Raw genomic sequence first — 288,358 nt, 5'->3', positions numbered from 1 at the left:
TGAATGAAGTGAGCCCTTAGTTATACTGTCAGACCATAACCACTTCATGTACAGAGTGTTATTAGCATGCTAACTTCAGTAGATATCTTTGCAATATAGCAGACATCTTTGACTAACATAACTAGGGCTGGGTATCGGTATCCAATACCTTTAAGGTATAACCCAGTACAAAGTAGTAAAGAAACTTCTCAAGTCAAATACAGCAGGTTTATTCACAGTACTGTCGGCTGTCACATAATGAAGAATACATGGAAATCACTGTAGTTTCTGGCGAAATCTAAGCCAAATGAATGTTACTGACTGAATATTATCCATGATAAATAGGACAGACTAATGACTTTTCTAATCAGAGTTCATAATAATTCAAAGTGTCTGTAACTGCTTTTATCATTCCTTTAGTGTGTGGATGATCTACTGTGTAAAATTTAAAATGTTAATATGACCCGAAGCAAATGGGGAAAGATAATTTTCTGAATCATCACCAGAGGTTCTCATGGCAACGCGATGCATACAGTTTGAGCTGCTGTAATTACATTACACAACTTTGTTTGAAGACATTACAGCTCAAAAACTTTGTATCTAACATCTTCTCTCAGCTGAGAATCTATATGGCTCAGAAAGTGCACTGTCAGGGAAAGAATTAGTTAAAGAGTGGCGCTTTTTTCAGCTGATTTATTCTGATCCTCTGAACATAAACCTGCTCCAGACCAAGTTTTGAATTCAGCAAGTTACCATGGTTATCTAGCCAGGTTAAAAAAACACCTCAGTGATATTCTCTCTTCCTAGTGCACCCATCCATCCATTTTCTGTAACCAGGTACAAGTGGACAACAAACAACAACAACAAACAACTACTCACACTCACATGCAATTTAGACTTACCAATTAACCTATTATTCTTCATGTCTTTGGACTGTGGGAGGAAGCTGGAGTACCCGGAGAGAACCCACACCGGCACAAGGAGAACATGCAAACTCTGCCCCAGCCACAAGCTCCTCAGCCGTCTGGGGGAATTCGAACTCAGAACCTTCTTGCTGTGAGACGACAGAACAAACCATTGCACCACCGTGCTAATGATCATCAGTCATAATAATCAGTGATTATCTTAATAATTATTAGGGTGAACACAACTACAATAGGCAGCCACCATTAACACATTATTAGCAATTCAACAATACATCATTTTGAATCAATATATTTTATCTAGATTTGTTTTAATAAAGACTAATACTAATAAGGATTCAAGTTGATTTTAGTAAAGGTCAGCATGACAGTATCAGCACTATCAGTATCTTGTTTGTTAATTTTCTCAACATGAATCAAACTCATTTAACTTAGTTTCACTTCACATATTTCCCCCAGTCATCCTCGCCCCACCTGCAGTGGTTCTCTGCCCACAAGTGGGGCCCCACAATTTGAAATCCACCGATTCAGAGGCACGCGGAGGGCAACTAATTTCCTAGCATGTAGAGCAACCTATATGACACTTTATTGCATTTCTTCTACTAGAAGGGCACCCTAGATGGCACTTTACCATGTTTTATCCATGTTTTGTTCAACTCTAAAAGCACCTAAGGGCATTTTTTCTCATCTCCTTCACTGGAGACCACCACCACCCCCTCCTCAAGTCACCAGTGCTTAGAAGTATGTCAAAGTACACAATTTCAGAGTGTGCTGAGATCCTTCCTTTATGAGGCAGAGTTAAGGTGTGAGTATAAGTACCTGTGTGTGTTTGTTTGCTTGCATGCAAGTCGTTACACGTGTGATTTATATGGCTGTAAATTGTCGCTGAAAAAAAATGTAGGTTTTCTTGCATGTTTTTTAAGCCAGTCAAGGTAAAGAAAACCACACACTTTTTTTCACACCTCGAGACCAACACTTTCCAATCTTTCTTTGTCACCCTCCCACACACACAGACACACGTCTTTGCAAAAAGTTGCTTTAGAGGATAAGAGAGAAATAGAAAAACAATAAATAAAGAAAATAAAGAATAAGGGAAGAAGGAACAGTTGGAAAAGAGATGATTAAAAAGAAAGAAAACAAAGACAAAAGGAAGGAAAGAAGAGCTGGGTTGGGGGCAGGTTGGCTCTTTGAAACAGCCACTGTGTGGAAGGGGATTAGTGTTTAAATATTAAAACCTCACAGTGTGCAAGAAACAACTCAGATTGAAAACAAACAAGGTTAAAAAAGAAACACAAAAATAAAAGTAAAAAGGGGTGCTGCTTTGTTGTGGCAGATTTCTTTGTCTTACAGGCTCTTGCCTTTTCTCACCTGCTGCTTTATGTGTCTACCACAAGAGATTTGATTATAAGAAACTGTATCTCACAGAATGATGGCAACTCAACTCAAACATTTCGCATAATGTTTTCCCCACGTTTTGATGGCGATAGTCAACTTCACAGATATAGTTTTTGTGTACGCATGTTTTCATGGTAATACTTTTTCCACACTTCTTTTGTTCTGGTGTATTTTGCTGTTGTTATTATTACCAAAAATTTTGGAAGATTGTGCTCACTTAGTGTCAATGTGCTGCCTACAAAAATGATATCATTACAAAAACATATTTCTGCTGTTTTTCTTTTGCAAATCAAGGGCACCCTCTCTCAGTTTTATTCAGTATATTTTTTCAGTCACACTTTGTATAAAATTAAACAAAGACTATACGTAATATGCTCTTTATTAGACAGTATTAGACCCATTATTAGACCATTATTAGACTAGAGGGTAATTAGGAACACATTACAACAGAACTATACTGTACACTAAAGTGAAATGATATATGCTACTTCCTCATTTAAAACTATATGTGAGCCAAATGTCTCAAGTAGCAAGTGTGTGATTTTGTTTTAGTTTATTGAACATGTCCCTAAATGCCCTCTGAGATAGTCTAACAAGGGTTTAATATAAGGTATAATAGTGCCTAATAAACACCAAATTATTTTTAGTTTTAGCCTTGAATTTGTACCTGAAAGGACCTAATATCTCCTCTGGCATCATAAAAGTAAGTTTTTAAGTTTAATCAGATACTTTGAATCAAGAATGATTTTTTATGTAGTAAATTCACTACATTTAATGTGGACTGAAAATCTTTGAAACACACAAATCATCATTTGTACCTTCATTATTAACTTTTCTTAATGCAGTGTGATGCATGAAGCTTGTTTGACGTTTTTGCATTATAGTGCTTGTACATTTTGACCTTTGTACTCTCGTGGCGATCCTGCTGTTTATTTAGCCCCCCTGAGTGTTTCTGCATAGTTCCCCTGGAGCACTTTGCTCTGGCTGTTGAACGGTGCCTAACACACCTTGTTGAGGAAGGTATGTGGGTGTAACATTGCCTGTTTCACAATGTACATAGAATATGCATGTGCCCCTGCCTCAGTGTGTACTTAATATATTGCAAAAGTGTGTGTGCTTTTTGGGGGCTATGTTCTTTGTTGTGTGTATATGTTAGTATGGTTTTGTAGAATATTGTGTGTGTTTGTGTGTGTGAAACCAGTTTTCCACTCGTCTTCTGTCTCTCAGGCTTGTAGAGGAAACCCTGAGCTCTCATTTTGAGTCAGCCCGCCGTTCTCTATGGAAACTTCACACACACAAACACACACATACAAACAAGCAGACATGGCACAGTGACGGAACATGGCGTTAACATGTGTGCATCTGTCAGGCTTGTTACAGATGAAACAAAAATATAAAACTAAAAATAACAAAGAAAGATGAGAACCACAGTAATAAATGTATCATGTTGAGTGCTCTGGCCCACAGTTTTACACTGTTACAAGAATACTCATCCTGCCTCCACGAAATGACTGCAAGCAAAAACGTTTTAACCACTTCTCACAGTTTGTACTTTGAAAGGATCACACCCTGAGTTTGTTTCCTTCGGTCTAACCCTGAAATGAAAACCTGAATTTGTTGTGTTCACGTCTTTGGTTCTTTTGTGCTCATCCACTGGTTTGCAAGCAAAATGATGCCAGTAGACGGACATCACGTACGTCAAGACAGTTTTGGTAACCTGTAATCCAAACCAATCTGTGTAACTGTCCATCAGCCAGAGAGACAGATGGTCTCTTTTTTGCAGTGAAGCAATGCTCATCAAGCAGACTTCATTTTGTTCCGGTCACCTTTTCAGGCGCTGCTCGAATTGCACTATGGCTGTCAATCAATATCCTGCTGTCTTTCCACTGCTATCTCAACTATCCACTATCTCAACTCAAAAAAAGAAAAAAAAATCTTTCTATTCTTACATCATCACATTCATTCTTCAAGCAACAGTGAATACAGCTGGTCCGAGACTGAACAGCCTCTGGGACCAACAGGTAATACAGTTCAAATGTCATTTTACGAGTTTCCTTAGCATCCTGATAGCTTTTCCTGTTGCTAAAGTAGCTAACTGATAACTGCCATTAGCTCGTTTAGACATGCAGCTGAGTTAGCTGACTCAGCCCAAGGGTGGGAGGAGCCAAAAATGTATGTAAATGTACACAACTAAACAAAATACATAACATATGTAGCATTTTTAGACATTTTAATATGGAAATGTTACATATTATAGTTTTAAGAACTTGTCAGAACCATGTGCAACTTGGAGTTGAAGGAGAGAAAGTCACCGTCTTATAACAAATATTATAAAGACAGAAACATAACTCGCCACTTAGTAAGACATTTGAGCCTGTTTATTCTCATCTGATCACTAAGGTTTTCATTTATTTACATACTGCACCAGCAGGAGGTGATGATGGGAAAGACTCGGGAGGAGGAGATGTCCATTCTTGTCTGATTATATATTTACAGAGCAGCATCAGTTTGGAGCCTCGTTTCTGAGAATTACTCACCTGTCTGACAGCAAATCCACACACAATACCACACAAAAGCAGCCCACAGTCATGCTTCACCTTTTATGTCCAGATCAAATGTGTTATATGCATTATTTTCAAAAGATAAAGTCATCCATACACACCTGCACAGAGCCACAAACATTTAAAGTACAGTTGATGAGATGACAACAAAGATTAGAGTTTAATTTGATTTAATTACCTCTTACAGGCTCATTCATTAATTCGTCAGAAATGCTATAAGATAACGGTTGATGATTCTGAGACGCCCAATACTCAAACTTGTTGTTTTTCTGGGGAGCCCTCCAGTCCCAGTCAGGGGGAAACACCGAGATCACTTTCTGCTGTCTCTGCTCAAATATCACATTTTGTTTGTTTCTTTTTTTTTTTTTTTTTAGTTAGTTTGTGGTGGGTTTTATTTCTCCCACATGTGTTAGATGAGTATACACATGTGTGGGGAGACAGTGCTGCACGAGACTAGAGGAATAGAGCCGAATAGTAAGAAATGGAGAGTTTCACATTTGGTTTTAATGTAACGCAGAAGAATTAAATGTTTCAGGTGAGAAAATGTCATGAGGTCGTTTGTTTGAAATTAGGTTGCTCCTTTGCTTTGATATGTTACGACATTGTGTGGAGTTGCTTGATATATATGTTTTTCAATTTAAAACCATGTTATGTTTTACTTAAAACCATGTCATGGTTTTAAGTTTGTTTGGAAACCTGTGAAGTGTTGTGTTTCCCTGTGCAAATTATATTGTAAGAAGTGGCATGTAACTGAGCTTTCACATGTAAATCGAGTGCTGCCAAATTTGCATTTGGGGTATACTGAATAGTGGGAAAGTCACTTATTGAGCAAGATTTGAATATGGAAAAAAAGGACATATTTAGCGCAGTTTAGACATTGAGTATGTTTGTTCTTTTGCCTTGTTTCCTGTCACTTTGCTGAAGAACACACTAAAGGTTTTAGTGTGCTTGAAACTAGCTAATTCCTATGATGAGTCCTCTGACCAGGTCTGCAATGTTTGGACCGTCTCAGAATGACCTCACGTGAGGCTGAAGTGAAAAGTCTGCCATCATAGTCTCCTCCTGACTGCATCACACATCAATACCCGATCTCTCTCTAAGAGCTCTGTGTCTTTTGCCTGTCCTCATTGTCTTGATGTGATACATCGTACAAAGAGGAGTAACAGTGCAGACTTTCAGACAGCATGTGCCTAATTTCATTAATGGTGTTGTCCATGGAAGTAGCTGGGAAAGGAGTGGATATAAAGACCTTGACAGAAAATTTCAAGTTCATTGAGTATGCACCCCATGTCCTAAGGCTGTTGGTCCTCTGCAGTGCCTGCTGGCTAAACTCCCACCTGCGGCCCTTTTGCTGCATGTCATCCCCCTGTCTCTCTATCCCCCTTTCCTGTTGTCCTGTCTTCAGGGGTCCCTATCAAATAAAGGCAAAAATGTCCAAAGAATAATCTTAATAAAAACAAAACAACATTGCCCGATATTCGAACTTCAGACACCAGGCCAATCACTAAAGTGGATGTAAATGACTCTTTTGGAAAATTACAAAAATTGCTGTCAGAAAAGGGCTTCAAGTGCTGCTGGACAAGCATACTGAAGCCTTCATGATGGTTTCAGTGGGGCCAGTGTGGAAATGCCTTAAACCTTCATTCTTTCTAATGGCCAGCAGGGGGCAGCTCCACTGGTTGCATAAAGAAGTCTGATTGTATTAAACCTTATATGAAAACCACCCTACTTCTCCCTTGATGTATTACCTCACTAAACCACTTCCTCTTCAGTTTAATTGCTATTTTCAGTAAAAAAAATAACTAATTGCTCAATCAAGTCAGCATGATGTTCATTTAGTAAATTATGGTCCCAGTTAGAGTAAAATAGACAATGAAGCAAGATATGGTTTAAGGTTGCGCTATCTCTTGATTGACAAGTCGCTGCCACAGCATGTCCTCAGGTTCTCAGTCAGATCCAGTCACAACACAAGTATTGCAATGTATATCCTTCCCAGCTTTATGGTCGCTACTGGCTCCAAAAAAAAAACAAGATGGTGATTGTAGACCTAGATATTTTAACCTTTGAATTACACATCAACACTGCCACCATACTGGTCCAGGCAAGACTGGCCTATGAACAAATGCATATAACAGGAGGTTTATGATCTTCGTGAAGTAAGTTAGAACAACTACTTATTTATCTCATATTAAAACACACTAAATATGTTATGTGGTCACTACGAATACGATTTGATGCAGTAAGGAATGAAGCTTTTATGCTTCAGTGAGGCCATTGTGAGTTTCATACCCAAAACTTGGATGGAAGCACCTGAAATAAAGGTAAAAGCTTTACCAACCAAATTTAGTGTTTAAGTCATACATATATATATATATATATATATATATATATATATATATATATATAGACAGATGAACTCATTGGTTGTTCTCCAGATGTGATAATGTCAACACAAAGGTGTGTGTGCACCTCACAATGTGTTTTTCCACTCTTTGCTTTGACCTCATGTGGCAGTTGAGACCACCACACATAAGCAAGATAGAGAGACCATCTATTAGAGAAACCATGTCTATTTTTCCATTTCCTCTGTTCACACTGAGCTGTTGAGGTAACTCACTAACCACGTGCTTTTCTTTTCCAATAACCAAATTGACTTTGTGCTCACAAAACACACCTCAATGTGTTTCTTTCCCACACCATTGTTAGTTTCAAGATTTGCATGTGAACTGTCCACTGACTGAACAATTTAATAACTGCTGTTCTGATGCTCTGTTTGGTTTGATGCAGTGTTTTAAGTACAGAGACAAAGGCAAAGTAAACCTAAGATCTGAAACCAGCAAAAGATGTAGATGCTACACACAAGCAGAAGGCAGTCAGGGTACAGTCAGAGAAAAAAACACAAAAAAACAATTATGAACATTATAGAATACTCTGTGAAAATTTAAAATTTTTCAGACTTCTCGTCCATATCATGTCAGTTCTTGACCCCAGAAACTGCAGCTGAGAAAAAGTTTGATTCCGTAGCTATTCTGGATCTTTTGCTCATATCACATGTTCTTCATTGGCATATAAAGTTAAATATTTGATATAAACATTTATGAAGATAAAGCGCTCAGGAAAATTGGAAATTAGAAACTGTTTACACAGAAATTATTTCAGTCGTATTTTCCAGTCTTCCACCTCACACACATCTGACGTAACACATATGCTTGTATTTCAATCAGTCCAGCTGTTGACAAAGGTCACATAAAGGCTCATGCTTCATTTGCACCATACAAGTGTAAATGTGTCACAAAGAGAATTTGGCTATTTGGTCTATTTTACATGTGTAAGTTTAGTCAGTGTGTATTGCCCTCTAAGCACTGTGAAAACCTACACTCTATGCAGTGTCTGAATGCATCCTGTGTAGACAAAGGCGGAGGACTGAAGCTGCTGCTACTGTTGCGCTAACAAGCATGCATGTGTTGATTTTCATGTTGTGTTGAAGTGAAACCATGGGCTGTCTATCTTAAAATCAGAGCACTTGCAGTATGTTTTGGAAAATGACTGACAGTAAAATGAAAAATGTGTGATGTAATGAATAATAAGCTGAAACTAAAACTAAAACTGTACTGGTCCTTTAACATCAATAAATTATTACAAAATTAATGCTAAAGTTTTGCACCACAGGGTATCATTGTTGTTACAGTTGCTGTTTAATGCCTGTAGGGGTCAGTAAATTAAAAAAAAAATACTCAGTGCCTCTTTTGCTGTATTTCCACAACATGGTACGACTCAACTCGATTCTATTTAACTTGCATTTTGTCCTTATCCTTTGTTTTTTCCACTGCAGATAGAATTTCATTGGCACAGATGGAACTACCATAACTGTACAGCCACTGCCAGATTGAAGTGATGGAGTTGATACGTCTGCGAATTGTCAGTTCACCATGGGGTAGTTTTGTGGGGTGCCATAAAAACTGTGGTCACTGTTAATGGTAGTTTTGCTGTTTAAAAATAGCCAGTTTGTGCAGGATGTCCAGTGTCATGCAAGCAATCAGTGGTCTGCGGTATTATCACACTACTGTACGGTATAGGTTCAGCTCAATTGAAACCTTGAACAAGGTAATAACAAATGAAGTATTGGGTACTATGCCTGATGGTAAATTTAAAAAACAAAACAAAACAAAAAAAAAACAAGTAGAATTGAATCGAGTCAAGCCAAACCATGTGGTACAAATGTTGCTTTTAACTAAATCAAAATGCTGCTTTGAATGCAGATTGTTTGATGCTGCCAAATCACTTTAATCAGATTGCTTTCAATATAAGTGCACAACAATATGTGTAGTCAATGAGTTGAAACATGGAGAATTCATTTGTTATTTTGTAGTTTTACTTATTAGACTGTTATTGATTGTTTACCTTGACGATTATAGTTGTTAGGATATTTTAAGCCCCATGGCCAGCAGTCTGTTAGGCTCATTCATAGTATAATTTTCAAGCATTTTCAGTTTTTATTGTGAGCTCACAAAGAGGTGATTCAATCAGATTCACAATGGCACTTTTAGTAGGCTTGTTTTGTTGGTCTGTGCTTTTAAAGATAGAAATACTTCAATTAGATTACAGACTAGTTTTTTCCTTTGCTGAAGGCTGAAAAGACACATGTGTGTCAGAGTTCAGCTGGCCATCATCTGTAGTCTCTGTGGTGTGTTCAAGTGCAAATCTTAACAGAAGATGTAAGGCAGCATTTCTGTTTGTCTCTCTCAGCGCTGGTTGCTGAGGTCTGTTCTGCCAGGATATGAAGGATAAACAGTTTGCTGACTGGACTCAAGCCCAAACGTGACAACACTGCAGTACAGTATTTAATTAGCACGCTGCGTGACATAAGAGCTGTGCGTGTGTGCACGCGCGTGTGTGCACAGCAGTGTGTCTGTCACTACTGTTTGATCACAGCAAAGTGAGAACAACTGTACTACCAGACTGCTGGAACTGATCAACAAGCAGAGTACACACACAAACAAAGACATGCATCCAGCAATGTTTTTCAGTCCGTGCAACTTATCCTGTTTCACAGTAGAGTACCAGATTGAAATGAATAAATGGAGTTCCAGACAGAGTTGTAAAGTAAGATAAAGATCAAGAGATGAGTGTGCTAGGACAAAAAGAACAAGACAGGCAAACACACAGAGATTAGTTGGGCTTCTACATTAAGATTTGTTACAACAGACACTGTGTCGCACATTCAAATAAGCCTTATCCATTTCTGTACAGTGGGCTCATTGCAAATCAGTAAACAAAGCAATGTAGTGTGTCAAGAATTTTTCAGGCTACTCAGACATCCTTGGTGGATTATGGAACAGCGTCATGCACCAACGGATTTCAACTGTCAATCTCTAATCAACACCAAAGATCTGCTTTGACACTGACATGCTGCAAGACCCAGCAGTAAACACACCATAACAACACAGACATTTTTCAGGTTACAAACTAAAACTGAAGGTCCCCTGACCTTTAGAATAGCACAAGAAACACTGTGGAACATTATTCTATTTTTGTGGTACATCACAGTCACGACAATGACAGCGTCCATGCCTGTGCGCACTAGTGCTGCCCCTGACTAAAGATTTTCCAAGATGACCAGTAGTTCAGTTAGTTAGTCAGTTAGTTTAGGTCATTAGCCGATTAGTTGTTGCACATTTATATTATTAAGTTATTTAAATATGTATGTTTTGGATCTCATATCAAGAGGCCTAGTAAAGTTACATGAAACGAAGGGTAAACACAGGTGTTACTAATGCCACTAATTATAGCTCTGTTGTGTTCAGGTCAAACAGTCGGCGTGTTGCTATTGTGCATGTTTGTTTACTGAGAAGCTGGACCTTAATTAGTATCATTGGTAACACCTGTGTTTAGACTTACTATTTCAGTCAAAATTGAAAAAGATCTATTCTGTGTTGTGTGTGTTTTCCTCTGCACCATCAATGTTCATTGTTGACTAAACCACATCGATCATTTGCATCGTCACAGAGGGTGACACACTCCATCATTACTATGAACATGCTGTAGTTTATTTCCTCATTCGGTGCTGTAACAGCTCATTAGGGCGACAAATATGTATTAATCCGCAGCTGAAAACAGTCCCCGCAAAATGCACAGTTTACTCCTGTTTGAGAAAGCTTTGCTAAAAACTGCAGTCCCCAGTTATTTTGGGAAATTATTTACCCTTTAAAAAACATGAACCTTTTGAAAATAGTATTTCCTTCATGACCTTTTTTTCATTCAAGCTTGCATGTGATGTCTGTGCTGCAATCAATTGTAGCCTGAAGTCTGCACAAACCAAATAATAGAGTATTTGTTCATAAACACCCATTTATCACTGAAACCATAAAAAATAGAAGCAATGGGCGTACATCTCTACGTCTGTAATGTCCATGCATGAGATTCACATCAGAACAACAAAAAATGACAGTCACGTGAAGAAACAAACAGTCAGCTGCAGTATATGGATAAAGATGGACAAGTGGTACATAAGTAGAGGCATCTGTGTGTGTGTGTGTGTGTGTGTGTGTGTGTGTGTGTGTGTGTGTGTGTGTGTATGTGTGTGTGTGTCGGGGGGTGGGGGGGCAGTGTGACACATAGCTGTGACCTCTCACAGCATGGTGTTAGGTCTTCAGAGTCACAGTGCTATTGTGTCCTGACCTCTCACATTACAACCAGTCAATATTATTATGGACACACACACACACATACACACACACACACACATTACTGGTCCAGGTGGTCAGTATTTTCTTATGGGGGAGGACAGGAGTCATGGTTCATTGCATGGGAACCAATTCCATTCCACTTCCATTAGCACTCAGTGACCAGTAGTCAATATCTATTAAACTCACAAACACACACACACATACATGCACACACACACACATTTGTAGACACAGACTCAGCAGGATATTAAATGTGAATAAATGTTTAAATCATTGTTCTCTTATTGTTCATTTGATACATAATCAGTTGAGTAGAAAATACACATTTGGCTTTGGATTAAGTTTTTTTTTATTAGGAGTGCAACTAAATATTCATTATAAATTAATTTGCTAATTATTTTCTCAATTGAGTGATTAATCAATCTAGAAAATGTCCTGTATAAATGCATAATTATCCAGAAACCATCTAGAAGTGAAATCTTCAAATTGCAACAACCAACAGTTCAAAATATAAAGATATTCAATTTACTTTCATAAAAGATCAACAAACGCAGCACATATTCATCTTTGAGTTTGTGGGCATTGTTGCTTAAAAAGTGACCAATTAATTAATTGACTGATATTTTTGTTTGACAAAATAATCTTAAGGTCCACTTCCAGCTACTTCTGGAGATATCAGACACATCTAACGGTCTTCATGGGTAAATATTCAGTTGTCATGGAGTATGATGTGCGGTCATGTTTTTGGCGACTGGTGCTGCATTTTTACTATGTTGCCATTAATAATTAAGAAGTAGGCGGTAGTAAAGAGGACATCAGACTGACTTGAAAGAGTGATGTTTTGGTAACACTTTATTTGAAGGGGTGTGCATTAAGACTGTCATTACACTTTCACAACCATGTCATGACACCCACAAACATGGAAGAATCTTTATGAATATTAATATCTGTTGTCATTCGGTCAGCTGTCATTTTTAATGCAAAGTTGACATTGTTTGAGATGTCTTTGTTAGGACAACCTGACATTAACTAAGACTACATAACCTGCCAATCATGACAACATGACAACTTAAAGAAACTGTTTAGATTTATGTTTTAGCGTGACATTATACTGTCATATGTGTGTGGGTTTTTTTTAAACTGGCTGTCATGAGACCACTGTAAGTGTGTCATGAATAATTTCCTTGATCTCAGATAAAACAGTAAATTTTTGACTTGTCATAAAGATGTCATTAGGTTTTATTACACTGCTAAATGCTTTTGTAACAGTGTCATAAATAATTGTCTTGACCTCAGTGAAAGTGGTACCATCTTACCTTGTCATAAGATGTCATTAAAAGGCAATTTGATGATAGTTAAAGTAGGCCAAAAGCTGTCTGCTGTGGTGTGTAGTTATTTAGCTTGATTACCTTTGATGCTAGCTGCCTGATTAGCTGACTGTGCTCCAGGATGCCAGGAGTGACACCGCCCCAAAACCTCACCTCGATACTCTATTTCCTGTCATCAAACTGGCCACTGTGTGACTGTTAACATCATGCTTTTGTGGTGTTTATTATCTTACTTATTAGCTGAAGGTACGTTGATGCTGGGCTGATGTGGGATCTTGCTGGTGTCTTATCAATTTGCAGTATGTATACTGCAAAATGTACATATCCGTTTCACATACGCATATTTAGTTTTGTCTCTTAAGTAAGTCTTTCCAAAAGCAAAAAGTTTGACTAATATAAGCTGTGTTACTCTCTCTTAATGTGGAGAATGTGTCCAACATTGTGAGCAAGTTGTTTCACACTCAGACAGTCACAGTAAACACTGTGTTCAGCAGCCTGACTCACACATTTTTAACGCTTCATTGACTTTCACAACTGGGTCAATATGCTGTGATGAAGCCTCTCCTGAGGGCGACAAGGGCCTGTTGACGTTACAGATTTATATCTATATTTTACACATAATCGCAACGGTGAAATAATCCTCAGTTTGTTTATTATCAACATTACCAGCAACTACTGTAGTTATAGCTCTTAATCATCTTGTGCTACTCAATAAGAAACTGTTGTTTAGGGGAGTGGACCTCCCATGCGTCTATAGAATCTTGAAGAACAAACTGGGAAGTTTTCACCACCTTTTGTCTAAATTGACCTTGTCATCATGACACAGTTAACTTGCTGTATGGCCTCCCATTGTTTGTTCACACGCCCAAAGATTGTAGGGTTTGGCACTAGAGTCTAATTTATAGCTCTTTATGCTCTATTGCATTTAATGGCATCTTCTCAACTCAGTAATCTGTAATTACCCTTAAGTTCCCTCAGTGCTGCTGAATGATGCCATAAAACTCTGCTAGGTTTCAATGTTCCAGCAGTGTAAGGCTTCAACAATGATTTTCCTGTTTAAGCAAATTCGCAGAGGAGAGCACTGGCAACCACAAATGTCATTATAGAGCGGGAAACATTTAAATGTACTTGTATAAAATCATCCATGCAGAAATCCCTTCTCTGTCTTATCTCGTTCTCTCTGTAAACTCAGCGCAAGTGGTAGTCGACGGGAGCGATAACGTGACAAAGGCCATGACCAAAAGTCACAAACCATGCGTCTCAGTAACCTGGACTAGGACTCTCCATCAATGGCAAAATGTTACACTTCCTCTAATAGCTAACTGTTAATTAACCTGTCACTAAGCACCTCCTCAAAACAGCAACTGTCCAATCATAGATCAGCAACCTGTGACTGAGCACCGCAGGCCTGTCAAGCTTTGCACTTCTCTCCATGTGCTTGTAGTGCGCTTGGGGCTCTAAGAATAGTGATATTCATTCAAGTTTGGATAGTGGCATCTTTTTTTGTAATCTTTCAGAAACCTAAAACACAAGATCACACATGTGAGGGCTGGATTAAATGTTGTCTTTATCTGCTCTTCCACTACTATCATCCTCATCATCGTCACACTGAACAGAGCTCCAAACTGCATGTTGTACAAAGAAAAAGATCAAAGCAGAAGCGACGAAAGACAACACAAGTTAATATTAACAGAGGCAGATATTTACAGTCATTCACAAACATTTTCCCACACTCTGAGGAATTAATCATTATTGATCACATGTAAATGATATTGATTGTCTCGCTCTTTTGTCTGTCTGTATCGATTTGTGTGTGTGTGTGTGTGTGACTTCTCTCCTGCTCCTCTGCCCTGCAGCTGTTAGAGTTGTGTAGATCAGATCTTCCCGCTGCTCCGAGGCGCAGCCTGTTTGGCCTCAGCAACACAGAGCCGGTGCTACTTACAGTGTTGTATATTATCCTGTGTGGAGGTGGCAGCAGCTTTTCTGTGCGTGTATGAGAACTTCTCTAACCACGTAGAAAGTCCTGACAGAGGCCTTCAGTGTGTCTCTTCAGCCACATGGCATGTGCTCCCTGAGCTGAGGCCAGTCAAGGCCAGTTGAACTGATAGAAATGATACAATGAATAATATTACGTCATGATCGTGCACAGAGCTGCTGACACATCCAAATACAATCTAATACAGGTTCGCTGTCATCTATGAGTGTGCATTACATTGTGTGATGTCATGTACCTGCTGTTTTAAAAAATATCCACGGGGTCAATGAGGTCAGACCTAAGGGAAGCAGACATAACTAGAAATGGCCTGTGTGACAAGAGCCTGAAAGTTCACACCAATAGATTTGAACATGAGTTGAAATGCCAAAAGTAGGAGGGAGACTCTCCAGAGTCTACCGACAGTATATAAAGAGGTGAGAGGAGTGTTTCTCTTCACTCTGATCCCGGGATCGCCTAAGGTTTGTTGGTGTTTTGCTGAAAGACACAATAAACAAACTCTGCTGCGCCGAACTTCACTCCTGTCATCATTTACTGATTCAACAGGAATTTGAAGATTGAGGTTTTCCTGAGTTTTTGATGAATGTTGTGGCATGTTGCTCTATCCTCGCCCAGTTTTGGAGTTATTTTGTCACAACAGGATGTGAGACTTGTGTAACTGCTGTAATGACATCCTGTAAGTGTAATATTCATTAACAATGCTTTAAAATTCATAAAAACGTATAAATTTACAGTCTGTCCTTATATTACATAGTCGAGGAATAGGTAGAACTGAAGAGATTGTGTGTTCTTACATACAATTATTGTCATTGGTTGATGAAGCCAAAGACATAATCTTATCTGAGATAAGTGGCCATGAAATTCCCCCCAAAAACGTGACATGCCCTTTGTAAAGCCACTACTTGGTTTGTCTGTTCTGGGCTACTGTAGAAACATACAACATGACAAAGTCCAGTTAAGAGGACCCACATCCTCTGATATAAAGGGCTCATTCTAAGGGAACAAAAACACAGCGACTTTTATCTTATGATTATACACTGATGAATGAACATAATTATTGGTACTATATTCCATTTCTGCTTTATTCTGCCAATAAATCCCAATAGATCTTACACACTGGACATTTAATTGAGGTGTAAGAGCTATCAAGAGCTATCAAACGTTTGACCAGAATTATATTTAAGGTGTTCAGTCATGACTTTTGATGTACACTTGCATAACTGCATATCCATAGTGGAAAAACACTGTTCACTCTGTTCCCTCCATTTTTCAGAAACATATGTATGGCTGTCTGCAGAAACATAAATATGGCATCAGAAGAGCTTTTAGGATGATTCATAATAGTGATAGCAGGTCATACTGTGTTCTACTTTCATGCCAGCAATCATAGTACAAGTGTAGGCGTCAGTTTCATCCAAATTGTTAATGTTTCAATACCAAGTGCACATTCTGCTTTCAGACTGTGCATGAGGGAAAACACTGGTTGGAATTTGTAGTTAGTGTGATTGTTCACTTTATGATGGCGTTTATGTCAGTTTTGTGAACTTCTGAGTTGTTTTGACTCATCAGACAACTTGTCATTTTGAAAAGTTATTACATGAAACTGTGGATTTGAATACTTGAATCTTAAACTAACCTGCAACTTAAGAAATTTAATTTTATTTGATAGATATGTGCACTTAATGTGCACATAATTGAATCTAGGATGTTTACTTCATGTAAACACCTGCAACTTTGGACAGAGACAAGTAGAAAGCAAATGGCTTTTACAAATGTTTATGGATACTTAGTTGTGACCATTTCTTAAAAATAGTGATATAGAGAGATGCAATAGGACAACAGACTTAAGAGGCAAAGAAACTAAAGATCAGCAATGAAAATAAATTAGTTTGGAACTCCAACAATAAAAGTAATCAAGCTGATAGAGACTAGTATATAGTCTGAGACTGAAACAGCCATAGACACACAGATAAAGTAGTGGATCAGTCATAATGAGAGACAGAATGAGTCTAACAGCTTTTATATTCTTAATCAAATATTTTCTGTAGTTGTTATCGCAACTTTTTTCTCTGTCACTGTTATTCTTGGGTCTGCAGACACTGCAGAATTAAATGGCCGTAGAGGCTCGTGTGAGAGGCAGGGGGAGACAGAGAGAAGGGAAAAGAACTGAGAGAGAAACCCCACCCATAAGAGGTGGATCGTGCAGGGTACAGGGGAGGAGCGCTGATATCAGGCTGGGCATAGACAGTACATTCTGTAGTGTAGAAACAGACAGAGGGAGAGGAAGGAAACCCTCTGTGCACACACACAAAAGCGCAGTTTCTGGCTGGACTTTGTTTACCTCCTCTGCTGCTTTCCACCCGGACGAGGCGGATTATTCAACCATTCCTCTCGGAAAACTTCATTAAAACTTTGGGATTTAATCCACTTTTGATCTTTTATTTCTCCTTTTAGAAGTTTGTCTTGCTCACTGTGGACCGGTGGATCCTAGTTGGATTTGAGTTTATTATTTAGACATTACAGCCGACTTGACATCGTGTTATTTTCGGAGCCAGCGGTGATGTCCCGCCACTGACATGCATCATCCGTCCAGGTGAGTTGGAATAGAGGGAGCAGAGGTGTGTGTTGTTATCTTATTTTATAATTATTAATATTATTTTTGCTTTATTTTACAAAAATCCGATTTTCCTCGGTGTCTACCGGCACGTCAGCTGTCACGTCGCAGTTATCCCTACTTATTTTTTTAAATACAGGAAATTAATAATAACTTTGCTTTTACATTGTTGAATATTTCTGTAATCTTGTGCCATGCGTAAAAAGTGACTTAAGCCGAATTTTACTGACTTAACCCCGCTTTTTTTTCAAATATTATTAATGTAATAATCCAGTCGCAGTTTAAAGCAACCCTTTACTACTTTATGGATGTTGCTTGTATTATATTGAGAAGGCTTTAGCAGTATTAGTGCGTTTTGCAGCCATCCTCTGACTTTGCCGGTATGTTTGGCGACGCAGCGCACCGGCTTCAGTTCCCTTTATTAGCCCCATAACTCATTAGTTGAGTGCAAACGGCATTTCATCCGGGATGAAGGCTGCATTTTGTCTAAATGTCAAACTATGGTGTCGCTTTGTCTTCAAGGATGCAGAGAATAAACAGCATTTTATTTTCTGAATAGAGTGTGTGCAGTTTTTAGGCAGATATTGATCACTACACATATTTCCAAGTACACTTAAAGGACAAAATGATGTTTTCCTTCTAATGGAAGAGCAGATTTTTTTTTTGTTTTTGTTGTTGTGATCAAGGTCACAGAGTTCAGCCGCCGTTTAATTTACCACTCCATGCCAGGTAGTGAGTTTAAGTGATATTTTTAAGACCCAGACAGTCAGGCTTGTTTAACTTTAGCTTTTTTTGTATTAGCACTTGTGATAATAGGCGATTAACAGACTGTATCCTTCGTCTTAGTCAGTGTGGGAAACGTAGATGTGCGGGCTTCCTCTGGGAGGCGCACATACACCACAGCACTTTGGAGGTACAAGCTTAAATATAGACACAATGATCCAAGAGACACATACTCCATGTGACAGCTTCTCACATATGTCAATATGTGTGTTTTAATAGTAAAGTGAAACCCTATCGTGTCATCTGAAATTTATCTTTTCTGGGGAGAATCAACCTTTGTATCTGTCGCCCACGGACACACTGAAACTACAGTCTGCCTCTTCATGCTCACACAGTGACGGTGCAGACGCACCGCTGAAGGGATCTCGTTAAACATTTAGCACCGTGGTACCTGATCAAATGCCTTGTTTGCTCAGTTTTCCGGTACCAGTAGCGTTGCGGGTTTCCTTTTCTTCCCTCTGTACGCTTTTCCCTCTCGGCGAGTTGGCCGCCGGTACTTTTTGGTGCCATTTGTCTACATGCCGACTGACACGCTTAATATCTCTCACAGTCGCGCTCGGATCTCCACAGAAACCCACAGGGAAAGTTTGAATTTTCATGTGGCTGGAGGACAGACGTCGCGTCCAGTTATAGCGCTGTTGTTGTCGCTGTTTCTCCGTGCGTAAAGAATGCGTAAAACGCAAAAAGTTTTCAAGTGTTTTCTTGCTGCATGAAGCCTCGGTGCGAAAAGCAGTTGGTTATAATTTTAGGTCAGTTTGGCGCAGAAGTAGGTCATTACCGCTGGGAATCTGTGCGTTTAGGAAGCTGTAGTTTAGTCTGGACAAACAGGAAGCGCTGCGACAAAATATCATTTTGACGAGTCCCCTTTTTTTTTTTTTTTTAAAGAATATCACGTTGAGAAGTTTTGTGATTAACATTCAAGATGACAAAAGCGTACGATTATTTGTTCTCAATGCAAGTCCTTTTGATTTAAATAAAGTGAATGTAAGTTCATAATTTACCCTGATCTGATACATTTTTTATGAGCTGTCAATAAGCAGGAAAGTCCGAGCAAACTGAAATATTGTTTTAAATGAGTTACTGGAAAATTAGATTTCCAGTCTGACTCAGGTTCGCTGAAACGGATTTCTTTCATGTTTCATATGTGACGCAGCTTAAGTTACTCCAGCCGCTTCCTTCATGCCTGGCCATTTCTCCCCACAAGTGAAACAAAGATCTGCCGCAATCAGCAACTTCTAACAATGGATACGCACCGGACGCCCTGTTTGGGCAGGAAACCTGAGCTGCCGCCTTAACACGAACGTATCCAGTGCATATAAACTAGTCAAACACTCGTTACACAACTCCAAAAGCTCCTTTGGGTATCTGGGTACAGTGGAACGTGAGCTAGAAAAGAATGAGGCAACATTTCATAAAAGACAGACCTATTGACCAGTTTATAGTTGGTACGTTCGCATTTATTAAAAAGTGCGCTTGCCTTTGAAATTAAACAGATTTAAATAACATAAATCTCGCGGTAATAAAGGAAAAATCTGGATCTACGAGGTCTAGTCCTGACGCAGCAGCGCGCTGCTCCGTGTCCAGCTGCAGCTCCAGATGCAGCAGAGAGGCTGTAGGCTGTCTGTCCACAGTGATGAAAACCCAGGCTGACGGCGCCGCTCTGTTCATCCAACAGACCACCAAACCGGTCCGATGGCTCGACCGCAGTAACGGCAGCGCAGGGGAGTGGAGGAGATCCACCACCCGACGGTGCCACTGGAGCCTCAGCGCAAAGCTCCCGTTCAGACAACAGCGGCGAGCGGAGTTCTGGCCACCGCAGCTCCATCGGAGGAGGAGGAGAGCCGGACTCGTCGTCCTGTTGCAGACCCAAACCCACCTCCCCTCACGACAGCCTCGGCGTGTTTCAGACTAGGTCGATATTCCCCCGCCGCGCCTCCAGTGGATATTTCTCCTCCGACGGCGACTCGCTGCCGAGCTCCCCGCTGTCCCCGAGGCCACTGATGGCTGACAGCGCCACGCAGACTCCGAGCCCCACCGGCCAGGTGATGCAGCACGCCCTGTACCGCATGGCTGGGGCGCACGGCGGAGGACCGGGGACGCACCAGCAGCACGGTGAGCAGGCATTTTGCATTAATAACCGATTATTAATCGCCAACAATGGGTGCACGCAGGTAGAATAGGTTGAGGTTTCTCATTATAAAGTCCTCTTACAAAGTGTTAAGGGACAAATAAATGTTTACAGCCCAGAATATTCAGTTAACTGTCACAGAGGACAAAAGAACCCAGAAAATAGTCCCACTTGAGAGGCTGAGAGGAGAATATAGACATTTTTTTTCTTTAAAAAATCACTGTAAAAATAGTTGGTGATTAATTTAATAGTTAATTAATCAACTAATCATTGCAGCTCTTCTGTCAGTCACCTCTGATATCCTCAAAAATCAGTGTATAAAAGGTGTAAGTGTAGTTACCCAAGTGTCTAAATAAATGAATGTAGACCCTGATACTATCTAAAAAATCAGTACCCTCTGTGTGTCAAAGTTTCTGACCTGAATCATCAGCCAATAAATGCAGCTCTGGCTGTTTTCACCGTGAAATTTCGCTGCTGCTGCTGCTGCTGTGTGGGTGTTAAGCAAAATATGAAACCAGATATGAGCCCAGCACAAGCTCCCCGAAGCTTCCTTTATCAAAGATTTGGGGCTTTGGGCGGGCGGTGGTGTTGAATGTTAACAATGATAGTAAAAAGTTGAACAAAAACATACTCAGGATGTTTTCGCACTCCCCTTTCACTAGATCTTACTCATGAGGGAAGAGAGCTTTTTTTCCACTCCTCTGTAGTATTTCACTGCTCTCTCAGATGAGTAAATCTCTAGTCTCGTCTTTGTTTTCACATTCTGGTTTATTGACTAATACGAAGCACGGCTCGCGCCATTCACCCTCAGAGGGAAATCTGACTACTTCACAGGCTGAAACATGAAGATCCAAAACACATTAACATGACTCCTTAGTGCAGCCAAACCCATTTCTGCTGATTCCTGTTTTCATTCCAACATAGTACTACTCTTCTTCCTGCTGAGTAACTTCCATGTGCAAAACACATCCAAAACCCTTATTTGAACAAAAGAAATGTTCAACATACTGTACATGTATGTAATAGGAATAAAGAAGAAGTGTCGGCTTCACTTCACCATAAAACAAGTGAGTAACACTTTATTTGATGGGGTGTGCACAAGATTGTCATACATGACACCTGCCATGGACATGAAGGAGTCTTTATGAACGTTATGACTGTTGTCATTAAGTATCATTCAGTTAGTTATGTAATTTTTGATGCAAAGTTGACATTGTGTGCAATGTCTTTGTCGTGACAATTTGACATTATCAAACTGAAACTGAAATGTGAAACTGAAATTGTTAAGCTTTATGGTTTAACATCACATTATCCTGTCTTATGTGGTTGGTTTTGACACTGGCTGTCATGAGACCTTTGTAAGTGTGTCATGAATACTTTCCTTGACCACAAGTAAAGTGGTACAGTTTACAGGGGGGTGGGCTTTTTATACCTTTAATTGATAGGACAGCTGAAGATATGGTTTTGAACTTGTTATGAGGATAACAATGACAAATGTGACCAAATTACACATTATTACAACAGTCATAAATACTCAGACTCCTTAATGTTGATGACATTTATCATGACATGGTTATGACAGTGTACTGACAGTCTTATGCACACCCCTTCAAGTAAAGTGTTGCTAACAAGGAAAGCCTTGACCAAAACCTGTATATCCCTAACATTAACAGCAACAAGAGATATTCATAATATCCAGCATCCAAATCCTAATCACAAACTAACCCCTTAAAATAAGTCATTATCATCTTTACTTCCCAGTTTGAAGGCATTTGTTCTTTTGGACACAAAGAAACACATAATGGCACTTTGTGATACTGTATAATGACAGCTGTATTTCTTTTGTTTTGTGTGTTTGGTATCACTCACTTTGTGAATGAGTTAGACTCAGACGTCTCAGCAGGCTTTGGTAGCGTTGCTGATGTTGGATTGCTGCCTTGGATTCACTGTTTTCATTGAGTCCTGCTTAGTCAGATTTACCAGAGGGAAGAACTGTCCTGACATCTGACTAAACCAACCACGCCCAGTGTTTGTATGTGCGCGTGTCCTATTAACGTAGAAGGATCGATGCAGCAACCCTTTAGTGAGAGTGAGGGCTTTGCTTTGACATTTTCTTTACTGCCACGCTAAACAGTTATCAGAAAGATCTTCTTGTTAATGTTTTAATGAGTTGACATTTGATGCTTTGCCAAAGTCATCAATCACTTCACAATCACTAGTATTTCAAAAACATGAATGAATCTGTCCTCACAAACTGAGCAATATTGCAGCTATACTTAATAACACTACATTAAAATGTCTAAAAACAACTTTGTTGTGTTCTTGGATTATCCCAAATGTTTCCAATGATATTCAAACCCAGAAAAATATGTAATTCTATTCATAGTATTGGTGCATTTAATTTGGTTGCCTGTTGCTGTGTATTCTGGGGAAACATGGAAAACACAAAATGATACATCAGCAGAGCAGAATCACACATTAAGTCTATGCATTCTTCATCCTTGTCAACATTTGTTGAACTGTAATCAGTGAAAGTCCTATCGTTCACTCATTGCCACCTTTTTGAGTTTACATTACTGCTGATACTATTAGCACCTGGATATCCATAGCAACCATACTATTTGCACCTGGGGTGGAATAACCAGTGTGGCTATTTATACCCGCATGACCTTTTCCTAAACCTGAAGTAGTTTTGTTGTCTAAACCTCGCCAAACTGTGACTGAAAACTGCAAATAATACAAAAAACTATTTGACATAGAATGGGTGACTATTCTCACCCGGGTGCAAATAGAAACTAGATTAGATTATCTGCGTGACAGATGAGTCCCAGTGCTCAAGTCCAACATTGTTTTATAAGCGTGCCATCATCTCAAACTGAAAATGCAGTTGTCATCATATGTTTGTTGGACATTGATCACTTTTCTCACTTCTGTGATCCTGTTCTTATCACTGCTGTTCATTTAGATACAAACACAGTCAAGCAAGACACACATGTTTTTAGCTGCGATGCTGTCGGCTAAAGTTCTCTACCCTGTTGCTTGGCAGCAAACAAAACTGTGACATGAGGCTGAGATTTGGCACAGAAAAGAAAAAAAACAAACAGCTAACAGAGTAAATCCCCTCATAGTGGATGACAACTCTAGCAAACAAACCCCAGATAGAACCCCATGCACATCATATCTTTGTATTTGTTTTTTTTTAATGAAGATAGTGGTGTTTTGTAAGTAAAATAGTAACCTCCGGAGGCTGAAATAAAACTTCAGTAAGCCTCAGCGTACTGTAACCTCTGTATGTATGACTACATTTTATAATAGCAGTGATTAGCTTCACTGATTGCCTTGTGTCTCTGTTATTCTCTTTAACTGCAGGCAGACAGACAAGATACCAGTCAAAACAGAGCAGCATGTGTGTGTGTGTGTCATTCATTAAGTACAGCAATCAAAATAGGCCTTAGTGTGTGTGTGTGCGTGTGCGTGCGTGTTTGTGCGTAGCAGTCAAAATAGGCATGCAGGTCTTTTGTAAGCTGCAGACAGAAACCCTTCACTTCTCATTCAGTTGGCTACGTCCATCAGATAGGACAGATAGGAGATAAACACACACTCATACAAAATATCTTACATTGTCCCTAATGCAAAAAAAAAAGTCTCACTTATCAAGACGTCTGACGGTGTGTTAGAGAGCGAGATAGAGTGCTGGAGCTTGAGGAGGATCAGTTTATCATCTTGTTGTTGTCGCTCCCTGACAGGGTGATTACAGCTGTCCTATCACAACACTTCCTCCTCCGGCATCAGGAGGATCGCACCAAACAGTCATGTTTCTTCACGCAAAGTCAAACAGCCAGCTTTTATGTACTTTTGTTTTTGCTTTATTTGTATTCACACAGTTTAATTATAGCAAAACCTTGGGGCTGGTTGCACAAAGACTTGATCCAAGAAATAAACGTAAGGCAGAAATCTAAGTTCATAGGCTGCATGGAGATGACTTATAATTGTTAGTAATTCTGGGTAAATCAAGACGTTCTGGTTAACTGTTGCAAAGAAAAATCAGTGATCTAAGATGTGGCTGTTAGTAAACTATACATTATGAGCCATATAAAGAACTTTCAGAGACTGCTAGTTCTATGAAAATTGCATGAATATGAACATGTCACATGTTACATAAATCTTCAGTTTTATTTCACAAATTCATTTCAACAATCAGAAATACCCAATTTGATTTAATTGGTAACAATTTATTTGAAGAGATGCGTATAAGACGATCATTACACTGTCATAACAATGTCATGACACCTGTTATGAACATGGAGTCTTTATGAGTGTTTATGACTGTAGTCATTAAATGTCATTCAGACAATTATGCCAGTTTTAATACAAAGTTGACATTGTTCGAGATGTCTTTGTTTTGACAACTTGACATTAACCAAGATAACACAACCTGTAAATGTCTTTTTGTTGACCGGTGTCAGAACCAATCACACATAATCGCATGATGTCATGTTAAAACTTTAAAATAAACAGTTTCTTTAAGTTTGAACATGTCGATTTGTCATAACAAAGAGGTCTTCAACAATGTCAACCTTGCATCAAATATGACATAACTGACAGGTGTCAGATGTCATGACATGGTTATGACAGTGTAATGACAGTCTTATACACACCTCTCAAATAAAGTGTTTCCATTTAATTTAAGCAAATCAATTCCTGAAAGTGTGATGGGTGATACAGAGCTAATTTATCATAAAAACTACAGCTATTCCAGTATAACGGCTGATATTAGCTTATTCTGGATCAGTGTAATTTATGTGTGATAATGTGTAATATATGTGTCACCAGTACAGAGTTCATCAGTTAGCACTGACTAGTCAATTTTTCATCTGTAAAATGTACATCAAGATTGTACATTTATATTATGTGTTACATTGATATCAGCCTAAAATATTCAGTGTTGGTCAGGAAACCTCATCTGACGTCTTTCTCTGTGTACATATCATTTTCAGCCACCTTTGTTCTATGATTTTGCGCCTCCAGTGTTCAAATGACACCAGCCTGTCTTTAGGCCTACATGCTAATTTGTGACCTCGGACGAACAATAATTGGACAGTTTACTTTTGATCGCTGGGAAATGCAGTAGAGAAAACACTTGCTGTCTGTTTCCAGTGCTCGAACATAGCTCATAGTGTTTTGTGTAGTCATGGGATACACGGCTGTCATGCTCATATTTCCCATCATAAACACTCTTGTGGATGTTATTGGTATAATCAGCTGTGTTGGTCTCTTCAATATTGGAGGATGTGAGAAATATTAAGTCTGGGTTTCGTAACAGCGTTCATGAGTCATAAGTGGAGATCGGTAAGAGGTCAGAGCCTTTCATAGTCATATTATAGCAGACTGAAAATGTAATAGATTAACCACAAAAACACACAAGCATATGCGTATGTCCGCTCACCCGGTCAGCTGGTAGAGGGGTATTTGTCTATATCTGTCATGTTGCCAGTGAGAGACACATACATTTGTTATTTTCTTTCACATGAAAATTCACTACATTTTCTGATGACTCCTCTATCTAAAAAATAATAATTTGTTGAAGTAAACATATAAAACTATAAGGCTTTCTGTGTCTTTTGTTGTTTTTTTTAATGTCACCTGCTTGAATACTCTGCAGTACATCTGTGTGTTTTTGGTGTAGCATTGTGAGCGTGTCTTTTATAACATCAAATGTCAAAACTAAAAAAAAATCTCTGTTCTGATACTGTGAGCCACCCACACTCTGTACGACACTCTGCTTGTCTGGGAGCTTTTTTGTTTTGTCTGTTTGTTATTTCATTTCCTCAAAGTGTTGCTGGGGATAGGATTTTACTGGTGATCAGAAAATGCCTTTGTGTAACCTTTACGCAGTATTCATGTGTTGGCAGCAAAGCTGGACCTACACATCACGTGTTCATTAAAGTGTTGTGAGATTCAAAATGATCAATCTGTCAAGCTCACAGGAACTTAATGAGGATGTTTGGTGATTTTGGTGTAGTAGCCACAGTCTGAACTGCAGGTCTGGTGATGCTCATTGTGAATAATTGTAATAGAGACATATTTTAAAATGAGTCTAATGTCCAATCTATTTGTCAGATGCTTGATCAGAAAAAATCCCGGATCTCAAATTCAAAAGGATTGTGGTGACACATATTAATTTAATCATTGTGTTAATCCTTTCATTAAACTGTGAAATCTATATTTTTACTTAAGTACTTGACTTAAAACTTAAAGTAGTTATGACATGGATTTGTGTCCTCACTGGAGTCATATGCTGTTAAGATTTGCAGACAACAGTCACATACTGTAACACCAGACTATACTGCTATTTTTAGCCATTTATTCTCTTATGCATGGCCGTTAAAGTAAACATAAATCATAAAACAGCCAAATGAAATTAATTAGGTGATGCATGGGGTAAACTTTAAATACGGGAGGGATGAAGACATATTTAGAAAATCAGTTTTAAGTCACTTCTACTGACAGAAGGACGTTCTGCCTGTTGATAATCAAAATATGTCATGCTCGGGTGCTGACTAAAAGTCAGAGTGCTTTGCTGCTGAACAAAGCACTCTGGTGCTGTCACTTCAAGTGCTTGTGCTGAGCAGTTGTACTGCTGTGATAAGACATTTCCAATTTGTGGAGCTTACAAAGAAGTACGCTGTTGTGTCTCTGTCTACAATATTCCCACATTTTTTAGACGATCGCAGGTGAGGTTTGTTTGCTGCAGCTTGTTCTCCAGGTGAATCCTGCTTTGACCAGGCACGCCAGTTCACTGTAAATCAACATGTCTCCATAATTGATGACGTCGATTACGTTGTCACCCCAGCACTGACATTCACAGAGTGTAGTACAGCTCTGGTTTCTGTTAATGTTACCAGTCATCTTTCAAGTATCTTGGTGCTGAAGTTTCACAATGTTTTCATGACTAAACCTCCGACCACAAATAAAGCTGCAGACTCCTGTTGCTTCTCACAAATTAAGCATTGTCAAAATATTATTACTTCAACATGCATTTTGAGTCAGTGGAGGGGCTTTAAAGTGATTGTAAAACTGTACTGTATTAGCAAATTCTGCATATTTTCTACTCTGTTTCAGGACCCTCTCCCAGCCCCTCTAGCATGCGGCCACAAAACGCAGCAGGGGACATGCAGGCAATCGGACGAGAGCTCCGACGCATTGGAGATGACTTCAATAGACTGCTTCTCTTAAGGGTCAGTGACCACAGATACTGTTTTTACATGTGTATTTGTGCGTGTGTGGAAGAAGGGGATCTGGGTATGGAGGGTAACCACCAGCGACCACATTTATGGAGCTCTTGAGCAAAGTGCTGAATGCTCAACAGCTGCAGTAGAGCTGCTGAATGGCTGACAGGGGAGGGTTGTGGTTAGCTAACAGATGTAAATTACTTTTATCAAATCTGTTTTGTTTTTTGTTTTATTCCTTTTTTGTTATTGTTGGGGAACATTATCTTTGTTAAGGTGTCTTGTCAGAAGTCCCTCCCTTGTCTTGATGTGACTGTGAATGCTATATGTAAAATCTCTTTTTGGTCAATGATTTATATCAACATGGTTCATTATCATTATCACTGTTTGCCACAGTTGGTTAGTCAGTGTTTATCAGATCACAGCAATCTGCACACAGAAATCAAATCAAGGAAAAACAGCAGCTGTTTAACCGCGTGAATGTGAAGCAGGACGCTGTTTAAAATGAGCAATATGCTCATTAGAACAAGAAATAAGAAGAGAGAGAGGAGTGGTGGGAGGTCGGGACAAACATGACCCGAAAATGCCGCCGTGGGTGATCTGAGCGAGCCTGTGACCAGCTGGTTATTTCCACTGCGCTCGGGGTGAGAACAATGAAATGACTCTTGATCAGAAAATAACCAAGCAGACAGCCTGAAGCTGCAGAAAATCCAAATGCCACAGTAACCACTGCTGTTAAAAAAAAAACCCGAACAAAAAACAAGAAAACAGCCATATGATACAAAAAATAAAAAAAACATCAACAAAAAATAAAAAAAAAAAACCATCAACAATGGAGGGGCAGAAGATGGACTTGTTGAGGGGAAACGCTGCCTCATTCTCCTCTGCAAAGACTTCAGCCAGTTTCCAGCAGTGGGAAAGAAACAAAAACAAAACTTAGCGGTACAACTTAGGGTGTTTAAATGTGGTGAGACCCAGAGAAGCTCAATGACTGCTCGCATTATAAAAGCGGTGCTTATTTGCTCAGCCTCAGTAGCAGCAGTTTAGCTGATTATTTCTTGGCAGGCTGACCGAGATACTGATGCACACAGGAGTGTTTGTGAATGCTGCTTTTTTTAGGAACAGGAAATTATTTACCTTATGAATATTAGATGTAATTGTGTGTATTATTATTATTATAACTGGATGTTATGGCCAAAAATAAATAGGGTTGTTCCCATATCGATACCAGTATCAGAAGATGCCTCAGATACTGCCTAAAATGCTGTTATAGGTGGGTAAGTGAGTCTATGGACCAATCCGATGCCATGTAATTTCTTAAACCAGAAACACTACTTCCCAGCATCCCAGCATCCTAGCTGTATTGGCTGATACGCAAAGTTCAAGTATTGGAATCAGTATTGGGAGGGATGAATTGGTGTCTGAACATCTCTAAAAATAAGTTGAAAATTGTGTTTAATAAATTAAACAGTATATGCAAATAATTTCCAGAGACTCTATTTGCAGCAATTAAAAGATGGAGACATAGTAAAACTGAATTTCTGCTACCCTTTCTTCCTATTACAGATAGTACTTGGTACTTTTTTTTGTATTAGCTCCATCGTAGTCGTAACACACAATGCCACTGCCCCAATATGAAGTGCCACCCGTAAGACTTTGGATTCGTTTGGAGTTTTTTTTTTCTTTTTTTTTTCTAACTCTCTGTTTGTTTTTCCACCAAGTTTTAGCTACAAAAAATGGAAGATGACTTGTGAGCCTATGTGCATCAAAAATAAGCTAGCTGAGACGATAAAACACTGCAGACCAGTGATTGATCACAGACGCAGAACGTCCTGTACAAACTTCAGTTTCACTTAAAAATGGCAGCCAGCAAAACCACACTGTGGTCTGTAAATGAAGTTAAGACATATCAAGAAAACAATGCATGGATGCAACAGTACAGATGAAAAGGTCAGCAGTGAAGTCGTCAGTCTGGCAGTAAATGTATAGCATAGGCTACAGTTGTCAGTGAATAAAGGCTGCAGCTTCTCAAGACCAAACCAGCAGTAAGTGTGCTGTTTCCCAGCTGCTGGAATAGTGTCACTTTGACGATAAGCTCTGCCTACAGTGAGGGAGTTGAGTCGTACCACATGGGAATGTACCTTAAAGTTTTATACTTAAAGGTTCCCTGTTGAGTTTTTGACCACTAGTGTGCTATGGAGCAACGTTTTGATGAGACTTTGTTTATGATTATGATACACATTCCTGCCACTGGTTTCACACTGTTCAACATATCAACAGTTGGTGGCGATAATGCACATAAATGTGTGGCAATATGCCAGCAAATGCAGGAAAGAAGACAAATATGGATGTAAACACTGTGCAATCTAAAAAAAGATAAATACATGGATTTGCAAATGTGAGAAGGGATATTCATTCATCATATTGTTAGACCTCAAGGAGAGATAAAATGCGTAAATGTGACTTTTATTTCTTTAGAGAAGCATTGCACAGGGCAGCCTCACATATTTTCTTCCTATCATACTGCACTAACAAGAGCAGAGAATACTTGATAGGACTATTATGAAAGATGGATGTGTAATCCACCTTGGTTAATCTGCTCTGATAATGATATGAAATTACAGTTGCAGTAGTCTGACTCTTGCCTTAGTGAAGAGATAATCATATTGTTGCAGGGAATATAAATCCTCTGAATGGTGCCATTTACCCATCAGTCAGTCAGACAGGGTGTGCTGTAAAGTTGCAATAAGAGTTCATTTCCTCTTGGCTTCTGTTTTCTTGGCAACATTTCTGCATGTTGCATCATCACAGTTTTATTTACTCCACTATCAAAGAGCTGACTGGAGCTTTGGGAAGTCAGAGAGGAAGAGGGGGAAAAAGAACAGAGCTGGTTTGAATTCACTTTAATCTCATTAGAGAAGCAGATTAAAAAGTAAAAGTCCTAACAAGCATGACAGGACTGTTACATCCCTGTGAAGAGCTGAAAATGCTTCCTCAGTGTCAAAAGCTTAACAGCTATAAAGCTATAACTCCACAGCCAAGCAGTCTGATTATTCTAAAATGTTCTTTTCCCACTGTGTTTAACCCTCTGGGTGTTAATGAGACTCAAACAACAAGATGGTTAACCCCTCTTGCCTTCTTGCTTCTACATTTCCCCCCCAAACACACACGCACACATAACCAAAAAGCCATGAAACCCCTTAAGGGATGTTATTTGAGTGCACTTGTGGTTCCAGCAGTCATCACTTTGCTCTCAAAACCCATCATTAACAGAGATGGGTTACTCAACCATCTTTCACGTTTTGGTTTCGATTAATCACTACATTCCTCTGCCTCCTGAACAATCAAATATAGTGTCAACATGCTCCTTGAGTATGTCACCAAGTTAGGCACAGGAGTCTGGGAAAATCAGGAGTGTAATGGCAGTGCACTGACACCGGGGACAATGAATTAATTCCCTAAATGAAAAATCCCATGCGCTGGGCTGAGGTAAACGTGCCAAGAATCATGCAAGGCGAGGCTGGTTTGGCCTTCACAGCTGTGGCTGAAGCTGCAGAGTAAAACGGGGTGGTTGGAGAAATATGTTCGAATGTGATGAATCAAGCCTGTGACTCAACACCAAGTCATACCAGAAAGACAGAAAGAGAAAGAGAAGAAGAGAACTGTGTATGTTTGCATGTGTCTAAGTGGCAAACCCTCTGTGAACTTGGGTGCAGAATTATCAAAAAAGAATATGAACGTGTGTTTGTGAACAGTGAGGAGGCCGAGAAAAGAGGAACGTGGAGGCTTGTTCCCTGTTCTCTTGCCAGGTGTTGGTGTTGCTGTGGACAAGTGCACATGCATGGTTACACATGATTTCATAACCACAGGAGCATAAGATGTTTTTCAGGTTTTTCAGATATGAATCAGATTCTTAATCATCAGTATAAGATTTATTTTGGTTGCTGAAACAAACATAATCCAGAACATTCAGTTTGTTGCAGTTTGTTCTGTTAAGATTGCAGATGTATTGACTTGAAGAGATAAAAATAACCAAAACAATATATAGAACAAACTAATTCATGTGGAGGAGTGCTGGGGATAAATTAAGGAGCCTCACAGCCTGAGTGAAGAAGCTGCTCTTCAGTCTTGTGGTACAGCAATGGATACTTCTGTATCTCTTGCCAGACGGCAGCAGGGTGAACAGGCTGTGGCTGAGGTGGGTATAGTCTTTTAGTCCTTTGGGGTTTTTGTCCTTTGGGCTCTGCAAAGGCAGTTTTCTGGTCCTGGGCCATGCACATCCTCTGCAACTGAACCATGATTGCACAAAATGAACAGACGGCTAAAGAAATACAGCCAAAACACTTGGACAATCCCACCAGTGCGTCCTTGTCACCCTACTGGAAACTCCTACTGGTTGGTTATGGTACCTGCATGCAGTTTCTGCAGTTTGATGATCCTGTGCTTTTTTTTCAAATAGTGCATGGCCAAACTTCAGGGGTCACACCACCACCAAGCATTCAGCCAACACCAACACTGAGGACTGACTCCAGGCGCGAGTCACTGTCTTTAGGGAAAATTCTGAGCTTTTCACACCAATCATTCTGAGTCTTTCTGAGTCATCATGTCTGGTCTTTGATCTGAAACCATTTTGCCTTGAAGAATGACCCTACCAGAAACCCAAATCCCCAAACACATCGGAGGATTACATTTCCCAACTTGAATTTGAGAGTTGAAAGATCTTGAGAGAACTTGGGGAAGTTTTTGAGCCAAAAGAAATTTCAAGGAGTTCTCAACAATGCCATGAACTTCACACTGTCATCAAGAGGCCCACAACAGGATAGGCGAATCATCATGAATCATATCTGGCTCAAGTCCAGCTGGGCAAGACAGGCATGTATTTGGGGTGAGTCAGGTACCTGGTGTGGCTACCCCCTCTGTTCTAAACCTGGAGTAGTGATTCCCAGCTGAAGCAACCTTTTCATTACGCATCTATCTGTGAAATCTCACAGCAGTTATTGGATGGATTGCTGTGAAATTTGGTGCTGATATTCATGCTCCCCTCAGGATGAATCCATTTACTTTCAGTATAGTGCCACCATCTGATTGAACATGTAATTATCAGATACTTTGGCTCATGAGCAAATACCTGCCAAACTAATGACATTCACACCTCTCACAACTGTTTGGGGGTCCCAGGTCCCAGGCTGGTAACTGCTGGTCTAAAGCTAGAAGAAGCTTGAGCTTCTCAACATCATCATGAGCATCATTTTATCATTATCTAAGCCCAGCTGGACGAAGGCAAATTTAAAACTGAATAACAGGCGTGGGGGCATATAGTAGTCTGGCAAGTTCTCACATTAACACCAACTTGTCATCACATTACTGTTGAATACTGAGTTGCCAGCATGTTGTCACTGTTGACAGAGGAGCTTTGTTCAGTTTCTTTGCCTGAAGGTGTCGTCCAAAAGGCCAAGCTGATTCCCCTCCGGCTGTAGGACTTCAAAATGACACATCATCTGAGAGTGACACACTAGCACACAGGTGTTTTCTTTTGGTTCAGTTCAGTTTATTGCCCGAGAAATTAGCAAAGCACTTTTCAAAAAACACTTTTACATACAAACCATATTGAGGTGATTTATTATTTGCCAGGAAAACATGTACAGTGATGCATAACACCGATATAATGAAGAGTAATTATTTGTTTTTCTGTAGTCTTTCTCTGTCTCTCACTGGCTCACTCTCCTTTGTCTTCATTTATTGCACACACACACACACACACACACACACACACACACACACACACACACACACTCATCCAGTAAAACATTTACACAATGTGTGCGTGATTATGTGCACCAGTTAAACATTTACACAATGTGTGCGTTTGTTTTAAAACATCTGCAAACGTGCTCAGTGTGGTGTCTGGTCTGTGTGTGTGTGTGTGTGTGTGTGTGTGTGTGTGTGTGTGTATGTGTGTGTGGTGTGTCAGTCTAGTGTCCGTGACAGTGTAGCTTCATTATGGCTCAGCCCTGTGGTTAAAAAACTCTCAGGGAGCAAAGCACAAGGTCTAATTATCCTGCCAAAACACACTCAAACACACACACAGGCACACAGACACACACTCAAACAAACTCCAACACACACTTGGTCATCTTTCAGTAAGAGGTAAAACCCTTTGTCCTGAAGACTGAAATAACTCAGAGGAACATTGTGGACCAGTCGGGTGTCACTGACTGGCAGCTTGTGTTTTTGTTTATGTGTGTGAAAGACAAAGAGCGGGAGAAAGACAAAATGAAGTATTTTTAATCCTCGTGTAGTTGAATATTTTTTATCATCTTGTTCATGTCTCATTCCCTAGTCACGTTGGTACTTTCCTTAAGACTTTAGAGTCTCCAAGTAGTATAAAACAAGGTGCATCAATAAACTTTGTATGGCAGAACTTGTTTCTCCTCCAGTGATACTTTCTTAGATGTTGGTTTGGACTTAAATATTTTGGTGGTTGGGTTTTTTCAACAAGGTTAATAAGGTGTTGTGGCATCAAACCCAGACCTCACTGGCCTGTCTTCTGTGACTGTTACAACACTTTTTTACCATAAACTAAGCTTGCATTGCTGTTTCCATCAGTGGAATGCAGGACTAAATACTGATTTATTGTAGCATTTGCTTGTTTATAGCCTGCCAGCTGAAAGATTGTTTTGTTGAATGTATGTCCTGGACTGTCAGGGAAGTTCAATGACACTAATTAGGACTAGTACTACTTAGGAAAAATTGAAGTTTTTTCTGAGCTCTATATAGGGCTGTGACGGTATGGATTTCCTTTTGACTGCGGTAAAAAAGCAACATATTTCTGTGAGGTGGCAGTTAACTGTTTGACTGCCTTAATAGTTACTTTTTATTGGACTTTACTGGAGGATACTGTCACAAATGTAGTGCAGCAGCTATAAGGAGTAGGGCAGGGTATAATGTATGTGGCATGCAAGTGAGGCGGAGTGAGCAGCAGAGTGGTGCTGCTAACGGAGCAGAAATTTAAACTTAGCAGTAAGTTGTCAGTCTGGCAGTAAATGTACAGTGACAGTGTGTCAGTTAATAAACACTGCAGCTTCTCAAAACAAAAAGAGAAGAAGAGCAACGGCGTTAGCTTCGAGGTAAGCTGAGCATGAAGGGCTAACATTAAGCTTATGCAAATGCTAACATTGTACCTTTACAGTGTGGGATCCTGTGCGATCCTGTCCCTTTCAGAAGCATGGTAACTGAGCCTTGAACTGCAGTGTCTGTTTGGAGACGTGGTGAAATAAATCCATAATGATAATTCAAACATTGAATATCTTCTGTGAGAATTTAACTTTTTTTTTTTTTAGTGCTACCATGTTGTTAGTCACTCACTGGAAATCCCATGATGCCTTTGGGTTGAGTGTCAACAAATCCATGCTTGTGACAGTGCTGATCCATCTGTGTGCTGATATCAAACGCATTGCACACTGGAATAATCTTCGAGATGGCGATTAATAAGTTCAACACCACAGTAGGCATCATATGACCACAGTATTGCAGTATTGCCAGAATGTGGTTATCGTCACAGCCCTAATTCTATATTGCTCAAATTCCAACAATAGCCTATGCAATATTTTCAATTTCAACAGTTAACACTCAATATGCACAGAGAAAAATAGTATTACATGCATCAGACTTGAAGGAGTGTTCACCAATGTTTTGTTTCTGTCCTGGTTCAATGGTGAAAATGTCGCTAATGCAACCTGTATGTGTGTGTGTGTGTGGGCATTGATGTGTTGTGTGGGTTTGTATGTAAAGGATCATGTGCAGATAGATATTTACATGTACAAAAGTGTAAGTGAGACTGCATATTTTCGTGTTTAAACTTGTTATGCACACTCTAACAACAAGAAATCCCCTGAAAAAAAACATTTTAAGAGGTAAAACCTTCAAATTATAGTGTTTGGGAAAGTTTGCATAGTGGCAATTAGAAGCAGACAGAGGTAAGAGTGTGAAGGATAGAGATAACAGTTTACATTGTGTGTGTATGTGTGTGTGTGTGTGTGTGTACTAGTTTGGCGTGTGTGCTTGTAAGTGTAGCCTTGTTTAGAAAGCTATTTTTAAGATGCAGCATAGTAAGTTGTGGTGACCAAACAAAATCACATGAGCATTCTGGAACGGGCTGACTCAATGTTTCCACTGTGAAAAGAGACACAAGAAGAAGAGCAAGATTAGATATTTGTACCATCTCTGCATCAGAGATGTGTCTTTTCCCAAGATCTAAAGTCATCAGTAGTTTTCAAACCAAAACAGGAAAACGTGTGGAAGGGCAGTCATGTAATTTACATCACCTTTTGCCAACCTTGCCACCTCTGATTCTCCTGGTTTTTTGTCCCAGTTGACTCTTCATAAGTACCGCCCCCTTTTGCTCTGTGCTCCATTAACAGTTGAGCAAGCCTGGTATCTGGTTGAACCCCGATCAACTTTTCTATCTCCTGTACTAAGATTAGCTATGTGCTAGTCTGGTTCTTTGTCGGAAAGAAAAACTAATTTTGAAAATGTTTTAAAGATGTTGCTCGGAGACCTATAAAAGCAGCATTTATATAGTCACATTTTAAGTTAGCTAATGTTGGCAAAATGCTACTTGTCTACTTGTCTAACTGTCATATAGATTCCCTAGATAGTTAGCCAGTGTTTTGTTAACATAGCTGATGAAAATCTATGACATGACTCAGAAATCATGTTCATGGACAACATAATATTACAGTTTTATTTGAGTTACATTTAGTCATGTTTGCCAACTTTCCCTCTCGAGCTTAGCACATAGGATATCTCTGTCAAAGTACAGGAAACAGAAAAGGAGAGAGCTGGCCATGGTTCCAGTAGAGCCAGAGCTTAGGAAGAGCCAATTGAATGCTAAGCAAAGAAAAGAATTCCATAAGTTTTAGGCTCTCTCTCTTCCAGGTAGCCATTAGTTTTCCATTCATGTCTTAAAAAAAAAAAAAAAAAAAACTTGCAGCCACTTTCATCACAGTGAACATGTAGTCTGCTTGTCTTTTTTCCTCATCCACAGATTAATTTGAAAAGTCTGGATTGGTGCTTTCAAGAGCAGATGGGAAATTCAGACATCCTTGACTTTGATCCTAGCTTAATGTGCAGTGCTGCCAAATTCACGTTTTTTCACTTTGTAGCCTGGATATTGCAGATCCCCATCAATGAAGACTTAACATTGAGCTAAAAAAGAATGAACAGTAATACAACTGGTGTAAAACAAAAGGGATGTCCATTGTGATTGATACCTGCTGTATCAATGCTGTTTCAACTGAAATTAATCAAAACCATTTGCTTCAATGGAAACACAGGAGAAAGTCTTAAAAAGATTAATGTCATGGCATGTTGGAAATGTATTTAAACAAAACATGCTCTGTACTAATTTGGATAAAACATGCAAGCTTAATGAGTGTTATTCTTAAAAGTCTGTAGATACTGTGGCCAACATGAGTTGTATCATCTTATTGGTTGGCTGAATGGCAGTTAAGTTAATTTACTGGTGCACTGACTGACTCTGACTGGTTGATTTTCTGGTTGACTGATTATCTTTTAAGTTGATTAGCTGACTAAATCCTTGTTTTTTTCTCTTGTGTTGTGGATGTTTTTCTTTTTTCATATCTATCAATCTGTTCTTGAATCACTCTAGCACTATTGTTTGCACGTGTATGTGCAGGTGCATGTACTTTACATGGTGGTGCCTGTATGTGTGTGTGTTCCAGTTGAAGTACTTGTTAGAAGTCTGCAGGGTTGCAGTGACAGCAAGAAAATGATTTGTGGCAGCAGGTTTTCTATTCTCAGATGATGTAAGGGGTTATTTGAGGTAAGAGTTTAAATGAGGTAACTATTACAGGATTACCCATTTCCCATTCCTCATTCTGTAGCCTGAACCCGACTTATAGGTTGAATATCAAGTGTTGGTTGGTGAAATTGGTTTTGGCATCATGTCAGACTCCCAGCCTGCAGTTTTCCAGCTGAAAAATTGGCACATCTGCTTTTGATTCTGTAGTGGAAAGACAGCCTCTCATCCTGACTGTGAAATACAATCAATCACCCAAATAACAGACCAGCCCTATTGTCTTCAGGGGATTTTTTAAGTTTAGCTAATTATTTATGTTCCCAGAACACTTGATTTTCTATAACTTCTTTGACATTACAGCTTGTGTTTGGATTAAACAAATGAAAATCAACGTGTTAGTTTGTGAGTTTTTGAGGTGCTGGTGGCTTTTTTAACTTTGGAGAGAGCCAGGGTACTTCTGCACCCAGTTGTTCTATTAAGCTAAATTAAAAGCCTTATGGCTCTGCATTAATCTTTTTTCAATCATCTTTTTTGAAGACAAAAGAAACATTACACAGCATACATTTCCCACCTTTATTAGAGATGCAGTTCATCCCAGCTATTTATCCACCTAGAGTCTTTTGGTGTGAGTTGCAGAGTTTTAGTGATGTCTGCCTCCTCTCAAATACTATGGAACTAGATGGAAACTTGGCTTGTGGTGCTCAGAGCACCAAAAATACATTTGTAAAACTCAACAGCAGTGTCTCTTTCCAGAAATCATTTCTCAAGATAATCCACAGACCCTGTTGTGAGCAGGTTCATGTGCACTAGGAGCTGTTTTCTTCCTATGGTTGAATGTACCGGGACTACTTTCTTTCTACTAGAAAGAAAATAGTTCCTACATGAAAAGGTTCACAGCAAGGACTGTGGATTACCTTCAGTAACCGGGTCTTAATTTCTGGAAAGAGATGCTGGTGTTGTGCTTTGAGCACCACAAGCTCTGTGCCATCTAATTCCATGACATCAAAGAGAAGGCAGACATCTCTACGGCTGATAACTCACACCCAAACTATGTAGATGGATAAATATCACCACCAGTGAGACGTAAAATATGTATTTTTGATTAGGGGGGGTTGAGACACATTGTATGGGGATTCAAATGCATCAGTTGTGTTTAACCACACGTATCAAGTCTCAGCTCCTCCCTGGTACACCACATCCACCTGTTATTGACAGGTTCTCTTTCACTTTTATTACCTGCAGATGTAAAATAGAACAATTGCCAACCATGACTACAGAGATGGATATACTGTAATGTGGAAGGACATTTAGGAGGTAGCATTTTTCATTTTGGGTCAGAAGATGTGATCAATCTAAAGTCTAAATCCTCTTTCCTTTTTACATACTGAGGTATCTAGACTTTCATAGATCAACAAATTGAACATGTTATAGTGAAACAAGCTTTCACTGAGTTTGCTTTTTGACTTGAGGCTCATAAATCTGCTAGCGTGGTCTTTTCCCTCACTCTGCAAACTGCAGACCATCTTGACAGTTAAATCATGACAGCGGTTCATGAGGTGAGGAAAGAGTACAGAAACTCTGCCAACCCAAAAACCACAAAGTTTGTGTGTCTTGCACAGCTGCTTTAAGGAGAAACAAGTCTCTAATGTGTAACATGATAAACGTTGCTGCAAGCAAATCAAAACATTAATAACAATAATTGTAAAGTTTTCACAACAGAAAAGTATAATTATACATCTAAAGGTCATAAATGGTGTAACCTGAGAAAAATAATCACTGAAGGGAAGATTTCAGCCCTTTACTGCTTTTGCAGAAGTTGCATTTCCGACGAAAATCCACTGCAACTTTCTGCCCAAAACAACAGTGAAGCTCCAATCTGCAAGATGAAATGACAAAGTTTTGAGCTCCCAACAACAAGGAGAGGTTAAACTATTGGGTGTTCACTTTAGCCTCTACACCCACACACAAGTCATAATTTATAGCAGAAGTTAAGATTGTGGAGATGAAACCAAATCCCCCAAAAATCATGGAGAGAGTTTGCTTTCCACTGCCAAACACAACAGTCCCTTGATGACATTCAGGGAAATCAGACTCGGTTTTAGCTGCAGTGAAATGAGCCTCTGCCTCTTTTTAAGCTACTTCCTATGTCGGTGTCTCATCAGATGTTGATTTAAAGTTAAAAAGTTCATAAGGTGATGATTACTGGGGAAGAGATCCCATGAAAGAAGAAAAAGTATCACATTATGCCAGAATTAAGTGTTTTTCCAGATGTGTTTCAGGAAAAATTAGGCAGTCGAGTTTTCTTCTTTCATGCTGGATTTCATTTAAACCTTTAACCAATAATAAAACAAGTCTGTGAGGCTGTGGAGCTGCACTCAGGCACAGTGGTGCTTTGAACTATCATCATGCTAACATGCTCACAATAACAATGCTAACATGCTGTTTATCATGTTAACCATTTTAGCTTAGCATATTTACATGCTAACATTTGCAAATTATTATTTAAAACAAAGTACAGCTCAGGCTGATGGGAGTGTCATTGGACAATATTATTGTAATAGTGGACAAATTAAAATGTTACCTATTGGTGACGCTAGACGAAAGGTTGAGGGATTACCAAAGTTGTCTCAGTTTGTCTTGAGGAGGACATGAATGTCTGACCCAGATTTCATGGCAATTCATCCAGTAGTTACTGAAACATTTCACTCTGGACCGAAGTGGTGATCCAAACAACGGTCTGACAGCTAGCTGGGCTAAAAAGATATGCTCATGATTGGTATACCTCCTTTATAAACATAAAGACTCAAGCAGGCAATTAACAAACTCAGACCTGCTTTAGTTAGGCTAGAGATACACTTGCTGTTTAAAGCCATGTTTGCATTCTTAGTCATTTCTGACAAACAACCATCACTTTAAACAGACGCAAGATATGTGAGACAGTCAAGATGCAAACACATAATTGAAAGCAAGTGTATCTCTGACCTTATTCTCTCCTGTTGCTGCGACATCGGCTCATGAGAAAGTGATTCATTTAAAGTGTGTTGTTTGACGTTGTTTCCACTGCCTTCTATCATGGAGAATGAGGAAGTCGTTGAGCAGGACAGTCTTTTTTTCCTCGATTTTGTATGGAGCAGGATTGGGTAACATATTAATATTTTCCAATCAGCCACTGTCAACCCAATAAATCTATGGTTTTTGTTGTGAGAGCAGAGTTTCAGCTGGGAGATGTGTGTGAGTTCAATATATTCACTATTTCCAATAAATAAAAACGTCATAAAATGTCAAGAAAGGAAATATTGTTACACATATTTTCCTTATTAAACAGAAGAATTCAACTTTACACTGGCTGAATCCCAGTTTCTCTTTTACCAAACTAAGACAAGCACAGTTGCCTTGTTAACTCAATATTAAACTCAACAGAAACAAAATAAAGCTCACCAATACCATCTTGTTAGTCTTCCCACTTTTCCAACCATCACCAACCATCCAACAATCAGTCACCAACTCTGGTTTGGTAAATATTCTGGATGTTCAGTGTGTTTTCCTTTCACTTGTTCTTTGGTTCAGTGGGTGTGTAGTGTGCCACTGAATGATGACAGTCTGAGCAGTGTCTCTCACTTGTTCTTAAGTGGCAGACCATTAAATTAGCGAAAGAAATTACAAAAATCACCCCCCAAAAACAAACGGTAATGGACTAAGCTAATCACCAATTGTCGAGATATATGTATTTGTCTAATTGCCCAACCCTAGGATGGAATTTCTTAACTTTGCTGAGTTTGAGTAGGAAGGAACTTTGCTTCAGTCTCCATGGAAATCCAAATATGTGCGATTGGTTGTCTCCAGGTTGCTGCTTTACCTTCCCTGGTTGCGCTACTGGGATTGAATCTTGAATGGGGATCAAAATCCAATACGTCTTCTAGATGCATTGCACATTGGTCTATTTTCAGCTGTTGCGGATGCCTCTTCCCTACAGGATTTCTTTCTCTATGAATCTATTAGGCTTGGGTGGTTGTGTACAGGAAATCTGGGTCAAGTTCTGTTCAAATCAGTATTCTGGCAGGTCTTTGGCCAACTCTGAGTCAGCGGCAGAAGCGGAACAATTCATCACAGGGTTAACTAGTCTTTCCCTCACCTGTTTCCTCCTCTGGCATTATGGGTTTCTGTGGTTTTTGGCTCACTTTTCGAATCAAACCGCACAGCTTTTATATTCCCCTCTTGCTCTCGTCCATAAAGATCCTGTTTTTCAGAGAACATTCTTGCCCCAGGGCAAAAGGCTTAGTCTGTGCCAGTCGATGTCTGGATGGTATTGTACAGTCCATCCGGCTGGGCTGTACTTAAAGGGCCTCGTGCCAAAACAGGACATCCATCTTCCAGCGGAAAAACTGATTCCTACTCTTGTAAATTCCTGCATTATTCTTGTAAATGCTGCAGTTAGGGATTTCCTCTTCAAACCTTTATTTATTAGAGCAATAGTGGCTGGGGATGTATTTTAAAAAAAAACTGCTGATATTGACACATCTCCAGGATTTCACACCTGAGAGCTGCATAGTGCAACAACAGTACCGTCTTCTACTGTCAGCGACTGGGGGCTGTTTTTCATAAGTTCATTATGAAGACTTCTTAATGAGTTCACCTAATATTTATTGTTTGAGTTGGAGCTAATAGGGAAAATAGTAATTAACTATAAAATATGAGCTAAATCTTTTGTCGAAGTTGAAGTAACTGAAGTTTTTCCAACTATTATATGATACCTTTGAAGGTATTCATTGTGTAGATCCCCACCCATGTTTTCACCCTTTCTCAGCAACAGCAACCGTGTTGTTTCTGAGAGGTGTTTTCTTCTGGGTCAACATCCCCGGTGCGTATCTACACAGGGGAAATGCCCTTTCTCTTCTGTCCATCTGGCAGATCTCTTAGTGGTGAGAGGCTGCTGCTGCTGCTGGAGCAGTGGGCCAAGGCCAAGGCGTTCAACTGCAGCTGGAGAGCAGAAAAGACAAGAAAACACCTGTTACAGGCAACAGAATGCCAAATGTGTCGGAACGACTGCAGAGAGGTGTTCAAAATAGCAATAGACAGGAAAGACAATTGAGGCATGCAATGTGAAGGGACACTACAGCAGGTGATTTCACCCTTTAAAACAGTTCAGTTCTACTCAGCTTGGCTCGCTTTGACTTTCTGCAAACTCAGCTCTCGTTGGGTTTTGGTTTTCAATGAGTCTTGATGTGTAAAGGGGAAGTCCACCATTTTTATACGTACTGGTCGATTTGATCGTCACGGAGACTCAACCTGTAAAAGTACTTGTACAAAGTCTATTATGGCTTTGTAGGGTGATTTCCAAAGTCTGCACATTACCCTGATGAGGTCATGAGGGTTATTTGACATATCATGGGAAATGCAGGATCCAAGGTTTTTGAAACTTGACTCATGAGTCAGTGGACCTTGGTCTTGATTTTGACCGCTTTTTTCTTGTGCAAGTGCCTTTACTTTATGAATGTGCATTACAAAAGGACAGAAGCAACTCTTTAATTGTACATTATTACAGCTATGTCTTTACATTAATCTTAATATTTCATTCAACACATTTCATTAAAGACTGTCTGTTTTCCTCTAGTATTTTTCTCTACATTAAAATGTAAAATGGTCACTCATTGGAGTCTATATACAACAGTACAGAATGAGAATTGCAAGAAAATGTATGCTTTCGTACATACTTTGCTAGTAAAGGATCTCACAGTGACCAGCACCGGAAGCCTTCAGACATCGAACATATAAATACACGTTGCACATATGCTTTCATATACACACTGACGTGAGGAAATGACACCTGGAGATAGTAAAGACAGTTTTGGCAGGACGTAGAGAACTGTACTTAACGGCTTCCTGTGGATGTAAACATACAGTATATGTCTGTGTCTTTGATTTTAAATCATCAAGGTACTGCAGAGTGTTTACATGAACATTTGATGTATATATCACAGCATACTCGGAAATGAAATGAGAACACAGTATGCAAAGGTCAATGCAAATGCACTGATTGGACATGGGTAACTTTATGAACAAACATTTTGCATTGACTGATGACCCGATGGATGAGTTTAGGCAAATAAAACAATAAAGTACTCACCATTAACACCCATTAAGCGCATAAATACGTGCCTCACATAAATGTTGGCATGCTGAACAGTACAACACATATTGTACCTCTTGCTTGGCTATGTGTAGCTGACTATGTAAGCTAAGCAGGCAAAGATAGTTATTGGTAGTTGTAACACTAGATCAAACAAGCTCTATACTGCAACTCAGGAACAATGCTGTTGGTTTATTTTCATGTCTTCTACTTGGATGATCAACAGGATGCTCATTGTTAGTCTGGGACATGCAGCTTTAATCTTTTAGCACAATATCATGTATGTAGGCATCAAGTGCAAATGTAGACTCTATTAATAAGGTTTTAAAATGGTTCAGTTGTCCAATGACGGCGTTTTCAACCAAGTCATGGAGCTAACATTAGCGTCTGTCGCTATGTCGTTACTGCTGATAAAACTGCTGGTTTGACAGGCTAGTGACAGTTGTGATTTCAGCCAGCAGCTGTCAACTCTGCTGCAAAATTTTGATGGTAACTCTGCAAACATTATCATTATTATTTGACAGAAGTAGAGGGGTGTGGCTTAGCAGTTGGTCCGCTGATTATTGCATTTCGGTTTCTAAATTTTTGCTTTCACAGTGGCTCTTCAGAAACCTATGGGTCACAGAGATAATGTCCATGTTTTAGACAGTCTACGGTTTCCACCTATTTTTGGGGGGAGAAACAAGAAACATATTTTTTACTCAGTTTGATGCCACCATGCTGTATATTTGTACCATATTTCTAATAAAGACTGAAACGTCTCTCTTTCCTATTCCAGGAGATGGCAGGCGGACATAGACGGGTTGTGATCCTTCCGAACCCGTTGCCACACATCCACCAGGAGCCCGCCATGCTGCTCTGCGTGGGCCTCTTGCTCCTTCTGATTGGACGGATAATGTACTTGCAAGGCAGTACGAACCAGGACCACTCTCAGGTTTAGCCTTTGGAAAACCCAGCAGACGTAGCATTTTTTCGGTTTTGGAACCGTCACATCTTGAATCTCCTTTTTATGGGGGGGGACAAATTTTTACCTTTCTTCCTCCCTTTTTCCAGTTGAGGAAGGAGATGTTGGACTGTGTTCATTTTGATGGGCACGATTTGTTAACACCTTTTAGGAACTCTAAAATGTCTGAATTTTTACTTTTTCACCTCTGTTTTTCCTTCACCAGCTCGGAGCCTTTGCAAAGCTACCAAAGAGCCGGGATTTTGCACTCCTTCCTAGCGCACAGGTGGCCATGTCATCTGAATATGCCTCTGTGCAAAATTTTGCCTGTGGAAATTCAAATGTGCCTTGTACAGTTTCCTGTTTACTTTTTTTTTTTTTTTTTAGCTTCGTTTAAGGTTTTTATTGTACAGAGATTACAAGTTCCTAGCGTGATCAACTCTCCAGACCCAGGGTTGTTAAAGTACATGGGTCCATTCCACAAAATTGTTCCCTATCTCTTCCCCCTGAGGATTACAGGCAGGGAAAAATGATCCAGGATCCGTCAGGATCCAGCATGCAATAGACTTGTGACCTTTGTGAGAACCAACTGGGCCAAAGTAATAATTTAAAAAAAAAATGTTTTCACACAATGCTGTTGAACTACTGTGCCATTTGACATTTAGTTAACATGAAATACATGTATCCTAATTTCTCCATTGTAAGTGAATTAGAGCGCACTGGACACCAGCATTTTCGCCCACAGAAATTAATTGTGTGCTGATCATTTGAGTGCTAAATAACATACTGTATTTTGCCCTAGCCCTAAGCCAAATTTGGACAGGATTGATATTCCAGGGAGAATTGAGGTGGGTAGTGAAATATTTGCTATCGGGTGATGGGACAAAGGAATAGGAAAATCAGATTTTTGCTAGCCAGAACAAGCATTTTGGACTGTAAATTCTATGCTAGTCAGAGAAAAATGTGCTCTGTACCGATCAGCACATAACAATAGTAAAATTGCCCAGCTTTCCCAACAGAAATGAATCCTGCCCGAATGCAGCTTAATACTGTATTTGTATGCATTGATAATGAAATGTCCATTTTCCATTTTGTTTTGTGTGTCATATACTAATGTCCTGCATGGGTCAAGTTTTAGCTGCAGTAGGTCTCCTGATACTGTTTGGCAAATATGACGCAGATAATCTGCAATCAGGATTTTTATCCCTTAAAAGGTACTTCAAGTAAATGCACCAACCTGCCGTTTAAATAACAATGATAACACATTTCTTTGAATTCCCACTAGTTTTCAAGACATGTACTGTAAATTATAGAAAATCATAGTCTTGGAAATGTCAGATTTAATGTTTTATCCATGTATTTTATGACTACTTTACAATCTATTAAAGAACAATTGGTACACAATAGACATTATGACCTGTTAATTTGTAAACAAAACCTCCCCAGACAGATTTTAGCCTTTGTATTGTTCAGTTTTACTGAAAATCCCCTCACCTATTGATGCCAGTAAGATGACACTGTACCTGTACCTACAAGTAATTGATACCAGTCTTCCTCTGTACAGAAAATCCTCTGTGTCTCTGTAACCACAAGACCCAGGCTGAATGATGAAGGCACATGACTTCCTAACTTCTAGCTTCAAAGGTTTCCAAGAATTTCAAAATCACTTTTATCACCAGATATCACTGGTGTACATGGAATACAAAAAAGATGACAGTCAAACAAAGCATTAAGTGGTTCCAGTTCCCTCTTTGCTCTGGTTGTATTCAGCATTAAGCAAAGATTTTCCACACTGATAATCAAAATCAGGAGCAGAATATAGCAATAAGATCTGAGTATTTGTCACTAAGCAACGTTGGTAGTAGTGGTAGAGTGAACTCAAAAGAGCAAGATGAACCATTTAACCATTAAACTGTCATTTCCAGTTGTTTGTTACTCATCCTCTATGTGTTGCATTTACAAACCTTACTTTGATATTGTTTTAATATTCTCTAATAATCAAACAGTTCTGTCTGCTCTTTGTTTCTGCCTCTGGATTCACCATTAGCAGCCAGATTGACTGTAGTTGGCAAGTATTGGTTTGTTGACAAGGTCATGTTATCCGTTTATTAACGCAGTGATTCAGACCCGGCCAAGTTCCCTCGTGCTTGCCAGGTCATTAAACACTTTCAGAGAGATTTATGGACTACAACCAAACACTGAATCATGCAGAGTCAAAGAGGGTTTTGTCAGCGAGTAGTATATCAATCATTGATTCAGATTAAGTACATTTATTCTTATCTTAAAACTTTTTAGGCTCACTAAGACAGTTACAGTTCTCATATCATCGGCTTTGTGCCGCTGGGGAAGTTAACCAGATCACTGAAGCCTTCTTTTTGTAAAACCAAAAATACTGTTACCAATAAAGCAGTAATTTTATCGTTATGTGGCTGGTCCAAATTTGTTGTCTAGTCTGGACTGGCCTCATCTTGCATTCAAAAACTGGTGAGATTAATACTTTATTGGAAATGTTTTTAAGCAGTATTTTTCAGGTTTTACAAGAGAAAGGAGTTCAAAGATAGAGACTAACTTGGTTGGTTTGGCAAATGTAGGTGTGGTTAACCGCCCCACCTCCGTTATAGAGTAGACAGTTTCCTGAGCTTTTCTACAGAACCATTCGGGTTTCTTGAGAAGTGGATGAGACATTCCCAAACAGGGTTACCCAAAACCAAGACTGGGTTTGGGTTTGCTGTCTTCCGCCCATTGAGCTACAAAGTAGTACACATAAGACATTGTGTTTTAAAAGTCCATGGATGCAGCTTGAATGTCGACCAAAGAGATTTGTGCAAAACGATTGTTTTCTGGACGGTACAAATGGATGTTACCAAATTCTCTGCCATACGGTGTGTTGTTTTGATCGGTACCAATCATTCACAAAACCACAACAGCTGCAGTGAGTGTCCCTTCATCTTGACTGAAATAAAAATGAAAATGAAATTTGTTGTTTATCCTTGGAAACATTAAATAGTGTCAAAAATGTACTTTGAAAAAGTTTGCCAGAGATCTGAAGAACTTCAGTTTCTGGAATCACCCCTCATGCATTTAAATATTTGTTCTTAAGTTGATTTGTTTAAAATGAAACTCTCTGTTAGCAGCAGTGAAGACACTGTGTTGTTATGAGTGTTACATGTGTTGAATTTAAACTTCTAAAACAAATAAGTTTCATCACTGTTGAACTTTGCTTCCCGTGAGGTTTTCCAAACGACAACAGCAAATCAGAGCAGCAGAAACAGAAGTTTGTTGTAATACAATCAATAACCAAATTCATCTGAATATGTGTTTGAGCCAAGCTCGGATGTTTGCACAGTTGTGTCAACACAAATGTATCACAGACTTAATGTGTTCCTGGATTTCATCATACCTAAACTCTCATTTCAGCTCCTCTGTCATCTGTGTAATCTCAAATTTTAATGGTGTTAAATTAGCTGTCCAGCGTCAAAGTTTCATTTTCAAACCTCCTCCAATAAGATGATGGATTACTGCCTATTTAGTAACTGAAGCCTGTTGACATTTGTTACATTTGTTTTTGCACGCTTAATATCAAAGGTAATGACATGGGGGATTCATTTCACTGGATAAAGTCAACAGAAAAACCAGCTTTTGTACCGATGTAGAAATCCTTAACAATTATCCCTGTCAGCAGTCTCACAAAAATCATGTTTTACCAGTTTTAAACACTGGATTAGACCCGAGTACACAAATAGTTAACAGCACGAATAGGTAAAGCCAGTGGCTGGAACAAAGGGGTGGCACAGGCCCCTTCTGGAATCTGATTGGCCCCCACTATCAGAGTCAGAAAGTGATAGATGGCTTATTGGCATCATGGATGGATTGCTGAACTGGCTTACTGGGCACAGGCCAAAGCCCCTGGTCCAGACCCTCTGTGTGAAGTGACAGCTAACATTTGTTGTTGGACAGTCAATAAAACAGCTACAAAAAGACCCAAAATGACCATAAAGACATGGCGAACAAGTGGAGAATGACTCAAAACAACCACAAAGAGATGCAAAATGACTACAAAGAAATTCAAAATGACCACAAATGACCACAAATGACACAAAATGACGCCAAAGAGATGCAAAACAACTACAAAGAGACTCAAAACAAGCACGAATTTTACAAAGCAACTACAGAGAGAAGAAATGACAACAAAGAGACTCAAAACCGTGAAGGCATGCAAAGTGACCATAGCAAAATGCAAAACAACTACAGACAGGCTCAAAACAACCACAAAAGCGATGCTGACCAACCACAAAGAGACACAAACTAGCTACAGAAAGATGCAAATGACCAAAAAGACAAATGCAAAACATATCAACAACAAAGAGTTGCTAAACAACTACCAAGATATCCAAAAAAAAGACCATATAGATACAAACCGACTGCATGGAGACACACAACAACCACAAAGAGATACAAACCGACTGCAAAGAGACAGAAAAGGATCACACAGAGAGTTGAAACAACCTCAAAGAGACAGAAATTGACAACCAAGACATACAAACCGACTGCAAAGAGACTTTAAACGACCTGAAAGAGACAGAAAACAACCACAAAAAGATATGAACCGCCCTACTTACTCTTACGAAGGAGGGGCTGGGAACCTTTTTATATGTCTTCGTCCAGGGGTTTGCTGTCTTTATCTGTCCATGGTTGTTGGTTAATTAGAGTTACAAATAACAGATATCAATGATTTCATATTACAGTATTTAAAGTTGTTTATTTAGCATTCATTTATTACACTGAAAAAACAATTTAACTAAAAATACTGCAGCTTGTTATTTACAGGAACGCAGGCTTAACACATTAAGTCTTAACACATTTTTGCTCACTTTACAAATCCCTTTTTACACCCCACCCATTTAATTTCTATCACTCAGCGTTCTGCTTCTTGCTGTGTTTCCTCCTTGAACTAATCTTTTCCTTCTGGCGAAATGTATAAAATAACATGAAATATCTCAGAATGGCTCACAGCATCTTTTTGGAAATACACAGGCCTCAGGCTCGTGTCCTGTGTGACAGCTTTACTTACTTTGTTCTTCCTCTGCTTTGACATCGAGTGCGCTGTGACTGCATGTTGATTTCTGATATTCTGCCATGTGAAACCTCATTTAGAAGTACTGTATTACAGCTGGAGTGTGAGAGTAGAGCATGGCAGGGAGGAAACCGAAAGATGAATTAGCGTCTTCTGAAACTGATATGGAAACCTGGTAATGTGTTGATTCATCATTTGTAGGTGTCGCAGTACAGAATCATCTGTGTGACATTCAGAGTTTTACTGACTCACATCAACACTGCTGGAGCTGCTGTACTTGTTCAAGCTTTTAGGATTTATAGGATGGGAGAACCGTTCGAGTCTGACATCGATTAACATGAAAATAAACATTTATACTCACAGGTTTTTCATTGGAATTGTGACATGAAGTAGAGGGAACCCTGAAACACTGTGGTGTGTTGTGCTTTGCTGCAAATGCTGTACAGAAATGCAAGTGTTGGAGTGTGTTTGTTCAGAAACGGAAACAAATCTGAACAACTCCAAGTGACCCAGTACAACTGTAGCAACATGATGTCTTTTTGTTTATACTGTTATTGTACACTGAAAATATTGTAATTATGCTGTTTTAATTGCTTCAAAATGTTTAAACTGCTGTAAATAAAGCATTTACATCGTTTTACATAAAACTGCTTGAGCAGAAACATTATTGTATCCACTACTTTTTTTCACTTCTTTTTTTTTGAAGATGACAAGTTTTCAATACAAAGCATATCCATAAAATGTGATGCTGTGCTACAGATTAGACCACCACATAATATTTAAAGTACATCAGATTTGCTGCTTACTTGTTAGTCAATTTAAGATAAAAAGATAAATAAGGTAAAAGAATACATAATATACCTGAAAGTTTTAAAGTGGCCTTTCTGTGTAATGTGTATTTCTGTTTTTGATTCTTCAGGTACTTTTAGCTGATAGTAAAAAACACAATAAACTTGTTCAATTTAAAAAAAAAATGCTGCCTTAAAGGTCCAGTAAGATTTCCAGGGTTTTATTGCAAAATATGGCAGCAATGGAGTGTCATATTCATAAATGTTTTCATTAGTGTTTAATTGACCTAAAATAAGAATTGTGTTTTTGTTACCTTTATAGTCAGGGCAACAGCCCTCTTCCATGGAGGCCGCGGTTTTGAACTGCCATGTTTCTACAGTAGCCCAGAGCAGACAAACGAAACACTGGATCTAGATACGGCCTTTTCTGAGTTTTGTGTCCACTGTAGGGTCACCAAACACCAGACACTGGTTCTTTAAAAATGTAAGTTAACTGGAATTAAGTTTTATTGTTAGTTCAAAGTTGTGTTTTTATATTTTAAAATACAAGTCAACTTAGTTGACCGACCTTGAGAAAACAAGTTAAACCAACTCAACAATCATAGTTGAAGAACTGCTCAATCATACTGACAAACATTACAGACAGATTTACTTTCAATTTCTATTTTCTCAGTCAGTTCTTCATTTAACATGAAGGCCTTACAGCTGCAGCTTTTACCAGAGTTAGTACAAAGACAACATGCATGGCCACTTCCAGTGTTAAATTATAAGTGTTTGGGGTAAGGACTGAATTTGATACTCACCATTATCGTGATTTGAATAGTCTTCGTTATTATGAAAAGTAACAACACTGACTTAATTTACAACAGTTAAAGACATGGTAAATTTCTATCATGTATATTTTCTGCAAAGTAGAAGAAGGAAAAAAAAGAAGCATGTGTGAGGAGTTTTCATTGTTTTAATGAGTTGAGTAAACTTTTAGAAGTACATTATTTCAACTATGACATAATAAAGGGTGTGAATAGTTCTACCAATTAATATTAGAAAAAACAATAATATTAAAAACAACAAAACACAACAAATCCACTTTACCACAAACTAAATGTCCTCAATTTTCCTAAATATTTAGTCTTAACCGAGTGTAGTCTTTTGAAAATACTCATAAAAAATGCAGGTCACAACATCCATTTAACACATTATGCAAAGAAGCACAAAAATTTGTTCCTTTACTAAATCTGTGGTCCATCACCAGCCTCACAGGTCACTTCGGGTCATTGTGCTCTGTCTCTCTTGGTAGAAAAGTTCATTTAGATGAAACAAGGACAGATTTCTTTTTATTTGAGTAACTGTGTTTGCCTGTCTCTCTCTGTCTTTCTTTTTTTTTTCTCCTGCCTGTCCTCTATGCATCTGTGTGTGTGTGTGTGTGTGTGTGTGTGTGTGTGTGTGTGTGTGTGTGTGTGTGAGCTCGCTCATCTGCAGGACACGGAAAGTACGGTGCCTTCCACAGTTTGGCACAAACACATGCTCAGATAATTATACGTCTTCCACACACAGACACACATACACACAACTCATTAACACACATGCAGGGTCACGCGCATAAATGGCTCCTGCGTGCGTGCATGCACACACACATTCACACACGTGTTTATGAGTCAGAGCAGCAGTCCGGCAGGGTGGATTCCTCCATCTGCAGAGAAAGAGAGAAGTAACTGTTTTAACCCTTTGTGGTTTCAAGGTGAGAGCACAAGGAGACACTAAATTTACTTTCATACAGCAGGTTAGCTTTTGTTCAGTCCAACTGAGATTAAATTGCATGATTATTTTATGTTTCAGAATACAGACCTGCTCTGCAGTCTTTAAAGAAAATAAACAGTACTACTCAAAGACATTTATTAATATTTATAGTATAGCAAAATGGTTCCCAAAAGGTGCAAAGGTGAGTTCAGGTGTGCTGTGGCATTTTGTGACAACCAAACATTATAGAGGCTGTTTTGAATTGATATAATGCAGTCTGTGGCTGAGGCAGGGCTTTTCTGTGTGGAGTTTGAATGTTCTCCGTGTGTCCACATCGGTTCTCTCCAGGTTTTCCTCCCACAGTCCAAAGATATACAGCATAACAAGTTAATTGATTGATTTATCAACTCTAAATTGCCCCATAGGTGTGAACATGAGTGTGAATGATTGTCTGTCTCTATATGTTAGTCCTGAAATGAACTGGCGACTTGACCCTGCCTCTCGCTCAGTGTCAGCTGGGACAAGGTCTGGCCCTCCTGCAACCCGTCAGGATAAGCAGCTACAGACGATGGATGGATGGATGGATGGATGGATGGATGGATGGATAATACAGCTGTGCCTTGAGATTTTGGCTTGCCCTTTGGTGTGCTTTGGGCAGAAGAAGTCGAATCAATTTTGATTTGGAACGTATTAAAACTTACTTGAAGGAGCAGTATGTAGGATTTGGTGGCATCTAGTGGTGAGCTTGCAGATTGCAAACATCTCATCTCATTCTCCTCCTCCAAGTGTGTAGGTAAAAGTACGGTGGCCACAAAACTCATGAAAAACATGAAAGGCTGTATCTAGAGCCAGTATTTGGTTGCCTTCTGGGCTACCAGTGAGTGGTGCGACATGGTCGCCTGCATAAAAGAGGACCTGCTCCGTCTGTGGACAAAAAATGCTCATTCTACAACGATTCTTATTATCCAGGTGATTGTGCACTAATGAGAACATACCTTTGAATATTGTATTTCATTTTAGCTTTTTTCCAAATATCCTCTGCAGTAAAACTTTACTTCCACCCTCTCCCATTTAGCATTTACAACCAATTAATGAATGGTTTATAACACACTATAGATGTAAGCAGATACTGATATGTAGCCTCCATTTGTCAATAATTTTAACTGCTGCTATGAAGACACATTTTATGTTTACAACCATGTTTTACTATATCGCATTCCACATTATGGGCCCTACAGGACGAGTTATAGATGTTGCCAAATACATTACATAACCCTTACATCAGTTTACATTATAGCATGATATAAACCATTTGTTACATGTTTAAATTCTCAGTATAAATGCTTAATAGGAGGTTATTAGAAGAAAGGTGAACTCCAACTGTCAGTTTAGAAGCTCATGGGCTTATGTGCTATGGGCTGTAGCAGATGGAAACAGGTTTGGCTTTTTTAATGCTAAATGGTTTGGCCTTTATTCCTTAATACCACTGCAAACATATAACAACAACATGTCTGTGTTTACTGTGTAGCAACTGGTTTGTGGTAATTAAATTAGTATAAGCCACTAAACAACAATATCAACTGACATGACAGAAGCCCTGTTTTTTTTCTCTTATCTTTACACCCCTGTCTAGTTGTAAGACATTAATTACATGACCTTTCTGCTTATATGTTGCATATTCCCTAAATTAATTTTATGATTTCTTAAGGTATCAAACTACAAACCTGGTGCCAGGTATTTCAACATACGAACATCATGCACATTGCTTAAAAGGATAGTTCAGACTTTTTTGAAGTGGGTTTATATGGGTCTTAGTCCCAGTCAGAGTATTATCTACAATAGACTGTGGCTGGCACACCCTCACTTTTGAGAAGCAGGAGTACAGGTGTAGAAAACTAAAGCTGGGCATACACTGTGTGACTTTAGAAATGCTGTTGAATTCCAACTCATACGTACAAGTTAACCATCTGTAACGCTCAAGCAAAAACTCACAATTCATGTGCTCAAACTGGTCAAGCTACGACCTGAGTGCTCACACTATACAATAAAAATAGAAAATGAAACAGCCTGCTTGCCCTGCAGACCATTATGACTTTTGGCAATTGTTAATAAATATTTGTCAGTGTACAATATATGGACTCACAGGTTGCCAAGCAGACAGCTGGTCCATTTTACAAAGAGAACTGAAGCCTGCTGCACTGCCCGCCATATCCATCCTCAAAGCCTTTGACATCTGGGATATGACTTGCAGCTCTGATACAACTGTGCTAGAGCCTGAAACATCTAACCATAATTTCTGCCATGTCTGAAATTCATCTGATCATCAGATGGACATTGGTGAGCTGTTGATCAGTTCTCGATCTCGGCTGTACACCGCACAGCAAACAACAACCAACAAACAATCAAAGTTTGGATCCGGATCAAAAATAAGTTTTGCTCGGCTCAGAAACTGGGTCAGTAATGGGCTCAAATAGTACAGTGTGCACCAGGTAAAGCAATGTATAGCTGAGGACAGGGTCAGCAACAAAATGTGTTTTAGCCACTTAAAAAAGGCCCACCTCAAAAAATCTCTATCACTTTAAACATATGTTATATAGCTGTTACATAAGGCAAAGAGTGCTTTCTCCAAAGCAACTAGACTTCATGGCAAAACCAGAAATTCTACCTTTCAGAACACAGGAGTTGCTGGTCTGTGGCAGCCTTAATCAGTTTCTTTCCTTGTGCTATTGTGTGAATTCAGTGTTTGAATGAATCAGTTTGGATTCACACAGCCCTACTCAAAAGAAACAACCTTGACCATCTTTTTAAAGAGGGGGTGGCGGTATACTGGGGCCCACCAGCTCATTTTTGCCTCCAGCACCCCCTTGCAAATTAATCCAGCCATGTGACAGATGAAGTAAGCAATGACATCAAATGCATTGTGTTTTGTTTTTTTTAAGTCCAGCACTGAAGCATTTCCCAGCATGAAGTCCTATCTGTGGTACCTCACATATTACACAGGAAGCACTTTTAATCATGGTAGCACTTTGTGGTTTTCAGTGGTTTGGTTTCAAGTAACACCTGCCTCTTCACAACTAACATGTCATACTGTGTAAAACACAGCAGGAACCAGGTGTGCACAGAATTTCCTTACACATGTGAACCAGCGCAGCAGCTCAGGCTGCTGTGTATCTGTGTGTCGGGGCCAAAAGGAGACATATTCAGGATGCTGTGGTCAGAGACCTCCAGTCTATTGTCTTCCTCTATTGACTTGCTATCTGTGTGTGAGTAGTGTGAGCCACCAATGGGGACGGAGGTATTCACATTCTTTACTTGAATAAAATTACAAATGCCATGCTGTAAAAGTGAACCATTACAAGTAAAAGTAATGCTTTCACAAGTGCAAGGAGCAAAGAGCATGAATAAAACTACTCATTGTACATGTCCGTGAATGTTCTCATGCATCCAGGTTATTGTAACCTCAAGAACAGATTAAATCGAAGACAACTGGACTTGTTTATGTCTTTGAAGACGTTTTGATTCTCATCCAAGCAGCTTCATCAGTTCATGTGCATCAGACTAGTCTGAGCTAGCCAGACTTCCTCAGACCAGATGGATAAACTGTACAGCAGGCCAGAGGAAAAAAAAAAAAATTGATGTTGGGGTGAAGTGTCCCTTTAAATGATCATAATCAAAAGATCAACAACAAAGTCTGCTTTAACAGTGTGGCAACTAAACTGATCAAGTACTTGATATATATTTCTAGCACACACACATGCACACACACACAACACACACACACATGCAAATTGACACACACACACAAATGTACAGTACTCATAAGGTAACTTTCCCAAACTTCCACATATACACTTGGTCACATGCGCACATGCAAAAACACTTATGTACACATCATATGACGATGGCTGGAATGCGACATAACAGACAAAAGAGCGTCCAGTAAGACCTGATGTGCCGCTCATCACGATAACACACGCCCACACACTCACTTCCTGGTGCCTCATAATATACAGTCTGACTTGTGAAAAACAGCTCAGCCATCCTGACGCTGCAGATAACATCTATCTTCTGCTAGATATTCTGTTTTTACATAAGAAGGTAGTGGGAACCAAACCCTGTCGGCTCAGCAGGGATTAGTGAGCTAACGCTGCTAACCCTCCACATGGCTGCCTCACAAAAATATCAGATCTCACCTGTTTACTCTCTGACAGCAGCAGAGACAAGCAAATATGGAAAAGCAGACGTTATGAAAGACTGGATATGCAAAATAGAGGACTGATTTTGGTTCACAGGAAAACTTACAATACATTGTTTAGATGGAAATCTGTCTGTTGGAGTGTGAATCTGACTAATGTATGTAGGCCAGTATTATCAGTTGATATCAGCTCATCAAAGATAGATCTGGATTAATGTATTTATTGGCAGTGGTGGTGGAATGGAAGCACATTTACCTATGTACTGCTACAACTTTGAGGTACTTGCGCTTGAGTGTTTTCATTTTATGTTAATTTTGCTCTACTCCATGGGAATGTACTGTCATTTTCATGCCTCTAAATTTATTTGATAGCTGTAGTTAATATGCATTTGAGGGCCTCGCCAGAGATGTTTTCAAGGCTAAGTACAATACTGAGCTGGCTGTGAAGAGATAATTTTCTGCTTCAACTCCAATGTAAGAGATTAATCCTCTTTATGTTACGCCTCACTGAGTTTCCTTCCTGAGTTGAAGTGGAGGAACAGTGCAGTAACACAGTAACAGTTTTACAAGAAATACTACATGGTAAATACCCACTCAATTTGTCTATAAGATGCCTATGAGTAAATACACGTGGAACCAGCTGTATCATATAAAGTAAGATACACAAATTACACAAATTATACAGAAGATCATACACATCTTACAAGCTGCAGTACATACATTTTTATTTTAGTAATATCAATATTCCATTTGCCCCACTTTTTTAAAACAAATTATAATAAAATGCTAATTTCAAGCTTGTTTATGGCTGAATACTTAATCATATTTCCATCTCACCTCAAACCAAAAAAATCAAAAAGATTCTGAAAACAAGCCTCAATGTAATTCAGATCCAAGCATGCATTTAACTGCAGAACAGAAAACAGCCAAAGAGATCAATTTAGCAAGATGATGGAAATTGACGTTGACTGACATCATCAGAAAAACTGTATTGAAACTGCTGCAGTGGTGCAAAAAAATATGAATAATATGAGAAGTAGTAATAAGTAGTAATGAGTTGAGGTATTCAATAGTGTTAACTCTTAAAAGAGATTTTTATAGTAGTTCTGCTTTTCAGATGTTTTTGTCATGCTGTTTGATAAGAGGGTTGACACAGCAAAAGTCACAAGACAGATTTCAACATTATTCATCTTCTCTACGAGAGTTTTAAAGACACAGTGAAATAAAGAGTTCAAGTTCTTATCCCGTACCTGTGTTATTCTGCTGTATCATGGTTTGAGTCAGACATTAAGATAACATTTAGATCTCAGATTTCCTTTTTCTTTCTCTTTCTCTTCAGCGCAGATCCCAACAGTTCTTTGGCAAGGTTTTGATCTGATTGGTTGTTAGTCTGTGTCAGACATGACACAGACTAACAGATGTTTCATTAGATGAAACAGATGTTTCACTAGATGTTTCATTCAATCACTTTCCAAGTGTTTTTTTTTTTTTTTTTTTTTTGGAAAATGTCTGCTCTTTTCCAAACACAAACTAACCAATCAAGACAACAGTAGACCAGCAGCTCCTGTGTTCTGCAAGATAAAATTATTATGTTTGCCACTGGTGTCCAGCTGGGAGACAGAGTGCTATATTTCTCTGATATAAAGGTGATTTCTCATTAGATTGCATTACATTGAAAATATTAAAAAATACAGTGTACACTTGAACTTATATTAAACTTTTTAGGTGGGCTAAAATATGTATTGCTGCTGACCCCTCTCTGCTTCTCCAGACTAGGAGAATTTATTTACTGCAGGTAACACACTGACTGGATGGATAAGTAACTCATGCAACCCCAGTTCAAAAAATCTGAACTAAGCTACTGGACAGGTGTACAATATTCACTTTCTGGGGGATAACAGGGTAATGTGAGGCAGGTGGGGGACACACTGAGAACAACTAGAGGGTAGAAGGAGAATGGTGGTGTTGCATTGACAGAAGAAACAAAGCAAGGCAAAGTAAATGTACAAAAAGCAAAGTACCTTGTAACCTAATTATGAGAAAACACATTACAGTACTGTGCTTAGCCATACTGTATATCTGACATCAAAAAGAAAGGCAGAGAGAGTGAAAGAGAGTAAAAGGATATTGTTGTGTTACCATGAACACTTTTAAGGAAGTTATCTTTTCCCTGTCTCATCAACAGGGCCTCAGTATGAGTGGAAATACCCCACACCATCACCTACCCACACACACACCACACAGTCAAAAGCAGAGCAGAGGCCCATGCTAAAATACTGGTTGAGTTGTTAGTAGGGCAGCTGTTTTTTTTTTTTTTTTTGCACTTCTCCTGCGATATTTTCTCTATACAGAAGCTTACATCATGTGACCCTGTGCCTTTTTAAAGAATTTTTTATTCACGTCTCCTCATTAAAATCTAGCGTTCTTCCTGTGATATACGGCGTTCCTTTGATGAGCACTGCATGAAAAAAAGGTTCCTCTTCTGTCTCGTCTGTGGCTTTCTCATAGAATCCGTGTGTGTCCATGCAGCATACGAGCCTGTTTTTGTCTCGTATCAAAGCATCTCTATATGTGAGCAGCACTGCAGTGTAAGAAGCAGTGTTGCAGCTCTTTGGCTCAGTGTTACATCAGCCTCAGTGGAGCGATGCAGCTCTGTAGCAGCTCACACCGATGTATACCCACCACAGTCATCGAGGCAAATCAAGCCAGCAGCTCCACAGTCAACCTAACAAATCCCAACTAAAGAGGGGGGCAACCACACGCCAACCAAAGTAAAGGAAATAAAACCAGCTTAAACAGCCCACAGCAAAGGAAAGCGGTGACATGTCAGAGAACAGACACAAGCAATTTAACTCAAACTAGTCCAAACTAACGTGATATTCACAGGAGACCATTCTGCTCCATGAGACTAATCACAACAGTCCCAAGCAAATGTGGCCATGGCCAAACATGTTAGAGTAAACCAAACCAAACCACAAAACACCAAAACACTTGCTGCCAGAAAGCCCAAACAGGAAACCATTAAAACAATCAAACCAAATACACCCAACCCAGCCTGATCATTGCTCTACAAAGCAAGTTCAACATAGCCAGGCTTTTTGTTTTTTTGATAAAGCATAGAACCCAGTCAGTATAAATTTCCTTGACTAAAATTTTCGCCATAGTTTTCATCAATTACATTTTTTAACTGACAACAACAAAACAATAACTAAATAAAAAGTCAATTATGATGACAAAAACTTCGATGAAATCTATTGACAATTTTGTCAACCAATTAAACGAGTGAGCGGAATCCAATATGACTCCAGAAGCTCCTCTCTGCCTGCGGCGCTCTCGCTCTCAGAGACCCCCGGAGCTCAGCAGCTGTCTGTGGGTGAACAGTCCCTTTACTCTGCCTTGTCCTCACACAATGTTTCCGCTGAATATTTACAACTCACGCTTCCAACAGAACAGTCAATAAAAAGACAGAACAGACAGTGAAAAGGCTCACCGACTCCCAATTTAAATTTAGGGAACATAATGGTGGACAATCCCTCATCTCCAGCTCATCCACCACCCCCTGTCACTTGGATTGGTAGAAGGAGCCTCCCAACCCTCACAGAGCAGATCCAGTGGTCCCTGTACATCCCAGCCATACAGCAGCTCAAAAGGAGAGAAACCTGTTGAGGCCTGGGAAAGTCCTTGTCAGTGTCATCCACCATTTTCTGCAGCATCTTCTTCAACATCTGGTTGAACCAGTCTGTGGGTGGTATGGTGTGGTCTTGATTGCTGAGATGCACAGTTGTTTGTGGGGGAGCTGCATTAACCTAGAGATGAAGTTGGCCCCCTGGTCCGTCAGGATTTTGTCGGGTATTCCCATTCGAGAAAACAGCTGCAACCGAAACCCGCAGAACAGCGGAACAGAGGTTTACCTCTGGGAAACGGGTGGCATAGTCACACGCAACCAACATGTAAGAGTGACCACAGCTACTTTTCACCAGTGGGCTCAAAATGTCCATGGCAATCCTACAAAATGGAGTGGAGAAGAGGTTACAAGTTTACAAAATGTCACAAACGTACTTCTTAGTCAAATACCTTTCAAAGGAAAAAAAAAAAATCCAATACACAGTCTGGTTACTTTCTCTACTAACTAAGACAAGATTGAGTCATCCAGGGCCAAAGCGGGCCCCTTTAAACCAGTTTCCCTTCCCACTAGGCTTAGTTTTCACATTAAAAAACATCATCAACACATTTTCTTCCAAGATACACAATTTACAGCTTAATTATATGTATTTTCATAAATGTTTCCCTTCAACCAACACAAGTTATTTGCAGCAAATTTAACTTAACAAACAGGAAACATAATTATGCAGGTCACATGAGCATGAAAATGTGCCGGAGGCAGCGGGGTGAATATGCCACACACTTCCACATGGTAAGTGATATAATGGCTGTGTGAATGTGTGATTAAATGGAAGTATAACTATAAGAGAGGAACCTCGAGGCCCTTCTTGAGGCCCTTCTTCTAACACATCAGTATTTCAAATGTTATATTTAAATATGTTATATTTGATTTATTTTATTTAATTATTAAGTTTCTTTCTAAATACTACTATAATGCATTATGGTCTAGATCTACTGTAGACCACTAAAATCTTATGTCATCAACTAAAATATGACTTAGGCTAAATACCATCTGAGTTTTAAAAAAAAAACTGATTAAAACTACATTAAAATTTGCTCTCAAAATGGTGCATGGTCGCATAAAAAAGGGTGTTGATGCATCATTTTATTCTGCTTCCACACAACATAGACAGATCACATGCAACCTACTTCAGTCAAGAGGAACAGATCATGGAGAGCTATGAAAAAAATGATTACACAACACTGTTGTTGCAAATAAAGTAAGAGAGGAATGCTGGTAGAAAATTGTTAGATGTGCAAATTTGTAACTTAATATTTATTTTACCACTACCTGCCCTCTCAGTGCCTAACATTTGTTCCCAATGTCACAGCTGCACATTTTAAACTCTAATTTAAACATGATACTCAAGAGGTGCATTTAGATCTGACACATAATACAGGATACATGAAAATCATTAATTTTTGGTCACATCAGAGTGAAATGAGTTTTATTGATTGAATATTCTCAGTGATAAATATCAATAGATTAATACATTTTCTAATCTGTGTTCTATTTGGTGTCATACTGGCAGCATAAAACAGACTTTGTAATCAGGATCAAGCATAAAAACATCATTGTACATTTTCTGCTTGACCAACTGAATGCATGTAGGTTTCTGTGGCAACGTGACATATACAGTTTGTGCTTCTGTAAGTGCATTGTTTCCTTTGGTTCAACAGGTTTGCATATATAACATAGGCCTATTCACTCAGCTTGAATCTGTATCATCAGGAAAAGAATTAGTGAAATGGTGGTGCTTTATACTGTCAGTGTTTTTTCAGCATAAGTTATCATGGTGATCTAGCCAGATTAAAAGAAAGCCAACATACCTCACTAACCCATGAATCTTGCTTTGTAGTACAGTCATCTAGACAAAAATATCAGGGTAAGAAAGGCTAAAGATCTCCAGGCCAATAAAAATGAATTCACACAAACAACTACACAAGCAGGCAAACACACCACATGATAAGCTGGCTTGCATACCAAACCAATTAGCCTAGTCAACCAGTCATCCCAACAACCTGAGCCAAATAAGGAAAAGATCTACTGGCCTTCCAGCTAGTAAGTCAGCTTAACGGAATAATTTGACACTTTGGGAAATGTTGCACATAAAACTACAGACAGCAGCAACACAAAAACTGAAAACAGGGAAGTAAATTTCAAGGTTGGTGAGTGGATTTTTTTTTCAAATTGCACCTTGGTAATGGTAGTTAACTTTTACCCCGAATTTTTTAATATTCACAGCAAGTGGCAAACTCCAGGGTTGTAAAATGACACCAATGCGGAAGCGCCAAAAACTGCAGTTCCTCAAATGGCCAGGTGAGACTGGAAACGTGTTTACAGCCTGGCGCAATAAAATGGTTTTGGTCTTTACATTTAATTTCCCCCTCCATGACAACTGTTCAGAGGGTGATTTTTATATAATTCACCAATTTAAATTATATTTGGACATACAGTTATACATAATTGGGCATGGTTTCTTTGAGTGACAGTACCGTCACAGATGGTGAGCTGCCAGCTAGCCCCTTCATTCAGCCACCTCAGCTCCTGTCACTCCACCTCTACCTCACTCCACCCATTTTTGAATTAGCCAGTTACCTGAGTCAGGATCTGACAAAATGGCGACAGGCAGAGCCACCATTGTGAGCTTCACAATGGCACTTAAGAAACCTACAAGTGACGTCACAGACGCTCTGCCCACTATTTATTACACAGTCTATGGTACCTATGGTAGCTGTATGAGTAAGTCATGTAACATTGTTTATGGGATAAATGAATAGGACTATCCACATCTCCCACATCACATCTATTCTTCTTACTATTCCCTAAAAAGACAAAAAAAAAAAAAGATCCTACTAACAAGTATTAGCTGTTTATCCGGAGTTGTCTAAAAACTCTCTATTCAACACTAGTCAACACTCACTATTGCACCAAATGTGCAAAAGTGTGACTAAATATAGTCCCCACAAAATGCCGTTTCCTCCTGTTTGACATATTTTGTTTAGTCACAGCTAGAAGCAAAATAATGTGGATAAAAGGTGAAAGTGATTATTAATTTTATTCAAATAAACAAGGAATAAAAGGTTAAATCTGCATTCGTTGATTTGTCTGTTCCATGTATAAGTGACTTAGTAAAATAAGTGAACAAGTGAGAAAATGGTCAGTTACCTATTCAAACTGTGTATCATTATCACCATTAGATCATATGGAAACAACCATTTCTATATTGTCAGCACATGGTCCCCATTGTGTCTGTATACCTGCAATTTACTGTAAAAGGCAACAAAGTGAACCGAGTTATTGGAAATGATAAATTGTGTTTGACTGATATACTTCCTGTACTGGCTCTCTCATGCTCAACTTAACTTCCTGTTTACAGCTCCAACATCCCACAAACCCTTGCTCCTTTAATAGGAAATGCTACACACATGCAGGCCAAAAGCCTGCAGCCAGCTGACTTTAAATAAGTCACGTAGAATGACTGTCATGGCATTTCTGCTTTCCTGTGAAACCTGTAAGAGTGAAGTGTGGGCATTTGCACAAGATCTGATTTTGGTTTGGGTTGAAAAGGTCAACAGTGAGTGGAGTTTCAAGCCCAAATGTGATTTTTATGTATGTTATTTAAATAAAAACTACAGTCAAAACAGCAGTATTGTCTTGTGACAGCATTAAAAGTCTAATTTCTGTCTTTTTAATGCTCTTTTTTAGGATGAGAAACATAAAATTCTAAGGATCATGAAATCTTCTTAGGGGCAAAAAAGGATAAAAGTGAACATGCATGTAGGTAAAACTGTCCTATAATGTTCTATGTACATGTGCAAGGCCTATATGTGACCATTTTTGACTCTTCGATCATACAAAGACTGTTCAAACCCATCCTGTAAAGATTCCCTGAATGCCTGCATTTTTCCATGACAGGAGGAACACCGTGCATGAATGCTGAAACAGTTATCTACTTTATCTTCAACAAAAAAACAGCACATTTAGCAAACAAATGATCAAAATCACAAAGAGAATGCAATTCCTTCAAATCATTTGATGTCCCAGGGTCATATTTGTCTGTACAAACAGTTGCAGAAGAGCTGACATTACAAAGTTGACAGAGACTACAGAGGTGCTTTCTGCTCATGTCTTAAAGGGATAGTCTGGATTATTTGTGGTGAGGTTGTATGAGGTACCTATTGATAGTCTTGTACCTACAGTAGATGTCAGCTATGCACTGAACTGCTGTTGTCACAGTCAGCATCAAAACGTATTTCAGCCACTTGAGATCTTATCTATTTAGAATACTTTCACTACTTAACTTTGCAATCAGACTGCATTTTTCCAACAGGACACGGATATTATACAAGCCAAATACTGCTCTCTCCAAATCAACCAAACTTCTGTAGGGAAATCAGTCATTTTACCTTGCAGAACAGGGGAGTTACTGGTCTGCCACTGTTTGTTCTGTGAGATAAAATTACTAATTTTGCCGATGGAGTTTGGTTGGTTTGGAGAGAACAATATATGGTTTCCCATCTGAAAAGGCTGTCTCATGATAAAATAAAGAGATGTACACCTAAACTGATACTAATTTGCTTCTCTTTCTTTTTTAGGTGTGCCTTTTTTAGGTGGCTGAACCCACCTCAAATAATCAGAACTATCCCTGTAATGGACTTGGACTAATTGTTAATGTTTGTTTTGTTCCCTTTAATTTACGTTTTGCATCACTGCAAAAAGGTACCATGTATATTTGACTGGTAGCTTTGTTTTGCAGGCTGGACTTTGATATTATTGTGATATTTGGCATTTTGGAACCTCTGTTTAATTGGCTGTCTTATGTTATTAGTTGGTTCACACAGTCTCAAGCATGTCTTCTTACGACATATCCTGCACTACTTTTTTTCTCAGTAAATGTGACATGTAAATGTGGCAAATGTCATGCAAGTCTGTGAGGGCAAAAGGGCAACCGTGCTTACATGCATTTCAGGAAGTAAGTTTATGTCTGACATCTGACACTTATTGTAAATGCTCTAGGTTTGCCATCTCATCCTCTTACCAAACATTAGGAAAACATGCGCACTCAAATGGATTTATTTTTACCTTTTGATGTCACTCAACCATGTAGAAAATATCAGAAATCTAAATTAACAGTTTGACTTTGCTCTGGGAAGTTTCAGCCTGTGCTGCTGCTGCTGCTGCTCTGTGCCCTCTGGGTTAATGACAGGTTTGTCTCACACAACGTATAATCGCTGACAGTTAGCAGAGCAAACACGTCATTCAGTGACTCACAGTTAGATTCAGTGTTATTTTGTCTCATGATATTCCCCCAAACAAAAGAAGCTGTTATTCCCCTCGCTTTGTGGAAGGTTACATGACTCTTATTAGAAACTTGTCAGAGTTTTCAAATTAATTCTGGTTTAGGATGAAGATGGGATGTTTTGCAATGAAATAAAGCCTGCTCAAACTTAAACTGATTTACTTAAATGGAAAGAATGTCGAGACTAACCAACATCAGATCTCTGACTGTCTGACAGCAGCAGCTCTCCTTGTTCAGTCTGAATGCAGCCCACATTTTACCTAATGTGGTGACAGGTTTTTTCAAAAATCAGAACATCATGGTGGTGTCAGGGCTGTCAGGCTGTTTTAGTAACCTGGAGAGCTTATATTTATAGTTAAAACCTAAATATGGTGTCAGATCCCAGACTCAATGACTCAAATTCATAAATAGATAAAGAACTGAACACTTCCCTATCAGAACTGCATTCCTGGCAGTATGCAGAAGGATTTGAAATATCATTGTTCTTATCATAGCAAATAAAATGTACATGATTTGGCAATTACACAAATAAATCAGACATCAAAAAAGTTGCATACAGACTTGGACTCATGACCTCAGAATTGATCAAATCTTGGCTGTGGTGATGATAATGTGCACTGAGTGATGTTGTTGCTATTATGACTGCAAATCAGTGCTGCTATTTAAGAGAATTTCAAGAGATTAGATTTTCTTTTTTTATCTGATTTATTAAAAACTACTACAAGGAGCTTATTTTAAGTATGAATTCTTCCTGCTTCTTTTAAAAGGGCTAATGTACTACTTGTAACTTCAGTTGGGAAAATGTACTGTAAATAAAGGCTTGTTTCATCTGATTTCACAGAGAATCTGACCCGGTTACAGGCATTAAGAATATATAAATACTTATTTTCTGATGTAGGTCATATAGAAGCATGAGTATTAAATTGAGATTGTTTCATAAGATGTACATCTTGTGAAACTACTCCAAATACTGCATTAGAAGCTGGGGGTTCTGTCAGTACTTCCAAAACTTCTGAAAAGGTTTTAAATATTGCCTACCAGAAACTATGTAGTTTTAGATAAAACCAAAACATAAGTGAAAGTGTGGGTGGTGCTTGCCTGCATCTGTCACGACACTCGGTGTGAACTTAGCTAGCTTCACTTTAGACAGTGAAGGTGATGAAAAACATTAAACTGGATAAGTGTATGTCATAAACAAAGACTTTCAAATTTCATCAGGAAACTCCTGAAATCTTCCCACTGATTCCTTAACAATGTCAAGGGTTCCAAGTAATGTGAAATCAATAAGGAATAATCTGCTCAGTAGACCATTGAGAACATAGAAGTGTCTAAATGGAACATAAAAGAGAGTTGGGTAGCTGCGTCTATAACTGATGGTGCAAATAGATGATTTCTGACTATCAGAGCGTGGACTGAGAAATCGTTGAATGAAAAGAATCGCCTGAACTGTGACCAGATTTTAAAAGATTAGTTTAACGATTGGATTTGAAGTGTACCAGGATATAGGTTCAGAAAGGGGGGAGTTCTGAGCAGAGCAGGGTGGGGACACAAGACAAGTTCTCCGATTGTAACCATTTGGGAGTGGTGCCAATAGCTGGAGACTTACAGCATAATCTTTATGTTGGCAGTCCAGTAATAAAATTGAAAATTAGGGAGACATAGTCCACCATGCTGATGGTACCAAACATGCCTCTCCATATCTGAGAGTTTTTCTTACTCCAAATAAATCCAGATATCAATTTGTCTAGAAATTCTTCTCTGATTCACTTTGATCTACAGACACAAGTTGTACATGTGTCATTCACTCAGTAACATCAATAACTAACCTCTGATGAAGTGTTTGACACAGACACACATGTAGACTGGCTGCTTGTTTTCAAGGGGGTGCTTGGTGTGTTTTCAAGACAGGGACATGACGTATGGCTGCTCTCATCAATGGCAGCACTGAAGCTTTGGCAGCACCGAATGTAATGGCGTCTTGTTAGTTCTCCATCATGCACTGGTTAATTTAAATGAATGGAGCCTTTCAAGTTGAAATGCTGCTTGCTCTGGACGTATTTCAGTAATGTTTACTGGAAAGGAAACAAACAAGCTGATCAAGTCCAGCTGTGATGCATTTACTAGTTTATCTGAAACTGATTTTGAAATGAAACAACTTTAATTTTACCATATGAAATACAAGTTTAACAATGTCTCTATGGTAACGTTAAGTCTAGTTGAGAAAAGTGTGAAAAGCCTGTAACAGCAGTTTTATTGGATGAATAAAAATTTAAGACAGCAGGACAGATTCACACCACATGAGAGGCTGTGGTTTGACTGTAACACACGTTCAGGTTCCCCATCACAAGACTTCCTCCCCTCCTGCCATGTGCCTCATCACGCCACTCAGTAATATTTCATCAGTCGTTTGACTCACTGTAAAACTGTAAAACAGGCGCACAGACAAATAGATGTAATCTATGTGAAGACGCTGAAAGACCTTTAAAACCCCACTTAAGTAAAAAATCAGGTGCTGTTGCAGAAACTTTACCACAGGTTTCAGAATCAAAAGGTTTCACATCTTCAAAAACAAAGATATCAAAGCTGCTCCATCACCTTGGGCAACTAAACAACTTCGCGCCCCTGAAATTGATTTTTCTCGCTGCTTTTGTTTATTTTGGATATACAGTGTTGCTTTGAGGGTCTGTGTTGCAGAGCGTTGCGTTTCGTCATGCTGTTGTCTTGTTTTTGTGTTTTTGCATCGCATCAGGTTGCCTTGTGTTGCTCATAGAAGTGATGCAGGTAACTGCCGAAATCACTGCAGGAAAAATACCTGAAGCGACATTCTCCAGATTTTACACATCAAGTTTAGTTTGTTGGTCTGTTGATCTGAAGAAGAGTTCCAAAGTCTGGAAAAAACTCTCAGCTTGGACTTTGATATGACAACTTTTTTTTCTTATCAGAAAGCCTGGGTCACAAACTGTGATTGTGAAGTTCACCAAGCAGAGATTCTTATGAAACATCCTACTGCGTTGCATTATGGGAAATGTAGGATACACTCTCTTTGGGCCTTGAGCTATCCATGTCATACACTATATCTTAGGCAACTGTTTAGATCTGGCTGATCCTTTTTAAGAAAAAAAAATCATCCTCTTGTCTCTTTTTGGAAGTATAATACAAACTCACTGGTGTGTCCTCTTAAGTATCTTCCTTAGAAAAACTTTGTAAGCATGTTTTCCTGCTGTACTCATTTGGATCAGTGACTCAGGCAGAGTGGGAATGACTTCATAGGGATATGAAAACAGGAAACACGCTGACTCAGATTAAACCGGCTACACTCTGCACAAGTATGAAACTATTACAAGAATCAAGTCACATTTTTCTTAGGAAATCAAAGCTCAGTGGTGTGTCCCCTTCACTGGCTCTTTATCAGCCTTTAATGTCACAGTTAGAAATGAGGCTCAAATGTTCCAGAAACATTTGAAGATTTGATCAGCTTCATTTCCAGCAGGTACCACTCACTTAGTCATTAGGAATCTTGTCTGGTGAGAGCAAAGGAGGAAATGAAGCTCAGCGTGAGTTCAGTCAGGAAGACTGTCTGTCTCTCCACCTCTCTCTTTACCCACTTATTCTCAATCAGTTATCCGTGAGCGTTCACTCTTTAAGTCAACCAACCAGATTTAGCCACAATCTCCATCAGCCAATCATGTCGTTGTGTCAAAACTTTAAATCTGTTCACCTCTCTGACACTTTCAGCTGTACGGAATTGTTGCAACCCTCCTCCACCCCATTCTCTTCCAGTTCTTCTAGTTCAGTGCCTAAATCTGAGTTCTTCAGAAGTCCAGTCTTCATCACATCCGGATCATCAGCCATCCCTTCACCACCACCACCAGTGTCTAGACTCCATCGGGGTGTTTCTCTTACTAATCATGGCTTCACGACCCCCTTTATACATGATGATGTCATGATGGAGTCTAACTGCCAAAGCCGTTTCACATTTCTCATCTCAATTGTGCACATGTCAAATAAATATATTCTGTACACTCAGAATGAGTCTCCTCTGAATGAAATGGTGTGTTGTCATTATAGAGCCTCACAATCCACAGAGGGAGGAGGTCGTGGTGGGCGGACGGATCAACAGAGAGTCATACTTTGACTATTCATTATTGTTCTCCAACCTTAACTTAATAGTTGTTTTTATAACCATGACAATGAAGATTTCCTAATTTTAACAAAGTTGTAAGTTAAAACCAAAACCAAGGCGTTTCATTAACCAAGTGTTTTTATGCCCTCACTTAACCCATCGGTACCCAAACTTTTTCTGGCATGCTCCCCTTCAGAAGGCAAAAAGAGTTTGTACGCCCCATCCCCACAATAATTATCAATAATAAAAATAACTGGGGAAGCAAGTGATACAAAAAGGATTCAAGTTGAATTTTTAGTGAAATGAATGTTGTATGTATTCATACTCTGATTTAAAGCTTTAATATTTTCTGCATTTAATGCATTTCTGCATTAAAATGTCTAAAAACACCACACATTATTTGTTAAGTTGTGCACACAAATTATCCCAAATGTTCAAATGGAGTGAAATCTGTAATTTATCCAAGGTAACAGCGTGTTTCCTGCAAGCTGTTGCAAGCTACTTGCTAGTTGCTATAACATACCATCAGAGAGTGAGGAAGGAAGTCAGCAAATGTGATTAAACACAATGTGATCTTTCAATATTACTTTGTCCATTAAAATGATTGAAGTCATGTCAGTCAGATAGATTTTCCATCTGCAGTTCTTGTAGTATAAAAGTAAAGAAAACAAGTCCCACACTACTTCACATCTTCAAACTATGTCTTTTTTTTATTGTTTTACTGTGAGAGAGACCCCTAGAGGCAGACTCTTACATATTGTACTTGTAAATAAAAATTTTATGTCTAATACAATTTTCCCACAAAACAATTCAATTACCTAGCTAATACTTAATAAATCCTTCTCCCTTATTGAACAATATAGAATATATATTGTGCAAATGCTGTTATAATTTCATTTAGAAAAACATTAACATTAAACATAAACATTAATTTCCACATCACAGTTGTATCTTTGATCATGCCTGGCTTCCAGAGTAGCTGCGGTGTCATAAAATAATGCTCACACATATGGTTGGAACACAGATTTAAAGAAATCGTTCACTTGAAGCAGGGCTGTTTGGGATACTTCTTGAAAACCAGCATGTTACCTACAGTAGATGCTGATCGACAGGCCCTCAGTTTTTTGACAGGAGTTTGGGGGAAAGTATCATCAAGCAACACATCAAGCCCACCTAAAAAAAAATCTATATCAGTTTCAGCTTTGACAGCTTTTCGTTGCCATCTGACACCTTTTCCAATGGGAACTGCCACACATATCTGTCATCCATTGGCGAAAATTATAATTTTTGCCTTGCAGAACAAGTTACTGGTCTACTGCCGCCTCAATTAAATTCGTAACTTTGTGTTATTGTGTGCCTCTGGTGAATCCAAACTAACCTTTTAAAACACCAAAATCATTACTGGTTTTGCCAATGGAGTCTGGTTGAGCAGGAGACAGCGATATTTAGCTCACAGTGGTTTACTGTCAGACAAGGCTGTCTGCCAGCAATAGTGTACACTTAAACCATTAAAGATTTTATTTTTTATTTTTTTTTTAGATGGGCTTTATGTGGCTAAAATTTATTTTGCTGATGACCCTGTCTAGAGCAGCACATTGCTGAGCTTTAGTGCTGGCAGTTTTGCTGCTTCTCTAAACTGGGTGTATGTTGACCGCAATCTAGTGGTACACTGACTATAGATAAGTACCTCATACAACCCCACTTCAAATAATCCAAACTACCCCTTTAAGGTGAGTGAAGAGAAACCTTTTCCCCTTCAGGAGATGTGAAATCTGCCTTCTAATGTCAACCTCTGCACTGCATCGTTCTGCACAGTGAAGCTCAAACATCAAAGTGAATCAACAATAAACATATTTTTTACTAGTTGTGCAAGATCAGAAAATGGTTTTATCTTTGCAGCAGTGGTTTGTGTGTGTTTTTGAAGACACTGACAATTAATGCCATCCTGCTGATTGGGCCCCCAGATCAGAAAGTGCTTATGTGTATGTCAGGAGGACCTTTTTGTCATATAATTTGGAGCACTTGCTGGGTTTTTTATGTCACACCTGTAGTTTGCTGGAAAGGTCCTGCTTCACAAACATACTGGAACTTCATTTTTTATAAAAGGAGCTTTTAAAGAGAAAGGGGAACTAAACAGGAAAAGTTCTACCAATGTGTGAAAATCATATTGCTAATAGGCTACACCGTACCCTCTTACATACCTTGATTTCCCAGAAATCGAAATGAGGAAGTGAGGTTTATCACGTTGTACGTTGTTTTAAGTTGTTGTAAGTTCATGCATTAGAATTCAAGTCATGAGTCAGGCTCAACCACAGGCTGAGGAAACTGGACAGCAAATTTAGGTAAATCTTTTCTGAGGAAACAGTTGCAAATATACAGTAAATTCTTTGAAATGTCTGTAAAAAACAATACAGCCAAGAACCAAGGTTTCTCAAGATCTCAAACATATTTGGGAGATGACATGCACGGTTATCTATTGTCAGCCTCTGACTACTGCAGAAGTTGAACTTGCAACACATTTTTTCTGAGAGAAAACTTTCACAATTCCTTTTTTTCAGAAGATAATTTTTGGGGCTTTTTAGCTTTTATGCATATGGATAGACATGGAATGGGATAGAAAGAGGGGGGGGGGACCTCCAGCAAAGGCCCCAGAGTCCCCTTTTTAAATGATGATTTGGATTCCAAGAATGTCTTTTCCCATCATATTCACCAGCTCTTTAATGACATCCATATGAATCACGTCCTGATAGACTGGACATCTGTCTAGGGCGTATCTTGCTGGATGTAGGCTCCAGCTTGAAAAATGAATGGATAACTCATAATCTAACAAGTATGTGTTTATATACATACAAAATCCCACTGCCTTTTCTGTTTGAAGTAATAGTGAAACTGCTGCATTTTTTTTTTGTGGATTGACTAATCATGATGAGTTCATGTTTGATTTTATGAAAGTAGATGAAAGTTTACAAGACCATCAATTAGGATTACTGGAAGACAGTTTTTAATTCGCGGGAGTTTCCATTATTTACAAGCTGGACACTGCTGATAGTAGCTGCTACTGTGACTAGCTCAAATGGAGACATAAAATAAAATACAGCTGGGATACACTAATGCTGTAAAAATGTCCTTTAAGATGATAATTTAAGGTGGTTCTAACTTTTTCATTTTCAAATCTAATTTTTTGGTTTGTGACCCATCTGTGACCAAACACGATTCATTTGCTATTAATCAAAATGTTATTTGTTATGACCCGCCCTGTAGATTAACTGCAGCTTCCTATGGTCTGAACATGAGGTAGACATTTGCTCCCACCACAGCTGGACAGCTAAAAACTAAAGCTTTCTGTGTGTTAAAAGTTTACTGGATCAGTGGTTCAACAAAGCTGCCAACAAGGAATGAGGGTAATATAGTAATTATTAGGGGTGTGTATCTCACTGACTGAGCAATGGGTGAATCTTTGCATGTGCAAGTGATGCTGCGTGTTACCTGCTCTCCCAGTGACATGATGTGTTTGTAGGTCAGACTCGTGGCTCTGTACTCTGCTGTCAGACACATTTTGCATAAATGATTCGCAGCAGCGTTTCTCATCTTTCTCATAAAAACCAAGCTTATTCTACACTTGCACATTATGAAAGTTTGGTGGTGCGACGCAGTGCAACATCAGTTCTTTCACTGTCTGTTTTCTGCACCGCCTGTTTTGAGGAAATGAAGAGCAGAGACAGGTGAGGGAGGAGGGAGCAGAGCCGGCTGGCCCATTTGGCAATATAGGCAAATGCTAAGGGCAGCGTGGCCTCCCGGGGGCGCCACCAAATCGGGAAAAAATTCACCTTCAATATAATTATATTAAAACTAGTTATTACTATTAACTCTTAAAATTGAAAAGCTAACATAGATTCAAATGTAAAGCAATGCCCAATTAATATTACTACAAGGGATAATACCAAATAAGCCCCTGGCTAATGGGTACCTGCTCACTCTCTGTGGGGGGAGGGGCGAATTTATTGATGTGACCCCAGAGAACTTTATAAACATGTTCAAAATAACCTAAACTAAAACTAAAAATCGTCGATGGAGGGGGACGCCATATAAAATCTCGCCTAGGGCGTCATATTGGGTAGGGCCGGCTCTGGGAGGGAGCGCTTGTTTCGTGTGAGCAAGGCAGCAGGCATCCTGCCAGAGCAGTGCAGACAAAGGCGGAGTGAGAAAGAAAACGGAGGAAAGTCACAGTGGCAGTTCATTGATGCCAAAAAATGAAACATGTGCATCCTAATGAGATGTATCAATACATTAGTGCTGCATTCATTTTTTTTCCCTATTCATGTTCAGCTTTTTACAGGCTGTCTGAACCGATGTACTCGGATCTTACACATTATTACTGTTATACCAAATAATAAGTAATATTACTTTTTAAAGGAATAATAAGTAAAAAGTAACTTATTACAATTTCCTGAGAAACTCATCAAATACAGTCAGTTATCAGCCCTATGCTTCAAACTATGGCGTTGAGTTTTGCATGTGTGGCTTCACAGTCAAGTAAGTAAACATAAATAAATATGCAACTGTTGGGTAGATTTTCAAAATCATGGCAACAAAACTACTTAGTTAGGGTTAGGAAAAGATCATGGTTTGGGTTAAAATAAGTTACTTTGTGACCTAAGTTTACTTATATGATGTAAAGAAGTCAGCTTTTGGTTTCACATGGGATATGAAGCCCAGTTTCCTAGGTGAAAGTCCTGAGTTTGTTTGATTCATCCATCAACCCCACCTCCTTCAAATACAGTGAGTCTTACTCTTACTTTGCTGTCACATAATGCTAAAGAGGAACCTCCAGAAATGACACTAAAGAAGTACCTACAGCTGATCAAGCTGCCATATTTGGCATGTTGGGTGTGAGAACAGGCTTCGATTTTTGCATTTTTTGACATCAGATCAGCTTAAATATTGCACAATAACAACATGAAGGAGCAGCCACAGTGAGCTGTTTGAGGCGTGCAGCCTGTTGCCTGCAGATCTTAATCTAACTCCTCAGTAAGGTAACTCACTCCTTATGCTGTGCCCTTCTGTTGTGTGGAAAACTACTTGCACTGTGTGCACCGTGAAATCAGACCATGGTGTCTCATGGCACGATGGAAAAAGACTGATTATTGAGTTCTTTATTAAAACAACATGAGTTTATTTGGCCACGCTGTAAACAGACTCTCAACACGTGTTTGGATTATAATTTTATACATTTTTGTTTTGTTTTCTAACTTTCCATTCAGCCATTACATTTTAATTTATTTCAGTAGTGTATGCTGTTCACCTTAAAACTTAAAACATAACCTCAGGGTGGTGAGGGCCACCCTGATGAAGGCAAGATAACCAAAAACACTTGGTGAAAAGAGCATGGTGTATCATCTTCCCCTTGCTTTGTGTGTGTGTGTATGTGTGTGTATGTGTGTGGGCTCACAAAATAATAAACTGTAGCACTGAACTTGTCCAATGTCAGTGTTCTTGGCAGGTTGATTTACTGAAGGGCTATGCTTTAGTAATTTTTTTTTTTTTAGCAAAATGTAAAAAAAAAAAAAAAAAGTGGCCTAGATAAAAAATAAAAATAGTTTGTCCTCATTAACTATGTTTGTTGAATATGCTCTTATTTAGAGTTACGTGTTATGGGAGGAAAGAACTGAACTTTATACAAATAGTTGCTGCATAGTAGAGTAGAACAAATTACATCACAAATTTAAAATATAAGAGCAGTAGCAAAGTAACACGTGGCCCTGTTTATATTAGGATAAAAATAGATAGCGACAGTTGAAGACATGACAGGAAAGGGGGTAGAGAGAGGGGGAATGACATGTGCAAATGGGTCACAGGCGGGAATCAAACCAGTGACCGCTGCAGAGGACCAACAGCCTCCGTACATGGGATGAATGCTCTACCAACTGAGCTATGAGAGCACCTCTCTGGTTTTATTTGAAAGAAATAACTGAAAAACTGACAACCTAGAAGAGTGCAGAACTCTGCCAGGTAACCTGAAAATAATATTTGGATGTAACCTTTTTGTAATCACCAACATTTTGATTTGTAACTGTAATTTAATCACAAATATTTTCTCAGTAGCTAGTTATCAGTGACAAGGACAGCGGTAGGGAAATCGTGTAATTTTTTTTTTTACAAAACCTTGTATCTCAGTTAGCATAAACTACAGTAAGACAATCATTCCTTTCCTTCCCTGCTATCTGCAGCCAAATCAATGCTAAAAAATCTTAACAATCAAAAGATAGTATTTGCCTGATGTTTTGCTGTTATAACAGACATGACTGTATCATTTGCAGTTGTTTTGATGTGGATGCAGAGTCGTCTCACAGTCAGGTCAACCACATCTGAAAGCCTCCTGGAGGGTCATGGAAAATATGTGTCACTGCGCCAAACTGAGGCAAACAATGTATGGTTGGGCTGTCTGTTTGTCTCCTCGTCTGTAAGTCTGTCTCTTTACCTCTGTCTTTTCAATAAATCTCAGAATTCATTACGTAATGAAAACTAATCTGTCTTTTTGTTTTTGTCTCTCCAACTTCCTTCTTTACTATAAAGAATCACTTGTGTCTCTCTGAATGAGCCTGTCCCGGCGTGGTGTATGTGTGACTGAGCAGGAGCATTTTTCTAATTCATTAAAAACACGGGTTGTGGTATGTCATGCAACAAGTTCCTCAATAGCAATAGATGAGAAGGTTATTCTTATTAGGTGCTTAAGAGTGCTTGCACTTGCTGGGAATTGTTGAGACTGTAAATAAACTACAGTCTAAAAGTGAACTGAGGTTAACTTCTGTTACAATTTGCTGCTACATTAATAAATAAAATGCACTTGGAGCCTAAGACACACCTCGGGTTCATTATGGTGCTTTTCAAAATGTGTACAAAACTTGTGATCTTGAGTTTAAATCACTCAGTTTCACTGATATAAAAGTCACTGCAGGGTAAGCCTGCAGACTTATGACACACACACACACACACACACACACACACATGCAGAGCTGAATACACTTGACCCTGTCCTGACTCTCAGTTCATCAACAATTTTCAGGTACTTTCCTTAGGGATTCCTCCCCATTTACTGATAATCACACCATACTGTAAGTCCCGCCTTGGTTTTGTCTGTGCACCAATCAGAGAGTTGTTTGTGACATAGGCTAAAGTTAATCTGTGATCTCTGCTCGGAGTGAAAGGTGGTGTAGTTGTTTGTTCTTGGTGAAGTTCCTCCTCTTAGTTTCAGATGATCTTTGAGGAAGATCTGCCTCAGAGTATGAATGTAATAAATATGTGACAAAGTACAAATCACATTTGTTATTAAGACAAAACTGAAAGGAACATTTAGGGCATTTTTCTGTAGCAAAAATGCCAAACTTTTACTTTTATTATTTATGTTGCACAATTGCTCCTTCTACTAAAGTAAAAAAAAAAAAAAAATCTGAAAACTTCCTCCATCTGTACTTTTAAACTTGTGGCTGTCTTAAGACTATTTGTGAGAAATTTCTACTCAGACTCTGTTTTGGTTTTCCAATGTAATATTTATTTTTAGCTGTGATCAGCAGCTCTATTGGTCCAGAAAAATTCCCCACCCTTTGGCGGCAGAAGTTTTTCGCCCTAGGAGGCTGTGATTTGACATGGAGGTCCAGTGTGTCTGAAAATGTGCATTTGTGTTCTTGTCAGTTGGCTAAGAGAGGCATGACAGTGGAAGTGGCCTGTCGTGAATAATATCTTCCAAATGGATTCACAGGGTCACACAAGATTTAGTGAAAAGGTTAGGAATGAGCCAAATAACAGATGATTAACTGTTCATGGCAATGGGAGTGGACTATAACTAAAATAAATGAATAAAAGGTTTCACATGAATCAAAGTCATGAACTGAGAGACATAGACACACTGGGATGGCTGCAACGCACTCTGCAGAGTTCCTTTATCATTACTGATGTATGTCCCACCCCCTAAAATTTGGCCACGTCCCCTGCAATAACTTATGAACTGTTAGTCACAGACAATTGCGGGAAGCATCGTTGCATTATCATTAACAATGTATGTCCTGCCCCTTAAATTTTCATAACTTATTGCAGCAGGCGTCATTGGACTTGGCAGGGAGATCCTTATACCATCGGAATAAAGAAATGACTTCTCGTACCTCTCCGTATTTATTTTGAGCCTGATCGTGTCAGCTAACTTTGCTTTTTCACATTTTGTGCACTAAGGTATTTTCCTGTCCCATCTGAAAGTACCTGGCAGCAAAGCGACTTCTCATTCCCATTCAAGCAGTAGGAGTAACCTGCCTGCTCTATGACATGCACAAACTTGAATTATCTTCCTTGTGTCTCATCTAAAAGTTATTTGATGCGTTGCTCAAGGACCAAGACCTTGGTTCCCACCACGACCACCAAATTCAAGTGGTTATCTGTGGATTTCTTGCATTTGACTAATTTTGTTTCCTTCTGCACCTCCCACATGTCTCATACTTACAGTGTGTGTGTAGCTGTGACACATTTTCCTTATAATTTATCCTTTTTCACAGAAATGTTCCTAATTTCACTTTCTGTAGGTGGGGTGGAGCAGGGGACTTAAGAAGAGCAGAAACCTTAAGAATTTAGCTTTTTAATTAGTCTTCAATTATCCATTATCAAATACCACTGAACTGACACTGACATGAGTCAGAGTGCAGAAATATCAGACCAGCAGGAAAATCTGCATGTCAGTTTCTCAAAATGGTGATCTCACAGTAACTATCAGACTTTCAGACTAAGACTCTCAGACTTTGTGTCTGATTCCTCAGTTTCAGTTTGTGACTTACAAACACAGTGACTATGCAACACCTCATTCAGTGGGGATGGGCCATGTCTTTCCTGATAAGACCTCTGAGTATGTAACCAATGTTGGTTCACTGTGTTTTAATGCTTCGTGCACCATGGGAAATACCTTTCCATCTAAAAGTACCTGGCAGCAAAGTTACTTCTGATTCTCAGCCAAATAATATTGTTTATAACTTCTCTCACTGAAGTTTTATTTTCTGTAAGCAATGATCTTCCCTTTGTCTGCTAGTGCCCATGCTAGTTGCTTCTATATGTGTCATTTCCTTTTTTGCTTCATTCCACATTAAACATAAATGTTGAATGCACAAAGTTAAAAACTTCTAGAAAGAAAAAGTGTGACATGGAATTACACACTTTCTAGTGAGACAATTGGATGAGAAGACTGACACCACTCTCATATCTGTGTGGTTAAAGCAAACAGCCTGTTAGCTTATCCCAAAGACCAGGGAGAAAAATTAGCCTGGCTAACCACTCACCCTTTGAGATGCTGCCAACTCGTGGTTAGCATTGTGAAACAGGTGGAGTTTGGGTAGGTTTAGGCACAAAAAACAACTTGGTTAGATCTAGGAAAAGATCATGGTCAGAGTTAAAATGAATAACTCACATTCATGAATGACTCACATGAGTCACATGGAATAAGTGAAGTAAGTCACAAGATGCAAGCAACGTTATGGAGCTTAAAATGTTCTATTGTGGTGTTACATGGGACATGAATGCCTGGGTGAGAATCTTGTGTTTGTCTGAGCCGTAGATCAGCCCCACCTCCTCCATACACTGACTTTCTCGCTCAATCAACTACCTTACCGGACACAGATGGGGTTACACTGAAGTTTCTTTAAAGCCCTCTGCGTCTCATACAGATGTTGAAGAATTCCTTGTGCATCTGTATGAGAGGGGTGTGACAAAAAGTCAGTATATGATGGCCTGCAAATGAGAAGAGTCTGGATTTATAGAGCAGATATAGGTGCCGTAGCAGATGAAAAATTGGTCTTTCCTGGTCTTTCAAGAGATGCATAAATATATTTTAAAAAAGATAATAATGCTTTAGTTGCAAGCAGATATTGTATCATAATAAATAAAATGAACTGCACATATTATATTTACTAATTCCATTACAATACTTTAACTTTAGACGGCCTACATGTAATACACTATTTGGCTAATACGTAACACTGTGCCCCCTGAGAGAATTACAGGTTGCAAGGCAGCTAGTGGCACCTTGCGAGTGTCACAGGAATTACATTCTGTCATCAATGCTAGTGCTGTATACCGCTAGACAACTCAGCACTTCAATATATAAGTGAGATGGAAAAGCCACCACAGAAAAACGTTTAATGATTTAGGAGAAAAGGAGTTTTTATTATCAGCTCTTACTAGGTTGGACCACAGGGGACAAATTAAGTCTTCTGCAAACAGGCGAATTCTGGAATTTTTAATGTTTATGTTTTAATGTTAATGCCATTTAATACCGTTTTAATGCCATTAGAAGATCAATCACAAATCATTTGACATTCACTGATTTTCCTGTGCGGCCCTGTGTTATATGCTGGTTCCCTAAATTGTCAAAAAGTCTTCAAGACTTCGCGAGCCCCTGTAGATCATTGTTGACTCTCTGATGTCAACCACCCACTGGCATCGGACACACCAAAAACAATTTTACCCTGTGATGAAAAATTAATGAAGTATTTACCATAGCTGCAATGTCACTTTAACTTATATTTCCTTGGACTAAAATGAGGAGAATTCAAATTTCAGTTTGAGTTTAAATGATCCAGGAGACACTCGCGTTTCTGTGTTTTGAAACCTTTACGACTGAAAAAGATAAGCTGGGTAACAGCTTCTCCAACTTTGCAACTTTTTAAGAAAATGTTACGACCATACACACATTAGCATGTCTCTTTAACAAACACAGATAAGACATACAGTAAGCAGGTATTGTGCATAGTAACAGGATTGAGGAAACTATGAAATATATGTCTGCACTCTACACTTTCTTGGATACTGGTTAGTCTGTGAACAGTAGGATGTCGAGCAAGTTTTGAGTATTTCTATGAAATGCTCAGATTAAGCTTCTCCCCAGTGCTGCCAGTATCAGCTTGTGGGATTTTCCACTGAAACTGGAGCAAGCACATTGATGTTATCACTTCTGTGCTTTGTTTGGGGAGAAACCACAGACACAGAATAGTTACAGCAAAATCTTGTGCTGCTAACACAGACAACTTCTCTGCACATTCAAAACTAAAGACTGAGGTAAAACAGCATTTAACTTATTTTGCAGAGGATTTAGGCTTGGTCTGAGTTTATTTGTGATGCCCTGAGGCCTTTTCCCACACAAACCTGCTCACTAGCACTTCATTGCAGAAGTCACTCTCTCAGGGGGAAGATATTTATACTTAAACTATTAATCATTGTGGATACTATTAGATGACCTGTTCATTTAAATGTTCAGTTATATTACACAATGTTACCCAAGTCATCTGTAATTGTGAAATTCACCTGAGGGATCAGTAAAGTATTATCTTATTTTAGGATGAGGGTTTGAACCTAAAAATATTTTCACTATAATAATCTGATCAAGGAAATGGATAGTAATAATCTTCATAGATGCAGAACACAATTTAATTTGCCTGCTGGTTTAGTCCATTAAGATTGTTGTGTAACTGTGGAGTCACTTTCTTCAGTTTGGCTGTTTTGTTTTTTTCAGGAAACTTGCAGTGCTATTTCTTTTATAACTTTCTCAGTCTAACAGTTTCCATTTGCACCTGAATGAGAATAGGCATATAAAAATCATTCAGCTATTCACACTTGGCTGTCTTAGTCTAGCGACAACTCCTGACAAATTTGCAGTGAACAGGAAGCTGCAGTGGGTGAATGGGTTAAGATCCTGAGCTTAATGTGTGGGGCTCTCTAATGTGGGACAGTGGGGTTTTAGACCAGTGTGAAATTAGAAGTTGACTAATTATTTACAGATTTTTAAATGACTGCTTTCAGTTTTCAGTCATAGTTTGCTTAGGTTCAGGCAACAAAACTACTTGGCAAGGTTTGGGAAAAAAAGATCATGGTTTGTTTCTGCCATGTGGGTGTAAATAACCACATAGGCTACTTACACCCAAGGTGTGAATAGCATTGTTGTCTACAGACACCTGGGTGCTTGTCTCTGCCATGTTAGACTATATACACTTGGGTATAAATAGCCACACTGGCTACTCCATCCCAGATACAAGTAGTATCTGCCATTATTTTATTTGTCTTGAGTCCTTCTGTCCCTCCATATTACTCTTTTACTAATACTATTTCTTTGTACTTCATACATACCACATCCACTATACTCCTTTTAGTTTTTCATTACCTGAATCCGGGATCTGATAGAGTTTTTTGTATGCAAACTGTAAAGCTCTGATAGCTTGTTTTGAGTCAAAATGAATGACTTGACAAATATAACTTGGTCAGAGAAAGTACTAAACAAATGCATTTACTCATTTATCTGCATTAACATGTATTGTCAACTTGTTTTCAGGGCTGACAAAAGCCTAATTTACTTGAGAATCAAACTTTTTTTCTTCCTTTTATTCTATTTATTGAGCTCCCCACCATACTTTCATTTTTACCACCAAAAACCAAACCAAACAGAGGGGAGAAAGCCTGGATATGGCTCTCATTAGCTCTTTGGATGAGAGCTTAGTGTTTATTCAAAACCACAAATTGTTTGATGGAAACTGAGAACCTCCTCTGAAACAAAGATGTAAAAATAATCCCATCTGGTGTGGGGGAGAGTGGGCGGCATTAAGAGGGAGCAAGATTATGTTCACCAGGTGCTTTCTGTGTCAAATGAATGAATCACCACTCAGGCCATCTCGGTCAGTGACCAAATGTTTGGTTTGGGGGCAGTAGTAGACTCTGCAGGTTGAGGGGGAGTGTGTGTGTGTGTGGGGGGGGGGGGGGGGGGGTCAAATCTGGGATAATCAAAGTACAAAACCGAGTGAAGGTGAGAGGCGGAGCAGTTGAAAGTTGAGATTGGGTGTGGCATTTCTGAGTTGCAAACATTTGGAGGAGCAATTGAAAGCATCCTGACTGGAAACATCACAAACTGGCATGGGATGTGCACAGCCTTAGACAGAAAACTCTACAGCAGCTGATTAAAACCACTAAGAACATTACTGGTACGCATCTACGAGCATCAGTGAGGTGAGGTGCCTGCTCAGACCCCAGAGGATAGTAAAAGTCAAAACCCATCTCCCGCCACAGCCTGTTCACCCTCCACCCTCAGACAGGAGATACAGAAGTATCCGCTGCTGTACCACCAGACTGCTTAATTCATCATCAGCACTCCTTCGTGTAAATTAAATTGTCTCATATTTTTTATTTTATCTTTTCAGCTAATTCAGTCGATCAGTCAAAGAGGAAACTATGTCTTACAACCTTACTGTAAATGACTGATAAATTTCCTTGCATCCTTGTATCCTGTTCCGACTCTATGTCCCCAACCACGGCTCCAAAATATCATTAGAATTGATAAATCCTGGGTGCTGTCCTTGGTGCTGAAGTAGCGGACGGGTTTGTAACTGCGAATTTTTCTCTCAGCCCCACCCTTCTGCCAGTTTTGCAGTGACACCTTTATGATCAAAGTGACAACAAGTGACGGGAAGAGCAAGAGGATCATAGAAACACACTGCTGTCTGTAATATTTCTCTAATATTTCTATGATCTGTCATCAGCGCCTGTGCTGCTGAAAATAGACCCCTAGACCCACGGAGGTTGACCCTAACCGTAACCCTGCATTGGGCCATCCCACCATCAAAACTAAAAACAAATAACTTATTGACTGGAGTTAATGAACTGTAATCTATAACTAAAATTAACCATTACACTCTGTCTCATTAAAGCCACAGAAAAACAGCAATTTCTACACATACCATGCAAGATGCACCTCATTACTGTAGTGTTTATCTGATCCCTGATCAGTTCAACCAATGAATGATTTGTGTTGGTGATGGAGCAGCATGAGTTAATACTTATTAACACAAACTTTTATCTCACTTGTAGTTCAAAAATATTTTTCATTCATGTTTGTTTTGAGTAGTTGTTCCTCTCACGGGTTTGTTTGTCAGTGACCAAACAGCTTCAGGTGCATATAGCCCAGAAAGCCACAAGGGATTGAAATCAGATTTGTGGTTCAGTAAATCATCATAAATCTCATCTGGATTTAATTTGGATAAGAGACACTTGAAATGGGACCAAAGAGCCTGACCAGGCTTCTTAAACCTAGATTAACAGAAATGTATATTGCCACAAAATCTGTTGAAATTAACAGTAGAAACTATTAGATTATACCTAGTCTATATTTTATCCTCAGCATCTCTAAACTCTTATTTGTTTGGAATATTTCTCATTTTGTGAAGTGAGTCTGTGCCATGCCTGTACATGTCCCAACCTGCTTAATAAACTGTCAGTCTACTGCTGGATATGAGCTAATATTAGCTAAGTGATAAATATTCTTCCCTTTCATTCATTTTTTCCCTCCAAAAACTGGTTCTCACTTTGAGCCTGAGAGATTCTGACTTGCCACTGGTTAGTGTTTTCACCAATGAGGAACTGTTGCCTGGTGACTCATGACTCTTCCCACCAATCAGAACCCTGCTTCTATTTAGCCACTGTGACTCATCTTCCTGACATTAATGCAGCAGATGATTGGGTGATGATTCAGCGTACCTGCCACTGTTGGCTCATGTGATTGGCTGAGCTATTCTTGTACAGATATATAAACACAGCAGGCAGCAGCTGAGATTTGTGATCTGCTTAGAGAGAGGGAGGCTACATAGGTTTACTGTATACACAAGTTAGCACATGTTAAAAAAAGATTTTCAAACACATCCTGAAGGTCAATCAGATAATTGGCCGTGAGAAAATCATGTTTAAATATACAACAACCACATAAGGATGTGTTATTTTTTTTATGATGATAAGTTACACTTCAGTTAAGTCTCCATAAAATATTTATTTATGTATAAAATGTGAATCTTGCAAGTTTTCTAATCAGAAATACTTCTGACATCCATGGTCACGCATTTAGTCTATAAAATAATCCACTTTGTGGGTGGAAATAAACAAGTCACTATTTTTGCAAAGGCATTTCACATGTAAACACAAGTTGCACTGTATTCACTTTAAAGGACTCTACTTTTAATGTCCTTTAATGGCTTTTTTAATCCATTTGCCAATGAATGTATCCAGGAGATTGAAGTGAAAAGGAAGTTAAAATAAAGGCTATAATCTGAAACTTTTCTTCTTTTTCATACTTTTTATTTATTGACATATTTCATCCATGCGCATACTTTGTCCATAACATAGCCATCCTATATAGGTTCAATATCAATATTCTTTTAGTGAGAAAAAAGGAAAAAACAAACAACAAAAAAACTTAAAAATAATAACAATAATAACAACAACATTAAAAATATCATTATTATTACTACCATCATCACCAATAATAATAATAATAACAGGAATAACAACCAAAATCATTAAAACAAAGATAATCATAACAAAGGAAAATAAATATTGTAGTAAATTAGTTGAAGATAAATACATGCAGATTGTGGGACGGTCATAGAAAGGAGGAACTCTATAGTAAGGTGTCATAATGCTTCCCCTTCTTAACATTATAAGCAGATCTCCTTTATAATCAGCACCGAAGACAGAAAATCAGAGACCTTTCAATGAAATTGAGTTTTAAGAGACAGCTGAATGTCTTTCCACCTGCAGATCATCAAAACCACACAGCTTGTTCTGAGACATGCAGCGATCAGCTGCTCTAACTATAACCCTCAACTTCAGAAAAAAGTAAATCCACACATTTCCTGTCCATTTTTGTCATCTTTAGTCATGTTTACTTTTACAATTTCTCATGTGTTTCATAGCTGCAAATTCAAAGAGGTGTTTTGAGACTAAATAACTTCCACATTCAGATAAACTACTTTCAGCTGTCACAGGAGGATGTTACAGAGTCTGATCAACCCAATTTTGAATGCGTTGCTGTGGTAACGGTGGTACAACATATATTAACCCCTGATAAACATGCTCAAAGGTCTTGGAAACCTGTGATGGAAAGAGTACTGAAAATCTGTACTCTAGTGCAAGCACTGTTACATTACTCATATACTAAATTACAAGTACTGGTGTTAGAAAAATACTTACATAAGTAAGTATAATATAGTATAATAAGTATTCTTCTCAAAAATATTAGTCATTTTTAACTAAGGGGTTTCTGTTTGTCCAGATCCTCAGTCTACATTATTTTACTGAGGTGTTAAAAAGACTTTCTGGCTGCGTCAGATATAGCCGCTACTGTGCCTCTGTATCAGACACTCTGGAGCAGTGACAAATTGATATGCAAGTTTGGATGAGAACGTGTTGCCAAATCTGTGATAGATAGATCACATGAGTTTAAAAATCAATGCCTTACACCAACACTGCCGATGTATTTGGCAGAATGTTATAGTAATAATAATAATCAGATGTCACAGTATATGATAAGGTAGTATCACAATGACAGGGGCCTTTCTTCTGCCTAATGCGTTCTTATACTTCAAATACTATAAATACTTTTTCCTATTACTTATAGACTTTTTCGTGTTACTATGTAAATTTTTAGTTGTAATTAAGTTTGTAATTAAACCCTCTAAACAATAAGTATGCAACAATATTATCCTAGTGTGTGTGCACTGAAATATAAACCCATGAATGCTCTCAACTACAAAATCCAGCTGATCTGCCTTCTCTAACGTGTGTAACCTTGAGGATATTTCTCACTTGACTGCTGTATTGCCAAAAACTGTTATGCCAGTTTATTAAGTTACATCTACAGCTGCTTTTATCTGCATCAAATGGTCATACACATAACTTTCTGTGGTAATAGCAAAGGTAGGCTTACATGTCTTTGTGTAACTATAACGTTTCTTCTAACTGAATGATCACAGTTGTGGCCAAAGGGGGAAGCGAGGCTGCCAAAATTTTGTGCCCAGGGGCCGCATTCTCAAACTATGTCTGGTCCTTGAGTCCCGTCTTTGATACATGTCAGGTTCTACAGGTTTGTTTCACTGAATAAGTCCGTCCTGCAGCTCAAAGACTGGTGTCTAGACTTAGTAAAATTGCCTTTCATGCCTTTCAGCTACTTTCAAACTGTTTTACATAGTCAGTTGTTCACACTGTTGCCTCACAGCTAGAAAGTCCAGGTTTCTATTCCCGTCGGTTGGAGTGCTTGGTTTCTCCCACCATCAGAGAACATGTGCTGTATGCCAGGTTAACACACCTGTCATTGCCCCTAACCAAGGCACTGATTGGTCCCTGGGTGCTGCACAGTGGCTGTTCACTGCCTCTGTAGCATGGTTTAAATGCAGTCAATGGATTTACGGTATTTGTTGTACTGTCTGACTGTGTGTATGTGACAGTAAACTTAGATTTTTAGCTTGCCAGCTAGTTGCTTATTAATCCAAGAGTCACCAGTTGAGAGAGCAAAGCTGGACATACTGCACAAATACAAAATGTGGAAACATTCTTTCAATTAGGACAAGAATCCTGGATATGTTACTGTTTCGGACCAAGAAATAAAGTTGCATGTTACTTTCACCAAGACAGGCACAAGTCAGAATAAATATGTATACCTGTAGAACATAATACAATACAGTTCTTGTGAAGGACTACCATCCATTTTAATACAAAATTACATATAGAATGTTGTATTGGACATCGTTATATTGTTTGACTATACTGGGACCACCCATGCAGCCTGTGCGACACACAAAATACTACGCTTTATGTGCAACATTTTTCATAGCTAGTAATTCATGTCTAGCTGGAAGTTAACTTGTCAGCAGCATCTGTTTTCACAACACACTAACTTTTCTGTCTCTTGTTACTGCTTTCAGTGTTTTCATGTTTCTGCTCTTTTATAGCTCATTCTTGTATTGTTCTTTGGTTGTCTGACTATGTTTTCATTTTAATATCCCTGCAGGGATCCTCAATGTTTTTTTTTCTTGTGTGCATATATACACAGTGCCCAAGCTCAGAGTCGACGTCGGTAGATTCTCCAAATGCTCAAAACTGAGTCCTAAATCCTAAATAATGAGGGCATACTGACACTTAGCGCTCAGCACTGTACCAAAGTTAACTTTATGTATAAACACAGAGCCAAACTGAAAGTACACTGTGTCAGTAGTCATCTGTTGCAGCATTTGTGGGTGAAATTGAGACGGAATTATCTTCCTGTTCTCATTTCAAAACATCAGATTTTCATGACTCCTCTCAGTGTCCCGCAGAATCATTTATCAAATCATGGTTGTTATAGCAGGTCTGATGTTAAACATAAAGAAATATAATCAGTAAAATAAGAAGTAGGGCTGCAAGTGGCTTTCAATTAATTTTCAAATCACACACAAATGTACCTGGCACTTGTGCAAGTGTGTAATGTTAAAAAAAAAAAGGCTCTCAACATCGAGGCGTGGTTTGGAACTTTTATTTCAAATAATAACCACTGAGCAAACAAATAAATGGACAGAGAGCAGTATCACATATTCAGGGATACTATGGTTGCAACACTTCCAGATGATATCATACGTCCACTACGTCAGTGAGAGTATGACTGTGCAGTTTCACATTTCAACATGTCCGCCTGATGTCCGGTTTGTCTGAACAAGAAAGACAGCGTGTTCCCAGACTCAACAGCAGCCTCACAACTGTGTGTGCGTGTGTGTCTGCGTGTGAGCACGCCTCCTCCTCTCCACAGCAACAAGCTTCTCCATTTTAACCACTGCTCACTTTTAACCCTTCACATGTGGCTTGGCACGAGTTGCAAAATCCTCGTTGCAAAAATGGGTTATTTTGTTGTTGTTTCCAGATCGACTTATTTTGTTTTTCTTTAAAGGAGAAATCTGCAATATAGTCACTGTACTAAATCATAAAATGAACATGTCATCAGAGATTAAAAAAACATGCCAAGTTAAAATACTGGCTTCTCTGACAACACCTCCACAGCTGTGATGTCCTCATTTGGAATTTCTATTCCAGCCTATAACTTGTGTTATTATTTGCCTGTTTCACATTAATTAGAGTGAAAATTAATGCTAAATATTTGCAGAAAAAGAGAGTCATAACAAATCATTCATAATCTTTGAGAGGGAGTAGACATTTATAACAGTTAAATTGATCAATATGATGATGGAGTGTGTATTTTCAGAGTAGTGGGCTTTTGTTTTCAGGATAAAGGGCTTAGCTTTACATTGACAGACAACTGACTCTCATAAACATGATCAGCTCACAGTGTAGGACTTGTTATTTGTTACTGTCAAATCAAATTGTTGCGCTCGTCTTGTGCTCCTGCAGGGTTCCTGCAGCCTGCCTGAGATTCCTCAAGTGTGGGGAGGATGGGGCACGGGGAAACAACTTGCATCAGCATAGACTGTATAATAAATAGGATTTCAACCTATTAACAATCCTAGTACTAATTTTTGGATGTGCAATTGTTTCATATTGCTACTTTAACACATTACAATGCAAGAAAGAAGCTCACACTCTTTTATAGAATAAACACTTTTGATAGAATAAAACTATTTATTTATAACAAGAGCAAACCGTTAATTTTCATTTAGCAGTGACAGATGATCTTTCAGACTCATTAACAAAGTGAGGAGACAATTCGGTGGACAGTATTTAAATTAGAAATTAGAAATTTGAGATTTGTATTTTAATTTCAATGATGTAAATGCTGATCAAGAGACATTCTTTTTGTTTGCTGTTTTCCAAGCCATTTTCCAGCTATAATGCATGTTATAAAAGACAAAAATGCATATATAAGCTATAACTCTGTATAAAACAACAACATTCAGTAACAAAAATAGATTTGACATTTGCAGTTGCCACACTGTATGTCCCACACCACTGATGCAAATCTTATCAAGTCAGCTACTTTCAAAATAGCACATTGTATCACATTTGTGTGTGTGTGTGTGTGTGTGTGTGTGTGTGTGTGTATGTGTGTGTATGTGTGTGTGTGTGTGTGTGTGTGTGTGTGTGTGTGTGTATGTGTGTGTGTGTGTGTGTGTGTGTGTGTGTGTGTGTGTGTGTGTGTGTGTGTGTGTGTGTGTGTATGTGTGTGTGGTTTCACACATGTCAGGGCAAGATTTGACTCACTTTCCATTGAATTAGTACAACAAATAGGCTCTCTGCACAATTCTTATTTACAGCACTTTAATGGTCACGCCAAACATTACAAGCGGTCACGACTGGAAAATGAATTCTCCAAAAGAAACAAATGCAGAACAATTTCTTTCACGCCGAATAAACTGCGCTCTGAAATTGAGTTTTCGGTGTGTCATTCAACTCCTTAAGAGCCACTTTGGCAGGTGACCAACCATCATGTGGAGGTGGGGTGTTATTCTAGAGAAAAATGAAACCAACCCTGAAATGTGGTTGTGAATTATGGAATTACAAACCCCTGTGGTCAAAAGCAGTTTTCCTTTCATGCAAAGTGGCCATGTGCAGTGCCGGTCATACTCCTATGTCTTAACTCAAACAAGCTGCCTGCATTCAAAAAGCAAACTCAAAACTTTCCTATTCTCTCAGGCTTATGGGTCATTGGTGTGTGTGTGTGTGTGTGTTAGCGTGTGTGTGTGTGTGTGTGTGATGTTATACTTGTAATGTAGCACTTGTTTCTTATACAGCTGGTGTGTGGCTATGCCATTGTGCAGGGGTTTCTATTTGATTGTGTTGATGTTTTTAGGTTTTCATTTCATTGCTCATATTATATTTGTGTTGGTACGTATGGTTTCTGTATCCTGGGCGATACAGTAATTTGACAGGCTGTGGGGAGAGGGGCACTAAATGAACTTTATATGATGAAAAACGCTGTAGGGGAATGGGTCAAGTACTCAGGTCATGTGACTTTATAAATTCATTCAGAAAATATACCGATGCATTCTCATCCAAACTCATCACACACTGATGAAGCGTCACCACCCCTCTGATACTGAAGGCAGAGGGCACCCTTTAGCTGCTGTACCTGATGCCATCAGAAAATTGTTTTTAACATTTAGATACTAAAAGTATTTGGTTAGGTTTAGGATAAGAGCTTGTTTGCGAAAGTCACACGATGAAAGCCATATGTCACTGAAGCAACTCACAACACAAAAATCACGTGATGTATGTAAATCATGTGTCACTCCATGCTCACAACACAAAAATCACATGACATCCATGGGGGATGTCTCTCCCTCTTATACAGCCATGGATGAGTTTACATTAAAGTCACTTGTAAGGCACATGGCATCTGTTTCAGGCACGTCTGGACGAGTCATCATACGGCAGTGACATTTCGTAAGTATTTGACGAGTTAGGAGTGAGTCCAGACTGACTATACTCATGATTTTTCCCAAATTCCAAGATGGCAGCGTACATGGATACTGACCATGAGGTAAATGAGGCACTATGCCAATTAATGTAGTGACACCTGCGAGCTAGCTCAGGCAGTCAACTCAAGCTACACCGCAATCACACACGACATGCCTCACACTCTACACTACATACCAAACGCACCCTTCCAATCTAGCGGTCTAATTAAACTGCTAAAACCTCCCATCTCTGCCTGTCAGTGCCATTGCTGCCTTGCAACAGCATCGCTGCCTGTTCACTCAGCCTCACCACCACCCCAGCATCCATCTGCAGGTTCTGACAGGGGGGCCAAGATATCTGTTCATCACTCCTCAATATCTCTATGTAAACATAATCTGTGAGGAGTGATGAACGGAGCCTAGACACCAAATTCTTACTATGTTCTGCCGCTGCAATAAATATTCTTAAACGTGAGCTGTCTGACTAAACTACTGTTCTTTTTTCACTTTTGTAAAACTCAAAATTTAATGCAAAACAAACAAGAAAGTAGTGTAATTATTTAATTGTTATATGATGTTTTAGAGGTTGACACATGATCAATTTAAAATAGTTGGAGATGTTGAATTTAGACCCTGAATTGGCAATGTATCTCCAGAGATGTAGAGTATAAACTGGAAAATAAAAGTCATATTTAGAAAGAAAAAAATATGAAATGGAGTCATTTCAGCCCATGCACATTAGAAAATAGCCATTAATTAATTTTCCAAAATATTTATAAGGATTCTGTATTTTTGTCAAGGCCTATATTTTATATTTTGTCTCTCAAAGTAATGCACACATGAGTTTACGTGTTTAATGAAACATGCTATATAGCTGTGAACTCTTCCTCTTTGTTACTAGTGACCACAGCGAAAAGAAAAGGGATGTTTCAGAAATGAGGTTTGATGAGTCTACAAGGACTAATCCCTGAGGACTTTCAAAACACACCAGAAAGCTTTATGTCGTAATTCTAACTTCTGTTTCTGATGATGACAGCACTGCAGATTCATCGTTTTATGATTAGGTGTCAAAATCCTTCCATCCCCACATCTCCCTAAGAGGGTTTGTCACAACACGCCGTTTCTGTTGGTCATAATTTGAGCGCACAATAAATGCTGTTGTTTTTCTCTGCAGAGGCAGTTGTGTTAGTTTAGATTTAATAAAATCTTATGTGAATGCATTCCTACAAAAACTGACCCACCGAGTCTTCACATATATTTTGTAAAAATGACTTATGTTGAAGTGTCCTTAAGCGAGGTGTTGGTCAGCGACCTGGTCAGTCTAGATAAGAGCATAAGCAAATGTATGAAAAAAAAATAGAAATGCAAATATGTTCCACTTTTACCTTATTTCTCTTTTTTTTTTGTCCTGGTACTTCCCTTTTACATGTTCACTCCAGAGTTACATGTGTTGTTGGCAACTCTTTGACCTTTGACCATATATACTGATGAGTCATGTACCAACACAAAACAGGATGTAGGGCGAAAAAGTCACTTAGTTAGTTTTGCTGAATTCCTGGATTTCAATAATGTAATCATGATCCCATAGACACTTAATAATTGAACTAAGATAGCCTAATTTTGCTGTTTGACAGTATAACTATACATAAAAAAGGTCTGTCCATAGGCACCAAGTTCTGACTCTGGGAAAGTGGAAAAACAGTAAAATTACCCAAAACTACTGTATATCTGAACTATATCTATAATCTGAGCATCATTTTTGTTTTATTGTAAACATTTGATCTAATTAGTTTTGGTTTCACATTGCAATAATGTAAGCACACTAAAGAACTGCTCATGACATTTGTCTGTAGGTGCCATCTTTCGTAGACGGGTCTGATGTTGATCTATTGTCAATATGGCAGGAAGCCGTCTATCACAGTTTGAATGAATGGAGAAAAAAACAATTAACAAATTCATTTCACTGCCGCTATTTTTATGAAATTATACCACCAGCAACTTCAAGCATAATACTAGAGACTAGCTCAAATTCACCAGAATTAAACTTCCAGCCTGGTCTCATTCCCAACTCATCATATGTGGACTGGTTGTCACTGCCCCTTGGCGACTCCTGCAGAAACTTACGGTGCCCATTAGTGTCTGAAAGCAAGGCCTCGAGCTTTTCAAGTGACTTGAATGTAAAAACATCAAGGACATTATGAGACAACCCAGGACACCGACATACTATAAAGAGGGAGAAAGTCCACACATGCAGGTGGTGGGGTGGATGGAGTAGTAAGTCTTCTGTATGTGATGAGGTGACATAAGAACAGGTTGGAACTTCCTGTAACTGGTCAGAAAGTCCAAACCATCATGTTTTCAATCTATAAAGAAACGGAGCCATGACTCAATTTGATATTGGGCCGAAGCCACTCTGGTAACTAATTCACCGGACAGTTTTGTGACCATCATCCTGCATCATCAGCGCTACATGGACCCACATGAGGAAATCAAATTTCTAAGACTCCCAGCAGGTCATATTGCACTTTACTGCCTCAATCGTTCAAAATCTGCACCTCATGTCAGAAATAAAGATGGACAAATACAGGCAGGATGAGAAACAGTCTTGTTCTGGTGTATTACATATAATTTAGTTACTGTGTGGCCACTAAGTTTCTGCTCAAATACACAGAGTACATAAACACAATACATCCTGCCTCAGTTTTAACTAATTTTTCACATATTAATGAGGGGAAATAGCTGCACTCACAGGCTGACCAGCATCTGATTTACCATTGTAATGGTCTTGCATAATTATATAGATCCTTCATACTGATGATGACTTCCTATGATCAGCAGATGGTTCAGTGTAGTTTTAGAATTCATGCAGAAATCACATATCTACAAACACTCAGCTTCAATGACTAAGCTTTACTCTTGCAACCACAAATGAACTGAATTAGAGTTTGATTGGAACCAGACAGAGACCCTCATTGTCAGGTCTCAGTTCGGTTGTTTAGTCCACACCAGAGTTCAAAAGACAGCTTTTCTGCCAACCAAAATGAATCGAACTGGCACAAACGGACAAATGCACCAAACCAAAACCAAAGAGATTACGTATAGTGTTAGTCTTGGATGTGAGCACACCTGGTCCTTCTTCTGAAGCTGTTTTTCCTTGTGGTGCACTTCTTAGTGTTACTTATCCATGCAGATGGTTTTGGTTTATTTCCCTAGATTATGAGATATCCATCTGTGAGATTTCTGCCTCCATCCATATACTATTAAGGTTTATTTCTTTTGTGCTGCTGAAAACACTGAAAAAAAGCACTTGCAAAACTTTAACAACAACGTCTGTACTGGAGTGGTGGCACAAACCTGTGGATACATGAGAGCCTGGACAAAAATCAAAATCAGCATGGGTATACAACCAAGAACGAGTGAGAATATATATATATATTTTGTTGTAGTTGAAGCCATTTTAATCATATTTTTGAAGTGTACAGCAAGTATATGTGCAATTTCACTGAAATTCCTTTGCAAGGTGTCAGTGAAGTTATTTGTTGTTGTTAATTTCACCAGAACAGTGAGTCAATGGTGTGGTGGTGGACTCAAGTCTTATCTGGGCTGTAAACCAGCTGAGCAGCTGGCTGTAACCACAGTACATGCTTATGTGTGTGTATAAGTGTGTGTATCTAAGCAGCATGCTCAAATGTGATTGTGCATGTGTGTGTGTAGTTGGAGGTGTGTGTGTGTGTGTGTGTGTGTGTGTGTGTGTGTGTGTGTGTGTGTGTGTGTGTGTGTGTGTGTGTGTGTGTGTGTGTGGCAAGGCAGCTCTGAGACATGTCTGGGCGTATTCTCTGTCAGTGTTGCACAGAGCCCTTCAGCACTGCACTGACTGAGCCACACACACACACACACACACACACACACACACACACACACACACACACACTCAGAGGACAGCCTTTGTGTAGTTTGCTTCAGCAGGTGAAACACAAATCATAAATACAAAACTAATCCTATCACTAAACAATGAAATAAAACAATAAAACTAACTTTATAAAAAAAACTAACTTAAGAGGCAACAAATTTATTTTTAAGTGAAAGGAAAATTAAATATTTGCTCCTTTTACTCTGCAGTGTTTCTTTTGTGATCCTGTGTTTATCACAACATCATCACAGCGTTAAAAATCATCTAACAGGATATTTGTTTTCTTTGTTTATGTAACAGTGTCTTTGTGATGGAGACTATGGTCTGGTTCAGTAATTATAATCTAAAAAGCACGATGAGACTTTGTACCACAACTTGGCACAGTTACTTTACAATTAGTCAGCCTGCCCGCCCATAAAAACAAAACTGATTTTAGATTTAAGTCACTGATAAAGATGAAAATATAAGAAATCTGAGGATGGAAGCAGAACTGTGCTGCTGAAAGTGTGATGAAGGCTTTGAAACTGTGTTTTCTGAAGTCTGTCATGTTCAGAAATACAATTTATGGACACAAACATTCAACAGTTAAAATGGTTTTTGGGGATGATGCGACGCATGACCTCAATATTTCTAAAATCCCAGCCATTGTCCTGTTTCCCATAATCACTGAAGGTAGAAGTGGCTTGAAGTGACATCTTCTATATTGAAAATGAAAAACACCACCACTACTGAACATCTTCAAGAGCTGAATCTGTATCTCCGGAAATAAATCAAAGCCCATGTTTTCTGTCTCAGCAGTTTGTGCCGGCTGTCTGTCTGGTGATGATGATGTTCACCCTCCAACTTGTCCGGGCAACAACACACAATATGGCGCCAATCTGATATGTACCAGCGCCAGAATCACTGATATTGATATAGACAGATAAAACAGAGATACAGACAGTGGCTGTGCATGGATGCAGCAGCCAGTAGATCCTTCAAACTTTATTACTACTACCTCTATTCTCTTTTAATCTGTTATTTTTTCAGGCTTTATTGCCTAAACATGCATCACCTAAGACAAAAATACACTTGTACTGGAAAATGAAGTGTGAGGTTTGGATTAAATAGCAGCAGACCTCGAGATGATCAATAATGCAGCCGGCATCTTTCGAAGATGCAGTCAGATCGTCTGGGTTCACCGCCGCTGACACCCCATGAGGAGTGGAGGTGAGCTGGGACAAAAACCAGCTCCAGCTGGGACTTAAGGCCGTTCCAGTCAGGAAAATGAAGCAGACAAAATGGGAAAAGGGCCAATGAAACAACAGGAAACCAGAATCTGTCATGTCCATGCAGAGAGACCCGCTCTACCACAGGATCGGGCTGTTGCACTTGATGGGCAGATCGTACTCTGAGCTGGAGGACGCAGTGTGCAGGACTCCAGTAGGACAAAGGCAGGAGGACCCTGTTTTTACATTGATGATGCTTTGTGCACAAACACAGTAAATGTTTATCTACCATTTTATAATCACCATCTTGTTGCTGCTCTTTACATTCAACCTGATGCAAATTTTAAAAATGCATTACAGAATTATTTCCTGGGTGTATATAACTCTACATATTATTTTATTTTATTTTGTTTTATATTTTATCCTATTACACTCTGTTGTATTTTGTCTGTTTTATGATGGGACTACAACTGTAATTTCGTTGCACAAGCTTGTGTTGTTTAATGATAATAAATAACCTTTATTCCTTGATACTCTTTACTATTAAAATCATGTTTTATCATGTTTTATGAATTTCATTAGCACTGAGTGCTTTCACTTTGTTTCACTATTCTCCATTATTGCTTAAGCACATACATGTTAAAGCAGAACGTAGTTTTTAACAAAAAAGTTTATTCCGTCAGTTATCTGTACTAAACAGGTGATAACTAGCTAGGGTACCTCAAACTAGAGATGAAATGGTATTAATTATTATCATTTCATATCACAATTATATAGACCAAAATTATCACGGTTCTCAGTATTATCATGGTATTGTTAAAATGTGCTTAAAATGTTCATAGAGTACCGATATACACACTGAAATCACTTCACCAACTTTTATATTATTTCATATTAAAAACATCTCTACACTTTGAAAGTGACAGTGTCTTTGTTTTCACTGATGCAAAACAAATCCATATTTCTGCTACACCAGCATCTGGAAATCTGTTGCTAATTTTGGTTAATGCTTGAATTCTATAAACTGTGGTTACAAAACACTGTTTTGATAATACTTAAAATATGAAAAGTTAACACTAATAGCTTGGAATTTTAATGTGGCTTATTATGACACTGGTTATTATTTCATCCTTACCTGAAATGATGAAAAACAATGTAGAAAACAAGATAAAAATGTGTAATTTATGTTTGTTTTACCTATTAAAGTGAAGACACCTTCACTTTTTTTGGTCTCTTCATTGCAGCAGAAGTGTCAGTGGACGGTTTAGTCACTTTCTTCATATCTGTTTCCATTGCACTTTGTCAAATTTTGCAATATTGAGATTTTTAAACATTTTCTGTTTCCACTCAGGTTTTTCAATTAGAAATACACACTAAAATTAGTGGATGGAAATAAACCTACTGTGGGCGTGCATACTACAGCAGCAGAGAAGAAAAGTGCAGCACTATGTAGACAGTCTGTGAGCTGATCCATTTCCTTCATATCAATTGAGTCAAATCAACACCTAGTATCAACAGTATAGTAAAAAAAAAAAAAAGGTCAGTCACCAACAGGAGGGCTACATGTGGGTGCAACAGTCTTACTAAAATTTAAATGAATTGTCTGTAACAAGAAAAGGTGAAGGGCCAAGAGGAGATTACAATATGAGTGAGTGAAGAAAAACAGTTCGAGTGCCAAAGTACATATGAAGCACATCTTGATGAATATGTTTACGCTCCTCTTATCATCTGATGTCTGCTGAAAAAACACTCCAGTGACTCACTGTTATCAGGGAATTGTGTTACAGTAGCCTCACCTGGGTCATCTACCTGCCTGTCTGTGCTGCACCTGGACTCAACTGAAAAACAAGTGAAAAAAGAACTAATCATTTTCACATAAGAATAAATTTGCAGATAAATAGAGGCTGCACTGAAAAAAACAACAACAATATAATATCTCCAAGCAGGTCATTGGTGCATTTGGTGTGTGTTAGCTGTGTATGAGGTTCACATCAGCTGCAAAGCTGAAAACAAGATTAATTACCTTCCCTTTTCAAATGAAAGAAATGGTGTGTCTCAAATCCAAAATACAATCTGAATCTAAGCTGTTTTTTGTAAAACAGTGTGAAGTACACTAAAAGTGGGTGGTAGCATAGGCTACTAAATACAATCATTTTTTGAGTGTGCTGTCAATGTATGTGGTTGTCCCACAATGCCATGCACAAAGAGAAGCTACTCACAGCTGGACAAAGATTTCAGTAAATTATTGGTGGTAGTGAAACAGCATCAGAAAGATACTGGAAAACAATAATAAATAATCAATCTTCAGTGTAGAATTATGATGGATGACAGAATTGGGGCACAGTTTAATGCTACCATGACTAAAGATCTGCATAATGTACATGTACAGTGTGTAACTTCATCAGCAGCTTAAGCAAGATATCTACAAAATGTGTCTGTGGTGTATGGGACCTGTACTTTATAACTGTTAAACTGACATTCTCTGCGGTCCTGGTGTGTGTTTGCCTGACCTGATCAAAATGTCAAATTCAACCTCCTCTTTTCTAGTTTCTACCTTTGTCTGTCACATCTATTCTCTGTTTTGGCCACCAGATTAAACCACAGTCACAGATACATTGTTCCAGTCTGCCCCACAAAACTGAAGAGCAGCCTCAACCTGCCCAAACTCATTTGTTGACTCATTTAATGGCATTTGAGTGTATGATTGTATCTGATATCTAACGCTACAAAATGCCAGAGTTTACTGGTGGGCACCAGAGACCTTTTTTTTCTTTAACACTCACTACATGTTTGGTTCTTTTGCGTTTTCATTCTTAATGTAATCTTTCGATTAGTAAATACAATTGTAGTCCTTTTCCAGATTAGGCTTGTTTGTGGGGAAGTACAGACAGAAGACAGAAGAATCTGAGACAAATGCAAAATATTCACACTTACTTTAACTGCTTTAGATGACGGGACGATAGTAATTACTGAAAGTGATGACTAATTAAGATCAAAAGAACAAGCACACAACTCATCACTTTGTGTTCCTCAGCACTTCAGCTGACCTCAGCTCACCTCTGCAGAGAAAACTGACTTTCACCAGCTCTTGCATGTGTTTGTTTTACATTTCTGTCCTTATCGAACCCTGTCATAAGGTCATGAACTTTCAGTCTGAGTGATTTCTATCTTTGCTGAGCACCATCCACAGCCCACCCCCAGGTCACTCTACATTCTGTAAATTTAACCCTGGCTGACATTTTCAAATGTTCAGTTAAAAGAGAGAGCTCAGCTCCTGGACTGACCCTGTAGCTAATCATGCTACACTTGTCATACAATGATCCAGTGGGAAAAATATTCTCAGAATATACTATAGTTTTAATTTGCAGGTTATACTGTATTTTACTGCATGCTCACAAAAAGCATGTTCTGAACTTCTTGGACAAATATTTACCAGGTCTCAAAATAATTAGCACGAACAGAGATTTAAAGTCACAGTATGTAAATTCTGCCACTCGGGTTCTCTCTCACATGAAAACAACAACAAAAGACGTCCTGAACTAGCATGGGATCATGGAAATTGTTGGCTTTATTATTAAAACAACCACCATGAAAATCTATCTGATGTGACTCAGGCAGAAATCATGTTCACAAACGATGTAATTTTCAGGTTCACGGTTTTACTCCCCCACTCATTCTGGGACATATCCTGTGTTATTCTAGAACATATTGCAACAGGATCAACCAAAGGAAACACACTGTTGCCTTGAATAAAATTACAAATTATGCTGATTTTAATATTGTTGGAAACATTAGGGATAATGTAAGTATACAACTCACCAACATATATAACATCATTCTAGTCATTTTTAGACATTTTCGTGTTTAAATGTCAACTCTTACTTTAAAAAATATATATCACAGAAGTGTGTATGCAAACATAAACCTATTCATGAGATCATGAATAAAAATTTAACATAGGCCAAAAGAACACACTTGACTTTTCATGAGCTAACAGCTTTATGTAAAGCAGGAGTTTTCAAAGTCTGACACTCTGGGCTGCTACTCAGACAAAATCAAGACAACTGTACCCAGAACTACTGTTCCCATAATTTGTGAGCTTGAGGGGATGTAAACAGGAAGTACAGTGTTGCCATGTCAGCTGTTAGCTACAACTTGAGCCCATATTTAGCCAAAATTTGTGTACACTCTGGCACCATTAAAAGCACTGCGAACTATTAGCAGTTCCTTTTTTGCAATGTTCTCATGGATAAACAGACAACTACCACTGAATTACTAATTAAAACTTTGGACAGAGTCAGCAGGCTAGCCCTGTTTCTGTCTTTATGTTAAACTAAACTAAACGGCTGCTGGTTGTAGCTTTATCATTTCTGTGGTGTCAAACCTCTCATCTAACCCTCCGTCAGAAGGCGACTAAGCTTATTTTCCAAAATGTCTAACTGTTCCTTTAATACTGGGCTAAAAAGCAGTGTTTCCCCACTCTCGTTCTTCCACGGTTTTAAGTAAAAAGTTTGTCGCACCTCCGCTGGGTGTGGTCAGAAGTCACACATCCTCAGTTACACTTCCACATGAATGCAGCAAGGGAAGAAGCTAAACCAGCGCAGGTCTGTAAAAACAAGATATCCAGCTGCTGCTACAGTAAGTTGCTTTTTAAATGGAAAAGTCATTTCCAAAACAATAAAAAACAAAGGAAAACTGTATGTTTGCTTAACAGTGAGAAACAGAACCAAGTGACATTTAATATTCGATGAAAGAGCGGTATTAGCCCAACATACTAACCTCATCCTAAGGACAATGTACCATGCTATTCCTTTGCGTAAAAATAAATAACTCAGGGATAAGACAGTGTTCAAATCTGAATCAAGATATGGATTGATTATTGTAGTATTCCCAAACTTACGAACACCAACTCCCAATTTGAAATCTGAAAATCTTCTGCAGCCCACCCAAACTTTAAAATATAATTCAGATCAACACATGAAGAAACACCGGTTAAACTGGAATACTGAAGAATAACAGTAATTTCCATGACATTGTTTTATTAGCCCCAATTACTTTTTTAAAATAATCAAATATTTTATGGTAATTTCAAACTAAAATCTTCTCTCCTCTCAAGGCCCACCTGCAGGGCCTCCACTTTGGAAATTAAAGTAATAGCATGTAGCTAAAAGTTTTGATCTTGGCATTAACACTGCCTTAACTCCCATTACATATGTCCATATTTAGTAGTAGTGGAACAAAGTGCCAGTAGTTAGTCCATTTACCTGAAAGGACAAAGTGTCTATTGAAAAGTATGAGCACAGCCAGAGCTGTATTTACTTTTGTGTGAATCAAATATTGACATGTTGTAGTTTTTGCCACAGAGTTTTGGTCACTTTCTGTCTGCTGACATTATCACTATACTGCATTGTTGACAACAAAAGTCTCTTCCTGTGGTTAACAGTTGAAATAGTTGAAAATGAGCAGGCAGCTGCACTTAATCGATCAGAGATACCAAAAGAGGAGCCATTAGAAAAGAAAGAGGCAGCACAACTTGACTAATGGAAGATATGATCATCACATGCAAAAGATGAATCAAGTCAAAGTGTGTCAACTACCCATTTGACACAAATATTTCACTATATGAGGACAGAGATACATAATGTTCAGTGTACACCTCATTTTGGGATTATTCTCACGTGTATGTGAACATGTCCTCAATTCACTTTACAGAAACGTGTACTTTTCTTGTTCTCCTTCAAAACACACCACCACCACCAACAACAACAGACAGCTTCCTCGGTTTGAAATATTTTATTGGTGTATTGTCATCATTTCTTACAACCAAGATTCACTTCTGCTAAACTTTACACGACAGAGGCAAAATCCAAAATGAGAAGCATGCAGAGCTTTATAGGCAGACAAATATATCTCCCCTCCTCTTTCTCTCCCGCCCTGGCTCGCTCTGTCTTGCTCTCTTTCACACACACGCTTTCCTGTTCTGTCTTTGTCCTTCTCTTCCTAGTTCACACGCTCTCTTTCAAACACACACACACACAAACACACACACACACACACACACACACAAACACACACACAGAGTCCGCCTTGTTTTTTTTTCAGATTTTTTTCTCTCACTCTTCATCTCTTCTCTCTGCATTTTTTAGGCTGCTGCTGATGAGATTTTATGAAAATGGTACAATGTCTTAAATGTCCAGTGTGTAAGATTTACAGGAATTTATTGGCAGTATTAGAGTATAATCACCTGAAAACAAGAACTATAGCGTTTTTGTCACCTTAGAATGAGAGGTGTTTATCTACAGAGGTCATGTTTCTACAGTAGCCCAGGACGGACAAATCAAACACTGGCTCTAGAGTCTCACGGCCATCTTGCCATTCTCCTACATGCTTGGAATAGGAGAGTGAGATGAAGTTTTTGCAAGCTGCGAGCTCCAAGAAAGCCCCCAGATGTCACTAATTCCTAAACGCTGGTCCTTTAAATAAAAAAAAAAAAGAAAACACAGACAGCTTTTAAAATACAACTAAATTTGAAAGATTAAACCGGCCGTTCCAACTTTTTTTGGGTTCTGACAAAAAAGCAGTGCCTGGATGTAAACTGCGATGAGGGAATATTTAATTTAATATTGTTACTATTAATTTTCCACATGCACAGTAACATTACTTTTTAGTTTAGGGAATGTGGCCATGCAGCTGAAACTCAGACTGACCGAAATGCTGTGATCTAATAAAATATCCAGCAGTAAGCAAGACAGTGTGTGGGAGTTTTTCTCTTTGTTTTCAAGTTACACGCACGTGTGACACATTCAGGTGAGCAGAGACCTTTCTGAAAGTTCTCAGCTTGTTAAGTAATAAATAGTAGTAGATGTTACAGTAAGTCTGCAGGGCTGCCCCTGACTAAGATTTTTTCAGTCCAATCAGATTTGGCCGTCTAATACGAATATTTAATGACTCATTCTTTGTTGGGTTTTTTTTTTCACTTGAGTGCATCACACAAAATTCCTATATCAGTCTACATGAGAGAGAGAGAGAGAGTGTTTTACCAGTAAAGCTTACACGTTTTAATATCTTTGTTCATTGTTTTGATGTAAAAAAAGATGTTCACACAATCACAGAAAGAAAAGTGTGTGTTCTCCTATAGTTTAGTTATAAAATCAGCTGACCTGAGGAGCTTCTCTCCCCAGACTGCAGCACACTTCACGCCCTGAATTAAGGACTTATTTTGACCAAACCAGAGTTGGTGATTGTTGGAACAGTGGAAGGATGAACCCAGACATTTTTGGTTTGATTTTGTTTCTGTGGAGTTGAAAGACGACGATGAGGATGTTTTGCAAAAGGAGTCTGGTGAGTTTGAGGAGAGCAATAAAACAGCTGTTGTGTAACTTTTTATGAAGATTACGATCCTTTCCATAATGTTCTCACACACCCACGTAACAATTAATAACTTAATAACAACCTGAGCCCGCACCACCGGCCCTGTGTGCTTTGTCAGTGCGGCTCTGGTTGAAGTGGCTGACAAAGCATCACCTGTGCTCTGTTTCTATCACTCTTCTCTGCTTCCATCAGTTAGTTTTGTGGTTTGTGGTGATGTAGAGACTCGGTTTGGAAAGTTTACAGCCTGTCATGCTGTTGCATTACTCTGTGTACGATGACACAGCTAAAAAATGAGCTGAAACCTGTTTACCAGCCATTCGTTTCACCTTCTCTCACTGATTAACCACCAGTGCATGTTGTCAGAGGATTTTTTTAGTAAGTGTGCCAGCTAATACAAATATATTCCTCTTAAATTCTCATTGAATTGTTCTTACTGTTACATATCTGTTATTCCTATAACTTTAATGCACACTGACTGCCAAAGGAAAAAATGTTCGACTGGAAGAATCTCAGTGAAACAAGGAGTCTCCAACTAATGATTTGAATCTTCAACTATGAGAGGTCTGCTAAGTGATGTACATGTCATGTTTGTTTCTTGCTGTTGTAACAGCATCCACAAAGTTCACATTATTTCAACTAGGAGCTTTGTTTCCTTTTCTCACAAAACCTTGGTGTCTTTTCTCCGTAAGTATCGTGTCCTGCCCTCACCTTCCTTTCTTATACACATTAATAATGTGTAAGAGCCGAGTGTGTCTTACCCACGCTCAGGTTTCCAAAATTGTCTCAGAAAAACCGTTTGCTCTCAAATGGATCACCTGAACATAAAATGTATCACCATAGGTCAGGATTTTTCCAGCGCTTTAAAATGAAACTTAATGTGAACTGAAGAAAAAGGAGAGAAAATATGAAAGTTGTTTACAAATCTGCATTAGTGTGGCCATGTTCTCAGTGACCAACTGAGGCCAAACTGTGATATTTCATGCCCGTCCTGTCACTCAGATGAAAGCATTAGCTGTGCGTGCAGACAGAGCATTGATAAACAAATTTCAAACAACTCTATCCTTCTCATGGGGCCTCACTTTGAGGCTGAAAACTTGTTTTTTGAGAGGCAGAAAATTCAGTTCATCTCAGGACAAACAGAAAAATCACTATTCCTGGGAGGGTAAATGTGTTTGGGAAAAGTAAATCTTTCAGGAATGATGCATGTTCTCACTGATAACCACATTCTGAAATTTAACAATGCGGCTTTACGGCCTGAGGCTCATGAAACTCACTCAGCCCATAAATGATGACCTGTTAATAGTGTTAAAACAGTGCAGCGTTACTCAGCAGCAGTCAAACTCAGCAGAAGTTTAACAATCAACAGTTTATTGATCAACTATGAAACCTCCACACTTGATCAAATGTTAAATCATGTTGTTTTGTATTATGTACTTTTAAAAGAGCCTTATATGAAGCTATTTTGTATCATAATGTATTTGAACATACTTAAATAACATATGTTTTAATGTCACTTTCTTGGAATTATATTATGCGAATAAAAATGTATGTAGATATTTGAAAACTAATCATTAGGACTGCATATTCTGTAAGAGCTATGGTAACATTTCGTGTCTCTTAAACAAACATTTTTGCAGCTGGACTTGGTATTTTTAGCTCCACATGTTGCAGAATCATTGAAATCAGTCCAATCATGCCAGTTTACAGCTCTGAGTGTGGAAACCTTTCACTGCCAAAACTCACAAGCAGCCATATTGTAGCACCGACATGCAGGCAGAGCAGGCCTTGGAGAATAAATCCATCTTTAAAGGAGACATGTTTAATAAATTTACTGTACTAAATCATAAAATGAGCATCATATCGCATCATATTGCATCAGAGATTAAACATGTTAGACTGAAATATTTGCTTTCCTGACACAATGCGCTGCAGCAGGTGTGTCTTCCTTTAAAATTTCTATTCTGGGCCAGAATAACAGTTTCTGTTTGTCTGTTTCATGTTAGTTAGAGTGCAGACCCAAATAAGTAACTGTTTATGAGTCAAAAGCATCATAACATAACGGTTAAATTGAGTAATATATTAATGGAGTCTGGCAGGCAGAAGGCAGTCAGTCATTGAAAAATGGTGTCAAAGTTCATGGCGTGTATTTTCAGATCAGTGGGCTTTTGTTTTGGGGGGCTTCATTTCACATTGACAGACGACAGACAGTTATAAACAGCTGATCGATCAATCAACTTACATTGGCGGACACCTTGTTGCTTGTTATTGTTATTTTACAGTGTCTCCAGTGAAGAGTCTGAGGAGGAGGGATATAACTCGCTTTAACCACAGATCATACATTAAACAGGATTACTACCAATTTAATATAGTGTCTGTGGCTCTAACTCGCTATTTGGACTGCTGCACTCATTTTTGCACACACAGTTGCTACATATTGCTCTTTTAAAATAACTTGCCACACATTGATTTATCCTTTATTTACTAAACACAAAAGTTAGACTGGTATATTGAGGTATAAATACTTTTTTTTTTATAAAGCAGCAATAAGTATTAAATGGCTGTAAAAGGACTTTTTAATGCGATAGGCTTTGCTTTCAAAAGTGCATTAACAGTCTGTGGAGAAAGTCAACTGTTGAAATTCATGAGAAATTTCAAATGATGTTTGAACTGAATTGAGCTGATCAACAGAAATTTTTAAAATCAAGTCATTGTGATATTAACATTTCCAAAAAAAGTGCTGAACATTTCTTTGAATTTGCTGCTTTTCTCTCTCATGTAATAGCGCACTGAATACCTTTGAATTTTGGACTGTTGGTCAAACAAATCAAGGATGTCACGATGGCCTCTGTGACGGGAAACTTCACTATATTCTGACATTTAATTGAACCCAAACGTTCAATCAAGAGAATAATAAGCAGATTAATCCGTATAATGTAAATCATTGTTAACTGCAGCCTTAAATTATATGTTGAATAGTGTCTGTCACAGACACAGAAGTCCTGTTAAACTGTACACAAATATGCACTTGTTCTCATTACAGTGAGTTCATTGATGTGCTGGGTGCATTTCATGACCTACATTATAATACCAAAACAAGAGCTGTACTGAACTGCAGGTTAAAGTTTATTTTATTTATTTTTTATTATTTTATTACAAACAAGGTGCATTATCTACAACACATAGAGAGGAAGAACAAATTCATTCAGTCATGCAAGCCAGAGGATGATTTACTGGTGTTTCTGTTTCTGTGTTATCTAACATTTAATGTTCAGTAAGGAGGTCAGAGAAGGTTATCTGCCTGAATTTCAAAATGTTAACTAATGATGAGGTTTAAACCTCACAGCTTTACAGGGAAATTAGGTTCTGACGGCCTCTGTGACAATAATGACAGCCTTTAAACTTAATGTCTTAAGCTGCAGGTTGTCTATGTGTGTTCAATGTTTGTTTCTCAAATAGAATACAATGTAAATGCAATTTGTAACTGTCTCTGTGCTTTCATTTTTTTTCTTTGTGTGGTGTTTTCATAAAAAAAACTAAGTCTGTCTAATCTTTTTGTCAATTTAACACAACATAAATCTGCAAGAAGTCAAAATATTGTTGTAGAACAGTTCAAGGTTGTAAAAAATAATAATATTGTATTTATGAACACAAATACAGCAGAGGGAGTGTAATAAATAAAACTATAATACACTCTATGTACATGTAAACTCACTATGTGTGCCTCTAAAGCATTGAAAATATATATAAAAAATCTGTTAAAAAACATATTTAAAAAAATATGAGCATTTTCAACTGGTTTTCTCAGCTCGTCTCTGCATTACATATAAATGTCAAAAGTTGTGTGACTGTAAATAAAACATGCTTAAGACTCTAAAGGCTAAGTAATCTTTTACTTGTGATTTCACCACCAGCTGGGATTTCAACAGCATCAGCATGACTTCACTGGGTGTGGAGATTTAGCTCCAAAACAGCCCACAAACCGGAAAGACGGTTTGAAAAGCCAGAAAACCTCAACACCTGGACAATTAACAGCACGATCCCCCTCCTGCAGGTGTTTTATGGTCACTTGGTGCAATGCGACAATAAAAAAACTTACCTACTGCCTTTTTAAACCACTTGAATTTGTTCTTCCTTTCAACATTTGAGCAAATTATTCCCTGAGGCAACTCCACAGCACCATTTTTATGTTGCCAAGAAGCGGCAGCTGCAAACCACGACACACAGGCACCACCTCTTCTGTCGCTGCCTGTGGTCACCGCTCGCCAGACTCCCCATCTCATGATGATGATGTCATGACCCCAGACTGACTCAGCAACATCTCAACTGGAACAGAACAAGAGAAAAACATTGTTAGGATGCAGGAAAGGGACACAGGAAAGACGGGAAATGAACAGAAATGTTGGGAAATGATGTTAAAGATATGAAAATGTAAGGTTGCATTAAGGGGTGCTCACAGGTAGTGGAGGGCATCATTAAGTGCATTATAGGCCTACTGTGAACAAATAAAATATAACAGGCTGGATCAGCACTCAGCGCAACACAATTAACTATCAGCATTTATTGGCCACAAATAAAAATGTGCATGTTGCAGAGAAGGAGACACACTTTAGTTAGTAAATAAAACTAATGTAAGGACTTAAAATGTATCTAGGTTCCTCAGATTGTCCACTGCAAATAAAAACAGATGTTATAATCAGTCTATAAAATAATATAAATAGTGTATACTGGTAATGACAGGATATTAAGCAATGAACTGTTTGAGATGATGCACTTGTGAACTTACTGGCACCACTGACGTGTTACAGTCGTAACAAGCAGATGTATTGAAATCTGGAGTGTGTTCCTGGTTTTGCACCTTTTCCTGGCTAATTCTGCTAACTCTTAAGATTTTATTTACCTTTTAAATGATTATAAAGTTCTTAGTTGGTGTTCAGGGATAGATGAGCTGTGCCAAAAAAACAAAACGAAGAGACAAGCTGAGACATTCACTTCCTTAAATCCTTCCTTCATTAATTTTTTGATTAGAGTGACAGAATAAGCATCAAATTATGATTTAAAGGATAATATAAAAATATCTATTATATAAATCTGAATATGCTTTTGACATCTAAGCTCCTTAATGTTTAGTTGATTCCACTTAATTCCTGTGTGATTTTTTACAGTGTACCAAAATGATAAATGCATTTGTTTTTCTCTGAAATCTAAATTGTTCTAAACAAGCATCAATATATCAGTTTTCACAGCCCCTTCTGCACACCAGGCATCCTGGCTTAAGTCCTCAAGGTTTAGGAAACTTTAACTTTACCCAGTTATAGTAAAAAATCACTTTCATGCACTTAATTACTGCCTTTACAAATATAAATATAAGTGTAGTCAAAAAGCAGCTTGGCAGATGTCGATATGTGATTTCTCTACAACAACACAAACATCTGTGTACAATGTTCAGTGTCACTGCAGCTTCCTGCTTTAATTCCAGATGTTCTGTCCGGTTTCAGACAGTCCGCACGACAAACGATGCACACGTACACACACACACACACACACACACACACACTACAACACAGCATTGACAAAAACAAAGGAAATGTCGGGCTAGGATTTGACTAAAAATACATAGTAAGTCACAATCCACAGATGATCATATTAAACCAGAATTTTATTTTTTTTTCCTTCAACATTTTGGTCACAGATGGAGGCTCAACACCACCAGAAATTACATTTACATTTAAGCACAAAAATTGAATTTTTAAAAAAGCAAAAAAATCCAAACAACAGATAAAGCCTTCTTTTTCTTTGCTCATTTGTCTAAACTAGCATACTGGTACATATTGTTTTACTATTATGCTACACACTGTTTTATTCTAATTTCTTTTTATCATCTGGCCTGAGACAACTACGTAAAGATAAGCCTTCTGGAGGAACTCATTTACTGTTTATGTTTCCCTGCAAAATAAACAGTAAAAAATAAATGCAGTTCCATATATTTTATATATTGTTTATATACAGTGTCAATGACTGGGAGCCATGGGTGCATCAGCTGATAAACTTTACATGAGAGCAATGAAACAGTTGACCTGATTGTTGTAAATGAGAACAAACAGATAAACTGTAAAAATGTATGTACTCATACTGTCTTCTAATTTATCAAAATATCTGATATCTTTATATCATTTATACCACAAAAAAAGAAGAAAAAAGAGAAAAACTGTCTTTACTTTTCTGTTATGAGTAGAAATAAGTGTTTAAAAACCTGTCTCACTATTAGCTTAGGGTCAAGTATTTGATGCTACTCACACACACACACAGAAAACCTACTTTGTAGCACATTAGACATAATGTAAAAAAAAAAAAAAAAAAAAAGTATATGAAAGTAGAAGCAACACAATTCCTGGCCTCACACGACCTCAAGGGCTCAGACATGAAGAAGTGTGAGTGATAGCGTGTGGACACTTTGCCTGAGTCACCTGCACAGATCCCGCACAAGTTCTCTGCAGAGGAAATGGACGACATAACATCAGCACACACCCTGCACCACAGACCCGTGTTGTGACAGATCAACTATGCAATGCAGCGGTGCAGTTATGTTCAAGTTTTTAATTTTTAGTTTGGTTTAGAACACCCAAACATCCACTCAGCTCACAGACACACGGAAGGAGGCGGTGCTCCTTCAACAGCAGATTATTGTTGTGCATATACATCATCACGGAGATTATATATCATTGTTTAGTGCCCGATTTTTTATCTATTAATTTTTAAGTTGCTAAACCAAACTGTTATGATACATGGAGCAAAGTTACTTAATAATAATAATAATTACATTTCAATTTCAGTTAAAATTATTGAAGCCATTGTTTAAATAAACACAATTTAAGGCATCAGATTTACTCCAAAGACTATGAGTGTTTCTTTGATCTGACCATGTTTTGTTTAGTCATGATGAACCCCGTCTGCAGTCCAAACTGATTAAAGCAAAGTATTTTATGGATTGAGAATGTTCAATGGAGGAAAATACATATAAGTGAGAGAAAAACAAAGCAAACAAAAATGTCATTGAACAAGAAATACTGTGAAAAAAGTTGGAGGCTGAAGCTACAGCTAAAGCAACATCAGACAAAAAAGAACAAATAAAAAAACAACTCTCATTTCATGAAGCCCATCCTTCCTTCCTGCACCAATTTTCATATTTGTTAATGATGCTGTCCTTAAAAATTTGTTTAAACTGAGTGTCGTTCATGTTTTTAGTTCCTCCCTGCAGCTCTTCTGCTCTCTCGACTGAAATACTTTGCCGTTTCACACGAGTCCTGACTAATTTCCTTTTGAACATACAAATTCCTCTCAGGTCATACGCGCTCTCTCTCTGAGCTGATTTAAAGCGGGACAAATCTTTAAGTTTTAGAGCCTTTAATTTGACAAAGAGCAAGTTTTTTACTTTGAAGCTTTGCCTCACTGGTAGAATAAAAGAAAAGTGCGGCACACTTTTGGCTACACAACAGACAACGGGACCTCCTCCCCACAGCTTTGTGTGCATCACTGGAAAAGATGAGGCAGACAGCTGCTTCAGGCATTTACACATTTAGACTTTTAGCAGATGATGTTCTGGAAAGCTCACACTGACTGTACTGTAAAACAACACAAGTGGGATGTTTGCCTGTGGATGAGACAACTTATGTTTTTATTTTTTCACAAATCTGATCACTGAATATCCCCATCATCATGTGTCTAATTTATTATAAACAATATTTAAAAATCATCAAGATGCAGGTAAACCCTGGTTTAATATATATATGCTCTCCTGCAAAGGCTGCAGCATTTTAAATGCATATTTTATGTCTAGTTGTGGTTGGAACATGTTCATCATTATGACTCATAATGTGTGCTCTGTTAAAATGTGTTGCTTTTGATTATTTTCTTTTTTTTTTTAGGTAAAATAAACTTAATCAAAATTAGTTAAAGACATATATAAATATATGTACACACACTTTTATTCTGTTGTCTGTGGTAGACAATTAAAATCTCCAGAAACAGACCTGTCTTATATTAATACACATTACACACGCACATGCACAACCACTATTATTAAGACAAATCTCTCTAGTTATCTACTAAGCGTTGGGCTCTTCCTCTGAGGATGAATGTCTTTAGCCATCTTAAAGTCCCAGAGGTGGACGCTGTGATTAAAGACCTTGCAAGAAGTACAGAAAAGATAAATTACAGTCTTCCATTTATAATGTGGCCTCTTTCCTCACACCGTAGCCATTATGCCGACCACAGGACAGACAAATTTCTCAGCTTTGGTGTCGCTGTTAATCATTCTGTTAAGAGCTGAGGAGATGAATTAGTCGGCTGCCCTTTTTAAGTGGAGCACCACTTAGTTTCAGACTCAACGTGTAGCTGTGAAAACACGCTTCAGTCCCACTCTGAGTGGTTTTCTGTCTTATTTTTCTCTCAATTTCAGTGTAAGTATTAGATATCACTGTAAACAACAGAGTGCCTGCAGAAAATCAAATTCAACCTCTTGTTTTTAACAAATCCTAAAGCCCCAAAGCTCAAAGTGTTCAGCAGAGAAACACCCGCAGCAACATTCAGCCCACAACCACAATCAACTTCTCCTCAAACATATAAACAACAGTATATAACTGTCTGTATCCAGGAAGGGAATCAAACATGGCTGCCTATTCACTCCTGTGATCTTTTTCACTCAGGACAAAGACGTATAACTACGATGAATAATTTACTGAAGGGACAGGATTAACCAGACTGATAGATGACTTGGTGCTTTGTCTTCTCTTCCTGATAAAGTGGATCTGCATTTAGCTCTCTCAGGTCAGCTTTAAACACTGTGGAGGACATTTATTTTTTAAAAAGTGACAGGATCCTTTAAAAGCTTATAACCGGATGTGTTTAGATATTTAACAACAACAACAGCTCATCTCTAACTCACATCTCTGTCTTGAAGTAGAAGTGGATTTAAGAAACTAATATAACAATATAATAAATAATATAATATAATAATATAAAAAATATATATATGTTGATTTAATGAAAAATATAGATATCCTAATGGCAATCTTCTTCTACACTGTAAGTTTTAAACAAGTCAGAAATGAGGTCATGATTCAAGTGTGAGGTTTGAATGTCAAACTGAGGTTTGACATTTATCAAAATAAAGGTTTGATGAGGCTTGAATCAAAGATACTAATCAAAGATACTGCCTTTGCACTGTAAACCTGATATATATATTTTCTTCAGAGCCTTGTTAAACATTTGTAATCATCAACATTTTGATTACTAACTGTAGTTTAATTACATATTGTCTGTCAGTAACTGTAACAGGTTACAATTACATTTATTTTGGGATTTAATTTTGTGTAACTCCCCAACATTACGAGTAGGTCAGCCTTGTTTTAGCCTAACAATTGTTGATGACTTGTGGCCCCTACTGGCTGGTTAAGAGGAGCGAGGAGTCAGCAGTTGGTATAGGTTATGTATAGGTTTATTGTGAATCACCACAACCACAAGAGGTCCTTGAGCAAACAGTCATGAATGTGCACAAAAAATGTTATGCTGATGGGTCCGGTAGTGTGCGAGATTAGATGCAGACAAGCTCTAGGTTACTCACTCAGTGCTATATTTCTCACTATCCTGTCTACATCCCATTCCCTGCTCAGGTTGGTGCTTTCATGTGTGTCCTAGATGAAGGCCAAACACAGAGATAAGAGAGCACCTGGGATGTGGTCCAGTAGCTCACGTGTGGTCAGGCAGCACACAAGAAGCCAACTGTCAGAAGGTGTATTGTTGTAACAAAAAGTCTCAGAAAATAGACCAGTGAGGTCTGGGTTTGACGTCACAACACCTTATTAACCTTGTTGAAAAAACACAATCAACAAATTATTTCAAAGTCCAAACCAAAAAAATAACATCAATCAAATGTCTGACTGGATTTTTCTAGCAAGATTCCTCTGGCAAGATGGTGAAAAATATTCCACTGCAGCATCCACTGTATGAAGATGAGAAACACCCACTGGAATGCCCTGACTGATATTATTAAAAAACAAACAAACAGTTGATTAAGCCAAACGAACCTAAGGGAAGTAGACCTTCTCTGTACTGTACACTATGAGAAGTGCTAAGGGATAAGGGAAAGTAATACATGGGTATGTCTGAGTGTGGATCAAAATGTTCAAGAAAGGAGGAGACTCTTTAGAGTAGTAGTATAAAGAGAGGTGCATAAGGCTTTGTTCGTCAGTCTAGTCCTGGGATTGGCTCGAGTTTGTTGATTTTGCTGCACCAGAGAGATCAATAAACTCTATACGGCAGAACTTGCTCTTCCTCCAGTGATCTTTTTTGGTTGTTGGTTATATATTATAGTTTTACATTTCTGTCTTCAGACATGTCTCCATTAAATATTGGTCCAACTGAAACTCCTACCTGACACTCACTCACTATGCAGCCAGTAAGTGTGAATACAAATTGCAATTCGGCTGAAGATCAGGGGTTACACCATGGGTTTATGGGACGTCTATTCATTACTGGTGAAAGGAGATTAACCAGTTTGATGTATGAGTAGGTGTTTTGTTCTTGTCGTCCCTTTTGATTAAGTGGAAACATGCATCAGCATTACGCAGGTTTAAGAATACTTAACAGCAGTTGTATGTATTGGCTGCAGATCAAAGGTGAAGATGAGGACTTACGCAGCTGATAAGTCATCCTGACAATCCTCTTTTTCACAGTTCAGTATCTGAGCCATCCACCTGTACTGAATATTAGTCTTAGAGGTTGTAGTTTGTAGTGCTGTTAAATTGAGCTGAACAGATTACGCACTGTATATATATTAATATAAGAAACACGGTGCATTTCAACAACACCACAAAGTACAGCCAAAATAACCAGAACGCTGAATCAACACTCTAAAGCAGTTTCAACAAAAACTTATGTTTTATAGCAGGATTGATGTTTTAGCTAGGTACACCTAATAAAGGGGCAAATGAATGTTTGCTTTTTATTCATTCATACTACAGATATTTGTCATGTGATTTAAAAAGATGCAGGCTACTATTAAAATAAGCTTTTATTAACTCCTTAATAAAGACACTCATTGATGTAAAGTGAAATATTACAATGACACGTGACTTCATGATTATGAATTAACTTATTGCTATTGTAATGCCAACCATACTGCTCATATATATATATATATATATAAACAGTTAAAACAACAATAATTATGTAATTAGTTAAATGACGAAACTGGCAAAATGAAGGTAAAGTTACATTTGATGGATATTTACTCACACACTAACTCAACAGTAACTCTATAGAATATAAAAATACATAAAAATGTGACTTTTTGACTTCTTTAATGAGTAAGTAAAAACTGGGGAGCATACTAAAAAACTACCACTGTACATTCTGATTAATCTACGATCACGCTAACACCCTGTTTGTTTTCAGAGCTCACAGTAACATATTTGCACGCAGCCTGCAACATGAGGGACAGTGATGACACCCAGAAAACAAATCAACATAAAAAACTGACTCACTGATCTTTATGATCAAATGAAGAAAAAGGCACCTACAGCAGCAGCACAGAAAAACCACACACAACATATAACGTGGTTGGGTTGTCAAAGATTTGTAAAAAAAAAAACCCCACAACAAAATTACAAAGCCTTTTTGCATTGTGCGTGTGCTGTTACTGTTATATATTTTCTTTGCTGTTGCCTTGTAATTCTACTGGATATCTGTTTTTTGAGCGTAGTGAAAATAATGTATGGTCTCACACCTGCCAAACACATCAAAATAGATCTACAAGTACATGGAGATGTAAGTATGAGCTTCATGTACACCCTGTTAAGACGAAACCATTGTTGCGACATACACATTGCCATCAGGACACTTGAAAAGACGTTCCTTCTCTAACAAATGAAAATGTTTTCTGTGAAAGAGACCTATGGTATAAACACGTAACGTGAGTATTGAAAAAATGTGAAGCTATCATTAGTGCTGGACAAAGTCAGCAGGACAAAACAAATTACTTAAGAGTCGTAGTGAGTGATTCACTCCCCACTGGACTCTGCTTTCTCTTTTGCGGTTCAGAGGAGAAGGAGCTCATTTCCTGACTGGATGGACTGATGTGGAAATAAAAATGGCTGAGCCTGGAACCAAAACGATAAAGGTGGGAAATTTACCAGAAATTGTGATCTACTTGTACACACACACACAGCTGTCAAAATATATTAATGAAGACTGCCTTTGTAGCTAAATGGTTACAGTGCCTGCTGTAGCGTTGCTGGTTTGATTCTTGTCGGCACCTTTGTTGCCTTTCTTACCAACTCTCTCTCCCTCCATTTCCTGTCCTGTCCAATAAAGCTGCCCAACAAAGCAAGGAGCCAATGTCTTTTACACAAGAAAATTATTTACATCTGCCTTTCTTCTTAGTAGTATTTGTGTTTTGCCAAGTGGTCGTGTCCTGACTGAGCACAGGGAAGATGACTGGAAACATGCTGAAGTTTCAGTTTCCGATCAGTTAACACACAGATGTGTGCAGGCTGTCACACACACAAAGTGAACAGAACAATAGGTGATGTCACTGTCAATAAAAAGCTTTGCAGGTCTGCATCCAAGTTTTATTCTTCAGTTAAAAGAATAAAAATCACAGTGTTGACCACTCACAAGTATGCTCTTATCTTGTTGAAGCTGCTCCCTTCTGTATCGCCTGACTGTGGAAGCCCATCCTGTGGAAACTCATTTGGTATAACATGAAACTACCTTCCATGAACCCCAGTGATCATTTAGATTTCATACATAAAACATACTTCACTACAGCATAACAGAAAGTTATACCCTTACCAAACTCACAATAAAGGTCCCTCAATATTTTGTTGTCTTAAAAGCTTTTAGTATGAAGCAGAAAAATCAGGAACTGTTGGATTTTCACCAGCAGTAACTTGACACAGATCATATCAGCTGAAAGCAAACATGAGAGTAAAATAAAAGGGATATTTCGGAGTAAAAACAGTGACTAAGGAGAGACTAAACTTCAAATGTGTGCAAGCTACAAAAGTACTGAGAGTTGGACGCACGGACGCTTTTAAAAACGTCTAGCCTGGGAAAAAAAGCACCAGCGACAACACCAGTCTGAACATCTGAAAAAAGACGCTGACATTCAGACAAAAAACACTGTGTGGGCATGGGCCCTTAGTTGACTATCAAGGGGCACCGCTACCACCGTTAGCTTAGCTTAGCATAAAACTGGAAACAAGGAGAAACAGTTCAGTTCTGTTTCAACAAAACAAAGTCTGCCTGCCAGCACTTCTAAAATTTGTTAATTAATTACATGTTATATGACAAAATATATTGTTTGAAACTGCCCTTTAGAATGACACAAAGAAGACATCTGTCTGAAACCTTTAAAAATCATTGTCGGAAAATAAATCCATTCTGTGATATGACGATGCTGTGGTTACGGTTTGGTAAGGCTGGGTTACAAGCACGAATTGGCAAGGTTTGGGGAATCAGCATGGTTTGGTTTGAAATAACTACTTGGTTAAGGTTAGAAAACCATCATGTTTCATGTTGAAATTGCATAACTTTGTTAAGGCTTTGTTGCTGCAGATAGAACAATAGTCACTTGGATTATGTTATGTAACATTTCTGGTCATGCTTAAAAGAAAACGTAGGCTGCAACAGGCAACATGAAAATTAACAATGGGCACACTCCCTGTTTTGGTCCCATCCATTGACCATTTGAAATATCACTCACTTGTTTTCTCAGTGACCCAAACCGGTAAGCACATGGAGCCACCCTTTCCTGGCTGTGAGCGACTGGACTGAGGGAAAGACTTTAAATGACGAAGCACACCGTATCAACGTGAGAATACATAAAGGTCAGAGGATTTGTTTACATGCCTGCAGTGACGCCATCATTTCTGAGAATCTGGGGAAGACAAATGCGAAACGTACCAATAATCTTTTCACATTTGACATGTTTTTCTTGCAAACGTTCCACAAAAATAACAGAAAAACATGAAGCGTGTTGAGACTTTAATAACAGGGATGGAGGTGTAAACATGTTGCAACTGGTCTTCATTAAATCCGGTCAAATCAGAGTTCTCTCAGATAATGAGGTTATTGTGATGAGACTTGACTCCAGATGAGGCATTCATCAGTTACACAGTCAGTGTGAGGTTTATGTGAGTCCTGCAACCACATCTTTTGTCTTTATTCTACAAATATGGTAGGCCTACATCTGGAAACTGTGATTTTCGACAAGGGTAGTTATCCAAAGTCAACCCTATCACCCGTCAAATATTAACACAATGAGATTTTTGATAAATAATCATTAGCACTGTGGATATAATGACTAAGTGGGTAAAGTCAAATAATAGAACAGCTAGAACAGTCTGGTAAGTTCAGAAAATTACATCAACCTAATGTAATAGAGCCTTTAGAGCCAGGAAGACTTATGTCCAAAATCTAAGACTACATCTAGTATCATATCACAATATTAATATATTGATATAATATCAATATATTGCCCAGCACTAGCTGTGGCCAGGACAGAAACCATCATACTAAAGACAATGGATTTGTAACCTTGATAGAAATAGCAGTTTTACTTGCTTAATGCACTATCACTTCACCCTCATCTGTAGTTTCTCTAAATGCTTGGTCAGCTGCTGTAAATGGCTACTTTACAGTTCTTGGCTCTTGGTATCACCTCTGTTGCCAGGCAGTCTCTCTCTTTGATGAATAAAGCAGCAAACACACACACACACATCTACACAAGGCCTGAGTTTCTGGTGTTGACACGTGCATTTTTGCCCAGTCCCACACCATGACACTTATACTATTGATCATTACGACTTTTTGATGAATTGATGGAATCCACTTTAGTTAATTAATGTGAGCCTCTGCAGATGCACTCACTGTCAGTCAAGCAGCATTAGAGAGACGATGAAATGACTAACATGGTAAGGAAGAGGGAAAAGGGAGGACATGGAAAACTTGGATTATGTGTTAATGAGAAGCTTGCAAATTTAGATGGTTTGTTTGCTTGATTGTTTGCCTATCTACCTCCTTTATGAGTAAATCTTTAGCAGACTGTGTATAACAGGCTTCTAAAATGTTGCTACATGTAGATTCTTGGATATATATATCACTACACATGTCACTTGAAAATGACAGTATAGTTTTCATCTGGGTGTTTTATCTCTGCAATAAAAGTCAAAATAAACCATTAAAGGTTTTTGCATTCTGGCTTCAAGTACCTGAAGATATTTCTTGGTCCTGTTAGAAATACCTCACTCCATAAGATGTATTATTGCTGCAGTAGAGGGGGGGAAACAATTACAGACACAATAACGTCCAAAGCAGGGCATTCTCTGTACAGAATAATCTTGATTTAAAATGTGGCTTGGTTGCCTCAGAGTAATTTCAGATTTGGGCCAGATCAGCTGTGGTTTAATGTGCAGTTTGAGGAGGGGGGCTCAATGCTGGATTAATTGCCTGAATGATGAACGATATGGCTGTGGGGGATCAGAAATTCTGGTCAATTATCTTGCAGTTTGAGCAGCTCCATGGCCCAATTCCCTACACATCTGCTGTAAAAGGCCCTTAATAAACAACAGTGAGCTTGTTGTAAATTTAAACAATATATAAAATGTGGATGCTGCATCACATCCATTTGTTATTTCTGACCATTATGCATCATGTGATTCTTTTTTTTTACTCAAAATTGTAGCTGTAGCTCTTGCATCCAATGTATTATTTTTCAATTTATTTTATAAGTCAATATATCGATGTCATATCTATATTGTGGTACAAGACTAGACATCGTCTTAGATTTAAGATATTGTTATATCGTGATCTTGAGTGTTGTCTTTTCCCGATTTTGAAGGCTACATTACAGAAAAGTGATCTAAGTTTCTGAACTTAACAGACTGTTGTAGCTGTTCTATTATTTGTCTCCATTCATCTCAACATTACAGATAATTATTTATTAAAACCTCATTGTCTTAATATTTTCTAAAAGCGTCAGTAGTCATCCCTACAATGTTGTTGTCCAGCCCTACTATAATCATCATATGTTTGTACAATGTGAGAAATTATTTAGGAGAAAACATGCATATTGTGATATATCATGTATATTATAAAATAGCCTAAAAATATTGAGATATTATTAATAAGCCATATCATCCAGTCCTATTAAGTGCTCATGGTCCTTGCTCTCCATTTCAGTGTGTTCATTTTACACGCAGTGCTGTAAAGATTTAGCATCTTTGCTCGATGGGAAGAGGGCAGATTTCTGACTGAAAGATAACTGACTCAAATCTCAGATTATTTGATAAACTGGCACATGCTGTGATTTGATTAGGTGGTCTGGAGCATGGCCTCTGTTACCCCAGTGTAGCACTGTGATCCAAGATTTTGCTCAGAAATAAGATTCTAGAGAAATTACATTTTATTTAAGGTTTGGTATCTTGCTCAAAGGCACGCAGACAAGAAAAGAAAAAAAAAAACACTGCATTTCCTTCAGTCACAACACTACCCTGCTGTAACCTGCACACAGAAACTGAGAGACTGTGTGGGAGGATTTTTGCACCCTATAAAACCTATATTTTTACAATACAGGTTTTACAGATTTAGGCTGTGATCAAGTGTCACACGCTTGGCAGCACAACTGAAGTTATCCTGACCTTCAATAGTTACAAAGACAAAACAAAAAGGGCAACTTGGGTCAAGCTTTTGCTGGAGAAATGACATTAATGTGGGTTGAATACCAGAGATAGAAACAAGCAGGCAGCAGCAGAAACAGGGTAATGTCAGGTAGGCTTGTCGACCACATTTACTGCAGGTCACTGGCCGTCTATGTTTTGAATGTTTAACATTACAATCACTATAACTGCATCTAACATTAACTACACACAGCTCTCACAACTGATACACACAACAGGAACAATTCAGGATTTTGTCAGATAAACATGCTTGATGTTATCAACAAGCCACTGATCAGACTGCCAGTACAGTAGTTTACAGATTTGTAAACTCCTACCGGATGAGCTTTGCTGAGGTGGTTTCCCCACCAGCTGTCAGGATGGGTGAATGTGGTGGAAAGCAGCCTGATAGTCCTGTGGTGAACAGTTTCTCAATCCTGTGCCTCAGCCCTGCAAGAGAAAGAAAAATCCCCATTTTAACAAGTCACTTCACCTGTAGTTGAACACTAATATGCATTCATTCATTTCTACAGAGTTCTCCAACATTTTATCTTATTATTTTATTTTTATGAAGTTTTTTTTTTATGTACGGCTGTTTTCTTGATTCGTTCTTGCATTCGCTTGGTGTCACAGGTTTAAATGACCAGTGTGTAGGATTTAGTGCCATCTAACAAGCCTGCAGATTTCAAACAACTTATCTCTTCCTCCATTCCAAGCATGTAGGAAAACCTACGGCGGCTGCAACACTCATGACAAACGCAAGTGGCCGTATTAACTGTCGGTGTTTGGTTTGTCCATTCTGGGCTACTGTACAAACATGGTACAACACAGTAGCCTCCATGGAAGAGGACCCATGTCCTATCTAGATAGAAACAACTCAGTCTAAGGCAACAGAAACACAGGGATTCTGATGTTCAGGTGATTATACACTAATGAAAACATACTTATGAATATTATATTCCATTTCTTGTTATTCCAAGAATGTAACTGATTTAAGATTGTCTGTGATAAATGATGATGAATTTTCTAATCAGTGATCAGAGCTGAAAAATCACCGAGACAAAACAGATAACAGTAAAAAGTATTCAAGGTGTCTGTAGTTGCTTCATCATTATTTTAGTGTGTTTATTATACGCAATGTAAATTTAAAACGTTAATGTAATCTGAAGCAAACGGGAAAAATGACTCTGCATCACCAAACGGAGGTTACCATGACAGATACAGTTTGTGCTGCTATTACATTACATTGTGTTTCATTTTTACATTATATGGATTTGTTCGGTGATATTACGAACATACAGCTCAACAACTTTTCATTTTTAATGTCTTCCCTCAGCTTAAAAGCTATATCGCTCATAAACAACCTTGTTAGGACAATAATTAGTTAAAGAACGGCGCTTTTTACAGACGATTTAATCTGAAACTCTGAACATAACCTGTTCCCAACCAGGTTATGAGTTTAGTATAAGTTACCATGGTGATCTAGCCAGGTTAAAAGAAAGCCACCTTCGTGACACTGAAAATCCTGGGTTAAGACTCAACGTACCTCGCTAACCCATTAATCTCGCTTCGTAGTACAGCCCTCTAGTCTACTTTAGTCTGTTGTTTGTTATTCTTGATCCACATCTACTGCATCATTTGAGTTGCAACATTTAAAACTTTTAAAATATTAGTATATGGATCAGTGTGGAAGCTCTGTGGACTCCTGGAGTATCTGAAAGTTTTGAACCGTCAAAGAAAATATTGCTCAGATTCTCTCCTTGATGTCATTATCTTCGGCGCAATATGATCTCACACTTCATTCAACTGATTCATGCTCATTTCTGTATGATTGGTGCGGAGTTACACACAATCAGCACGCTCTTATTGGGAAATACCCGTTTCCATTTCTTCATCAGAGAACTGCTGCTATGTCGGCTGCGTCTACAGCCGACTTTTTTTTTTTTCCTCAAAGAAAACTGAATTGTTTCCACTGCTGCAAAGAATTTTCTTTTTCTATCTAGGATACCAAGATGCCCTCATCACTGGAAGCGTCTCTCATGTGTTAACCACTGAAAGATGCTGGATGACTACATCTTGTTTCATTATCAAATGAAACATACATGCCAACTATGCCTACGCTGTAGAAAATAAACTATTTGTTTTCATTTTAAAAAAGTTAGTATTCAGGCTGCCTATAAAATCTTATGTTGAAAAGGTAAGTTGAGGAGACTTAAACATGATTCAAAACATAAATAATAAACTTAATAAGACTGAAAAACATGCCTGGGAAGCAAACAAACCCTAGATGTAGGTAAAAGTTTATGTAGTAAAATGTGTCAAATTCCCACTTGTAGTCAAGGAAAACAAAATTTAACTCACAAGCCTTTCAACATGTTTCAAGGCCATGGGAACCCTGGTATTAGATTGTGTGTCATCAGGTTTTTTCGGTGATGTTTCACACAGCAGAAGCTCACTCACCATTCTGTGTGTGTTCATGTTTTGTTTGACACATGATGCAATGTCTGAAAAGCCATCCCACACACAGGAGACAGATGCAAAGAGGGCTTTGTGTGGGCAGCATTTTGACTAAACCTGAAGCCTGTTTGTGCATACATGTGTCTTTGTGTGAGACAGAGAGAAGGTTAAAGACAATCTGATGTGGGTGGTCAAGTTTTAATCTGTCTCACCTCTTGTCTTCCATTTGTAAAGGATATTTATTTAAATTCTTCTTGCCATTATTTATATCCAATATTTATATATTTTATTTCCTCTTGTTCATCTTCAACATGCAACTTGAGGTTTGTGTGTTTCCTCGAGGACTCATCATAAAAAATATCACTAAAGTGTCTTTAAGTAGTGGCTAAACTTAGTCACCTTGCATCTTTATCAATATCATATATTTGCACTGGAGCATCACATGTTGTTTGTTATCACAAATTCTTACAGTCGATCATCTGTGCATAAATAAAACATGCCTGCAAGTTGTTTTTTATCTCCCACTGTGCTCTTTCTGTTAGCCTGAATTTCAAGTTTTCTTCTTCTTTCCTGTCTCCTCCTTCCTCTCTCTCTCTCTCTCGCTCTCTCTCTGTCTCTGTATTTCTTCTTCCCACGCTATTGTGAACAGACAGTCAGGTGACGATTCTGCCTGGGGGTCCCTATCTGCACCGGCACACACCGGCACGTCACATTTCAATAATCTAAACCTGTTACTGTTATCAAACATAACTTTATCCTCAGTTAACCCTTAGCACAAACCAGAGCTCCTGTCCTAAATTTACCCCATGATGACTGATTGACTACAAAATCACATAATATATAAAGCTGAGAGCCGTCAGTGTGTTTTCACAGCGCTGCAGGGTTAGTCAGGGTGATTCATAATGATGGTAGAAGAGAAAAATAAGCAGACTATTGTTCACTTTTCACTTGAAAACTGACAGACACTTCCCAAACAGCTTAGACAGGTTTAGACTAATGAACTGTAAATGCTGTCATAGAAATTCTTGAACTATAAAAGTGGAATTGCAATCATTCAAACTATGTATTTTTCTCATTCGCCACCAAGCTGAATTTGTGTTTTCTTGCTACAGTTTTCAACATGTAGCCTATTTCACACTTACGGCTGGGCATTAAACTTTGATACTTTTATGACACAGACCGAATTGCTTGAAATACTATCAAGTATCAAAAAGTGTCTTGTCATTCAACACCAAATTTTGATACTTTGGGGAGTAAACCTCATTAATGTCAGTGAGCAAAAAAGCATGCAGCATGCTTATATCAAGATCTAATGATATTGTTTGGTTTTCTCATGTTAAATGTCGTAGTGACAGGGAAAACACTAAATTTCAGCCAGAGACAGGGATCATTGTTTCGTGCATTTACGAACCGGTCTTTGAGCAGCTTCTTCCTTTAAATTGAGTTATTGAATTGTAATGTGTAGTGTAATTTTCTTTTTCTAAAAATGGATTTTGATATATAAAAAAAAAGTCTTGTTTAGGGACCAGATTCTATTCACATTTGATGCTGTTGCAATGCTTGTTATATTCAGCATCTGCTGTTATTACTAAAAACTTTTATTAAAAAAATCACGTGTGTCACAAGTGTGTGGGTATACTGTGTTTATATGTGCTTTCTCATTACAGTTGTTTTCTTAAGCAGTATTTGAGCTGTATTTCAATTCACACATCAGTATGAAAGTAGACAAGTTGTCTACAAGACAATAAATTTCCTGTCATCATTACTCATGTTGCTACCACTGCTGCTCCTGTTGTTATTACAACTGTTAATGACATATAACACACTCGTTGTGACTACTGTGACTACCACCCCAACCACCATTACTAATTCCACTACTATTTCTCTGTGTAGGACAGTACACACTCGGTCACACTGCAACTGAAAAAGTGCAAAACCATTTATGTGAGGTAAACGCACAATATAAATAAAACAGTAACGCAAGACATAGTCTGATGACATCTGAAGTAGCACTGGATCACGGGAGTTTACATTTAGTCAAGTTCATCAACTTCCTTCCTCAATACTTCCTACTCAACAAAAATATATAACACATGCCACGTGTTTTCTGAAATGTTACATACTCTAGCTTTAACAAGGATAGACACAATAACACAAAAAACATATACAAGCTAGTGAAGGATAATTGAGAAATGTAACCACTCTTTCCGTAAACCAATTAATAGCTTAATATTAGCAACTGCAGGGTTTACACACCTCGTACTCACAAACAAAACCAACAGACCTTTTTCCCAACAGCCATACTGTAGTGTAAACACAGGTGTTACCAATGATACTAATTAAGGTCCTTTCAGGTCAGTGTGCTGCTGTTGTGCAAGTTAGCTCAGTGGAAACACTCTGCTACATTACATGTAACAAGGCCTTAATTACTATTATTAGTAACACCTGTGTTTACTCTACAATATGCTGCCGTGAAAAATGTCTGTTGATTCATAAATGTTGGCTAACCAGTGGCTGAAGTTTGCAAACCAGCTCAGAACGCACATCTACCAGCTACCAGCTACCAGGACTCTCTTTTCTGCAGCTTTTCTCTGTTTTATATAATTCACGCTAAGGTCCAGCCGATACTGGAGCAAACTAGATTTTTATATTGAACCTGAATAAGGAAAAATGATCAAACATACAAAAAAAGTGTTGCCTTTAAAATTAACAAACAAAAACAATCTGCATTATGATCTGGCAAAGACAAAGTCTAATCTGTCATGACATAATATAAAATTTGAAACTTCACTAGGTGGGCTTCTCCTGATCGGACCACCCAGGAAAGTCTGGCATCCCAAGCCCATTGTCCTGAAGCTTGACTCTCAGTGTTGCAGAATGACTCTGAGCCAACCAGTGTTCAACAGCATAATTCCTGTCTAAAAATAATATCTGATTTTGTGAACCTGGTTTTGTGGCGTTGATTAGAAAATGGTCTGTCTGTGAGATTCTCGTGTGATCTCAATGTGTGGAGCCACAAGTTCATCAGGAGTCTTTTCACGGACCTTTCACACACATAAATTTTTGAACATGACAGTAATTTCCATCTTGTAAAACCTGTTTTGGCACATAAACATTCACTTTGTCTAGATCAGATTCAACATGACTCACATTATGGCATCTTGTTATTTTATCACCCCCCAGGCTCACAAATGACCATACAGCTGAGTCAACCTCTCTGCCACAGTTCAAGCTGAGCATAAAAACTTCACAAGGGAAGAAAATATCACAGACATATACTGAATTACAAAATGCAGGCAGTCTTGTAGTTACGTCTATCCTATTTTGTGTCAACATGAGATCCTTTTAGCAATATAAATTATCAAGAGATATGCATTACCCCAAACTAGACACCCACGGGTTATAAATGTCACAACTATGTACTGTCTGCTGTTGTCATTCTCAGACAGCAGCATGATTCAGATATAAGCTACAGCCAGGAGCTAATTGGCTTAGTTCACCATAAAGACTGGAAGCAGCAGCTTTACAAAGGCAAATAATAACACAATTTGACTTTTTACACTTTGGTTTTCACAGATATCTAATTTAATACAAAAACAGATGGGGTAAAGTCAAGACATTTATGAAAATTTAGGTAAAACTAACAGTCATACAGTTCAGAGGCAACTGACCAAAAGTTTGTATATTATCTTCCTACTGTATCCTGCACAAAACAGTGTCAAAAGTGTGTGCTGTTCCACATGAGACACGTGTTAAGGAGGACACTAAATTTTCGACAGTTAACTGAGGCTGTGAGCGTGCACAGAGGACTCCAGTAAAAATAGCATGTTGGCTGGTAAACAAAGCGGCTTCAAAAAGGAAGTGAGAGGTTTAATATCAGTGAGTTGCTGAGGCGGCGGAGCACAGGGAAAATCCAGTCAATATGTTTCAATTCTCAGTACATGCCCTGCTGTGGCGTGTTTACATTAAAATGAGGTTCCTATACAGGTCAATGCCTGTGAATGTGTAAGGTAGCAGAGTGATTTTTACAGCGAAAAAGCAAAGCAAGCAGAGATGAGCCACTGTGACTAAGCTAAAGATATGACTAATATTCCTGGGAGCCTCTGGCATTCAAGATCATTGCAAACAGAATCTACCACATAGAGCAATGATTCTTATCTATATTCTGTTAATGTCTTTGTTTGTATCTTAGTGAGTTTTCCACATTATTATAATCACACTCAACTTTATTCTCTTGTGTGCTCTTGCATACAAGAGCATCAACAGAACATACACTGAATTATCACACAGACAAAATATTACAGAATCACTCCTGATCTGTGTTGCAACGCATGAAAAACACCACATGAACATATTAACAAGGATAAAACCGTGATTTTCACTGGAGGGGGTCTTTAACTTAGCCATACATTAGGCATACACTGGTCAAGCCAGAAGACATTGGATCCTACATTTCCCATAATGCAACTGAAGCTTGTTCTCACTCTTGAGTGATGAAATACCGACATTTCAAGTGACTTCAACTCATCTGCGTCAGGTGTGGTAGTATAAAGACCGAGAAAATCTGCATATGGAGGAAGTCGATTGGATGGATGGTTCAAACAAACACAGGCCTTTCACTCAGGATGCTGGGGTTTGTGTCCCATGTCAAACCACAACATAATCTGAAGTTTTAAGATACATAACATTTTGTGTAGCATGGGACTTGCACCATGTGACTTTTGTTTTATGACTTGCTTCAATATAGTTATGTGATGCAACGCAATGCAACACAACACGACGAAACGTGAAGTATTTTTTTAAACTAAAACATGATCTTTTCCTAAACCAAATCAAGTAGTTTTGGTACCTAAACCTAAGCAAACTGCAACCGTTTCACAGAGTACACTGTACATCAGTATTAGACACTGAGTATTGTGATTAGTAAACATTAGTATTTGACAAGCTGGAATGAGAATGGGTTGCTGTTTTGGTTAGACCCTTCTGTTAAAAATGTTCAAACACTGTGAAATGCATATTGTGATGACACTTTTTTTTATTTATTTTGTTATCCTTTATTTATCCAGGAAAGTCCCACTGAGATATAATATCTCTTCTTCCAGATGGTTCTGATCAAATCGGTAGCATAAACACAGTATCACATGCTGGAGCACCCATGATACAGGAATAGTAAAAGAAGAGTGGCGTACTGAACAAGTCATAACACATTCCTCCTCAAATTAAGGATTAAGTAAAACGGCAACATGTTTTCTTCAGGGCAGTCTGTAAAAGACCTTTAAAAAGTATTCAAATAAGAGAGAGTTTTTAAGGTAATGGTATCAGCAGCTCGTCCATGTCCAGAGCAGTTTTATCAAGCTAGTAGCTATAGTAATTATAGCTCTAGTGCTTCAGCTGCCAGTATGATAGGATAAAAAGTACAGAGAGGACCATCCTAAAGATTCATATTAAATATAATGGTGAGTGCACGAGCCTGCATTTGTTACAAAAGTAATGCAGTGTGATATGCATGCATGCATGTAAATCTATTGGCTAATACAGGTAGAAATAAGCTTGCACAATTGTCTTTCTGGCCTCAAATGGAAACAACATTTTTAAACAAAAAAAATAGCCCTGATTTGTCCTAATCTTTTACAGTAGATCATAAATATGCACATAAAAACACACATTTTTCATCAAACCACATTACATATCAAGCCTAGGTATTAGTAAAAATCCTAAAAAGTGATTTCAGGATTAGGACCTTGTCCATAAGATATGTGTAAAGTTAACATCAGCATTTTTGTCACTAGATCATTTCAGTATCAGCACTGTCATGTAATGCTGGTCTCAGACTATATGATAATTTGCCTGTCACAATGGTCACTGTATCAGATTAGGCATTTATAGAGTGATCACTTCCTGTCGTGACTTGACTGAGAGACATAACAGACCACCCGCTGGTCCCCAACTAATCACAGCTTGCCCTCCTTCACCGCGTGTGTGATGTCATCAGGAAGCTAGTGCTCGGGAGGGAATGTAAACAAACAATGACATCTGCGGCGGTGTGTACGATACTGGCCGTCTTAAGGTCGGAAAAGCCAAAAAGGAGAGAAAAAACTAGCGTGACCTCGGTGCCACTGTAGTGGTATATTTCTCACTACTCTGTCAACATTTCATCCTCTGTTCAAGTGACATACTGTGTGTGAGCATCTTCCTTTCTTAAGTGAAGGTCAAACAAAGATAAGAGGACACCTGGTGTGGTCAGAAGCACACTGAGAGCTAACAGCTACAGGTCAAGTAACCTTGAGTTGTTACTGAAAGTATTGGATGAAATCATGAGTTGTTATTGAAGCTGTTACACAGAAGACCATGTTTCTGTCAGCACTGTTTTTAAAAAACAGTTGAGTGAGCCACATGAACCTAAGGGTAGTAGACACTTTTTGTATCATGGATATGGTGTAGAGGCAGAGGGCAGGGAAAAGAAATACACAGTTATGTTTGAGGGTGGATCAAAATGTTAAATAAAGGAGGAGACTCTTCAGAGTCTTCAAAACAGTATAAAGAAAGGTGTACTGTGCTTCTTTCTTCAGTCTAATCCTGGGATTGACTCGAGTTTGTTGGTTTTGCTGCACCAGAGAGATCAATAAACTTTATGTAGCAGAAGTTGCTCTTCCTCCAGTGATCCTGTCTTTGTTGTTGGTTTGGACTTAAAATATTTTTGATGATTGATTTTTCCAGCAAGTTTAACAAGGTGTTGTGGCTTTAAGCTCAGACCACACTGGCCTATTTTCTGAGACTTTTTGTCACAACACCACCTCGCAACAGCAATAACATCATTCTTCTTCACCTCTTGGTGGTTATAGCCGTGCACGAGGTGCGACTGTCGCTCCACACGCTCATTTTCATTCCCATACCCCCAACATCAGTTGGTTCGGGCTATTATAATGTCGATATTATGTAGTCTGAACCTTGCATGCAGTGTTTAATTCCTGAAACAAGAGCAAGAATAAGAAACAGATCAAAAAACATATTTAAACTTTTCACTAACAGGATCACAGGATTGCATACATCTAGTCATCAATCTAGAATCAATGTATTAATCTGTATGTGTACCTATGACACCAATCAACAAGGCTATATTATAGTATCCTCATAGTTGCTATAGTATTTTGGAAGATGCTGGTTCTGTCATTAGACACCCTTTACACCCCCGTGTACGTCAACAGTTTTAAAATTGACTGATGCAATGTACCATATTAAGCATGATCACACACACATCCTCTGCGTATGTGGGTTTGAATTGCTCTGTAAATACTGATAAAAATGGACGTGTTAATAATTAATAATGGGCACAAGTTAGTGTTGTTAGTAGTAGCGCTTGTCTAACATATTTCACATTTGACAAGACTTGACCTTCAGCTTACAGTAGCTTAACTATTATGTAATGTCTGTCTTTTCTGTCATTTGAAAATGAATTAATGTAATTAGACAACCTGAACACTAATTCAGTATAATGTTCAACAAATGCTGTATAACTGTCCACTTTAGTTTTGCAATTTCCGAGGATTTTATAAAAAAAAAAAAGTTTCTGTTCTCTGTAATGAACTTACATATAATTTACATATAACAAAACAGGAAAAATAAAAATAAAATGAACAATTGTGCCAAGAAACCTCTTCACTATAACTGGATGAAAGTTATTTCCACATTTGTAAGTTAAACTCCACAAAAGTAAAAATCAAAGTATAAAGATTTGGCAGAAAATGTTTGTAGTCGGCATACTAGAGGATAAGGTTCTCCCAGTAATTTATTCTCAAGGGCCTGAAAAATTACACAACTCGAAAAAAAAAATACTCGCAGTGACTGAAAGTGAGATCAAGACTTTTTCCTCTGAAAAACAATTACTACTGAGGAGAAAAAGAAAATGCTTCATGATATGATAAAAGCTGACGAGCCATCTGGAGAGCCAAGAGTTCTTTAACTAGAGATGCAATGATTCCAATTTTCTTGGCCGATTCCGATTCCCAGTTTTTTAAGGGTCTGACCTGCTGATCCTGATTTTGGCCAATTGTGATTTTCAGTCTTTCTAGGAACTATAATTTACAGTATTCACAAACATTTTTGCAATTTTTAATTTTTAAAATTAAATTGGATGTTCATAATAAAACACTGATTATTAAAATATTTATTAAATACTGTTTTACATTTTCTCCAAAAGTCCTCCAGGTTACATTATATTATTATATTAGAATTATTTACCAGAGGGAACACGATCTCGCAAGATTTCGTGAGATCTCGTGCTTTGAGATTTCACATGGTCTCATGTGGAAGCGGATGTAAACAAACTGGAGACAGACACGGTGCGACAGTTTGCTGTAGTAAAGCTCTGCAGTGACAAAACAGAAGCAGAAGTTAAACAAGTAAGGATGAGAAAATGTTCATTCTTCAGTCAGAACAGGAGGTGAGATTTTAAGTGTCCCTCTGTGAACAGCAGTCTGCCACTGGCTAACATTAGCCTGAAGGCCTAGAAAGTTTATGGCTGTTCTGCGACGTCGTCAGCTGCTCAGCTGCTGCGTCTCCTTGTAGACAGTCTGTCTTCTCTTTATCCTGTTCTAGGAATCTGATGCTAACACCAACTTCATGCAAGCATGTGTCTGTGTGTGTGTGTGGCGTTACGGTCAGTGTGTCTGCTACGCACATGACGTGACCATCATGCAGAGCATATGTGTGAATTTGACCGGCTCAGAATCGGTCATGTGACACTGACAAGCCGGTCACTAGTCAGGGCCGCAGAAAACTGTCCGGTTCTGGTCTCTGACATCCCTACATACGTAACTGTTGTGTTTTGTTGACACTGACTTTACTTCCTTGTTACTTGGACCCCCACTGCTTTTTGTGTAAAAATAATAATTAGTTGATTGCAATTATTAATTTTTTCTTCTGACCTCATTAAAATCTAACGTGCAGATGTACTGATGTGGTAATCCCTCTCTTTGCCACAAACTGCATATTTTATGTACATGACAAAATAAAGTGTTGTTATTTCACCAGATAAGGATATATTTATTGTTATATCCTGCATGTAATGTGGGCTATGTGTAAATAAATATAAATAAATTTATTAATTCATACCACAGGAAATTAAATGTTCAGTGTGTTTCAAAATGTGTGTTGCATATATTGAAAAAATCTATTTAGTATCCAAAGTGTCTGAGACCCCAAACACAAATAATATGCAATTTTCTGTAGCAGACTTAAAAACAAATTCTACAAGATTTTCATAAATTAAGGAAAAGAAATTAGTATTACTGTGGTTTTGAGGTGTCCAGGGTCTCCAGGATCCCAAACAGAATGAAAACAAAGAGCGTTAATTAATTTTTAAGTCAACAACACTGTGGTAAAGCTAGAAACAAGACGGACTCTTAGTTCCTGAAAAGCGAACTTGTTGGAGATGTGAGGATTTTACTTGACGTCAACAGTCTTCCAGTATGAAACAGCATCTCCACAGCCTGCAGTGAGTGACTCTATTAAACAACGCATGAAATCTTGTCATGTGCCTCAGACGATGATAAACAGTCTCTGATTTGAATGTGTAAATGTCAGCTGGGCCAGACAGATGATGAACAGTGAGAAGAAGGAACAAGCACTTTCACACATGCATGCAAACAAATACACACATGCACACACAGGCTACACACTATATAAGCACATAACATATAGTGGCAAATACTGTACACATATAAATACACACACATGAAGATGGGTGAAATTAAAGAAAAAGAAATAAACATATCTATACTTGGTATAGATTCTACAAATCAATGAAACTCTACTGGAGGGATGAACACTATCTTTGTAAAAAAAAAAAAAAAAAAATCCCTAATTTATTTTTTGATCTTTGGTGGGCTGATCCAAAATCTCATAGTGAAAGCCTTAACATATGATTAATATTTTTTTTTTGTCAAAACATTCAGTGACCCTGTGTACCCTGTATAAAAAAAAGAGTGCATCTGCTATGGTTGCAACCTGCAATAATTTCCTGTCTTACACGTCACTATTTGTTAGATATTGTTAAGAATATGTCATGTGCACATCGTTTTGATCAACTAACAATACATCTGTGACAGATCTGAGGTCAAACCTGAGCCTGTTGTGTCTAAATCTGAGTCAAAATGGGTAAATAAGTCGACATGAGTAGGAAGAAAATCATATGAGTGGATCAAAAACAACCAACCGGTACTGGGTACATTTTTAATCCCAGTGATTTTAGTGTATCTGCAGATAAACAAGAACACACACTTACAGAACCACATACACCACCAGAAATTAACACACACATATAGGCATACCTGCATGCACATGATAAGATTAATAATAAATAAAAACCGCATACATACATGCACACGTACTACATAGCCCGCATAGCTATGGACAATTACACGTGTAAACACACACACACTGACGAAGATACATACACGTGCACGCAGAATCATACACATATTGCACAACTAAATGCACACAAATACTGTATGTACACACTCTCTCTCTCTCTCACACAAACTGCAAGTAAACACATTTAAAGAATTACACACTGTCAGAAATAAATGTACATTCATGCATACACATGTACATACTGTATGTTGAAGCATAGTTGTACTATTAGTAGTAATAATCATTTTATATGTACACATACATACACATGCAGTCTGCAGCACATATGGACAAAGCCATAAAGCAAGCTGATAAAAATATGAATACACACAGACCCATACACATAAGGTGCTGTATAGATCAATGCAAAAAAACAAACAACTGCAGACACAAACACTAATAGAACCACATACACAATTAGAAATAAATGCACATACTCACAAATTTAGTACTATGACTAATAGTTCTGTAATGTATAATAATTACATATACATATGCATACACACTCTACACACAAAGCTTAAAGAGAAAAGGCACAGAAAATATGCAAAAAGACACACTAACAAAAATAGGTGCATGTACACACTGAGTTGTCAAGTCAAGTAAATGCACACAAGTACTTTTTGTACACACACACAACTGCAAGTACACGCCACGTAGTCTGCAATAAATGTACACAACCACAAATATGCATACACAGGTAGACAAACTGCATGTTTGCATAGAGTAGTATTAATAATAATTGCATATGTACACATACCATACACACACATAGTCTACATACAACTACATAAAGACATAACATGTAAAAAAAAAAAAAAAAAAAAAACACACACACACACACACAGAGAGAGACTGACAAAAATACAGAAATATACTTCCAAACATACTGAACAAAGAAATACATACAAATCAGTCAAAATAAACACACACAAACAGATATTTGTTCATGTATTAAGATATATTAAGATATGATGATAAAGACAGACACAACACAGTAAAAACTGTATACACACACACACTCACACACATACACACAACTGTACACACACTCATAGAGCCACATACGTATTAAACATTAAAGACACATACAAACACTGACAAATATATGTACATGTACACACACACAAAGTGTATAAATATATGCACAAATACTGTATGCATACACACACACACATACAACTGTAGAAGTACTCTCATAGAGCCACATACACCTTCAAAAATAATACACACACACACACACACATCACACACACACACACACACACACACACACACACACACACAGTAAACATACAACATGTTCATTCATATAGCACTAATCATATCACAATCAAATCATGTAATAAACATAGAATTATATAAACACATACACACATATAGCCTAACAAAGACATAAACACAACAGAAATACACACACTCAGAAAACAACAAACAAAGTCAGAAATAAAGACACACATTCACAGACACAGACATGACTGCACATCCTTCCATCCAAAATATAGCAGTTGTAATATTAAATGTGTAACAGGCACAGACACATTTGCACACACACAGAAAAAGACAAAAATACATGCATATACATAATGTATGTGCACATAAATATTGGTCAAACACACACAGAACTGCAGAGGCACGCCCTCAAAAAGCAGGAAAAAACAACTGCTGAACATATACGAAAACACATAATACACAGTCTGATGAGTACACACATTTATATACATGCACACACTCACATATGCACAGATTTCATGCACACACACAGATTAATATATAAAAGTAGCTGTGTAAACACACACACACAACAAGTTAGTGAGTTGATTAGTCAAACTCTCATTGACGGCAACAAAGTGATGCCACCCACGGGCTGTGACGCTGACTGACTGAAACCATAAACATGTTTATATTTACTCATCGTCTCATTTTTAAAGAGGAGATGCAACAAACATTGACAATTTAATATCTTCAACTAACCACTGTGACGTTTTCAGAAAATAATTGAGATTAAGCATTAAGGTCAAATATAAAATATAGTACATTCTGAATAGCTTTTGTCATTTCTCCAAACAAAAAAATATCACAATATTGAAGGAAACATTTAATAACCAATCAATTGGGTCAGGAGAAAAAAGGCAAAAAGTAAGTCAAAATAATAATTACAAGGCTTGTTGAAAATGACCTAAATTTAATTTTAACTTAATGGTTGCGATGTTAAACTGCAGTTAACAGTCATCTTAAGAAACAAACGTAGTCAACACACCTACAGTCGATAGATATTGTCAACGTGCGGACATGACATGCTGTCAAATATTGTCTCTACTGTCTCATTTTGAAACTGCTCCTCTCAGTCATAAACAAGAAATTATCAAACAGCCACGTATGACAGGGGATGTGAAATACAGAATGTAAAAATATGCAAACACCCAAGACAAAAATAAGAAAACAAGTGATTCAAATTGTGCATTTAGATGACTGCATGGTCCTGCAGAATTGTCATTCTTTGCACCCAACAGCAGGATTTTTTACTTTGAAGTGCTCATTTCACCCATTTTTTCTTTTCTGCTTTTGTGTTAAACCTGCATTTGTTGTTGCTGAAAAGGTTAAAAGATTTTTTTTTTTCCAGTCGAAACTGAGTGGGTTGCCAGATACCGAACATTTCAAGGCAAATTTCCCCTTGTGCTCTGGTAATATTATCACTCCAAAGCATCATAGTTTCAGTATGACTTGGATGGATTTATTTATAAGAAGAAAACAAGCCTGACACCAATTAACACTAAATACACTCACCGGTTATAGAGCTTATTATATGTCAGTTCAAACAGCACATTTTGAAAGTGACATACGTCTTGAAAAACAAATTTGACACGAATAAATGTCATGTTAGAGTTTCAGTATCTGCTTCACTTTCAATATGACCAATCATTTTATCGATTCAATTCAACAGTGAGCTCATTATGTAGATTTTATATTGTCTAATTTAATTTAATTTAATTTAAGTTAATTACATCTGTTTAATTTCAAAATATGCTTTAAATAAGTTACATTTACAAACTATAATTTAAATGTCAGTCTGGAATTACATATAGTGGCTTTAATATTGTGAAATAATTCAGAAGAATGTCCCAGCACATTATGCTTTTGTTAGCAATTAATTTATGAAATATCATTGCAAAGCATCACACTTTCAGAAGTGCAGATTGAACCTAAAAAAGAAAATAACCGTTTGCCAACATTTAACACCACTCCACCCACACTACAACAGTTTATATGTCACCTTTAAAGGATCATCGATCAAAGTAATTCTCATTCTGATTCACAGTTTCACTATTACTGATAGTTTTATTTATTAAAAAACACAAACTTGAAGCAAACAAACCACACTTTGTGCACAAGTCCACGTTCAAATAATTACTTAGCATTGTTTTCAACAGTAACATCAACAGTTTAGCTTTGCTGTTCACACTTAAACACCCCAAGGAACATTCAGGGGCCTGTGACTGAATACCAGCCAGCCCCCGACTACAATTTTCTAGCGTCCGTCAAAAACAGAAAACGCAAACTCAAATCAGAACTGAGGTGGACAATTTTTCCCCAGACAGCAGAGCTTGGGTTTGTCTCTGTGGGACGTAAACAGCCGTCGCTGGAGACGATCATCCCCACCGACCTATTTCATTAAAGTGCACCTGAGAAACATGACATAATCCGGCATGACTGTGTCACCTAAAAATATAAAAGGGAGACAGATCAGCTTTACTCAGCGTCTGGTACTATCAAAATTAGTCAGAGAGCACAGGAGAAGACGTCGAGGCTGGGCTTTGATGCGATCAGGCACGGCGTGTGTGTTTCAAAAAGTGAAAAGGAAGCTGAGAGGATGAGAGAGCGGTGGGTAGAGGAGCTGAAACACTTTTCCTCTTTCTCTGCCGCTGATATTTTTAAGTTGAAAGAGAGCAGAAAATGAAAGACAACAAGGTCAAATCAAAATAAACAATTTTGCATAAAAAAAAGAACATTTGGAAACCTATTAATTTCTGCATTCAGATAAATAAAAAGTCTCATTTTATTTGGATTCAATTTGAGAACATGAGCTCAAATCTACTGTTCCACTTTTGTATGAGCATTCTTAAGCTATCACAAAATTAGTATAAAGGAAAATAAAAAAATAAGGGAGTAATTAAATTATTAAAAAAAACTTCAAAACAAAAATGTTGGAGGCTGTAAAAAATGTTTTTTTAAAAATTCTGTCTTATATTCACGAGTCATAGTTTAAATTTAGTTTCTAAAACCCGGGTTCAGTCTGAATCATGTCACCTTTAATGCCTCGTCGATCAAAGTAGTTCTCTTTTTGATTCAGTTTCACAGCAAGCAGACGAATAGAAAAGTCTACTTTTCTCTTTTCGGTGTGCCTCTGAATGTTTTGAAGCCGAAACAACAAAAGTGAAAGAAAGAAAAGAGAGAGAATAAAGTAAGACAGAGAGATTGTGGTGCATGTAGACCTGAGAGAAATGTGGGAGGCTGAACAGAGAGAGAGGAGAGAACAAAAGTCCGTAGGAGAACTGTGGTCTCCATTTTGAAGAGACATGTGAAAACGACAGCACCATCTGTTGAAAGTGTTGAAGTGGTGAGAAGGCAACCAATTATATCTAGGCCTCACACACCTCCACACTAACTGAATTAGTCTCAAGATAACTAAGCCTTTATGAATATAGACATTATTTCTTCTGCATGTTAGAATCTGAGACTTTCTAGAGGCAAATGAGCCTAAAAATAAGTTCATCCAGTGAAGGAGTCTGTGCTGAGTGAGTTCTGAATCGTGTGGTATCAAGGATCAAATCAAGCGGTTTGAACTTTACTCATTGTGACTAATAACACATCCCTCCTGAGTGCTGCTGGTGTAAAATAAGACGACTTAAGAGTCGAGCTCAGAAAAACTATGCAGAGAAAGTGAATGAGTAATGCCCAACTTCACCAATACTACCATCATAGTGCCCTTAAGTAACCCCAAATTGTGTGCTTCGTATCCTTTGACACTGGTGGTCTGTGGCTCGTCTGCAAACTGACACGGGGCAATGTATGTAAATGCTTAATACACATGCACAATACACATCTGTCATGTGACCAAATTTACTCTCCACTTGTTACCAAGTGCACTTTTCAATCATTTCAGTTCCTGAATAGAGTTGGTTTAAAATGTTCCTGAATCAAACTGAATCCTTGCTGGCATGATTCCTAAGGTGCAATGTGATTCTTAAATGCCAATCAGAAATGGCATTCACTCTAACTGGAGCTGGCCCTTACCTCCATGGGGCCCTAAGCAAAATTCTGCTAAAGGGCCCTCCTAACTGACCAGAGAGCTACATAAAGCATTTGCCACACAGACACAACTGACAGCCCAGTGCTCCCACTACAATCCTCCCTCCTTTACACCAGTTTGCTCCATCTGTCAGTCAAAGAATAAGCAGCTCTATATAGAACAGAATGAGGTACAAAAAAACAAATATTTATAATATATATGATATAATAGAGGGAGGAGCATCACCTTAACGTTACTGGGAATTAATGATATCAAACTTGGAGAGGAGGAAACACAAGTTTATCTGATTACTGTTCACCACCTTCACTCTCCATGTTATTTTCTCTTTAGTTCTGCTTCATCCTCTCATCAAAGCTGTAAACACTGACGCCCACTTTGACACGAGTGAGAGGCAGACCCTTGTACCTCGTAGGGCCCTACACAACTTGCATGGTGTGCTTATAGGGTTGACCGGCTCTGACCTTAACAGACTAGGATAAAAGGCCAGATTTCCTTTGAATCTCTTAAAGACTGCCCTGCTATAGTGCTCTAAAAATTTCAAGGCGTCTACCCAACTCAGAGTTTTATCACTTGAGTTGGATTTCAGTGTTCAATAAAAAGATCTGACTCTTCGTTCCTGTTTTTCACTTCAGCACCATGCTAAAATCAGCCAACATGTGTCTCATGTTTTAATCTACCTCATGTTTTAATGCCTTAGATTTCCACGCAGTCACATAAAATTCCTGCACAACACGGCGTGTCTCTCCTGGCAGGATGCTGCTGTGCTGTTACCTGAAGAGTCGATCACAGTGGACAGCAGTAAACAATAGAACGGTGGTATTTTTAACAGAATGCCTGAGAGTGGACAGACCTCCTTGTACCAGCGTCTCGTTCCAAAGGGGTTCAGCCGACATCAACAGGCTGGTCTCAGGCTGCCCTGCCTCGCTGGCCACTGGCGTCATGCTGCCCTGCCCAATAAGTAAATCCATTGTCATCAAAAGGGCTTTATTTTCTTATTGATCACTAAATTTCCATTTATCACAACAAATTCTGGGTAAGATGTGTCCCTTAACATCACTTTCTACTTGCTATCATAAGAGTATTACATAAGATGGCACCAGGGATCTTCCAAGGGGAAGTCAACAAGAGTTTGTTAAACCACCACTGACTGAGTCAAGATACTCAAAAGCCTTTTACAGCATTATTTTCAGGAACGCTACACTTCCGCTACACTGCAGTAGTGTTTATATTGGGACTTAGTGAAAATGGCCGACAACCTGAGCAGTTCACGGCCTGCTGAACTCACAGGCAGTTGCACACAGCACTGGTTATTTCATTGGCCGACACTGCCCAGCAACAGACAACAATGGGAGACAACAAGCAGAACAAAACTCCATTCAAATGTGTGCTGACCGCATTAAAAACACAAGAAGTAATATCCCTCAACATTCAAATATCGGCTTTACTGTTGGTGCCAAATTCTAAAAGAGATGTGATATAAATTAATAATGTACTACACATGCATAAAACAGATATAAAATAGATATTCATGGATGTGATATCAATATCAGAGACCAGACATCATTTTAACATCTCAGCTGTAGATGATGTTTTTGTGTCTGAACTGGGTGGTTTTACACCAAGTAATACATCCATAATTACATACTTAGACTATGAATTTGCAACAGTAAACACAGAGGCCTTGCGTACAGCATAATTCTGAAAGGCAAAGTTGCAGGGTTAGGTTATGCTCATACAGTTCATACAACATGTTATCTGACCATGTTGAAATCAAATCGAGTGAAAAGCCAGCCATCATAGATGAAGGGAAGGTTGTGATCTTGTTAATTACGAGAATAACGGCGCACATTTTCAGACCCTCTCTCTTGGAGGGTATTCACAGTGCTGCACTTGGTTGTTCACATGAAAAGAGACAGAAATAGTTGCGCAAAGAATGAAAAAAAAAAAGAGCCAGTGAGAGAAGTTGAGGTGGTTCCTCTCTCACCTCTTTACAGCTGGCAAGTCACTGAATCAAGTACGGATGGAGGGGGTTTCCGAAGCTATTTGACCACCAGACGGGCACCTCTGATGAAGCATACTGGCCTTTTAAGAGCGTTCTTAAGTTACTTTCAAACTCAATTTACCCCATATGTTGTTTAAATGTTTAATCAGCACCAGAATGCTCAGAGATCAGAGGATAGCATGATGAAAAGTTTCTTAGTGGGGCAGTTAAACATCATCAGGTGTTCGGTGTGTGATGGGTGGCCTTAATGATGCAGAGCAATCCGCTGTTTAGCCGTTATTAAGAGTAAAGAAACCTCCAGTAAGTCTGGAGTCAGGCCAATGACAAAAGCAAAAAATTCAGTTGTTAGCAATGCTGGTAAATGCATTGTTCATTTCTCTCAGCTAGAACAGACAACACAAAAAAGATATTGAAAAAAAAACTATAGTTACTGAAAATGGTCCACTGCTAAAAGGGCCCACTACATCGGCCTGCATTCAATTACCAGTCTTAATTCCTAAATTCTTAAATTAGAGGGCAGGAAATTCATTTGACAGGCAGGAACGCTGCTGTAGAAGCAGTAATTAACTGCTTGGTCTTACCAATACTCAAGTTTCAGTCACTGAAAGCACACAAGCTGACAAAGTCAACACTTTGGCTCAGCTGGACTGAGAAAGAATCAGAGAAGGTGACAAGCCTACAGTCAGTGTGATTATTAAAGGTCAGGACGCTGTTTTCTTTGTTGACTTAGATTGTAGATCTAATTTCATAGTTCGTTAGGCTGAGGTCTAGAAAAGAGACCATAACTCTGCAACCTGCTAAAAAATATGGTTATTACATTAACATGCTATGAAATAAAAGGATCCAAGAGAAAACAGAACTACCTGCTGTTTCCAAGTTCAATGAAGCTTATAGAACCGTGCAGCACCGACTCCCACTCTCTTCCTATATGCAAAGTGTGAAGGGTCTAGAAACAATGAGGCCTGTCTGCTCAGATGTCCTTACATTACACTGAGTTACAAAGCATTTCACTCTGTGATAGTTGAGACGATGCTGATATAAATGTTTCTATGGTTATGTTTACAGACTGGCTGCTCTTGGTTAAGGTTACGGAAAGAGCTTGTTTAATACAGGGAATGTGTGCTGTGACTTGAGACACAATGTGAATATCAGCATTTAACCAAAACCACAATCTTTCCCAAACCTTAACCTAACCACAGACAGGAGTCTGGACCCTGCGACTCCAATGTGGTACATAAATGTAGTGCTTCATTCACATTCTCCTATTAACATAGTCAAATCAGCGATTATGTTTGCCACCACAACGTATTTAGGAAAACAATTTAGCACAAACTTAATTTCTAGGAGACAGGGTTGGTCTGTACAGCGGTGGGATAAAAATTAGTTGTTTGAAATGACCATTTTGGCTGCGAAAGGAGAACTGACAGTCTTTCTGACTCTGTGTGCATAATGTCAACAGCTTGTAAACAAATCCCAAGAGACCAACTATGTCCATCAGTACTTTCCAACTTCCCTAACATGTCTGTGGCCCCAAGTCCATTCATTCCTGAGGACTTACATTTTTAAAAAGTGATCACCAAGATACCAGTTTCCGTCTTATCTCGCAAGGTGGGTTAGTCCGTCCGCCACTTTGGTCCTGACTGAAATGTCTCGACTGTTGGATGGATTGCCATAAAATGCTGTTCAAACTTTTATGATCTCCAGAGGATGAAACCCTCCAACCAGCAGCTCAAAGTTAACATTTATCCAAAGAAATGTCTCAACAAGATGGATTGGCACAAAATTTTGTACAGATAGTCATGATCCCTGGATGACCTACTAATTCTACTGATTTTGGTAATCTTCCAACTTTCTCTCTAGCACAAGCTTGACTTTTTGTGGTTTTGAGTGAAATGTCTCAACATCTTTTCGGTGAATTGCCATGGAATTTGGTAAAGGCCACACTAATGTCACAATCAGAACGAATTGTAATAACTTACACTCACATCACCCTCAGCTGTACTACGATTTTAGTGCAAATTAGCTAATATTAGCGTAATACATAAACTGGTGAATATTAAAAAGAACAAAGTTAAACACCAGCATCACGATGCCACTGTAAGCATGTCTGCATATTGTGTTTGCATTTAAGTCAAAGCACTGATCAGAGTATATCCTCACACACTCAATGGACAGATGAGGCATCAGGTAAACTTGATTAGATAGCAGTACCAGTGAAAAACAGCATGCCATCAGGGAATGCATGAGCCAGTCATTTTGGATGGTAGGGCCACTTGCGTTCTGACTGCAAACAAACCGCTCCAGAGTTTGAGTGGAAACGAGGCGAGAGCAGGCGATCTCGCCCTGCCTGTTGTGGAGTGAATACACTCTACATGTTATTTGAAAAGGCAAGATAATTTCTTCTGTAATCTTCAGCAAATGTTGCTTCAACAGGAATAGGTGGTACATTTGTTGGGGAATTTGTTGTCAGTAAGAAAAATATAGAATATTGACAGCTGTTGTCTTAAGATCTCGCTTAAATTCTTCAGCATCCGGTTTATGTTTTAAATAATTAAGCCTAGTGGGTGTTTTGTCCTGTGCAGAGTGGAGAGACTTGAAGCTCCAACCAGATATGACAGATAGGCTGTTGATTTACATTGGCTGTTGCAAGAATCAAACCTGTGACCTTTAATGAGGTTTTTCAGCTTTTTATCAAACAATAAACCACTTGACCGTATCTTCTTAATTGCTCTTTACTCGCCCCTCTAACCATCAGATGTTATCCATAAAAAGTACAAAGAAAAACTGAGAAGGAACTTTACTGCAAAAACATTAAATCTCTCACACGACATTTAAAAAGAAAAAAAGCCAAGATCCCCAAACAGCCCTACAGTATTAACCATGTCGGTGCATCTTCTAACATTAAAAAGTTGATTTTATCTAATCAGGTGGGAGGTGAAGTGACTGTTTGGCTCATAATGTGTTTTCTCCCCCCACCAACAAACACACGTGTCTGTTTATCAGCCTCTACATCACAGAGCAGTGTGTGTGTATGTCGGTGGCATGCAGACGTGTAGCTGTCCTGATGTGAGAGACTGCAGACCTCCTACGGTCTGGGAGAAAAGACAACCACAAGTGGGAGAGGTCTCACGCACACACGTACTCACACACAAACACAATGGCACAGACTCACTGTTGATAAGATGGTGAATACTCATTTTTAAAAAGCTCACACAGAAATGTCTGTCTCTATTTGTGTCATAAAAACTTTTTCTTTTCTAAAAACAAGTGATAAAATCTCCCAGTGCTGTGAGGACACTTCAATCAGTTTTTAACAGAAATCAACTGTAAAACTTTATAAGCATTAACCATTGCCTATCATTACTTAAAAAAAATAATTATTTCACTGTTTAAAAATTTGTTAATGATTACCAAATGATTTGTAAACCTTTAAGAAGTAATTACACAGGGAGATGGATCAGATATTTGTAATTTTTTTAATGGTTAATAATTTATTTGGAAAATATCTATAAACATTATTTGGGTGGCTATTATTGTGATTATAACATATGTCACCAAATCATATTTCAAGGAAAAAGGACAGAGGGTCATTGTACTAACTGTACTAGAGTCAAAAAATAGAAATAAAAAATTAGACAATAATGTAAAATTTAATTTGCACTTCATTCACTTCTGATGTACAAATTTGGAGCACGAGCTGCTATGTTACACACAGCTCAGTAAGATTACTCAAATTTTAAGTCGCTTTATTTCATGTGATCTGCTGTTATCCCACAGATTGCAAATAATTACAGTAATTACACATACAGCAATGACAAATAATGCTCTTTGCTGTGGTTACAGTACGACGGTGATGAGGTAAGAGATGTAGCTGCATTGTCAGCACCCAAAATAATCTTGCATTTATTGTATTTTCCTATGTGGTAAACCTCAATGGCAACTCCATCTGTGAACAAACAAAAAACTGACAACAAACTGATTTAGCAGTGAGGCATTTCCAAAGAAGAGCTTGAATACTTATAAACTTTCCCAAGGCATAAAAATTGTAAAAACTCAGCTGTTGACCTTCATTGTGTCTCGTGCCCCATTGCAGCAGCGGTGAAGCACATGGCAACAATGTTGGGTAACGCTCCCCAGCGACACACCTTAAAATGAAACAACACAGAAAGACACGCTAAAACTGGACTAATTAGCAAACATCTGATAATTTTGTCGCGTATCAGGGCTGAAACCCTGCCCTCAGACTGAAAGAAACATGATTTGGGGCAAAGCGGATGGAAAAACACTTGACAACAGGCAGAAAATAAACTATGCAGTGCTTCCTGATTATCTTAACAGTGCAGGCCAAAAGCAACAAAGCACAAGCGACAAAGAGATTTAAAGTGCAAAAAAAAAAAAAAGACGCAGATGTGCCTTTATGATGAAAGGACCGAATTTAAGCCAACCTTTCATTATTTTCACATATTTTTCCCCACCACAGAAACATTCACAGTCACATCAGTTGCATCACTTTGTGATATTTTAAAAGAAGTACTATGTGTTTTCCCACGTGATGAACCAGGGTACACCCAAGAGGTTTGGTAACTCCAAGCTTAACTAAATGTTATGAAATGTTTGCAAGTCACTATTTAACCCACTTCAGCCTCTCAGCTGTCACAGTAAGCACATGGAATGACGGACTTTGCTGGCATTCTTTTATTGTCGTAAATTTCCAATTAACATTCACAGCTATTGGGGAACAATCACTATCATCATAACAAATGTTGAGGGCAATTTAGACAAAGCATAATAATAAGCTAAAGATTGAAATATAAATATGAAGCATTAAGCATTTTAACAGTTATGATTCACACCTCTGAGGTCTGGCAGACGTTTGTTGGCTCTCGGTGAGTCATAGCATGTTGAAAACAAACGGACGTGTTGATAAAGTGCAGGACTGTTAAACCATGAGGAGTCATTTTTCTTGGCAGCAGTAAGTTCTCCTCTCCTACTGTTCAAGGCTTTTCTGAGGATAATTTTCTGACCAGCAATTCTAGATAATAACCTAATTTGTTGTTGTTGAAATTACTGCAGAACAGAATTAAAGCAGCCTCGAAGAATTTTATGTATAATGCTGCATTGTGCAAATCAGATCAATATGTGCCAGTGCTGATATAGACTGATAAAGCTGTGACAGACCAATAGCAAGCAGATAATATTGGCCAACTGATATATTGGTGGGGTCATTTTCATAATAAAACCCTTCATTTTTACTTTCTTCATCACTTCACTGTGTCTCAGACAAGTGTTCTTCATTTCACTTCTGTTTTCTAAAAGTTAGACACCTTAAATTTAAAGAATAATAATCCTGAACCATTTTTTCCAACATAATGATCGATTCTGCCCAAACTGTTGACCACCAGGCAGGTCTGTGCTGAAGCAGTGGGTTCCTGAAGGAGTTTTATTGAGCCTCGAAGGCCGCAGACTTTTCTCAATCCGTCCTTCACTTGAAATGAAAACATAAAAACCAAAACAGCAGTGGCTTAGTGGTAGGTTTTCAGGCATCGACACTTTTGGTCAATAATGAGCACACACTTTTAAACAAGTGAGCTTACAGAGATAAAACACTGCTTTACTGTGGAGCGCGTATCTCCTCTGCCAGGCTGCAGCCCTCTCGCATGTCTTTTCCAACTAACTGGTGACTCATGACAGTAAAAATAATAAAAAATGATATAAAGTCAAACTTTTCTCGAATTGTAGAGGCTTCTTAGTCACTGCTTCAGCTCTTTTTTTGTTTTTTTTATTTGTCAGCTGGCAGCTTTCTCTGTAATTTGAAGCAGGGCAACAATAAATCAAGATGGCAGCTCCAACTCAATTGAACCAGATGCTTTTTATTCTGCAACAGCTTAGATCTGTCTTTCTTTCTTTTTTTTAATGTATTTGCATAAAGTAGTCTAGCAGACTGTTGACCGACAGCCAGACAGCAGCATGAGACACAACACAAAATGAGACAGATGTTGAACAAAAATCCACATTAGCTTTCTAGCTAATGCCTCCATCTACAAACATGCACCTTGACTTGCTGAACCAGTGACAACAAACACTGGCAGTTTGCAGGCCTGATTAATCAGCTATTTAACACCTAGCTAAAACAAATGCAGTCTAATACAACAGTGCAGCAATAAATTTCACCCATTTGATGTTTATAATTCAGATTTTGCTGAAACAGAGTCAGAGAGCTGTAGATTCGACTATATGGTCATTTTGGACTATATGGTCAGGTTGTGGTGCTGTTGATCTGAACGAGGGTTGGGCGACTGGAGGAATATGTTGTCTATCGACGATGGGCTGAATCCATCACAGGTTGCTTTTTTGTCATTGTTTAGTCCACGAAATCTGCCTGGATGGCGCCCAATTTCACAAATATATCAGGCTGAGATTGGCCAGTAGGAACGTCAGACAGGTCAGACCATCCTGTTTAACTATAGGATCTATCTTTAAGGGTTAGAGTTCAGCTTAAACAACAGAATTAAAAACGTTCACCCATTTGCTACATCACAGTGATTTGGTCTATAGTGTCAGGTGTTTCTATTACTTTGCCCACCCCATTTATATTAGATTAAATTACAGAAACACCTCTCTGTATTCATGAAAGTAGGAGTTATCGCTGGACTGTTGCATCAGGCTACTTTAGTTTTAGCCAGGTGTACCTAATAAACTGGTAACTGAGTGTTGTCGGATCAGTTTAAATGTTATAAGTAGTGTGGTCCCTATTCTATTCATTGTGTCTCAGCGGTCTTGATGGATCAGCTGTCCCGCAAAACTGTTCACAAGCCACTATGGCTGCACAATAAAGACAAAAAGATCATAATGTGATTATTTTGACAGACATTTAGACTGCAATATGATACATGGTTAGTGGGAAAGATCATTTTTTGCATAACTATTTTAATTTTCGCAGAAAAAAAACTATTAAAGTGATGATGGTATGTGACATTTCATGGTCTGTAACAAACAAACAAGCTTTCTTTCATCTGGGGAACATGATTTGCATGCCACGGCCTCCCTGTTGCATTAGGGTTGTTCATTATAATGCTGTTTTTCTTTATCAAAATAAATTGTAGCTTCTGGTTGATTGGTTATTGCACTTGGTCATACTTGGATTTAGAGAATATTTCGATCAATTGTGCAGCCCTACTGGCCCGCCTGCTAAGGAAGCTAAAGCTGCAGTAACCCCATTAGTTTTTTCATGAGGAATGGGATGAGATGTGTATGCTTCCAGTTGTGAATTCAGTGACAGTTTGAGAGAAGAGATGGAAGTCACCTTATTATGGCAATATCAGTTGTTTATACCCTGATAGACTATGACTACACATCAAAATAATACAAGCAGCATAGAAGGTGGGACACTGCTTGACTGCAGTAAGTACAAAGAAATTAATAAACGGTAAAGACAACAACATATTTGATTTAAAAAAAATGTCAAATTTACAACTTTCTCGTAGTTGTTGCTGTTGCTTCTAACATTACTGACCTTTTTTTTCCTTTTAAGTAATTAAAAGAAATGAACAAAAAGTTTCTGTACAATAACAACAACAAAAAAAAGAATAACTTCTGTGATTTCACTTTGATTTTAAATACTGAAAACACACTACAGATGCGATTTTAGGCCATATTGTTTAGCTGCTTTCAGCTAAGCGAATCAAGATTTTGCTCAGAATTGATGAATGTGAGAAAAAAAAACTAGTGGGAAAGTCCAGTTCATGTCAGAGTTCTGCTTTAATAATGACACAGATCAGCGAGAGGAAGATCAGATAAGAGGCAGGCGGTAAGCAGGTCGCCTGTGATCGCTCGGCACATGATCTCTCTACCTGAAATTAGCTGATTGTTTCCTCGCACAGCGCGGTGTGACAGGAACAGACAGGCCCATGACAGGGGACTCCATCAGAAACCAAAAAATGTTTCTGATAAATAAACAGGTGATGAGAGGTGAGGATATTGTGTGTTCCAGGAATATGAATTTATATCTCTGCTCAAAACAGACCATATTTAGTCAGCTACAAGGTGAAACAACAGTTTTTTTTTTCCTGTCAACTTCTGAAAAACAAAACTGAGAAAAGGTTTGTGGGTTCATGCTTTACTATTCAGGGAGATGTGTTTGACAGGAGGCAACCGTATTGCTGCATGTTGACATTTAACATGTAGTGTGTGTGTGTGTGTGTGTGTGTGTGTGTGTGTGTATGTGTGTGTGTGTGCCATCTGTGGAGCCAAATAAAGCCCACACACACTCCTCTCACCTGAACTCACAACACTTAATGTGACTTTTTTCTCCTTTCATTTTCAGTGGCGTGGTAGCCATGTGGAGGTTTCTCATCTCGTGACAACAATTGTTTACGGGCAAATTACTTGTAGAGCTGAACAATTAGTCAATTAATCAATTAGTAGGTGGCCAGAAACAATTTGATAATCTACTAATTGTAAATGCAATTTTTAGAGGAGACTTCAGTGGTTTAAGCTTCAATTTTGGTTCCAAATGTGAAATTTTTTGTGGTTTCCTTAGTCTCCTTCGATGTTAAATTGAATATATTTGGGTTTTGGACTGCTGATCCCAGAAAAGAAGTGATTTAAAGGACCACTTCTAGGATTTAGTGACATCTAGTGGTGAGGTTGTAGATAGCAACCAACTGAATATTGCTCACTTCACCCTCCCCTTCCAAGCATGCGGAAGAAGCCACAGTGGCAATGAAGCTCATGAATTATCCTATTACAAAGACTTTATTTGGGAAAGCACAAATAATGCAATGGCTACAGATAATTCTTCTGTCTGAATATGCTTGTTATTATTCATTAAAAAAAATATTTCCAACATCCAATGCAGCAATGTTAAAAATACTACTTTTTACTTTTATCTTAGTACATTTTTACACAAGTGCTTAATTTTAATATTATAATATTACCATCATATATTATAATACTAATATAGAGGTATAATATTCTGGTACTCTGAGTCACAGAAGTATTAGCACATCAAGAAACATGGACACAGCATCATTGCAATTTCACATTATTCTCTTCAACTTGAGAGACATGAAAAGTACAGAAAGAGGATGTGGAAATAATTAAACTTGAAGGTACAAGAGTTTGATTGGCAATGAATATTAGGTTACAACATTTGCTCAGTTTTTCTGATCTTCTGTCTAAATAATTATGAATATTATATCACATTGTTGCCATATTTTGCCAATAGATCTTCCTAAATCTTACACACTAGACCTTTATAAGGGGATGCTTTTGACATTGTACACTATTTTCTGACATTTTACAGAACTAACAATAGCTTAATTAAGACGATACTTAGATTAATCTAAGAAAAACTGTTGTATCTCAAATGAGCAATCTCCACTGTAAACAGAGATGGCTTATTCGTGAGCAGTTTTGACTGGAACTCATTTCTTTGCTGATAGTGTTCTGTTCAGATAATGACTATTGCAAACTTATCTGAGTAGCTCACAGGCTAGCATACACAATGTAGTAGATAAGAGCATACAGCAGCTGGCTTGGTTATTTTCCAACAAAGCAAAAATGTCTACACTGAAAAAAAAATCTAAAAGCTGGAAATAATGTACACATCACCTCACATATATTGAGAAATCAATAGATAGCACACAACAAAGTCAACAAAGCACACATCTTCTGTGCAGAGTTCAACCTATTATACACACACTGTCTCTCTATTTTTCTGTACAGTGGGAGTCACACACTCCTGTCAATTTCTTTTTGGTTTTGCAGAACTGCATATTTTTAGCCCCTAGCAGTAACAGGGTGATGTACCTGCTATTTACAGCTGTGTGCAAGATTCAAATTAGTTTTTCTCTTAATGTGAAAGGTCATGCTCATCTGCTCTAAATGCCATGCTAACAACATGTGGAACATCAGGAAATGCATCAAACTGCAGAGAGGAAAGTGACATTTCTGACACAAGAGAAGAGCCACATGGTTAATATTTTACTCTGTTTACTGTAATGATTAACTCAGCTGCGCCTACTACTGAAAATAAATGACTGAAATCCTCCTTCATGCATAGATTTCTCTGTTGAACAAACACAGCCTAAAGTTAGTTGCTGGTGTGCAGATGGTCTAAGCTGATTTCTGATGGGCATGTCAGAGTCTCTAAATTATATTTGTAATTATTCTGGGTTTTTTTTTTCATATTTTATTTACTGAGTTAGCTCATCTGGGATGTTTTATACATGTTTTGTTTAAACAAGCTAGTTCTGTCAAAGAAATTCCTATGAAAAATGGACAACTACAACCTCAACTTACTGGCAGACCTTTGTCTACATTTTCCCCATAATTGACACCAAATTACATCCTGTATGCCAGTTGATTTTAACCATAGCACAATGCACTGAAAAAAAAAACACTGCAGAAAAATTAACCCAGTTTGTGGTCGATATAGCACAGATGCTCATTATAGCCAGTACTAATGCATGGAAAGGGCTGCTTTGGTCCAATAATCCAAACATAATATATAAAAATAACACCAGTTAACCTAGTATCTAGTAGTATGCATCAGTGCTAAATTGACCCCACACTGGATAATTTTTTAACATAGTATTTTTGGTCTGGAACAGTTATGTCACATCCATGCAGGATTGGTAGTAAGAGGACATGACCTCAGCTGGGCGTCTGCTGGTCAGGAACTGCTGGTTGACCACCCACGACGAACACATGCCCAGAATACTGTATTATCCGGAACTAGTGACCACCTAAACCAGTAATTGTGGTCGGGGCATGACCATCATCCACTGGTCAAGCTGGTGCAGCTCCTGTGAGCCAGCAGCTGAGCTCACCAAGTCAGTCTTTGTTCATGACCAGTTTTACTATCAGCAAGATACCAAATCTGACTGCCAATCACAAGTATAAGCTTAAATTATACACGTGTGTGAGCAAGAGTCCACATGACGGAAGTTCGTCATCATTGTGCAGCCCAAAATGTGTGTTCATACACACCAACAAACATGCATGAACACATCTGTGTACGCAGACACCCAATGAAGCATAAACAGAACTCAACTTTTCTATTGGACTATATTCAGCCCTTGGATTAGTTCTTATAATGTAGCACTACAGTACAGAAAGATATTGCAACAGCACCTGAAGGACTCCAGCACACAAAACATTTCTCACTGTACAGAACACACAAGAAAAACAAAAAAGAGAGCAAAATACATACTACTACGTACTCTGTCCAAATCTATCAAGACAAAATGTTGTACATCACATACAAATTTGGCAAATTAAACTGTACTGTAACCTGCATTCATCTGCCATGTCAATGTTAAGGACAAGCATTAATATTAATGGCAATAAAAACTGTAGTAGTAGCTGCTGTAATTGTTGTAATTGTAATAATGTTAATAGTAATAATAGCACTTGTAATGGTGGTAACAGTACAAAGGTTGTAGGAGCAGATGTTGTAATATTAGTAGTAGAACTTGTAATATAAAAGAAGTAGAAACAATGTCAGTAATGTGAAAGCACTAGTAGTAGTTCTTGTAATAGCTGTGGTGATACTTTGACTTGTGATAATATTGAGAGTAGTAATAACAGTAGTAGAATCGGTCATGTGTTAGTTACTGTAGTACTAGTAATGATAGAAAGTGTAATATTAATCATTATAATAGTAGCAATATTCATAATGGAAGTAGCAACAGTAGCAGTAATGATAGACCAGTAGTACATGTAGTAGCTACAGTAGTATTTTCAATTAAATATTATTAGTGATAATACTAATACATTATAGTATTAATACGTAGTGTATTTAATTTATATTTTTGTCAACAAAATATTTTTATGCTGTTTTCTTTTTTTTATTGTTTTATTATTATTGTTTATATTATCACAACTGCAATAAGTGTACCATCCTTTTTTTTTTTCTTGGCAAAAATTAACATTCCCACTGAAATTTCGACTCATATCACAGTCGCAACATGATTTTTTTTTCTTCATATCGCCCTAATTTGAACTGCCTCTGTTAATGAAATGTGCTCTACAAAAAAACTCGCCTTTCCTTACATGCATCTTCAGACTGTGTGGCACAGGAGGGAAACAGTGATATTGTCTGTACAGTGCTAAAAAAAAAAACAAAAAAACAAAATCCCTGCTGGGTGCAGAAAAACAATCATGTAGCACACACAGCAGATTTATAATCTGCCGTCAAGGTGACCCAAGAAGATCCTATTGTGCCAAAGGCCTTTAGAAAACACAAGTGACACACTCTTGGCAAGTGTGATAACAAGACGTAGCCAACATGTAAAAGTGCGTGCTGAGACAGAGTGAGCATGTGGGTGTCAGAGTGTTTACCTGCGTGACACAGTATGAGGGTGTTAGCAGGTAAGGGTGTGTGTGGGTGTGTGCTGCTGCGAGTGGGACAGGATGACTTAATGATAATAATCTCTCATTTCCATAGGCGGCATGCTTCACGGCAGGATCCTTGCCTGATTTCCTTATGAAGCTTCACAACAGTAGCGAGTGGACACAAACATCGGGTTTCATTCCACACTGAAACCTCCTACGATATGATCCATGCTTAAATTTGATTACACTGGAGTTTTGCTGGCAAACACTTCCTCTGAAATTCAGCTATCCTATGTGACCCAGGTTTAGGACATCTCTGTCAGATCGTGTAAATACTGGGACGGTGATGTGTGTCTTTAATGCTGTTATTGATTCAACATCATCTTGCATGGAGGCCTTACATAACCTGCTGTATGCCAGTGTGTCAGCATGCACACCAGACAGAGAGATGAATATCCCCTCACACAGGTTTCAAACTGAATTAACTCTCCACACTGAATGACAGTGAATATTCTGTATCTGCTCAGTCCCACACATCTTTCAACCCCTATGATGTTTATATTAAAAGAGTAAAATCCAAAGATGCCAATTTTTCTATGCTTACTCAAGAATGTAAATGTTATTAATGTTTTATGCATGACTTCATACACATTCAGTCATGTAATGTGGGCCTAGCAGGGTTCTCAATATCGAGTTCGCTGTTTCAGAACTTCACACAGTTCTCTTTACTGACATGTGGCTCAGCACAACAGTTAATTTCACATCCAAAATGAACTAATTCAACATTTCATACACATCACGGGTTTAACTCTTGTGCAACAACGCTGACAACATGTGTCTCCCAACAGTAAGAGTTTGTCACTTGTTACACAATGACCTTTAAAAAAAACAAGCACTAACAACAGGTACCATTAGAGTATGTGTCATTATTTTCTTTGCAGCATCATTTATTAATTTATCATAAACTACATTCTATTGTGGGGGTAACTATTTTTAATAACCTTCATTGATAGTTACTTAACTTTAGTTACTCATTATTAGTCATGATATACAATCACAATTAAATTCTGTTTAAATTAATAAACAGTTTATTGTTACACACATTGTAACATTTTGTGTAAATATTTGTTAATGATTACTTTTGTAAACCTTGAAGGGATCATTAAATAAGGAGATGGACCAGATATTTATAACACTTTGTTAAGGGTTAATAATTATTATAATAAACATTATTTGGAAGGCTGTTATAAAGTTGCACCTGATGATTACAATGCCTTACTTACTCTCATATGTTACATTATATGACGTGGCGTGGCATAACACGAAGTTCACATACGTACATCACGTAACATAACGTAACATAATATAACATAAAACAATGTTACATAACATAAGTACCATACACATGATCTTTTCCTAAATCTACCCAAGTAGCTTTGTGACAGTATTTCAAAAGTCTACCGGGACATTTCATATTTATTATTGCTAAGTTGACCACAGAAAACTGCATGTACAAAAATGATGCTAGCTTCCATATTGGATGAGATGAGAGTTGAGAATAATCATCCATTATCTCCACGGCAAAAGTACATCACAGTAATAATAAAATTTACTGAGAGTTGTAAGTCTCTCACCATCTCATCACAACTTGTGCCGTCCACTGAAATGCTGGAGGGCTTTTAATTTGAAACAAATATAGGAAGTGTATTAACTGTAGGTTGTATTACCAGCGTAAGAGCACAGTCAAACGTGCAAATGCAGTTGGGTGATCACCTGCCATGGAGAAAGCCACACACACCTATTTGCTACCGGTCAAGGCTGCATTCAAGTGCAAAGTTGAATTCCATGTGAAGAGAAGATGCAAATTCATGCATGTGCGATTCTGCCCTAATCCAGTAACTTTAACTAGGTAAGCGGCAGAGGATCAAAATGAAGCTTTATACTAAACTGTTGTGGTGACAATGCACTTTTATATTCCAAAATACAAATGTTTCTTTTAGGGTTTATGTTGGGAGCCTAATTGTCATTTTTTGTTGTCCTGGTTTACAGTTGCTGTAATTTAGTGCATTGTTTTAAAGTTCTTGTCCCTGTGATGAATTGCATTAAAGGAATGACACTAGCAGTTTCTGTCTCTTATTGCACACCACCTGTCCCTATTTGAAGAAATGTGGGGAAACGCTGCATTGCAAAAAAATGTTCCTTCTTTATATTGCTACCTTAAAGTGTACGTCACAAAAATTAATGGAGCACTATGTTTCAGTCAATAGACTTTTTCCCATTTTTTCCATGTGCACAAAATTAAATGAATGTAATTTCAGTTATGTAATACAATACTATATATATATTATGAGTACTTGTATAGGGGAGCTACAGATACAGAAATGCAACAGTGCTTGTCAACCCCATCTTCTGCATTTGACCACAGGTTCTAATCTACATCACAATTTATGTCCTCCATTATAATGCTCAAGCAAGGGGAATAATCTCTTTACATGTCTGATCCAGTCTCCTGTAGATATGTTGAGACAACCAGCATTCATTGTGCCATAAACTTTCTACCCTGCCATTACATTATCTAAAATTGCTTATCCTTTGAAGGTTCACAGGGGGTTGGAGCAGCATCTCTGGACAGGTCGTTGGTCCGTCACAGTGACACAACTCAGACACTCACATTCACACCTACAGGCAACCTACAGCCACCAGTTAACCAGCATGTCTTTGACGGTGGGAAGATGCCAGAACACCTGGAGGAAACACACACAGACATGGGGAGAACATGCAAAACCGTCTTGCTGTGAGGGGACAGTGCTAACCACTGGACCACCGTGCCGTGGATCTTTCCACCTCTGTGAGGTGAAAACAGCTAGGCTGTAAATCACTCTGTGACCAGAAGAGACGGTGAAATGCCACATTGTCCCGTACTTTTTACAAAATCTTCTGGATTCTGTCTGTCCTCTTTCCTCATCTGGCATTTTCATAGAACACAGCATGTAGCAGAATGTAGAAAGTTTAAGACTAATTTCCAGTCATTTTGTGTTAGGTTTTGAATGTAAATAAAACTGTTTTTACAACATTATGTCAACGTGTGCAAAATCGAGCACAGACACACAGAGATTTTGTAGGGGCTGAGGTTGAGTGAGAAAACTGTTCATGAATTTGGAAAGATGTGATTTGTGTCAAAGCAATGAAAAGTGATTTCACAGTCGAGTGCACATTACCTTATTTTGTGTTGACTGTGTGATGGAAAAAAAGAATTGTAAAAAACCTGTAAGTTGCTCCTGTGATTCAGCTTTAAAGACTGTAGTGTAAGAAAAACATCAACGTCATCATCAAGTTTCAATCAGGTATTAAGTTTTGATCTGTATTCTCTGCATTTCGTTGTGGATCAGCGGAGTGAAACAATACTGCACCTGCATATCATATGCAGATGCAGTTTGCTTAAATTTGTTTTGAGAGTCTGAACATGTTGTTCTGTCACTGTTGAGAGGAAATACTCAGATACTGATCAGCAGGACTTTAAATAAAGCTATTCTCTTACTTGTTTTCTCATTTTTGAGAATTTTTTTTTTTTTTTAAAAGTCACCAATTTTCCTTGATGGGAACAGAAACAGTTTAAGTTTAAATCAGGTGATAATTCTGATCCTTAAGGGGAAAAGGTACCTTTAATTCCTTATCAATACCAGAAAACCTTAATAAAACAGTAGCTTACATTTCAACTTCTAAATCCAAAGACTACAACAACAACTGTGACAACTGTCACAATAAAACTACAACATCATGCAGATGATTCCTCTGTCCTTGCATGTGTAGGTATGTCTGTAGTTATTTGGACATGCTGACATTCAGCGCATTTGAGGATATTTATATTCACATGCAATGAAGCGCATATAAACTGCAGCCTCTTTTAAAGAGGCAAAAAAAGGCTGCAAGTCCAACACTGTTCATTTAATATGAATAAAAACACCTCTGAGCACTTTTAAAGCTGAAATTCAACCTTTAAGTCTCTGGATTACAGACAACATAACTGAACTAAACTGAGGTTTAATGACAGATCGCTGTACATTTATAATTATGTCCCATATATGTCTGAAACTGAACACTCACTTCTACAAAAACACAAAGCCGTATCACCATTAACATAACTCATAACCACAACAATATAACAGGCGTCGCTTTGATGCCCACGGTGCTTTTTGTAGAAGCAGGTGTCAAATTATCCCTCGATAGGATGGTTACGGTTTGAATGAAAGTACCATATTTATTATGCAGTTTCACTTGATGTTTATCTAAAATCAGATAAGCGTTCATTTTAATCTGGGAAGCAAATTAAGAAGTTACAAACGTTTTTCATGAAATGTATGAAGCATACGACACGAGCCCCGTGTCTGGAGATCAGAAGAAGAAAGTGTGAGCTGAGATGAACTGAAACGTGAAATTATTCTTCAATTGCTTAGGGATGATAAAAATAGTTATTATTGTTATGCAACAATTTACCAGAAAGGCACATGAATTAACATTACTTAGTGTAGAAATTAAAGCATTAAATAACAGTTTAAAAATGTCTTAACATTTATTAAGGGTTTATAAAGTGGACACACTCCATGGTCCTCATGGTTCCTTAACTTATAGCCTAATCCAATTTATTACATGTTACAAGCATTAATTAACCATAACTGACTATTAATCAATTATATTTGTGACCCTTATTGTAAAGCTGGAAACATGTATTTATGCATAAGGATCATAGGTGGATTAAGAGACAATACAGATGTGGCACAGATGTGTAAATGCTAAAATTCATGTTAACTAAAATCTTTATCAACCATGTATTAACATTAGTACCTTAATTAACATGCAACTTCATACATTTTAACAAGAAACATTTGTTAGCATTACCTAATGCTTATTGTATTAATTTACTGTAAATTCATTATTATTAGTTACAGTGTTAACTAATGTTAATAAGATTTACAAATTATTAAATAATGTGGCAATTAATACACCACATAACATGAACACATTAGTACTTATTGTTACATGTTATCGTTGTTATGTGCAGCGTTTGACATGAGAAAACTGCTTTAAACTTCATCTGCAAAAAGGTGAATGTTTCTCTGCCCTCAAGTCAAATCTGAGTTTAGGATGTGTACGTGTCAGCATTATTTTGCGACATCACAATTCTTTTGGTCCAATATGAAATTTACCTGGAACCTCCAACACAAATTAAAACATGTCCAGGAAGGGATCTTTCAGACAAGACACCTTAATCCAAAACAACTTAGACTATGCTTTGTTTTCTCTGACAAAAATATTACATACAGCTAATAATAAAAAAAAAAAAATCCACAACAACCAGATCAATTTGAATACAGACTTAATCTTTCCACAGTAACCAGTAACCACCTCAAATGCTTTAGTTTCACAAAATGGAGTCGCCAACACTCTGAATACATGATCTAATGCCTGTGTGCCCTGTGGCTACGGCAGCTTTACACTCAGTTGACAATGACTAATGCACTCTTATACAACAGTCCTGTAATAAATCATCCCTTCGCGAAGGTTAGAAGGTTCAGTTTTTGTTGGTAATGTTGTAGAAACATGTTGATTCAACTGATGGTCAATTTGGAGGCTGCAGTTTGTGTTGCTGCTGAACTGTACAGCATTATATTCACAAGGGTTCATCTGCTTTTGTCCACTCCAATTAATGTCAATGAGGGCAATAAAAAAAAAAAAACAATTCAACAGTGAATGATTATTTTTTCATCATTGGTTAATCTGCTGATAATTTTCAAGATGAGTCAATAAATATTCAGTCTAAAGGTTAAAACAACTGAAAAATGCTCATCACAATTTCTCAAAGCCCAAAGTGATGTCTTCAAATGGCTTTATTGTCCATCAAACTGTCCAAAAGGAAAAAAAAAAAGATTTTTCATTTTTTATAATAAATGACAAAGAAGAGCAGGAAATCCTCACATTTAAGAAGCAGGAACTAGAAAATGTTTGACACTTTTGCTTGAAAAATGACTGGAACAGTTAATCAGTTATCAAAATAATCTGCAATACATTTTCTTTTAATTGACCAATCAATAATTAATGAACCAATTGTTGCTGTTTTAATTCATTTTCTAGAACTGTTGTAGTATCAGCCTGCATTGGTGTACTAGGAGTTTAGCTTTTTACAGTGTTCATGCATTATTATCAGGTCATGATTTACTGAACTGAAAATTCCACATGTGCAGTCACAAGACACCAACAAAGACATTCACAAGTCCTGATAATGTTTTATGTTTTTGTGAATGCTGTAATGTTGTAAAGATTTTTTTATATATATATATAAAATACTGATTTTATAGAGGATTTTGTGGAAATTAAACTTTACAAACTTATTAGCATCACATTAATTTTTACACTCTAAATTCATAATATAGATCATCTTATTTTAAGATCTTTAAGATCCTTTACAAGGGAAATTATGTTTTCAAAATGATTCTAGATTTTCAGTTTGTTCTTTCATGTTTGGAGTTCACCGTTATTTATCCGCCAACACACACTTTATGGTGTTTGCATTGTTTGGTTAAATGTAGTCCAACCTCCTACGTGGACGTTAACTGAAGTGTGCAGCCTGCAGTAAGCTGCCGTTCAACGTTTATTTAATGCTGACTTAAAGCGAGAGACAGCAGTGGGGTGAATATTATCTTCCTCACAACCGCAGGTGACTCAGAAATACACAAACACACTCACATGAGAATAAAGATGTGAAACTTTATATATTCAAAGTTCAAAGAAAATGAAATTCAAATGCTGAAGTGGATTTCACAGCTAGGTGCTTGTTTAGGCTTGTCTCAGTCTGTTTTGGGATTTTACTGCTATATTTTTCCATCATCGTCGAGAGGCACGACTCAGACATTGAGTGAATTTAGTTATTCTTTTAAATTCCCTCTTAAAAATAATTTTATCCATTTAGTACAATGTAAAGTCAAAAGATTAACAAGGTGTAGGGTACTCACACCCCCCCAAAAAACTTAATGTGCTTCATCAAAAAGCACATGAAAAGAAGAATGAGACAGAAGATCCTCTCTAATAGCTCCCAGCTGTAGGGAGTTATTACACTGTTTATACATGGTGGATCTTTTCTTTGATTCTTTCCCTAAGTTTATAGAAATTAATAAAAGTATTTAGATGCCACTGTAAATTTATAAGACAATGCCATAATCAAACAGAAATAAATAACTAGATCATTCATAATTAATTGAGTCAAATAATTGAGCAATTTTTTAAAGAGATTTTTATTTTCTATAAATGACATTAGATAATTCGCCCTAATGCTCTACCTTCGTTTATTTACACGTTTAAAAAACACTTTGATCATTAATTCCTGCTGGTGTGACTCGACTTCTCTCTGTGTGAGAAAGTGTGAGAAGGAAAAACAAACCTACTAAAATGTCAAATGTCTGCCTTCTCATCACACAGGAAGCTTATCAGGCTGCTGTGACATTTACATTATCTGTTCTTGTTGTTTTTTCTGTTTACAGAGTAATAAACACACCTGTCAACAATGTCGCGGGAGGCAGATCGATATTGCAGGGGAAGTCGTGACAGCTTGTTATTTAATATTTCTTTCTCACCACGTTTTTATAATTTTTCCACCGTTTTAAATTATAAAAAAAACCGTCTTATTTGCTGTTTAAATAAGATCTTATTTTATTTAATATATGCGCAGCGATAAAATCCTCATATATCTTAATAGATTAATAAGACGAATTTCTGTCGATATTTGCTCATCATACTCCTTGATTAATAATATGTTATTATTTAGATAAGTTAAATCATAAAGAAAAACGGGTCAAGAGTTATGACGAGATTAATAAACACACCAATACCGCAAAAAATGCGGTAAAAAGCTGCAGACTCGCCGCAAAAATCCCCCGTTCAGCGTCGAGGAGGAGACCCCGCAGCGAAGGAATCAAACTGGATTTCATGCGTTAAAAAGACAAAAGTTAAAAACAGTGGTTATTTAACATGTTCTTTGCTTTTCATTCTTTTGTTTTTTCTTTTTCTTTTTTTTTTCTTTTTAGCTCCAGCGACGTTTGTGTTTGTGAAAACATCCCGAGCCTCGGCGGACGTGTTTGCAGGCCATCGTGTCTCCGCATTAACCGGCTCCAAACGACCTGTGGCTGATGTAGAAAAGTCAGCATTAAAGCATGATGCGAAAATACATAAATCACACACTTGTAGCCTAAATATTACTCATCACACTAACCTTTAACAAGTACTATTTCTTATATAATCTCGAGTTATTTCCTGCAGCTGCAACTGAATTTATACTAAATTCCCGACAGCGTCAGAAAATTACATATAAATTTTATTCTGCCATTAAAAATGAAGACTTTTTTTTTTGCTTCCGATTTTCTGAAAAATACTGGCGAAGTGCTTAGACACTTACAGCAAACTCATACTGTAGTGTATTGTCTTATAAAATGTTAGTTCCAAACTAGCAATAATGTAACATAATGACTCATTTCTGTCTCCATCGCATCAACACCACACTTCATATTTGACAGCGTAAAATCCTGCACAAAACACACATAAAGGCGTTTCATTTTAATTTAGTTATGAATGGTGATATGTGTCTTTGAAACAGAGGTGTGTGTATTTGGGTCAAATATGTTAACAAGGTCTGGTAGGAAAACTCCCACGCATTTTTTCGTTTTGGTAAAAGTCTCATTTGACCTGTGGTTGTCTCGAAATCCTGCACAGAAAAGTGATAATGTGATATAAAAAAAATAATAATAATAACCGCATTTTCCCATAGATCTCACGGGCTACACGATGTAGGAGACATGAGGAGGTCATTTCACAGCATAACAAGTGTTTTAAAATAGCGCATAATGTGTAGAATGTGACCATTAATAAGTAAAATTAAGGAATGAAATAAAAGAAGAGCATATTTATATATCAAAACCAAAATAACAGCGTAATTGAGTTTGTAGGAATATTAGTAATGCATAAGAGTTCATCAAGGACAACACGCATACCATAAAGCAGTATGAAATTAATTTAAACGCTACAATGAGCGCCACAGCTACGATCTCACAGCCTACAGTAATATTATTAATATATTTTACTGATTAATAGAGTTTTAAGTGTCACTTATGGCCGACAATTGCGGTGTAAAACCATTAGAGTTAAAAGATAATATACCTATTGTTAAAAAGACACGGAGTTTAATGATTGAAAAGTGGCTGGTTGTGGTTTATGTTGGTGATAGATCGAAATTTAGCAGAAAAACGTCGAAAATAAAGTTTAAAGTGGACTGAAAAGTATTTTAGAGGAAGGTAAGCAGTGGTATTGTACCAGAGAAAAATATTGTTGGTGTGTACAGGCTGTTTTCTGTGGGAAGGAGCCGCCCTCTAGTGGAGAAAGTATTGAACTACATCAGTCTGTCTCATTTTTGTCTTTGTCTACACGCACAGTGACATTTACTGAGTATCATGGCTTCATATTAGTTAGGCTTAGTCAGACACCTGGCCTGGTTTCAGCTTCTTAAACACCCATACGAGGAGAACTGCTCCCACCCACCCAGGTAAACACTCACAGGACACATGATGACTTATAGATACTCTGATGAAGTGGAAAGTCAAACTAACAATGTTTCCTGGAAAGCACACGTTCTCCCTGTGTGATCAAAGCAGTCAAAACCCAGAAAACCTTTGGGACAACTCAGTATTAACCCAGTGATAATTTAGACTTTTACCCCACACATTCAGGTTCTACTCATATCTATCTCCACTGCTTAGGAAGGCTCCCAGCATGCACTGGTTCTAACACTTTTCCACTTTATATCAGGGCTAAAACATCTGACAAAACATCTGCTCATAAAATATGAGCACTGGTAGGGTTTAAGCAGTATTTGGAGTTATTAGTTTTAAAACACCCTCATTGTTCACAATGGGCATTACTTTGAATTTTGGTATTTTATTGCTAATTATATTAAACTCGCATATGTACAAGGATTTTCACTCATAATGGAGTTTTCTTGTATTATCATCATTTCAAGGACTACACTGCTGCTATGAGTGGGATATAAACAAGTGAGGACAAAGGACATTTGGGACTTTTGGAGCACTGTAACAAAACAAGGAGGGTATCTTTATTTACAAAAAAAAAAAAAAAAAGAAAAAACAGGTTGTTTTTCTAGTAATGTTAAAAGGTGTCAACAATCTAACTTAAATAAAAAGGTTAAGGTCTGACCTCCAGCGTGAGATTACCCCTGCGTCTGTGCATTGGATTAAACACGGCAGCCAAGCCCACAGAGGAATATTGTGATTATTATTAATTATGTCATGTGATGTGTTTGCTCCTGACTGTTTTTATCATGCTGTACCCAGTACAAACCAATACTGGCCATTAAAGTGCCATCAACAGTAACTCAGCAATAAAAGTCTAAAAAATTATAATAATTTATTCTTTTAGCAACCCTATCTTCACCTGACTTACATCAGTTAACCCAATCAGAATGATGCAAAGTATGAATCTATCTATATTAAAAGATTAACATCAAACTTGCCTTTGTAGATGAAAGAAAAGAAAGAGTATTTGTTGAATCATCTGCCTGTAAACTGGTGGTCCAACCTGCTCAGGTATGTTATACTCTGGCTTCCTTCAGCTCACGGAGGCACTACTGTGTGACCGCACCTCTTAAAGGACAATTGACATCTGTTTCCACACTATTTATCCACTGTCAGTGGTGGAAAATAACTAAATACATTGACTCAAGTACTGTTCTTGAGCACCAGTTTGTGGTACTTGTACTATACTTGAAAGTATTTTTATGCCTCTTTATACCTCTACTCCACAATGGGAAACAAAGGGAAAAATATAAATATAGTGCAGTAATCTAACAGCTGTAGTTATTTAGTTTATTTATTTTTTAGATTAAGATTTCTAAGAAAAGACAAAAAACACAATTAGTTTATTAAAAAAAAAGACAAATGGTTGAATGCTAAACCAGTAGTTCTCAACATTAGTGTGCAGAGATGTTTATCATGTTTCATATGACTAAGTTGTTAGCAGTTCCACCAAAAAGACATTTCCCCTTTAGACCTTCCTTCATTTCATTTCATTTAAATAACTGTTGGAGGAAAGAGAGGTCATATATATACACACACATATATATATATATATACATACATGTACATATATATATATATCCAACGATTCCAAGGTGAAGATGACTGACATCAGCTAATGATTCCCAGAATAAGACTGCACTTTCCCATAAGTCTTCAAACGCCCTCCCCTCTCATTACTCTGTTTGTTTTGAAGATTAATAAGAAGAATGGAAAGAGCCAATAAGAGTCACCGATGAGAGTCACTGCACGTTTAGACCCGGTAACATGATGTGAAGTTGAAACTGTGTGGTTAGAATTGAGAGGCAGAGGGTGGCAAGGCTTTTTGGAGGCTGTAATCTTAATATTTCTGCAGTTTGGTACCCAGAATCTCAGTGGAAAATGAGATTTTCTGAAGGGATTTACAAGAAACATCAAAATGAAAGTCCAACGTGTTAACTAGCCCACTATGTTTTGTTCCACCAGGTAAAACACCTTGCATGACATCACCACTGTGGATTTCTGCCATCATCTGATAAAATGTTGCGAGTTACATGCAAATATTTAGTGACAGTAATACAAAACCATTGAGTGTTCGTTTTTGTTCTGAATTACAGTTTATATTTTGTAATTTGTACTGTTCTCAAGAGAACAAAGACGACTGGTGTTCAGTTATGTTATGTTGTACGAAAACATTGTGATCTTGCGCAGGATTGTCTTTCATTATGAGACACACTCTTTTATCACTTTGGTTTTGCTGCTACAAGTCTAAATATAAGCTCCTAACACCACTGTCTGCTGACACAAGAAATTTCCAGTCGCCGCATTTAAACCTTTTACTACAGCTCTCTTCTGACTATTGGTGATTAGCTTTTAGGGCTGTCATGTCAAATCAATTTAGTCATTGATTAATCTGACGATTAACCCATTCTTGAGAAGTGGACAAATCATGTCCTAAAAAAAAAAAAAAAAGAAAAGAAAAAAATCCAACACTCTAATTCCAATAGTTTGGTGAAAAATATAGAAAAATATAGAATTTATGAAATGTTGTGGGATGCTTTGATATATATTTTGTCTTGTCTTAAACACAAACTCATTACCTTAAACAATTAAAAAATTGCTGACACAAAAGCTGTGTCCCAGATTCCCGTCAACTCTGTCAGATTTTTACAAAAACATGATTTACTCATACATTAAGAGGTTTAGCTCTACTTTAAGGACCCCTGTCTCACTCCCTGGTTTAAAAAAAAAAAAAAGGCAGGAATACTGCTCAAGAACTGATGAGCTTTCTCTTTTATGTCATATTCATTAAATCATTTTGCTATCAGATGTGTCTCAACCATAACATGTCAACTTCATAATTCTAAATCAAAGCTAAGTAAGTAATTGTTTAAAAATGTGTATTTTGATTAGTATGAAGAGAACTCTAAGCAATTCTGAAAAATAAAAATGGCTGCTCATTACCACTCTGCTGTGAAATGAAAAAACATTTTGTCAACTCTGTAAGATGTAAGATTTAATTTAAAAAATGAATCACTAGGAGGTTGGCCCCTTTAACAGACAATAATTTGATCTTTTAACATATTTTTTCCAGCATAATTGGAGAGTAAAAATCAACCCCCCCCTCCCCCTCCTCAAACTTTGAGCAGTTTAAACCAGAGAATATTTGATGGACTACTATGATTAATCAGTTATCAAAATAATTCTTAATTAATTTTCAGTTGATCAACTAATCAATAAATCAGCGAATCCTTGTATTTCTCATATTTAGTACTCATATATAATAATAATAATAATACATACTATATATGATATATATAGTCAAAGTTTTCTTAAAGTTATGCATCCACACATCTGATCTTATACTTTTTCTGTGAGGGGTCAACAAGTTTATCAAATAAAAGTCTGTTTGATTCTGTTGTAGTGACACAACAGAAGTCTTTAGCTTGTAACAACATCAAAACAGTGAATGAAACAAACACGACCTGACTGCATTACTACAAAAACGCTGAATACATCATAGAGGCCACTAGAGGTTGATGGTATCTTATTTAAAGTAAATGAATGGAGTAACTGCGCATATTTAAAATGCTGCACAGCACAGCCATTTTAGAAAACTGTTTGAACTTAGTAACCTCTGTATTTCACAAAGCAGAATCAGAAGAAGAATTATGTCACCAGCAGGACGACAGTCATTTTTCTACAGGAGTTAAAAGAGTTTGAGAGAATCAGAGAGAGGTTTTAGCCGACAAATGAGAAAGCTAACCGTAGAATATGATCTTCTGAAAACATCTTTGTCATTTGTGCCTCCTCTTACAACCCCTGAGTAATTAGCAGAGTGATGTTTGTGGCGTTCTGAGTCATTTACTGTATCGCGGACCGTAATTCGTGATGAGTAAAGGTGCAACAGAACACACACGCCCACACACGCCCACACATGAGTGACCTACTACTGTTTTCACCTTGACTGGATATTCAGCTTTGACATTTATTGATCTCGAAGCTGACATCTGACTCATGAGAACACACACACACACACACACAAACACATCACACCACACCTGTGCGTTTAGGGACACAAATCGCCAGCTGTCAACCGGGTCGACAATACACATGAGACATACACACACACATAACAAAATGGATTCATACTGGCCTGACCTTTTCAGGCATGTGACAGCTTTTAGTTCCCTTCAATTAAATATTCATGGAAATTTATTCTTTTGTAATCAATGATTGTTAGAATAACCCTATATTCTAGCTTGTGTCTGATAAAATAAATAAATAATAATTTCTTTAAATTTAAGTAAAATCTAGAAAATCATTGCTCCAACAGTTCTACAGATTTCCAGGGACTCAATTTAGCCCACATGTGGAGCCTCGACCCCAAGGTTGAGAAACTCTACATTACTGACTCATGAATTTCTGCAGTGAGAAGGTATTTTAAGGACGATGTCATGGTTTCACGTTCAGACAAACCAAAACCAGTTTGATTCAAACCAGTACCAAACTTACACACAAACACACACACATGCACAAGCATGCACACAAAAGCAATTCTAGCCCTGTTTTGCTCGCCCCAGCTTCTGTTGTTTTCTTCTTCGTCTTATTGTGGCTTGTTTTTTTTGTTTTTTTTATTCGGCGTTTACTGTAAAGTGCTCGTAGGAGAAAAATACGCTCGGCTTGCCTTGTTTCAAGCGAAGTTGAGTCAAAATTGCCCTGATTTTACATTGTTTGTACTTTAGCTTCTGACCTTTTCAGATGCAATCAAACCCTAACACTCATAGTTTGGGCAGCAAACACACTGAAACAGAGGATACAGCATGGCTAAAATATTTGGACTCACTAGCCAGATGTTACAACAAGGGGTATAGGTCAATGTAGGAAAGTGGACCGAAATGACTGCACATTTGGTTTTACTCCAGAACCTAGAGACTGAAAGTTCACTCTTGACCTTGGCAAAAGTTAACAAAACTGTCTCAACAGAATGTCTATTTAGTAGCTGTTAGAGAATTATAAATGTATTCTCACACTCCAGACCCGCTACTAAACTGACTTTGTGCTGAGATTGTTTTGTTTTCAAGGCTGAGAGTGAATTTTCATTCTCAACTTGTAAGGGGGAAAAAATGGATGATTAGTCCTTGAAGTGCACTCAAAAATTGAATTTTGAACACCTAACATCTGGACAAACTCCATCTGCTGAAGACTGTTTAATACAATCAAAAGCTCCAGAACAGCAACTAATGGAATTTGTGGTGAGACTGTTTGTCAGGCTTCAAATCTATTTTTGATTAAAGAGGAGAAACTGAATTTTAAGTCATTAGTCAGTAAAGCACCTCTATAATTTAAGATCACTGTTAAAAGACTGTTGTTGTTGTTTTTTTTATCTCCATCCTTATGGATTATCTTGTTGGAATGCCCTTTAATAATCAGTCATTCTAATTTTATTTAATTACTTTCTGCACTTGTATATATGAATGTCTGCTAGTGTGTCCAATATTATCCTTTAACTTTTTTTCTTTTGTCTTCTCACTACCTTTCTCCTTTTTTCCTATTCATTTCTAATTTATCCAGGTATGCACTGGATAGTTTCCTGATCAAGTCCCTCTGAGGGTTTCCATCACATTTTATCTGTTTATGTGTATATAAAGTTGTATTTTTAATATATATATGAACAAATCAAATCAAATGTCAGGTTCATATACAGTCTACCTCACTGTACATTAAAATATTCCCTTGAGACTAATACATGAAGTGTGCTGCATTAATTTGTTTGTAACATTCCAGGTGGAATATTATCATAAAAATGTAAAACAGTCTATTCTCAGACTGAAAGAACAGGGCCGATCTTTGCTTGTATACCTCGGGGAGCTGTGGTGCAAAGTCATTTTCTAATCTCTCATTTCTGCTTTAATCCCCTGGATGACACATAGCAGGTTCTCACTTCTTCTGTAGCCACTCTTATCTGCCGTACCCAAACCTTCAGTTATATAAATATATTCCCGTCAGCATTTGAAAAAACAAAATGTTACTAAATGTTCTAAGTGTTGTTATATCCATCTAAACGTGCTAAATTAGTCTTAACTAACTGACACACACTCTTTACTTTTGACACATATGATCATGATCAACATCAATCAACGAGAAGTTTTAATATTTACCATTAGTGTAATTTAACCCACAGAAAAAATAATTTTCTGCTTGTAGAATAGCAGCCAACTCAGCACAAGTTAAGCTTGATAAGGCCATTATGTCAAATAATTTCCGATTTTAACATTTACATTTAACAGACAGCTTAATATGAGCCCAAAGACAGTCACAGGTGTCCTGTAATTCTGTGTTACAACCCCACGCCCACACCTTTTTTTAGAGTGGTATTCAAAGTCTTGTCAGGGGACTCCCAGGAGTCCTCATGCAGTTTACCAGCCATGTGGCCCACAGCCAAAAATAGTTATTACAATGTGACTAGATGTAAAGTCTCCACGCACCAGTTCCATCATAATTATTTTAATTACTAAAATAGCAATTTTGAGGAGATGACAAACAATAAGCTTTGCATTCAAGCAGTTCAGAACAGTGAAATAGGCAACTGGCAACAGAAATGCTGAATTACTTTCCTTTTCTGTTGCCCAACCTTAAAAAAAACACTCAAAGGCCAACTTCGAGCTATCATGTATATTTACGCTTGTGTCAGAGTTATGAAAGGGTGAGTAATAGTTGAAAAGGACAAATGAACAAATGGACTTCAACAGCATTAGACGTAAACCACTTCTGGCACTGAAAGGCAATGTCATTTTGACAATGTCATCCCAAAATTTTTGTCTGAAGTACGCACATTCATGCCTCAAGCATAGAGGTGGCATGAATAACCACCACTGATCACCACAGACTTTTTTGGTATTTAACTAAACCATGATATTTCCACTGCCGTAGCCAAGCGCTGCCAAACATAACCATAAAAAAAGGTGTATAATGCCGTTGTTATTATGAGCTGATTATAATGCCAGATAGGTAAACAAATGAAGTGGGTTATCAGAGAAAATTTTACTGATTCAGTAAGTGTGAACAATAGTTCACCAGATACGGTATTTCACACTTCCTCATTATGTTAATACAAAACGCAATCCAGTCTTGGTTACATTTTCATCATGTGTAACACATCTGTCACAAATTAGTTTATACAAAAGTAATGATTATGCGTTTAAATTAGTGTTGTCAATCGATTTAAGTATTTAATCAGTTAATCGCAATTAATCACAAATTAATCACACATTTTTTTATTCGTTCAAAATGTACCTTAAAGGGATATTTTTCAAGTGTTTAAAGTGTAATTCAAATGTAAAAAAAAATATATGAACCAAAAACAATGACAAATATTTCTACTCAAATAGTAACGTGAAAAACCCATCAGTCCATCAGGCACAGATGAGCGTATTGACCCGCTCAGTTTAACATTGAGGCCAAAATGCTCGAAAAGCTTCAATAGAAAAGTCAGTTGAAGCTTCTATGGAGCTGAAGGCTTCAGATTTAAAATTCAAACACTACAGAACCAGCTGTAGTTTAGAAAAAAAATGCTATTTATATGCATTTATTTGTTTCCTTAGTATTATTATTGTTAATAATAGTTTATTTCTTTAATAAAATATCGTTCTCTGATGAGAAAAATCCTCACCTTTATTCAGCTCACTTTATATAATGATGTTTTTGTATAAAGACAACAGGATAATTTCCATCAGTGTCACTCTGACAGTTTATATCAGTGAGGATGTTTTAGACAACAGCAGACAGCAAACTGCACACACCGAGGAGATGACTCTTCATCGTGACTTACAATAATGCAGCACAGTGACAAACTTTTGTGGCGGAGACAAGCGTCTGTCAGTTCGATCTTTACAGAGACCGATATTTTTATTTGCAGTGTTTAAACCACAGACCAGTACAGTAACATCAGGATTTATGATCAATAACGTTTTTATATCGGTCGGTACTTCACACACTCACTCCCCCTCCCTCCTCTCTGCAGCTCGTCTCTCCTCCCTCACTGTTATGATCAAGCAGCATGAAGTAATTATGTATTTAAAAGCACATAAATCAGACTTGGAGCAAAAACTCCACCACAGAAGTGTAAGGTCACATTACAATTCATGATCATAAAAAGTTTTTATATCAAGCCGACACATCTGTCCATATTCACACGCTCTTTCCCTCTCTGCTGTGGTTCAGTCTTATTTTTAGTTTTACCTGGTTTCCGGTGGAGCTGTAGCTCAATCAGCACTCCCTCTTCCTATACTTCTATTTCTTTGCGTTGAGCCAGTTGCCTAACAGACGAGCCTGTTCACATTGTCGAGAGACAGGGAAGCTTGCTTCTGATTCAAACTATTGGTCAGGCCAATATAACAGAATGTACATTAAAAAAATAGTGGCATTAAAAGAAATTTGTGTTAACACATTATTAACGTGTTAAATTTGACAGCCCAAACCAATCTGGGCCCCATTTCCCAGAGCCTTCGTAGCGCTACGTGTGTCATAAGTTGTATTTTAAGGTCTCGCTTAAGGTTACGGGCTGTTTCCCAGAGTTGGGACAACCTTAAGGGAGACCTTAAAATACAACTTATGACACACGTAGCGCTACGAAGGGTCTGGGAAACATTGCCCTGGTCGGTTCTCATTTGACTGTCAGTGGATGCCTATATGTAGCATAAGCTAGCTTCAGGGGTGGTTGTAAGGGAGGCTAACAGGGGCCAGTGCCCCTATAATATTGTATTTGGACCCCCCTCCATGATAATAATAAAATGATCACTTTCTTGTAATGACATGGCGCTGACACCATGTTACTGAGACAAATACTGTTTATGAAAAATGACTGAAACTGTAAGTTACTGAAATAAGTACCAGTCTTGGCCCTTTTTAGTTGTTCTGTCTGCTATTACTTTGTGTACTACTACTACTACCCAGGTCAAATGTGCCCCTCAGACAAAACAGCTGGCCCCGGCCAGTCTAAGAACTGCCACTAGTTAGCTTTAGAAGCGGCTAGTTTCATGTTCAAGTTGCCACTGGCTGCTTTGCTTGCTTGTTAGCTAACAGCATGTATTAGTGGTCTCCTTTAACATTAGTCAACCATAGTAGTATTTGCCAAGTATTTAATTGTTTCCTACCTGGCTTTGCTATTTATCATCTATTATTTACACACAGTTAACACTTCAAAAGCAAAATGGCCGCTTGCTGGGAAAATGCGTAACGCAAATATTATTCATGTCCAATTTAGATAAGTATTTACCCAAGGCTGGGGCATGAATGGCAGCTGTGTCAGATACTGTATTTTTTTAAATGTATGGAGGTAGGAGAGTATATCTGGTGCTTCTCTACCCGGCAACAGTGTGCTGAGTCATCTCTGTCACAGCCCTCCCACGCCTACCCACGCTGCACTGCTCTCGGTCTCTCTCAGTGGTGGAGATGTATGGCTACGGACATGATACCAAAACTAACTGCATCACTTGATCCAGGCCCACAGATGACAAAAACACACATTTACGGTAAACGGGGGGAGCCTAGACGGAACAGGGCTGGCATAGGTGGGTGTGAGTGTGTACATGTGTGTGTCTGTGTCTGTGTGTGTATGTGTTTGTGAAGCTTCTTCTGACAATAGATGGAAACTGATACCACTTATAGATCATTATAAAGAGTGTCAAAAGAAATGAGCAGAGAGTGAAAAAGAGAGTGAAAGAGATATTACACATACAAAAAAAAACACTATTGTGCTGACCGACTCTAGAGACCCACTCTTTAACCCACTGTTGATGACACACTGACATTTATGAAGGTCGAGGTCAAATTGTATCATGACAATCCAGTGGAGAAATGGCTCTGCCAAAAATACACATGGCATCTGATAGAAAACAAGTCAATGAGATGTACAGGTGTAATTAAATTCGAATAAGTTCAGTGTTTGTGGATGAACACCTGTCGACAGTTCAGTTCTTAACTGGCAGGCCAAAACCACCACTAAGAACCAAGAATCATGTTATGCAATTAACATGTCAGTGTTTTTCAGTTTTTAAACAGTGAAAGTTATCTTTAAAATGACTTAGATTAAGAGGGGGAATGGTCTGTATTTTCTGCCTCAAAGGCAGGAGGCATGGGTAAGGCATCAGCAGGCTGACCACAACCACTGCCCCTTCTGACTCTCTTGACCATCCTTTTTTCTTTAAACTGAATGAACAATGCTGTTGTATCTGAGCTGAGCTGAGAGATGGTGCAGACAAGAATGACACGTTTGTTACTTTTTCAGCTGTGCAGCTGGGAGCCCAAATTATACTTTCCACATCAGCATAGCCACGAGGATCTGAGTAAGCTTGAAATTCATAATCTGACTGCGTGTCCCTTAAATTCTGGACATGAGCAGAACATGAGCTGGATCTCAACTTCCGTAGACATACCTGAAACGCATCTATTTACTAAGATAACACAGTCTAGTACATACAGACCAGCATGTGCAGCCACTGTCTGCACTGCTGGTCATGTCTGTTTTGGGGTACATTCAAGGCCTTTGCTGCTTACTTTCTGTTCTGAGACTTTCGGTCAAATTAACCAATACAACATAACAATGGTTCATTCTTGATATTGGGAACCACTGACTGACAGTGATTCACAATATAATTGTTGATTTAAAATCAGTTTGGCTGACTGTGATTTTTTATATAGTTATAATGGTAACATTACTTGCCATACAGTGTAAATCGCTCACTGGTGTGAAGAGAGAAGGTTCAGTGTCTCAAATCCACCATTAACATGTGTTTCAATTTACATATGATATTATGAGCAACCTTTGAACATCTGGAAAACTTGTCCAGTGGTGGTGTATCCTGTTATATTTGGCTTAGTTTTTGTCCAGTGAGAGGATGCGGACATACGTCGTCCATCTTTACTAATGTCAGTGGTTGCAACTGTTAGCCAGCACTATGACCAGCCTCTGTTAGCCATGTTAGCTCGTGTGCAGTGATTAAGACCACAGGAACTGCACTGGCTGTGAGGCCATTTTGTGTAATTAACAGTTAGAATTACAAGTCACACGGATACAATGATTGTGTTTTAGTCCTCATACACAATCATTAAAATATAAACACTAAAGTAATGAATACATTTCCCCGGGTGTCAGAAACACTCTGATCACTATTCTGTTGGCATGATTTGAGTCATTATGCCCAAAGAACTTTTTAAGTTTATGCACCCAGTTTGCAACTTTCATTGAAATGAATGGGAGACCATGTTGCAACGTGGTAACCAGTTCTCTTAATATATTAATGGACATGATGGTTTCATGACTAGCTAACTAAGAACCTGACAAACAGAAAGTCAAGCAGATGCATAAGTGAAATTACCACTACCCTGTCACATAGATCTTAATCATACCCATTGCTTGCAGAGATAGCAACTAAGTCCGGATACACAAGCAGATCTGTGCAGCTACTGCACAAGAGTTGACCTCCGATGTGAAAGCCAGAGGGTGCAAAACGTTGACTTAATGTCAAGTAGAGCTGCATAGTCAGATATTCTGAGACTGGCTCGATTAGCAGAAAATTATGTGACATCTACTGTATATACGCTGAAGGTTTCTGCTGCTACAAGTATTACTAGAGCTACAAAGTTATTTGCCATTGAGATAAAAAAAAAACAACAACAACAACACATATCCTCATCTTCCAAGTACTAATTTAAAAAAATCTACAAAAGGATTAAATATTTCTATGCACCGCTGCATGTCCAACCTACACCAGAACTACACCAGTGAGCGTAATCCGTTCAGACATACTGTTGTCAGTTATAGCCAGCCCACTCAACAAGGCCAACATGAGGATCAAGAGTACAGTAGGCTGTATGTGTTTTTGAAAGTATCCTCATATGTACACTTAAATAACATACGGCTCACATATCTTGTATAATGTGCGTCAGAATAGATTGTGAAACTCTCACTAACGTCACTAAAAGACTCATTCCTGTACATAGGGTGATCAAAGTGATTAAAGTGCTCCTGAGTTGGACCTCTTTGATCACCTTTTTCCACCTGAAGACAGCTGCTGCATGAAATATAGGCAGGATATACAGTATAACATTGCTACTTTCACTTCAGCCCTTCAGCAGGTGCGGTCAGTGCGTCACACCATGATTACATGACTAAGATCAGAGAAGCAGGCACAAAGCCAAGTGCCAAATATAGCCAATATTTGCTGCAACCTGACCGGCTGCCAACAAACGGAACACATTTGTCCTCAAGGTGGTACTTTACATGATTTCTTTTTTTTAAACCAATCGCTGTAGGAAGAGAGACCGCTTTTGCATGCTGTGTTATTTATTGATCAAGGATAATCACTCAGCACGATCTGTTAACAAAAAAGGGGACCCATCGACTGCAACCATGCAGACTTAACAGAAATAAAGTAAACTCAAAGTCATTCAACACTTCTCAAAGTCCAATCTACCCAAGTTCTGAAAACGGGTAATATTTTCCATCTTGCTCTTAAATCCTTTCTGCCCTTTATTCTTCTGTTTTCTCCAGTCTTATAACACAAGAACCTAAAATCTGTATTTAAGCTTTTTTTTTGGGGGGGGGGGGGGGTTCTGCTTTACAAAACTTTTTAAATCAGAAATTCTGATCTAAAATGGCTGAGTAAACTATCCTCGACCAGCCCATACATTAAAATCTAAAAGAAGAGGAGTTTCCTAGAACTGCATTCCTTCTAAGATTGATAAATACCAGCCAACGCTGAAAAAAAAATTGATGTCCAGCTTGCTTTCACTCACCAGTTTGTCAGTCTTCATCCTCCTCTTCATCAGAAAGTCTTCACTGACAACTAAGAAGGGCAGAGAAAGAGAAAGGAGAGAGGAAAAAGAAGAGAGAAGGAATGTTTTAATCACTCTGAAGGGAGCCAGTTATCTTCCCACACACATTGCTGAGTGTCCTACTCACAAAGACACACACAACATAACACACACACTCACACCGAGATACCTCCAAAGGTCAAGATGAATCAGGAGAGGAGCGAAAAGAAGAGGGGGGGATAGAGAGACAGAAATTGAGAGAATGAGAGGTCACGGAATAAAGAGGCAGAAAAGAGAAGAGGAATGAATAGAATGTAGACAGAAAAGCAGATGACAGAGGGAGGAGAGTGCGGAGAGAAAGAATGAAATGCATGGCTGAGTCATCGGTAACCACCACTTCCTCCGAAGAGCTCTCTACTAATGACATGGCCAACTTTCTGAGGCAAGCACAAACACACACACACACACACACACACACAACACAAGAATCTCCTACTTAAGCTGCAATCTTTTTCTTTCAGCTTCAAAATGCTCGCACTATTTTCACTTCAGTAGATTTGGGATGACTGTGTGTGTGTGTGTGTGTGTGTGTGTGTGTGTGTGTGTGTGTGTGTGTGTGTAAGCCTGAGAAGCAGACCCATGAACTGACCTCACCATGTGTGTCATGAGAAACAGCACAATCTGCTGCTAAATTCAGAAATAAACAGCTTTTCCCAGAATTCCCAGAGGCGTGGTTTCTCAACTTTGGTCCGTCCAGGGAAGGGTTACTGAACGCTCTGCTTCACATCTTCAGTATACATTACAAGTGCCTTCCTTACATGAATTGTTCATCATTTGGAGAAAAATTCTTGTATGCTTTCTTTCAGAAAGTGAAATTAAAGTCACGCATGTGGGTTTAAGTGAGACAATGTAACTTTTGAGAGAATAAATAAAACATTTTTACAAATGAAACTGTGCTTCATAAGCAACAAAACCCACCCTTGCTAAATTCAACAGAAGGTACGAGGTAGCTTTATTTATCATTATCAACACAGAGTTGTATAATGAGATTAGAGGCTCATTCATGCTTAACATTAGGTATGGATACAGAGCCTTCTGTCCGAACTTTGTGGTCATTTCGTTTGTATGTGTACGCACAGCTTATAGATAGGGACAAAACTGAGCAGTACCACCGGTAGCCATGGGGGGCAGTGTAGCCAATACTTCAAGCAAGACACGACTAAAGGATATGATGAAAAAGTTCATGTCACAATGTATTTGAACACCGCCGTCTACACCACTGCCTCAGTTTTCCCCGCATTCTCGACAGGTACAGTACAACATCCTCCAGCATCACCATGTTTGTTGTTGTGAGGAACTTTTGACTCTTCTTCTTTTTTTTGAGGTAACTTTTGACTCTGCTCAGCACCCTCAAGTGGATGTACTGTTTAAATATCATGTCAATGTAAAGGAAGTATTTTTCTACATAAAGGGGACATAAATTTGCCATTAGTTGTAACTCCTATTACGCTACTCATAAAAGCAAACACTGTATACAAAAAATTTATAGAGTAGATTGGTGAAATAAATAATAAGTCATAGAAATAAAACAATTAAAAACTGTTTTGCACAGTGGAGTACTGAGGATGAATTGAGCAGTCTCACAGCCTGGGGGAAGAAGCTGCTCTGTATTCTGATATTACGGTAGAGGTTACCTCTGTATCTCTTGCCAGTCAGCAGCAGGGTTAACAGGATGGGGTCGGGGTTGTCTCTCGTCTCTATTCAGGCACCTCACAGATATCACTGATGCTCAGAAGTTGGGTGCCAACGATGCTCTGGGCAGATTTAATCACCCACTGCAGAGCCCTCCTACTGTGGGTTGTGCACATCTAGTCGGCTAGTCGGTGACGCTTATGGCCAGGATGTTTTCTATTGCTCTGCGGTAAAAGATAATAAGAGCTTAGCACAGGAATTTTGCCTTTTTAAGTTTCCTTGAGAACTCAGCAGCTACAGCAGTACTTTTTGTGGTATGACCGGTTAGCTAACGTTTCATAGATACTGCTGCATAACTGACTTTACAACTCTTTACTATTGTTAGAACATTTTAACATTTAACATTATGCTGTAATTGTCATTTATAGCTACACTGGCTGCTGTTGCACAAGAGTCAGGGCAAGTTTAGCATAGCTTAGCATAAAGACAAGCAACAGGACGAAACAGCTAGTCTGATGTGATTAAAACATTGTATTTTGTTTGATCTGTTGATTTATCCGAGTTTGTGTACGCGCTGAAACTATTTCCTGCCAAATACCAGATAATCGCTGGTTAATGCAAATTGCCTGATACAGCAGAAGTTTCAGTTTTGATTTTGGCTTCTGTGACAACAAGACTTCAGGATGCTGTGCACAGTAACTTCACCCGGCTTTTATTCACAAAGAAATGGTTCCACTTCACATGCAACTCCCTCTACAACCAGAATTTATGTACTAAATTCGCAACAAAACCAGGCTAGCTGTTTCCCCCAGCCATGAGTCTTAATGCTAAGCTAATGCCGGCCTCACATCTATTGACTTTTGAAGCAATCTCACTGTCACAACATATTTAACTGTTTAATAACTATTCCTTTAAGAGCACTGAAGCATAAGTTTAAGACACACGTACTTTAGTTCTAAATTGCCAGCAGTGTCAAAGCCACATGGGATGGGAAAAGTGACGCACTGTCAATAGAGCCCTGAAATCAAAATTGGAAATTAGGCTGACGGTGAAAGTGTACAGGTTTTCACAACCATGGGGCCCACAGTTCAAGTTTGGTGACCTATGAATCATTACAGATGGATACGTCTATGATTCTTAGTCTGAACGTGACTAGGTTACACCCAGCTAAACAGGGTCACCAACTGGGGTTGTAATTTCTCTTAATTAACTTGGGTGCAACTGAAAATGGTTTCATTTTATGTCATTTTTTTGTCTAGTTCTTGTTTTTCAGAGCACTTGAAACATGTGCACACTCAGCCTGACAAGAACTTTCTGTAACATTTAGGAATTTGTCATTTTATGTTATACATGATGACATAGCTGACCGATACAACATTGTTGTGTCATCTTGAGAATCTGTTGTGTGTCTTCTCCTGTGATATTCAAGGCCCTTGTACAGTCAATTGTAACCTTAGAGCCACTCACTCTGATACAGTTTGCAATGTTGCAGGACAACTTTTAGCACTACAGAGAGGGCAACCAACCTGAAATCACCCATAATACCAAAAAGTGTGAATCCTGAATTTCTCCTGTTTATTCTGTTGTCTGTTCACAGTGAATATCAGCCTGCCTCTGGAGTTATTGTGATAAAAATTAATTCCCGCCCCGTCCAGTGCAGTCTTGTATCCGGGGGAAATCACAGGAACTCATGGGAACAGCTTCATAAATACACACATCCTCCTCTGCAGTTCCCACACTTTTCACTACACACACACATATACACAAATCTTATTATACTCATCGACACACAGTCAAGCACAAACTTGGGCATGATGTTTCATGCATATTATGTCCAGTCATACTGGCAGTGACAGAAATGGGGAACATGTACATCACCATACTAGATGCTACTGTACCACAGCCTGGTTAATTACATAAGTACAGTAAATTGCTGATGAACAGGATATAACAGTTCTGCAGTCAGTGTTAATGCAGCACTGCAGCCTGTAGTTCCAGTTTCTGGTAAAAGACCATCAAGCTAGAAGGTACATTGCGTTATCACTGTAAATAATATAGTGTGGTCTATAGTGTGATAAATAGAGGAACATAAAAGCAGCTCCTTCTGCAGTTCTGTGAAAGCAGAAACATGACTAAGAGTCTACAACCACACTATTTTAATGTTAATGCTGCTATAACTTATTTTTTGAGGCTGTACTCAAACACAGTGACCATGGATATATTAAGGAGCACTGGATACAATCTTGGATGAGGGCCTCCGTTCATTCCTGTGAAAGCTGCTCAGTGGTGCATGAAGCCAAGTTCTGCATGTGGTCTTCCACATATGCTTCCATGTTGTATAATCCATAGAGCAAATGCAGTACAGACTTGCTTCAGCCAAGACGCTAGACTTTAGCCCTCTGCTAACTTGAGTGGGAATAAAATAATTTAATCATGCAGCTCTTATTAACTTTCCAAATGTTATTGGGCAGAATGGATCCAATCCTGATATTAAAACAAAGCCATTTCACATTTGTGACACTCAAAAAACATATCCACTGTTTTACAGCCACTTCTTTCCCAATGTAAGTTTATGGGAACAAGTCCTTTTGGGCTGCAGTCCATCACGTGACATTGTCATTACATGGTTTGGCCCCTACATCAAACTGGCTTCAAAGCCTGGTGCACTCCATGGGGGCTTGACACTGGTACTATGAGCTAAATGCTGTAAGTCGCTACCAGGCTCACAATATCAGTGTTAAAAACTTGATGAATAATGTTTGCCATGTTCATTGTCTTTGTTTAGAATGTTAGCATTCTCATAAGCTAAGAAACTAAGTACTATGTCATTAGTTTTGAAGGTGTTTCATGTCATCTTTAACCACAATATTGGAGAAATTAAATGTGGAGCTAGATGTTAAGTCAGGAGGTGCCCAAGTGGGAATAATCCAAGTATCATGAAAGTTTCCACAAAATTTCATGACTATCCATTCAATCCATGAGTTCAGATATTTCAGCCTGAAACAACTGATGGACTTGCCATTATTGCCATCCACGCTAAAGTAAATGTAAGACTAAATATATTAAAATGAAATGTATGCTCTGTATAGAAGTTACTGACTGTGTGACTTAATATGAAAAAGAAAGAACAACAACACAGAGGCCACTGGGAAAGCCATGAACCCAGTAAATAGCTACTTAGTGACAGTATCTACTGCGTAGTTGTGATCTTTTATGTACATTGAGTAAATTAACATCAAGTTGGTCATTATAAAATTATCTATACAGGAGTAATGAAAATATAATTTCTTATATTGTTACATTACTTATGTACTTCACTGATCTCCACATGAAGAGAAACTGAGAAAGTAAGACTTTGAGAAATGCTGGCTCAGCAATGTGCTCATTGTGGGAGGATTGTGGGAGATTAAGTCTACGAATGAGTCAAGGAGAACCCATTACACATAAAATGAGAAAAAATGGCACCGGGGTCTATCTTTAGTATCCGTGTGGGATACTAACCTTCAACCTTCACACAGTCGTTGATGTGGGTTATGTGCCCAGGACTAAATGTTATACTCTACTTTGAAGACATACTGGTCGGTGTCCTATAAAATAAGATTGTGTTCTACATTTATTTATGTTTTATATTTTTAATATATATACAGTATATAAACACACCTGCTGCTGGATTTATTAATAGATTTTAAAAAAAAATGATGTGATGTGGGGAGCTCCCTAAATGACCACAAAGACACAACAATAATCGGAAAAGCACACAATAATAGTAGCAGTATTTTGCACATTTAGTCACATTGGTTAAGTAATTTGTTAACTAAAAGCAATAATATTCAGATTTGCCACAGAATAGACCCGGTTTCATACAAATAAAACAGCTGCTGAACACATAAAACCATGTCTGGCTTACGTGAACATTTTAAATGTCCTATGATGGTATTTAAAAAGAACAAGAATACAACTGTTCTTTATAGAAACACTGCGTCTTTCAAGACACTGAGCAGAATTTTCCCCCTTAAAATTCAATATAATTACTTTTCCAACAAAGTCAGTGCTTATGTCTGGTTAGTAGTCTGTCAGCATCTGCGTCTGGAGAGATCCTGCCTTCTGTCCGTATTACTGTTGTATTATTTCTGGATGTTTAGGACATTTTGTTGCTGAGTTACATTAGCAAAACATTGCTTACTCATACTGTACACCCATGAAATACAGGGCTACATAGCATCTCTGGTCATCTAACAAATGTAAGCCAGTATTCACTTGTATTGAACATCTACTTTAGATCCACCACCTCCACACTAAAAATACTTTGTTACCTTATTTGACCTTCATGTTAAGCAGGCAGGATATAGTTGCCTCATGCAAGCTTATATGTTGGTAAGTGTTCTCACAGTTTTATTCAAACTGCCATTTGGTTTGTTCATCTTGTGAAAAATGAACCAAATTGAGTGAAAGCTAAGCTACAGAGCTGGGTGTTGATTCTCAGTGGGACTGTCAGTACAAGCAGCTCTTTCACATTGTGTGTCATTTGACCATTTTTGTAATGTGATTAAATGTTCCATATACACTTACAGTGAGTTTGACATCTTGCCCTTTATTTATTACTTGTACTTCAATAATACTTTATTTATTTATTTGAGAAATCTGTAATGTATTTACTGTAATAAATCATAAAATCACCATGATATGTCATCAGAGATCAAGGGAACATGTTAAGTTGAAAAACTCTGCTATTTGACTTCAACACTGCAGCTGCGGTGTCCCCCTTTGAAATTTCTCTTGCGGGATGGAATAACGTTTAGAGTTAAAATTAATGTTGAATGTACGCCGAATGAGTTAGTGTCTGATTATGAGCAGTTAGAAACCATTAATAAGACATTAATAGTATGACAGAAGATTATAACATCACTGATCATACTCGGAGCCAGATAAAAGATCAATATCATTTTCCTGTCTGTGTACAGGCATATGTCCACGATTAGCTCAAACAACTGGCTTGCATTCATCAAAAAGTGATACAACACATCTACCAGCAATGCTAAAGCAACTTCAGTCACACATCTTGATTTTTGATCACCACTGTAGTTAACATCAGACTGTCATTTGAAAACTTCCCATATTTTAATAAGAGTTGACACTGATAAAAAAAACCTTACATGTTTATAACACCAACTAACTACGGAAGGTGAAGTCCTAAAGAACATATCACCTGAAAAAACAAGACATCACGAAGAAGTCAGTAACAAAAACACGACTTACTCTGAGCAGGTGATGTCAACCAGTCGATCCTTCACTAATCTCTGCCTCCATTTTAGTTACTGTTGCTACACCTGTAAAGCCCCCCAATCTAAAACAGTAGATTACAACATAATGAACGTGAACCTACAACTTGAAAAATTTTGGTAATTTTAAAAACAATGGCTGCTTAATTTCAGACTGAAGGAGACAACAGAAGGCCTCTCATTTTTATCTGGCACATATTAATTTTTCTGACCAAATGACTGTCTTTAAACTTTTACTCATGTTTTCAGTTTTGGAAAGGTGATTTTAAAAAGACTTCTGAACACTTTAGATGCAGATTATCGTCTTCACTGCATGACTGGCTTGCCATGCCTACTTACGGTTGCGTTATGACTGGACTAGCATACAGTAAATGCAACACGTGTAAAATCCAAGATGGCATATAATATTAACTCACAGATCGGAGTGCTGCTCAAGAAGCGCAACAGGCTCCTGCATTACCGTTGACTCATTTCGGCACTACCATGAGTGTGTCTGAGTAACCAGCAATTTCTTACACGTCTTCACTCTGCAGGGCATCCCAGTGACTCAGCACGTGAGGGGTCCGACTGCTGACCTCAGTCCAGTGTACATTCTAATAGAAAGAGTCAGAGTGGGCTATGTCACCTCCTTTAGCCGCCTTTTCCCCCTGTAATTTTACTGGATTCTGGGAGGTAACAGCCAGGGTCCAATCCAAATACATAACTAAATATTGTTTTTTGAAATAGGTTTGGTGTAAAAGATGTACTCCACTGGATTAGCTTGATAAATATATAACTAAAGTGGGACTATGTCAGTCCAGAGCTATAGTAAATCCCGCTGTGTCCTGATTATATGTCTACCCTCTAGGATAAAACTGAAAACATAAACCTGTCTTGTGCTGTCAGTGTGATTTTATTGAACTTTCTTCATGTGTGCTACAGAATGCCTACAAAACTGATTATACACAAAAGGCAAAAATAAAGAAACTGTTCACTTTGCTGTTTTTAACTTCCCTCTCAGAATGAGAAGGTAACTATACTGTAACTTTATTGACAAACACAGTATCCCTTACACAAGAGCTAATCTTAACCAGACTCGGCTTCTAAAAGTCACAATATATTAATTTCAGGTGAAAAAGTTTATTTCAGCATTTCCATCGGTCCTTTTCCCTTTCAGTCCTTTCCATCTCCTCAAAAAGCACACCCACCTCTGTCCTGTAAACTATGAATTTACCATTAGTGTTTGCTGCTGTTGCCGTATTGACATAAAGTGGAACAATTTATCTGGTGATGTTTTACCGTGGAAACACTTTTGGGCAGGCGCCTGATTTCACAACTAGTGGGAATGAAGCAGCACCCACACACCCATTTACTGTATATCTCTTTTTCTATTAATGTCAATATGTTATAGTCATGTACAGGGGTAAACAAAATACTGAAACATCCATCAATACTGCAGTCCTGCAGTAAATGGCAATTTGATTTAGCATGGCAAATAAACTATAGTTGAGGTATGGTTAGGGTAAGACCTGCTTAAAACTGCAGTAGGCAATACTAATTCATGATCTTTTCTACACTTTTCCTCCGGCCTGTAGTGCTATTTATCCATCTATATTGTTTTCATGTGAGTTGCAAAGTTTTTTCGCTATCAGCCACGGTGCTCAAAAAAAACATTTGAAAAATTCAAAACCAGTATCTCTTTCCAAAAATCATGACCCAGTCACTTAAGATAATCCACAGAAATTGTTGTGAGCCGTTTCATGTTGGAACTACTTTCTTTCTGCAGTAGAATCTACTGGAACTACTTTCTTTTCTACTAGAAATACGACAGCAGGGAAGGCCTAAACGTTAGAAAAACACTGCTCAGTGGCGGGCAGATAAGATTGTGCTTGAACTGGGCAGCTTCCAGGTGTGAATGTCAACAACAACAATTGTGTGATTGTGATTGTTGGATTGTTGGTTTAAGACAGCTACAACAATTGTCGGACACAGCCCCTCAATCCTGATGTCAAAAAGGTGTGGGCAAGGGACTTTGTGGTGCTGTTCACCAATCTGTCCTGACACGCACTTTGGATGAAGCACCCCTTTACTTTCCAACATATGAGGAACGCTACTTCTTGCGTTGGCAGTCAACATTATGGTGGAGTCATGCCATACGAGTGTAATTCTGAGAACACTGGGCCATACCAGAAAAATAATGCTGCAGTACTTGTTACTGATACGCCCACAGTTCAGACAGCCGCTACTGTAAATCACTGTAGCAAGGGCACCTACACAAGTGAGTCATATGAAGTTGAATGGGCAATATGTGTCAGCTTTATAGAAACATAAAGTCATCATTTTCGTAAGTGATCAGTGAACTAACTTTACAAAGCAAAATAAACAGTTTCAGACTACCGGCTGTATCAACTGCAAGTTATGCAAAATTATGAATGTTAAAAGTGGAACTCTCTAACAAAATGGAGACACCAAACAGAGTGTAAAAAATAAATTGCGTAAGCAAAGGGGAACTTCGTACTCGCCCAGCAACACTGATCGAATGATATTCAACAGGATGTTTACCTAACAACACAAACCAACAACAGCCTCCAAAATGACCATGAACACAGTCTCAACAAAACTTTATCAGTGCTTTGGATATATTTTACACTTTATTGTTTATTCTATTTTCTCTGCCCCTGCAAAACTAATTCCCTGTCTCACCTCCCTTGTCTTTTCTCCCACAGGGCCCTCAAACACCCACCCCCCCTACCCCTACCCCCACCCCCAACCACTGCTTTCTCCTCCTTCTCTATCCAGTCTGGGACCGTCCGGTCTGAGTCTCGGTCATGAGTCAGAGAGACTGGGGATCTGACTCACCTCCTCTTCAGTCTAAACACTATTAGTTTCCAGGTGCCACACTGAGACGCTATTGTGTTCCTGATTAGCCCACCGAGACACACGGACAGACAGCAGGGGGGGAGATGAGTGAAGAACTTTTCCCCTCAGAAAAAGGAGGTTATCCTGTGGTGGTGTGGGAGCCGATGTCTTCATCGTTTGAGTTTGTAGATCAGTGTGGGAGGTATTTCTGTGAATTCCCAGGTTTGTGTGTGTGGTCCGGTTGGAGTGTATGGGACAGAAAGAGAGAAAATGTGTATTTCCACCATGATTAATGCCATCAGCGGACCACCAGGGCTGCTGCTGCAGGTGGGATGTCTTCATCTCTGTCAAGGGACCAGCAGTGACTCTCTCATTGGATATCTTAATTTAATAAAAGTAACGCCCTAATCTTGTATACTGGAGCGGTGTCCCTCTTAAGCCAGTTTTTCAACTGGAAAGACTTCATGCTCTTCCAGATAGTTGTAATACAGTGTTCAGCTTGAAGTGAGCTTAAGATTAGTTCTTTTTATATACGATTAAATAAGTAATTAGCAAAAAATTAATCAGAAACTATTTTGATAGTGATTAACCCTCTGGTGCCCTGTCCAAGCTGTCTACAGTGCCCTTCCAAGCCCAGCAAATCTGCATTTCTAGGGTATGACTGGAGAAATACTCATGAACGCATAGTGTCAGTTTCTAAGGACATACAACCATGGCTGTGAAAGGAGAAAGGATACGCGAGGCAGCCATGATGTGTATGCAAACACGTAATTAAAAGGAAGTATATTTCCGGGTTTGGAGAGACACACCTTTCTGCCATCTTTGCTCTGGAAAAGGATCTTTAGAGCATCTCCCCAGTAGCTGCCCGAAGGCCCTTGCAGAGGGCTGCTATCGCTGGCACCATGACCAGGTGCTAAAGTTGGTTGCTGAGTGCGTAACCACAGCTATCAGCACCTGCAAACACCAACGCATCTCAAAGAAGCCAGTCAACTTTGTCAAAGGTGGTTAGAAATTCTGCCCAAGACCAAAGACAAGGACGGGCCTCTGGCCAATGACTGGCAGCTGAATGTCAATCTGGGAAAACAGCTGAAGTTTCCACAACACTTCACAGCATCATCACTTCGCCCAGACATGATCATCACCCCTGAGGCAACAAAACAACTTATCATGCTGGAACTCTCAGTGCCCTGAGAAGAGTATTTTGAGGAAGGCAAAGAGAGGAAATGTGCAAACCTGGAGAGGTGCCAGGACAGATGGAAGATATGCTTGTTTTGAGCCCATAAAGGCAGGAACCAAAACCTCTGCAGGAAGGTCACCCTGCAAAGTCCTCAACCGATTGTGCCTTCTGGGAGCGGAAAAGAAGAGGGACGTTCAATCTGCGAACAAAGGCGCAGAGAAGTCCACCAGGTTTCTTTGGATCAAGAGGACTGATCTGTGGTTGGTTGCTGATGGGACTCACGCCAATTCTGTGATGTCACCTTTTTTTTTAACGGTTTCCTGATGTTGATTAGTCAAGAAAATCAAGGAATCAAGAAATAATAATCTGCATACAGATTAATAATGAAAATGTATCCATGGTACTAATACACAATTTAGAATCCTTCAAGAACAAAATCATGGAAATTAACACAACCCTGTTTTTTTTAAGTTTTTGAGCAGTATCCAGTTATTCTGATGAATAATGATCTAAAAGTCATTATAAAATGATAACTCCGATGTGATTCATTTCCTTTTCTGGTCAATGCTTTTGCATTTTCCACCCCCAAACTGCATTTTTCAAAGTTTCATCAGAGCTGAAACCAGACTGTAAGCCTGTCTGCTTTCTGCTGTTCGTGTTAATATTAATGAGCACAACAAGGCAGACGAGACTGAAGGAGGCGTCTGATTTCCACTCTCTGATTGGAAACAACGAGAGCCAAAGTTTCCAGGTCAAGCTGTGTCTGACTTTTTACATTTTACTCTTCAAAATAAGAACCTTCAGTCAGGCATTGTCTGCCAGCCGCAGCCCAGCTGACTCAAAAGATGAACCAAACACAGACTCCTGTCTGCTGTTTATGTGGAAAATTAGATGGAAATTGAAGCTGTGTTTTAAATTAACTGTTGTCTTTCTTACTGGGAGTAACTACATTGACTTAAAAATATTAACTTTAAATACCTAAGATCAGGAAATAATAGCTACTATCTACCACATGATAAAAGCAAAGAAAACATCTACAGTGATGTGAAATAGTACAGATAAGTAAATATAATTCATCGTGTCTGCTCAACACTGGGAATAAAATCATTAGCACCCTAAACCAGATTTCAAAACAAAATCTGAACAATGTGAAATGTTTTGAAGCAGTATTTAAAGATACACTGGCTGATTTAGCCTCAAAATAGTTTCCTCTCAAGTCTCCCAGGTTTAAGTATCAAATGCTCAAACTTTGTAGACTTGAAAGGTGGTTGAAAAGGGTTAGCATTTTTGTATGGTGATCAGCAGCTGTGGTCGTTTTGAATTCATGTTGGTTACAATTCATCGGTGGCCCAGTTTTACAGCAAGGAAGAACTATGAAAACGTCCACAGAAATGTCTCAAACAACTTCTGCAGGATAATCTTTGAGTTTAGTATGATCCAAACAATGGTATTTTCACCAAAATATGGCTAAACACAGACTTTTTGCAGTTAGACAACTATGCTTATGTTGATCACAAGCAGCAAACGTATACAGTTCTTGTGTACGCAACAGTGGAAGCTGTATGGATCATAGGCAGGGGTGGTTTTAATAAATTTTGACAATTTCTGGCCATACTAGTAGCATGGCCCTTGGGATTGCAGTGTCACATGTCAGTTTTTGTTCAGTCCACCACTGAAATATCTCAACAATCATTGGATGGACTGTCATGACATTTAGTACAGTGATCCACTGTCTTTTGCTCTATCACCACCTCAGTTTCACTAGGCTGACATTTGAGGCTTTCAGTGATAAATCTCAACAGTTGTTGGATGTAATGTCATGACTCACTTGGTCCAGACATTCATATTCCCTTCAGGGTGATCCCCATCTAGTAACACCATCGCGCCCCTGGTGCCCCAATGTTCAAAAACATGATGCAAAAGTAGCCTCTTAGATGGCCCCATGGTAGATAAAATGTGACAAAAGTTTCCCCTAAAGTGGGCTTCTAGTGGATAAACCGTGGTTATGTGCCCTCCAGGGTGGATTAAACGTGGTAAAGCATCCTCTAAAGTGCCCTTTCAGTAGACAAACAGCATAATGATCTGCACCTCCTGCTGGTGCCCCACCTTGTATAGGTGGTGTCTTTTTAATTTGTGTTCTGCCCCTGCTCTTCAAGCAACCTGAATCTGCCACTGCCATCAAGGTTTGCTTCATGACCAAGTAAAAAACAAATTAGATTCTTATCGGCCTCTGTTGTACATTTTAGAGCTACAATAAGTAACTTATAAAAGTATTTTTGTTGTCATATTTGCTATCACTATATCCTGATGAGAATGAATGAGACTGATAATATGTGGGGGGAAAAAATCAGGATCGTCCAGCTCCTCCTAGTGCTCGTAATGGCATTTGCAAGAATCAGTCACGCCTTAAAAAAAAACAACCAGTCAGAGCCAGGAGGAGTCTCTATCATGTGATGGTGGCTTGGAGCAAGCTTCCAACCCAAAATGTCAGTATTTGACAGCTTGGGAATGAGATTCAGTGTTTCTCCAGAATCACAGAATTGCTTTTATGTCCATTTTCAAATTCTTCTTAAAAAGATAGCCTACATGCTATGAAGTGTAATACAGTGGCTGGTGAGCTAAACTGTGTCGTCTTTGCAATTTTTTTCTTTCTTCACACATGTACCAGATGTGGCAAGTAAATGGGTGTGGGGAGAAAATAAACACCGGGAGAATTGCAATTCCGCCTTCGACTTTCTATTTCTCTCGTTTCGATCTATTGTTGATTTAGTATTGAAATTGTGGTACTCATGTTAGCTGCTCTGTGAGCATGTGAGCATGGCCGTCTGTGGAAATGGGATTACTTTTGGAATCCATTTCTGATTAACTGAAGGTGACAACAGTGACTGCCCTCGAAGAAGGAGCAAGGAACAAACAAGGTGCCATAGTTTGATACTGTAGATTTTCAGCGGAATAGTCCTTTAAGGAATATTTATCTCTAATTAACATCTGGAGTAGGACCCTGAGCAGGTGCAGCTGCCTCTGTGTCCCACCAACACTGGAAAACTTCAACTGCAGCTCAATCAATATGCACACACACACACACACACACACACACACACACACTAAACTAGCCTAATGCAGTGCATCAGCTGTGTCTGCCTTCACTGAGCTGATCTACTGTGTGAAACAAAACCTGACTGCTTCTCACTGCTCTCCTCCATTGTTGCCTTTAAGTATGTCAATCAATACCGCCAGCTGGCACCTACCAACCAATCAATAACAACCATTCCTCAGGGGGCGGGGTTTCAAACGTTCACCCTCTGAAAACGACAGAGGTTGAAAGAATCCACTGATTGTGTGCTGGAGGGCACAAACACACTGACACTCAGCTGATGGGGATGAAGTGGAAAACACTGCCCTCTTCTGGTAATAACCAGGGACCACAGCACATGTCATTCACCTGTCACTTCTGGAGTATTTTACTACTTTAAACTTTTTAGTAGTCAGTAAGTTGTTCCAAGTAAAAGAGAGCTCAGAATCTCTCCTAAAACTGACTAAAACAATATAATTTTGTGGCTAAATGAATTAAATGTGAATATTTTCCTTTTAAATTCAATAAGGCATAAATATAACTGCATCTTCAGTGCTTTTAAAAGCATCATCTATGCAGTTTAGGGACGTTATATACTTTACAAGATCTTTGTGTATTAAAAACACAGTTTTAGTCACCTCTTGCTGCAATTTAGAGTTTTATTTTCAGTTCTGTTACAGCTGCATTCTACCTCAGAGCTGCTTTATATTTTCATTAAAGGCGAGACAGTAATGGATACATGAAAGAGTCTATTCTTCCTTGTGAAAATGAACACAGAAATGATGGATCAGCAATTAAACCACAATCCTGGACCCTGAGTGACTCAGTGCATAATCTCACATGTTTGTTGATGTATACAGTCATGTACAACACATACACATACAGACACATCAGTATTAACATGTAACTACATAGTCTGTTTTGTCCTCTTATTTGTCCAGCTGTTAAACTGAATTTAAAAACATAAGCAGTGAACAGGGCTGCATATTAGCTGCAGCTAAATGTCCTATATACATTACGACTGGTAATGAACTGCTTCTCCTATTAAACAGTGTCCAGGTGGCTGTTAAATAAATTAATTTACTAATTCTGACAGTTGCAAAAAAAATATTGCATTAAATTTAAGGCCTTTTAAAAATATGCTTTAAGGAATGTTTTAAGGGTTGAAAGGTTTTAGAATCAGCAGCTGTCAAACTTAACCAGCAGATGGAGACAGAGTGGTCCTGTAGGTGTGAGGCTCAAAGGTTGGCTGACCCAACATACTCCGAATACCCAGGAAACAAATCATTATTTACATCATTGATTAATCTGTTGGTTAAATTAATCAGTTAATTGTTGCAGATTAATTTTGACGGACTAATCTTTTTGTGTGTGAGTGATAAATGAGTTACAGACAGTGAACCCTCAACTTTCACTCACCAACCGTATGTTTGTTCATTCAATATAATCCTATTGGTACTATACCAATAAATAAGCACACACACTTGAAACTCAGTGTCCCCTAGTGGTAATATAGTTTTGTTTTTCAGTTGTTTGTGTCAGGGTGGCTGTTTCTGTTTCTTAGTTTTTCATGGAGTGTTTTTTGTCTGTTTTGCAAAGTGTAAGGTTTGGATTTATTACACCTGAACTTTTATTTCTGTTGTATTTCTGTATCTGATAAAATATATTGTGCATTGTCCCTGCCAAATAAGCAATAAAATAGATAAATAAAGTACATTAACCTGCTATTTTTCTAATGTGATAAAGTGAAATATTTTCAGCAGCAGCTCACAGTCTGCAGATGGTTATGAAGTTAATATGGATCCCTAAACTAAATGTAATGGCTGTGTTTTTCCTCTAAGTGGCGATATAAGCCTGTGTATGGGACATTGGGTGGTGGCATTGGCTCCACCTCATTTACAAAGTAAAATGTATTGTATACTGTACAGATTTAAAAAAGGAGATCATATTGGGTTGTTTTTTCCATGTTTGTAAGTCTTTTCAAACTTTCAGCTTGACTGATTTACTGTCAGACACTCTGAACATTCAGATCAGGTTTCTTGTTGGTCACTTTGGTGACATAAACATAAATGTCAGCTGTGCAACCAGAACCTGAAAATTCTCAAGATGCATATTTGTTTTCTTCATTGTTGTGGGCATGTGGCCTTTCTGTCACTGTGTGTGCTCATAGGAAGCTGCTGTAGCATCAGCTCAATGAAATAAAAAGCAAGATATGTAAATGCATGTGAGGCACAAACCATTTTGCATGAAAAGATAAGCAATTGACGCGTGAAACTTTTTCTTTTTCTGAATAGAGTTTCAGACTCCACCACCACCACTTCCTCTACTGTGAAGCCACTGGGTGCAGGTCTTTACTGGAAACCAGTAGCTCTGACTAAAAACCCCACAGTAGTAGTGTAAGATGCACTTGTGGAAGCCGTTTGTTACCGATCAGTTGCACAGTGTGAGACAGTTAACCCTTCAGTGGTGTCTGCACAAGAACTGTCACACATCCTCCATCCACCCAGCTGCACCTTATGGCAGCATCTTACTGGAAACCAGTGGTCGCCAAATAAAAGCTGTGTGTATTATGGGTGTGAATGATCTGTAATTGCTACAATGCACTGTCAGTTCAGGAGGAGGATTTGTTCAAGTACCGATAACAGACAGGGAAATGTTGCCTATTAAGGTATGAAAATGAATGGTGCTGTTGCAGCTCCTGAAGTCACTTCAGTTTCTCTGACTGAAGTGAAAATGGAAAGAGACCAGTTCCTGATGGTCTCACTGAAGCTGGCTGCGGAGTCCAAACCTCCACAGATGCAGGACGACTCTTCAATAAGCAAAACTGCAGCCTTTGCACTATTTTACTTTTTATAGTAGTCTTGTATGGGCCTAAAGATTCAACATTTTGCAATATGAGGCCATGACAAAACTGTAGTTGCAACTCAAATTAGATGCAGACTCAACAAAAGATATTCAAATAGCAATTTAAAACTTATCTAAATTTAAAAATGGAATTAAAATAAGCAAATAATGTTGCTGTCTGTCTCTACTGCAGAGTTTGAAGCTATAATATGTCTGCATTAAAATATATACAGTGCTTAAATTTATTAAACCACCACCCAATGTACAAGGCTGAAAGGGAAGACTAGCTGCTAAGAAGCCATTGTTGAGGCCTGCAAACATCCAGAAATGCCTCAGATTTGCCAGGGAGCACAAACACTGGACTGTTGATGACTGGAAGAAGGTGCTCTGGACAGACGAGTCCAAGTTTGAACTCTTCGGTCAGCATTGTCATGTTTATATCCGCAGAAAAGCGTTTTGATGCCAGATGCGTTGCACCCACAGTGAAACACGGTGGAGATTCCATTATGGTATGGGGTTCAATTTGTGACAAATTAGTGAATCATGTCATGTCAGATAGATTTTCATCTGCAATAGTGCTTGTTGAACAATAAAGAAAACAACTCCCATGATCCCACTTGACTTCATATATCATCAAACCATGGCAGAACTTACATATTGGGCATTTAAAATTCTATTTCCATCAAAAATGTTAACTGTCCTTATCTAAAAGTCATATTCTTACATGTGTGCTGACTGTTTTTCCTTTTCACCTCTTCTGGCACCATATAGCATAAACACTTGGCTAAACTCTGGCCCAATTTTGACATCTCTAATGCTAACAACACCACATGAATAGAGGTTCTGCCAAAGGCTTCTTCTGTGCCACCAGGACAAAAAAAAAGAATAATAATCGACTAATGCTTAAAATGACAACAAAACAAAACATATGAACTGATCTCTCACACTGAAGGCACCCTGTGCAGCCAAATCTGAAACTTTCTGAGATATCTTTCAAAGAAAAAGACAGGAAAGAAAACATAATCCTCTCCCCACCCTCTTTGCTGCTGGTACAGTAACACCCACCAGTGATAAGAAAGCCACCCAAGTAACTTGCTCTGCAAATTATCAACTGATTTTGGACCATTTACGGTGAAAAACACAGTGTGATAAGACAGCAATGCTGCTGACAGGTTAGGCTGATCAGCTTGCTTGAACTCAATGTACTTTCATTTTACCGACAGAGCTTCCAGCTGGTTACAGGAGCAGCAGGTATGCACACACACACACTGCACCCACTCAGTGCGCACAAACACCCTCATAAAATTCCCACTCACTGGCCCTAAAAACTCATACACAACTCGATGAATATCAGCACACATCCCTCTAGACTCCTCCTCTAGACAGTTTTTTTTCACATGACAGGAGCACCGGTTCACTAAGAATTCTGCATAAACAAATTTTGTGGTTTTCATGTTTTAACCTCAGTAGAGGGATTTTATTTCTGAGCAACCCTCAGGTTTTCAGAAAACACTAAAAACCCCTCTGGTAAATTTAAAATATGCAACAAAACAGCTGTAAAGCAACAAAAAAGGTTGCTGTTGTTAGTTCCTGAAAAGTTGAGATGTTGGGGATAAGGTTTTTGTTGGCCTGACAGGGGTATTATGTCAAAATGAAGGCTTAACAATGACAGAAAAGGAAGTACTACTGTCCCTGTGCTGCGAGTGACACATGTGTTTGCATTGACAAGCACTGATGCACGTACTGTACACTTACTATGACACTGCAAACCACTGCACACTCCAAAGAGGATCTGAGAGCTCTTACTGCTTATAATTTGCAAGTAAAGCTGCCAATTTTATGTTGCAGTATTCATGTGCACATCCACAAAACTTCAGTGGAATAGATGATAGCTCCCTTTAGTTTCATTTGCAACATTTCAGTCATCTACAGGTCTTTTGTCTTTCTTTTTTTCCCCTGCAGTTCATTTGTGCAGGCACTCCTTGTACTATATTGCAATTTCAAGTCAAATGTTCCCTGAATTTAGTACTTCCCCTTGAAATATTCTTGTTAGGATGGAAAAGCATCCCAGAATTATAAGTAGCTAAGCATTTTCATGTCTGAACACTAAATATGAAGCTGTAGCCGAAAGGAGATTAGCTTAGCTTAGCATAGCATAAAGACTGGAAGCAGAGTGAAAGAGCTAGTAGGGTTGGGTGATTAAATAAATATATCAGCCACTGTTCATTAGTTGTTACTTTTTGAGGGGCGATATTTGATTATATATTTTATTTAATGATCTGAGCAAGAGCCACGGCTAAGTGACACAGTTTCATACAGTGTGCAGTACATACAAACTGAGCAGGACAACTAAGCAGAAAAAAACGCTGGCTTATCCAAAATATTTTCATGTCTAGCATGGTGAAGGATTTATTTTGTCCAAACCAGAGTTGGTGATTGTTTGAACAGTGGAAAGAATCATCGAAAAAAGTTTTGGTGAGTTATATTCAGTTTTTCTGTCGCGCTCTGATGAAGTATGTTTTATGACAAGTAAGTTGTGAGTTTGTTTTGTTTATTTATTGAACGTAGTGAAGGTACATAGTGTATGTAATGTAGTGAGCTCACCAAACACACCTGCACAAATGTACTGTAAACTGACAGTTGGTAGGCTGAGTTGGGTGGTATTACCAGCCTGCAACAGCTAGCCTGGTTCTCACCAAACTTCAAAATTACACCCACCACAACCTCTGACATATATTAGCAAATTGCCTCTAATTTTCAACTCAAAAAGAAATGTTAAAATGTAATTCGTGGTTTTGGTGTTGAGGTATGTGCTGTAAGTATTTCCTGACGAACAGCGGTTGAGCACAGTAACTTCCTGGAGTCACGGTGACAGAGCCAGGCTAGCTGTTTCCCCCTGCTTCAAGACTTCATGCTAAGCTAAGCTAACTGCCTCCTGTCTTTCACTCTATAATGTACAGACGTGAGAGTGGTATCTATCTTTTAAATGCAACTTTCAGCAAGAAAGCAAACAAGACAATTACTCCTTAACCACCATAATGAAAACCTGAAACTCTCCACTGAAACTACTACTGCTGGAAATGAAACATAGGCTAGTGGCTGCCCAGAGTTAAAAGGTGTCAAGAAAAAAATACTCTGCACCTCTGAGTTTATCCACTGTGGTTCGGACAAGGTTTCATAAGACCAAAGATGGTAGAAGTGCAGGAACACACAGAGGAACAAGCTACTCTACCTGATGTGAGAACATGACAATTGAGGTACAGCTGCAAGAGTGTGCTATTTAAATGCTGATTGGCTGAAAAATCTAATAATTTCAGCTTTACGGCCTCCCATAAACAACAAAACCAAACACACTGAATCATATCTTTGCTGTATTAATAGTATGAATAGACATAAATGTCAGCATCGTCCCTGTGAAGTAGCAGCTTGAATTTATTTCCAATCTGACCAATGAGATGCCATGATTCAGGCAGAATTGGGGCCGATAAGAACTACAAATGTGACAGTGAGATGACTTGAGCTAATTTCGGTATGCGTGTGTGATGTAAAAGCTGCCCACTCATTTGCTTTTGTCACTGCACAAATAGACACAAGGTTTACTTTCATTTGAATGAGCCATCTGTGGTTTGCATCTCTCTCTGCAACACAAAGAGTAAGACTAGCCTCTAAAGACATCTGCTGACTGCATGCTCCGGAGAGCAAAGCAACCCCATTAATGTGGTGCAGTCTGAGGATGCAACAGTTGAACCTCTTCTGTAATTGACTGAGCGGTGGCCGTGAGCTCAGTCCTCTGATTGGGAGTAACTTGAGGAGGATGGCACTAGGTCACTTAAAGTTGGTACAATTAAATTAATTAAAGGACTATATGAACATGAAAAGGGTTGATCACAGTGGCCAAACTGACTCTGCAGTTTCCTTCAGCCATACAGAGCATTGTAGCATCTTTCAGCTCGTTGTTTTGATTTTCCAGCTACAACTTTGCTGTTTTGGTTCATGATAATTGCCCTCATCAGTGTTGTTTCCAGCCACAACAGGCACCTTATAAATCCATTGTACACCTGACCAGTACCAAAAAGCAGACTGACAAAGTTAGTGTTTAGCTGGTGAACATACTGGAGAATTTAGCAGCTAAGTAACAAATTTCAACCTGTTCTCATCCCAACTCGTCACATACTGATGTTCTGTCATGACACCTTGGTACAAGGAACCCTTTAGCATCTGAAAGAGATGCTGCCATGTGGTTAATGTTGGGAAATAGTTTTGGTGGGTTTAGGCCAGAGATTTTCAAAGTGTTAGTTTAAGGCGAGGCCCAGTAAACGGATGTGAAATATTATGTTGTCAAAAAGAGGTCACATAGAATAGCCTAAATGTGCGAGTTGGTAACAGAGATGGTCCATAAGTAGTTTGGAAAAATTATAATGTGTTTGTGACTTTGCCAGAGACAGAAACTAGTAAATGCCTTGGGGCAGACCTGTTTTATGCATTTGGTGTAGTATGGGGTTTTTAGAAACAGCAGAATTGGGTTATTTTGGCTCAAATGTTGAGTGTCTATGGGATAAAATAACACAATCATGGTTTCATAGACATCCAAGAATTAAGTGAAACTAAACAAGTAAAATAAAAGGTGCGTCTTTTTCCAAACTTTGTCTAAGGAGAGGCCCACAGTCACAGAAATTGAAAAGCCCTAGTTTAGGCAACAACCAAGCAACCTACCTGTGGGGGTTAGGATAAGACAGTTTGGGGTCACAATAAGTATGTTATGTTACAAACGTCACGTGACATCACTGAAGCTACTTGCACATGACGCATGTAACATTATATACCTTAAAACTTTTCATAATGGTTGGGTTTTCATATGGGACACAAGCCCTGGTGTCCTTTTTATACTACATCGAGAGCCCAGAATGTCTCATACAGTGGCAAAGTAGTGCCATGCTCTTGGAGTGTTGATCAGTCAGATGCAAACACAACTGCAAGTGAATGATAATGTTGCCTTGTTTCTGCTGCGTAAACAGGTGACTGTTTACTGACAAGTTTGATGCATAATCTTAAAAGTTGATATGTCACTGTTACAGCTCGTTGTACAGCTTACTTCTGCTGCCACCAGGTGGTCAAAAAAAAAGAAAAAACACAATTAATGTAGGTTAAAGTTGAACGTCTCGCAACAAGAATTTGTTATGTAACCAAAAGAGCATGATAAGGTTTTTAGGTTTCCTATAGCAGCCAAATGATTGGCTGTAAGTCACGGTAAGAGAACACTCAGCTCCAGAAAGAGCACCTCTGGTTTGTTTCCACTTCTGTTTTCTGTAGTGCGATACTGGATTGAATAGACTTTTTTCACAGCAGCCATTTTGACACAAAATATAAGAGTTAACAAAGGTGTTTCAAATGATATTAACTAAGGTCCTTATTTAGTATCATTGGTAACGCCTGTTGTTACCCTACTAATGTAGGACTATTGTAACAACACCATTGCTACCCTTTTCTTATTTGCTTTCTAGTCTCCTTTCTAAGTTTTTGCCAACACTGTGCTGGATTCTTTGGCTTGAATTTCCCCAGTCCTCTCTGAGCACGAGAGTTCTGACTGTGCAACACAAACTTAGGTTATAATAACTCGATTTGGTCACAATTTCAACACACTTTCACTTTCCACTGTGGCTGATACTTCAACCCATGACTTGACAATAAATTCAACTGAATCTCACTTGACTCTAATCTCACCTTTGTCTCTCACCTTTCTCCGCTTGTGCTTGCATCTCCATAGCAACACCTCTTGTGTACATTTCCCCTAATTTGTCTATACGGAGGCCAAGCACACAGAGCAACCTATAATCAGCCAGTTCCTGCTTTGAATTCATTTCCATGCTCACCGACTCACAACACAACACAGATATACTGCAGAGGGCATTCTTTACTGTGATCATGGTTCTAACGGAGATGTTTTAAACTCTAAGTTTAACAAATAATATTAATAGTTTCATTTTACTGTAAGCCCTCTGCAGCGGCTGTGGGTTTGACTCCTACGGCCCTTGGGTGCACGTCATTCCCCCACACTCTCTGTCCCCCTTTCCTGTCATATCTTCAGCTGTTCTATAAATAAAAACACATAAAGGCATAGAAAATTATTATTTTTAAAAGCATGGGAATAAGTCATGACAGTAGAGCTTTAAATAATGATTATTTTCATTGCCAATAAACTGACTATTAAATGATTAATAATTTTGTCTATAAAATGCCAAGTTTAATTTCCCAGAGTTCTAGGAGTTCAAACATCTTGTCCCACTTAAGGACCAGTGTGAAGGATTTAGCAGAATCTAGCTGTGAGCTTGCACATTGCAAACACCTTGTGTCACTCTCCCCTTCTGAGCGTATTGGAGAACCTGCGGTGGCCACGAAACTCATGCAAAATGCTACAGGCCCTAGAGCCGGTGTTTGGTTTGTCCATTCTGGGCTCCTGTAGAAATATAGTGATGCACCATGGAAGACTCTGTGTAAAAGGACCAGCACCTTCTGTAGGTATAAACAGCTCATTCTAAGATAATGAAAACACAACAATTCATATTTTCAGGTGATCAGACATGAATGAAAACTCACTTATGAGTATTATATTCCATTTCTGCCATATTCTGCCCATAAATCCTCATAAATCTTACACATTGGACCTTTAACAGTCCAAAACCCAAAGAAATTAAGTTTACAGTGATATGAAATTGACCAAAGAAGTAAATCCTGATGGTGCGTTCACATGAACAGCAAAAAAAGCATCAGGCAGGCTATAAGTCATTTTCAATGGAAACCAGTGACATGAAAATGACATCCAACACTTGTCATTGCATGTTGGTTGAGGCCTCAACTTTTTCAGCACTGCAAAAATGCAACGACACGTCAATTAATCATATGATTATCTTTCGGAAGTGGCAATTATGGTTCGCCACTCTCAGTTCCCGTCTCCGCAATGGAAGAAATAGTTATTTTTGCCGTTAGCCAGTTCACAATTTTATTTAATCTTACCCTTTTTTCTTACCATGACGATAAAAAAAATGCGCTAAGCAACATTTCACTGGTGACTCAGCAACAATGTAGCGGCCATGTTTAGCCACTTTGTAGCTGTGTTGCTGGTACTGTGTACATATAGTAAGATCTGAGAGGAATTAATCAATTATCGGGGTACATGCAACATGCACAACAGCAGAGCCATGGAGCTAGCACATCTAAAGGGAATGCAGCCATCGTTAATGTTATCAGTTATATGTTTTTTTATGTAACCACCTTTCTAGAGTGCTGCACAAACTAATATAAAAACTTTCTATAACACCAACAAGTAACATAACCAAAAACATCGAGTCAAAATGAGACAGACATGAATCTCCTCATGACTCCTCCTGACTGCCTGCAACAGTGAAAGTAATTCCTAAATGTCAGACTTTTGCTTCAAGGTCCTGCACACCCATGCATTTTTTGAAACCAATTCTAGATGATTAGCACACTTCTGTTGGGTGGATCGAACATGTTTTACCAATAGTTTATCCTACCTTAATAGGTATTTTTCAACAGAAATGTCAGATGTGAATACTAAAATTAATGACGGCTGAATTCCAAGCTACTTTAGTTTTAGAGTCTTGACATTGTGCATGCTGGCTCTGTGTCACAGCTCACTTGAACACTTGAAACTAACAGAGACATTGTTATGTTATTAGTAACACTTGTGCTTTTCCTGCTATGACAAGTCAAAATCTCTTCTGTAAGAAAGACCCATGGAGGAAGATGTCAGTCAAGCACTCCGTCTCTGACACAACTTTGACACACATAGTATGATTAGGTAAAATTAGCGAGAACACACTGTGGGTGTAGCAGGGGTTTCTTAAAGGGTTTCAAGTTCCAGTAGCATATGAATAGATCAACCCATCCTCACCAGAAAACTGAGTGTCTAGGTCAAATAGGCAAGCAGCTTATTACAACACATATTTACACTTACTGTTAGGTGGTGACCTCTAGTGGGCTTAGCAATTAATATATATGTGTGTGTGTGTGTGTGTGTGTACTATATTATATATATATATATATATATATATGTTGGGTTTTGGAATGCAGCAAGCTAATTTTCAGGTAAGCAAGACTAAACTGAACTGAGGTCTTGAATGACTACTTAGATCTTTTCTTTTCTCTTTTCTTACAGTTTTTCTTTTCTTTTTTAAAAACTTTCAGAACTATCAAATGTTAGTATTGCATTGTTTTAAACAATGTAGAACTGAAAAGTACTGTATCAATAAAATACAGCAAAACTACATGTGGAATTATTTTAAGTTTAAATTACTTAAGTTACGTCATGCACGTGACTTCCGTTGCATCACCTCCATCATATCAGTGATGTCACTTCCGTCATGTGACACAGATAACATATTTATTTTAACCCAAGCCAGAATATTTTAATTACCTAAACCTACCCAAGTAGTTTTTATGGCTAAACATGACCAAATTGCGACCATGTGTGTAATGTCATGTAACTCATGTAATGTAGTTAAGGTCCCATAAGCCTGTCACATTTCCACCAGTAATATCGTTTGGGGGTAATTGGAAATCAACCTATTCTGTCCTGATGTGTCAGAATACATCTTTTTCATGGCAGCCATATTGACATGAGAAAGGCTGAACTCAAGTGTTACTAATGATACTAATTAAGGTCCCGTTACAGTTAGTCAAGCAGAGTCTTTCCTGTGAGCCAACACACTCAATAGCAGCACCCTCACTCTGTTTGACCTGAATGGAATGTAACCTTAATAACACCTGTGTTTATTTCACTATGGTATGTCAGACTGGCTGCTGTGGAAGAGGTCTATTACTATAACATGCTTGTGGGGTTTGATGGGATCACCGATCAGTGCTTCTCTCTGTGATTTCTTTTTCAGCTGCTCAGATTTTTGGATTTCAAAACTTATTTTAGGACACACACTGTTTTGGAGTAACACTGCCCCCTAGTGGCACTTAACAAGCACAAATGAAGAGGACAATGCTAAGATTAACTTGATTTTTTGTTTCAAAACACAGGATTATGATTTAAGTGTTGCAGTATGCTTATTTTTGTGTGACGCACGTACCAAAATAACATATATGTAAGTCACTAATTAATTAAAGGCCCTTTTACTTCCATTGTGTTTGTACTACAGCTGGATATCTACAAAAGAAATCCCAGGTGGCTGTGAGCTATCAGTCAGGATGATGCATTATTTTACATGTAATCTTTCATCTTGTGCCTGTGCCAAAAATACACAGAATATGATATAAGAGTGATAAACATCAGCCAAACATCCTGCTGAGCATCGTATTTAGTTGCTGGGGATGCAAAATGGTGCAAGTGACAAGAGGAAGCTCGTTCTGACAAGGTCACTAGGAAACGCAATGAGGAAATGACTGAGCTGCAGTCTTTATATTTCTCTCTCACACACACACACTCCCGCTCACTCTAAACCATGTACAGTCTCCTCCTCTCTCTTCGTCAAACACACTCACTCAATATTCAGCTCATATCCGGGTTGACAGCTCTGTACTTCTCAGTCTCCAGCCACATGAATGGAGGAAACAGGGGGCAGGGAAACCCCATGTCACTCATTATGAAACTCATACACACACTAGACCAACATGCATCCACGTCTAGAGTTCATCTACATTTTTACACTTAAAATTGTGGTGACATAAAGCGATGACACGCTTTTTGGCTAAAGGAAATATGAAAAGTAGTCAGAAAGTTGAGAGATATTATCTCAGTTTGTTCTTCTTTGAATCTTTAAGTTCTGCATCAGAGAAAACAGAAGATTTCATAGAAAGTGAAAATAAGAGAAAACGTGCATTTACAGCAGGTTGTATCAGAAGAAATATTCTCTCAGGTGTGGTGAGGAGTTCAAATACTGTTGGAAATATTGACACAATGCCACAGCCAACAGGAACAGAAAACAAGAGAGCTGAAATTTCAGCTAACAAATAACTGATATTACAACTAAATTTGAGCTGTAATTGTCACCAAAGAGATTAATTATGTAATGAGAAATCAATCATGTGCGATGGACAACCCCAGAGTAAATTAGGCTAGTTTGACAAAAACTCAACTTAAGGTTTACTTAACTATTACATCCACTGATGAAGACCTTGAGGTATGGTTGAAAGCTCAGAGAAAACCTAGTAAGTGGACCTTATCGGCTTTTTCCTGAGCTGACAACCACACTGTGTCTCACTGTGTCCAGCAGACAGAGTTTTATTTGGTTGTCATTGTTTGCTAATAAAGACTGAGATGTCTAACTTGGCTTCAGCTTTTGGTCAAACTACTATTCCCATGGTCATAACTGAACCTTATTCTTGAAATTAGACTAGCTGCTGAAATTCCATCCTATTAAGGAATTTAGATCCAAGATGGCAGCAAAGTGGCACAAAGCCACTAACTCCTTCTTTTGAGCACTATTAGTAGCTGCATTATTCATCATATGTGTTATATCTTAATTAATTTGCACCAGTACAGGTAGCCTCAACAACGGACTGTGGCTCTACTTAAAATAAATAATAAATCTGATGTGTACAGCAATTTTGTTTGTATAAAAGTTGTTTTTTTTCCTCTTAAGCTAAGTGACCTAAGAAAGTGCTTCTCTTTCTTTAATAAAACTGATTTGCAAACTAATTGTTACCTTTACAGTGCAGCTGTAAAATCTTAATTGAGAGGCAGAGTAAATATGTCTTGGTATCAACATCAAAATGTATGTGTAAAGTTTCTATGTAGCGTTTAGTTGTCACAAATTGTAGACTATTTCTTATTAAACACTCAATTATGTGTCTGAGTTTATTTTAATTCTTACAGAGTGTATCAATCTATTCTGAAAAGCTGCAAAATCATAGTGTGTCAGTCTGTTTGGTCATGACTGGTTGCAGCTTTGAAGATTTGATTCTGAAGCATGAGCACATTTGGCAGCCTTGCTTTCCAACAGCGCCTGAACGCAGCATCCAGTGACTTCCATGACGGCAGCACAAGGTATTTAAGAGACGCCCACTGACTGCATTTCTGCTCAGACTCTTTCCAGGAGGTGACGCTCACCAACCAAAGTTGACTTAGTGATAAGGATCGGACTATTAAAAGATCAGTGAGGTTCTCACAAGTCACAAGAAGTTTCTCTAATAATAATAACCGGCTGCTGCTCGCGTGACGCTGGTTGAGCGGTCACGGCTACAGCACGCAGAGCGAAAAGGCGCAACCAAGTCAAATAAAAGTGTTTCAGAATATGTCATTCAAAAGCTTAAAAAAAATACAAAAGAAAGAGGAAGACGGGTTACTATCCGGGTTTCTGACGCCGCATACTTCCTTTTATCTTTGCGCACACCGCCCATTACGCATGACTGAGCTATGCAAGGCATTTATGTCTCTCTCTCTCAAACTTCGTGGAATAGTTGACACTTCTGTAATGTCCAATTTTATACTGAAAAGTGTTGAAACACCGGTGCTAAACTGCACAAATTCAACCTCTGAGTTTTATCAAAGTTTTAAACTGCTTCCTCGTTTGAGATGACAGCTGCGAGGTGGAAAAGTTGACTGTTACGTGTGTAATTCTTAAAGAAAATTAATTGACAGACTTACCCCACATCACTGGCGGCCAGGCGCAAACTTTGCACGTCTTTTCTTTTTCTTTTTAAACTCGGCCAACATTTGTGAGGCGCGCATCTGCGCCAATATTTGACCTGACACACTTTCTTTCACTTTCATACTTGTGCACTGCGGACAAAAAAATCATCCTAAACACCATGTGCGCCTTCTCTCTCCTTTTCTCTGTGCGTCTCTCCTCTCTAACTTTTAATTGCTGCAGCAGACCTGTCCTCTGCAGCTCCACCATTCATACTGAGGTGGCTGCGAGACTTTGCAGTGTAATACATTTTTGTATTTTTGGTCACACCCACCTCCTGTCAGTCCTTCCCTCTCTGGTGCAGAGGAAGCCTCAGAATGAATGGAGCTCTGTTTCTCATCTATGTTGAAGTTGATCACACGCACATGGACACAGTGACACGCTGAAAGGTACACAGATGCATTCATTAATTTAACAACGGTTGAATGCACAGACATCACTGACCTTTATGAACAATGGCATCAACCCACAGCCTGAGAATCAGTGTTAAAGTTCACTCATCCTGAGCTGCTTGTTTGCAAAGCACACAGATTAAGGGTTAAGTGTGCAAGTTTTATGGGAATATATTAGCAGAATATAGTTTCCATAGTTTTCATTACTGTATAATCACCTGAAAATAAGAACCGTGTTTTCATTACCTTAGATTGAGCCCTTTAAATCAACAGAAGGTGTAGTTCTTCTTTGACGGAGGCTGCCATGTTGCACTGCCATGTTTCCACAGCAGTCCAGAGCAGACAAACCAAACACCAGTTCAAGTTTCATGGCTACTGTGAGTTTGCCCACATTCTTGGAGGGAGGTGATGAGGCAAGGTGTTTGCAATCTGCAAGCTCACAGCTTGATGCCACAAAATCCTACAGATTAATACAGTAAAGGGAGCATTCAGCACTTTTTATGTGGCTGTCCAGTCAGTATTAATGATAAATGTAGTCAGTGGAAGTAATAAATTCCTCAGTGTGTGCTAAACTGAGAGAAAACTGAGTTTTCTTGCTGCAAAACCTGTCATTCCTAAATAAGTAAGCGCACACATGCTGCTTTGTGTAGGCCAGCATGTCTCCATGAGAAGGTCAATACAGCACACTCTGAGGAGATCACTGCTTCACTTGACTACATTTACTATCAACACTGCCATTACTTTCACAGGTATTTAGTCATAAACCTAATTACCTGATGATGGCAGAAGAGGAAACATTGGCGGATCAAAGTTTGGTCAGTTCATCCTGAGGGGAACATGGCTGTGTGAACCAAATGTCATAGCTGTCAAGACATTTCACTGTTAACCACAAACGTGAATCTCATGGTGGAGCTAGAAGAAAATTCATATCAGCAATAAAAAAAAAACATTCAAACAACACAATAGAATAAAAATTCAAGTGGCATTTAGTAAGACAATCTATGTTGTCCACATGCAGAGGATGTCCTCGTCCTTCCTCTTTTCTTCTCCCATGTTTAATAATACAGGACATTATGTAGATATATTTAAAGCTGGCAGGCATAAAAAGAGGGGAATTCGGTACATTTTCATGAACACACACACACAGAGGAATTAAAAGCAGAAGTTGTTGAAAAAAAACTTGGGTGACTTCCCTGCAGCTTGTTTCGTTTTACCTCTTGATGCCTTGCTCAAAAGTACACATGGGCTATTAGTGGAGGCGAATGGGTCTTTGTCTGAGCATCTGAAAATGTCAACCAAATTGTTCTCGCTCAAGTCTCAGTGGGATGGATACAATGACTTCCTCATGTGGGCACACTTCTGTAATTAACGAACTAAGATGGACCCAGCTCAGTTAATGCAGAAATGCTATTTGAGAAATTTCCTGTTTAGATTTACATAATTTCTCTTTAAGTGCAAACTATGAGCAAACACTGCCTCTCGTAGTGTTGACCCGGTGAAGAAAAGTGGACGTTAGAGGAGAGGGAAGTAAAAGATGTGTTGTCATATCTGGATTATGACCTCCTCCCAGTACTGATGTTTCAATATCTTTGTCACATATGTCAACTGCTAAATTTCTGCTGACACTTCTGAGGAACAGACAGCAGAATTACTGTATGTTGGACTGAAATATAGTGAATAAAGTGAGTAAAGCTGTGATAGCAGCCGATATTACCTACATAAGTGGGTTGGTTCCCACAAGTGGAGTTCCAAGATAAATATGACAGGTGATTTACAAGTAAAAAAGAAGAAAAATGTATCTTTTTACACATAATTATGTGTATTTGCCTTTGATTTACTTTACTTCTTCAGGATGAATGAATAACGGTAACATATGCAAACAGTGTCAAGGGTTTTAAAGGAATAATTTGACGGTTTGGAAAATACACTTACAGGCTTTCCTGCAGAGTTAAATGAAAAGATTGATGCCACTTTCAGGAAGCAACAGCTAGCCTGACAATTTTCACACTTCAGCTCAGAAATATTTAGAGCACCTAACACCCCATAAAACAATAAATTGCCATTTTTATACTTGCACTGGTTAAACAAACAAGATATGACATGTTGATAAGTGAGCTTTAAAGGTGCTGTAGGTGGACAGAGCCAGGCTAGCTGTTTTGTGGCCACCATAGTTTCTCCTACATGCTTGGCAAGCAAGTTGGTTGCAGTCAGCTGTTTCACTGCTAGATGATTCTTACAGTGATCCTTTCATGAAGCAGTGTTAATATTAAACTGTAGGTAAGAATAGCATCAGTGAGGGGTAGCTGAAGAGTTTTAAGTTGGGGTTATTTATGTAACCAATTAAAGAGAAAAACAGAAAGATGTTGCAATGAAATTAAATTTTGAATGAGTGTGATGAGTTACTAATGTTTTATATTTGTGTAAATCTGGACATTGAGCGAATTTTTAAAATAACACTAGCTGCGATGAGCCTTCAGAGAAAAGAGGAGAGGCAAAAGTAAAAATACTGAGTAATATGATAATATTTAGGTCAGCCCTAGCAGCCGGAACCCTTATATTGTCATTTTTTTGCAGTTAGCTAGTATTGCAGTGGATTCTGGCTTACAAGCGCAACAAAAAAAAACAAAAAAAACAAAACACAAAGGCAGGGATGTATGATTTCCTGCCCTTTGGCTGAAAAACGTCAGTCTGGAAAGAGCAGAGACAGAGTGGGCTGTCGTTATACTTGAAACCAAATACAATCATGCGATAATGTACTTGTTGTGGTTCACATTCACTGTAGTTTCCATTGTCATTGATATCTGTCAGGTCATTATTTGTGCACAGCTTTGAACTACTGAACTGTTTCCATTTCCTCTTTGAATTTCTTTCCCTTGTTTCAAAATCAAACTCTAGAGTCAATCACTCATACAAAACTATAACTGACTCATTGATGGGCGGAAACTTATAAGAAGGAGAAGATATCTGTCAGTGTTGAGACTCTTGTCTCAGCTCCTACGACATACTGAAAAGACATCAAAGGATGAAAAGAGGGATAATGAACAACAAAAAAAGCCCCTTTTTAAATCCTGTTATTTACTACTTTGCAATATTACACTAAGCATTGTCTCCTTGGTGGTCCAGAGTTGGGTTGTAGATTTATAAGGAAGATTTGTCAGATCAGAGTCCCTCAAAGTGTCCTTTGTTAAATTGTTTAAGTAGAGGATCAGACAAAATGCACTTCAATACTTTATGCTCCTGTGTAAAGTCGCAATGTGAGAAAAGCCACAGAGCTGGAGGGCGTGTTCACTGTAACACACTTAGATTGGCTTATTGTGGAAACAAACACGACAGGATTTTTTCCTGGAGGCAGCGCTCGTTTTTTTCCCACAGGCTCGACACACACAAACACTGGTCTCAGTCAAGGTTTCCCAACACATGCCTCTGTGCAGTCTGGAAGAAAACACAACTCCCACATTATTACACAATCTTACATTGTGTCAGCCATTTAAATCTGATCCAGAATGACAACGATCCCGACAATAGAAACATTTCGACATCTCCAGTATTATTGATTCTGTGACAGACCACCACTGGAGCTGCATAAGCTGCCTGACTTTGACAGCTGGTATTAGTGGATATCTTGAGTGGCGCTTCCACTTGAGCATCACTGTGGTCTACAGCAACAAGACCTGATAAATGTTTGCTGCTACAACAGAGCAGGCAAAGATAAAATGTGGTATGCATGAAATTACTCACTAAGCTAGGAGACAGGAAGTCTGCCATGCTTCCAGGAGAAAATGTGTCTAACACTACAGAAAATTGGACATGCCAACATGTTATCATTAGCATGAGAGCATTAAGCTCAAGGCACAGCTGACGTTCACAGGAACATGGTAAATAGTCTTTAAAGTATGGTGCACTGAGACAGCACCCCAGAAAACAAAAAATCAAGTAGGAATGATGTGCTTATCCAAATGAATAATAAAACATTCTAAACTATTGATCTAAGCCATTTATCCAAGTATGGACTTAATGCCCAAACGTGATTTTGCATCAGCCATTTTATTGGTGATGCATTAGCTCATGTTCAGAATTTGAGGTACACAAGTATCCCTGCATAAATTATACATACAGTTCATGAACATACCAGCAGGCAGCAGCAGCAATGACAAAGACATAAGCCAAGCTGACAACTATAATTTTATGTGTTTTTCTTTTGTTTGTTTTATTATAGTGTTAGAATTAGACTTCTGCTCATCCCTTAACTGTTTCCGGGCTTTAGGACAATTGATTGCTGAGTCTCACTCCCAAAATGTTAATATTTGACAACCTGGGAACCTGGAGACTCAACAATGAACTCTTTCTCCAGAATCAGTTACTGCACCTTTAATGCCCTGTAAAAAGGGCTCACTAGCAGGTCAGTCAATGTCCAAGATCGTCCCGTCAGTCTAATCTGAGAGAGGCAGATAAGTGTATAGCTGTTAGCAAGAATGCTGTTTGCCCAAGTGCAAATTGAGTGTGCTGCATCCTTATTTGTATTCTTGTCCTTGTGTCCATTATTTTGAGATTGTACTGAAGTTCAAACTAAAAAAAAAAAAGTAACTTTGAACTTGGCCTACTCCATATTGAGAAAGATGAACAGGGAGATGGGTTAAAGGATGAAACAGGCGGTAAAAAATAGCAGAAACCTGGGACTGGCTGGTGGAAATTTTTACCTGCTAGCATGCTGAGATGAAAAGCAAGAATATCACTAGCATAATTGGGATTTATCCTTTTTAAGAACTGATATCACTTGAGGATTGGGAACTTTCATGGAAATCCCAACAATACTGGTTGAGAATGACGACCGCCAACTTTGGGCTGTTGTCATCGTCTCTGAAGCGCCGCAGTCAGTGTGAACGCTAGAACGCAACATTTCTTGCTACCAGTGTCACCAGAGGTTGCTTCTTCTGTGTTGAACATTATACAGTATAATCCTGGGACTCAGGCTTATGTTTGTCCAGCTCAGTCAGGACTTGTTGAAGTCAGGATCTCACTTTTGACACATTTGACAAGGTCTAATCTCCTCCCACCTTGTGGGAAAGTCAACCTCACCATTCCTGATCTTTGCAGTCTTATGACAGTCACATCGTTATCAAGCATGTTTTCTATTTGAGTGTTATCTGCTGGTATTTTTAATTTAGAAAGCAACCACAATGAAATGAACACCAGATAAAGTCAGCTTCAGTTTGGTTTCACTTTCACTGTCTTATCTTTTGTCTATCTTTGACTCCTCCTTTTAATCTCCATTCCTAGTTTCGACAAAACAGTCAAATTCCACTGGAGAGATAAGACCCAAACACATATTCCATGAACAAATGTGTACAAACACAAACATGCCTCTTGTAATGAGCCGCACTTACTAAATTGCTGCAGACTGAGTGCCTCCTTGTCAGCATGAGGCATGACTTAAATGGTAAAATATGTGATTGCTCTTTTTCTGACATTCCCTGTATTTAACCATTTACGTAGACGACACTGTGGCCCTGCGGCACCACAGAAGCAGGGAAACAAGTAGCTCACACAGCTCAGGAAAGAAGAAGAACCGTTTAAATGGCCCTCAGTGGAGACTCCAGGACTATTAAAACCACCAGACTTTGATCATCCTAAAGACACACCAAGACACCCACGGGCTGTCCCAGTTCCTGTCGGCCCAGACTCTCAGTTTACTGATTAATGTCATGTGACATTTCCCTGGAATGTTTCTGAGGACATGTCGACTGAAACGCCACGTGTTTCCAGGAAACCACACACACATTATGAGCACACTAAACACGCACCAAGATACTGAGGGCATGGTTATATTACAAATTACACAGTGTGATACTGGACAACAGTCAAACATGATGCTAACTGGGTGGCATGTTGGCATGGTGAGGTGGGAGGTCAATGAAGCTGACAGGACTCGAAATGAGATGATTTAAACTGCTCCCTAGGTATTCTTGCAAGTTTAATGCAAACAGTAATTAATGTTTCAGATATCTCTATTATTACTTACTGGTCCTACATTTTAAGCCTTATTTCATCACTAAAGGTGACTGCTGCTTGGGTGAACCTTGTGAAGAATCTACCCAAAACAACAGTGCTGATAAAAACCCAGGAAGTATGCTAGAAATACATGACAGAAATAACCACAAAATGTTCCTCTTGTGGCAAAATAAAACTCCACACAGTCTTGGTTTTAAAAGTATCTCTTAAACCATACAAAGTATCTGAGTCACATCTGGTGGCTATTTTTCAGCCTTTTCATGGTTAAAATGCTGAGAAAAACCTTCAGAGGTTTGTTTAATACTTTGTTCAGCAGGAAGCACAATTATGTTTAGATGTGGGTGGACCAGCAAATTCAGAATGGAACAGATGTGTTGAATCCTGGTGTTTTGTCCACCCAGATCAGGGGAATTAGCCTCGGTATGAGGAAGAGTCGACTCCCAGCAGATAGAAATACATGGCTGATCCATCATTATAACCTCCTCTTTGTGCATGACCGACAAGTATTAACAATAGGTTACTGCCATTTGTAGGCAGCAGGATTCTGAAGCAGGTGAAATGTTTCCTTCAGCCCAGATGTAAGGGAATCAAACCTTCGACAGCAGCCATCTAACCTCATCATACAAAATAAATAAAAGTAATACAAACACATTTTAGCACTAAGAGTTCGATCAGAGTGTGAGGAGCTGCTATGTGTGTTGCAGCTCTGTGAGGAGGGTGTGGACCGCCTGTTTGTTCGGATGTTTTCCATTTGCTTTGGAATGTCCTCAGAGCTGTTGGTTAGAAATGATCTGAGACTCTGAGCTTAACACACACTGCACATCCGCCCACACACATCACATGAGGGTGAGCACACTCTATCCAAGACTTTTGAGCAACTTTTAGAGCTCAGGCAGAGGTTTTTAAAGTCTGACACTGTGGGCCTAACTCAATCAAACTGTATCAAGTGGGGTCACAGAGCTGCGTCACAGTCAGAGCTGTGACTGCTGAGCATGTTAATAAGCGAAGACAAAGTACAAATAATTAACTTCCGGTTAATTATTTTTAGACCACCAGAATGCGCCTGTCCCTTTCACCTCACGCAGTATCTAGCCCGCCTCACAGTTTAGCAACCTCTGGGCATCTTTGTAGAAAAAAACTCTTTACAATCGTGTGTGACAGATAGGCATCACCTCAAGCAATGGTCAATTAGATGTTGGTTGATCTGGGATTTCCACCATCAGACAGGGCTGGTACCTGAGAGGAAAGTCCCAAAGTCCTGGGTTTTTAAAGTTGTTGGCTTAACAAAACATCGAAATGCATGGGAAAATCCAAAAGCTTCTCATAACGGCGCAAATCTATTCAAGAAAACACCCTGACGCTGTGGACAATATCTGATTTCGTTAGCAGCTGTGTCCATTTATTTTATGATTAGCTGATTGTTGCTGCGCACAGATGCTGGCTGGATTTTTTGGGACTTTTTCAATTTTAGTTTGATCACTCAGATTATTTCCATCAAGTACCTTTGTGATTCTTAATGTGTGATTCATAACTGCAACAGTCCAAGTTTTAGAGACAAATCTGAAAATCTGCGCAAACAGATTTGAGTGGTCAGGTTAGGGCTTTTGCTGTGACACCTCATATTGTAAGATGTGCTAATGTGGCAAGTATCCAATCAGGCTGTTTTCTGTTCTTTAAATCTCTCTCACACAATTTTGTTTGTTTTGTGCATATCACTTTGCAAAAGGCCTAATATAAAATTGAACCTTAGAAGATGGAAGCTTGATCACATTTTCAGAGTCACAAAGCATTCAAGGCATTATTTTGGTTTATTTAAGCAATTAAGTGAACCAAAAATACATAAACAATGTTTTGCAACTAAGTGCAAAAGTTGAGTGAATTCAGTCAAATCTGTGGAGGACAATGTAACAAAAATACACAGAAAGTGTAGGGGACTTCATTTGTGTTTGGGAAGCACCCGCAAAAAAGAAAAAAAAAAAAAACCCAGAGAGCTTGTTTTGATCCTCAACTCATTTCAAAAAACCTTAATCATGACCAAAACGATGCTACACTGGCACAACATTAAGATGAGTGTTAAACAAAACAGGATGGATGATGCTGTAAGAAAGCTGACCAGTTTCAGCTAATAAGAGAAGTCAGCAAAATTTTAAAAGAGTGCAGTTTTTTCAGCGGTTTAATAACCAGCAATCTTGCAGCTGGACTTTTTCAGAAACATAAAATACCTTGGAAATGCCTGTGCTTTCTGAAGGATTCAATTTCATGGATATATAAACAAATAAAAGAGAAAACAATAAAGAGAACTGACATCTTGATCACCGCAAGGACTGAGGCTAATGGGGAAATATCAAGACGCAGAATAAACCACAGTATTCATGAAGCGTGCAGGTACTTTTCGGTTTTATTGTCCGTTGCCTTTGTCTTTTTGTCTTCACAACACAGTGGTGTGGACTCGGGGGAGCCCTCACAGGCAGGATGGACACTGGTGCAACTAGAGCTAAATCTTCACTTTGTACTGACCGGTCCTGTCTGTCCTTGTTTGGCGGTGAAAAACTTTTGAGCAAGTGGTACCCATCAAGAAAAGTCCCCATTCTGGATTTGTTATACCACAAAAATGGCACACGTACTGCATCTTTACTGCAGTTTAACTTTCTTTATGCTGTAAAAAAAAACTAAATAGAAATATTATATTACAAAACTCTAATATTAGTTATTCCATTTTGTAGTGGCGAGAAGGAAACAAAGTCAGTTCTTCTCAGAGGCGGGGCAGCCGCGCTGCAGTGATGCAGTAAGACACAAGACCTCTTATGGTCACATTTGGTCCCACTTGCTGCACACACCCGCAGGTGTTACAGGTAGAAATCAGTTGTCTGTCCTACCTGTGCTCGCAGTGGGAACGTAAGGCTATGAACTGCATCTCTGAGAGGATACTAGCCTGTGGGACTAGTACTAAGCCTCAGGATCAAAATGCTTGCAGAGGGAGGCCCTGCAGTGTCTGTGGTCCAGGTGCAGAGCCCAGCAGGACGGGTACCAGCCTCAGCAGGTCTCTGAGAGGGATGCTCAGCCGGCTGCTGCGAGACAGTAAATCCCCGAGTGAGCTGCAGCCTGCAGGGAGAGGAAAGAGTGGTCAAGGGTCAAGGGAGTCATTTTTGTTGCTAGTTTGCAATTGTTTCTTATGAACCAAGATGTTTGGATGGGGCTTCACTAAAGGACAGTCAATTGTATAATTTGAGCAAAGAAAGTCCAGTGGTGGAAGAAGTATTGTACTGGTTTTGCACTAAGACCTCCCCTGCTGTAGCTGCTTGAGGTAGAGCTAGTTTAAACTACTTTATATACAGTTCAGTAGTTTAGTCCAGTGACTCCCAACCTCAGGATCGGGCCCCTCCAACAGTCACAAGATAAATCTGAAGAGTCATGAGATCATTAATGGCACAATAAGGAAGCAAAACAAGGTTTCTTAAATATCTGCTTTTTCGTAAAATATTTAATATTAGTATCACTTGGATCCTTGGAACAGTGACTCAAAGGAAACCATGTGAGAGGTTTAAAAAGAAAATGTCTCTTTGTTAAACTCAAACAACCTGTGACAAGGATGCTGTTTTCTGGAAAGGGCCACAAGCCACAGAAGTTTCTGAACAACTGGTTTAATCTCCAATTATGTGTTAGATTTAATAAATTCAACATGTAATATACAATCTTAATCTGAAAAGTAACTATAGCAGATCCATAAATATAATGCAGTAAAAGTACAACAATTCCTTGTGAAATGCAGTGAGGTAGAAGTATTAAGCAGCCTAAAATGGATTTACTCAAGTAAAGTAAAAGTATTTTAAAATTGCACTTAAGTACTGCCCTTGAAGTGTGTACTTCCACCACTGAGTATGTTTATACAGCAGTGACATTTAAAAGCTGTAAAGGAGTTCTATTCCTGCTGCAAAGTGTACACAGTTGAAGCTTTCCAGTTTAGTGAGAACATGTGTTTGTCTTACCCTCCAGCTGTGTGTGTGTGTTCCTGAGGCAGGGGATGGAGCGGTACACCAGGAAGCAGGCCAACATGGTGGACTGGGCGTTCTTCGGGAGGGCCTCACCCCTCATGTAGGTCCTTAACACTGAGCTGCTGTCTAGGAAAGAAAACATGCATACAAAATTAAAAAAAAAAGAAAATAATTTTATTTTCTACAGCTGTCAAAATAATTTTATCACTTCAACAAGGCAACAAATGCAAGCTGAAATGTCTGCATTCAAGACTAATTTACAACTAAATTCAGGAAACAAAGCTAGCCATTTTATCTCTAATTAAATGAGATAAAGAAAAGCAGACAGGATAGTTCTGGCAGACTGTAATATATTCATTTGATCAAACATGTTTGCTGCTACATAAACAGCTACAAATGTTTATCTTCATCACAAGCCTTGATGATTTGAGGAACAAAGGGCCTCTTCCAAGAACCAGTCGTACAAACAGATTCATTCTTAAGTGACACATATGAGCAATTTAGAGGATTTTTGGCATTCACCACACAGACAATGGGTCTTTTTGATTAAATTTATTCTTGAGACAAGTCTACGACAGATTCAGGAATGTGGTCTTAAACCGCAGAATTGTTCGCACCTGTGAATTCCCACATGAAAATATAAAGATGGCGGAGTAATGGACTCCAAACAGAAGAAAGAATTTCCATAGTCCTGCAGTGGAGGTAAACAGCAACACAAGCTCTCATCATCTTATTTAGTTGTGTCAGCAGTGGATAGAAAACAACAAACAAAGATGCATGGAAACACAATAATAAATTATTTTGCACAAACATGTCTGAAATGGGCGCACACATGCTCTTGAGTGTTTGAAGATCCTCTTTTTATCTGAGAGCAAATCCCAAATAAGAAAACTTTGGCAAATGCCAGTCTTTGTACAAATCTGTGCATGTGTGTTTTAAGAAGAAATATCTGAAGGACAGTGGGTGAATTGGGGCTCATTCCTCTTAGATCTGGACCACTTGTGAATTTTGTTTGTACCAGAGAGAGAGAACTCTGTTGTACGAGTCGAGCACAGATAATCTGGCCTTCTCTACAGATGAAAATCTTGTTTGACAAAGGAATTATAATGCCTTCATCTGAATAAATTTGGAATTTAAATATAAAGCCAAACTTATCATATTCAAATGCATTACAAAAACAGACTTAATGCAAAGTCAATACTGTGTTTACTGATTTTGGTACAATATCCTACAGAAAGTGCCTTTCTGCAGGTCTCTGTCCAGTATCAACCTCTGCTGTACCAGATGTGTAACATCACCTAAGATACTTGTGAGTAAACACTAAAATAAGGTGGAGAATTAAGTAGAAATAAAATGACGAAATATGGAATAAACTAATGATAATGCATTCTCTGAAAGATTTTCAATAGACAAGTATCTTCAGTTACATTTCAGTGTCCTTTATGTACACTTTCCCCCCAGCACCGACTTCGGAGAAAGATATTTTTTTTTTATTGAGAGAAGAGGAGTAGAAACCTAGAAGAATCCTAAAAAACAAAAAAATAGATCAGACACACATTTCATTTATGGGTGAGTTCCAGAGAAGTCAACATTCCTGATGGTTCAGGTCAAGTTAGTTTAGTTTTCCTTTGAAATGTTTGCCAGAGCCAAGAGGCTTCATTGAACATGAAAGTGAAGACATGTTTCAACTGTTTACATGATCACAGTCTTGTCCAACAGCTTCACCTGTTTCCCACGCCTCTCACTGCACATGCATTACTGTCTGTGTCTGTGTCTGTGTGTGTACATGTCCGTGATGGAATTTGTGTTTGTATACACAGTCTGTCTAACATTACTGTGCTACACCCTTTACAGGAAAACAAGCTGAGACACGTCCAGCGTGTGACATACCAGTGACACTGCTGCTAAACAGAGTCAAAATAAACTTTTTGTCTCATATAGTCAAAAAAATATGCAAATTAGTGATGCTTCTTAAACACGTTCATTGTCATTTTGTCTTTAGTTTACACAGAGTGCACATTTTAATACAGTTGTGTCTGTCCATCAGACTGGTAATTCACCATTAAAGGAGCAGCTACACTGGAATTACTGGGCTGCTAATGTCAGGCTTGTTTATCAACCAGTTATCAGGATGAAGAAGGAGGAAATATGAGCTGACTTTATCGGTTCATTAATAATTCTGTCTCCCAAACAATGTGCAGCTTAAAGCTGGATTTACACCTGATACAAGGGGATTGTAAGGAGTTCTAACATAGATACCATTTGGTGAAAGTGGTGCATCATACTGATTGGTGATTTAATTATATTCATGCAGTAACTATGTTTACGATTTTTCATTCACTTTGTGATACAAGCAAATGTGGGAAGGGCTGCCTTGCTTCATTATTGATTGTGGATCTATACTGTTTGGTTGATGTATTTACGCTTATTCTTTCACTTCAATGGAGAGAATAGGTTGTCGTGAGCAGGTTTGCGATGGACACTGTGTTGTTAAATGTGTGTGCAAAGGAGATTGAGCCTTTTTTAGCAGTGAGAATTGATAAGACGTTATTGATACCATTGACATTATTGATTCTGTTTATCTGCCCGATTCTTTATTCCCATATTGATTACGGATCAATTTTTTGCGTAGAAAAAAGTCAGCCTACGCAGGTTTTCTTTCTACAGAGTATCGAGGGATCCTTTCCCCCCTGATAAAGAGCCTCTTTGGGACTGAAACGTACCTTTCTTAATGTAACTAAGACGACATTTTATGAAGAGCAGGTGACAGTGCTCAAGTTCCTTGGGAGAAAGAACTCACATTACTGTATATCCAGACTCCTTTACACTCAGTCAAGACAGATGCATGTGTTTTTTCACATGGCTTATTCATGTAGTCTGCTAAGGGTGTGCCATATCATATCATTCATGTTGTGGAATTTGCCTCACCTGCCTCACTAGCTCTTAGATTGTTCCCTGAGTCTCTCTTTATATGGGTGACAATGCAGTCATGATGGGTCCAGTCATAGGTCATCTAACCTGAACAGGCACACTAGTAGTTGATCACTCTGCACAACTACAGTCCACAGCTGCACAAGTAGGAGTGTAGTGCATCCCCCAGATACTTTCTCCAAGGTCCCAAGGTTATGGCTTATCGGGCAGACAGACTGTCTCCACATTCTCTAGCAGGGCACAATACATGAGCAAGGCCGACAGATACAGTGATTTAGAGCAAAGAAGTGCATAGCTTCTTGTTTTTCACTTATGCCCAATAGAATTTGTGCACACATAGATAGACACATCAGGCCCATACATGGTGGCGTGTCAAATTTCAGCAAATGTCAGGGGACAGTTAAATACCTTCACTCGAGAAGTAACCTTCAGAATTGGGTTGGCAGTCACAATATTCTCAGTGTATTGCTAATCTCAATTCTCCTTGATCGAGCTTCATTAAATACTCCTGTGTAAGTCATCTGGGACTCCCGAACTCTTCTTCAGTGTCTGAGTGAACCATTCTTCAGAATTTCCACTACAATTCACAATATACAGTTCTAAGTTTTTTCATGCTAAACAAAAAAAAAAACATACCGCCGCTATATTAAAATATTAAAAATTCAATAAATGAATCAATAAAGTGACTAGCTGTTTCCATGTTTCCACTAAAATTTGTACATTGAAATCACCATTTTATCAACATCTGTACTTCAGCCAGAATAAGAAGGCAAGATTATAACATTAAAATTTGTGCAGCTATGGCCACAGAATTTGTGATTTTTTTTTCTAAGAAATTTCTCCTATTATTTTGATATTTTAATATCAAAATGTATTTAAACTGCTATTAGTTGTGTCTGTGGTTCAATCTGTCCAAACCAATCTGCCGTCACTCACACACTCCTCCATCCATCCTCACCTCTGAGCCAGCTGTCCAGAGCAACATCCACCATGTTCTTCATGACGGGCAGAAACTCGGAGGTGAGCAAGGCGTCGTGACGGTCAGCGGGACCCCGCAGCACCCTGCTGTCCCACAGCTCCACCACCAGACGCATCTGCCACAGGGGGAAGGTCTGCAGCAGGTCACCCCGACGCAGAGCACCCACAGCCTGAGAGACAACAAGGGTTAACATATCCTCACACGGGCGGAATGGATTTTTTTTTATCTCTGCCAGCGACTTTAGGTTTCCATCTGATATTGTGTCCATTACTGGATATTTTAAACCTTTAAAAAGAGATTTCCATTACATTTGATTGTCATTTGAAGGAAAAATTGATTTAATTTTGGTCTCTCCTCTCTGTATCTTATTGCCGTCATTTTTGTGGTTTGGTATTAGTTCAGTATGTTGGTGAGTGTGGGATTGTGTTTTTCCAGCTGTATGCAAGTGAATGTACTGTAGACGGGTGCAGTGAAAGTAAACTTAAGTGTCTGTAATGGTGAGTGCTAAGTAAAGAAATGTTATGTTCCTAGTAAACAGTGCAGCTGTACTGCTTTATATTTCAATATAATTTACCTAACCAATGTTCACAGGAGTCAAATTATATCCTGTTATCAACACTTCGCACGCAAAAGTTTTTAAACTGATTTCCAAACTTATCAGATAGCTGCTGGTTTCAGAAAATCAATTTAGAGACTTAAAAATAACTTGAGATAGATAACCTATCAGAGTGAATGCCTGACTTCATTTCATTTTTCAATTTATTTTTCAATATTTTTTACATTATTGTTACCTGGTAATGTAACTGCACTACAAATAATGAACCAATTCAGCAGCAACAGCACACAACTCAGTGTGCGTGTGTGTATTTTGTGTGTGTTACCTGTTCAATAGCGATATACGTGGGCAGCATCTCTGGACATTCCTGCGTCACACATTCATACAGCATTGCTGAGAACAACACTAGAGAATCCTCCCTCTGCAAACACAACACAGACAGAGTGAGTGTTCAAAAACACAAACCATTTGGTGTATATACATTATATAAATTCTCTATAAAATAACAGTCATAGATTTTACAATATGCAGATGAGTCAATGACAGCACAAAAACTAAAATCCCCAAACTCATTTTGGTTTGTTTAGCAGCTACAGTTTATTATGACCAAATTTCCTTCTTCAGGCTCACATCCATCTGCACTCTGATACCAACGATGGTAAAATTTGAAAATATTTTACACTTCTCCATTTGAGCACATGTCACCATGTTAATTTAACCTTCTGATATATTTTCATGAAATATTCAGAATTGTTTTTTTCTCTATTTGTGCGTGAATGTTCCTATTTCATGTCATTTTTGGTATTTAAGTATAAACGAGAAAAAGTGCATTTAAGTTTGTGGGTTTTTTTTAAACAGGGTTTCTTGACACAAAATTGATAACTCTCAAAGTTAATAACATTATTATAATGAATAATGTTATTCTGGAAGGCTAAAGATATAACATATTAAAAGATGATACATCAACAGTTGCTCAAAAGCATTTTCCAGACTATTAGATGTTTAAATTTTATTCCTGTGGTATGTGTGATGATTTTAGTCAGAACAGATGAGGCACACTCTTTGCTGTTTGTACTGTCAGTGTCTTAACTTTAGTCTAAGAATAATATTCAAAACAGTCCATCTTTCACATATTTAACACTAGATATGCATATTCTTATAAACATCCTGAATAAGACTTGATTCAGGATATACAATATTAGCAGGGATGCAGAGTGCATGAAAATATCTTTATTTTGTTTTTGAAAAAGAAAACCAAAAGAAACAATAAACATGTCTGGCTGTCTTCCCTTGTTAAATGAGCTGGCTGGGAGGAAAGTGTTTGGAGCTGAGATTTAACAGAGTGGAGAGTTTCTGCAGCAAGAGCCAGCTCAACAACACACTAACTCAAAACTAATGTTGAGCAAAGTGTTAGTTATATAGTGCTCAAGTTTCCATTGCGGTTCTGATAAAACATTCAATGACCTTTTAATGACTTTACAATTATTAAAGTCAGAGCACCTCTGGCAGCTGAAAACTCCTTCCTCATTTGCTAACGTTAAAGAATAGTTTGTTTCCACTATAGTAGGTCTAAGGACAAACAGATAACACAATGAATGTGGCTATAAAATATGGAAGTGATATCTACATAGTAAAGTTCTCAGACTTGCTGACATAGAACAAGAGGAATCATGCGCCAGGTGCATCAGCTGTTTAAACTTAGCTTTGTTATAATGTCAGTGTTAAAAACAGAGATGTACACGTCTTCACAAATTATTTCTACGTAAAGATTAGTTCCTACCCAAATAAATACACCAACTAATTATCAGGTGTAATGTTATTTAATTGAACCAACTGACAAAGCTACTCTTAGCCTTGTATTAGCCCGTTGAGATTGGAGAGCAAAAAAACTCATGACTAACACTGACTATAAATAAAACAAAGCAACGGCTACATTCACTGATGGTTAGTGCATCAATTGTCCTGCTAAAATTGTTAGATTTGCAAATTATAACACAGCTTGTGATGCCAGAGACATGTTGTTTACACAGATGACTGCTTTGATTGGACGGAGCTACACAATTTCCAGTTTCCGAGCAACAGATTTACACATAACTAAAGTCTTTACTAGCTAAGACAATTTTTAAGCTGTAATGTTTTTGTTAAACATTAATTTAAACTGTTGCTTTACACAATAACTTAGATATGGATTTATGAAAAGCTGGTGCAACACAATCCTGGAGAGTGTGTGAACTAAGTTACATCACATTCAGAGTTTAATGTTTATTTGTTGTTTTTATATTTTTGGAAAAAACAAACAATTATGGTTCAAAGTCAAGCTGTAGCCTGTAATTCAGTTCTAGCAGCTAACATTTTTTGAGCTGGGATGATGAAAAAGATGGTATAATACCTTCCTTGTTTTAGACTGTTGGAATAGACAACAGACTATTTACTTTTGATTAGTCAAACCAGCCACGGGCTCCCTCAGGATGGTAAAATGGCTACAAGAGCATACAATTAAGGAGCAAAACTGGCTCCACGGTGTACCTACAGCTTTTTCTGTGTGTTTAACTCACGTGTTTCATTCCTTCAGATGTTTTACAGAAGAACTCGGCAAAGGAGACCAAGGCAGGCTCTGAGGTAAACGTAGAGATGGCTTCAGGCTGCAGAAACACATGAAGAAATTGTAAAATTATTTACATGAAACCACGAACACCCAAAAGTAGTGCAGAGAAACAGGGAAGAATAATGAAGATAGTCAAAACAGAGGGTCAGAGAGGAATAAAAGAGTGCATTACCAAGGAGAATGAAGAAGGAAGAAAGGAAGCTTAAGAAGAGAAAGATAAAGGGGAGGAAGGACAGTGGGGACAAGTGGAATAAATAATGTGTTTTGTGTTTTTTTTTCCCTCTCTCCAGACCTGCAGGTGTATTGACAGCATACACTGAGGCCATCAGGGAACCAGTAATAGTGTGTCAGCCACACAGCTGCCTGCTGAACCTGTAGTGACAACCTGCCAAGACTGGACACAACCAGCCACTGGGGAGGAGGTCAATTCAATTCCACTCACTTCTATTTATAGTCTGTTATTGGGGCAGACTTATTTCTTAAAATGTGTTGCTCTGTTTCAAACCCCATTACTAAAGGAAATTTAGTTACTGTAAGCAACTGCAATAAAACCCTTGCGAGTAAAAAGCAGATACTTTATCATTATGTTCAACAAACAATTTTTTTAGAGAGCAGTATTTTAATCTAAATGGACTTCTAATAAGGGATGATTTGGGGTACGTGACATCATGTGTTTACCTTGAAGGCTCTGACTCCAGAGTTGCGGTGGTTGACGCTAGATGCCAGCAGGCTCCTCCAGCCTTGAGGGTCATCTTTGTAGGGCAGCTGGCCGGCCCGTAGTTTCACATACAACACCCCATCTCTGGACAGGATGGACCTGAGGGAAATACATTGAGAAATTGTCCTTTAACCAGTCGACCAAATCAATACATGACATCAAAGATTCCCCCTGGATCCCACTAATCCATCTGTGGCACAGTGATGGATACACACTGAGTTTAGTGGTTTAATCTGAGTGACTGTATGAAAAACCTCTGTTTAAGTTTTAAACAGATGACGTTAACTGCAGTTTTCCTCAATACTTACTTTAAATGCTGTGTTTCTTTGCTGAGGTCCACAGACAGTTCCCAGTATCGTGGCCCCTTCACTTTTACCTACGACAAATAAACACACATTAGAGATTGATTGTCTTACCAGTTTAGCTGATGTAAGGAAGTGATACTGTTACTAATCCTCCTCAGAGACAGAGCTACACTGAGCAGCCTAGTACTTGCTGTACAGCAAAATCCAGATGCTGCGACAGGTTCTCAGATTTTACCCGTTTGAGAAGGTGGAGCTCAGGAAGCATTGTGGGAGCCATCAGTTCTACAGTCGTCTCTTCGTACCACTTGGTCTCCTGAAACAAGAGCAAAAGCAATCATTACAACATGAACGAGAAGAAGAAAAGAGTTGTGTATGCAGAGTGTCAAACTCACAGCTTTGAACTGTAAGGCAAATTGCCATATGAGCAGTACTCTGGGTATTCCTCATTAATGAAACAGGTTACTGTACTTACACAATGTTACCAATGTAGCAAAACAGAATAGCATCCGGAGGAACGATACTTCCCAAATGAATTGTCAAATATTTAACCTGAGAAGGATATTATTTAATTGGCTCTCATAAAAAATATGTGTAAATACCGTCTCCTCTCTTATCTTTCTCTCTCATGATGAGTGGTGTAATGACTGATGATGTTCACAGTATCAAGCTGAGCTTTCTGCTGTGAATTAAATTGAAGTGACCAATGTTGTCAGAGGTGGTCTTCACTCAGAACGACATCTTTAACCTCCTACCATCTTTCATATCTGGAAATACTGAATCAGGAGCTGAAATCCACTGTGGTGGTGCAGCCCGTCTGTCTCTACGCGAGGAACTTTGTTGCGTATCTCTCTCCCATCTCCCTTATTTTCCGTCATCTCTCTTCTATGTGGTTAAGGCACAAACATTCCCCAAAAATACTGCAAAAACCCCCAGGCTTGTCATACAGTCAGAAGTAGTTAAGATACAGCAGCCGAAATTTGCCAATACTCTCTGCGGAGCTGACGCATGTCAATGCTATAAAAGATGTAAGACAGCGGTGGGTACTGATGAAATGATGCATATCAACCCATATAAGTGTGAAAACAAGGGGTGAGGATATATAGATATGTCACACTCAATGTGTGTATTGCACTTAATACTTTAATCTTAAGTGACACATTAGTACAGGAAACTGAGGTGCGGCTCATCCACTTTCGTCTAAAAGATATGTCACAAGAAATCTTGTGTCTATAAAACTCTATCAGCTACCCTCCCATCGGATGCGCACATTTTAACTCTTCTCAGCGTTTGTCACTTTCTGTACATTCTGCTTTAGCACACAGCCACAATGCCCTAGTTTTCACTTAAAGCTTTGCAGAAGAACTCAGAAACACAATTTCTGTCAAATGACTCCTTTCTAAACCAGTAAGACATGAAATTAAAACACTAAATACAACCTTACAGTTCTGCAGAAAACCTGGAGAACAAAGAAAGACTTCTAAACTAACCAAATCCATACAGAGTTGCAACAAAACCTCGCAGAGGGAGATATGAAATTTTCTCCTCCTGTAATTCAAGAGCTATTTACTGCATCTGTGAAGACACAACTACAGTGTTGAAAGAATGGCTGTTGAATGTACATCAGATCAGATAGACGGGAGGAAGATAATAGCTGAGTAAATGTGGAACATGAGAAAAACATCTCCAGTCGTTCTTATTTAAGCATCTAATTTTCTGGTTAAACATTATAATGAATGTTTCTTTTAACATTCTTTTTTTTAAGTGTCTCCAAAAATGGATGAGGGGCACTGGGACCAGCTGACACTGTATGTCTGCTTCCTGCTTCCCATGAGCGCACATGATCCAAACGACATAACTGTGGCCAAAATGAATGGACACACTGTCGTCTTGTGCAAGGTCACGCAAAACCATAAGTCTGAGCCACTGTGGTCTGTACAAGACTGAGGACTGCACCATGATGAGGACTCTACCACACTGACGACTGTACCACTGAGTGCGTCAAAACCTCCATCTGACCTACAATTATGTTGTAAACCATTTTTTTATAACCTTTAGTGAATTGAAGGTAGGCAGTTTGTTGCTTACGAGGCTGACAGGTTTGGTCACTTCTAGGGGCGTAACACAAAGACGCTAAAAGGTGAAAAAAAAAGAACAGGAGGTTTTAACAGTGGAAATATGCAACTCATACTGCATGACTATTTTAAAAGGCAAATGAATAGGATTTGATAGTTGTCGTTTGTTAACACACCATTCTAAGTTGACCTTTCCTCCATGGCTGAATGGATGAGAGAGAGCAGCAGTAGTTGAGTAAGCTAGAGAGTGGATGAAGATAGGGAGCTATGGTAGAGAATAAAGATAGAAAAAAAAGATAGATGTTTTCTGATCGTTTCACAGCGGTTAGATTCTAAAATGCATATAGCCACAGCCATATCTCTGCACAACCCTGCAGTGTCATATTTTGTGTGAACACAGCCTTAATCTCTCTGCTGTTTGTGTGTGTGTGTGTAGCTCAGCCACACCCTCAGTCAAACGCACACACAAACCTGCAGCTTACTGCAAAAATTAGTTTTTATATGTGCACACAAGCCTTTATGTGTGCACATCTGAATAGTGTATTTGCATTTGTTTACAACCCTGCTTATTACCTTGGGAAAACATATTTCACCAACGCTGACAAAATGCATTCCAAATTATCTTCACTATCTGTTAAAACCACACTCTTATCATCAGACATCAAATATAATACTAATCCAAACAGCTTCAAACTGCAGGTGAAATATATTCTTGTTAATATATGGTATAATAATATGGCCAAATATAAACAACTTACTGTATAATCACTGTTATCGCTTACAAAATTTTATACCAGTATGTTCTAGTTTCAAACTATGTAATAATTTTATTTTCATGTCATTTTCTTCTTCTCTGTTTTATAACTATATTTGCCTAGATCCTGTCCCATGTTTATTTGTGCATTAGCAGTTGGGGATCCTATGAACAATTAATAGTGAATAATATTTCACTTGTTTAAAAAATGGTATGAAAATATATAAAGCTACTGCTTTCAAAATGTGCATTAATATGAATGAGATGCCACCAATGCAGTTGTTTTTATAGTGGCAGGAAGCTGCATTTGTTTTTTACAATTTCTACACATTTCTAACTGATTCTAATAAAATCAGATCAAATCTGGTTGAGGGTAGACAGCTGGCCTTGACTTAACTGTGACTGCAAGCTGCGCAAATTGTATGTTATGTGTCTGAATTGTGAGCTTCAGGAAGTCGTCCAGCAGTGACACTGACAAAAAGCAGTATGTGCTATTTTAGTAAACTGGCACACTTTTCTTGCACCTAAATATGAACTGAAGCCAGTACATATTGTGCTTTATGTTAGCATGTGTGTCACAGCTCGTCATGAGGAAGCGCAGCAATGGACAATTTCACATGTGTATGTTATACATGTGACACAGACAGAGACGTTTTTTAACCCCAAGCACACTTTGTTACACCATTTTAACGACAAACAATAAAATCAGCCTCCAAATCGAAGCGGTGTTCAGACAAGTGCCTTGTTCAAGGGAAGGGCAGCTCATGAGCAATGAGAATTTCTCCTTTATTCGCAGGTCTGTGGCTACCTGTGCCAGCCTAAATGAACTTCATGAACTTACCTTGTACGTGACCTCTAAGAGAGCGTAGCAGGGCTTAAGGGAGTCCACATCAACAGGGACCAGCAGGCGTGGCTCTGCAGCCAGCACGGCCAAGTGCCGCAGGGCTTGTAGGTGGTAGCTGCAGTAACAAGAGCAACATAAACACAAATCTTTTGATTAAGGTGGAATATGAAGGGACCAAACAGATACAGTCATGCTGTTATGTCTCCTGTGTGATGGAAGCTCCTCTTTCACCAAACCTCCAGAAGACTGTTCAGAAAACTTGATGAATTCATAAAACCTTTATATTTGTTTTGACTTAGATCAAACTATATTTTTGTTAATTACAATTACATAGGCTGAGTGTGTCATCCTTCATTTAATAGCCCATGATGCCCTCATTTATTTAGTTTCCATTGAGCAGTAGAGAGCTCTACTGTCTCATGATGGTGTAAATGTTTTTAAGGTTTTTCTGCCAGGACAGGAATTACATTTTGGGAGAAACAGAATACATTTTAAAAATTTCGCATTCAAAATATGATTTAATATTGGCAAAAAAAAATGTTGTTTTAGCTTTCACTGTTTGCACATAGCTTAAATTATAACTTAATTTAAAATTCAGTGATCTGTGATCATCTGCTGTTGGGCAAGACACCAGAAACACAGTTTTTGTGATCGGAACTTAATTAATCAACATTATTCATGAGACATGACATGTTGATTGTTGATTGATATTGATTGCACCAGCTATAAAGGAGAAGCCTCCTAAAGTCTTTGGTTTGATAAGAGAGTTGTCTGCATCTGAGCTTAATGAATCTGGGTATTTTGCAGACAAGGAACCAGATCCAAAATGGAGCTGGTAATTGGAACCCAGCCTTATATATGTTTGTACATTTATGAGCATTTATGAGCACATTTATGAGCTAGTGGAAGGCCACCTGCTGCCAGAGCCGTGTAGAGAGAGTGTTGCGGTAATATAAAATAGACACATTTGGTGATACCTCTGTAAGGCCCGCACCAGAGGGCAGCTATTTCAATCAACAGCTCAGGTGTGTGGCACTGAAATGCATGTTTGCAACAAGTTTTGGAACCCAACACTAGACCGGACGTTCGGCAGGTTCACAATGTTCTCATTCTCATACACAGCTCCACCTCATCTCCACCTCATGGGACTCTTTGGATCATTAAATGTGACAAACATCACCCACTGAGCACCAGACCTGGACAAAGGCGAACATTACAAAGCATCTTTATGAGTGTGTGTGGGTCTTACCGGTTGTCAGTACTGTGAGCAGGGAAGTGTGGGTACAGGGCACACAGCAGAGCAGCGATGGCTGAATTGGAGGTGCTCAGGGTGTACCTAACAAGACAACACGAAACAGCACCACAAACACTGAAAATACATTCCTCTCTCTCTTTCTCTCTGACACACACACATCATTTAACGCTCACCACTCGCCACAAGCAACCTCAAAGTGTGCAGTAACATTGCCCACTTGTTGCAACAGTCATAATCAAAAAATAACAACTGATGCTCACACGTACACAGTGGTGGGTATGTGAAGTATACTTGGGACAGGAGAATAAAAATAGCAAAATTACAGTGTTCATGACAAAACACAAAGCCCCGTCAATATTACACAAGTTTTGGAAGATGTATTGCTACAAAATAAACACTTTTTTTTCACTTTTTTACAAACCGTCTCTCCTCTGTTAGTAAAACCAGGTGTGTTGTAATCTAGTTAACGTCATCACAGGCCACAACGGAGCCTTTTAAACATAATAGTTGGCAGTTAAGTGTGCACTTGGACTAATTGAGTCATTACAATAAAGTTGGGTCAAACAATAAAGGTTGCTTGTGCATGGAGGGTTACTTCTGAGAGTGCGTAATAACGGTCAACTGAGGTAAAGGGTGTTGCTCCTCAATTAAATGGCTGCTAGGGGCACAATCAGCATGTTTAAGAGCCTCAACCACACTGGGCATTACATTCTTTTCGCACAAGTTTGCAATTCAAAGAGCCTAAAATAGAGACTCCCAGTGTGTTAAGGTGAAGATAAACATGCATATTTTAGAACAAATCTGGTCTAAATTCACCAGCAATGTGAAACAGCGACTAATGAATGAGTAATTAATTGGTATCCCACACCTTGTTTCAAAATTGTTCAAGGCTGAGGACAGACCACCTGACTAAATTTCTGGTATCAGTATGAAACTGACCTTTAAATTCTTGAATTCAAAGCAAATAAATGAATCTTTAGTGAAAATTTGCTGTATTTTTAAAGCAGCTGTTTTCTTTTAAACAAGAAGCATCTTTTAGTGGTCATTTCATGTATGCAAAGAAGTCAAATTCATTAAAAAAAAAAAACAAGCACAGTGACTGTTTTAAAAGTGTCCAATTTTGCTTCCACTGAGTGAAATCCCGTAGGCTAATACTTTAGGCATTCTCAGTGGTGTGAAACTGGGCAGGCTCATCATCATAGACACAGATCTTAAGATTACAATGTTTATAGCAACTAAGGAAATATATGCTGCTGTCTCTTTGACACACAGCTCAGCTCACCATATAATAGTATTTTTTATTGTTTTTTTGCTTATTTGTTTTTAAAGATCTTTCAGCCTCTGGTGACTACAGGCAGAAGGGGGCAGATACATTGGAGCCACAGTAGTGCATTTTTAAATTAATTTAACCTTAGGCCTTTTTATTCCTGATCTGACAAATTATCTAATCAGTTACACAAAACCATGGTGTGAACCAAACTGTGAGTTTTGTGATCTGTTGCACCCCTAGTAAGAGTCCCTTCACACTTTTTTTAAGTTGGTCAGAGGGAAAACTTTGACTGAAAGTCTGGTAAATCAGCATGTTTCAGTGAAGGTTTAATTCCTCTCTTCGAGTGGTTCACAACCTGAGGGTAATGATCTGCCTCGAGGTACTGAGAGACAGGTACAAACATTAATTACAGCTATTTTGATAGTTGATTTCTCAATTCTGAGAATTTGTTGCTTTTCATTGTCTTATGCTATAATAAACAGAATATGTCTGTATGGCTTTTGCTTGATTAGTTTAACAAAACAAGGACTTCAAAGATATCACTTGAGAGACACATTTTCAAAACCTAATAATCAACTGAGAAAATAACCAGTTGATTGATGAAGAATGAATGAAATTAATTCTTAGTTCAGCCCTAAAACAAGATGATTAAAAGGTAGGGGAAAGAAAGGTATAAATGTCTGTCACACAAAATTATATGTATTTTGCTATCTTCTGCCTGTGTTTCCATTGATAAATAATACATTTTCTCTTCTCTTCTTACCGATAAAGCACCTTGGTCAAACTGTGACGCATCAACAGTCTAATTTTTTTCAACCAATAACATAACAGATTTTCTCTGACCATTAACGGAAATCTGCAACCTCGCAACTTTCAAAGTGACTAATAGCAACATTAGAAACAGAAACTTCCTGCTTTGACAGTTAGGTCCACTTCTGCTACACTAACAGGACGATAGAGCCGTTAAAAGGAGGACTGCTGGCTAACAACCAGGTCTCCTGAGTCACTTTTATGCCAAGACCAACATTTTTTAATTCTGATGTATGAGTTTCCAGAATGTGCAGCATAAAATAAAACCTCTAGCTGGTTCACTATTGTTTTCTACTACCCATAAAAATGTGTGAAGTTATTATTACTGTAGTAGTCCCTGTGAAGAAGTTTGTCCTCTACATTTGACTCACACTAACTATTTTGGGAGCAGTAGGGTCTAGGGACCAACTCCAGTTCTTGGGTCAGTGTTTTGGTGAAGGGCAGAAGTATTAATAATACCTCACATGCTAGTCTCTTCTTTAATAGGAAACCAGAGCACTCACAGGAAACCCATGAGAATACGGAAGGAACATGCAAAGGTCCTATAACCAGTTACAGACCTACAGGACCCTATAGCTTTCATTAGTCTGAAGGCCATGTGTGACTCTCGGTAGAAAAAGTTCACTTTCATTTCAGTTTCCTGTTGAGAAAAAAAAAAGAATAAATGGGAAGAGAAACTAATTGAGTGAACAGAAAGAGGGAGGCAGGGAGGAAGGGTGAGAAAGCCACACGACAGAGGTTAGCAGTAATGAGGAAAAACAGAGGTGAGAGAATGAATGAGAAAAAAATTAATGACTGATGAAGCGATAACGATGAAACATGCTGAAAGCAAGTGTGAATTTCAACGTAAACCAGTGAGAGACTGAATGACAAACAAGGAGAGGGAGAGAATGAAGGAAACACAACAATGACATGGCACGAGCCTGCTCACCGGCATGAACTTTAACCCCTACAGACCTGCAGTAACACACTTGTGATAATACACATTACAGTACACGACATTCAAACAGTGTCCCTGCAGCTGCGTGGGCTGTCAGCTCACAGCTCTACAATAAAACATGATTGGAATAAAATAAAAAGGGTCATCTGATTACGGCTGTAGGTGGAGAAACATTTGCAACATGTAATGAGAGAGTGGGAGCCGTTGTTTCTCCTGAAAATACACAGGCCAGGGTCAGTGGTTAGAGGAACCTGGCTTGTTTGTTTGAGTGTGTGTGTGTAAATGTCATTCATTATGCACAAGACAGCACTTAAAACAGACGTGTGTGTATTTGTCTGGCTGACCCACATGCCATGAGTGTGTACCTGTGTCGTTCCCAGAAATAACGGTCCCAAATCTGGTAAATGTGTCTGCGTGTGTGTTATTTAAGTATTGTTGGCACACAGCAATTCAGGTACTATGAGACAGGCTAGAATATAATTAATATCTGTGTCCTAATGGAAGAAGCATGAGTGTGTGACCGTGTTTTAATATTTATTCATTTCAGCAATCATTATATATTTTTTTTGCAAAACACTGCTGAGGATGAAATCAGATGGTCAGGGACATCTGGATGGTCAGTGTCCTGCTCAGTGGTAAAGTTTAAATGGTAGAAAAAAACTACGATCACATTCTAACCTCTTCTTATGCTCGGACTCTATATGTGCTTGCAAGTATTTCGCAAGTGCAAACAAATCTCCTTCCCCTCTATCACCTCCTCCTGATCTTCCTCAATCTAATTCTACTCTTCTCTTGTTTTATGTTAATTTATTTATATGCTTCTGTAAAGAACTTTGAATTGCCTGTGTCTGAATAATGCTATAGAAATAAACCTGCCTTGTTTTACTAATCCAACTAACAAGAACTGCCTGCGTAGCCGAAGTCTGATACATCTTATTCCTCTGTGCCATAGACAATCATTGTTGTCTAAAAACTATTACAAACACACACTGGTGCACTAGGTGCTGCGTTCCTTCATTACTATGAACATTAATGCTATAGTGTTGATAAGTAAAAGAAAAAACAAAAAAACAAAAAACAGAATAACACCCATCTTATCCTTTAATATGTGTCTCATTTCTGTTCCATTTATGCATTCTGGTCTGCAGACATAACATTCAGGTTGCGACACTGACCAACATTTTTTGTTTTGAAACATCACTGAAAGATGTAGTAATAATTACATGGATTAATCCAGCTAAAGTAAAACTCTTTGAAATTCTGTGAATAACAAATGTTGAGTCATTTTCTGTTTAAGTAATTTATACTTTTTTGAAACCATCCGTTTAAATATTTATTTTTTATGACCAGCAATAGGACATTAAATTAACAATCATATTAAATAGATTAAAAAAAATAGTAAATCCATGTGTTAGAAGTTTTTGACCTCAAACATAATGTTTCAATGGCTGCTGTGGGAAAAGCTCAACACAGTAGTACCTGTACTGTGTGTGTGTGTGTGTGTGTGTGTGTGTGTGTGTGTGTGTGTGTGTGTGTGTGTGTGTGTGTGTGTGTGTGTGTGTGTGTGTGTGTGTGTGTGTGTCTCACCTGCCCCCTCCCAGAAACAGCAGGCCCAGTGCCATGTGATGAGCCATGTGGAAGCCATAGTTCATCTCGCCGCCTGTTCGTTTGTGAAAGAAGCGACACAGCTGCAGGACCTTCAGGTTCCCGGTGCCAGACATCACCATGGACATAGCCAGGAGAATCATTGACAGGCCAGTCTGCAGGTTGTAATAACCCGTCTGCTATAGGAACCAGAACACATGTTGACAGGCAGAGAAAGATAGAGTAGAGTATTAGTCGGTGAGGCAACACAGCATTTCATGATTGTGGTCTTGTTAGGGCATTCTTAAATCAGATCGAAATACAACTTTAAACACAAACATTGAAAATTGTATTGACACTTACAACTGCAGCCGTACCAGCGAAGGACATTATCTTCATGAAGGTCCTGGCAAACTCATAGAGGCAGTCGAAGGCGTCCGAGTTAGCAGAGCCGGCAAAGCGCAGGCCCAAAGCCATACAGGCCCCGGCTGTTATGTAATCTTGGGCTTGGCTGAGAGAGGTAAAATATTCAACGTATAAACCAGAAATTGCATGATTAAAATGATATCCAGTTTTCAACTTAAATACTCACGCCATTGTCTCCATGTTAATGTCTTCTGAAGGGTCAAAAGTGCCCCTCATGATCTGAAAACAAAAGTAGAAAACAGTAACAGTCTGACACTTTCTGTACTGTTGATACCGTTTGAACATTTCTAATGTTTAAATTTGCTTAAAATTCTCCCAGTTGAATCAAATCATCAATAAAAACAAGTAACTGTTGTATTAGCACAATGTTGTTTACTGGAAAGAGAAGGTCACACAATTTTCCAAGAGACTTGCATGTTAACAGCAGGAAAAAATATGTACATATGCGGCACAGCTTTTTCAACAGACTATTTATATTGCAAACCACTTTTATATTTAACCACCAGCTTGTCTTTCTTCCTCTGCAGTAGTTGTACATATACTGTTCAGTGAATTCTCTGCTTATGAAACAGGCAATGCTCTTTTCTTGTTTACCCAGGGTGGCTATTTCTGCTCCAGCTAACTACAATAGTTCTTCTATGTGTGCATCCAGAAAGAGCTACTAGACAGTGAGGGAGTACAAAAACAAATGGAAAAGCTCTGGATATAGCTGGCGTAATTATTCTGTTACATCAATCACATAATTAAATAACAAAATCTGTGTACTTTATGATATAAATCAGCCAGTGGAATTTACTAAATAACTGACAGAAATGAACCAAATTTCACAGCTGGAAATTATTCACATGTCATAGTGACTTGCTGCCAGGTCTGCAGCATCACAACTCCAAATATGTCCGCTCAGTGCTCTGTGTAGGTGTGTGTATTTTCTCACCTGGGGTATGTTACTCTTGACCCACTCTGCATTAGGGAGGATTTCATCCCACATGATAATGCACCGAGCAAGAGTCTGAGAGGGCAGAGAGGCAAGATGGGGAGAAGGAGAGAGACAGGTACACTGGATTATGGAAAGGTGGGAAAAATTATCTCACACACACACTCAAAGATAGTGTCACACTAACCCTCAGCAGCAGAAACTCTGGCTTAATGAAATCCAGTAGGAACCAAGTGTCTGGAGGTTTCAGCCAATCAGCAATCGACCTGGTGGACAGAACCAGGAAGAGACAAGAAGGTGTTAATATCCTCCTTCAACACCCTCTCAACCAATAGACAGATGAGCCTTAAGGAAGGCAGGAACTTCTTGACCAATAGCAGAAGGCTAGAAGATGGAAGAGTCTTCTGTAGTGTAATCTGGCAACTGGATTCACTGAGGGATGAGATTTTTGCATCGGGCAGGTTAGGATGTTCTCACATGGACAAGAAATGGGTGAAAAGTAAAAAGCACCACATTTTGGACATATATATAAAACTTAGTGTCTTCCTGTCATATAGTCTGTAATTTACAAATGTACAATACTGGCTTTGAGGTATCACATGTTATTTTGTAGTATAACCACCCTCTGTCAATAATTATAGATGATGTATTTTTGTAACAGTCATTTTTATTGCTTTGTATCATAGAATACTGAAATAGTCAGTCAATAGAACACCTCCTTCTGATTGTTATTTTGATAATATGTGTCCATACCTAAAAGATTTACCTTTTTACAGAAATACCTTTAATTACAAGAGAATATAACTAGTGAACAATATAGGTCTAGTTGGTGCCATTAGTTAGGGAAAGCAGTTGTGACCACAAGGAAATATTTGAGTAATGATGTGTAAGTGATTCACAAAATTGCATCACTACATATCTAATTAGTCAGTACAATGGAAAGTTTATGGTGTCAGTGATATTTTTACTCAATAAAATGAGTTCCCGTTTCGATTTCCACTTGAAAAGATGGGCAAATAAAAAGGTTGTCTTTTCTCACCTGTTGTTGGTCTTGAGGTAGATCATGGCGAGGGCCAGCGTGGCCCCTGGACATGTCACATCTACATTAATAGTGTCGCCTTCCTGAAACAACCATTGATAATGTTTGGTTAGCTAGCTGCTATGAATATGATATCATCACTATGATTTTTTATGACTGGATAATGTGTAAAGTGTCTTAATAATGAAATTCTCAGGACTGATTTGTCATAACGACGTTTCTAAATTACAAAACCTCAAACAAATCGTCTGCATTTCTTTGATATAATTTCTTGCTGCTGATCAGCCCTGCTTATCACCCAGGATCCACAAGACCTTTATACATTAAGGCTACTACATTATATAGTAAAGTTATCAAACTGTGAAATGCTATAATGACAGTGTTAATAATTTCCTTGACTTCAGAAAGGATGGAACAGATTGGCAGCTTTATGAAGATAAACTAAACAAAACAGTTTCATAGTTATATCATTCAGTGTTATACTGTATATGCATATAGTCAAATAACATTGAAAGAACAGTGTCACTGCCACTGCACTGCAGAAACAGAAAAGGATTTTTGTCCATATACCTTGATTTGGTAGCTGGGGGACTTGTGCCTCTCCCTGTTGGCCCCGGCCTGAGCTCTGCGGTGGCCCCCTACCATGTACTGATACAACTGCTCGGGAACATTCAGGTCTGTCATCCCAATCAGGTTGCTGCCATGCTACAAGGAGAGAGAAGTGGAGGCGGATGGGCACGGTAAGGAGAGAGGATGATGTAAAGGGAGAGGGGAGAAAGAATGAGGACATGAAACAGGATGGGAAGAAAGAAAATGATGAGACAAGAGTGGGAAGAGGAAGTGGAGGAAACAGGATGACGAGAAAATAACGGAGGTGGAGGGACCAGTGGAGAGGAGGTGATGAGGCAAGTCAGGAGACATGGCACATTGAAAAATAATTTAAGTTGAGAGAACATAAGGAGATAAAGAATGTCAGAAAATTAAAGAAGAATATCAGTGGTGGAGACAAGGAAAACCAGAGAGACAAAAATAAAACTTATAAAACTGTAAACTTGTGTTCTTCCTCTTTCTCAGTGGGCACGAATACAAAGTGTGTGACAACTGAGATTTCTTTCACAGGAGACAAAAAAAGAACGGCTACAAAGAAGTTTAATGGGAGAAAATGTGTCCTACAATCAATCAATGATAAACATTGGGTCAGTGAAAAAGCAACTGCTTCTGTCTGGAGTTCCCATTTGACATTAATAAGCTGTAAATATACAGACAGAAATCCAGAGGAAAGTACTACTAAAATCAATAATCATAATACAAAAACATAGAATATTTAAAGTTCAACTTTGTTACTTTCTGGGGTTTTGAAAGGACAACCTCAGCCCACCTGGAACTTCCAGCTGGTTGAGACAACATTAAGATGTTTGTGCAAATATTTATTTGACCAGCAGTGTTTCTACGTGTGTGACTTACCCCCAGGCAGACCATTCCCAGGGCAAGACCAGCAGCTAGTGAATAGGACTCTCTGTCTGTGCAGTACTCCATCTCTGGTCCAGGAGGTCGACCTGAAAGACACACACATGCCAAAAACATCTTATAACATCTATCCATGCCAAGAAAATACAAGAAACTAAGAAAAAATAAGATCAAAAGTCAACAGTGGAACACCGTGGTAGAGAAGGTTAAACCACTTCTGCTTGAATACAACTTTGTGCTTTTAATGTTGACCGACAGAACCTGATTATTACTGAGAGGATGGAGCATTGCTTTAAAAAGTGACTAACACTATTAACTGAGTAAAATGTTTAACACAGAATGACAGTGTACCTGTGAAACAGCTATACCCCTCTCTTACTGCACATGTTGGGTTTGCCCCGCTGCCTCTTTCTGTTTCTTTCTCCCAGTATGTGTTTGCTCTGTTCACTTTCTTCATCAGCACTAAATTTTATTAAGTTGTCCAAAAATCACAACTTGCGTTTAGGATTTTTTCACCCACAATTCCATTTCACAACATTAGGCGAGTGTTTGTGTGTGGAGGCTAGAGATATTCTCTTGAATGGATAAAACATGAATAAATTAAAAAAAAAAAAGATTAATTGGCCAAATTTACTTAGACAGCACTTAATTTACCTGGGTGGCCCATCAAAGTGAAGTCCATGTGTGAGAAACACTGGATTATAAAAATATATATGATATGACATATATATGATAAATCTCCTATCCATTAGCTGATCGATTAATCAATCGAGCAGCTCTATTTATGTTGTTGTGTTGTGGCAGCATTGCCCTGCACCTCTGACCACGTGTTAAATTAAAATGTGGACCTTTAATTGAAGTGTGAGTAGCCCTGTTTTACACATATAGTTAAAAAGCCAAGGTGTGTTTGTACCATCTGTTTGTCAATTGCACAACCAAGCAAAGACACACACACACACACACAAACACACACCTATCTCAGACAGCAAGACTTCAGCATTGTGTCTGTGTCCTGTTCCCTGGTACACCAGCCCGATGCCAATTACAGCAGCAACCTGCAAAACAGCCAGAGAGAGAACTGAATGATTATTCTTTAATTTATTTTAAGCAATTGTACATTCTTGTAGACGTGTGTGACAGTTTGCAGATCTTAGGAAAGATAATCCACACAGACACACTGATAGCCGTATAATCACTATATAATAATAATAATATATATATATATAATATAATCACTTACAGTACTGCTATTTCACAGTCCACAATTAACATTTTTGACATTTAAGTATGCAAACTCACTCCTACCTGAACATTGTGTGGTACATCCAGCTCAGTAGAGGTGGGTGGGAGAAGGGCAGGGATGTGTATACTGAGCAGGCGGGTAATTGACATGTCCATGGTGCCAAGTTTGGCTGAAGAGACACCCAGAAGGAGCCCGATGCTGGTCATCTCATGGCCCTGACCGAGCGACAGAGACAGAAAGTTACATTTCACGACAGAAACAGCAGTGGATATGTGGGGGTTTCAAAGAGACAGCTAGAATATTTACAATTTCCTTGTATAATTTTGACAGACAAGACAGTGAGTGAATATTTCTGAAGCTTTTTTTTATTTCTAAATAAAAAAGCAGTCTAACAGTCTTTTCTACAAATAAATTGATTTCTTCAAAGAATAGTCAGAACATCAGACCACACAGTGTGATGTGTGTCCCTGTGTACTAAATACCTGCTGCAGCAGAACAAATCACTTCCAATGTAATCAGCTGTAACTGTGACGCTGATATCTGAGGCTCACCATGACTGACAGTTTTCATTAGACCCCTGTGGATCACCTGTGTGTGTGTTTAATAATCACAAAGGCATACCACATTCCCATACACATAATAACGCCAACACAGAGAAATATGTCATCAATCAATTAAAATTTGAATGTTAAGTAAAAGCTGGACATTTTTGCCCTGTATTCAAATTAAAAATATTCAGTCACCATCCACCACACCACTGAACTCACTCGTGTTTGACTGACATCCTGTTCATTCAATATCAAAAGCTTCTTTTTTCTATTCCTCTTATTGCCATTCAATGACCAATTTCTAGAAAATATTTATGACTTGTCATTTTGTAAATCATAATTGGAGATTTATTACACTATTTAACAAACTGACTGACTAATGACTAATTGTCAGCCTGACCAATTAAAATGCCAATGAACCAGCTGAACAATGAATTACTCCAAACTACACTTTTCTATAAACATGATTCTGACAAATCATTAAGAAATGTCAAAAAAAACTTGACATTTAGTTCTTTTGTTTCTCTGGAAATGAGATTTTGATGACAGAGATTCAATGGAACCTTTTTTTCCAGATGAGACTTTATTCTACAACATGTTTCTTTTAACACAACAGCGACAACTCTGGTGATTTTTAAAGCCAAAATGAGTTTGACTTTGTAAAAGGCTGCAGCAACAAGGCGAACACACCGGGAAGCTTAAAAGATGACGGTGACAGACACAGACACACACACCAACCACAACCACATAGAATTCTAATGAACTGATCCAAAGTATGTCAGTGTAATTTCTCTTTTACAGCAAGAATAGAAACCGTCAGAAAACCACCAGCTACAAACAGGCGTCACTGTCAGCCACCGTCATAGGTTTCATTCAGACTGAAGGCTGTCGGTTTTATCTCTACTGTGTAGGCCTGCAGTATCCTCCTCATTTATTTGGGCTATAAATCTGTGTGTGAGTTATCCATATTTTTGTCCAAAAACTGTCTGCGACTGTGCATTAATTATATTAATTAGATTTTGGTGCTATAAAATTAGAATATATAGAATTTTAAAAAAACATGAATTATTTACTAGTGAGATTAAGGATTAAGGATTCTGATGTATCAATGAAGACCAAAGGCATTAAGTTCTCAACTTCTGCAAAAGGGCATTTTGACCACCAAAATGATTTTAACTTCAAAGGCAAACAGTAACCTTCAAGGCCAATTATATAGTACAAAACAAGCTGAAAATTATCAGAAGATGAAAGAGACACTTTACACCGGAAAAGGGAGCTTTCTGAATAGATCAGGGTTGGGGTATTAATATTTTTGATTAAATCATTTCAGGAAGTGGACTTTCCAACTTTCTAGGACTTTTAAGATTATATATATGTATGAGAAAACGCTTAAATCTCATTTATAGAGAAATGACTCATAAGCAAAGCTTCTTGATCTTTATCAACTGCAGCTTAAATTCACATCCTGAATCAAAGTGGGAACTGAAAATGAATCAGTCTCTGAGCTGGTCTGGATACTCTCTGAGAGGGTTTGGCGCAATGATTGTCTTTATCTTTAACCACATCTTTACACTGACTTTTTAATTGAGCAAAAATAAGATTTGGCTTGCAGCATCCTGTTGTTTTTCTCACCTGAAAGTGGGAAGGACTCGTCTCGTTTCAGAGTTCTCAGAGGGCAGAGTTTCACTTTGACTGGCTGCCTGGCTCTGATGCGAATTTACGTCTCTCATTTACAGTCATCTAGAGAGAATGTACGTGTAGGAGTATGTGTGTGTGTGTGTGTGTGTGTGTGTGTGTGTGTGTGCAAGTTAAATGAGAGTAGATGGGTGTACCTTTGTATAAACTGTATTTAAGCATATGCAGTTCTAGTTGGTGTGTGCGTTCGTACCGCAGTAAGAAACAGTAATTTAGAGCACTGTACTGTAAACCGAGCATTAAGGTAGAACGCCTTCAGTAAACTCAAAATATGACTATAGTCTGACTATGTACATTTACAGTTAGAAATAAATAACATTTGCATGTTTGAAACTCTGAGATAGTTTCTGCACATGTATGCCTTTGTGTGCAGGTGTGTGTGTACCTTGGTGAGGTAGTCATGTATGTTAAGTGTGGCCAGCTTGGTGAGGTGTCCGTTGAGGCCCAGGGCCATAAGGAAGCCTGCATATTCATTAGCCAGCTCAGGGCTTTTTGGCTTGTTGTAGGCTATCCAGGCTGAATCCACCTTAAAAAAAAAACGTAACAAAAAGAGAAAGTCACATTTATTTGTACTAGAATAAGGAGTGTTTGTTTACAACAGAAGAGTGAGAAAGTTTACAAAGCAAACATGAACGAGTGGGACCAGAGTTTCTATGAATGTGTCTTCTTTCAAGGGTTCATGAATAAATAAAATTTCATGTCAACTATTTTTTCTTATATCCAAGTGGAAATTTCATGAAGACTAGAAGCATACACAGAAAATCTAATAGAAACCAGGCAGGGCCGACAGTAAAAACAAGGGAATGATCAGGTGCATGTATGTCAAACTGAACAAAAGTCCTGATGAGACAGAGGTGAAGCTGCTGTTTCAAACTGACCTGTGAAGCAGGGGCTATTTTGAGTCCAGCAGCTACTCCGTTGTGGAAGCTGGGCCAGCTGGTCATGTTGGGAGGAACATCAATGTTCCCGCTGTTCAGATCTACCATGGTGTTCCTCGGAGGGGCTCGGCCTGGGATAGAAAAATAAAGATATACAGTAAAATCTACAGTACCTAGACACTGTTTAAGGCCTTTGAACATTTAAAGTGTACTATGTAGCTCTTAACATTTGTTGTATGTGTATGTATACAGTATATGTATATATGTGGTATATTTTCTGGGGACTTTATTGTGTATTTTTACTATGCATTATATGTTTTACAAACATGCAGCATATTTTTCTTCTTTCCTTGTGATGATTCTGTTATGGTGTATTTGGGTACTTTAGAATCTATTGCACATACAAATTATTCTTACAGGGCTCATTATATTTGTTGTACTGATGTACAGGGTCTCTAAATTTGTTTCATGTCTGAAAAAAAGGACTTGAGCCAAAACATCACACGGTGGTGTACTCACAAACATTCATGGGAGCTTTATTTAGCGTGCAGACAATTTTTTCCATTTTTGACTGTCCAGCTGTGCCGCTGAGCAGCAAGAACCTTTCCTTGCCAGTTTGTCGATGATTTTATAGTATATGTGACATCCCCAGATGATTTAAACAATAAGATTCATACAATATTCAGTATATTTATACTGAATATGTGGTTAGTTATTTATAAACAAGGGTGAGCAGGTCATGTTACCTGTCAGGTTGAGTTTTGGGACAGGTAAAGGTTCGGTCGGCACTGGGTGATAGGAGAAGAGAGTGAAGAGGCCTCGGCCAACTGGAAGAGCCATGGTCCTCTGACACAACTGCAGGAGTCTGGTGAGGATACGAAGACGTGGACAAAAGGAGAGCAGGGAATTAAAACAAGGGAAACATTACAGACTCAAGAGTCAGAATAATCTATATAATTGACAGGAGGTGTAGGCCAGCCTTGATTACAGCAGGAAACCTAATGATTTCTCCTGAGATAGAGTCAAGGAGAGGACAGAGATTAAGACAAACAAAAGATGCACACAGAGGAAAAAGGGAAGTCAGTGAATGAACATTTTTGAGAAAGACAGACTGATCTGAAATTATATAAAAGAAAGACAAAAATCTCAAACAATTGAAAGAGAGGCACCAGAGGACAGAAGAGTATGTATTGTATATCGGACATAATTGTATATGTCCTTTAACAGTGTGACATAGGCAGACAGGACACACACACACACTATATAAAACATTCTGTATAAACTCTATACTCACTTGTTCTCTTTCTCCTCTATGTACTCATGATCAGAAACCTCTGGTAACTGGACTACACTGACCCGGACCGGCCTGGAGCTCTGCAGAAGTCTCCTGACCTCCTGGACCCTCAGATCTTGACTCCAGATTAGTCCTGTGACCTGGAGGAGAACATATTAAATTCTCATTGAGAAACTCCTCTATCTGTGACACCTACAACAAGCCTTCTTTAGATAACTAATAATGTTTGCTGTGTCTCTTACCTCTTGAATAATGTCCGACATCCCGTCTTCCTCCTCATCTGCTTCTGTGGTTGCAGGTGGCTCCAAGGACAGACCTGAACCTACAGACTGGAGACATTCAAATACAAATGACTCACATTCACACAGAGAACAGTTTTATCTCAACAGTCTCAATGGTTTTAAGATTTATTCCAAAGATGAATGGCCATTAGTTAAAGGGGAAAGCAGCTACTGACACAAATATATTAATGGTATGAAGGCAAAGCATTTTTTGGTAACTATTATAGTTACAGGTTATCTGGACACTGTCGAAAGTTTATTGTGAAATGTGTAATCCCTTGTGTACTGCAGAATAATTACTGTAGTTATTAAGTGAGTCAACTTCATAGCGATGTTTAAAACCACAGTTTAGAGATGATTTCAATGCAAAAATTGGAAGTTATTAGAAATATCTGCAAGCAATTTGGTGCATTTTTGAAGTATTGTGGGAGTTTGTCCAAGTCTTCACAAATACACAAAAGATGGGTGGAATTTGTACACATCATTTGTGCTCATAAATGTTGTGATCGCAAATACCTGGAGGTAAAAGGGCTGAACTGAAACACTTTAATAGAGCAAAGAAGTACAAGGTCAGTTAAAATCAAATCAAATATGGTATTTCGACACTGTTGAGATGAAACCCTTGCCTGACTCTGGGTGTTTCTTATTTCACACTCACAGCTTTGCTCTTAGCCAGGGTCATCTTGTGGGCTTGTTTGGTCAGATCCTGTCGCCCAATCAGCAGACAGACCTCCTCTGACCAATCAGAACACGGCTGCTCCCGGCAGCGGTAGATGGCTTCTCTGATGGGCAAAGCCACACCAAAGGGGACTGATTCCAAGTCCTTAAGGGTAAAACCTAAACCAGTGAAAAAAGAGCATTATGAGTGTTTTTTTAGTCAAAAAAAAAAAAATTTAGAGGCAGCCTCCTCCCTTGAACTTAAAAACAAATGCTTCATAACAGGTAGACAAGCCTTGTCAAAAAGAATTAAAGTGCTATTTAAACTCTACTTTTGCTTTTACTTTTGTTGGACTTTGATGCGTTAATAATCAGTACATGTAATTATTTACACACACAAACATATTATTAAATATGCAGGATCTACATTCAAATATGTTACTGTGTACCTACTAAATGGTAAAAGGACATTAACTCTGACTTTACTACCACTCCAGACATGTGGTCTGACTATGAAAGAGCCAGTTAAGACTGTGGCGTCACTGGACAGGTGTCAATGTATGAACCTGTTTTAAAGTGAACCAGTGCAGTGATGAAAAAGAGGATATGGCTTCAGCATATATTCCTCTGTATATATGCTATAAACTGAAACAAACACCTATTTTTCTTACCTTCTGAGGTGAGCCAGACAACCAGCTGCTCAGCCAGACTCCCACTGGAAAATTTAACCTTCACGCTGCTCTGTCTGAAATAAAAATCACAGAGATGTTAGTCACAACAATGATTACTGGGTATCAAAAAGGATTTATGAATTTATGTTTTTGCACACACACACACACATATATATGTAAAATTTAAGTATATTTGCTCAAGAATAGGGCCTCTAACATTTTATTCTCTAATTTTAAAAGGTCCATTGTGGAGTTTCTGGCCTCTAGTAGCACTTTGGAGCTTTTATTATGAGAGGGTCCAAATTTTGTTGGTCTCATGAACAATGATGCATGTGCATGATACATTCCTGCCAGTGCTTTCATAACATTCCACTGATCTACAGGTGGCAGTAATGCACTAAGAAACTCAGTAATGTGCCATCAGAAGCAATAAAGAAGAAGACTGTTAGCTAATAAACAAAGGTGTAATCAATACAGAGTACATAATGTTGGCTTTGCAAATATTTGAACAGACAGGAAATGTATCCAACATGTTTTTTGTTGACCTCGACACACAGAACATATTTTGGTGAGTAACACTAAATGTAAACACAACTTTGTTTGCATGAAAACACCACAAGGCACCTTTAATGTTTGGATTATTTGATGCTTTTACAATATGTAGAAACAAATAAACTCAAGGACCATGATTTGCAGCGATCTTTTAAAAGTAGGTTATCATACATAATAAATCCTCTTGCTACATCTACTGTAACTAAAATCATGAAGCACTTCCACTCATTGCTGTGAGATAAATTACCTTCTATAGTGCGGTTCACTGGCACAAGTCTTCTGGCCTGAGAAAGTGGAGGTTGAGAGAAAGAAAAAGAGATGAGGGAGGGAGATTGCATGGGAAAGAGGTCAACAGATTGATTCATTTGTTCTCCTATATACAACACCTGTAGGTAATGACTCACAAAGCATTAAAGCATTTTCAAACTTACACCAACTGGCTGCTTAATTTTGTCATTACAAAGAATGGCCACTTAAATTGAAGGTTAAATGATGGTGACTTTTTGTTCCTGATGAGTGGAGGGCTGTATTCATGTGGGATGACATCTGTTGTTGTTTGGTTTTGTTCTATCACTGAAAAATGTCAACATACAGCTGGGAAAAAACAGTCACTCTAGATTCTCTTACACCACCCACAAAGTCAATGACCAATTCTGTGTCAGTGCAAAAGAGGCTGACCAAATACCTGCAGCGACTGCTGTCACCTCAGCACTGTATTGTCTTTTTGTCGAAGCAAAAACAAATAGAGGAAATCAGGTGACTTTCAAACATGCGTCATTGCAAACCACCTTTCTTTCTGTGTTACTGGGCCCTGAAGCAGGGAACTATGGGACTGGCAGGTAATAAGGGCTGGTTGTCAATAAATGCTCACATGCACACAAACAGTCAAAGGGTTCAGTCAGAAACACACAAAGTCCCAAGATGCAATCAAAGACAAGGAAAATGATCTTTAAAGCTAAACACAAAAGCACACACACCTGCAGCGAGCTTGGCCAGGTACTTTGATTCATCTGTCAACGTGGCATTTTCATCTCCAGTGATGTAGAGAGCATAACTCTGAGGACAGAGACACAAAACAAAGAGGAAGAAGAAAGACTAAGATAAATAATAAATAAAGTCTGAACACAGTGAAGAAACACAGTACAAAAAACATGCATGTGATTTAGGTGTGTTCATTGTTTAAATGCTGTTTAATTTGGAACCGGTTCTCAATTTCCATCTGTAAATATCTGTACGGCATTTGTTTTCATTGAGGTTTTCTTAGTCAAAGAAAAAATCTGGTAAGCCTGCCTGGGTGGTGCTGATGTTATTATAACAGGATTTTTATCCTCGTGTGCTGCTGAGGTGGAAGCAGTGTCACTTGTGCATGATTGTCACAGCACACAGCACTTCTGGAATTTAAGCGCTGTTGCATTGTAAGATGTTTGGCATATTGCTGGTGTCTCCACAATTACTTGAAATTATTATTTTTACAGACATTACAACTAGCATTGTGAAATCAAGCTACGCTTTGGACTGTTTCTTCTTCTTGTTGCAAGTTTCCAGCAGCGTAGACACATGACTTTGACATCATTGTTTTGCAGCCTCTGAATCACCGCCCACATCGAGTTGTTCAGCATGTTAACTAGCATGAAGTGAAACAAAATGGCAATTAAATCTGATAACCAGGCTACATTAGACAACAACTGCAGACCCGTGAGAATGAAAGTCTGCCAGACTGAACAGATTTGTCACTTTAGACATTTCCTGTCTTAAAACTGAGGTTAGGATAACTTACATTAACCATTAAGTTACATTTGACTATTCTCAACAATTAGAATAGTTAGGATACACAAGTTTGTTAGTAGGACTGAGCAATATATTGATATTGTACTGATACTGTGATATGGGATTATACATGGTCTTAGATTTTAGATCATATCTTGACATGGTGTAATACGGTGTAATACAATACAATAAAGTGATGTAATTTTTTTTAACTTACCTGCCTGTTCTAGCCATTTTATTATTTGTCTTTAGCAACAATATCCCCATATATTTTAAAAGCACCAATAGTCATCCCTAAAATGTTGTTGTGATATCGATATTGAGGGACTTGATCTCCCAGCCCTACTGGTGTGGGCCTTTTCACATTCTGACCTGTCAATATATCCATCTGTGTGTCTGTATATCTAATCTGTCTCCATCTGTCTCACAGTCGTCATCACCTCCGTCATCCTCCAGAGAAACAATGGCAGCTGGAAACAAGACTTGTTTTCAAGTGCCCCTCCTTCCTTGATAAGTGAAGGTTGAATCCATCAGCACCACACACACATGCATGTGCACATCTCCAGCCATACCATGGCATAATTGCTCTTTATGTTCAGAAAAAGAATCACAGACATGCTACGCAAATAGATTATCTGACTGTGTCTCAATCAAAGCTGAACTCTTTACCCTCACCATCTCTCACTCAGATGTGCACACATATCAGAAAGCCTGGGAAAAGGTGGAAAATCAAGTTTAAAAAGACCATCTGAACTTCTGCTAAACTAAACACAAAACACACTGTTAGACATCAGCAGCATCCTCTAAACACTACTTAACTTTAGACAAATCAAATCTGCTTTTGGTCATACCAGAACCAGCAGCCTGGTCCTCTGACAGATGCCGGGCAGGTAGGGGAAAGGCAGGACCTCCTCCCCTCTCAGACAGCTACTGAGCCAGCTGAGCACACAGGGAGGCTCTGCTCTCAGAAAAGATGGACGCTGCATCTGACCAAACAGAGCTGAGGGGGGAGAAAACAGAGGGAACAGAAAATATCAAAAGGTGAGGACAGTGGAAGACAGGGACATGATAAAGGGAGCCAATAAACATATTTTTTTAATGGCACAAGCAGACTCATGGTCCTCAGAGACAATCAAAAGGTGCTGATTCAACTTAATAGCCATTTTTGAGGCCTTAGTACTAACTATCAAGGAAATAGCCCTTAATAAGTAAATGCATGTTTGCAGCAAACCAGTTACAGAGCACCATGAGTTGACTAAAAAAGGTGGGTGAAAATAACATAAACACTTTATATTATAATTATATGATATACTAACAGTCCTGGAAGTACACGTTCAGTGAAGCACACAGTTTTTGTCATTTTGTTGAAGTGTCCTATAAACTACTTTCAACAAAGATAAACAGTGGTTGCAAGTGGAACTTCACCAGCACCCGTTAAGTATCTTTCCTGTTACTGTCCAAACTGTCCTTCACTGTTATATAAGATCCCAGACACAGAAAGTGCACTGTATAATATGGAGCCAGCCTTTAGCAGCAACAGACCATCCTGCCCTCTCTATTCCACCACGACATGTCTTGTCTGTTTCCTGACTTGATACCATTATTAGACTATCAAAAAGGTCTTACCCTGGTCTATGAGGCAGCTCTCACTGAAGCCACTAATTAATGAAGGGTAATCTCTCCAATACAGGTCCACATACTCGTCCATCTGGAGGTCTCTACAAGAAAAAAAAACAACAAAAAACAGAACAATTATATATTAATATTCCAGTATAGCAATGACTCTGTACACATGAATGAAAAAAGGAATGTTTTGACGCACAGTAACAACATATCTAATCCTTTTATCACTGGGTTATTGAGTCTACCTTGTACCAGGTCTTTCCTAGTGCCCATCTCCGCCCAGCTGCACACTAAATTGCAGCAGAACATTGAATCAAATCTAAAAATGGATCCACGTTCTTACAGAGCCTCTGTGGCATTTAGCTTGCTTTTCAGCAGTAATTAAACACATACTCTGACTAAGTAACAGCTGTGAATCATTACCATTCTGCTTAACATCAGATAATCAATAGTTTTTAATCCTGGTGCCGAGCCCCAACTCACACTCAATTATCAGCTGTGTGTGTGTGTGTGTTAGTTAAACAGTTAATGAGTGTACAGTTATACGACTTTGTAAAACTTATGTAAGAACTTGTGTGTATGCCTGTAAAATGACTCTATCGCTTCTGCTTTCAGCCCTCATTCAATATTTTTTTCTCTCTGCTTTTAAGCTTATGCACAGCCTCATTACTTTGTGCATCTTTTCAGATTTATAGTTATTTATTAATGTGTTTATCACCAATTCTAAATATTTTTTAAGCTTGTAGTCTCTGTTTTTAGCTTTGCAATTAACAGTGTTTTTCTGTCTTTTCTCATCTACTGCTGATATATATCATTACCAGAGATTATTGGTGTAAATTAAGTTGTATATGGATGAATGTAACAAAAAAATACAGCTTATTCCATATCATCAACAGATATTTTCATAATTATAAATAATATTGTAACTATTTCCATAACTTTTACAGTACAGGGGAGAAACAAAGTAGTCAAATATTGACAGGAAACATATCTTTATTTTTTATTTTAAATAAATAATATTTTTTGATAAGATGTAAAAATTAAATATGGTATTTTAAATATCTAAATCTGATTAAGTCAACACTCAGTGGGAACATAAATGTGTCATGAATCAATACATCTAATAGGTGCGTAGGTAGTGAAGATATGGACTGGAGTCCTCAGAGGTGATTGGATGGTGCACCACTTACTACACTGTGTGAGACACTTGTGGTTTTACGCTCTGATGCATCATTTTCCTGTGGGAAAACATTTCCTGCTCCAGAAATTTATGCGGGTAAATCTCAAAGTGACGCGACACTGTTATCTGTTGAGGCTGCAAACTGAAGCCCTGATGCAGACTGGTCACATCCATTCAATCTGATCTTTTGTATGTACTTATATATTCCTCTTTTTTAACCTGTTACATGTGATTCATTCTTTAAATATCTTATCATAAAATAGTAATATAGGAAGTATGAAGAGGATGAATATTAAATTCTTCAAATCATTTAGATAAAAGTGCCTTGTAAAACAATCAGGGTCATTATTTTAGCCTTAGTTCACCTGATAAAGCAGGGAGAATGTGAAAATTTGTACCATACTTCACAACAGCCCACATACTAACGAACACAGGCCAATTACTCTGAAGAGCGCTCAACTCTCCCACTCCACCTATTCTGTTATTGTCATTGTCACCAATCACAGCGGTCACTTGAAAGGCTGTTGGAGTTTGTTCCTCAGTAACACATCACTAAAGAGCCTTGATTAAATGCAAGCTTTCACTGAAAACAATGAAATGTTGTTCTTCTCATGGTGAGAGTTAAACGTAGTCGGGCGAAAATTAGACTAGTAGGGTTTCTTTGTTGTTGCGATAAATGGCGCAAGGCTCTTCTGTTTTGCAACCTTCATGTATTAAAGCAACAGTTCTCGGTTTTTCTGGACTTTCATTCTGTTCTCTGTGAGCATTACTCAACTCCTCATACCAGTTTATAAATACGCAACACAGACAATACATGCTATTTATCTTCCTTGTAGAAACACATACACATGTAGCGGTTACCTGGCCAGCTGTTGCAGCAGACAGACTAGTGATGAGGCTCTCGCTCTCTGTAGCTCGTCCAGCTGCAGGTCCTGATAGAGCAGATGGAGAACATAGAAAAGCGCCGGAATGTGAGGGAAGAGGGGAGCTGAACTGTCCAACTTCAGAGACAGACTGGAGGGAGAGGACACCTAGGACAAAGGAAGAAGGAGAAAAAAGAAAAGATGTTACATACAGTAATCGGGAATGGGAAATATTGTCATTGTACAATTAGCAAAAAATCTGTACTAAATCACTGTGTGTATACACAAGAAAATGAAGAAGACTACAAATAATACTGACTATATCAAATAATTAGGACATGCATTCATGTTGGAGTGAAAAGTCCTTTCAGATATTTACACCAGTGGTCCCCAATCATTTTGTCAGAATCAACCCCACAGAGTAAGATGAGTTCCAGTACCCCTTCCCTATCACTTTGAAATGTGTCCTTTTGTACTGATTTTTTGTACTCTGTTAATTCTATTTAAGTTCATAATGTTAAAATATTTTTCTCACGTACGACACAGTGACACAGTGGAATTGTTGATCTATAGGTTTTTGTCAGTTATTTCATTTTTGGTCAAGTATTTTACCAGTTGGATTTTAAACCATTTATCCATTACTTTTCACTATTTTAGCATATGAGGGATGCATGATATGTTGTGTCTAAACTTTCCTTTATCAAGAACTTACAGCAATCCTACCTTCAAGGTTATAATATTTGCATCCTGCAAGAGGCATCATAATCTATACAGCATGAAGTCTTACTCAAACAAAGAGCATCATACCCATCATAATCCGGGTGGATTGATAGATTACATGCTGTATTGATTTTAGTCAGAGTGAGTTACTTACAGAAGAAAGGCCCTCAGTTTCTGTGATCAGAGTATTGTTGCAGCCACTGGAGTCCACTGGACGGCAGACAGGCTGGGAATTCATCTGACGGTGGTAATGAGACCCCAACAAATAGTCCCAGTCCTTCAGAGAGAGGAGACAGAAATAAAAGCTGGTAAAAGGTGTGCTCTCTCACCAATTCAAATGTAAAGCTTAATTATCTACAAGATGTAATACTGCATTTTTGATGGATTTAAAGCATGCGCTGGGGGAACACAGAGAATATAAAAAAGACACTACAATGAATGTTTATCTTATGATTTTATGTCTTCTATGTGTATTAAATGTGGCTGCAAAATCACCACATCTGGGCAGCATGAAGTTTGACTGTGAACCATATGGAAGAGACAAAGCTCAGAGGTCACAGGCTGACAGGGTCAAACAACATGCTTCCGTTTTATCTGGCTCATGCAGTTCCTCAGGTCAAACACACGCACACACACAGAGACACACACACAGACAAACACACACAAACACACAAAACTACACAGCACAGCCTCCAGCTGATTGACATTTGACAGCTATGTTTTGCCCTGCTGAGAACACACACACACAGATTGCTGGAGTATTTTTAAAAAGTGCGTGTATGGTCAGGACTGTAGGACAGACTGCAGGTTATTTTCTCCATTATGTCACACATTTATTTCAGGCACAAACTGAAACTGTCCCCTGGTTTAACAGGGCTTGCCTACAGTGCTGGGCTTTCCCTACGTCCAAAACTGTTAGGGTGACATTTTTACCACTCACAGGAAATTCTGAAAGCTAAATGACTTTTATGACTGGCTTTCTGTGTCACATGGAAAGGACCAACACATTTGTTTCAGTGTCTGTACAAAGTTCATACTTCATTTAGACAGATATACTAGCAACAGCTAGGGCTGGGTATCATCTGAAAAAATCCTCATACCAGTATCAATACCAGAAACCGTAAAATGATACCGATACCAATGGAGCACTTCATTCGATATCTGTTTTCAAAGCTTCTCCTTCAAGAAAAACGTGCTGTGATGGGCTGCAAGCAAAACCATACAAATAGTTGTTTTTTCTGTAGATCTGGATCCCAAAAGGATTGAATGCAGGAATCATTTGACTGGAGAAGTTTCTGACTAGTTGGTACAGGGTTATTTCAATCGATACATTAAAGGTATTGAGTACCAATACCCAGCCCTAGCAACAACAAACTTTTAACTAGCAAAAAATGCAATTAAAAATACATCTAGAAAACATAACCTTAACCTAACCTAACCTAACCTTTCCATTGTTATGTATCTATTAAAAAATATAGAAACAGTATTTGAGGTAATAAAGAACATTTCCTGAATATTTTTCAGGTTTTGAAATCATTATTAAAATCTAATTACTTTTCCAAAAGCTTTACTTTTCACAATCTTTGTGTCACTTTAGAGAATTTATCTTGATTTGATACTCACTCTTGTAATGAAGTGTTCCCTTTTATTATCTTTAACCAAATGAGATGCAGACAATTACTTTAAACTAGACATCAAAGATGACAGTTTCACAGTAACTGTGCCACAGACATCAACAACAGGTCAGACATTCGTCACACTCACACACCTCATCAGAGCCTCCGTCAGAGGGGCGAGCCTTCTTGGCTGCAATTACTGGAGAGAGAGGCACTTCAAAATGTAGCTGGGGGGAAAAGAGGGGAGGACAGAGACCAAGGTCAAGATACGTAAATTAGTTAAAATAAGGTTTTGCAGGTTCAGAATAGAAAACTCTTCTTCAGCTGCTCACGTTTCGTGTCCAGTTGAGGCGCTCAGTGTTGTAGCCCATCAGTGTCATGAAACAGGTGACAAACAGGTTCCACTCTGCATGAGCACTGGGACCACCGGGGGCGTTGTAGATGTTATACCACTTCACCAAAACCTGCATAATGACAAGTGAACATTTTTACAAAAAACAGAAAGATAAATTATATCAGTTTATTAAAAAAAATGAAATAAAACATCTACAGTCAACTAAAATAGTGATGCAGGTTTGACTTGAATTTGACAGCAGACAGAATATCTGGTAATAGTGTAACATTTGTTCTCTGAGTGTAGAGTCTACACACAGATACATATTCCATGTGTACAAGCTATTTAGAAAATAACTATGCTGGTGTGACTTCACTGGCCAATAAATAATACCATGCCAGCATAGTGTCGGTCTGTTTGTTCAAACATGAGTAAAAGGAATTAGCTGTCAGTTCCACAAACCTTCATGGCAGCTTCTTTGGGCAGGATGAAACGAATCGCCTGAAGGCATTTCCTCACTGAAATAAAATCAGAGGAGAGACAAGATAATAGACATTTTATAGAAGGTCTTTCTTCTTTTACATACTTTTTATATAGTGCTATACTCAATTTGTTTAACATAATGCAAAACAAACATTTTTTCTCCAAAGTCCAAAGTTTCTTATTGTTGTTTTAAAACGTTGATCATGAACTGTAAAATCCCTGGTTTTACTCCCACCAGAGAACTTTGTTCTATTTCATTCTCTATCCTTCTCTCCCCTCATTACATGTTGACCCAAATGTGGGGGAAAATCCTCTAATGGTCAAATATTGCAGTTTAGTGATCACGTAGTCGATTTTCAAGATGTTTATGACACTTCAATTTCGTAATAAATTATTCATATGAAAAATCAGCACATGTGCTTGTGTGTCTACGTGCACATGTGATTTCTCATACTGGAAAATATTGACTGCACAGAAACAGAGATGCCTTCTACAAATTTCAGGAACAATACCACACAACTCTTGTGGCTACTACTACAGTCCAACGAAATGTCATTTTTAGTTACAGCTGGGTTAATTTTTGATTATAATTCTGAAACCACAGGAACGCCTTGTAGATTTAAAGAGCCTCAACACATTTGCAGTTTTGGGTTAATTAAAGGAAACAGATACACATACATTCTGATCCTGCTTTGAAATTAACTATGACCATGATATTATTCAGTTATTTCTTGGGCCAACATGAGATGTTTTGAGGACCCGATCTCGTCCAGAGGCTAAAGAAATGCAACAGGGCTGCTGGTTTGAATCCCTGAACCAGGTGAGAAAACCACCAGAACTAGAACTTTAAATATCACTAGTCATTCATTTTGACAATTTCTTTTTTCTTCCCCATCCATGATCCCCACCCTGTTGCAACAATTTTTTGGCTTCTTCTCTTTAATATCAGAAAACATTAAAGGAAATTAAAAAAGAACCACCACTACAACATAATTAGTGTTACTGTGTCTCCTAACAACTCTGACCAATCAGATTCCTAATCAACGTCACCAGGCCATCTTAATTGGACATCCAGAGTGGGAAAGGTCAGGGAAGAGGTGGATAAATGCCATTTCATTAGGAGGGAGAAAGCCTCGTCTGTAGGATCGATTACTAAATAATGGGGGGAATGCAAGGCAAAGATATAAAGGTAGAGAGACACACAAAGCAGACAGAGTCATACACACACTTCAGTGATGCTGAAGGCTTTTCAGAAAAAAACTAGGAGTGAGCTTTAACAAAAGCTAGAGCAGATTAAAAACTTTAAGGTTCAGAACAGATGTGATCAGACCTGAACAGGCTCAACAATAAGGCCTGTATGGGGGAAGTAAAATGACACGTTGGGGAAGTACATGTGGCAACTCAATAGCCCAGCTGGGCAAGTGGTAAAAAAAAGAATTCAATAATGAAACAATTTTGATAAGTGATTATTCATTTAAGTAACTGTTAATGCAAAAAAATGCAGGAAATGCTGTTTTCAGTCTCTTTCAAATTAATCAAATAATTCTTTATTTTCTCCGTTCATCTCTACAATTGATTTGCATGCATATGTTAAATTATTTGACGTGAAAAATATATATATACATATAAAACACAATTTTTTAAATCTGTTTGAGAAACAGCCTTCTGAGTACCTTTGCATAGTCAAATCGGTGTAAAATTGGTGCACAATCCACGCAAAAAAAGGTCTATTTTTATTCCAACTCAAAAATTCATTATATTACCATAGCAGTAATAAGTTTTTCCCCTCTCAAACTGGTATTGTAAAATCCCATATTGGTCAGTCTCGAATTATATTACTTTAGATTGTATTTTACAACTTTTGACAAGGTGGTGAAAAGATACACAAAATTATTTCTCTAAATCTGTTTAGAGTAACTTAAAAATGGCAAGTGTAATTGAATCTTGTAATATTTTTGTCAGGTGAGTTTGAACAATTGAAAGGAGAAACAGACGTCAGTATTTCAATTAACAATGCACAAAACTTTCATTATCTCCCTCAATACACAGGAATTAGACATGAGATGGCATCAACGTTTTCCTCAGTAACAAAGAGGCTGACTCATGTTTGTTTTGGAAAATAGATGAACAGATGTTCAAATTAATGAATTTTAGAATGAACTGATTTAAAAAAAAAATCTACCCAAAATGGATTTTACTGGCCTGCTGAATGATGTTAAGGGATTTCAGTAAACAAGCCTTTAAAATCTGAGTAATAAAAACTGCATGGATTTGATAAGGGTACCAAGTAATAGCAGACATGGATCTTTGTGCTCTACTTTAGAAACAAGCACATTAGCTTAACAAAGTTTTTTTCAAGAAAAAGGTTTGAATTTTATTGACCTGAGGAACAGACAAGCTGTGGTTCCCACACAATACATTCCCAACTGAATACGCCTTTGAATTCACGTAAGCCTCCCAGTCATGATTAGTAGTTAATTATGTACATGTGCTAAAAGGTATATTTTCTGTCTGCAGCAAACTTCCAAAGGGAGATGATAAAGATCTGAGATAAGTCATCTCTTATTTATAGTGTAATTTAACTAATATGTCTGCCACAAAAAATTAAGAAGTAGAATAGATTGAAAGATTGAAAATAAAATTGCATGGGAACTAGAAAATTTTTTTTCGTCTGCATGTGATTTTTCTCTCAGAGCTACTTCACTGATGTAGTAAGCTTTATTTTTTTCAGTAGGACACTGTGTGTGTGGTGTGTGTGTGTGTGTGTGTGTCTTGTAATGGCATTCTCAATACATCAAGATTATACGTCACTGTATAACAACATAGGGCAGCTCTCAAACCTAATTTCCAGGACCTAACTGCTCTGACTCAGCCATCTGCCTGTGCGTGCATGTGTGGATGCCTTACTTAAAAAGTACATATTTCAACGATATTTGAACAACAGCTGTAATACCTAGACTTAAACATATCTATGCACACATTATGCATAAGCATGCTTGTATACAAAACCCAGCAAAAGATAGTTTGTTTGTGTGTGTGTGTGTGTGTGTGTGTGTGTGTGTGTGTGTGTGTGTGTGTGTGTGTGTGTGTGTGTGTGTGTGTGTGTGTGTGTGTGTCTCACCAAGCTCTGAGGTAGCAATCTCTGGGACAGAAATCCTCAGCATTGTGCCACTGCTTAGTTCCTATAGAGAGATTGTGCACAGATTAAATTTCCATACTTTCAGTTCAATTTCATATCAGTGCAAATATACAGTTGCATCAGCTCTGTTTGTTACGACAACTTTAAACAGACACTCTGTTCCAGTCATATAAATATGTCATTTATAACATATCAAACATCTTGAGATAAGAGATCTTTTTCTTTGACGTCCACACAAAGGGTTCAGTGCTGTTCACAATCAACCACAAACTGTTTACCATGAGACATTATGTTGGGTGCAGAATAGTGAATGTGCAAAAGGAAACTGTTACCTCTTAGATGCATAAAAAAGGTCAAAATGACCTCATGGGTTAGTTTTCTTTCAATATCTTTATACTGGAAACACATTTAACTTAAATACTCAATTTGGCGGTCATACTTTCAAAGTCATCACAGGTTAAGAAATACCTTTTAACTATTGTTTCTTTGAAATTTTTAAATATTACACAAGAGGAGACTTTTATGAGTAATAAACATTTGTCAAATGTCCCCTTTTTTCTCACAAAAAAATGCATTTTTGGTACAATCATTTGGAAACAATTTTCAAAACCTTCCCTTCTCACGATTCATTAAGCTTTTTTTTCTCTCATTTAGAACATAAGAACACAAAATCTCTTAAGATTGTGTATGTTTTTATTGTGTATGTATTTTTTGTAAAGTTGACCCACACTTTTGGGTAAAATGCCTGAACTAATGACAAACTAGCTACAGTAAATCCTACACTTTATGATAAATCTATTCATATATCAGAGAGCAAAATGGGAAACAGCAGCAGACATTTTGCCTTGTTATAATAGGAAAAGCTCAGGTGTAACTAATATTAACGATGGCTCTGTTCTATTCAAGTGTCTCGGTGACAGCAGGCACATTTACCAAGCCCCTGAAACTTAAGCAGATGAATGGAATTCAGCCATCATCAATCTCATTATTTACACCTGCTGTGACATGTACGAATGTCTGCTGTGGAAAAAGAAGCTTGTTGTCTACCACAAACAGCGATGAAATACCTCGACAGAGAAGCAAAAATCCAGCTTAATAGAAAAATTAATTGGTGTGTGCGTGACTCACTGTCTCCAACAGACACCAACAGTGGCGCTGAATTACACAAGACTGAAACTACGGCTGAAACTCTCCATATCAGATTAAACTTTCAATCACTCCAATCAGCGATATCACAGCAGATGCTTACTGACTGGGGTCTCATCTGAAGTTTCAACCAACTTAGACACAGTTCGGCTTACAATAACGTCATGGCAAAGTGAGCTATAACCACTTGTTTTGAAAGTTGTGTTTTCCTGTATATATTTATTTCAGCAGCTTACCCAAAAGATTTTTTGTGTTTAGTGTTCTTTCTCTATTAATGCAATCGGTAGTCAACTGGCATAGATGGAATTTCTATGAAACAGGGTTTTACACCATGGGACAAAGACTTGCCACATCTGAAGCCTGAATTATCTCAATTTACAACCCACTGGCACAGAATATTTGATATTCTTTTAATTTTGCTAGCAATAATCAATGTCTTTGATCCACCCAAAAACTTCCGGAAAAGGCAGTACTCCAGTTGTAAAAAGACATTTGTGTAACATAGTTAATGTAAACATTATGTGTAAAAATACCATACACATATTTTGTATTACGCTGTCATCTGCAGGTGACATTAGTGTTAAACGCAAATAATGTAATTGTTGTAATTGTTCCCCAGTCTGAAATACGCCTTTCAACATTTACAAGCGTTTTTTTAGGATTATTTTTTTCACAGGAGGTTGTGTCAGTTATTTTGAATAATTATGTTACAGGGGAAAAAGTAGACTACAACATCTTGTTATTTTAATGTCTCATTTTCTCCAGCAGGGTTTCCCAGCACTGCTAAACTGATGAGAAAGAAACCCTGACAAGGAAATAAACCGTCGACATGACAACATACAGAGAGCAGCAGGTGCTTTGAAAACTCTAGCAAGCTGCCTTAGCTGCATTAACTATTAGCCTTCAGACTGACACACCAAGGAGTCAAAGGGAAAAATCAATGAGGCAGTATGTCAAAAAAGCTTCAGCCTGCAGGCACTGTTTTGTCCTTTTACAGAGTGGCCTCTGTTGATGTGTGTGTGAGAGAAAGAATATTCTCTTGCTCTGTGTGTGTGTGCATGTGTATTCAGTAGAGTCCTAGGGTTGTCTGTACCAAGTCTGACAGGACTGACCCACAAGGCAGAAACACACACACAGAAACACTCAGTGCTTTGTGGCTTCCATTCACAAATACTAATGGCCTCAATTGACACACACACACATCACTGACTAGAAACAAAACCTTGAGGGTGATTCACCCAGTTGTTTTCTATGAATGATCAGAACTGCAACTGCAGTCAGTCTGAAGTTCCCGTTCATGCACTTCTACCATGAACGGCTCACACAGAAAGACAAGCATCTCTTTGTATGTTATAAAGTAAAGTCACAGGAAGTTGTGATATGTTAATAAGTTACAGAATTTGTATCAAGCATAATTCTGGAACAGTAAATCTTCAAAGTTATTCAGAATATTATTTTGATGGACAAATCAGACAAAGTTTTCAGAAAAAGTTTGTCTTGCTCTTCCAGTTGAATCATAAAGATGTCAGCTCAGCTGTCCATCTATCTTTCTGTGTACATGTAAGCAGGATTCACGTTGATGGTGTCAGTCTGAGTTAGCTTAATTTAAAGCAAACTACAAATCAGACCACTCCTTGTAAGCTCCATTACCGGGACAGAAAAAAAAAACACATTTCTAGAAGTGAAAATAATTTGTTTGCCTTCTTGATAACACACATACACACAATCAACCCAAACACCAACCTACCAGAGTGACCCGGTTGCAGACGGGATCCCGCAAGGCATGGATGTAAGGCTTGGTTTGTTGGAAAGTGTAATCTTCCAAAAATGATCCTTCGTGGTGTTTAATGTTTGGGGCCCTCAAGTCTGCCACTGGAGAGGGCATAACAGCCTGGAGGAGAAAGGAGAAAACAGAGGTGATGGAAAAGTAAAAAGAAAGAGGGAAAACTGAAAGAAATCAAGAGAGCAGCCAAGATGAGGTGACAGGATGTAAATTCTACAATAGGTTATAATTAAAAAGACATGGGTGTTTCAATACAGGTAGTGAGGTATAATGTTTTGGAGAGATCATTTCCTGATTATTTCAAGCAGCCAAATTGAAAAATTATAAAAGCAGGAAACCAAATCAAGTCTCCATGTTTACCGTGACAGATAATCTTGCTCTGTGGAAATTGTTTCTCAGACGGTAGAAGATTGTATGGTGGCAAGGAGGAAGACTGACATCTACAACTAAACTAACTGAGTGCAGATGATTCAGTGAAGAATGCAAAGTAAAGTAAGAGTGGCACAATCTTGTTACCTAAAAATGCATTATTAGACATAAAACATTCAAACAATACATAGAGATTCATATGTTTACAAGACACAGCGGTACCTCATCCAGTCTTTGGAGGTATCTACTGCCAGCGTTAGTCGGCGTGCTAACATTCTCCAAAGGTGTACTGAGGTGAGGGAGGTGGTTGGTGAGGCTGAAGGTAGGTGACAGGAGGCCGGGGACAAACACCTTACTGACCTAAAGGAAACCCAAGACAGGACAGACCAGAAATCTACAGTATGTAAAGTCCCAGGTGTATCAAACTGATGGACTAATCTGACAAAGTCTTACCCTGGTGATTCCTGTGTAGAGAACCAGATTGCCACACGACTCCAGAACCAGCATGGCATCTATATTCTGAGGACCAAAGTTTGATTGTCAGGAACATGTTAAGTCACCAAACCTGCAACTAACAACTACTTTAAAGCTGAGATGAAATGAAAAATGTTTTTTTTAACCATTTTAGATCACATCAGCTGTCATATCTACACTTATCTAATAATACATGCTAAAAAAAAAAGTATACATTTCTTTGGATTCTTATATCAAAATCCAATCATGATTAGTTCCTGTAAAATAAAATATGTCTTATGGCTTGAACCAACCCAGAGCACAAAATTAGCACCAGGCACCCACCAACCCTGATAATAGCTTGTGGATTCACTCAGCAGCCAAAAAAATATGGTAATCTATTAAGTTGCTTAATTATGTTGCTGAATTTGTACCTAATGTTTTATATTCTTGTTTGTCTTTAAAGAAAATCAAGTAAAGACATCCACATTGTCACTGACAATATAAAAGTTCAGCAGCCGTACACTGTTCTGAGGTCAGTTAATGCAAACCCTCCCATTGCCTTGATCAATCAGGTTATTAACAAATGAGACGGCCTTATTGCAGTATAATTTGATATGGTTTTCTTTCACTGAAGATTTCCCTCCGTTCGGAGAGTAATAGCTTATAAAATACGCGTTTTGAATTCAGTTTAATATCTGTGTTAATCCCCACAGTGCTTTAGTCACGGAAGTGATTAGTTGTCAAGGTTCATCATTGTGGAGTAAATCTTATATGTGTTCATTTTTACATGCACAGATAAAGACCTTGTATTTATAGGTTATTTATGTTTGTTTTTTTGTTTTTTATTACAGTTAATGATCAATACTGTGAGTGCAGGTTAATATCACTTCAGAAAAACTTTCCAGCCAAATTAAAACTGCAGAAGTAAAATAACATTTTCTACTATTGCGAAAATTAAAAGAAATTAAAAATTATAATTACTTCATTGCACAACATAGCTCGTCAATAACGTGTCGTTATTAAAACTGGTTGTATGAATTTCTGCTCCACTGAGGCAGAGATTTAGCTCAGCTAAATATACACACATTAGTTTCTATAGGTAATGAGAACAAATAAAGACCTAATTATATCAGACGGAAATCATAAACATCCAGTTGCATTAAAGAGGATACAGTAAGGCCTCCTACGCAATGTTCACAAGCTCAGACGTCCCACACAATAATTTGATATTAAATAAAGATGCTGATGTTACAACACAGACCAGCAATAAAATCCTAACATATCCATACAGCTATCATAAAAACAAAGCCAGAAAAAGCAGAGGAGGCAGATTTCAGTGGAGGCAGTGTCAAAGAAACCAAGAAATAATTAATAATAAATATCAGTGTTTTATTCTTCATTCAATAAACACAGAAATAAAAAGACACGAAATTATTATCTACACTCAGTGTCCACTTTATTAGGTACACCTGTACAGTTTTTTGCAAATCAATATAACAGCGCTTCCATAAATTCTACCTTTAAAAGTTTACATATATCCAGTTTATTGTGATATTGTAAATTCAATATCTTTTATTATTGAGATCATTGTTAGAGGTGGTGTTTTTCTAGACCACATCATATTGAGGTTCGTCTATTAATTTACATACAAAAGAAGGAAATTGTTGAGTATAAGAAGCGCTTCATAGTACAATGTCAACGCTAAAACATAACTGAATTAACACCTCAATGCCCGTGTCAAGAAAACTGAACTGAACAATATACTATAGGCATCATAAAAGCAGACTTTATAGCAGAACAGCTGTATTAGATTGCTTTAGATTGTACAGGTGCATCTAATAAAGTGGTCACTGAGTACGATACAATGACATGCTGTAAGATAGTCTTTCTTCTGTGTTTTTGTAATTTCTGATCCGGAAATGATCAGAAACTTACCGTCACTAACTTTTGACGACTCTGTAAATCATGAAAAAACAAAATATTATAATCTACCTGCAGAGGCTCTGCATCTTTGGCAGGGATGGTTGTGACAGAGGCGAAGATGAGCTGAGACGAATCATTGCTCTCCATAAACTTCACACATCTGCCAAAACAATGAAAAATATATCAACTTGTAAATATTGGTGTCACCGCAAAATCAGGTAAAGAGAGTGATGAAGGAGAGAAAGAAAAAATTAGAAACATACATGAGTGATCAGTTTTTCAGTAAGGACTGTGTGGCTACTATCATAATCATTTCAGACTTTTAAAGACTTCATGGTCCCCTAGATAGCATAATACAAGTTGTGTGCATATTAATTGTGAATGTTTGCTGACCTGAGCTGTTGGTGAGACTCCACCAGGAAACACAGGTAGCGGTTCTCACAGAGGTCAGAGGTCAGGAATATTTTAGACGCCTGGCTGCTCATCTCCCTGCAAATGCAAAACAGTGAACATTCATGTTGAACAACAGCAACAAAAATAAGAGTAATACAAACAACACACAGAAAAAATTCTCAAATATTGACCCTCATGCTTATAAGTGACTTAGAAATGATCTTCGTGAAACTTTCAAGCAGCAAATGGTATGTAGCATATTCATGTTCTCTTTTTCCAAAAAAGCCCTCTGATGTTACATAACAGGGAAACACACCTCTGAGTTTCTGATGGTGACAACATTGTATTGTATTGCCATGCTATGTGCTCTAAATTTCAGGCACTAAAATGAACTAGAAAGCTAAGCAGCCTTGGATTACAGAACTTTGCCAGAATAAAGGGCACCAATTAGAAGGCAAAGTGAAATCACATTAAAACAAAACTATCAATAATTCATTCTCAATAATCATCAGTCACTGATGTAAATTAATTGTATGTCTGTACAGACTCTGCATCTGTTTTCAGTAGAATTCAGTCCTGGTTATTACCTGTGACAGCCAGCTGTGACTGTCTCACTCCACAGCTGCTCCATGCAGAGGTCTGGTATGATGGGCTCCATCTCCGGCACTAGCATTGTCTCGTTGACCGTGCTGTTGGGAGAGGGTAACAAGCCATGGTGCCCCCTAGACGAAGGGCTGTGGAAGGACGTGTTGAATCGAGCCGCACCTGAAAAGGATGGAGCCGCCATGCCTGGAGAGTGGGCACGGCTGGAAGAGAAGAGAATCAGAAATGAAGAAATAAAAGTATGTTTTTACATACTAGTAACGCTGTGGAGAAGTGTTTCGACGAAGGGGTCGGTTTGGTTTGTGTTTCTTGTGCTCTTTTTGGCAACTAAAGAGAGTGCTAACTTAACCGTTTTCAGATTGAACACTAAATTTCTGAAATTATTACTCTGCATTATGTTAAAATTTGTCTTATAATTTCAGTGGGCAGGAGTCTCCACTCACCTGAGGGCAGCCATGTTGGATATACTCGGGGAATGAACACGGGAGTGTAATCCTGGTGACGATGTTAAGATCCTGCTCTGGTGACTGTGCAGAGCGCTGTAGTGGAGAGGGGAGGCAGTGCCAACAGCACAACTACACAGGAGCAAAAAACCAAGGAGGGGTCAGACAACATTTGCTATGCAAAATATAAATATGTGTGCTTATTCTTTTCTCTTTTATGTACTTGAATTTTCTTGTCAGTCTCACAAATTTACTGTTCGTCTTTATCTTTTGTTACTTTATAAATGTCAGTCCTGAGATACATCTCAATCATCCTTAATTTTGAGTTTCTTTAGTGACAATTTCTACATTTTATTGAACCTCTGTTGATAACAGGTGCACATATGATTGAGGCCTTTCCATATGAAAGCCAAAGAATACTGTTAGTGTGAGTGTGTGTGTTTCACATTGAGTTTCTCTGTAATGAAATGTGCTTTTTAAGTAAAGCTGCCTGCCAAAGACTCTAAAAGACATTACATATAAACATTATGATGTGCGTAATGGGCTGACACTAACAATTATTTTCATTATCAAATAACTGATTTGTTTTGTCTATAATGTAACAGAAAACGGTGAAAATGAAACTTCCACAGCCCAATACGATGTCTTCAAATTACTGTCAAAAATGCAAAGATAATAAGTTTGCCATTATATATGACAAATAAATCAGCAAATGTTCATATTTAAGAAGCTGTAACCAGAGAACATTTAGCATTTTTGCTGTAAAAGAATTCCAAAAAATGGTTAATCAATTGCCAAAACAGTTGTTGCCTAATTTTCTGACTACTGACTAAAAATTAATAAACTAATCAAAGCAGCTCTATTTGCATACAACACTTTTCTTTCATTACCTTGCTCCAGGTCCAGAGCCAAGCCCAGTCGCCCCACTGCCACCAGGGGAGTCGAGGCGAGAGATGTTACGAAGGTGAGACGTCAGGAAGCCCGATGCCATCGGACCCAGCGGTGTCCCAACTGGCTCTGCTGTACACCGCAGGACTGAGGAACGCTCCTGATGGAGGTAAGAGCCTTAAGGTTAGGGACAAGTAGATTCCAGTTATTTGTTTGTGTGTGTCTGTGTGATCACTCACATCGGGTGTGACCTTGCGCAGGGCCCAGACGGAGTGTATTCCCTGTACAGTGTCATAGGAGACAACAACAGAGGGCTGACAGCAGCTGAACACGATCTTCGTGGCGGCGTCAGACGCGTACTGCATTCGGGAGCCTTCAAAGAGACCTGGAAAAAAAAACACACAAAGATGCAGAATCAGGTCAAATGTGACAATTACTCATTCAGAGAGGGACAAGACAGACAGAGGGAGAGTGTGTGTGATTGTGTGTGCGTCATACCTGCAGGTTTACACACCACTGGTGCGATCTCATCTAAAGGATGCAGCATGCTGAACACTGTAGGTAGAGGTTCCCTGTAGTGAAAAAAAGCTCAGTTAGCAGCCAAAATAACAAATGGAGTGTATGTGCGTGTGTGTACAAGAGTGTGGGACAAGGAGGCCATCTTTAGACACATTTGTTCAGGTTTTGAGCTAAGAAGTGGGTGGCTGCATCACTTCACATGGGTATTTGGATCACCACCTGTTAGTCTTTACATGTGTGTGTGAGTGCACAGTGTTAGTGTGTACCCAGGGGGGGTGGGCTGTGCATCAGTCGCTGTGTTTTTTCGCTCTAACAAAAGTCCAAACTTGGTCGCCCAGACATTTGAGACCTGGAGGAGACAAAAACATACACAGAGGAGACATTTTTTTAACATGTCAATGTTCACCTTTAACATCTGAATTTGGAAATATAGAAACAAATGCCATTTCTACAACTTGACCTGCAAACTTCTAGACTTCTACATGATGTAAGGCAACTCTTTATATCTTTAAATCTGTAATAACTTTTTAATTTTTTTAGCCACCTGGGGGCAGCAGAACCAAGGTGTGAACACAAGATTGACATATTGTCACTTTTTAAGTTGATACTTTAGAAAACATAGTAGTAAAACAAGTATTAACCAACAATGTATGTTTTCTCCAGAGCTCACTGGTTTTTCACAATTGAGTTTGGTCAGCCTTTTTTGTCTAAAAATGACAGTAACCGTATCCAATGTTCATTCTCATTGTCAGCGATCCAAAATTTCCATTACTGGTCAAACAGACAATGGTTCAGCCCTGGGAAATATCACTAATCTGAACAGTCACACAGAGACACACATTAACACAAGAGGCATCCAGCAGTAATGTAGAAAAGAATCAGCAGGGGACTTTTTACTCAGTGGAATATGAAAGTCAGTGAGCATGACCGTTTGAACACTGCACTGATGCATAAAATGAACAAGTCGTATGATATGACTGTGAGCTGTCTGTGATGACTTACACAAAAGGACAATCAAAGAGACGAAAGGAAGAGGATCAAAAGTTGAGAAATTGGCTGGCTGTAATTGAGCAGACGCTTTTAAATTGCTCTCTAAGTCTTTCATGCCTCTCTCCACCTAACCTGGAAGGGTAGTGGTGAGATGAAATCCTTCCCAGTCACAGTATGAACGTTGACACAGCTACTCTGGACGATGCACACTGTCTGCTCCACTTCTTCAACTACAAAACAACATTAAAGAGACCTTTTTATGAACTTCACTTTGATCTGTATTGTAAATTAATGGACAACAATGGCTTCTCAACATTAATAGGTTTTTAATGATACATTACCATCTTTCTTGTTTTGAGGAACAGCAAAGTTGCACCATAAGGCCTGCAGACAGAATAAAAAACGGCGTCAACTCAAAGAAATGCTTACACTGAAAGAAAAAACATATTAATTCTGATAGTCACCGTGGTTTTAAATTGTTTTATACAAACAGTGGTGCATCCATACAAAATGACAGGTTGACACAAAAACTACTTTTAAAATCTTATTCAAGAATGGCATCAAGGTAGCTTGAGGTCTAAAAGAAAAGCATTCAGTAACTGACTTGCTGCACTGGGCTGTCGACAGTGAAGGCCTTGTACACATTGGAAGCCTGGGTCCGGCTGCCTTGGCTCCAGACAACCACAGTTCCTGCTGTGTAGAGCTCCTCTTCAAACTCCACATCCTCCTCCCTGACTCCCGTGCAGCCTTTCCTAAGCTGCCAGCATTCCTGACAATCAAAACATATCCATTAGATCAACACAACAAGGAATACATCTGTTCCAAAGTTTAACTTAAGCACTTTTCAAGAACTTTAAGGTGTATTTTTAAGCATTTCCAGCATCTTACAGCTGTGGTAAATTACATATTTATATACATATACTCAAAGTTATTATTTCATTTCTTTCTACTCACCCTCTCTCTCTCCTGCAGACTGACTTCCTGCAGGGACCCCACCAGACCGGCGGCACCGTCTGATGACCAGAGCTCGGAGGCAGGCTGGAGTTCTCTGAGCTGCAGGTTGAAGGCATTTGGATGGTTCCTGCAGTGCTCGCGGCCAAATGGGACAAACGACTGCAATTCCCCTGCGGCGATCATCGTGGCTGTCTCTTCATACACGACTTCCGACATGAGTTCCAGATATCAGCATTATTTCTGAGAAGAAAAGGGGATAAGGAAGACAGAAAAATGTTAACAAATGAGCAAGAAATTAAAATTACGGACCACAGCCCAAACTGATGGGTTGTGCATGTTTCACCAGATACTTGAACTGTAATATAAAGAAAATTATTTAGAATACAACATGAGAGCTGAGGCAAAAGAGGGAGGACTTTTTATGGCATATAAAAAATCTAAAGCTATATACAAAGTGTTGTTAAACAATGAAATTTCATGAACAAAGTAACATTATTACATGGGAATTAAGTATGAGGCCCCAAGACAAGAATGAAGAAAGTGTAGGGCTGCGCACTTTGGTAAAAAAGTCATGTTGCTATTATTCTGAGTGAAACTGCACTATGAGATATGATAGTGTAAATGATTGATTTTACATACAATTTTCAAGTTCACTGTTAAAAAAAAACAAAACTAGTAAAATCGTGATATATGTACTGAGATCTGTACTGAACAACCATGTTTTCTTTCATCTGGAGAACAAGCTTTTTAGGCCAAGTCATCTATGCAGCAGTACAGCACCACATTATAATGCTGTTTTCTCATACATTTTTCAAAAAATTGCAATTTAGTTTGGCTTCCGATTTTACTGCAATTAATTGTACAGCCTCAGCCATAACCCAACGCTAGTTAAACAGGGTGCAAAAATATCTTACAATCCTGGATTGACTTACTCATATACTCGATACAAAGATTTATATTTGAGTGGACAAAGCTACAACCCACAGCCAAAATCACGACTGGACAATAGAGCCTGACTGACAGCAGAGTTTTCATTGGAGTCAGCAAGATACCTTGGGCCAACTTAAATCTCAGAGAGGATCACTTCTCAATAACAGCAATTCAGAAAACAGCAAAGTATGGTAATATGTTTTTTAGTTGTACTTCAGGTGAATAAGGTGAGCCTTTTCAAAATAAATAACTGCATTTTACTTTCATTTTATCCTAAAACTAAACATTTCCATCACAACGACTTGATTATGATGAGCAGATTAGCCGTCAGTAATGCCTGAATAACGTTAGTTGGTTGCTTTATTTCTGTTTCCATATCACCAAGATAGCTAGGATGAAACTTTCCCAAACCGGCTAACTGTAAGGTACCCATCACAGTTTTTCATGATACTGTCAGAAGTCACGGTACAGTGCAGCAAACACATCACATATGACAATTTTCAATCTTAATTTCTCGATTACATGCTATTGTTTACTGTAACAGACGCTACATGCCAGCAGCTAGCTAGCTAACTAAAACACTGTCCCCCAAAAAACTCGCAATAGTACCTGACAGCCAGTATGATGCGAGATATTGTAAAAATAAACAAGATGACAGCTAGCTGGCTGTGACTGAGAGGCTAGTCCACAGCATTAGCACGCTAACGCTAAACACCGTTGAATGCCGTTGCTTTCACAAGCGCGATTAGCACGCTAGCTACATTAGCTTCAGCTAGCATTGAGTGTGCGGGGAGACATTTAGCCGCTGACCTGATAATAAGGAATAGTCTGGCTCTTGTCGCGGAGTCCTTGTCTTTCCTTTGTATGATCCTTGCTTGAGCACAACTTCGTCTTCAGTGCCAACATTAAAACAACTCGGAGCAGCTGCCAAACTGTGAATTTGGCTACAGCAGGTTTTCAAATGAGCGCGGACATCTTTGCTGACATCCCGACATCCTCTTCCTCCACGAGTCAGCCAATCAGCAGTGAGCGAGATGGGAGGACAGAGCTGATAGGCTTCCTGCATCAGACCGGCTTCATCCCATGGATGCTTCATCCAGAAGGTCCAAAATCACTCCATCCTTACTTCCTCATCATTTTCTGTCAGACGTGAGCAAAATGTTGGATTACAAGGTTAGATCAGGAAGCCTGTGGCCATCAGGGACACTTTCAAAATAAACGATGTGCTGAGGAGTAGGACTACGCAGTTGGACACCTCATATAATCTATGAAATCTACATACATACATACAGGAACTAATTAAGGACACATGTAAATACACTATATTAGACATTAGTGAAGGTGAATATCAGAATTGTTGACAACATAAAAAATAGAGGTTTTTCAAAATAATAAAAAATACGATAAAACAAGACCAAAATGTAAAAGTCATGATCATAATTGCTTGTTCTTTTTCTTTCTTTCTTTCCTTTTTATAAGAGGGCACTCTGATATGGAAGTTAATTGATTTTGGATATTTTCACAAATATGGACTTCTGAATTGACCACAGGTTGCACTGAGGCAAACTTTTGTCACAATTCAGCAGATGTGCAGAAATTTAAGCTCTGCAGGATGTATGGGTGATATTTTTGGAGTCTAGATTGTATAATGTCTGTAACTGAAAACTTGTTGTAATAAGTCACACCCATTTTAATCAGTCATTCCCAAATTTCATGCATGAACTGAGTCATGAACTTTTCTCTTTCTGGTGTCCCGTAGAGGTGAAATGCAATGCGTTTAATTACATTAGCTTAGAGAACACGCCTGAAAATGTTTCTTGATTTTCACATTGTCTGTAGATGATGCTGATGCATTTTCAGGGCAATTGGCCCAATGGTCTAATATGCACTCACAAAAATAGGATTTTGATAAAACTGGGAAATAGTCATGCAAGTTTACAGTTTTTAAGCAGAGGACTAATTTTAAAAAATGTAAATGAACGGAACGATTACAATGGTGAAATAATTTTTAGTCAACACTAAGCTGTTTTCAAGACAGCTGCAAAATTTGATCTTGATTGTTACAGCGCCACCTTGAGGTTGTCTGAGTCATGGGTGGAATCCACCTGACAATTTTTGTGAGTTTTCATCTCACAGTTTTTGCTGCACAAACACTTTTAGCAGCGAGAAAGAGGAACAAGAAGAAGAAAGAAAGAAAGAACAACCAAAACAAAAACAATAGGAGTCCACAGCAAGTAACGCTTCTTAGACGTGCCATACCGTGGGCCAGACACAAATGATATAAGGTCCTAATAATGGCCAAATCTCTAATAATGGAGCGATCAGAAGTGTTCTGTAGGACAATGCTACTTTTGGTCACTCTTTCTGAATTGCCATGTGATGAACTGTGGCCTAATATTTTGTTGGCAATGTCCAAAATGTGTGTACCATGCATGCTGCAAACAGGCTGCAATGACAGTAGCAGCAAAAGGAGATGAGTTTAATATAAAAGATACAGTTCATTAGGATTACTGCTGTCCCCTTTCAAAAGGTCTGATAATGGTTTAATGGTAAGCAAAACGTTATTGACTGCCTTTGCTAGATTTTTACTTTTTGGTATTTCCATGATGGCCTAGTGGACCACATGAAACCTTTTGGTGGGCCACATCTGGCCCCTGGGCTGCATTTTGCCCAAGTCTGTTCTTGACTATAACAAAATCAATCCAACTGTGTCATACCATGAGAACAATGATGAGTTTGAAATTTGGCATCTGTGCTGACATGTGATACACCGGGTTTAACTGCTGAAGCATTAATGGGACAGCGTGGAAACAGAATATCCCCACAATCAAGAACAGACATGAAGGTATTGATAAAAGCATGTAGGAGGTGGATGTGAATCTCACGCAAATCGCAAAAGGCCATAACTATTTTGGTTTGTCCTTTTTGAGCTACTACAGAAACAGCGGCTGTCTAACATGGCGGACTGCATGGAGGACGACCCACGTCCTCTATCAAAATAAACCAGTCTTTCTAAGGTAAAAAAAAAAAAAAAAAAAAAAAAAAAAAGATTCCTATTTTCAGGTGACACTCTAATGAAAACATACTTGAATATTGTATCCTGCCAATTAATTCCCACAAATCTTATACACTGGACCTTCAAATCATTAATATAACATATAACATTATGTACTGATGAAATGAATGTAAGCTATCAACTGATGTAGTATGACAAGAGGTCTGAATATTAAGAAAAATACATATTTCAAACAGTGAAGTTTACTTGACTTTAAGACTTGATAACATGGTTAAATGTGGAGGATATTAATAAATGATGCAGAGAGGATCACTGTCACCCCAATTAAGCACAAATAAGCTGGTATTTATACGGGGAAGCGGTGAGTAATTACCAGTGTCTGTTTAAAGTCACATCAAGATTCAGACTCAGACAACAATTATTACCTAATTTACATTCCATTTTTATATTAGATTATGTTTTTATTTTATTTTATTTTATTTTACTTTTTTCATATGAATTCTTTGTGAGTAAGTTATTTGTAGATCTGCTGAATACAGTATGCTATTTAGATCATTACTGTAATTAATCTGTACAATAATTAATTAGGCAACATTCACACACAAACTTCCTCTGATTACTAAATTTATCCTATGCAACAAGGTTCTCCAAAATATCATCAGGTCATCTATAACGGGAATGTCTGGTGTAGGATAAAGTTGTTGGCAAACAGACAAACAGACAGACGGCATACTGTGCTGTATCATGTAGGTCCTTCTTCATTTAAGAAATCCAATTCAGCAAAAGGTGCTCATGAAAAATTATACCTGAGTGGAACATCAGGAGTCTGCCCGGTGCGGCTGCTGATGGATGTGATGGATGTTGCACAACAACACAGTACGATCTGACTGAGTTAACTCTCCCAGACAATATCAGTGGAGCTCCCAGGGTGGTGTGTGTGTTTGTGTATGTGTATGTGTGTGTGTGTGTGTGTGAGTCAGAGAGAGAAACAGAGAAATAAATAAAGAGAGAATGAGAAAGCTTCTATATCTATTGAATCTAAAGGGAAATGTTCAAGAGAAAAGACAGCAAACACAAAAGGGGGAAGTTTGTCTTCACAAGTCTGACTCAAATTGATGAAACAAATCATTACTGTTATTATTTTCCCCTAATATTGCATTCATTATTCCCTGTCTGACTCACACGTCACCTTTTATCCACCCTCACCACGTCTCTGTATTTCACAATGAATTTGGTGATTCTCCTAGAAGAGCAGCGGTGCAACATCTTGATTACAAACAAAAACATTCTTTAGAAATTCAAATTAATTTTAGAAATAAGATTACAATTATTTGCCGTGTTCACTATATAGAAATTATACAAGAATGTAGTGGAATCAACTTATCTTAAACTTATTCTAAATTTGTATTTATTTTCAGAACACTCATAAAAATGAGGACTTCTAACTTGAAATCTTTTGACTTGACATGATAAGTTGAATGAATGGACTGCACAGAGGTAAATCAACTTTTTAAATTTTAATTCTAAAGAAACTTAGCATACTTTCTAGCATGCTTTGTTTGAGAGTAGAAATAAGACCCCTCTGTTTTAGTTTGAAGAAAACATAAATGATGAAACTTGTGTCACCTCTCCATTTCATAATCAGTCAACTTAAAATTTTAAGGCAGCATGTTGATATAATAAAATGTTTTCTTGTTATTTTATGAAAGCAAGCTTGTTATGTGATGATCACAAAAAAATGGTCTTCTGTATGATCTAAAAATCAAAATCTAATCTAATCTAATCTAAAATTTAATAGCGCAACTGACCCAGTGGCCTAATGGATAAGGCATCAGCCTCCGGAGCTGGGGATTGTGGGTTCAAGTCCCACCTGGGTTGATCTTCACTTCTCTCAGTTGGTCAAGGGAAGTGGTTCAAACAGCTTTAAGTTAGATGGGCTCTACCATGAGAGAGTTTGCATAATAATGAATTTCTGTCTGACTTTCTCAATATCAGAAAAAGCAAATCCACGAGTGAACACATACTCCTTCCAGACTTTGTTAGACAAGTCGTTCAAATGTCAGGCGAATTGCTCTTTTTCATGCTGCCTTTCAATGAGAAAATAAACTTTCCAGCACCGTTACTCAACAACTTACGTCCATACACCCATGACAAACACCATATTATCCTCATTTAGCTGCTGTGGCGTGGCTGTTTTGAGGTGAGGTCATCCTGCCATAACAGCCACTCAGATTTCATTATTGTAGGGCTGCTAAAGCATCCAGCTGTCTGCGGTGACGCACTGCAGCCGACGAAGGACCATGATGGAGTCGCACTCTGGAGGTAGCATTCATACTTAAGAGAGAAAGGGCTTAAATTCCCCTAGTGAACAGAGATGGTGCCACTATGAAGACCTTTATTGTTTGCAATGACAGGCACTGAGTGAAAAATGCAGTTTGTAAATTTGTCAAATACTCCTGTATACAACAAAATTCCTAAAACAAAACATCCTACCATGATTTCGCTGCATCAGAGGCGTAGATTAAATTCTGTGTTCATTTTTAAGCCTGTAGTTAGTGGTTGTTTTATACTGGAGTGTGTGGCATTGACAGTTGGTACTGATATTTTATCCAACCCTGTGTACTTCCAAAACTTAAGGCTTCAGTTTTTTGTCATTACAAAATACAGGACTGCTGTGAATTACTAAATGCAGTTGTAGTCATTCTACTGTACAATTAGGGTTACAGGGTTTTGTTTTCACAGCTGATGACAAGCATTTACACATACTTAAGATACTTTTTTCTAAACCCTGAAAACAGTAACATACCTACATCACACAATTAGCCAAATATTTAAATTTCTGTTCAAAATCACATTGTGTTCATTAAACACAAAGTCTACATTGCAAAATGCAAGACTCTCTTTATATGCACTAACATATAAAATCAAAATGTGGCAAATCTGACTCAGTATCACGTCATTCTTTCAAAACATGAATGCATGTTTTCTGTCCAAGAGGAAAACATAGTCAGTTATAGCACAAAGAAATAACAGTTGATTGCATTATAAAAACTACTTTACTTTTCATGTTTCAGCTCTACCAACTCACAATAAACGATGAGAAATTCATTGTTTTTTAGAAGTGAGTTTCCTTTTTATTGTGAACTACTCTACATTTTATGGTTTTGTGTTGAATTTTTGGCAACAAGCCATTTATAAGTGAATGAGTCATCTTTACGTTAGACTCCGTCAGTAATACAATAGGGTTTATCCTGTTGTCTGTGATGACGGCTCTTATGTATTTCATCAGTACTTAGTTACTTTCCAGCACTAGATTGAAATATGAAAAGACCTCTCTGAAGACATTTTGAAATGTCATGGCAGAAGGGCACAGCTGCAGCTAATGACATTAATGACAGCTCTGTTACATTCAGATGTGCGGGTGACCCAGCATGCACAACAGCAGGACATCATCTAAATGGAATGCAGCCATTATTACGTTATTAAATGCACCTGTTGGTGAGTTCAAATATCTGCAGTGTAAAAGGTGCATGAATGAAGATTTGACCCCGGTTAGATGCACTTTTCCCTTGTAGAAAGCTTGTAGCCGACACATCACTCATGCTCAGGAGGAATGATACGAAATGTATTAGTTATTTGGATGGATGGATAGATGGACAGATAGATACAAAGATAGAATCCACTGTCAGACTACGTTGTTTTCCCGAACTTGGATGTAACGTAATCCGATTGGTCCCCAAGAGAGCCAGACCGAGTGCATCATGGGTAGGGTTTTGTTGTTTAATGAGAGCTATGATGGAAGTGCGTGTGTGTGTGTTTGAGTGTGTGCTGCACTAATTAAAGTCTCGAGATGGCAGTGCAGTACGTAATGTCTGCCATGGGGCTGAATCCGGGCCAAATGTATTTATGTATTTAGTTAATTTAGGATGCAATGAAGAGCTCTGGTGGTCTAATTGATCTGTACAGGAGGCCACACACCAAAAACAAGGCCTGCATTAAAAGAAACACCAGGGATTTGGGCTCTGATGAGTACATAGAGTGTGTGCTGCTGTGTTTGTGTGAAAGGAAATACAGCTAAATACTGAAACCATGGACAGAGCAGTCTCTTGACCACTGAAAATCTCACGTTTGCTTCATTTTGGAAAAAAAATATCTGCTTTCCGCCTGAGAGTTTCTAAAAAAATGACATAACCTGTAATTCTGAGTTGATTATATTGGGAAGTTCTGACAAACCGCTGGCAATGTTGTAGCAAAGCCACCATTGCTGGCTGTTGATGAATAAAACTCGATATAAAAATAGAAAAAAAAGTAAATTCAGCTCATCTAAAAGGGGCTTTACACTTTTTGTGTTTGGTTTAGTTTCATTAACATGCCACAATAAATATGTAACACAACAAAATAAGCTTTAGGCTGTTTATGTTGTGACTACAAGGTTAACCTTCTTGGGATAATGTGTGAGCATTCCTAGGAATTATGGGAGATTTTCATGGGCTTTCCATTTATCTGATATGGAGTGCTGCAATGATGGCATATTTAGTTGGCCAACCCAAAGTTACCATCACTGTGGTTCTTGCATCAAAAAGCCATTGGGATTTTAGCGTTGGATTTTAGGACTGTTGTTGATGATACTGACATGTTTTGTTTAACAAAATAATCTTCACATGCTAACTCATTTCTGAGTTTTAGGACTCATTCCTGCAGCACTCTGTTGAGTGAATGCAGCAAAGGATACATGTTAGTAACTGAGCTTTATAAATCTTTAAACAGAGCCAGACTAGCTGTTTCCCACTTGGACCAGTTTTTATGCTAAGCTAGGCTAATCACAGGCTGAGTCCAGCTCCATGCTTAACTACAACATAAGATTGATAATATTCTCTGCTCATATTTGAGAAGAAAGTGAATAAGCTTATTTCCCAACTTAATGAATGATATTTTTGACTTTGACAAGCTAATCAACACAAAGTTACCAAAGCTACAGTTTCCTAACCTAATCACAGTTCCTAACTTGTTTGGCTTGTTTGTTAGCTAAAATGGTGAAAATGGCATGTAATCCAATAAAATCATCCAGTTCATTGGGGAGTAAGGTATATACACACGATTTGCATTGTAAACATGTCATTTGCATTGCAGTATTAATTCTGCTCATTTCCCATATTTCATCTGGCTGTGTTGACCTATTGTCTCCATTTTCAGCTCTGAATGCAGCCGGTCTCCTGCTGCAGTAAACCAGGTTTAGCCATCAGGAGAGTTTAGCTGTAATTTGTCAGACTAATCTCCTCTGGTTGTGGATGGCAATCCATCACCAGACCCAACTGGGTCCACAGTGAGCCAGGAGGAGAACAGTCTACCCACACGGGAGATAGAAACCTGTTTGACACTGGCAGCTATGACGACATTTCAGATGAGCGTAAAGGCCAGTCAGTGGAGGGATGTCATGATCCCGTCATCTCTGCGCAAACTGTTAGGATGATGATCACTTCCTTGAAGATTATTCATAGATTCAATTTCTGCATTTTACCCACACTTGTGTTCTCATATTTATGTTGCTTATGTTACCTTTTTTGTAATGTTTATGCCCATATTTTTATATTTTGTGTTTCAATGTAATGTGTGTTGTGATACAGATCTTAAACCAGATTTTAAAATGCACTGACATTCTCTGTGAATTTAATCAATTTAGATGATCATGAAGCCAAAAGAATACAGTTTTGCCCCAAGCTACAAAAAGGAAGTTTCATTTTTTTTGTTGAATTGGGAGGCCGCTGTGCACAAAATGATAGTGTTTCCACTGCAATAACCAAAAAATATGTCAAGAAACAGAGCTGGACCTCCATGGTGCCCTAAGCAAAATTCTGCTAAGGGGTCCTCCAAACTGACCGGAGAGCCACATTGAGCTTTTGCCACATAGTCACACTTCAGTGGTTCCACTACAATCCCTCCTCCTTTAAATCAGTTTGCTACATCTATTGGGCAAAGAATAAGTAGATATATACAAAACAGAATGAGCTTTTTTAAAAAAACAAAAAAAACAAAAAACACAATATTTATTGAATAGAATATTTTTGTGTGGAAACTTTAGATAATACAATATTGACATTAAAATAAATAAGATGTTTTAGAATATGCAAAGAAGCCCCGGCCCTCGGCTCATCAGACTGAACCACACATGGAAACAATACTGATAGGGCAAGTTTCCATCCAGCAGCCCATGATTGAACTCTGTATTATAAAGCTGCGTGGTAACAATTCTGAAATCTGACAACTTTGATTAGATGGACCAAAGATCAACCAGGAAGTGAAAATGAAATAATATAACTATCAAGAGAACATTTTCCAGAGCACTTAATGTGGACTGTGGTGGTTCTGCCCTTTTTTTTATATTCAAGAAATAATTTGAAGAGTCTGCTCACTAAACTTGAAATACTAGATAGATGGAGTGTTTCATGGGGAGACAACAAAACTCGATGCCATGCCACAGGCACACCGTTCAAGCACTGACTAAATCTTTTAATAATTTTTGATCACAAGTGGGTCTAGATGGCACACACCTCTTTTGAAGTCAGTTGGATCATATCTGTGGGAGAAGTTCGTTAAAATACAACATGTGGAAATAGCCAAAGTTGACCATGAAATTCAAACTGGCTGACTCCCTGTTGAATTTTGGCAAAGGGTCCAACAGACTTTTTTGTGTATCTGGTCATGATACACGTGTACCGATTTTCATTTTTTGTAACTGAAACAGGATGCAGGGGCTTTGTAGAAATTTTGTAGGGGGCGCTATCGAGCCAATTTACAATATTGACTGCCTTAAGATGTGTTCAGGCCTGGACTGTTGGGAGGAGGAAGGTTGGGCATCTGACAGCTGCCGGCCACATGAAGTGCTGGCTGAGCTGCGATGGTCGCAGTGAGGTTGGGTGCACAACAGCCGCCAGCTGGCCCCAAGAACTGTGATGCATCAAATTTATAGCAATTTTGTGTTTCATGGCAAAACACCTAAACTTGATGCCATGCCATGGCCACACTGTTTAACAATGACCAAATCTTTTAATAACTGTTGGTCACAAACGTTTTCGCGAAACGTTGAACTTTGCCATGCCGTGATGGCAATGCCATCTGACGATATGTCGAGATCTTCACAAAATAGCATTACCATGATCTTAAGGCCTTTCTGACCAGATTAGGAGTTGGATATGGTCAACCTGCTAGGAGGAGCAGGTCAAAGTCCAACACCACAGACCCAGCAGTATTTTAGGAAAAAGTTACCATTTACATGCATTTATTTGTTTCTTTGTTTATTTATATTAAGAATAGTTTATTTTTTTAATAAAATATTGTCCTCTGAGGAGAAAAATCCTCATCTTTATTCAGCTCAGTCTATATAATGACGGAACAATATTCATAACAGGTAAGCCTGTTTACATTGTCGGGTGACAGGGAAGCTCACTTCTGATTCAAACTATTGGTCAGGCCAATACAACAGAACGCGTTAATCGCACGTCAAAAAATTAATGGCGTTAAAAGGAATTTGCGTTAACGCATTATTAATGCATTAAATTTGACAGCCCTAGGAGGACTACAACTGTTTCAGTTTTAGTTCCATCATAATGTGATTGTTACAATTTGTCCAAAAGTAAAAGAGAGGGAGGAGGAACGTGACACCAGGCCAACAAGACCAAAATGTTATATCCCTGTGTTGGAGATGAGCTGCCTCTTAGACAACAAAACATGCAGTAGCTGAGCTGAGCAATAATTCTACTATTCAACAACTATTTGCAAAGATTCTGGTAGAGACAAAAAATAAATTAATTAAATTCTTCTATAGCGTATTTTTATTTCATGAATATTAATCTTTTGCACTCACTACATCTGCTCTACTTCAGTTTACTTCTTTGTGGAATCAAAGACCTCGTGTTTCAACAGTTACTCACAGTTTCAGTGTTTTCTTATTTCATTTTGATCCCTCAAATCCTGTTTTTCCTTAATTTGTCGCTATCATTCTTACAGTCATTTTGATGTCCATTCTCTGTCTTTGATAAAGTCAGAGAATGGAAAGTGATAAAGTTATTTCACACTCTGTCATCATCTATCTGTATATTATCTCAGGTCTTTATTCAGTCTCTTTACCTGCCACACACACACACACACACAAGACAGAGAGAGACAGAGCGACAGAGAGAGAGACCCCAGTGAGTCCCATCAGGCTGCCAGCAGTAATCTGCCATCAGAGCCATCACTCTGTTGTTTGCTAATTGGATAATGTGGTGCAGAGGAGGCACTCAGCGAGCCAGGGAATTCCCCTCGTCACACTGGCTGCTGGGAGAATCGTGATGCAAAGCGTCTCATTACAGAAACATTAACCATTTGGACCTAAAAGTAAATCCACTGGTGATGTTCACCACAGTATTTTTTAAGTATTTAGTAGCCTTAAGAAGATAGTAGCAACCAAAACAGCAGTAGTAAAAGTTATAGTAGTAGTAGTCAGGGTTGTGGCGACACTGTGGTAGTGTAATGTAACTGAGTACACCTACAACATAAAATGCTCTTATATGTATTCATCAGTGATAAAAAACAGAATAATATGCTATTCTATAGTACTTATAATACAACAATATTTTTAATTCTGGATTTTACTTGCAATTAAGTATTTTGGTAACACTTTTAAGTCAAGTACACAAAAACTGAGTATTTTGGGAATGAATGAGGAACTAGTTTACCATTAGTTAATGAATAACCCGTAACCAGTTTTTCATAGTTGCTAATGATCAGTTAATGATTAGTTGATAGTTACTTAATGAAAGAAATAATGAAGAACAAATGAGGAACTAACTACTAATTAACCATTAGTTTATGAGTAACCCCTAATGAAAATTTTTAGAGTTGCTTGTGATAAATTGCAGTGGTTCCCAAAATGGGGGGCGGGCCCTCTTGGGGTGCACGGAAGACCAGGGGAGAAATAAAGAGTGAAACAAAGTTGAATGAATGTAATCTATGTAGGGAAAATAAGTAAACAAGGGTTTGCTGATTTTATCCTACTAACCTTTATTTCACTAAAATTTAATGCCTGAATCGGTATTTGACATCTGATATTATCTTTATTTAAGTTCTTTGTGAACAAAAATTATGATGTTTTATTTGTTTGAGGTAGGGAAATTTCTATGAAATACATACTTTTCTTTTTCATATTTCTGTTTTTGTAGTTTTCTCATAATGCTCTCATGATCCCTGTTTTAAGCAGTGTTCCAAATTAAAAAGTGACCTGCCACAGATTATCAAATTCTAACAGGGTTTGTTTGTTTGTTTGTTTGTTTGTTTTGTCACAAAAAAGACTAAAATATGCGACATGTCTTCTCTGGGTGTGATATCTACATTCTCTCCTCTGGAAAACATCTTCAGAATTTCAGAAAGGTCTCGCCTTATGTTTACATTAATTACAGTAAATTCAGTACAGTTACATTGTGGTGGTCACTGACATTATGCTGGAATAATGGATAAGAAATATTATAGTCTGCTTTTTTTTTACACTCTCCCTCACACCCCTATCACCTGTGAGTCCTGACAGCCACTGATTTATTTGCTTTCTGGTAGCCAGCCCACGTTACTTCCTTTATTATGAGAGGGGAAATTTTAAATGGTGCCTGACACTGGCGGCAGGTAAAGAACAGCCAAATCAGAAAAAAAAGTTAAAAGATCCCCAGACACAGCTGATCAATGATCTCCCTCCATTGCATGGTGATTTGTCCCTTTTTGCCATTTATTTTCTCCTGTCAGGCAGCTAGCTCAAAGAAACCTCCTGCAGCAGCTGCCTGGGTGGAGGGCCCCTCTGAGCTGCGGCTCTGGGATCTGCCCTCCACCTGAGCTCAGAGCTCATCTTTGAGTACTAGTGAACATCTAAGCTAAGTTTCAATAAATTACCTAAAGGCATCTATGAGATATTACATCAACAAGAACGGGAACAAGAGGTTACAGTGACCTTCATCTATGACCTCCAGTATTTAATAAGTTCCTCCCAGCTTATACCTGGAGGGGATAATTATGATTTTAAAAGCAACTAAATTATTTTTGTAATGCTTTGAGTTCTCTTTCAAGGCACCTACATAACATTTCTTTTACAATTTTAGGGGGCACTTTTTTTTTTTATCTTGGTGACCCTTAATCCAGTCATAATGAGCCAGATGTAAAAGTAAACCCAGTTCTACAAGTAGAAATATCACTGGTTGGGGTAGTCAGAGTACCAATTAGATTTAAAAAAAAAAAAAAGACATTAAATTCCTGCTGTCCTCCTCTGTGTCATCCTGTGTATAGCGGTGAGGTGGCCTGCTCATCTATAGGAACGTTTTCATCCGTACATTCCATCAACATAATTTCCTCCATCAGCTTCCTCTTCCTGCAGGGATCTGTGTCCAATCACTGCTGTCAATTAGACCAGCTCCTTCTCCCATGGACTTCTGCGTAATCTACTTTCTCTCTGGACTGATCACATTAAGGTTCACATGGTGCCATCATGGTTAAGAAGAGGAAGGAGGAGGAGGAGGAGGAGGAGGAGGAGGAGGAGGAGGAGGAGGAGGAGGAGGAGGAGGAGGAGGGAGAGTGGGGGGTCATCTGCTGACTGAGAGGAGATATCAAAGAACTAGAAGGCCAGAGATGCTGTTGTCACAATGTAGTGGTAAATAAAATCTGTGACCAGGTCAGGTAAGCAACCACAAATTCAAGCAAAAATGAATCATATTTTTCTGAAATGCAAATAAATGCAATTTGCAGTGACCTCAAAGTTCAATACATCTTCATTGTACTCTCAAAGCCAAAGTCTGTTCTTTAGTAGAAAAGAAAGTAGTTCTGGTAGATTCTACTGCAGAAAAAAGATGTTCCTACATGAAACTGCTCACAACAATGGGGCCTCATTCATTTAAAAAAAAAAAAAAAGCAAGCAATTCACTGTAAAAAAAAAAAAAAAAACTGCTGTAAAAATATGGCCAAATTTGGTAAAGTACCATTTCTCCTAAATGCAGGAAAACATTGACAAGAACAGACAAGAACAGTGAAAGAGACGATCAAGGACTTCTTAGTGATTCATTTTTTAGCTAAGTCATGTTGGCGTACTGTTAACCATAGTCAACAGGTGGCAGCCCTCTTGCAGTACTGCAGGGAGAGTGTGTGTACTTTTTCAGGCTGAAAGCCACTCCTGTTAAATTTTACTGCTGTAAGATATTAAAGGGTGTGAAAGTAAAGGTTAAATGATAAATTCTGTATTTACTCTGAATGGGGAAAAACTGAATGTGCATTGTAGCTCATTTCTTTTATATTGCTGCTAATGGCTGTTTTGAAGACGCATTTTGAGAACTTTGATGAAGTGATCATTTCATTCATTTTATTAAATAAATGATCTTTCAGGACTGACAGTACTATCTATGTTGTTACACAGATTTTTGAGATCCTCCTTGGACCTTGGATACTGGATTCTCTGCTTAATGAAAGAGATGGCGAGCCACAGATGAACCTCATCATCGCTCATCTTGTCCTTCACTCCCTCATGCTAGGACTGTGTCGGGAAACTCTCTGTACTTCATTATATAAGGACAAATCACTGACTGTAATGCAAGTGTCATCAATAAATTGATTTTTATAGATCACAGATGCTTAAGTTACAAGTTTTCTTCTCAGAACCTGCTTAAGCAAGGTTATTTTTTATGCTCAGTGTCTTTTATGACAGAAACTCCACAGACCTTGTCGTGAGCCGTTTCATGTAAGAATGACTTTCTAGAATCCACCAGAACTACTTTGGAATCCACCAGAAAGCATGCCCCATGTTATTTTTGGAGAGAGACACTGGTTTCAAATTTGTCAAATGTATTTTTGGCACTTTGAGTGCCACAAGCAGAGGCCCATTTCATCCCATTATATTGGGTAGAAGACAGGCATCTCTACGGCTCATATCTAATCAAAACTCAGCAACTCACACCAAAAAAATTTGGATGAATAAATAGCATTACAGGCCAGGGTTTTTTTTTTTATTATTTATTTTGGGATTAACTGTCCCTTTCAAGTTGTTCAATGTATTTATGTTAATTTAACACCAACATCATCTTGTTTCTTTTTGTCTTATCTTTTTTTAATTTCTCCTCTGTTAGCTACAGCTCTGTGGTCTCTCTGTATGTCATGTCTAAACCAATCATCTTTTCCTCTCCAGTGATAGGACTAAATGGTTCACACTCATGGATGGATGGATGGATGGATGGATGGATGGATGGATGGATGGATGGATGGATGGATGGATGGACGGACGGATGGATGGATGAGGCACCGGCCAACGTCACGACTAATTCACAGTGCCATTCCAGCAGAGCAGATCAGACTCATCAGGGACACTGTGGGTGGATTCAGAAACACTTCAGTCCTCTGACGGTGTCCTTTTGTAAAAGCCCAGCACAACCTGAAATAGAAAACAGTGTCAGTATCTCACAAACACCCTCCAAAATTTTACTGTATTTGTCTAAAATGGTAATCTGCACGATCCTTGTATTTTTATTCAGTCTTAAGCATCGCGGATGGTGCTTGGTGCTTATTGCTAAGGATGAAAACAAATAGGTTTAAATGGCTGCAGTGGGATGTCAGTAACATTGTTGTGGAATTAAATATTTGTACCATGATGAGACAAAGCAACACATAACAAAGGAAATGTTAATTCCAATCACATCTCATTCCAGCTTATATATTGCACAAAAATGCATTTTAATGACAAGAATCAGAATCATTCAAAGTGGTCCATAAGCTAAACTTGGCCTGTGATAACTTTTGTTCAGGAACAAAATAGCACAAATCTCTCATCACGTATGTAATTTTTGTGTAAAAGAATGTATAAGAAACTATAGATGTGGCAACAGTCACTTCAGGATGTTGGCTCAGGACATTATTTTGGTGTTCAGTTGAGAGTGGTAAAAGAAATGCAGATCTCAGACTTAGGGCTTGGATTATTGACATATATACACAGTGAACGGACCAAATGGGTCCAAGCCCAGGGGACCCGTAGACCAGAGACTCTGTGTGAAGTTATTAAAGCTACCATAAAGGAGTTTTCAACTGGCTATGAAACAGTTTCAGTTTAATACTGATGCCTTTATATGGCCTACATAAACAAACAAGACCATCTGTGCGATCATTCTTATTCCTAATGCCTGCCAAAGGGTCAGATTCTCTGTGAAATCAGATGAAATGAGCCTGTGTTTATATTTTCCCAGACAAAGTTACAGTGAGTATTGTGTTAGCTAGTTTTTTAATAGTAGCAGGACCATAGTTTTTAATAAGTATTTATATTGTGTGTTTTTTGTGGAGGAAACACTGCCACTTTTGTCCACAGGGGCCTCCAAAATGAATACAGTTTAAGTTCCTTGTAGTGGCTTTAACTATGTAATTTTATCACACAGTCAAAGTGCTTAGTCATTCATATCAATAACAGAGCTGACAGAAAAATAGAAGGAATAGCCAAAAAAAAATTAACTTTGAATGTAATATGCTGTTGGTATTAAGATACAGGTACAGACTGAGGTACAGGTGAATTTAGAAAAGGGTGAAGTTGTACACATCCTTGCCCAGGAGCAAATCGTCTCATAATCTGCCCATGAACACGCATAAGAAACGTCCGTCAGACGTCACTGTGGTCTGAGGCAGCTGAGGTCTTGCTGTCGTCCGCAAATCTCACTCACTGCTGTGTGTTCACACAGTGAGCTGACTTCAAATGCGCAAACCATGATCAGGCACAGGAAATGTGGAGGAAACATACACAGAGGCATGGCAAAACCAATGAAAAGTAGATATTTGACAGATTTGACAGTCCTGGTTCTTCATTAGGTGATTCTTAGATTACAAACTGGACTGTTTCATTGGCAGTTTTTTATGATTTGCACTGTGTCATTTGACTGATATTTAGTGCTTCGAATGTGGTATAAAAAGCAATATATTCCTCAGTGATGACTGTGCATTTCATAGCCTGAAGTATCAATGTTTCAGTGACACTTTATCTCCATTTATGTTGGAAAGCTGATTTGGTTTGAGATTGAAAAAGGGATGAATGAACTCTAACAGGGCTGAAAAAAGGTGAGGAGATTAAAAGAAAATTACAAAAAAAATTTAAAGTTTATTTTTAGAATTGTGTTAGTATGACAGTGTAAGATATCCTTTGAGCAGAGAGCAGATCTTAGACATTGTGCATTCAAGATTTTCAGTCATCATCATTTTATCAGTATTTCTAGAATCCCACTGGTGCTGCGTGAAAGAGTAAAACTGGTTTTATTATTTTTTCTAATTATACTTAGCTTTGGCCCCCTTAATCTTCTTGTTCGTCTTCTTCTTTCTTGTATAACAGATCTGCAGAAAACAACAAGTTTCACTTTCCTTCCTTGATCTTTTCCATTTTGATTTCCTATCCATTTTCCAGTTTCTCCCTTACTGCCTTTCTCCAGCTGTTGACCCGCACTGTGATGGGAGAGGAGCCCAGGGGAAATAACCAGATGAGTCAACTGCATCAACCTTGGCATATAAATTTATTCCTACGATTAGTTAGAAGAAAACGAAAAAAAAAAACTTCCAATTAGTCTCACCATCGGCCTGTTTGGTTCCGACCGTGAGACAGACCGATGACGGAAGCAGCCGACTGACGTCTCAGGCTGTGATCGAATCTGAAGCCCCCTCCTTCTCCATGAGAAACATCCAGGTGTATAAAAGACCTGAAGGCGAGAAAGACAGACAGAGTCAAGAAGCATCAACTGAGTGGAGATACAGCAGCGGCTCGAGATCAGGACCTTGGAGAGCGCAACCGACAGACCAAAAAGCAGACAACTTTATCTAGAGCACATGTAAGGTTTTATACTTATCTAGAAATTATTTTCAGTTTTTTAGATGTTGCTTTCTCGGTGGTCTCTGTGTTTGGCCATTTTGAACTTGTGTTTTTATTGTTTTTGCGCACTAAAGCCAGCTTTTGGATAAGTATCCACATAAGACCGAGATTTACGTCGAATAAATTTTAATGTCAGCAGCAGCTCGATTCATTGCATTATGTATGTGGTCTATGGTGGAAACAGATTTTCAGCGTCCTTGCAGTGTTTAATCCTTGCCTGTGTCTGCGTTGTGCGTAATTACGCATTGGATTATGAGTCATTTTTCTTTTCTCATGTCAAAATTTACAATCGACCGAGGGATTTCTCAAAGAATAATATCCTTCATGGCTAAAATACTCTTTTGTTTTGTTCATTTTCGATTGGACAACAGTGACTTGAGAGCGAGAAAGCTGAATCAGTTAAAAAATCTAAGTTTAAACAGTAATGGATCTCTGCGCTGCACAATGATTTTTACATTTCAACGTTTAAATTTAATCGGTTGACTTCTTTTGGATTAAATTGAAACCAAGTTTGGTGGTTAACTCATTTCAGGAAAACTAGGTTTCTGTGAGTAGAAAGTCAACACTCGCGGTCTCTACTGGGGCAACAGAATTGCAGCGTCCCGAGGTGTGATGAGCGTTTTTGTCGTCACCAGAATGCGTAATTGTGCATTAGACTCTCGCATTTTTTGCTCTCTACTGACAAAATTGACCATTAAATTCATCATTAAATAATGGTTTATCAAAGATCGGTGACCAAACGGCTCTCTATGGCTGAATTGTTCCTCTATTTCTTACCTATGCCCCAAGAAACGAACCGCTTATATGATTTGGCTGTTGCGCGTAATTTAAAGTAATGAATAAAACTTACTGAGCAGAAGACAGAGCACGATCTTTTTCCGTCGGTGAGAAATTGATATGCTCATTGTGTCCAGGAGAATAACCTACTCCCGTTTCCATCCTCAGGTGTAAAGCGATGTTACAACGGACCGGCCCCCAGCTGCTTTTCCTAATAGCCCTGTGCAGTGTGTTGTACTCCCGGACTCTGAGTCTGCCATACACATCCATGAGGTAAGAGAAACATGTGCTCTTTCTGACTGAAACTGTTGAGAGGAAATAAAACTGCAGCTCTCTATCATTAGACCTGTGGATGAATTTGAGCTCCGGATTGCTCATTTTGTGCATGTTGTCATCACTGATTATTGGCACTGCGTTTAGTTGATGCAAAATGTGACAGATTAGATGAATGCGCCTCAGAAAGAGTAGCCTATTGTTTCAAGGTGAACAGAGAAAACTTTCCACAACAACAAAGTAAAGAAAATGAGGGAAAGCACTCGACCAAAATCACTATAATGTTAATTATTATTAATATTAATATCTCTTATAATAATAATTTTAAAGTGACACTGCAAAATTGATACTGCCGTGATGCATGCTGTGATTTCATATTCAACTCTTCAATATTTTACACATGTTGGTATCTTTGAGGAGCCAAATTAAAAAAAAAAAAAAAAAAAAAAAACAGCAAAACTGAAACTTTCATGCCCGTTATGGACCATTGAAATTATAACCAACGCACCCTCAGAGTTAGAGATGGTGCGCGTCCGTTTGTGTTGTGTCATGTTGTCTCATTTGGTGCTTTAATAAATGAAATGTAAACAGATGTTAATGTATCTGTCCTGTGACGCTGCGCAGACCGACGAGACACGCAGACGGTCTGTTCACCAGCGGATACAGCAAACTGCTCGGACAGCTCTCAGCGCGGAGGTACCTGGAGTCTCTGATCGGGAAGCGGGTCAGGTAGGTGACCTTATTTGTTCATTGGTTGCTAGACTTTGAACTTGTTCGATGGCAATTTATACCTTCACTTCATGGCAGCATTTGTCTCTCTTTTTCTCTGTCAAGACTATGTCCAATACCAGGTTATAGTCCCGTCAAAAATGCATGGCAGGGAAAATTAGAATCTGATGCCTGGTTTCAGATTTATGAAAGTGAAATATAAAAGTGAAAGTGTAGATAAAAATGTAACTCGGTGCAGGGGTCTGAAATCGCAGCATGTCACCCTAAAATAGTTGGACAAATGTCATCTCAGAGTATAGCAAACTGTCATTTTGAATGTTGTCTGAGGAGAAAATTTCTGCATTGTTTTGAGTTCATACAAAAGTTATCTCACAAAAACATCACAAAGTGTGATTAAAAGTGTGGTTTAGTTAAGTTTTAGTCAAGAAAAAAACTTAATAACGTCAAGGAATTTCACTGTAAGAGCTCAAGCCAGCTTCTTCATTTTTGTTATCGAAACACATAATTCAGAAACGTACCATAAAAGTTAGTTATATATAGAGACATCCAACATCAAAAAGTTTATTTAATTTTCCCAGTTCCATCAGTGGCATCCGTAAATCCCTTCAGACAAAGAAGAAGTTATAAAGCTGTTTTCTAACTTTTATGTCAGGGGAGAAAAGAAATCATGTTTTATTGTTTCATGTAGACAGGTGTTTTTTTTGTTTTTTCTTTTGGTCATGTGTGCAGTTTAACACCAGAGGACCTGATGACATTTGCAATGAAAAGACCCAACCTGTTTGATGATGCAATTAGTAATTGACAAAACATTTTTAAAGGTTAATTTATACCATTTCCGCTTTATTACATTACAGCCAGGAGGGACTCACACACACACACACACACACACACATACAAAGAGAAGAACAATGCCATGAATCACTGATCCTGAGCTGCACTGACTTTACACTGAAACCTGCTGCCCTCTGAACTGTGTGACACTCTAATACCTTCATTAAGGCTGGGCTATAGGCTGAGACTATATATCATCTTAGATTCTGGATGTTATTACATCATGACATATCATAAGTATTTTCTTTTTCTGGTTTTAAAAGATGCATTACAGTGAAGTGATGTAATTTTCTGAATTTATCAGACAGTTCTGGCTGTTCTATTATATGCCTTTGCCCACTTAGTCATTATATTCATGTAAATGATGATTATGTATATCACTTTATATCAATATTAAAGTATTTAGTCAAATATATATTGTTATTTGGTTTTAACAATATTGTCCAGCCCTAATATACATTACATGTTACGTTAATAAAATTATCTTAGAAAAATATGTATCCAGTGTTGTAGCATAGCCTAAAAATATTGAGATATTATTTTTAGCCCTAATCTTCTTTCATCTCTCCTGTCCAGTGATGAGCTGATGGAGGAGCCAGTGAAACGCCACTCAGATGCCATCTTTACAGACAACTACAGCCGCTTCCGCAAACAGATGGCCGTCAAGAAGTACCTGAACTCAGTCCTAACAGGAAAGAGAAGGTATCAGTCCTCGTCACCTTCATCTGTCCATATCTGTTTCAGTTCAATTCTCTCCTTTAAACTGACTGACATTTAAATCACCTCCACCTTCTCTGTAAAAACATAGACTTTAAAGTTACAGGTTGTAGCCAAATATGGAGGTAGAGTCACATCACCAGACAGTTTTAATGGACATCTGTATAGTTTATGACTTCTCTTGAGCCAGTTTGTACAACTGGAGCTATTAAGAAAAACTGCAGCTCATATGAAACATGTCTACAATATATGTCTAAAAATGCTAGACCTGTTTTATATTTTAAGTTGTGTACTTACATTATCCCAATCAACACTGTTCAAATGCAAGGAAATCTATAATTTATTCAAGGTAAAGGTGTGTTTCCTGCTTGCCATTGCAAACTAGTTGCTATAACTTTAACACGGGGTTTGTTAGATACGTCAGAGAGTGAGGAAGGAGGTGGGAAGTGGGCGACTGTGAGTAAACGTAACATGAATAAAACGTTAATATTACCTCGTCCATGAACATGATTTATGCTTGAGTCATGTCAAATCGATCTTCATCAGCTATAGTGGTTGTTTAAAAATGAAGAAAACAATGCTTCTATGATCCTCACGATGTTGTCGAATTAGGTCTTTTGTTAATGTTTTAATGTTAGAGACCCCTGGGGACAGAATTTGCATATTGTGTGTTTAATGATAACACACACCAAACTCCTCAGAACCACGCACATTAAACATGGCATTGTAGCTCTAAAACAAAAAAAACAGCTGCACAGCCAAATTCTCCCCTCAGATTTGTCCACAAAGCAGAATTAATGGATATATAAAAATAAAGGAAGCAAAATCAGTTGAATGGTAAAAAAGCTGTCACAGCACAAAATTTCACAGCACTATATGAACAAAACACAATCATACTATAAGTGATAAAAAACAGTCAAGTCAGAAATCTCTATGTCTAACGTTGCTTCATACACAAATAAAAGGAGTACAGTCACATAAAACAACAAAAAAT

At 38.3% G+C, this 288,358-nt stretch overlaps 3 protein-coding genes, 1 long non-coding RNA gene and 1 other non-coding gene across 6 annotated transcripts in view; 3 read left to right on the top strand and 2 right to left on the bottom strand.

Moving 5' to 3' along the window:
• The first annotated feature begins 17,135 nt into the window (after positions 1-17,135).
• bcl2l11 (BCL2 like 11) lies at positions 17,136-47,473 on the top strand. Of its 2 annotated transcripts, XM_084736546.1 has the most exons (5): positions 18,916-18,956; positions 19,017-19,028; positions 19,938-20,374; positions 27,513-27,628; positions 44,345-47,473. In XM_084736546.1, exons 1-5 carry the CDS (start codon positions 18,931-18,933, stop codon positions 44,504-44,506), a joined length of 753 nt encoding a protein of 250 aa, XP_084592672.1. In that variant the 5' UTR covers positions 18,916-18,930; the 3' UTR covers positions 44,507-47,473. The 2 variants fall into 2 exon arrangements, with proteins under 2 accessions (XP_084592671.1, XP_084592672.1); XM_084736545.1 differs by lacking the exons at positions 18,916-18,956; positions 19,017-19,028 and adding an exon at positions 17,136-17,458.
• A 58,733-nt stretch (positions 47,474-106,206) lies between these two features.
• On the bottom strand, positions 106,207-203,539 carry LOC146315639 (uncharacterized). Its single transcript, XR_014771877.1, has 4 exons — positions 203,269-203,539; positions 174,737-174,786; positions 120,150-120,261; positions 106,207-107,419 (listed from the first exon to the last, which is right to left on the bottom strand). It is a non-coding gene; the product is annotated as an uncharacterized LOC146315639 (long non-coding RNA).
• An 8,542-nt stretch (positions 203,540-212,081) lies between these two features.
• anapc1 (anaphase promoting complex subunit 1) lies at positions 212,082-267,131 on the bottom strand. Its single transcript, XM_084735469.1, has 53 exons — positions 266,945-267,131; positions 265,205-265,444; positions 264,855-265,019; positions 264,592-264,634; positions 264,383-264,480; positions 263,527-263,609; positions 263,240-263,313; positions 262,981-263,126; positions 262,744-262,901; positions 261,854-261,985; positions 261,395-261,613; positions 260,808-260,903; positions 260,484-260,574; positions 258,489-258,554; positions 258,258-258,395; positions 257,631-257,774; positions 254,720-254,780; positions 251,578-251,633; positions 251,114-251,245; positions 250,934-251,008; positions 249,320-249,442; positions 248,444-248,613; positions 246,406-246,497; positions 245,631-245,779; positions 243,990-244,068; positions 243,260-243,296; positions 242,461-242,534; positions 241,791-241,969; positions 241,094-241,180; positions 240,852-240,991; positions 240,304-240,422; positions 239,558-239,688; positions 239,065-239,205; positions 236,499-236,651; positions 236,167-236,248; positions 235,191-235,282; positions 234,297-234,431; positions 233,727-233,809; positions 232,875-232,953; positions 232,688-232,762; positions 231,920-231,972; positions 231,691-231,838; positions 231,331-231,527; positions 226,718-226,804; positions 225,466-225,583; positions 222,034-222,111; positions 221,802-221,869; positions 221,454-221,592; positions 220,726-220,812; positions 218,496-218,591; positions 217,594-217,783; positions 213,699-213,830; positions 212,082-212,814 (listed from the first exon to the last, which is right to left on the bottom strand). Exons 2-53 carry the CDS (start codon positions 265,418-265,420, stop codon positions 212,672-212,674), a joined length of 5,949 nt encoding a protein of 1,982 aa, XP_084591595.1. The 5' UTR covers positions 265,421-265,444; positions 266,945-267,131; the 3' UTR covers positions 212,082-212,671.
• Positions 267,132-270,955: 3,824 nt separating this feature from the next.
• Positions 270,956-271,028, top strand: trnar-ccg (transfer RNA arginine (anticodon CCG)). Its single transcript has one exon. It is a non-coding gene; the product is annotated as a tRNA-Arg (tRNA).
• Positions 271,029-283,887: 12,859 nt separating this feature from the next.
• vip (vasoactive intestinal peptide) overlaps positions 283,888-288,358 on the top strand; it is a 5,950-nt gene continuing 1,479 nt past the window's right edge. Inside the window, exons 1-4 of the mRNA XM_084735658.1 lie at positions 283,888-283,996; positions 284,983-285,087; positions 285,712-285,816; positions 287,224-287,349. Of these exons, the coding sequence (XP_084591784.1) occupies positions 283,995-283,996; positions 284,983-285,087; positions 285,712-285,816; positions 287,224-287,349 (338 nt within the window). The 5' untranslated portion in view covers positions 283,888-283,994. The remainder of the gene's footprint in view (positions 283,997-284,982; positions 285,088-285,711; positions 285,817-287,223; positions 287,350-288,358) is intronic.

This window comes from Lutjanus erythropterus, chromosome 14 (assembly GCF_056507025.1).
Source record: "Lutjanus erythropterus isolate fLutEry1 chromosome 14, fLutEry1.hap2, whole genome shotgun sequence".
Classification (NCBI taxonomy): Eukaryota; Metazoa; Chordata; class Actinopteri; order Lutjaniformes; family Lutjanidae; genus Lutjanus; species Lutjanus erythropterus.
This window is presented reverse-complemented; position numbering and strand designations above follow the sequence as displayed.

Bases quoted from the DNA above. Each gene is read 5' to 3' on its own strand.
- bcl2l11 (XM_084736546.1), top strand. From the start codon at position 18,931: ATGCGTAAAACGCAAAAAGTTTTCAA. The intron at 20,375-27,512 runs GTGAGCAGGCAT...ACTCTGTTTCAG, and splicing joins GGGGACGCACCAGCAGCACG to GACCCTCTCCCAGCCCCTCT. The intron at 27,629-44,344 runs GTCAGTGACCAC...TTCCTATTCCAG, and splicing joins ATAGACTGCTTCTCTTAAGG to GAGATGGCAGGCGGACATAG.
- anapc1 (XM_084735469.1), bottom strand. From the start codon at position 265,420: ATGTCGGAAGTCGTGTATGAAGAGACAGCCACGATGATCGCCGCAGGG. The intron at 239,689-240,303 runs GTAACATGACCT...TTTCTATCCCAG, and splicing joins CCCAAAACTCAACCTGACAG to GCCGAGCCCCTCCGAGGAAC. The intron at 217,784-218,495 runs GTAACACACACA...GTTGTCTCTCAG, and splicing joins CGTATATCGCTATTGAACAG to GCTGTGGGTGCTCTGCGTCG.